The sequence below is a fragment of the Patiria miniata genome, unplaced genomic scaffold, assembly GCF_015706575.1.
Source record: "Patiria miniata isolate m_02_andy unplaced genomic scaffold, ASM1570657v1 HiC_scaffold_6, whole genome shotgun sequence".
Classification (NCBI taxonomy): domain Eukaryota; kingdom Metazoa; phylum Echinodermata; class Asteroidea; order Valvatida; family Asterinidae; genus Patiria; species Patiria miniata.
In genome coordinates this window covers 11594856-11851074 of record NW_024037073.1, presented here as the reverse complement: position 1 = coordinate 11851074, position 256219 = coordinate 11594856, and the positions used below count along the sequence as shown (strand labels likewise).

The following is a 256219-nucleotide window of genomic DNA, read 5'->3' as shown; positions in this document are numbered from 1 at the left end:
CTGGAAAACAAGACACGAGTAGGCCTAATGGAGTTCCATAGTGCGCGGTAAAATAGATGATTTCTCCCTGGAATAATTATTGTATCATTTCTGTGAATGGATGGAAACATTAAAAGCGTGCAGTGCACATAATGCTAGGTGGCGGTATGGGGTCTGCTCATAAGTCCGACGCCCCATAAGTCCGAAATTTCGGACTTATAGGCGTCGGAGCTCTGAGGCGTCAGACTTATGATACGGCCCCCTTCATATAGGAATTGTTCTGACCGAGCCTGTACATAAGTTTGACCTAGTCTGAGCTCAGACTGATGGAAAAATAATGTCATATGCTGTAAAACTAAAAGCCACTGCGCGCGCATCAAATGGATTTTTGGCAAATCAGCCATTTTGCTATTCACATGAAAGTGTGCCCCTTTCCTGATATGTGTTTCGCAAACGAACGGTTAAATTGAGTCGATCATCATAACATTAATACTAGTTCCCGCAGGGGACTTTTCTACGTTTTCAAGCCTTTTTATTTCGGAAAATTATGTAAAGCTATTGAAAGTTGGGATGTCACGTGACTTATAAATGATTAATATCCTTATTTCCATCGCTCTGAATGGTCGATCATTATGCATATTAGTTGCGTCACCACCCAGGGCCGCGTTTAGACCCCCAGCAAAGACGAAAGCTGTAGTCTGCTCCTAAAAATGGCGTCCGATCCAGATATGGCGGATGTTTCCGAAATTGATTCAGGGATGGCTGACGTCTGCTATTCAGAAGTCGAAATCCCCGTCACCGAGGTTGAAATTGAAAGTATTCCAATGGAAAATATCGAAACGATTCCGGCTGAGAACATTGTCACAATCCCGGTCGACAACATCGCAAATGTGGCAACGGTAGAAACTGTTGAAACGATCGAAGGGCAACCGATGATCGCCCTTCAGCAGCTGTCCGATGACCAAGACGAAATCGTTTTGCAAACAAGAGAAGAGGTGGTTGGAGATGTTGACGATTTCGGAGGATCTACATATATCATAGATTCGGTACCTGTTCCGAATAACGATTTGGATGATCACTTTGGAAGCACTTCAAAGCGAAAGAAGGGTAGGAAAACATCAAGAACGAGAGTTCTGGCCAGCGGCGAATCCGTGTTCGATGGTGGAGAGAGAGGCAGCAGAAAATGGGAACAAAAGCAAGTGCAAATCCAGACATTGGAGGGAAAATTTTCGGTCACAATGTGGGCTTCAGGTAAGAGTCTAAATTAATTCGATAAATTTGATTTTTAAAAAATTTCTATACCGTTTCAAAAAAAGTTTTAAAATGTTTGTTTTGAAACCTAAACATTGCAGATTGGTCTGCGTGTCAGGATTCGAGACTCCCGTCCGCGTTATTGGAGGAAAAAACTGTTAAATTCGTGTCGAAGAAAGATAGAATTTATCAAAGGTAGCTCTTAGATCAATGCTGCATGGTTGAGGAAACTTGAAGTCAAAGGATTAACATCGTTTTTGTGTGAAAACCTGTCCATTTGGTTAGTTTCGGCCATGTTTTTCGCCATGTTTTTCGCATGGGCGCAGCCATCTTAAAAATGGCGATTCAAGATGGCGCAGCTTCGGAATGTCGGACATTTTGAGCTCTAAAAAGTCGTGGAAAAAGTTCTTTCATTTTACCAATCTAAATACCATCGTAATCTACACACATGAGAGGATATTTCCATGTTCATATGGGTACATTTTGGCTGGGTTTTTGTCATTAACAACGGTGTCATTTGTGGGCAAAGTTTTTGCATCGAACATTTTGTCAAATTCCAAGATGGCGGCTGTTCGTGTGGCGCGTGGATTTTGTCGGAGAAAACGTACACGTAGGGTGGTAAGCGTGTTGAGTTTTCAACCCATCTGTCCAGCAAATCGGATCTCGAAATCAGAATCCAATACGTTTACTTTGTTAAAGACCTAGGCCTTGAGAACAAGACATTAATATTTTATTTAGGAACAGAAAGGTTCCGGATTTGTAAATCATGTAAATTCGATCCGAAACTGACATTCTACAAAGTACAATCTAGTTTTCGGCATGGGCCCTACCGACATGACCGAATTTCTAAATCAGACGATTCGTAATTTCGTTGCAACGTTCAATGTTACGTTGTGTCAGTTAGTTCATGGAGGTATGTCAGTTCAACCATTAAAATCTAAAAAAAAAAAAAACCACATTATTCACCAATGTGCCTGTCTGTGCCCTTTTTTTGCAGGAAAAGTTTTAACATGTTTGACCTTCATTAATTATGTTATATAGCTCCATGTTTTAATGGAATAAAACGATTAGCCTTCTTCTCATTTGCATGTAGGTTGATTTTGAAGCATGGAGCCTTTGGAATTATACAAGGAGTTACTATGACTAGTATGAGTTATTCCTCCATGGTTAAATTTTCTTTTCAAACAAAACATTGTTTTAAGCAGAGCAGAAAGAAAATAGAAAATCTAATTACCATGATTACATGTATTTTATGATATTTCTGCATATATCTCGTGATTCTTTGCAATTAATTCAGGATCTAATTCTATGTAAATCATGTTCACTGTATTTGTTTCATAGATCTGAATGCGCGCCAGCAGAATTAATCTTCTGTGTCATGCACTCATGTTTGTTTCACAAGTTTGTAAACTATTTGTTTTTCCTTAAGCTCAATCAAAATTTTGTTCTGCATAGTTACATTTTGAATAAAAAATTTAAATTTAATGAAATCAATTGAAAGACTGCTAAATAATTTTATTTTCAAATTATCAAAAAATAGGCTTACTGCAGTGCAGTTTTTTTTTTCTTTTTAGATTTTCTTGACATCAACAAGCTGCTTACAAATAAGCAATAGTAGTATTGGACTCAATGCGTTCAGGTGGATGTTTATTAGGCCAAAAAAAAAAAAAAGTCGGTCTCTGGTCAGCGCGCGCATCGATTTTAATCATGCGCGTCAATCTTTTTTTTTTCCAAAATGTTCCGCAGTAGCTCCAACAGCGCCCTCTATTGCCGCACCTCCTCAATTTTTTTTACCAAAGAGCACCAAGGAATGGGAAATTGCACCAAGGCAAATGATCGAGAGCACCAAGGCCAATAACGGAGGACACCAATGTACATGAGGACACCAAAAAAGCAAAATAGTACTCCACCTTGTCTGTACAATCCAAGCTTGAAGAAAAAAAAAAAAAGCCAAAAAAAGAGAAAAAAGCCGCGTCCCCGCGTCAATTCCGGAACTTTGGTCTGACCAGAGACCGAATATTTATTTTTTTTTGGCCTAATATATTTAAAATTTTTTTTTTTTTTTTTTTTTTTTTACAAAGTTACCGTATCAATGATGAAAAAGATGTATCTACCTAGAATTGTTTTTGTTATCAGACTGACCTTTTCATCAGCTGATTCATGATAACACTCTGGTTCAGGGTTCTAATCAGCATTTAGAAAAGGGTGTACGAAATGTTGAACCTGCTGAATCTTTGTGCATTTTTGTGTGTACATTTGTAGAAAAGTGTAAAGTAGAAGGCTGCATCCTGATTCCACTTTGTGACCTTAGTGATTGTTAGTCATTGCAAATGTGAGAAAAAAAAACCAATCTGATCTGACAAACATTTCCAATTTTGTAAGAAAATTTTCATTACTCATAGACTTTGTACAGAGCCGTCAAAGTGACGTCATGATACTTGTGTGTCTAAAATATCTTACAAAAGATGCCACTTGAGCCATTCCTCCGGCTAAAACACTACATGTACTCTTACTTTGGCACGAGAAAAGTCGAGAATGCATGTACTTATAAATGTTTAACTTAAGATGTGGGTAAATAGAAGTGACATGCAACTTGGTACTATCGCAGGAACATTTTTTCTTGGTTTTGAACCATTCCCCTTCTAACCACATCCACATTCTGAAGCAAACAAAATTAGCAAATAACAACAAACACCACACCTACATGTACTATTTTCCTGTTGTATGTTGTGTATGTAGATGTATAAGTGTGTATCACTTCAATCACGTGTCAACTTTAGGGAAACTGCATATGTGTACAACTACAAGGTCAAGCACAAACTACAGTTATGGCAAATATGCATTTACATGTAGCTCGGGTGAATCCAGGTCGGATTAAAGAGAATCAGTCCCAAATTTGACTCCACTATTTTGAGACACCAACTTTCAGAAGTAGCCAATTTCAGTTCACAAAGAATACATTCCAGAACACCTCTTAACAAATTTTATCTGGCGAATGATATAAATGTCTGAGAGAAGGATTACACCTCTTAAAGACACGATACTTTATGGTCTAGCACTATACTTTATCAATGGTGGTATGCAGGTTCCCCCCCTTTTTTTTTGCGGTTTAGTTGTTTGTTTGTTTGTGTTTTCTGTGTCAGTTTGGAGTCTGAATGGACTTGTGACTCCTGGAAGGCGTGGAATTGACATGCCGTATGTTTTGTCTTTCTCTTGCATTTTAGAAGACAAAAAGAATCTTTCGGATGATCCAGACCTGGGCTCGCAGCAGGCGTTGTCTCCAAGTCAGGACCAGGGGCATCACAGTTCATATGAGCAGCCGCCAGACTACTCCGAGTACCTGACCGGCAAGAAGTTGCCCCCAGGAGGCATACCTGGAATTGACCTGAGTGACCCTAAACAGCTGGCTGAATTCGCCAGGTAGTAAACTATTCCCTAAACTTTATAGCAAGTTGTTTTTCCCCCTGTGGTTGCAGTGAAGTTCATCTGCAAGTCAGTCACAAGTATGGTCACAAATAACAGTGAATGTACAGTGTCAGAGGAATACCTGTACCACAGTTCATTTCAACAGCTTGTTAGTTGTGGCTTGACTTGAGATTGCTTGACTCGTTATTGATTGACTCGTTATTGACATGTACAGTTGTACATTTGTAGAATTCCGAGGACAGTGACAAAAAGACTGGGACCAGTTAATCTGAGATTTTCTGCTTTCATATATAGCAAAACTGTGAAAACTCCTCTGAAGTCTTAATTTGAGCTGACGTGGAGAGGTTTGAAAAGGAAAATTGAAAGGCAGGCCTATTAAAGCTGATTCTAGACCAATTTGGTCAGAAGGGTGTAGGCTGTCATCCAAGTCCAATTTTCAGGCCAATGTGAGGCTTTACAAGTGACTGTGGTATGTATGTAAGTTAGTCAGTGAGTCAGTCAGGTGCAAAGAGGATTGAAGGCTGGCTCCTGTGGAACCAGCAGAAATATGCAAATGAAATGGCTTCTTCCTTGTTTTAACCCTAACCTTCCCAAATCCTCCCAAATCCTCTTTGCAAAATGGAGGATTTTGCAGGATTGAGGCTATATGGCCAAAGTGTGTGGCTGATTTTTGAGGATGCACTTGTGTCATAGTCTTAGTCCGGACCTTGTGTTGTTCATGCTCAGCCGTGCATAAATGTATGCCTAGATTATACTTGATATCCTCCACACTGCTCCAGGATGTCACTGGCTCTGCCTCAACATATTTACCGTGATTGCTGGAGGATTTGGCAGGATTGAGGCAGTGGTCACCCCTGCAAAAACCACATTCAAGAAATAGCAGAGGATTTGGGAGGATTGAGGCCGTATCTAATTTGTACATGGAGGCAGTTGGAGGATTTTGCAGGATTGAGGATGCATCCTAGCAAAAAGGCCGAGGGGTTAGATGCAAGAAAATTGAGACCAGTGATCTTATTTTCAAAAATCCTAATTAATTTCAATAAATTGCTTTGCCTAACTGTTTGGAAGAACTCCCTCCCTAAAAAAGAAATTCCATTTAAAAAAAAGTTTATTCATGTGACAACTCCAGACAGAAACCATTCTTCAATAATTCATAACTGTCTTTAAAATGTTTTCTTTCTTTCAGAATAAAACCGAAGAAGCCGAAAGATGATGATTTACCGCGGACCATAGCGTGCCCGCACAAGGTACATGTACGTCTTTCCGTTTTATTTTCTTTTGTTTATAATCGTTGTTTGTGTTTAACCCTTGTTACTGCCCCATTCTAATTTGTTTTGTGATTATTTACCACAATGGGCCCTTCAATCCTTCAACCATGAGGACACATCTTCCAACCCTAACCCTTAGCATGATTTACCAGGAACCATACCCATCCTGGCAAATTCCAACACCATATGGGAAACAGTACACACATATTTCTGACTTTGTTTCTGGAGGTGTGCCAACCCAATGTAAAAGACTGTCAGTTTAGGGGTACTGTACCCATCCTGACAGATTCCAACAATACATGCTGTTGGGGTTTGATGGGTTGAGTTCTGTTGGGGTTAATCTCTTGTTCCCATTTATCAGCTGAATATATGTAATTATTTTTTATGGATGCACCAAGTTCCAATTTGCAGAAATTCTTCATTAAGATTTAGAAAAAATATTCATGTCTTTCATCATTAGTTTAAATAGTTTTATATATTTTTAATTCTCCCCTTTTTGTAGCACATTTAGCTACACAGTACTTATCCAACATAATGAATATTATATTTGTCATTTTGGAATAAATCTAAAAACGAGGCAATACAAAAAAGAAAAAATCCAAGAGAAAGAAGTAGTTCATGTCAGTACTTAATATCAGCCGACAAGTGTCCAGAACCCGCTTCCTCATTCATCTCTTAACATAAACCAATTTTCTCACTCTGCACACACAACATACGATTGCTGAGTTGCTTTTTTTGTGGTCTTTGTTATTTCTTCCTTCAGGGCTGCACCAAGATGTTTCGGGATAACTCGGCCATGCGTAAGCATCTGCACACCCACGGGCCGCGCGTCCACGTCTGCGCCGAGTGCGGCAAAGCCTTTGTTGAGAGCTCCAAGCTGAAACGACATCAGTTGGTGCACACAGGGGAGAAACCATTCCAGGTAATAACGACACCCATGTTGGAACTATATATTTTGTACCTTCGTCTTTTCCTTTTGAAAAAAAATAAGAAAATCTTTGTCCACTTTTATAATGCTAGTGTTGGAAAATGTGTTAATTTAATGGTGTGCACTCTTTATGTTTTGACCTGGAGTACTAGCATGATTTTTATATTTATTTAGGATGAGATGAATAATTAGAAATGGAAAAAAAGTCACAAAATTGACAAGGAGAACTACAAACAAAGTTACGTTCTTACCAAAATTTTGCAGGGAACTAGGCACAATCGCTCCTTGTTTTGCATTTAGACTTATACTTTGTGTTTGCTTGTCGGACACTGTCTGGGTTTCAAGTTTTGTTGTTGTTGTATGAAATAATAATAAAAGGGCTAATGGACGCTTGTACATGTAACTGTAAAGTTTCTCAAATCTTGTAAAACAAAAATTTGTGGGGGTGGGGGGACGTGTGAAAAAGGGCTTTAGAGATTTCAGAAAGTGAGAGTTGTAACCAGGGACTAATTTCGTGGCTCTGCTTAATGTTAGTGATAATTCCCTGCTTACTGTAGCAAAAAATTCTGTCCTTACAGTAAGCGTATTTCATGGGTTAGTGAGGAATTTTGGCTTATGTGCATGTGTACATCCTGTAACTAAGGATTCTGTGCTTACAGGGTTAGCACTCAACTTTTTTGCTAGCGCTGTTAGCACAGAATGGTGATGATCATAAGCGTTGAATGCTGTGGTAAGCAGAACCATGAAATTGGGCCCAGGTCACGAGGCAGGTCACAATTAATGATAAATGAACAATGACAAAGGAATCATTTTGGTCACAGTTCATTTGAACAGCTTGTCCTTTTACTTGAGACTGAATTGACATGGGTTGACTTGTGATGAGTTTGATGACTTGATTACAACTCTAACTAACCATGCATGTATCCTCTGCTGTTTGTTACATACAGTGCACGTTCGAGGGTTGTGGCAAGCGTTTCTCCCTGGACTTCAATCTGCGCACTCATGTCCGTATCCACACAGGGGATCGTCCCTACGTCTGCCCGTTCGACGGCTGCAACAAGAAGTTCGCCCAGTCCACCAACCTCAAGTCCCACATCTTGACCCATGCGAAGGCCAAGCCCATTATCCCAATGTGAACCCCCAGAACTTCCCAGAATTTCGAGCGCGATTTGTTCTTCAGTGCAGACAATTGTACACAAGGTTTTACATTCTTAAAATCAGGCAGCAGGCTTTTCTTACAGTAACAATATAAGGAAATACTTGGCTCTTGAAGGAAAACACTGTCATTCCACAAAAGCAAAATCTTTTTTTGGAAAGGCTGTTTTATCTATGCCTTGATTACAAATTTGCTTTACCTGCACTCCAAAATTCCATGGGCACATTATTAAAAGTCACAGCGTCATCAACGTTGCCAAAAACTTCAAAGGGTTGAGTAGTCCACAGTTTATGTGTTGTATATCAAGACCTCGGAATTTTTGTAAAATTGATTAAATCAATGCGATTTGGCATCTTCCATTCTGCTGACTGTGCCTCCCATTGGAGTAGGAGAGGTTGAACTGTGAGCATTGAACTATATTTTGCATATAGCTTTGGGTGATACCATTAATACAACCTCTACTTAGAAGTATAAACTTCATATGTACTCTCTTAGCCCCCCTCTCTCTCATGGAGAGAGATACCCTATCCGTCAAGATCTATGAGGTGACAGGTTTCAACAGTTCTGTAAATTGGGCTCATATTGGTACAATTGACAGGCTGTGGTAGTTTTGGTTAAACTGAGGGTACCATGCTTTGACTGACATTGATAGATATGGTGATTCAGCGCCTGTCAATAATGGATTTAGTTCAGTGACAACGAAGGCACAAAAGGTTCACTCATGCATATATTCCAGCACAACAAAGGCATTGCCCTCTAAGATGGCTGCTACCCAAGTTGTAGCGGTATTCAAGGTCACCCTATCTATTGAACCCCTACAACAGGTTATGACAGTTACGTGGTCTAATCCATGGGGGTTCAGGCAGTTGGTGACCAGCCTGTACAAAAGCTGTGGGAGAGGAAGTGGATAGATTTTGTTGACGGTTTGCGACAGTTCTATCAGTTGGAGGGTTAGTGGTCAACATGCTAATCGTAACTGTTATGGAGGGACCCTTATGACATTTTCCGTGTGTTCCATGCAAGGGTCAAGGGCCTGTGCACACTCAGTCGAAAATTGATCATACAAATTAGCATCTTTTTTCATAATGCTGGTGTACGCACCTAATGTGCTTCCTTGGCTCTTGAGTTTTAGGCAGGCCACTCGGTGCCGTCCACACTCCTGTACAGGGTGGGTCAAAAATTGCAAAACTTAAATGTCGGGACTATTGTTTTGGTGAAGTTCAGTATGTGGCACTTTGAAAATCTAGGATATGCAAGCCCGATTCATAAGCTTTCTTTTAGTACAAGAATCATTCAAATCACTCATGTACTTTTCAAGTTACGAAATTTTAAACACAGCCACTGTTTTAATGGTCTTTCCACGGATCACAAAAAAGGTGTGCGTTCTTTCAGCAAAACCAAAACAATTCACATACATGTATATGTGATTTGTTTTCGTTTTGCTGAAAGAACACTTATCTTCTTGTGATCCGTGGACAGAACTTTAAAACTGTGGTTGTGTTTAAAACCCCGTAACTTGAAAAGTACATGAGTGATTTGAATGATTCTTGTACTAAAAGAAAGCCTGTGAATTTGGCTTTGTATCCTAGATTTTGAATGGGCTACATGCAGAACTTCATTAAATCAATGGTCCCCACATTTGGGTTTTGCTTTTTTGACTCACCCTGTATCTCAAGTAACTGGCCAAGGAGTTTGTGGCATTTCCCTCAAGCTCAGTTGAAAGAAGAAAAAGGGCCGTTTTGAAAAGTTGTTTATCAAAGACAAAAGCCTCATTTCAGCGACAGAGTTTAAAGTCAACAGCCCAGTAAGTTTGTAAATATGTCATTCAGTTTTAAGTGAATTGCAATTTCTGCGGAGCATTTGACCTGCACAAAATGGCCCAAATGGTTAATGATGACTGTGAAATTGCGAAAGCTATTAAGGAATTTGAAAAAATAATCTTTACATTCAACTTTTTGTTATGTGAGGTTGAAAAATATCCTTAAATGTTAATCTGTGATTCTCCTGTGAAATAGTTTTGTTTTAAATAGAGTACAGAGATATTGCAAGGATACAGATGTAGCGTCCAGTGTAAAACTATTGCAAATAATTTGGGATAAGGTTTAAGCTGCATATGTAAATTCTTCCACCCACATCTGCCCCTTAAACAACAACTATGTTTTAACAAGCTTAAGAAATTGCATATAAATTTTGATAATAACTTGAACAGTGACGTCTCTGGGGGTGCTTTCATTGCCCGGAACAAGCAGGACAACCCCTGCCTAAATTTCCAAATGGATTGATTCTTTCACGTTTTTGTAAAGTAATGCAAGTTTTTCTCAATGCCATACTTGGTCCAGTGAACTACAGATGAACTTTTTCAAAAATTGGGCAGAAATGGCCATTGAGACAGAGCCCTTACACACTTCAAATTGCAAAGCATGCTGTTACACTGGGAACCTGACCTTTTGAAATTTCTTATGCTTTAACACACAGTTCTTCCTTCCCAAATAGTCTGATTGGCCTACTACACATTAACTTAGCACTCTGCACATACACATGCGCATATAATTATTCAAATTGACTTCACCCCACATCATCAGGGCCTGGCTGCATTCCACTTGAAGTCTTGTGCATATGTTCTCAAAATCTTTTTGCGTATACCTAATAGGAAATTGTTGGCCAACATCAGTGAATTATTATCCACAGTCCTTTGTGCTCTAAGATCAATTTCGGATATCCGGTTCATTAGTGACTTCATCAAACACGCGCACGCACCAGCAATTACGAGCGCCATTTGGCTTACACCCATGTTGCGTTAACTTACAGTTCCATTCGTGCTATGCTACACCGTGTGACGTATGCATGTTTAAGTTGAAATGACGTCACACCAATGAACCGGATAGCTGATCACCTCATGCCAGCAGTATTGGTTAAGACCAAGGGCACTATGTGGGGGAAAAGAATCACATGCACACTTGCTGTCTTTTTACTATGAATTTTTCTTATTTCATAGTTCTTGTGAACTTGGTAATGAAATTACACTGAATGAACTGTAAACAGCTGTAAATACATGTATGTGTTCTGTCAAGCCGGGTCCAGTGTGTGTGGTAATGTAACCAGGTTCATTTATCTTAAATTGACATCAAGAAACATTTCAAAGGTGCTGTCGAGGATATATATATGAGTTATTGGTAATGATAAGTAAACGCTTTGTAAACTTTTTATGCTAGCTTAATCTGTACAAAACAAAAACTAGCCTGTAATTTTGCCGGAATACATTTCTCAGTCTACATTACCTTATTATTTTAAAAGCGTATTTAAGTTAAGAAAGCTAGTTCATGAAAAATTCCCACTTTACATTGTAAATACTCATACTAGCCTTGGGATGAAGACCGAAGATTCAGAAACAATTTTTTGAAATATACTTTTCAAAAACGTTTTCCTTAACAGGCGGTTGGGGGGGGGGGGGGGGGGGGAAATGTCAGACAGACACCAAGTTTCTATTGAATAAGGCTGGACATAGTAATTTGAGTACGAGTTCATAAATTCAATTCTTAACGGCTTCATGTGTGCACATTTCCACATCCTGTCTTAACAGATTTCTGTATTTTTTTTTTAAGTTATGTTTTAACTGTTTTGAAATTGTTTGGTTTAAATAAACAGTTTGTCCGGCTTTTTTGTAACCAGTGATCTGGATTTGAAGACTTCATTGCCAATACATGTCCATTAAATTTACAGAGAATAAAAAAAAGGTGGCTCAATGGTATAAAGGAAGTCATTGAGAAAAGTGTCAATTTGAACCTCAGTTGATTGTATACTAGCGCCTTCATCCTTTTGAAATTGCTCTTAACAAGGCTGGTAAGCATGAACCGGCTTTGACAACTAGTCAGATTTCAGAAACAACATAAACAAAGCATGACAGTTTCACTATTCACTAGTTGCTTAGAAAATCATTACTGTATGCCCACTTATAGTAAATTTCACCTGGGCAGCGCAGATGTCGGGGGAAATATAGATGGGTACACTTTTCAGTGAATGAAAATTAAACGGCAGTAATAAAAAAAGAGAGTTAGTTACCAATACTAATTGAATTATTAATTTTGTTTCAACTATTTGAAACATGCATTTACAAAATTATTGTTTTTCAACCCCCCCCCCCCCCCCCCCCCCCCCCAACGGTCGGTCCCGATGAACTTCCAGTATTTTCAACTTTGGGAAAATTCCTTTGACTTTGGAAAGCTCCCTCTAGTGACATGTGGGAAGCGCGTGATAAATTAGACTGGTACCATTTTCGCTGTCTGTCATTTTATGTAACACGCCCAGTCCAGACAAAATTGATTTAGTCCAATTGCAGGGGTGATTAATAAGGTGGTGTTAAAAAAAAATAACCTCAAAAACATATTCATATGTTTTACATTATGCCCCTGACATAGAAATTGATTTATTTTTAATTGAATTGTTAGTTATATCTACAATTAGGATCAATTATTAAGGTTTTTTTTACCGGAAAAAACAATAGCACACCGTTTGTGAATGGATTATTCCAGATCACCCGTTACGATGAAGCGTGCTGAACACGCCTTGATCAGGGTACCAGACAATGTTTGCACAAGTGATTCTTGTGCGCGCATATATCATGCAGTCTGTCTGGGCGACGGATAATCAATATAAATGTGTGTGTTGAGTAACCGGGGAACCTTCACTTCACAACCACTGAATCATTTTTTTTGCTCAAATGAACTAGATTTTTACTGCGTTTAGAGTTAACAGTAATCCTGAAATTGTCACCAACATGGGGCTGTCTGTGTCGAAAACAGATTTTGCTTGGGTGTACACAGATGAACCGCATTTAACGAGAAGAAAAGAAATGTTAAGTGAGTATCGTCAGATCGTCATGTTTTGATACACCGACTGTCAAATGAAATGTATTTCCTGACGTAATGCTTCCTCGGGCTGGTTACATAAAACACCATGTTGTGGGAAAGAATGTTGCAACCTGACGCCACTTCAGCGGTTAATTTGTTGTGTGCAAAGTCTATGGAGAGTCAAAACATTTAGTATTTCCTCACAAAATTGGAAATGTTTTACAGTCCCAGATTCTCATGTCTTAATGATTTTAATCACTCAGTTTTGCAATAATGACCTTCATTGACAATGATTGAGATGTGTATGAAGACAAAAGTGGCGTCAGGTTGCAACATTCTTTCCCCATAATATGAATGGAGTTGTAGATCCAGGATTTTTCTTAATAGGGGTTGGGCATGGTGTCTTCCCCTACAGTGGCTACTTACAAGTTACAGTAAAATTTGGCATGCATTGCCGTATGAATTAGGCTATCAAGTATGTTTTTTTTTTTTTAATCTTAATCTTATTCAGTTTATTAGCAAAAACAAAATAATGAAATTAGGCCTACTAAATAAGCCCCTAATAATATTTCTGTTTGGGTTAGGCAGGATGGGCATGATGGGGGCGATTGTGTAGTTAAAGTGGCCCCTCTTTCTTCAATTCAGTGTTCTTTTTTTTAAGTTCCATCATCATGATCATGTCCATATTATTATTAAACTTAAAGTATTTTTATGATTCCAAAATGACATCTAATCGACCAGCGACCAAACTTGATTAATCAACCATTATTAATCAACATTCCTTTGTGCTTTATTGCTCAGAAAAATACCCAGAGATCAAACGCTTGATGGGCCATGATGTGAACATCGCTTACATCATGGTTGCCATGGTGATTTTTCAAATCCTTACGGCGTACCTGCTCCGGAATGAACCGTGGATGACCATTGTCATCGTGGGTTACTGCTTTGGTGGTGTCATCAACCACGCGATGTCGCTCGCGCTCCACGAAGTCGGGCACAATTTGGCCTTCGGTCACAGTCGACCTATGTGGAACCGCATCATCGGGTTCATAGGGAACTGTGTTATTGGCGTTCCTGTGTCCATCTCCTTCAAGAGGTATCATCAGGATCATCACAAATATCAGGTACGGGAAATTAAACCCAAACAAAATTGATTTAGGAGACTACTACCGGCTTAGCCCAATTTCATGACTAAGCAAAGAAAACCTTTAAATGTGCAAAACATTTTGCACTCACAATTTGCACTCGGAGTTGCTCTGTGTTTGTCCAGAATTCTAGTAAGACTAATCGTTATCCTGACTCTTGACCTCTCCCTAGGGTGAGGAACATCTGGACCCAGACCTGCCCTCGGACTGGGAAGGCTACCTTTTCAGGAACGCCCCGACCAAGATGATCTGGATGCTGCTGCAGCCGTTCTTCTACGCCTTCCGCCCGATGCTGCGCCGTCCCAAGTCCCCGACGCGCTTGGAGATCCTTAACTACATCATCCAGATTGCCTTCAACGCCGCCATCATCTACTTCATCAGCTTCAAGGCCTACCTGTACTTAGTGATCGGCACGGTGATCTGCATGGGGATCCACCCAATGGCCGGTCACTTCATCTCGGAGCACTACCTGTTCAAGGAAGGACACGAGACGTACTCTTACTACGGGCCGTTCAATTACATCGCCTTCAATGTGGGGTATCACATGGAGCACCATGACTTCCCTAACATCCCTGGCAACAAACTTCCCTTGGTAAGCACTTCTATAAACGGTCACTTCCTTTTAATATTGCGAACCATTTTAAAATCCAGTTTATTCAATTAACCCTAACCCTCCAGGTTATTTTGGCTAGAAAACCCAAATAATTCTAACACCAGTTGTCAAAGTGAGGAGCCTGCCCAGTGCAACAAGTTGCAACAGGTAAAACAAATTTCACAGATTTCACGAAACTCTAAGACGCGTCTTTGGAAGGGTTACTCATCTTAACTCGCGACTTGTCCTAGGATCGATTTTGCCAAACTTAAGACGAGTTCAAGACATCCTAACTTCCTTAGGCCAAAAAAAAGAATAGTTCTGCTTCCGATTACATGCCTTTCAAAAATAGGGTCGGTCGGTCGGAATTTTTTTTTTTTTTTGCCAATTTTTTTTATGCAGATTGAATGGGGTATTCAATTATATGCGAAGTTTTAGCCTGAACTATTTCCATTGCACTACAAAAGCTATACACAAAATGGCCACAAAAAGTGAATAAAACCTACCTTAATTATTGTCAATATATTTATGTTCGATAATTCGTAAAAAAATTGTGGGAAATTCAGGTCGTTCGCACCATAGGCACAACGCTAGTCAAGAATGGGAGCTGGCCAAAACTCCGAAGTGTGTGATGCACTGTACATGTACATGTGTGGCCCGCGGCCAACGGGTCGAAAATTTCAGGAAACACGCTGCATTCCACTCCAAATACGAGTAGTGCGATCTCAAAATGAACTCTTGAACACGGAAAATACATACACAGACAAGCTAGATCAAATCTGTGATTTAACTTGCAAAAATGTTCTTTCTCCATCGGTGTTTTCTTGGCATTTTTACGATGTCTTTCTCAGCATTTTTACGATGTCGAGTCCGACCAGTTGACAGAGCACGTGCCTGCGCCTGCATAGCCATGCTAGCGCTAACGATCGCATAGCCGTGCACAGACTAGTTACCGCATTTTCATAATTGGCCCCTGCGCGGTGCGGCGGGAACCAGTCGTTGCCGCATTGCGCTTATTACGCACGTGATTATAGCTAGACATCGAATTGCGAAGTAGTTGAATCGCGCAGCGAATTTGTAAATAACGGAGGTTTCTTTTGAAAAAATAGCGAACGTAAGTAAGAAAACAATAAATACAAGCATTTTTTGATGCAAAAGGGTTGTTGAGAGGTATTTTGTGAAGACAGACAAGACATAAGGTTTTTATTTTTATTTATTCAATCATTTTTTTTTTTTTTTTTTTTGAATTGCCGATAAATTTTTTAGGGTCGCAGCCTAAAAATAGGGTCGGTCGGGTAACCGGAAGCAGAACTATTCTTTTTTTTGGCCTTAGCAACGCGGCTGAACTCATCTTAACTCAAGATCGGTCTGAGGGTCGTCTTATCTCACTAATGCGTGCGTTAATTTGTAATAATCGTCTGGAAATCATTGCAATATCTTCTCTTTAAAGATGAATATTGGCCTAGAGTTAGAGTTTCGAGGTAGAAAACCATTGTAGAAACAGATTTGAAAAGATTTCTGATATGTGGGTAGGTTTAATAAAAATAAGTTATTTACAAAATTTAATTATATGCCACCAACTAGTCAACTTTTTAAATAGAGTGATGATGACACGGGGAGCAAAAGTTACGCTATCGCATCTTGTGTAGAACTACCTTGTGTGTGAAATTTATTGAGTAGAGTTATTTTTCTGGCTAAAGTTCATGTTCAATGCGCGTGCGCGGGAAATTGGTTTCGCGCATTTCTTTTCAACGGCTGTTTCGTCAAGTGGTAAAAACAAACATGAAACATCCATTGAATTGGTAGTTTTGATGCGTCTTGCTAAAAGATGGGTGCAGTGAAATCGATCTTAGAATGTGTCTTTGCTAAGATCGATCTTAGAGCGGGGACTTGTCTTAAGTTCTAAGATGAGTCGCAAGATAAGACGAGTTTCGTGAAATCGGCCCCAGGTTACAAAAGTGGCATAGTTCCATAGATCTACATGTAGCTCCCATTGACTCGGCATTGGCAGTTCATGCACAGGTGGCCAAATACATCAAGGTCCCACAGACGTACACCTGTTTCAATGTGTTGCACCTGTGAGTGTAAGGGTTAATTGTCCCAAATCGGTTAGAATTCAGATCATACACTAAAATTGCCCACAAAATGAAATACACTATTTTTTTTTCATGGAGAATGAAATTTTCCAGTTGTTCCCCTTTTTTTATATTCAACTTGCCATTTGCTTGTGATAAAATGTTTTTAACGAGGCCAGTAGAAAAATCCAGCACTGGGTTAATATCCAATAGGTCATGATGGATGACGTGCAGTTCTTCATGTGCATGGTTTATGATTAAACTGATGACTTCACGCAAATGAATGCACGGTTCAAAGTCTAGTAGCCTGTGTCTATGTTTATCAGGAAAAAAAATCTTCCACAGTTATCTTTTTTTTATGTGAGGTAGTACATGTAGGTACATGTACATGTACACACAAAGAATTACATATACATGTACTGTGGAAGGCATTTTACAAAAGGGCGTGTCATGGACTTAATTTTACAAAATTGAGTGTAAGGCCCAAAAAAAAAATAAGTCGGTCTCTGGTCAGCGCGCGTCGATTTTAATCATGCGCGTCAATCTTTTTTTTTTTCAAAAATGTTCCGCGGTAGCTCCAACAGCGCCCTCTATTTCCGCACCTCATCAATTTTTTTACCAAAGAGCACCAAGGAAAGGGAAATTGCACCAAGGCAAATGATCGAAAGCACCAAGGCAAATTATGGAGGACACCAATGTACATGAGGACACCAAAAAAGCAAAATAGTACCCCACCTTGTCTGTACAATCCAAGCTTGAAAAAAAAAAAAAAGCCGCGTGGCCGCGTCAATTCCGGAACTTTGGTCTGACCAGAGACTGAATATTTTTTTTTTTGGGCCTAACCTTACCCTACCTGTTAACATTTTATGCACAGGGGTATGGGTAGGTTCGTGTAAACATCTGACAAAATATAACATTAGCAGGGGTAATATTGGGATTTTTGGGAGTTAAAGGAATTTTTTAAAAATGCTTGAAATCATGAAAAATTCTGACCACAATACCACATCAAAGACTTGCAAAGCCCTATGCCTCATGTAGGACTGTGGTAGATTTGAAATACATGTACTGTAGCTTCATGTAGGATTAACAGAATTTTGGATTCCATGCAAATAGAACACTCTAATATGGTTCGTATGAAATGTTTTCTAAACATGTAGGACCATTCTTTGGTGTTCTACTTAACCTTTCCCAGAAATGTTTACCCTACAAAAGTCAGATTTGTTTGGTTTTGAAGGAATCATTATGGGTGTAGGACAGTAAACCGTGCATACTTAATCTGACAAAATCCTACACGTTACTTAAGCTTTGTGGATTTTTGATGGGAATGAGTCCCTATTCAGAATGCCAATTGTTGGATTTATGCAGATTTTGCTACTGTTACTGTAGTAAAATTTTGTGCGACTGAAAAATTTGATTTGGGAGTGATATGGGAACATTCCAAAAATGTTGGAATTGAGTACGATTTCATATGTGCCACAATTCCATTTAAAATTGAATCCAATTCTATCCATCTAAATAAAGCAAATTGAGGAAAGTCCTTTCACAAATGTTTGAGAGTACTGAATTACTATGCAGCGTAATGAGAAGGTATACAACTTGTAAAAGTGCTAATTTGCGAGAGAATGACATGAAACATGTTTGAAGTGTCTGGAACCCAGTTTTGGGACAACTATTGATTCCTCAAAAATACAGAATCATAATTTCGATTCCAAGTTTGGAAAAATCTAGTCAATTCCGACCTGGAATCGCCCAAGCCAATTTTCGAGCCAAACTGCTATATTAAAGGGAATATACATCATTCGCTTTTGCTGTAATTTTCAGAAATGGATGGAATTGGGGGGTTGAAAATATGTAGCAAATATAGTTACACTGACTTTTTTGAGGTTTTGGGTTCGAAAATGCTATAAAAACCAAGAAAAACAATCGTTTTTCTGTAGTCTGGTTCCCTGACTCCATATAAGAAGAAACAGCAGTTTACATACATTCGGGAATTGTAAGGTCAGGGAACCAGTCTAGCTGGCTTGTACCCGTTCATAAATGTGTAATCGATTGCAAACAAGTGCGATGGTCAGTTGGGGCCAGTATTTGAAAAAAAAGCCAGTTTTTTCCAACGCTGGTCGGCCGACCAGCGTTGGAAATTGATACAAAAATACCACTTTTCTTGAAAATGACAGTATACCAGGTGCCATGATTTTACAGGATGCTTTACACTGTCATTCACTAACAGTCCAGCAAGGTATTTCAAAATGATTTGGTAGTTTTATTTTTTGATGTTTGCAAATGTTGTATTTTCTCTTTAAGACCTGCAAGTATATGAAATCATTGCCTTCTTGATTCAGTGTCAATCAATTGAACCAAATATCCTATCTTACCCTAATGCCAAGAGGTAAGGGTTTACACAAACCCAAGGTTTTGGTAAAGGTCTGACACAATATTAAAATTACCTCAGAATCTCATATCTGTATTTTGCTTTGGTTTCCTGTTAGATAAGGAAGATAGCTCCGGAGTACTACGATCCGTTGCCCAACCACGACTCCTTCGCCATGGTGGTGTGGAACTTCATCGTCAATCCGTCCTTTGGGCCCTACGCTCGGTGCAAGCGTCCTGATTCCATGGATCCACGGAACATTGACGCCTGGGAGAAGCACCTCCATGCATTTTGATGTCACAGTTAATTAAGAACGAAACTTGAGAAGAAAAAAAAATCAATACGTTAATGTGACTGAATCTTACACAAACCCTAGTCTGAACATTCGAACCCTCAATATTGATTTAAAGGATCCATGGGATGAATTTTTCTTAGGAACACATTTTTGTGCAACTTTCTACTCCTTTGACATCGCCGTTTGGTTGAATTTGATTGAAAGTGCACTTCTTTAAACATTTCAAATTTACCCTGCTTTTCCGGACAACTGAGGGCGCTGTTGCTGTGATGCCATTTTCAATTTGTTCAAATTGTGAACCCACAATTTGCTCATTGAAAACATTTGTGAGAAAGGTTTGCTCATTGGCTTACTGCCATGTACTGACACAGCGAATCACCAAAGAAAAGCAAATTTATGACAGCAAAATATCCAAAATTCTAGCAACTTTGCGTGTGGAAATAGCTGTAAAGTTGAGGTTTCTGCCCAGAATGACGTCACAGTCTTGTTCATGAATATGGAAATTTGCATTAGCATAAAAACCAAAAGACACCAAAATACCCTTGAAAATGACAAAAGGAAAATTGAAAATAAGGTTTAATGGGACACAAAGGTGCATTTTCAAATTGGATTGTGTGGCCCTTTAAATTTGAGATGGGTAATAATTATTTATGGGCCTTTTTTTTCATTCATGTAACATTTTACTATATATGAAGACTTCTATGGAGTTCCCTGGATTACAAATAACAAACACCATACATGTACATGTACATTCTTATTTATCTGTTTATTACATACTGCAAGCAACAAACTCTTGCTCATTTTGTGTGATTCAGTCACATACCGTATGTATGCATACATAGTAAAGGATTTAAGTTTCTCTTCCTTTGAATATTTTTGACTCTAGAAAATACGTACATGTAGCAAGTCTGTAAATTATAAGAAAACTCAAACATATCAGCGCTTTGCATGGTGTATACATACATCTGTGTGTACTGAATAAGCCTAAGACGTAATGACGTCGCGCTTTGTTTACATGTGCGCTTTCCTATGTAGTAGACCGTCCCCACTTTATCTGGCATCCCGACTTCGCTCCCATAGGAAAGCGCATACATAAACAAAGCCATTACGTCATTAGGTCTCAGGTCTATTAAACACACGATGTGGAAGTGGTGGTCTGTATTAGAATTGTTGGTCCTATTCAGTTACACTTTAAAGGATCTGAATGTTTTTTCCCGACTACAATTAAGAAAGTTTCCATCTTTTCTTACTGTAACAGAGATGCAACCTGCACAGAGCTGATATGGTCTCTTATGGTGCAGTGCAAACATCCGGTATTTGTTTGTGTTCTGTTTGCCTGTTTTATAAAACTGTTTTTAAAATTATTGAGATGTTGGTAGCAGTTCTATTTACTAGCGAGCAAAATGTTCTTTCTAACTTTCATATCTTTCATAATGAGAGGCAAACGTCGGGGCGTGTAACACCTCTGAAAAGCGATAAGTTGAGTTGACGGACCAACAGTGAAATATTCATGCCTTGATTGTCTTCATTAACTTTTATTCCTGCTAAACAGCAATGTTTAAGCACTTAACAATTCTGAGTTTATTAAAAAACTTGTTATGTTTTGCAGTTTGCACAATGTGCTGTTGAGTAGGAAGCCATCAGATGGGTGGCACCATTTTCTTTAAACTAAACAAATTATGATCTATATTAAGCAGCTAAATTCTCTGTGTGTCTTAAAAAGTTAAAAATACATGTAAGTCATGTGGCTTTTAATTTTGTTTTCGGGTATCGGGTTGAAGTTTATGGGATTTTCAGTGTCCGGAATTTTGGGACAACAATAATGGTTTCATCACTGGGGCCTATAGACAAAAAATCTGTTTCATGTCATTCCTTTCATGTGAAGCTTCCTGTTACTTTTGTCATGGGGGCCATCCAAATATTTCTTTGCTAATTTAGGTTATCAGCATACAAAGTTAATTCCATCTTGTTATGCCAAGGAAAGCAGTAATGCACATTAGTCTTGTGGTCAAGGTCTGAATGTCGCCTTTTTATTTTCCGATTCTCTCCTTTTCTATCATTACTGGATGAAGATGTTTTGTGTAAAACAGTGTCTTATTAAATTTGATAATCTACGGTAACATTTAGTATAAACAAAAATTATATGGTTTTGTGATGAATTTGATAGTTTTCTTGATTTTTGTGTACACTTAAAATCTTTTTTTCGCATGATAATGTGTGATTTTCAGTGATTATGAAAAACCGTTGCTGTTGGACAGGTTTTGATGTCACTTGTTAACACCACTGAAGTATGATGAGTTGAGAAAATGAATAATAGAATGCCTTTTCCCACCACGTGCCACTACTCAGTCTATGTCAAGCAGACTTTGAAACAAGCCTCCACCAGTCTTCGCTAGTCGATCACAAGCCAATCACAAGTCGATCACAAGTCGATCACAAGTCAATCCCAAGTCAATCACAAGCCAATCACAAACAAATCACAAGCCAATCACAAGTTGATCACAAGTCGATCACAAGTCAATCACAAGTCGATCCCAAGTCAATCTCAAGTCAATCCCAAGTCAATCCCATGTCAATGCCGAGTCAATCCCAAGTCAATCACAAGCCAATCACAAGTCAATCACAAGTCAATCACAAGCCAATCACAAGCCAATCACAAGTCGATCACAAGCCAATCACAAGTCATGCAGACTTTATCGCAAGGGACAAGCTATTTAAATGAAATTGTGACAAACGCATTCCTTTCAATATCATTCTTCATTCCCTCTTGTGACCTGACTTGTGACGGAGTTGTGAATGACTAGTGATTGACTCTGAGCTCAAACTCATCTCATTTGTTAAATGATTGAAACTGTTATTTACAGTTTGACTACAAGTGAATTCATCTATGCTGGAAAAATCAATGAAATTAAATTTACAGATAATTAGTACATTCGTAGACTGAGAAAAAACGTTGGAGAGAAGGCATATGATTTGGAGTTCTCATTTCATTAAGTAATCAGTGATTTTCATTTCAAATGTCACATTCATGTCTTATGATGCATGTATGTAAATAAATATGGTACTAAAATCATAATTTTAAACAGTACATAAAATGACTGAGTTGTGCCTTAGGTAGCAATATCTTTAAACCGATTAAACGAACAAAACATGCTAATTTCCCTGTAAATTTAAGAAATTGACATTTTAGTGTCTTTACCTTTGTTTCATGTTGGACAGGGCATTATTTTTTTTTATAATTTATGAAACCTTAGCTTCAGAAATCTCAAGGACATTGAAGGATGGGGAAGACAAAAGGATTAAACACAGACTCTGAACCCACAAACTTTCATGTTAATAAATATTTCCCCAATATTACATGTTGGTCTACTCATTAGAACCCTCCGACATTAATATTGGTACATGTACATGTAGTTAGTAAGTAACATCGGAAGTTAGCCATGCTGGTTAATTATTTAGAGAGCTGGTTAATAATTTGAATAACTGGTAGAAAGCTGGTTTATAGCTGGTAAATGTGTGTAGATAGTTGAATCAGAGCTATGTGGCTAGCTGGTTAAGCGTGTGGATAGCTAGTCAAAACCTGGTTAAGTGTGTGGATTAGTGGGTTATTAGTTTTTAAGCTAGTTATGCATGTTACCAAGCTTGTGGTTCTGATGGACTTTTAGTGTAGTTATGCATGTTGGCAGTATGGTGTACATGTACAAATGCACGGTAGTGATTGTCAAGGAAAAGTCATCCATTTTGTGCAATTCATTACAAGCACTGAAAAGGTATTTTTTTCAAAATATAGGTTCAAAACGAATGGTCACTAGTTTGTCAAAAGAATAATGGACATATTATGTGTGCAAACCTATGTATGTCCAAAGTTTTAATCGGACCACAATTTTAAGACCATCATATTTTTTTTTAATTCTGCAGGTTGTATTACCATATCACCTATGCAATTAATTAAGGCTTTTGTAATTAACTGCCAACCCTGCTCATCCCATACAGTGATGAAACGTATACATTCTCCTCCCATAAAAAAAATTCTAGTTTAAGTTAGCAGTCCTTAAAACATACTTACTCTGAACCCAAAATCCCCATTGTTGAAAATTGAATACCTGGGCTTGCAGTATATTTTGACGGATTCTGAACTCTATAGAGTACCAAAGGTTTCCTGCGTATTCTGGCTTATGCGTGTTGACATCAATGCACTTTTGCGTGAACCAGAGCAAAGAAAGATGACATCACACTCCTGTACTCTATGGCCCAGCCAACATTACCTTTAAAGTTATACAGGGATTTATGTTCAACTTTTATTCCATTTGTAATGTTGTAAGGTTTAAGGAGCGCCATGGCCAAATGTTCCTTCATCATTCCTTTCACTGATCATTTTGCAGCTGAATGGCTGGTTATAATACAATGGATTGTAACTGAAGCACATATTTTCGAGTTAAGTTGCTTGCACTTGTGTTTTGTACATGCACTTCTTTGTATCTTTTCATTTTCTTATAATTCAAACTAATAAAAAAATTATATGTATTGTAGTTGAATCAGATTGTGGACAAAACTGTTCGTCAACCAAAGAACATGGATTAAAAAACAACAGTCGTAAGTGGCCTTCTTACATTTTAGTTGGAAGTGAATCCGGTGACTGGGTACTTTCTTGTATACGTATTAAAAAAACATATCATTTTCTGTGAATACAAATCTGTATTGAATTGCTACGGGAATTTTTGTGGGGCAAATAAATTGAGATAATCAAAGCGGGTGTTTGTGAGTTTTTGTTTGCACTTGGGTTACCTTTCAATAATCTTCCCTCAATTGCAGAAATAAATGCTAGAAATATTACAGGCCTGACAGGAAAACCTTTAAAACCTATACAAACCAATATTTCAACTTTGGAGCCTACCTTACTGTTAAAGTAATCTATGAAAACCTATAGGCGTACAAATGTGTATTTGTTTTGGCATACAGTTTAACAATTTTTTAAAGAAAATTGTTAGAATCAATTTGACCCACGGTTTAGTTATTGTAGTTCCAAACTAACCATGTTGTCAATATAGGCCTATAAAAATGTTTTACAAGCGTTTCAGAATTTGGCAGTTTGCTTCAAATTGGTAGCTTTATCAATTTGCTGTATTTCTGCTACCTCAGCTAAAAAATTGCACGGTTTTGCATCCTAAAAACGTATAAACTTGTGCCTATATTCTGATGCTTGGAAAACCTTTAAAAAGCTACAAATTTTGGATTTTCCAAACCTATTAAAAAAACTATTGATGAAGTTGGGCATTGTGAGGCCTGATATGAAAAGTTTTTATAATTGTGTGAAGGTCAACTTTTGATGAATCATTTCAGGTACTGATTTAAACAGATACAGTGTACAGAGCTCAAAGATCAATTGACAAAAGCCCTGTACTCTTCATTGGACTGTGGTATTTGACACACAACAATAAATGTCACCTTTAACAGTTTATCACTAAACCACAAAATGCTATCTAGCTTGAAACATCGGACTATGACTCACTCTGCACATAAAAAACCTCTGATCCATGGAATTGCAAGGGGGGGGAGTGTCATGTCCAACTGGGAATTCACCAAAAAAATGTTTGATACAAGCTTGATTCAGTACACGACTGCTCTGATTATTTCGGATGCTATGTGCAATAGTGAATGATGGGCCAACAGTTACAGAATATTGAAAAAGCCAAAACGAATTGTAATAAGTATCCACGTTTTCTTTCCCCCAAGGGCAGATGTCCAAGTGGCACTATCTTTCAATATTGTGGACATTTTACAAGACCTGTTCCAGATGCAAGTTGATGCTACAGCCACCTTCAAATTATTGCTAAGTGAATCAAGAGAGCGTTTTCAACGAATTGTTCATATCTGCAACTTCTCCCTCCCTCCTTGCCCCTCGCCCCTCCATCCCCTTGTTTGGTTATGCCCACCCTCTTCAATGCCACGTACTGCCACATGTAAATCAGATCCCATGTCATTGTCGCTTGTGACTGGGAACAGTTTCAGGAGGCTTGCCTATGCACATACATGCATGAGCTTTTATGTAGCTCCATGATGTGATGTTCATTTTTGTATATCTACCCTACATGTACAGTCGACTCTCGTTATGACAAACTCGTTTGGACCTAGCCAAAGTGTTTGTTACATCAGAATTTTGTATTAAGAGGAACATCAGTCCCATTCACTGTGCACATAAATGCACAGTCGGGACCAAGGCTTTGTTTGTTATAACCAGAATTTGTATTAACAGAGTTTGTACTAACGAGAGTCGACTGTATAACTTGGAATTTCCATTACAGCTTATTCTACAGATAAGACTTTTTAGCCATTCTCAATCAGTTGAATAAAATTGTGTGTTCTGGGACCAGCTTTACTAGGCATTAAGGTACTTATTCAAATGAAGGAAAGTTCTAAATTAATATATTTTTTGAAAATAATTTTCGGCTATTTGATTTAGCATTAAAACAGATGATGTGTGATGTGGTATGTCAAAATCAGTCACGTTTAGGCATGAACAGGTTTAGAGTTATTGCAATATTAGTAAAAATTTAGACCTTTGCTCTTACAAATGCCACGGTTTTTTGAAAGTGGATATTCCAAAGTGCTTATTTTTTGATAAGCCCTCGCGACTGCCCTCGCTAATTTTGGGTCATTTTGTGAAATGACATGCCTCTCTTAAAGTGTTTTTGAAAATACATTATCAATGAAATTTCAGTTTGAAACTTTTGACAGAACGTTATAACCATTAGTAGCATCATAAATTTTGAAAAATCTCAAAATCGCTGAACTCGCCCCCATGTTATTTCGCAGCTGTTTCTCCATTCGTAACGCTGCCCAATTCACCTGGGTTTGACATACCATGTTACACATTTCTCCCTTCTTAATTTGACAATTCAATTAGGACCTTTCCCTGAATTTCCTGTTAGGACATTATTGCATTGATTGACACAACATGCTGTATAAACTTTTCCAACAACTTCATGGGGGCACTTATGATTGCTGGTGTCTGTATTTCTCCAAGGAAGAGTCAACACACCAGCACATAAGAAAGCTTTGGCCTACAAGAAGAATATTGAACAGACAGATGAAGTCACATGCAATGACACCAAGTAACAAAAACACTGATTCTTTTCATCAAAATGTTTGGTTTAATACACGTGTTAAGGAATTGAATACACAAACTCCAATTTACAAAAACAGCTCAAGAATATTGCCTGGTTTACAAATACAAAGTGTCTTTGGTTTTCAGGTAAAGTAGGGCTTTAATTCTTAATTCTGGGAGGATCAAACTTGATACAGGCTCGCCATATTGAATTGAAAGCAACATATAAAACCTCTTTATCTTTGGAACTTGCGAGTACAAATGAAAGCAATGAAATAAAAGTTCATTACAAAGTAATACCAGTCTGCTCTAGTGAATAATTTAGAATTGTGATTAAACATACCCTAGTGTTTGAAGTCACATTTATAAAAGAAATTGAAAGTGAGGTTTGGAACTCACTCCAATCATATAATAGTCTGGCGCCATCCCATTCAACAGTTTACAATCTATAAAACAGATGCAGGGAACATGATCCAAAATGGCTTCCTTGTGAACAAGGTCTACTGGGCAATTCTGGTGGCATAATAGGTATGAAACACTTCAGAAGTGTTATCTTCCATTTCACAACTTTGCACAAAAAAACAAACTATTAATGAAGATGTTATATCTTCACCTTTTGTGAGTTAAACTTGAATAGGCCTACGTGTACTGGCACATTGACTTGTATAAAATGTGTTTGGCACATATTACCTTTTTGATTTCTCCGAATGAAAAACACTTTGGCTATTGCTTTGATGCCAGCTCTTGCATATTAAACGCCAAGAACCAATAAACACTGTCCACCATCGATGCCAATAGCATGAAGGACAACAGATCGTTGCAGAGTTCAAACTTACATACTTGTACTAGCTCACGGCTTGCCCCGACTAGCAACAGTGTACAGTCGACTCCCGTTTACTACAAACTCTGTTAATACAAATTCTGGTTATAACAAACATAAAGCCTTGGTCCCGACTGTGCATGTATGTGCACAATGAATGGGACTGATGTTCCTCTTAATACAAAATTCTGATATAACAAACAATTTGGCTAGGTCCGAACGAGTTTGTATTAACGAGACTCGACTGTATTTAATCTGGAAAAATCACATTTGAAAGCATATGAAGCACCAAAAAACACCTTCGGAGAACAGATACCATTCAAATGCAACAGCCTCAAAAAGATGTTTATTTAAAATCACATGAAGTTTATCCTTTAATGAAAACAGTTTTCTTTTATCAGGGTTCCCACAGAAATCTTAAAATGAAATGCTACGACTTTTCCACGACACAATTTAGGGCTTTCCATGACTAATTGCCATGCTGTGTTGGCATCTTAGGGTACCTATTTACAGTCATCACACTGAGGCAAGGGTTGTCACCCCCTTTCAGCCTTCCAGTTTGACACACGACCACTGAGCACCACAAAAGCATCACAATGGTGCACTGAACATGCAACAAGTATACAGCATACATCAGGCACGCAACTGGGAAGCCACAAAAAAAAAGAGGAAATTCAAATCTTTCCAAGACTTTGTACAGCATTTTTTTTTTATACATTTAATGGCACACATGGGAAGTAGAAAAAAGAAGAGGAAATCAGCTGATCTGAGGAAAAGTTGCATGCCTGATACATGCATAAAAGACAAAGTATTGTAACTGGAATGCAAGTTGGAAGACTCTCCAGGGCCATATACTACGCATCATCACGTTTTGGTTGTGCAGGATTCCATGACTTTTTTCCATTGCAACATTAACTTGCCATGCTTCCATGTGAAAATTAAAAGGCCACAACTGTTCCACGACTTTCCATGACAGCTTTAAACTTTGGGATTTTCTAGAATTTGTCCTTGACTGCGGGAACCCTGTTCAATGGACAAGAAAATGGAGGCCACATCTCACTAATGTCTTACGTAATGAAATATACAGTTCAATACAAACCTTTTTACATGTTTACATATTTACACAATTGCCGGTGAGGACGGGTAGTGATTATGATTAATCTTTCCAGACAAGAAAACACAATTCAAAAAATTGACTTCATATACAGGATTACAATTTTTACAAGGACGAGCACAATCTTTGGATTTGTATTCCAAAGGAATGGCAAGGACTTTGGAAAGATATTCACAAAAGAGAGAAACACAAATTTGTACAAAATTGGCTTGTGCAATACTTCTCCAAAAATACTACATACTTGTCCAAATACTACTTCCATATCAAGTCAGAGAATGTCCAGCGTGTAAAGGCAGTTTCTTGCCCTGATGACCTCTGGTTCATGGTCAACTATCTTAAATATTTACACACGCCCACGTTATGGGAACAATACTTAGAGCACTTGGTAATCCACAAGGAAGGAGAGTTACCATAAACTGCCATTAAAGAATTCTCGTAAGCTTAGGACTGTTGCCTGCCTTCATTCATGAGGTAAGATACCGAGCGATTGTGCAGTTACGGGCCCCTCTACATGTAGAAATTCTAGGTCAAGTTAGAGTCAGGAGTGTTTTTCTTTTCCATTCTAAAATGACTTCTGTAACCTTGAGCAGACTTCTCTTAATTAGAAACAGTATCTTTTGATAGAAAAGGCATTTTTCTTACGCATTTTTACAGGTGATGTCATGTGAATCAACACGGTTTTGCATATTCGGGTGCGTCGCGGTGACTTAAAAAAAATCAAAACACTGCCCTCTATCCACGCCACTAAAAGTTGATTTTTTAAATAGGGCCCGTTTCTACATAATCACCAGATATCCAGTACTGTCTGTGCATTATTGGCATTTCATCTTTGTAGGACAGTGATGAAGGTAAACAATTCAAACTGTATTTATCTGCAGGCATGATTGGCAAGAGATGGCAGCCATCTTGGAAGCCCAGTGCTTTTGTTGCAAAAGGCACATGAACAGGCCTATTGTGCACTCACTGTCACTGAATCAAAATGACATAAAACCACAACCAAGATAGCTGCTGTGTGCAGTAAATAAACTGCCATAGACTCCACTGATAATTACGCCCACTTCCAAAAAAATGAAAAATACTCACGACTCTCCATGGTGTTTGAGATGTACATCAAATTAAAGCTTAGTTCATCGTCTTTCATTTTCTGTTCACTTTTTGGGGGGTTTACCGACGACTTTTGGGAGAAAATTCCATCTTAAGATGATCACCCCTAAAAGTAGTCCTGAAGCCCATCGCCATTTTGAAAAAGAATGCCTACGTTGCATTGCAAAAATAGAGCAGTTTTTAGACCCAGTTTCATCTGAATTTCACAGAAGTACGAGCTCATAGTCCTGTACATGGCTTCCATCCTTCTTTGTAACAAACCCTTATGTTCATGGCCCGCAAATTGCTCTATTAGCAAAAATAATTGAGGCCATATAAAATGTGATGTGGCCAGCAGAGGCAATTTCGGGCCTATTTACTGGCCTGCACCCCTAACAGATCAAACTGGTTGCTGACAAAAATTTGAAATTAGTAACTATTTGTTTTTGCACACTTCTTCCCCTGATTAGTGTGACCATCAGCGATGTGGCAGAAATAACAAAAAAACACACACAGGAGATAAAAAAATATAAAAATTAACAAGATTTAAGTCAAGAATCTCAGGACACAAACACTTCTTAGGACATCAAACGACATCATCGATAAAAAAAGGCATCACTGGGGGTTAAAAATCAGCTGCTAATTGAAACTAGAGGCTGGACGATGGACTAAATTTGACACCCTCACGATCAATCCAGGATCTTGGATTGGCTTCTGAAATAAATAAGAGAATAGATTGAAATTGAGAAATTGAGAAGGGCACGTCAAACTTATTATAAAACAGTGTGATCTGCAAAATACAGGTCTTCACAAATTTGTTACATTTGTGTTGTGTTTGTGTTGGGCTGCTGTATTTTGGAAGGAAAAAAACCACCAGATCTTTTTACACGGCTTTAACTTAATACTAGGTAGTAACTGCTATTAAGTGGCTTTTAGCAAAGACACTACAATGTTGAAAAGACTGCAAATTGACACCGCTGCTTGGTGGAGGGGGGGGGGACACCTAAATTCTGTTTTAAAATTGGAATCATTTCTTTTGAACTTTTTGCTCCCTCGATACCTTTCTTTTCCCAGGAGTTTCCCCCTCGTATTTGTTTTAACTACTAGTCTTCAAACTTGCAAAAATCCAAAATCCATCTTACCATGACATCAAACAGTGACATCGTCGGCAAAGCTTGTGCCGTTTCTGGGCCTGGTAGGTGCTTCCTCGTAGGGTGGTAACCTCATGGGAGGTACCCTCGCAGGAGGTACCCTTGCAGGAGGTTGTCTGGAGATTTGATTTGTCAAAAAAAAGGAAGAAACAACAATAAATAATAATTGGTGACTAAAAAGTAGTCATAAACGACTTAATAAGCAGTATCTCACAATAAAACTTTGCATTAACCCTAACCCCTAGGCCTTTTGCTAGGAAGCAACCTCAATCCTCCAAAATCCTCTATTATTTCTTGAATTTATTCATTGGAGGGCTACTTACTGCCTCATTCCTTCAGAATCCTCCAGCAGTTACAGTTATAAAAAAATACATTGAGGTAGTGCCTATGATATCCTGGAGTAATGCGAATGAGTGCATACCTGTGTAATCTAGGGCTAAATTTATGCACAGCAAAGCATGAACAACGCAAGGTTCGGCCTAGGACAATGCATCCTCATAATCAGCCTTACATTTTTATCGCCATTCAACCTCAATCCTTCGAAATCAACCACTTATGCGAGGAGGAATTTGGAGGATTTGGGAAGGTTAGGGTTAATGTTTGGGAAGACAGAATTCAAAGAAGATACATGTAGTTCTTGAGCCAGGCCAAACGTCAGATCAACACGCAAATAGATACCAACTGCTGTCATGAGGTTTAATAGTAGCATTTGTTTCACATAAAAGTTGGACTCCTTGAATACACCAGAAGAATGTGGTGCATTCGATTTGTAGAGTGAACAAAAAATGACTGGAATTTGGAGCCAATCTTCTATGATGAGTGTTGAATCAAGTTATAATGCAAGTTTGAGGTTTTTTTTTTCTATTTCTTTTAATTCCACTCGAGTCTCAAACATTTGTAAGCTCTCTTCTTAAAAAAAAAAAGAACACCAAAAAAATGCTGACCACTTTTGGCCTGGCACTTGAATGGGGATCAAGGAAATCAAGGTTAAAATCAAGAATGTACTGAATTTGAACAAGGAGGTTTTACATATTCTGAATGCACATGTAATACAGGGTCATACTGCCATCTCACAAAATCATTGGCAAGGCTAAATCAGTGCCCCCCCCCCCAAGAAAATTCTGTTAGACTTAAAATTTGTTTATGTCCTACACTGTATATGCTTTTTCACCTTGCAGCTATCATTGACGTATCAAACTGGGTAAACCGAAAAAGAAAAAAATTCACGAAACCGATAAAATCAAGCGAACTGTTTTAGCTTGTTAAGAATTTGAGCTCCACAAGTTGCGACTACACAGCAAATGTGTCATTGTGTTGTTAACACTCGTGCACATTCCACGAACAAAATTATTCCCAACAGTACATGTACATCGGAGAAACTGTTAGGATCGTTCACACACGTTACCTTTCCAATGGAGATCCGTTTCTTACGGTTTAACCATGAACAGAATCGGTCAACGAGCTTCCGATTGGTACGGCAACGTACCCGGTATCAACATGGCGGCCCGTTTCATTGCGTCTTCTTTAAAAAATGTTCTTCGGGGATCTGGCTGCTGCTGTGTCATCCGTCACGTCGGGGAAATTCAGCTGCACGACCATGGCGTACAATTCCGGCACGATTCCGGCTGTCGGAGCATCATATGCCAATGTCCATGATGGTTTGATCACGGTGCACAAGTTACAGACAACAGTTCCACAGCACCGGCATAGGTCATGTCAAAGATACTCAGAATCACGACGATCAAATTTAACAGAAACGACGATTCCGAAACATTGGTTACTCAGATTAACAGCGAATGTGACAATATTTATTTCTAACTCAACACGGCATATGACTGTTACATTCGATTCCGATTACAACTTCACTAACATAACTCGACACAACTTACACTTCCTTTAAAAACATCAGAAGCAAAAACAGAGATAGCTACGTGATGTGCGGCCGATACAGATTTCTACAAGCTTTCATGCTCTGGATGTTCTGCTAGCCTGCTGTGGTTACTTTTACAAAGATTCAACTATAAAAACATTATCAAAAAGTCACACAAAAAATAAATGCGCGAGACAGAAAAATCAGTAAGCACTATATACAGCAGAGGAAACAATAGGTTTTCTATTTGTAGCGTTCCCTAAAAATCAGGTATCTATGTGATATGCAGAAACATATTAATTGGAATATTGTTGAGAAGAACAATGGTTAAAACCTGTTTTCAAATATAACCTGGATGTATTCCTAACTTTTCTCGATATGTTCCATCTTCTAAAACAAACACTGAACCATTTAGAAATGATGGAGGGTTTGCGTTTCTGCTTGGCTTTTGTTCAGATCTTTCGCTCTGTTTCATGTTTGACTTTGTGCGAACCTTTGAGGTGTTAAGTTTTTTAATGTTTAAAACAAAGTAGAATTCATTTTTTGGAGGACCATTGCTGTTAAGAAGTATATCATCAAACGTACTGAAAAAAAAAAAGGCGTGAATCTATTAAGGACATGCAAGGCTGGCTACTTTGTGCATTCAAATTTTGTTTCTCGTCTGGAATAAAATTGTGCAACACTATGCAAGTAATTCTTTAACAAGTCCTGCATCTATGGATATATATACAGTTAATGTCTTGATTACGCTTCTTCTTTTTTATCAGAAGCTAAACTACCTCACTATATCATGATTTTTGTTGAATTTAATCAAGATGCCCTTCCAAAACGTACAAGTGAAGCCTGTAAAACATGCTACAAAAGTTTATGATTTTTCTAAAGGAACTTTTTACTCAACCATCAGAAAGCACGACTATTATCTTAAATTGAACATTTCTTCCGTATTTATGGATGAATAGCTGCTGAAAGCAATCTGGATGTAACATTCTGTCAAATTGTCTTCCAGATCATAGCTGAATGTACCACATTGGTTCAGTCATTTCACATGCTCAAGAAAGTGGTTTATATCTCGTTCACTGCACGTGCGGGCAGGCTACGGATTGATTAAAAACAGTAACTACAAGCAAACGGGTATCCGTGATTTTCTGGCACGACAGAAATTAAAATGTCCGGAATACATGTAAAACAAAACGTTGTTACAAGTATAGCGCAGTATATATCCATAAAGTAAATCCGGTATACAAAAGTTAATCACGTGACACGGTTAAGAGTCTATCCGATTACTATTCCATGACGCGGCAGACGACAATAAACACTTATTCTTGTACGTCGACACGGGGGCGGTCTTAATATTGCGCCGCCGGAAGCCTTCGAGCCGGAGGCGCAGAGGACGATGGCGGCGGCAGAGAGCTGTGGGAAAGGAACGCGACGAAACAAGAAAAAAAGACAAGATTAGATTATAATTGCCAATTCAAAGGCATTGCCCGTCACAAACAGATACTTTGATAGCGAATACTTAAGTCTCGTGCATTCACTGCCGATTGAACATTTCATAGAGATCGGAACTTTTCTTCTCAAAATCACGGCAAACAACGCAACAGTCACAAATTCATACTTCTGAAAGTGCAACTTATTTTTTGGGGGTGAAATACGCTGCTATTTGAAAATCCTCGAAAATACAAGGAAAATTTGTGTCTGAATTTCAAACGAGCTTCTGCCGATAATCTGCTTAAGTTTTCCGGAATTGTTGGAATGAATAGCAATGGAAGCACCTTCATGATCATTTCAGCGTAATACATCCATCTCCTCTTACCTCTCATTTCCAGGCAAATTTCAGAAACTCAATGACAACATCATACAAACAGTTAAAAGTAACCCAAAAAAACTAAAGTGGTTTCTCAGACAAAAGGCTTCTAAACGAACTAATGTAATTGGCAACATACAAAATGTGAATACTTATCCCCATCAAATTGGCTAAGTACGACGAGTGCGAGTACATAGCCACTCACGGATACGTACATGCATGAAGTATATTCCACTAAAATGAACCCTCTTTTATGCTATTTACAAATAACAAATTTTTGGATGTCGTCAGACAAATAGCTGCCTTAACCCTACAAATTGGTCGCCTTTTACTGTTGTTGGTTTCACTTACCGCCTGGGTGGTGGGTAGTCATATGGATCCCTGGGGGGCAGACGCTCATAGTAACGGTCATATTCCTCCCTACATGAAAGGGATAGTTAAGAATGAAAGATACATACTAATATCGGGCATTTCCAACTGACGATTTCGCTAGCGCTGTGTCGAAGAGCTCGTAAGAAAATAAATATCTCAAGCTTGCTTGGGTCAGGCATGCTACTAGGAATTTTGAAGAAAAAAAACGAGGAAACTCCAAAGCACACAAGACTTTGAGCAGTGTTTTTCAATTTGAAATGGCATTCCCGAGAAGTTAAAAAAAAAACCCAGGAAATCTGCGGATCGGAGGAAAAGTTGCATGCCTGTTGGATAGGACTCGGGACCTCCTGCTTATTATTACACATCCACTCAATCTCTAAGCTTACTGGTCAATTCCAACCCCATATAGCAGCAGGTGTCACAGTGCAGGATACATGTCATGGTTCAGAAAGCTTTGAGAAGTCACTGTCTTCACTCAGACGGTAGTAGTAGCAATACTTCAAAGGGTTTCATCATGACCATGATACAGGGGCTTGCAGGATTTGGAAAAGAGTGTGCCCTTATTCCGTCAATGAAATTACGGACTTCGTCGTTGAACAGAAGATAGTGCTTTGGCACCACTCACGAGAGCTCAAGTGGGGTGTGTGTGCGCGTTTGTTTATGGTGTAACGGAAGGACACACAAGTGCAACATCATCGCGGACACGAACTAAATCGAGGATGACCTCGATTAGAAAACGTGTACAAAACCAATAAGAGCTGTTGTGAAAAACTACGAGTACAAACAAAGGAAAAGGGAAGAGGAACAAAAGAAAATCTTCGATTTACACCATAACTAAACGTGTCTGTGGGTTGGGGGAGGGGGGGGGAGTTGGGAGGTGGGGCGGGGGGGGGGGGGGGGGGAAAGGGGTTGGGGGGGGAGAAAGGGGTGGGGAGAAAGGGTTGGCGGGGGGAAGAAATGGTTGGGGGGGGGAGAAGCGGTTGGGGGAAAGGGATGAGGGTGTTGGGGGGAGGGGGCATGAGGGGGAGGGGGCATGAGGGGGAGGGGGCATGAGGGGGAGGGGGCATGAGGGGGAGGTTTTACCTTGCAGGTGAAAGGCGTCTTCTGTACCCTGGTGGTGGGCTCCTGCTTCTAGGTCTCAGGGCGTATGCATATTCGCGAGGTACTGCCACATAATCACGAGGGACTGCTCTCCTGAAACCATAAACATTCAACTAATAAATTAATTGAAAGACAGTGTGTATTGGCCGAATAAACATATCCGGTTTTTGTATTCAAACTTTCTCATCTAAAGCACACTATATAAGATCATCATGTAATATAACATCATAACAAGCAAAACAAAATTCCCCTGTGAATATTTCCCTGTGAAATTTCTAAAACTCCATGAAACATTTCCAATTTCAAGCAGTTGCTGGGGAGGTCAAAGGGTTGTTGCAGCAGAGCAACTAAGATGCTGATAGTACGCAGGCAACTTGTTGACACTGCTTAACCCTTACCCTACTAGACCCTCCAACGCATGCCAATATGTGCCTCAAGAAAATCTATGTTTTTTGCATGGCCCTCCAATATCTGCCATGTCATTTCAAGGGTAACTGGACAGGCACTCCAATACATGCCACAGAGAACAATGAGAGTCCTCTGATAACAATCAAGTGCCCCCAGCTGGTCAGTATCAGGCACCCTCCAGGGCCTCCAACTCCTGCCAATTGGAGCCTTCACTGCTACATCAAAGTATCCTCCAATAAACTGCAGCTGGAGGGCATTGGCATAACCAACTGACATGCAGTAAACTACCCTCAGAGAGTAAGGGTTAAACACTAAAATGCCACCACAGCCACCCAGTGAACACAACTTGGACACATGGCTCAAGACACACATACCCCCAACCAGAGCAAACCTTGACTAGGTCACTGTCAAATTCCCAGATTTCTCCCTAGCCTTGGTCAAGGCGCTAGTTGTTATTCATCCGGCCGTAGAGCGGTAAACGATATCTTCGCTAGCACTATGCATGCAGTCATCACATGCAGTGCATTAAAAATACAGCGTGAACAGCGACCTCACGCGGCCACTATTTTTATGCAAATTAGTTGGACCCAATATAGCGTCTTGGTTCAATCGTCGGCAAAAGCTTATGTTTTTCTTTATTTTGCGCTGGATTTCTAGCGCACGACCTCATATGCAAGAACAGATAAGTGTAGGCGAGACTAATATGTGGAGTGTGCAATCACACCTTGGTAAATCTACACGTCATCAAATTATTGGCAGCCATTCGCCTTTTGCAGACGTGACAGGAACCACAGTTTTTTTGTGCATTGGTGCCGAGTGCAGAGACACACAATGTGTACGTGTATGGATTATGTACGGTGCCACGTTTCACTATGCAAGTTTCCACACAACGATCGACCAATAAGAAATCGACATTTAAGTTCAGCTAAGGCTATTAACATAATGAGCACCACCCCCAAAACCTCACATGGACGATTGAACCAAGGCGTTAGATTGGGTCCAACTGATTTGCATAGAAATGGTGGCCGCGTGAGGTCGCTGCTCGCGCTGTATTTTTAATGCACCGCATGCATAGCGCTAGCGAGGATATCGTTTACCGCGCTACGGCCGCGGGATGAATAACAACTAGCGCCTTGACCAAGGCTAATTTCTCCCCTGATTTTTTGTGTTTTCCCACATTCACTGAGTTTTCCCTGACTGGAAAGAATGGAAGCTCATTTCCAGGCTTGCCGGGATCAGAGAGTGCCGCAATCAACTACTGTGCCCAGCTCACCTGGGTAAGTAGTCATCAGCATATCGTCTGCTGCCGCCCTCTCTGCCGTAGTAATCATCGGCAGGAGGCAGGGGTCTCCTTGGAGGAGGGTAGTCATAGTAAGGATCATAGGACGATGAACTGCTGCTGTATCCATTGTAGGACCTCCCATCGGAAGCTCCGCCCCTTGGTGGGTAACCGCCACGACTTGAACCACCACGGCCTCGGCCACGACCTCTGGCTGATCGGTCATATCTGTGGGAGAATCATCACAAACATAAAACTTTTCCCTCGACATAGTGACATGTGGAAGATTTAGTGTGATAAGAGTTTTTTGAAAACACTTCTTTTGAATTGCTGTTTACAAAGGGAATACATGTATACAACATTTTGCTTTTGCTGTGATTTTCAGAAATGGATGGATTTGGGGGTATTTTATAGCAAATATTGTTACACTGACTTGTTCAAAGTTTTTTTGTTCGCAGATACTGGAAAAACTAAGAAAAAAATATCATGCTCTTGTAGTCTGGTTTCCTGAACCACTTAAGATGAAACAGAACAATGTTTAGACATCAGGGAACTGTAAGGTCAGGGAACCAGTCCTGCTGGCTTGTACCCGCTCAAAAGAGTGCAATTTGATGGCAAACAAAATGCGGACTGACTAAATATGGTAAATTGGGGGCAGTATTTGAAAAAAAACACACCAGTTTTTTTTTCCAACGCTGGTCGACCGACAAGCGTTGGAAATTGATACAAAAATACATGTTCCTTTGATTTATATGTCAGCACACCGGGGCCAATTTCACGGCGCTGCTAAGCACAACAATTCGCTTAGCACAAAAAAAAAGGTCTGGCTTATAAAAGCAGCTTACCAGCCAAAACTATAGCATGAAAATCACACGGAGTTTTGGCTGGTAAACTGGTTTTATAAACCAGGATTTTTTTGTGCTAAGCAAATTTTTTGCTTAGCAGCGCCGTGAAATTCGGCCCAGGTGCATGATTTTACAGGATGCTTTAGACTGTCATTCTTTAACAGGCTAGTAAGGTTTTCAGAATTATTTGGTAGTTTTGTTTTTCGATGTTTGTAAATACTGTACATTCCCTTTAACAAGTTTAAATAATAGGCGACATGATTATCGGTTCAGAAACCTTGTGAAATCACTGTCACTACTCAGACGGTAGTAGTAGCAAAAATAACGGGTCTCATCATAACCATGAAATCTCATCCACATGAAAATTTACTGGCATTTCCATTTCAGCCCTGATGTGTAAACTTTAAATATAAAACAAACTTAAACATAAAACCACCCCCACGAGAACTGACTAAGCTTTAAACTCCAACATCTTGTGGATCTCAAAGTGGACCATAACAATGAACTCTTAACCCTCAAAATCCAAAGGTTTTGCAAGGATTGAGGAAACTGGAGTCCAGCAACTAGGGCTTCATACTGGCCTTGATGCTCCTTTAACCTTAACTCCTTCAATCTTCCAAAATGAACCAGGTGGTTTAAGAGGATTGTGAAGGATTGAGGCTGAACAGCAAAAAAATGTCAGTTTTTCTTGAGGTCGTAAGGCTGTGCCCTGCATTATTTATGTTCAGCCATGCTTAATTGAGGCCCACGTCACACTGGATATCATCCGCACTGTTTCAACGTATTACAGTGACTGTTGAAGGATTTTGAAGGATGAGCTGTGGTTCCTAGCTAAGAGGACATAGGGCTACACCCAAGCAAACAAATTCCGAAAGACACCAGTGATAAATCCCCATACTTCCAAAATCTTTTCAAAATACTCAGAACTCTCACAAACAGGTGTTCAGGCTGCACAGAAAAATGATGATCAGACAAGTCATCTTTCATATTCTTTTAAATTTCTGGTGGGTTGACAGAAGACTTTTCAACTGCTTCAGGCCATTAGGCCCAAGTCCATCATACTCCATCAATATTTAGTCATGCCAGGCCTCCTGGACCAAGTCCCCCAAAATCCACCGAAATGCGAGGATGGATTTTGATGGAGTTGGGGTGGTTAGGGTTAAAGTACGAAGAACGTGCCATGTGTTTTCTGCACAATGATGTATTTTTGGAGAATTCAGGAAGGTTTGAATGGACATACATGTAGTTGGTGGTAACGCTGTATGGCAGTTTGATGAGGTAAATTAAGTAGAACTTACCCTCCTTCTGTGCATTCCCTGGACAGATGCCCCCTGTTGCCACACTGGAAGCACTCTCCTTTACTCCCTACCCCCGGTGCCTTGTGTACCCTGCTGGTTGACTGCATGACCACCAGGCTATTGCCGTAGAAATCCATGTTGTTGAGATTCTTCTGGGCCTCGACAGCTCCACTCTCTGTCTTCATGTGCTGTGGTGTTTGGAAACACAAGGGCAGGATCAGCACATATTAGTTTGACTACAATGACATTACTTTGTGTGGAACATGACCATGCTTTTTAATGCATATACATGTATGCTTTTAAACCCTTACATAACTGAATCCATCAAAATCCACACCCCTGTTTTGGAGGATTTTAGCAGGTTCACGATACCTCCATATTGAATAGGTTAGGGTATTTTGATGGATTCAGGACAGCAAGCCTAGCGGCACTGCACGATTTTGATGGATTCAGGATACCTCCATATTGAGCAGTTGGGGGACTATGATGGATTAAGGATCCTAACAGTTTAACTCCTAGGCTATATGCTTGGTATGTACGAGGTATATGTATACACTGGTGGATTCTGATGGCCTCACTGGTGGATTCTGATGGACTGAGGACACCAACATTTTTTTGCATGACAAAATTGGAGGATTTTTGCGGACTCACGATACTTTCTAGTAAAACTTTAGGGTCAATTCGTCCTTTGGTACGTGGGCTCAAACCCCGACAAGGAAAACGGTGCTTCTGTTCTTGGGCAAGACACTTTCAACAAGTGCCTATCTCCATCCAGAAGGGTGTCTAGTCAAAGTACTGCAGAGACTCAGCGTTAATGCACGTGCACAAAAGAGGCGTAACCACACAAATACTAGAATCTTGTTCCCAGATTTACTTCTCTCACTCGTTAACTATTAAGAAGGTCCATTTACACTGATTAAACCTAAGCCCAATAGGGTTTTTAGTAGTTACCACTAAATGTAACAGAATCCAACACCAGCCAAGGATGCAGCTTGCTCAGCCCAACAGGTTGCATCAGCTGGAAATTTGTCCAATATTCAGATAAACATAATCTGACCCAGATAACCACTTGCTGGATTTGGTTGTAAACATTGAGCATGGTTAAAGATCTTCTCAACTTACAACAAAGCCATAGTTTCTGATGACGTCACACTCGGCAACTTCTCCCCATTTGGAGAATTCCTTCAGAAGCTGGGCCTCCGTGCAGTCCATGGGAAGGTTGCCCACGTACAACTTGGTCCTGGCTGCATGAGACACAAACAGAAAACAACGGTGAATGCCTAAACATACTACAACTTCATTAAGTCCCAATCACCTTGAAATGTGTGCGTGGTTTCATTTAAACATTGAAATGGAACTACATAATAAAACATCTCAAGTACAAGGACTTTTAAAATGTGTGGATTGCTTGGTTAGGAACCAACCATTGGGGTTCGCTCGTACCCCCCCCCCCCCTGCAAACAGGATGCTGGGATACTCTGATGAGCTTCACAGAATCTTGTGAAGGAAATTGCCTATAACCTATGTATAAAGCATCCGGCTGCAGCTGTTCAAGACCGCAGTTATATAATGTGCGCAAATGCTATCCGAAAACTTCCCATAGAAATCCACGCATTTCATACCAGATGTGATTTGTATTTCATTGCGGACCATGTGGACGAAATTTTGAGCGTCGCAAAATGCAATCCAACCGTTCGTGATTCGAAACGGAGCCTGAGCAAGTGACGGGAATTGTAAATTTACAACACAGATAAGTTTTACAGAATTTCCAACATAATAACGCCTTTCAACGAAAAAAAAAAATATCTAAACTGAAATAAAAGAGTAATGAATCAGTCTTAACGGCCGTTTCAAACCTTGCAGAGTCATGACCGTGATGACACGCAGGTCACAGGTCACGCAAAATCCAACCAATCAGAGCTTGAATTCATCAGAGTATCCCAGCGTCCTGTTTTTGCAGGGCGGGGGGTACGAGCGAACCATTGGGGCTGTGCATTGGAACCAGGTACTCGAGTACCCGACCATTGAAGTCGGAAACCGGTTCCAGATTATGGGAGTGGGTACCCACAACCTACCTTACAAATTCCACAGTTAATTCTCAGACAACAAAAGAGAAAGGTTTCGAATGTCATTGGTGGGGAATTTTCAAAAAGAAAACCAGGCAAGAGATTAGTACATATTTGAAAAATTGTTGGTAGTTACCCTGGCTGCCCATGCTGCCACCACCTCGGCCACCACCTCGACCACTGCTTCCGGTCGAATACTTGACATTCAGATTAGAGCCGATGAAATTGTAGGAGTCCAGGTTATCCACGGCCTCTTTGGCTTCAGACTCGGTTGACATGTGCTGTTGCAAAACAAAAAGGGTCATGGACAAATGTAAAGGGTACAAATTGGTGAAGCATTATTCTTTCAAAACACGCATTTACTCAATCCACTTTGTGAGTTATAAATCAGTGTTTCACACACTGATAGGAATCTCATAGAACAACATTAGAGTTGAAGAATCAAATACTTAATAACATTAAACTGAAACTGACTTTCATTTTATGGTTTAGCTTGAATAAAGAAGAAGAGGTGCTTTCGAAAACATTTGAAACAATTACATGAAGTATGGTTTTGGGGCAAATCTTGAAGGATTTATTTTTAACCCTAACCTTACCAATTCCATCAAAATCCACCCCCCCCCCCCATTTGGGGGGATTTGGGCAGATAAGCCATGTGTACCAAGTCCATCAAACCCCACCAGCACCAGTGGTGGATTTAAACGGGTTGGGTGCTGAAGCATTATGTGAAGCACTAGTAGAGTGAGTGATGGATTTTGATGCACAAGGTCTTCTACTTAGTAAAACTAAGTAGGTAGTTAGGGTTAATTGCACAACTGGTGTAGGACTTCGGATGGGATCCGTCATTCAACATTTTATAAATGAGGCAATGACTATTCATGTACTTACTACAAATGCATATCTTCCCATGACCTTGCATTCTGTGATTGATCCAAACTTGGAGAACAGTCCTCCTAACTGTTCATCCGTGCAGTCATAGGGCAGGTTGCCCACGTACAGCTTTTTCGTCATTTTGTCTGAAATAGAAACCAGAACATCAAAACCGTTAATCATCTAGCCTTAAACCTGTATTGTATAAAAACGAGCATTTGCCAATCTTGTGCCTGAGTTTGCCTTTATGTGCATGACAAAATGGGTTGTCAAAATAAACAAAAAGGTGTCGAAAAGATGCCCAATCACACCTCTGGATAAAACCTTGCCATGAGTACGGGGCAAATGAATGATTAATTAGGGTAGATGTCCTGAATTTCAGCACGTCCCGAAATTCGGCACCCCTATATAAATAGTGAACTGGCCCGCCAACACGGTCACGTGACCAACCATGTTGCTATCAGGTGACAAGACGAACTCCCACCCTTGGGTTTTCAACCAAAAATAAGGGAAACGTACGATGCATTCTTGCAAAATAAATGGGATTAAAAATCTCTCCGTAAAAGGCGAAATATTTTTCAATTTTTTTTAGGATTCCTTGTAAGATGGGGTTTAAGATGAAAATGATGATTGCAGCCATTTTTTCATGTCGAAGTGGTTAAAATGGAAGTTTTTTTCTGACGTTGGTGATGGTTTGGGCCACTGAGAGTGGAAGATCGTCTGTAGTGCAGGTGTGTAGTATTGTGGGGGATGCCAAACTTACGAACTGGGGTCAGAAAGTGACCCGAATTTGGGCACGTGATAAAACAACTCACAAAATCAATATTAGCTTGATAACCATTTTGAATTTTGTTGGGAGTCGCGGAGGCACAAAGTCGCGGAGTCAGAGAGACGCGCGCAGATAGAGGGCGCAATTCTCGGAGGTAGGTCGACTGCGGCTTTACACCTCCACGCAGCCGTACGAAGGCGCGGATGTAGAGACTAGTCTAGAGTGTAGTGGCCCTGCATTATTTATATAGGCCTAGTTGTACCAAGGGGATGAGGGAGTAATTGCAGAATACCCCGCCACTCGGAAATACACCCCTAAAATCACTGGCTACGAGGTTGGAATCACTGCTAAAGAAACAATTCAAGTTCATTGCCAGCTACACGGATACTGAGTGGGGGTCCATTATTTGAGAACGAAGCGACACAAAATGAATGGGAGTTGCTGAAAAATTCTAAGTCCAAACCTACTCCTAGAACTATGATGCTCCGTGTGAGCGGAGCCTCATAGACACAGAACTCCGCAAAATTGTTTGCAGCACAAAACACCAATTAAGTACAAAAACGTCCATCAAAACAGAGACATTTCCCACAGAACCGCTGCACAGATTGCCCCTAAACTTCGAACAATACCTCATGACATACTCACGTTATGTGCACCCAACAAACATCGGTGGATTCTGTCTGTTTTCGGCAAAAATGATGAAAAATATGCCCTTTCCGCACTGAGCCAACCTAACACTTGAAACGAGCACGCGCGCAGAATGATCGCAGTCATTTTCGGTTCCATCGCTTGGAGCGCGCCGCGGGGGGTACGTACTTGCACTTGTACGCATGCGCATACTATCGTTCCGCTCTACACCATACCCCCCGCGGCGCGCTCCGAGCGATCGAACCGAAAATGACTGCGATATATCTGCGCGCGTGCTCGTTTCAAGTGTTAGGTTGGCTCAGTGCGGAAAGGGCATATTTTTCATCATTTTTGCCGAAAACAGACAGAATCCACCGATGTTTGTTGGGTGCACATAACGTGAGCATGTCATGAGGTATTGTTCGAAGTTTAGGGGCAATCTGTGCAGCAGTTCTGTGGGAAATGTCTCTGTTTTGATGGACGTTTTTGTACTTAATTGGTGTTTTGTGCTGCAAACAATTTTGCGGAGTTCTGTGTCTATGAGGCTCCGCTCACGCGGAGCATCATAGTTCTAGGAGTAGTCCAAACCAACTACCCTGTTGGCGGCTACGCGGTCACGAAGTGGGACTCGGAGTGCAATGGAGCATGATGCATAGTACATACAAGTAGCGCTGAGAATGTTTATTGAGGTCAATCAGCCGTGACCTCGTAGCCGGCTACGAGGTGGATAGATCGAGTGGCGGGGTATTCTGCAATTGTGCCGGGATGAGTTGTCAATGGTACAACTACAAGTACAAGTTGACTCAAAATCTTCCCATTGACAAGGTACAAAACAATCCAGGACCGAGCTGACATAGTGCCGAGTTGAGCATGATGTTGAACATCTTAAACCGGGACCGAGTTTGCTCATCTGTGTCTAGTCTGCAGGCTGAATCATCATGAAAAAAACTACAAAAATCGACAACTTTACAATTACACGACGAATTTAATGGGTTTCAACAAACTTAACGTATACAGATTTCACACTTATTGTAAAAATTACACGCTGTGTTAAAATTCATTGTTAATGGAAATTCAGAATTAGTATTTTAGTAATAAAACTAAAATAGTAAACACACTTTTTTGTACTCACACGATTCGTGATCGACCCTCAGCAAGCACGCTTTTATGAAAGAAAATGCAATGCTGAAATGTTGCATGCGCCGCGTGGTTATTACTTGACTGGTACTCGTGTATATATGTCTCGTATAGTGTTCAAGGTAGGAAACCAGTGAAATGGTTATTGTCAGGATAGCTGCAAGATGATTGGGCAGATTTTATTGAGCGCTAAGTCAACAACCAACCAGCACTGCCGTTTCTTTTTGATTGTAATTATTATTTTCTTGACCGCGGTCAGTCGGATGTGTCATGCGCGCTGCCTAGGCCTATCACACAATGCGCGCCAAATGACCGATCTCAGAAAAAAAACATAGAGCTATATTAAATAAAATTAATATAGCTGTATGGCAAAAACCAAAGTATAGGATCTTTGGCAAAAACTAAAAATTCTGCGTATTACGAAACAATACAAAAAATTCATAAAGAAACAAACTATACCAGGGGAGTCAAATTAAAGTTGCTGTCCCCGGGCAATTTCAGAGTTTCACCCCGAACTTACATTTTATTTTTAAATTGCAGCAATACGAAAGCTAAATTGAACAGAAAACAATGTGGCATCAAAATCCGCCTAAAGTGTTAGTTTTGGAACACTGTAATTCTACTTCATAATGTTGAATTATTTGCCGCCCTTCCAAACGACGTTCATGCGAATCTTTTTGTAGCGTTAAGAAGGGTGCAGAACAGTTTCAGAGGGTTGACAACGTCCAATCAACTAATGAGAAACATAGTATATTTCCCCGTTCAAAAACATACAAGACAAACCGAAATTTCGTTAGGAGAAAAAAACCCGAATACGTATGTCATGCTTGCTTTACATTGATGATTATGAGCATGCACGGGTACGCCGGGTAGCACACGTCATTTTTATTTGGATTTTGGGTTGCTGCTCCGATCCCCCGTGCTAGGCTATTTTTGAGTTTCACCCCGAAAATACATTTTTAATTACTTTTTAAACAAACAATTATTTATTTTGAAATAGACATCGAGCGAAAAAGCTATCCACGTTTTGGATATTATAGAATTATTAGAATTTCATAATATTCGCGAAGGGAGTTCTGAGTGCCGGTATATCATCACCAGAGCAGCCATTATTTTGATAACCATGCAATCTATCTAGCACCATCCATGGGCGTCGCCAGGATTTTTTCTAGAGCGGGGCAAACATTTTTTTTGCCAAAAAAAGGCTTGTATTTCTCAACACATTCTCGATTTATCAGTTTTAGAGGGGGGCAGGGACATCCCCCCCCAACTCATTAAATTTACACCACTTTGTCTTCGCGCCTATTTTTTTCTTTTTTTTTTTTTCTTTTTTTTTTTCTTCCTTTTTTTTTTTTGCTTTTCCAGGGGGGGGGGCAAGTGCCCCCCCTTGCCCCCCCCCCCCTCGCGACGCCCATGGCACCATCAAAGATGATCGATGGACATCCATAATGCTCTACGGCGGAGAGTACCTCATGATACCAACTTACTGGACAGACTCGAGAGTACTAGACAAAGATCAGTATATGGGCCTATAGGTGAGCTGACTGCGCCATATGAGCCAAAATTGCCCTAGCCGCCAGAAAACGAAAACTGAAAAAAAATATGCTCCAAGTTATTTTTGATGATTGAGGAGAGGGGTATTCCATGAAGGAAGGAAAATTCCTTCCTCCATGGGTATACAATGTGAACTATAGGCTCCCCGTCCCGTGCATGGACTGATAAACAAAGACAATAGAAGGCTGCATTGGTGCTTTGTTAAAAATAGATCAGCCAAAATTGGCTCAAGTATCATTATGGTGCAGAATCCTTGGGGCCTATTATAGGTCCGCCCATAATGGGACCAGTGGCCCAGATGACCCATATGCAGTCATGTGGTTGCTAGGGCAAAGCTTCTTATGTTGTTGGGCAAATCTGATTACTGTATTTACGTACTTAGAGAGCAGTGAAATCCATGCACCCCCCAAAAAATGGCCTTTTGAGCGTTGTGTTTCTCAGAAAATATGATTGAAATGTTAAATTATGACGGAAGACGACATAAGGCTGAACTTCTTGTCAGTGAAAAAATCTCGGTCATCGATGCCGAAACGTCAATACTGGTCAGTGGTCACTGGTATAAAGCTGACCTTCAAGTCTGGAAGAAATCGTTCGAAAACTTCCCCAAATGCATGTATTAACCTTAATGATCTCTCCAAGTCGTTATTTCACGAGTAGATCATCTAAGAATACATACTAGTCCGAAATTCAGCTTAATCTGTTGTTGCAAACGCTAGTGCACCAAAGGATTCATCTCCATGAAAATTTCGACGAGGATTTCCCACTGAAATAACCGACGTGCATTGTTTAGCCTCTGCAGGTAAGCAACCACTTTTGTTTTACCATACTCCCGAGGACAATGCCTTATATTTTCCTTTGTCCCTGTATAACACTCTCCCATAGACTAAGCACACAAACTAGGACCGTTTTAAAAGACCAAACTTAGAGGACTGAAAGGATCTGTTGTTCTCCCTTTCAACCTGTCTGTCCTCGGGGGTAAGAACACATACAAACGGACACAAACTACAATACAAACATATTTTTTGGTAATAGGGTTAGTACAAAGACTAAATAAAAACAAAACCAATTGATATTAATACCCCAGAAGGATTGCCAAAAGCGAACTAATAGTGCATCAAGTACAAAGAAAAAAAGTAACATGCATGTATAAAATACCCAGTCCCATCGAATAAAAAAAAATTGTCAATGAGATCAAGACAATTCAGGACTGGGACATCAAATCTAATATTTTGGACAAATGAGGAATAATATTACACAGATTTATTAGCCACAACCACAATAATTAAGTTGCAGTAGTGTTTCTTTGAACTCTCTTTTTCTCGCAACACAAGGATTCGGTAGCTTTCGTCGACTTTTATCGATTTTATCGTTGTTTTTAAATTTCCTTCTTCAAAGGCGTTGTTAAATTTCAAAGTGCGGAGACGGTCTTGCAAAGAAGCTAGCCAGAGGCAGAACGGCAGGTTGATAGTTTTATAATGCAGCCTCGTACCCTACGTTTCAACTGATCGTGACCATTCTTTCATTAACCCGCCTCCAGGCCGAGACAGGGGTTCGTGTATTAAACGTAGACAACTCACTGGGGAGGTTTTTACTGCTGTGATCGATTCTATCGCGTGGATGAATGCTGCATTGTTTACACACGATCGGCTGTACTGACCTGACTGACACAGCAGAACGAGCGGCCATTTCAATTTTTATATTCTCGATACTCCCTGACCCGCGTACCCTGCGTTGGAGGCAACAAGGATCCGCCAGCGTTCGTGGACATGCTGCATTAATCATAATGGACGTGAGTTAAACACCAGAACTATTCAAAATGTTCACAGATTTAAAGCAAAACTTGCATGATGTCAGTTGTCGAGTCTCGAGTGGAACGTGCCGCCGAGGCCATGAAGCTACCGCGCCGGCCCCCGGTACGCGGTCGTGGTAGGGCATACCATGGGCATACACATGTACAAAAACTGTCTGGTTGACAGAGCAAGGGAGAAGTTCCTTGTTTATTATAGTTGTCTATGGTGCAACACTGTGGTAAATAAGGCGACATGCTGTCGTTTGACTTTCAGTATTTGGGCATTTCCACAGTTACGGGGTACACTGCAAATTTGGGATTTGAGTCTGAGACTGAGAGGGGCACATTGCCCCTGTCCTGGAAGAGCAAGATATTTTGTTCATTTTTCCCCTGAATTTGAAAGCAGGCTTGATCGTGGTGATATTATTAATGTATGTATACATGTACACAAATGTGGGTCTACAAAATATAAAGATGATTTTTTTCGTTACTTTAACTTTAGTCTAGAGTAATACTGGGTTGTTCATCATGTTTGTTCATCGTAAATATTAAATTACATACCGGTAATTGAAGGACAGAATCGTTTGATGTAAATTTATTGACAGGACACTAATTACTATGAATTTACCCAAATGTCATCTCATTATTTTTATTCCTTCCTTTATTAGTTTATGCCCGACCCACAACTCACAAGTACAACTCCCTTTAAAGAAAGAAGTTTTTACTTCAAATGGTGGGTCTACTAGTACTACCCGTAGCTACGTGTACTATAAAAAAAGAGCCCCAGTTACTGGTACTATTCATCCTGTTCATAACCCATTGAACATGTTAAGGATTGCTGCCAGCCATGCCAGCCATGCCAGCCAAAATAAACATGTGATTTTGTGGTCTTCAATTTAAGACACATTAATTATGTAATTGTAACATACGTAATCTTGTGTGAATTCTGTCAATGCTACGTTCATAATGTTCTTTAGTATATATCATCGACCCTCCATAATCTGCGCAGGTAACGCTTGCAACGCGCGCGCGTTGTTGCACACAAATTGAAAGCTAGTGCGTAGAAAAAGGACCGTGTGGCTTTAGGCCAAAAAAAAAGTCTCCGGTTTCTGGTATGGAGCTTGTCCAAAAAGTGGTGCGGCGACGCGGCTTTTTTTTTTTTTTTTACCCGACTTTTTTGCTTCAAATTTGCTTCAAATGTCGGCTGATGACTGCAAATGGTGCCCGACTAAACTTAGTGCAAATATATGGGAGTCCAGAGAGGCCACATAAAGCTTATTCTCGATCATAACCCCATCTAAAAACACATTGAAATTGCGCAGCAGCAGAATTCCAGTCAAACCAGTGAGTTTGGCGGATTTGAGACATCATCTTTCATTGAAAATTTTTTTTTTTCATTTTGCCGACGCGCATGGCTACGGCGACGTGCGCGCATACCAGAAACCGGAGACTTTTTTTTTTTGGCCTTAGGGGGTCTGATGATATATTTAATACCCTGTGACGTATTAAATATGTTATGTACATAATGTTCTCTAATACCCTGTGACATACACATGTACCTTAGATTGTCTTGGTTTCCACAGCAGGTAACAATGCTGTAGTGATAAGAATGAAAAGGCACACTATTGACATTTATTGTGATTATAACTTTCGATCAATATTTGTAACAAATTTTCTGTCCATGTAACACATGTAACATTCTGAGCATATGATGTATGTATCTTTTAAAATCTGTCTGGAAAGTCTTATTCTTTGTGAACACAATCCTCAACGATGGGGTGGGAATGTGCAAAGCGGAAAAGAGAACAAACAATATGATATTAATTCCTGCTTCACTTCCCAATGTACGAGAACTATAAGGTGGCCCTGAACTGAAGGAACATCAATGAAACATATAGGCCTAAATACTTTTTTTCATGACATCACAATTTTTTTTACGACATCACACAGTTTTTCAGGGCATCGCTAAATATTTTGTGACATGAAATTCACGACATGCATTGATGTCGTGATTTTTTTGCCAATATATTCCACCACCTATAGGGTCTTATGGTGACCTTGCACACACCATATTTAAAGCATGCTTTTGCTCAGACTGTAGCAATTGTGGATCATATTTCAAGTACAAAATGAATCTAAGCACTTAGATGTCTGGACAGCGGTTGACATATATTGTGTATCTGAAGCTAAAGTCTATAGTCACCAAGGGACATGAATGGGAGCGACAAGGCCTGGGTAATTTACTCACACCAGGATGTACCGATAGCTAAAACTGCCGACATACAAAAACTTTAAAATGTTTAAAGTGCTCTGAAAACAGTTGCTTAACATTTACAAAAGTAATTGTAACATCCTATATGCAAATGAGCTGAGGGCTGTAGTAATAAGTACTGTTATCAGCCAATGAAGGCATTGGCTGATACTTGTACTGCCGCCTCATTGAGATTGCCAAGTTTATAATCTAATTGTTTACATTGCTTTTCATGAACATGGTAACATTTCTCATTTTGTGCAGGGATTGTAAGATCAAAACAGCGAATGACTGAATGACCTCTAAGATGCTACATTTGGCTAGATGATGCCTTTTGGCAATAATTTCAAACTGTGACGTAGAAGAGGATGATTTGATGACAATGTCTTCCGACACTGATGGATATGAGCCATCCGACTCTAGCACCAGGCCTAGAGTCATCAGAACAAGACACCCAAGATCCTCATCCTCAGTGACAGATGAGGTACAAGGTTTGACATCCTCCTTAAGGGTAAGTGGACTTATAATGCACCTATGTATCAATTGTAAGACAACTCCATGATGCCTGAGAGAGGTGCATCATTGTGCAGGAGGGAGTAAACCTTTGATGGAATCTACCCCCTCCTTCACAATTATAACACACAATTTTTGATATGACGAATGATTCTTTGATGTGATAAATCTGCGTATGTTTCAATTCATGACTTTTTCTGTACATCATTTGCTTACATGTTCACTGCAGAGCACAAATCGGAATTTGAAAGCTGTAGATGGGATGCTGGGCTATTACCGAGACGACAACGAGAGACAGAGTGCTGCCATTGAAAGGGTGAGAAAGCACCATTTACATACATTGTACATGTAGGGCCTATTGCCTTAATCTTGAAAAGATTCCATTTCAACTTTGTAACCCGTCATGCCTGTAGACAATGCCACATTATTTTACTAAATTGCATGATGTGGTGAGGCAATGCCGACTTTTATCTAAACAACCTATAGGCTGCATATTTACCTTTGTAGTTTTGATGGTTAAAATGTGCATGTTACACCATATCGTATTTGAAAACAACTTGAGAAAGACACATATGAGTGGCTGTTTTGCCTGCCAGCAAGTGACGTCATAGGTGACATGTCCTGTGTATACATATTTAATCAAAGGACCTTTTTACCCCAATCAATTCATATTTCAGTTACGAGATAACCTTGCCCGCTCCACCGAAAGCCTTCGACAGGAGCGAGCCAAACGTTTGTCCTCAGTGCACAGTAGTCCTGGAAGGAGCAGTCAGCCTCTCAGAGCTAGTGACTTGGAGGAGACACAAAGCCGACGAAGATACAGACCTACATCACCTCTCGATGATTATACTGTAAGCTGAGATTACATTTGTAGACTCCATAGAAGAAGTGTAGATTGCACTTTGTGGCCTACTCATGAGAGTCAAGGAAGGATACATGTGTATAGCATGCACACACTTGTTTATGCATGGTTTATGGGATGTAGTGATCTGATACACTGTGCCCTCTGGAGACATGCACAACAGTAGGGAACAAAAGATTGTGTACATCTCCACAGGGCTACTTCTATAGATGAATACGTCTCCACAAGGTTTTCACAAAACAGATGGATTTTACTCAAAAACTAGGAATTTTTAAGGTGGGTTGATCCGTCGCAAATGGAAGAGTTTTAGAAAAGGGATAGTAAGTCCAAATTTCAGCCAAGGAAATTAATTCTGGTTTAAATAAGAGCATTTTGAAACTGTACTTTCAAACTCGAAAACTTTACTACATGAGAACAAAGAAATGTCTCCACAAGGATACAAATTTCAGTGTAAATGTGTGCCATCATTTTCAAGTGAATTTGTTAAAGGGTCTTTGGTTTTAACATGATAAAAACACACCCTGAGTATGGTAAAAGCAGTGATGGTGCTCAGGCGTACCTCAATCACGATGATGATTTTGCATTGATATCAGCAAGGGCATAGGTAAGCACATTCTATAGTCCCAGTGCTCAACTACTGTTAGCCCGATCTGGTGCTGAACTTTCAAAGGTTACTTTGTGGAGGCAGTCAAGTGCCGTTCTTACTGTTTTTTTTCCATGTTCCTACACACTGCAGACATGGGAAAAAGGTGTACAATCCGTCATAAACTTTTCTTTGCATTCAGTTAAAAATCAGGAAACAAACAAGGCCACCAGTCAAGATTATAAATGGACCCCCAATAAACCTTACAAAGGGTCTGTGTACAGTGTTCACATATCTGCACCTCATTATGTACATAAACCAACATGAGGCATGCATTGCACTGGGGGCAATCACATATCCACAACAGGCCAGCACCTGTTTTACTGGACCAAATCCATCAGACTCCACCAGAGGTTCCTCAGGCCTTCTGGACCAAGTCCATCAGACTCCATCAACATTTAGTGAAGCTGGCTGGACCAAATCCCCCAAATCCCCCAAAACATGGGGATGGATTTTGATGGACTTGGGGTGGTTAGGGTTAAGGAAGTGCCCTTATTCCGGGCTTGTGAGTAGACCTTAAATTTCTCTGTGGAAGATAAGTTAGTACTCATCTAATTTTCTACAAGCACGAAAGCTTCTAAACACAAAATGAAACTCCAGATAAGTTCTAGAAAAAAATGTCTGCTTCAGCCTGAAGTGGGATGTCTCATATGCATGGATCTTTGGACTTGGACATATTATGCTGGTCAGAGGTACTGAATAATTATTTTTCATTGAACTTTTAGATTACAAGAGGAATGAGACGGTCGAGGGGAAGGCACCTGAGGAGGCCATCAGTGAGATTCCATGATGAGTTGGACGAGGTACATGTACATGACCAGCCGTAGTAAACTTAACATCATCAAATTTGTGCTCCTTCATAATTGTTGGACTAGTTTAGTATTTGGTAAAAGCCCACTGAGTTTGGAGACAGCACTGGTTAACAATGCACTTAATTTTTATTTTGGGTCTTCCCCTGTGCCGACATATGTCCTCGGACAACACTGAATATACAGTGCTTATGAAAAATGTAACGGAAGAAAAAGAGGTAATAACTTTGAGTTAAAATTCCTCGTGATGGATCTCAAATTATGTCGTCACCGTTTTCACGAACAGCCACATGTTGATTTTGAAGAAAAGTGTTTTCGATATAATCGCAAAGAAGTTTCTAATATTTTAAAACTGCAAGAAATACTACCTTGCAACAACTTTGTGCAGCAAGGAAACCATCACACAATTCTACGAGAGTTGAATTTTTACATGAACCCGGTAATAAGACTTAATACAGCAGTTAATTAATTAATTAATTAGAAAATTAATTAGTAAAGATATGTGGCTCTTTGTGAAAACGCAAATTCAGGTTTCCAACATATTGGCCCTTTCTGTTCAACGTGTATTTCGATAGGCGCGCGTGAGTACGCGCGCGCAGCTGAAAATGTAACAAAGATATGTGGCTCTTCGTGAAAACGAAAATCTCATTTGACCTACTTTTACATATTTCCGTGCAGTGGGTTTTGTACGCGTTCAAAGGGCCAAAATGTATGTGGCTCTTCGTGAAAACGCAAAATGCATTTATCGAGATTTATCGAGATTTCTTGCAACATTAATGTAGCTTTGAAATTAATGATGTTTTGCTTACAGAAACATGTCAAAATGGTTAAGTACATTGTTTTAGTGCAAAATATTGAAAAAATTAGGATCGAAAAAAATGGTAATTTTTGATATGTGGCTCTTCGTGAAAACGGTGACGATGTGAGAAAGTGGCATTTGACAAAAGTGTGGCACTTAGCAAATAATAAAAGCAAACAACTTATAACGATCAAAACAACACTGTGGGCGTTTTCATCATCTCCTCTAGACTGATCGCACTTTTTGAATATTTGAATTGAAATAACAAAAGCTATTAGGGTATGCGGTTGATGATCAAATAATTGAATATTTGGTATATTTTAAAATACAAATGCATGAGGAATACAGCACTGTTACAGTATAAGTAATCATCAGTTAAACATGAACGCAGTGCCTTGCAGCGTTTCTAATTTTCAGTTTGTCTGGAAGAAACATTTCAGTTGCATGTACATGTATTTACGTACTTCAATGTATCATCTCATGCAGTGTAATATTAATAATTGCAGATTCATGATATTCACGAGACGGTGAGAGATTTGAGTGACAGTCATCTTCGCATGGAGGAGGATCTTGATCAGGAGATTCAGCTCAGGAATCAAGCTCACATTGACAATCAGAGAACGCTACGAGAGCTCTCAGACAGTCTCAGACAATCACAGCAAAAAGAGGAGGAAGAAAAGGTAGGTAAATGCAATTGTTATGATAAAGCTAGCATGGACAGTAAGTGCTTTGAAAAGTCTCAGTCTCCAACGATCACTGAGAAAAGAGAAAGGTAGGTAAGGACAATTCGGGCGATTCACAATGCAGTGCGCCACCAAGAGTTTGCCATGGGGAGTTCATTTTTCAAGTTTACAGTCGACAAAACATGGCCCATTTGAATGAGTGTCAGTAGACAACTTGAGATAATTTGTTATAGATTGGGACATAGCATTCTGCCGCCTTACAAAAAACATGATATTGATAAAAAGAAAAGAAAAGGGCAAACAGATACTCGAATCATACGCTTACAAAACTACTGACGGAAAAACTAACAATTTCAAATGTCCCGTGCTGCGAATTTGTCGACCATCTCCCACAATACACTGGGAAAAATGAACTCTCCGTGGCAAACTCTTGGAGGCGCACTGCATTGTGAATCGCCCGAATTGTTATAATGCCAGCTCATTTTGACACCCAGAGAGTGCTAAGATAGCTCCCAGACAGTCTTAGACAATCACAGAGGAAAGAGGAAGAAATAGTAGGTAAGGACAGTACTTAAAATGCTAGCTCATTTTGACAATCAGAGAGTGCTAAGATAACTCTCAGACAGTCTTAGACAATCACAGAAAAATAAGGAAGAAAACAAAGGTAAGGACAGTAATTATATCGCAAAGTCGTATTGACAATCAGAGAGTGCTCAGATAACTCTTGGACAGTCTTAGACAATCACAGAGAAAAGAGGAAGAAATTGTAGGTAATGACGATATTGTAATAATGAGAGCTCGTATTGACAATCAGGGAGCGCTAAGATAGCTCTCAGACAGTCACAGACAATCACAGAGAAAATAGGAAGAACAGTAGGTAATAGGGACAACTTAATAATGCAACCTCATAACTGCTAATCAGCAGATTTTCATCTTGAAGCTTGATTGCTTTTGAATGCTTTTGATTGGTTGCAGTCCTCTGAGCGAGTTGATAAGAAGTTGCAGGCAATCCAAGAGGAATTACGACAGCACAGGATACATCAAGAGGCTCAGGAAAAGAAAAAGAAGGAAAATGGCCAGCTATCAGCTGAACTGAAGCAGGTAAGAGTGGAAATATGATCAACAATGCCTAGTGAGTTAGGGTTAATGGTAGTCTTGATCCAATACTGTTTTTTTAAATTTTATTGCCCATAATATAGCCAGTCCCTGACAAGCGCAGTAAAAGTTGCTAGCAGCAAGGTGACTCAAGTCCACTCTTGGCAACTTCTCCAGCACTGACCAGGAAATTCTGAGCATACCTCACTGCTGCGGCTTTACCGCACCTGTCAGGGATGAAGTAAGGCTAAGTAAATAGAAATTAGTTCCGTGCAAAAGTACCCCCTCAACGGCAAGAAGAAGAGGGTTGGGTGAGACCACTGGATTGCCGACAACGGCTGACGCTCAAGCGAAGACACTATGGCTTTGTGTACAGTCAGAATAAAATTAGTCCTGTGTGCTTTGTGCTATAAGCGCTAGAACCAGTATGCGCACACGGTGTGTCCCATAAACGGAGCTCTCAAAAAGGTTAAAAAGCACCCTCTTTTGTTGGCACATGGAGCCCATAATGTACCTCTAAATCCACTGCAATTTGCTTTTAATCCAGGCATTAGAAGCTCAGTCGAAGAAGGAAGAGAAAGAGACGAGAGAGCGACTCTTGAAGGCAGAGACAGAGAAGCAGCAACTGGCCATGCAGCTAGAGACAGCAAAGCGCAAATTGGAACGATCGCAAGGTGTCAAGGCGGCTATGCAAGACCAGGTAATGACAAGATGAGGAACTTGCCAATCTTAGTCCGTGTCTGATCCCTTGTCTACGGGAGGGGCTTCAGCCGCTTCCATGGACATGTGTGGGACTGAAAGCCATATCCAACCAATTCAGATGCTGCCTTACCGACACAGTCCCAACAGAAAGTTCACCACTAGCAGTATTACTCAGATTTGTATTCAGTGTGGAGAAATTCGGAGTGGTGAGTTGAGATAAACTTAAGTGTGGAGAATGTTCTGTAAGGTTAGCAGTTTGCATTGTCATGCAGCGCTGCTCATTTTCGGGGTGACACAGTTAAGTATGCCTGGTGATGAGACTGCTAGTTACAACTTATTTTTACTGGTTGTTCAACCAAAGGCAGGCTTTGTGTCCTGATTAAAACCAGGATTTTGTTTTTAAATGTGTGCTAAATTTGGCCCTGGATTAGCCTCATCTCCAGAACCATTTGTAGGCATTTGAAATTCAACCTCAAATAGAAAACCCAAAAACTCTAGCTTAAAGACAAAAACAAATGATGTTCTGGCTGAAAAGAAAATGGACACATTGAGCTGGAACTTCCAAAGTTAGGGACCAAAATTCACGAAGCTTTAGCCTGATGCCAAAGCTGGACATAAAGTCATAGTTTGAAAAAATGACCTTTAATTGTGATTTTGCTACATTTTCTGTGATAGTATTTTCAGACGGGTGGAGTGGCTTAGCGAGTACTTGCTTACCATTAACATGTAATTTTCAGCATTCATCAAAACATGGCCGTCTTTACCACTGTTGTCATCAGCGTCATCTTTATAATTAAGTTTTCACAGTGAACTTTACTTATTATGTTGATTATGGTACTCTTGTTCTTTTTAGATTGAGGACTATAAGCATCGCTTGAGACTCACCGACCATGAACGCTCAGTCATGCAGGATAGACTGTCAGACTTACAAGAATCCATAGAGCAAGAAGGGCTGCCACTTAACAGGGCGGACAGAATACATCAAAGATTGCAAGGTTTGGCCAGACCTTTTTTAATGAGTACTTTTATTTTGGAGCACATTTGATCTAGAACTATGAAGTTAACTGTTGTTGGCAACATTAAAATGAGTGTACATTACAAGAATGTGCACATATTTATATGAGTGCACATTTTAAGTATTTTTCAGAGGATGGGCAAAGTATACTGTTCAAATCATTTAAAGAGGTTGTGGAATGCTCGAAGACATTTCCGTCATTTTTCGGGTATATGTAGCCTAAGGTGTGATGAAATAAAAACAACTATTGTGTCTGTCATGAAATGAGTACAAAAGGTACTTTTGAGAGCTGTTTTTCAGGTCCTGTTTCGACCCGAACGTGCAATTTGTGTAAAAGTTGTCGTTGGGGGCAGCACACAAAACATAGTAAATTGTGACGTAATAAACAGGACCACCGATGCAGCGTAGTATAAACGAGTCCTGTTTATTACGTCACGATTTACTGTGTTTTGTTTGCTGCCCCCAGCGACGACTTTTACACAAATTGCACGTTCGGGTCGAAACAGGACCTGAAAAACAGCTCTCAAAAGTATCTTTTGTACTCATTTCATGACAGACACAATAGTCGTTTTTATTTCATCACACCTTAGGCTACATATACCCGAAAAATGACGGAAATGTCTTCGAGCATTCCACAACCTCTTTAAGAAAACACTGAGGGTCAGTTCTTTTAGTACTAATGCTTCTTCTTAGAACAACTGATAGCCACCAGCCTTGCCGCATGGTGAACATCCCCCTGCATACCTTGTATTCACGCCACTGTGCAATACTTCAACTCGCACTTCATTGCTCAAATAACGTTAAAACTATATTCAATTATAAGCATTGTTTTAGGGCCCATCTCAATTCTTATCCAGGATAATTTCTGTACAAGTTGCTGGTAGCATCATTCACTTTGTCCAGAAGAAGCTCTGCATTTGTCCCGGACATGTTCCTGGGGAAATTTTTATTAGCAACTGCTTGACTCACCAATATTGATAACTTCATTGCAGAAAGATTGCAGGGAAGTTGTTCAGGATCCTGCAACTTATACCCGATGCAATGTCCGCAACTTGTCTGGGATATGAATTGAGAAGGGCCCTTATATGAATAGCCTCCTGCATTACAGTGTAGATCAAAAAGCATGTACAGTTAGGTTTGTGATGACGTTAGCTCATTGCTTGAGTAAGTCTAGTTTTGCACTATATATTATGTCACATGGTGCACCAAAGAACAAACTACTGGTTTGATCAGACTTACTCTGGTATCTGTTTATGTTAAGAAAATGGTGGAAAGAATTAGAATTTTGAATAAACCAGTCTAGAAATCCCTGGTAAAAAAATGAACACTTGTCTAATTTACATCACTTCTATTTAATGTTTGAATACTTTTTGAAATCACTCACAAATTTATGCAGTATGTTGTTTTTATCTGTATTGTGCACTATTTGAATGGGTATAACAAGACCTTTGTACAAATCGTTGAGTGCAAGATCAACTTGCGCGTACTGCTTATGTGATTATTTTGTTTAGTGCGGAGTTCAGACAAGAAATTGGTATTGTTTGCTTTTGTAGAATATTGTCTGAAAAAAGTCTTTGGATTCAGGTTTGCGCAGTGGTACTTGACTTACCTACCACTTTTGCCACCTAGTTGAAAATGCTCCCGAAGACCCAAGTCAACCTCGGATTAGGTTTTAGATCCCTAGCTGATTACATTAGTGTTTTCTCACACCTCCAAAACTGAATGTTTCTTCAATGTCCTCTCTCTGTATTGCTTCAGGCTTGCAAGCAACACTGCTGCTTGTGCACATTTGTGGAGCTTGCGGTGTCACAATCAAAACCAACTTGAATGATTTTGTTCAACACTTGTCTAGTTGTACCTAACATGCAATCCGTGTCTGTCATTGATTAGAAACAGTGGCAAAGGAAGAGAAAGACAGACAGCGCCTTGAGGAAGAGATTGACAGATTGAAAGTACAGCTGAGTCAGTCTCAGTCCATGAAAGACAATGAGAAATATCAACGGGAATTACAACGAAGTGAAAAACAACGTGACCAGTTATCACAGCACTTGGAGGTAAAACTTTCCTGTCAGAAATAATTAGGTCAAATTCATACTCGGTGCTAATGCAGTGTGGAGATTTGTGTTGTTGACATCATAGGAAGTTTTCACATTGCAAATTTGCAAAAGTTGAATACGTATGATACTTAAAGTTGTGTCCCCTGTGCTGTTCCAAATATGGCTTTTTTTTTCTCGTTACAATTTTCAATATGTATGTTTTAACGAAAAAAAAAACTACTTTATTCCAATTTTGGGCGTCTGCAACCTTCTGAAAAAAGTCTTTCATTTTACGCACAAAATAATCCCGCCCTGTGAGATTCAAATTACTGTGTCAGGCAGCCATTAATTCAAAGTTTGGGGAAAATTAATTCAAGAACTAAACGTTGATGCATTTTTTTGTTTAACTTTTGTATTGCTCAGAAAATAGCAATTGAAAAAAAAAATCTATTTTTCGAGGAGAAACTGAAAAATAGCGTGGAGAACCTCTCTTGAATTGGTATTTTATTTATGATGTAACTAATCAGATACTTTTACTTAGAACTTGTCATGGTGTTTAAAATAACTCAAAGTGGAATGTGAATGAAATTTTCTTTGGAAATTAAAGCCTTCTCCATGAAGTGTGAACCCTCTTTTGTTCAGTTCAATAGTTGTTGAATAGTTGAATAAGAAAAGTCAAATCAATAGAAAAGTGGGATAGGAGGTTTACCCACTTTTAATCATTGTTTTCCAAATTCCAATCAAAGGATTGTGGCATATGAACATGCTGTGGCTGCAGAGCACTGCCAATTCAACTTCACTGTTTATGCCGGGGTGAAAATGCTATTAAGACCGCCCTTGGGTCTACCTTGTGATGACACAGATCAGTCAGCGACAGACTTTTCAGGATCAAGCTGCGCCTGAGTTACAACTGTTGGGGACAAATCAGTCCCCGATTTTATGCGACCTGAGTGTAATTACCAGGATATGAAGACGATCGGCGTCAGTTGGTGGCAAAAAAATCAACAGTCATAAGAGTAGAAAAATTTCAACTTCGTGCCGCAACGAAACGTGTTCCCGACAGGCAGGAATCAATCGCAGTCGACCTGTGTGAAGTTACCACTTTGTGTATACATACATTTGGATAATCTTATTTCCTTGTGCAGCCAATCAGCGTGCTGCAAAAATTGCCGAATGAACAGACATGGCCGTGGAAGATTCTTTGATTGTTATCAACTCGTTCACAGCCATTTTGAAGACGTTACATGATCATGTCTATGCCAAGGAATTGTCGTCGCGTCATGGATGGCGTGAGCGTGGTTGCGATTATTTTGTGTCGAGATGCCTCTTATTCCACGAGAATCACACGATTTCTCAGTTTTGGTGACCTGAGCATAATTTTTCTGCTTGATGCCGAAGGTTCCCTCGCGGCGCAAGCAAAGCACAGGTCGCCTTGAAGGAGGCCTTAGTCTACCCTCCAAAAACACAACGTGAGCTGTCACTTGCTCACCCTTGTGTAATACTTTGGGCAGTACCTGTAGTTTCATATCCACACAATCATTGACATTCACAATCATTCTCTGATTGTATCATATATTTTGTACAGAGACCATCATACCTGATAGTTTTGTGCAGTGCCATTGACACCTGAACTCAACCAGTCAGACATAATACTTCTTTTGCTTTCAGAGTGTCACCAAGGAGTTGGAGAACAAGGAAACACATGCTGCAAAGCTGGTTGCCCAACTACAGGATACCAGCGACAATCTTAAGGCGACTCAGGAGCATGAGAAGGTTGCCATGGCTCGGCTGAAGGAGCTTGAGAAGAGACTAGCTGACGGCGACAGGAAATCAGAGCGGCAGGAGGAGAGGCTAGCAGAGCTGCAGAGGATGCTGGAGGAATCTCAGTACAAGAAAGACGATATCAGGACCAAGGCCAGGGAGAAAATAAGACAGTGAGTTAAAAAATAGCAACATCTTATATGTATATGATGGAACTCTGCATCGGTCTAAATTTTAAGTTTTTGGGTTGTGCCCTTTACCGAAATGGGGGCAGTGAGGCCTAGTGGTTAGGGTTAAGGTTTCAAGTCCAGATGCTGATCATATGTTATGTTGCTGGGCAAGCCACTTCACCTCCACTCGTCTCTCTCCACCCAGGAATATACATGGGCACCGGCATTAAGCTGGGGAGTAACCTGCAATGGACGGACATCCTATCCAGGGGGAAAAGAAATGTTTTCAGTCGTTTTGTGCCAAGGAAACCAGAGATAAACGCCAGCCTAATGGGCAATATTGGCAGATTTTACCTTAATTTACCAAAATAGCTTTATAAGTATATTTATACTTTGTTTGAGATGTGGCAAGAAAAAGTTCACAAGTTTGCTTGGGTGGGCTAGCCGACCCCTGCAAGATTGGTGGTGGAGTTTAAGGAGTCTAGTTTCATAGCAGAAGGTTGTGAGTTGGCGTCCCACTTGAGCAAACTTTTTGAATTTTTCTTGCAAGCTCTCTGAAACAGAATCGTATTTTGATTCAACCTAAGTCACCCTCACTGCATTTTGGTTAAGTGTGACTCTGCAACTGCAGTCTGAAATGGTTTTGAGGAGATATTGAGATTTGAAATACAGTGCTTCAGAAGGATGATTCTGTCACAGTTAAGCAGCGTCCAACACTGGTGTCCGGAGCTATGGCTACATTTATTGTCAGCATTACCCACGTGCCTCCTCAATAGAGAAGTGGGGAGATCTATGGGAGCCTGGACTTGAATGCTTTGCTGTTGTACACTTACGCCAAGACGATATGGGTTTGTGCCCATTCAGGGTAAAAAACGAGTCGTCCAAACATCATGCCATTCGTATGCAAATAGTTTGACAAAATTTGCCAACCTCAACATTTTCTGCTTTGGTTTTTTCCAATAGGTGGAAGTTGAAGTGTGCTAAGCTGCAGAGAGACGGGGACACTCTGAAGCATCGATTGTCGCAGGCCATGGATCGCAACCAACACTTAGTGACAGATAACCAGTCTCATCGGACACAAAATGGTGCCTCTACACATCATGTGGACAGCATGCAGAGAGAAATCAACGATATTCTGGTATGGAAAATACTGTTGAAATGGTTTCATATTGTATTGTTGACCTTCGGTAGTACAGTGAGGTATCCTTAAAATAGCCCGTGACATTTCTGGTTTGAATCCTGAAGAAACCTGTTGAGAAATGACAATTTCTGATTCGCCGGTTCACCGGATCACTGGGCCATCGTACAGAGGTGTGCGCTGAAAATTCGGACCGATCTGACCGTGCACCGGGCGACTGGATGAAATCAAACATGTCTGATTTTTTCGCATCCGATTTCACCGGATGCGATATTTGTGTTAACCAATCAGATTCATGAAAGAAGTCACATAATTGAAAGTTGACGGCTGCCATTTTGTCATCACTTGACTGGTCATCATGTGACTGATCATCAGGTGACTGATTATTGAACTGAATCGGCTATGTAAGCGGGTAACGTTGCGGGCTAACCGCGACAGTGAAAAAAACGTACCGATGATGGGCAGGCATGCAACTTTTCCTCGGATCTGCTAATGTCCTCGTTTTTTACTTCTCATGAATGCCATTACAAATTGAAATATACTGTACAAAGTCTTCTGTGGTTTCGAGGTTCCTCATTTTTTCTAAATTCCCAGTTGCATTCCTGGATGGGGTGATCCGGTGAATCGGTAAAATCAGGAAAAGGTGTGCACCGGGCTTTAGAGTTGGGAGGAAAACCTCTGACTAATATTCTAAACTCAATACAGGGTTTTGCCCTTAACTAGTGTAATTTCATAAGCCCTGTATACTCAGTATTGTTGGAGGGCTTGTAAGGAAAAGTTCACAAGCTGACATAGGTCGGACTTCAACCAACAGCTAGTAGTGCAGATGTCTCATCTACTTAGCCAGTTTAAGTTGAATAGCAGCAAGTGCCTCAATAAGCCATTTGCGTGTTAAATTTGAATAAAATCTGGAACGCTGACTTAATACAATACTTTGCACGTTTTAACCTAGCATTCTCTCGACCAAAGAGACTGTTACTATATCACGTGATTCGGGGCAAGCCTTATGCTAGCAACCCCCAGCTCCGGCATGGTCTGGTGTCTTTGTGCCATTCTCACCCATTGTGAACGATGTATTGGTGCTGAGCGTCTCTTACGTAACTATGCAAGAGCTTGCCCCGAATCATGTGATTAGCAACAGTGTCTTTGGTCTGGAGAATTCACAGTTAAAATGTGCCAAGCATTCTGAGCAAGTCATTGTACCAGACGTTTTTCAAATGTAAATCCCAAAGGGTATAGGTTACACGCAAATGGCTTATTTATCACTTTTTTGTGTCAGGGAAATCAACATCTATCCAACACAAAATTTCATACAAAATAGTCACAATCTGAACGAAACCTGCAAGATTTGGAAGGGGCCAAAAACCAAGGCCATATATTCAAAGGTTCCAAGAAAAAACATTCATGGTGTTAAAAAGGAGACCTTCAATTGCTTTAATTCAGATCCTCTACAAGTCAATTTCCCATTTTTATTTTAAAAAGGAGAAACGGGCCCACCAAGATGAACAGTTACGTCTCAAAGATATTGAGGTCAATGAATTGAAGTCTTTGCGCAAGGACTTGGAGCTAGAACTCAGGGATACGCGGAACTTCATGGACAAGGTAAGAGTATTGATTAAGGGAAGAATAGTGTGGGAGAGCCGTTGTAAACGTCTGGTTTAAAACCAGGTAGGGGCCTGGTTGCCGATAATGGACTGAGCCGAAGGAGGTAGCGGTAGCTGCAGCGCTTGTGTGTGTACATATATGGAGCTACATTTACGCATGGTACATGTATTACTGTATTACGGGCAGACAAAATTTTACTGCAACTTTTTAGTCTCTTTATTACAATGTAGGCCATGTTTTCTTCCTGAAAGTTGAATTTAAGTAAAAACGATTTACAAGTATTCACTTTATTAAGTGCATCATCGCACGCTCGTACCAAGCGAAGTTCAGACATTGTTAGCCAGTTTCTCGTCGTGACTAGCATTGTGCATATGGTATAATTGACCTGCATTTTCCATTATTTATAAATCAACGGCAAATATTTTCGATAACACTTTAGGCAAGTTTTTGTCATTTTTGAGGCCCTTTTTGTATAGCTTCCGTAGCTGCAATGGAAATAGTTCAGGCTGAAAATTCATATAATTTTAACAAATCTGAAAACAAATATTCAGTTGCTTTATCATATTTATGTGCCGTTTATTAACTCCATTTTCCAAGTATAGCCTAATTAAGTGATGAACCAAATGACGACTGTATTAAAAAATGAAAGCGTATTAAGCAGAAGTCAAACCTTTTATTAATCTCCATTTAGTTATTTTTTTTTAACATAAATTTTACCTTGTCTTACAGTTACAAAAACGAAAGAAGTTACGCCACTTGAGCATATTCTTATGCAAAAAATAACTAAAATGCAGCCCCTTGAATAAATCCTGATATTCAAAACAAAACAAAAACAATGTTTACTGTTTATCCATGGATTTTAAGGAGAGCATAAATAGCGCGCTGCTTTATTTGCGTGCAGCGATCGATGTTATGGGCCGCTGTAGTGTTCTGCAGTGTTCTGCAGTACTTTACTGCTGTAGTGGTGTGTATTTACGGCACTGGGTACCCTACTGAAGTAAGGCCAAAAAAAAAAGTCTCCGGTTTCTGGTATGGAGCTTGCCCAAAAAGTGGTGCGGCGACGCGGCTTTTTTTTTTTTTTAACCTGATTTTTTTGCTTCAAATGTCAGCTGATGACTGCAAATGGTGCCTGACTAAACTTAGTGCAAATGTATGGGAGTCCAGAGAGGCCACATAAAGCTTATTCTCGACCATAACCCAATCTAAAAACACGTTAAAATTGTGCAGCAGCAGAATTCCAGTCAAACCAGTGAGTTTGGCGGTTTTGAGACATCATCTTTCATTGAAAATAAAACTTTTTCATTTTGCCGACGCGCATGGCTACGGCGACGCGCGCGCATACCAGAAACCGGAGACTTTTTTTTTGTGGCCTAAAACACGGGTGCCTGGGTACCTGTAACAGAAACCCAACCCCAAATTCAAATCCTGGATATCGCTGTTCAGATTGTTCGTAAAGGTGCGCACGATATCACTTCCACATCAGTGTGTCACGTACTGCAGCAAGATACAAGTGTGTACATTGTGAGCTACATGTAAAGGATGTGCTAATTTAAAAGCTATTATTATTTGTATAACAAACAGGTGAGCATTGCATGCAGAGGTGAGGGGGTGAAGTGTTGTCTGTTTTAGTTGTCTGTTTTTAGTATACGTACAGACCTGTACCAGTGTCATATGAAAATCCGTCTCGTATGAAAATCGGACTCTTTTTCCCTTTTATTGGTTAAACCCTCTCACGTGACCGGCCCCTCTCCTAATTATCTATGCATGAGCATGTGCAATACCACCAATGAGTCCATATTTCATAAAACCAAAATTCATGCTACACCGGTATGTACCGTATGTACATCGTATGTTAGTATGCAAGTATTGTATGTGGTATTTTGGTTGAAGTTTCAAGGAATTACTCTCATTTCTCAACTTTGTCTTTGATTTCCATGAAACTCGGGCAATAGATGTATTGCGGAAGCCTCCATGTAATACTGATTTTTAAGGTCACAAAGTCAGGTCAAAGGTCATCAGTGAGGTCAAGTTGTAAAAAAGGCTGAAAATGTAAAATTGGTCTTATTTAAAAAGTTGAAGTTCAATTGCAACCAAACTTGAATCATAAATGCAACATGAGAACCTTCATATGATAATGATGTCAAGGGTCGCATACCAATGTTAAAGGTCATCTGAGGTCATGTTGTAAAATAGGCTGAAATTGTTAATTTGTCTCATTTGAAAAGTTGAAGTCCAATTGGAACAAAACTGGGGTCATAGATGCAACCATGGGAACCTTCATATGAAAATGATGGATTGTCAAGGGTCGCATACCAAGGTTAAAGGTCATCTGTGGTCAAGTTGTAAAATAGGCTGAAATTGTTAATTTGTCTCATTTGAAAAGTTGAAGTCCAATTGGAACAGAACTGGGGTCATAGATGCAACATGGGAACATTCATATGAAAATGATGTCACAGGTCACATACCAAGGTCAAAGGTCACCTGCGGTCAAGTTGTAAAATAGGCTGAAAATGTAAAATTGGTCTCGTTTGAAAAGATAATCACTTAAGCAGGCGAGATGCGTGGTTCAAGAACCGCCTTGTATGTTGTTTTTATAGCTCGCTCGTTTCCACGCAGCGGTACCAGGAGAGAAGGATGTGTTTTTCATTTTTCATTTTGTTGTTTGTTTTTCTTTCAGTCGTGGCAATATTTTTGTCCCCGGCCCCGGCTTCAGGCGTAGCCTGGAGTGTTTGTTTCTCAAAACGTTTAAGAAATTTTGAACAAGCAGTTTCTGCTCCCGTGAGCAGAATATCCGGGCTTCCGTTGGACCGTACCAAACCATTGCCAAGAGCATAATGGTGTGCAGAAGGGAGCTAGGCCGTTGCGTGGCCAGTTGCTTCCACACGAGCGCACTCATGGTGTTATGCAGTCTGCAAATAAAAATCAGGTTATTTTTCCTCGGCCAGATAAATCTTTTTCCTGTTCATCGACAACCACTGTGGTATTTGATTGCAGTAGAATAAAACAGTCATCATACCGGTATCATGTGACAGCGAGTGACATTTTTAAATTCCTGGAATGAAATGTGAAAAGTACATTTTAAGCTTTTTCCTTTTCTCAACTGATAACCTGCGTCATTAAGACACTTAAAAGATAATGTTGTTTTCAAGAGGGTTGGTCAGCGAGTTAAGACTGGGATAGTGATTTGTCTGATAAGACCATTAGACTATGACTATTACATTCACATCATGCTGGCTGGTGTCATTAAATCAACAGATACTTCCCAAAAACTGTCATTTGCTCGTAATGTTTAGGCTGTAATTATTCCAATAAGGGTTTGTTTAACCGTTTTGTCGACTGTCTGCAATGATGATTCAGCTATGGACAATATTGTCACAAGAATTCTTCAAGCCAAGGTCATATTACAGGCATGCAACTTTTCCTCGGATCGGCTGATTTCCTCTTTTTTCACTTCCCATGTGTGCCATTGAAAATAGAAAAACACTGTACAAAGTCTTGGAAAAATTTGAATTTCCTCTTTTTTGTGTGACTTCCTAGTTGCATGCCTGATATTATTTATTTAAATATTTATTTATCATTCTCTTTTATCAGAGTAGCCCCATCCTTTGTTAAAGAACCGTTCTCCCTAGCGGCCCTTGGTTACAGCACAGAACAGAGTTATATACAAAACATGACCTACAAGTTTAAAAAAGAACAAATAAATCGCAGGGAAGATATAACCAGCATAGTACGGAAAAAAAAGTTCACAATATCGTTCAAATGACAGCAATTAAGAAAAGTCGGTCAAGTACGTACAATTTCAATCCAAAATAATTGAAATTTTTATGACATGAGTGATTCCCCATTTAAGTCAACAACTTCAGGTAAAACATTAAAAAACATACCTACATGTACATTTTGCACGCAACTATGCATGGCGCAATTAGACCTAAACTTGGAATTCTTATTGCAGACAAGAGTTGGCATTTCAAGAGTGCTTTACCGGTACCAGTAGAAGCTGGATTAGTGTACATACATGTAATAATCTTTCAGTGCTACCATTTGACAGTCTTATCAATAAAAATGTTTGTCAGTGTTGCATTTAATTTTGTAAAGAAGACAATAAGGCCACTTTTCCTGATGAAGTCGGTCCAGGGCAGACCATTGTTTCATCTCCAAATGGCACTTGCTAGAGATGAAGATCCTGAGTCAAGTATATAAATTAGCTCCATTTTTATAACTTTAATTGCTAATTTCTTAAAGGTACAATGTAGAGTACATTATTTGGCATTTGTGCATTTTTTTTTTTAATTTGAAGTGCAACAAAAGTGCTCAAAATCTATAGAAGGGTGCTTAACAACTAACCTGATAAAGTTTTAGCTCAGTGAGTGCTGTATATTCCGAGAAAACAATATTCTAGAATCTCCATTTCAATTCAAAAGTCATGTTTTGAATTGCGCCAGAAATCAGCGTCCGGGACACCTTCTCATTTAGCTGATTGCAGCTATGGGATGTCACGCGCTGAACTGACGAATAATAGTAACCGCACGTGTGTGTGGCTGTTAGCGTTGTGTCAACGCTTAATCAAATTAAAATTAATTAGAATTAAAAACGAGCTACTAATGGAAATTTCCAGAAATTGTCTTTAGAAATGACCCTCTTTTTCAAAATGACAGCATGCTAGAAAGAAAAATTTCACAGGTAGTTTAGTGCCACTGCTATCTTTAAATCAAGTACACCTTTGAACAATAATTTTGTCAGTTACTTTTTGGACAGCTGTAAATGAGGTACTCTACCTTTAATCAAAAAGAGACTTACAGTCATGACAGTGATAGAAGAATAAATCACTTAAAAAGTTTAGCTAAATAGTAGTAACAAGATATGAGAGCTGGAATTGCAGCATTTCTGGTGCCATATAATGTGTATACCTTTCGAATTTGTCTCAAGTTTTCTGTGAAAATGTCAAAGCCCTATTACAGCATACAATATCTCTCGGAATAATGACGAAGAAAACGATCTTGCTTTCATTTATGTGAACAAAATGTATGCTTTTAATTTGTTTTTTATACAGATAGAAAAATAGTACACATATTTAGCAGAAGAAAAGTGCAGGTTGTACATGTAGAAGAAGGAAAAAAAAAATCCTCCAAAATCCGTGTATGTGGTCTGGCTACTTATCCGTTTGTATGGCACAGTGTCTGAAGATGTATTAATTTTGAGTCATCATGTCCAGGGGCGGCGTATTGATTGGTCTTTATTTGTTCAAGAACTGAATGGTAAAGTACAGTACAAGGCTGCGTGTTTGCCCAACTGCATGCTTGCCAGCTAGGATATGACTAGGCTCTCTCCCTGCATTCCACCATGTTGACACACATTGCTTTTATTGACAGATATTTTTTTCCGCCCTCACTCCCAGTTTCTTCTTTATTATTATTTTCTTTTGGCGGTTAAAGTACCAGAGGGATTGTTCGGTGATGTTGAAATTGCGGAGTGTGCGCGTGTGTGTTTTGGTTTGGGGCTTGAAAGCTGCGATTCTTATATTTGTAGGTTTGGGATGTTAACGGCCAACGTGAGTGTTCTTGATGTTCGATGTGACAATAAGTGAATGAGTGGTACCGAGTGTAATTGGTGGACTAATCTTGTACGTCAGAACATTGAGGTTGCTCTTCCTTTGCTTTTTAACAATTTTTTTTTTTTTTTCTTTTTAACAAATTTCAATTTATGTATGTTTTATTTTAAATTGTTTTTATTAATTCATGTCTTTTGTTCATAAATCATAAATCAACAACAACAACCAAAAGACATGGAGGAAACCTAGAACATCATGAACATGAAAGACGAATCAAAAGAAACAGTCTAAATGTCAATGAAGCAAGGAACTAGAAATTAATGTAGAAGTAAGAGGAATAAAAATGGTTTGCAGAATTTTTTGGGGGATGCATCCTAGCAAAAAATTGTGAAAAAAACCCTTTTTCTTTTAACTTGGGCACCTGCAACCCTGAATATACTGTAGCTGCAGTGACCAAAAAGAACCGTCTGAGTTATTTTCAGATTGCAAATAAATCAAAGTAGGCCTATCTATTGTAATGTAATAATCCCAGAACTAAATTAGGGCGGATTTTTTTGGGGGTCTGTTCGATGTCTCTTTCAAATTTGTATTTATGACTTTCAAATACTAAACAAAAAGCAATTTAATAAACAAGTATTATGGGAGTGAAATGCCATAAATAGCAACTGGGTCATTCTATAAATAAGTGCTCCTCTTTTTTCCTGTCCCTGTAACGTCTGACATCTATGATTTTATAATTCTGACGTAATCAACCCCCTAGGCCTTTTTGCTAGGATGCATGCTCAATCCTGCAATTTTGCGACCCCAAAAAGTCGAGCTGTTTGGGTGCTAGTTGTGATTTCATCCGTAAAGTGTTCGCCTTTTGCGGACGTGTAAGAAACCACATTTTGTGCATTGGTGATTGGTCACTGCTGTTCACGAGCATGATGTACTGACACACACAACGTGTATGTATTGTACATTGACTGAAAACGACAGGAAAAGCATATTCGTACTCCATCGTGTCCGATGTAAACAACCAGGCTTTTTTTGTCTTTTCTCGGAAACGGTAAGACATTAGGTTGGTTTCCTTTCAACCAGATGTTTGAAATAGGATAAGTAAACAATCCAAAACATAACATTTTTGGGGATTATAGGACCTAGTGCCCCTTTAAATTACAAGAAAATAATATTTGATGATTATTGTGGTCAAATTGTATTATTCAGTGTTATTTTGTCAATCTTATTCATCAGCACCTCTTGTTGAAGCCAGCTTTTAAGGAGACAGTTTCTAGATAGTGCATTAAGCCCATCTATTTAAACTGCACCGTTGATGATGATAGAGACATATTTGACGACAGAGACATACGGTAGCCTATTTGAAATACTTTGGATTGGAAATGGATTGATCTCTTCATTCAACTTCAAGTACAATATAAATAATGTGGATTTCAATGTTATTATCATCAGTGGAGTAGATGTGATTATACTGGAAGGTATGTCTGAGCTGTTCAATAAATTATAAAAAACCCATATTTATTTAATGTTATTGTTATGTTATTATTTTTTAAGGATTTGACATTTACCCATTTAAACTTTTAAATGAAAACATTCTAAATACATTTACAAATTTTCAAGAAACATTTAAACGAACCCGAATTATACGCCTATGAAAAAAAGGACCTACCGGTACATGTACGTTCATGCGATCTTCTTTTGAGTTAAACATACATGTACATAGCACTTATAATGAAAAATGTTTTTAAAAATTAAACCTATTTAATTTAAAAAAAACCTTACAATCACCACAGTGCTTGATTGCATTCAGGGTACACATATTAAGTTTTTACTTTGTCAATGACCGCCGGGCGGCCCATAAATCATCGCTGTTTTTTTTTTTCTTTCAATGAGTAATCTTATTTTTGGCTCAGGTTTTACGTTTTCCTTTCACCAGTAGAGTTGGTCTTTAAGCTATTGATGCCTTGTGAGACGATTCATGTACATGCATGCATTACCCCACAGGTTGAAAAGGATGTTTTGTACACACACAGACATCAAATGTCGTGGAAGGAATTTCTCTCCATTGTATCGAACTCTCAGGTGCTTTCAAACCCACCAGCTGCTCTTGAGGAATTCTATGCGCTCCGGAGAAGCACACTTCCCCGTGATCTTTGAAACGTTCTACAGATCTATAACCTCCAGAAAATCGAAACCCTCCTCAAAGTGACGCTGTTTGCTTATAGTGGGCGTATCTAATATCCCCTTTTTTTTATTTGGGCAGACGTCTGTCAATAACGACCGACGACGCAGATCCCACGATTTCTGTTTCCGTCGCTGATCTGTTTGTTAGGCACATTCTGGTCTTGTGTGGCAATAGGGAATGCTGGAAGGGCCCTTGTTAAGAGATTTCAGCTCACGTAATGTCAACCCATGATAACTGGGATTTCCAGGGAATCGCGGGAATCAATGTTAAAGGCTCGTGAATCTGGAATTCATGTCCTGAATGGTGATGACAAAATAGAAGGAAGTGTGCTTGGGAATAATGCTCTTAGTGTAACTGATTGTATACACTCTCACTGGAATTTACACAGTTTTGTGTGAGTGTGTGTACATTACTCAAAAACACAATGTTTAAAAAAAAAGAAGAGAATCTTCTACTGCTTAAATCCGAGTTAAAAAAAAGGAAACCCAAATGATGCCCCCTATTTGGTAAACAAGTTCTGCATGCAGCACTTTCCTCATTGAGGATATGAAAGCCCAATTAATAAGCTTTGTTTTAGTACAAGAAGTATTCCAATCACTCATGTACCTTTTGAGTTTTGGAATTGTGAACATTAAAGAGGTGGAATGCTCGAAGACATTTCCGTCATTTTTTGGGTATATGTAGCCCAGTAAATCGTGACGTAATAACCAGGACCCGTTTATGCTACTCTGCATCGGGAGTCCTGTTTATTACGTCACGATTTACTATGTTTTGTTTGCTGCCCTCAACGACGACTTTTACACAAATTGCACGTTCGGGTCGAAACAGGACCTGAAAAACAGCTCTCAAAAGTACCTTTTGTACTCATTTTATGACAGAAACAATAGTCGTTTTTATTTCATCACACCTTAGGCTACATATACCCGAAAAATGACGGAAATGTCTTCGAGCATTCCACTGTTTTCCACAACCTCTTTAACACAGTTTTAAAACTTTGTCCACGGATCACATTTAAGGTACCGTACGTGATATTTCAGTAAAACGAAACCATGTCCTATCATGAAAACGATATCAGAATAATCACATACATGTACATGTACATTGTAATAAGTCCCGGTATCAGGGGTAGCCAAGTAGAAGGCAAAGAGCAAGACTATAAACTCTTGCCATTATAGAGCATGTTGTTTTAACATTGGAAGCAGAAGGTGTTAAAAGTAAAGGTTATGAAAAGTGCCAGTTGTCATGGTTATGAGAGTGTTCTGATGTGTTTTTGAATATTGTTTTCGTTTTGCTGAAATATCACTTACCTTTATTTGTGAGTCGTGGAAAAAATTATACAACTGTGTTTGTGTTTAACATATAACAGTCCTTAACTTGAAAAGTACATGAGCAATATATGAATGATTCCTTTACTAAAATAAAGCTTATTAATTGAGCTTTTACATCCTAGATTTTGAACGCGCTACATGCAGACCTTCTTTGGAATTCCTTTTTTTGTGTTATTCACCCTGTAGTTTCCATGCATCCAAACAATGAAACATTTAAAAATGTTCTTTTTTCCTTTTATTCGCTTAGATAACTGTGATTTTCCGTGATACTAGGGACATTTCATAAGTTAGTTTGCACCAGACATGCCAGAGATATCATCTGTGTGAAGTCTGTGGTACTGACAGAGTAATGCGATATTTCCCTAAGAAATTGTGCAACATACCAGTACATGTACGTGGGATTTGTTTGTATGGGGCCGGGTAGACAGCAAATAAGAATTAAAGTCGAACAGGTTCAACTTAAATCCTTTCAAACTTAATACATATTTTTCTGTTTCCATTTAAATTTTAACCAAACCTTTTGTCCCAAAGTAAAAGAGTTAAAGAAGTGTGCGCAGGAAATCCTGTTACCCAATGAACTAAACTTTCTTTTAGTTCAATCAAATAATCAATTTTACAAGTTGATAAAGTACAATTTTTCAGTTAATTCATTTGTTCATTTTTTGTTTCAGTTGGATAATGAACTGAGAGCCCACCAGGTCAGGTACAACATTTTAGCAGATGAAAAACTGAGACTGGAAGAGGATTTGAATTCTTTCAAGACCAAAAATCAGCTGGCGGAGGACCACATCCATAAACTCCAGGTATGTTTGCTTATTCCATTGTATGTTGCTAGCATGGTGACTTTGGGCGTGATCCCTTTCAGAATCTGTTCAAATGTGCATTCATGTAGTTGATTTAAAATGTACATGTGTGGTAGATTTAAAATCAGTTGATAGTCTACAAACTTTTCCAGCTGTACAGTGATCAGAGCAGTTGTGGAACTACGGTAGGCTTTGATTTGATGGGGGATACTCCATTAATTTGGTCGTACATGTAGTTAAAGAAAAAATAGCTGTTTGTTCCTTCTCCAAATTGTGAATTGTTTTGGGGCACAGGAATGGGGCTCGTGTAAAACATGTACCGGTAGCTTCGAGAGACACAAACTTATTTCCTTTCCAAATTCTGGGTTAGGTGGAGAGGGGCCCTTGCAACCCTCGTTGCCTCCCTCTCACCTCCCCCAAGCCCTGGTGGCGCCCCCTCCCCCGAGGAGCTGCTGCTGGTGACATGGCCATCTTACTCCCTTACATGTAAATGCACTTCAACATGCCTAAAGCGACACCATGCATGCAAAAGTGCATCAGTTACATGTAATATGCAGAGGATGAAATGGGACACACGGTAACTGCTCGGACGTGTAACTGCTCGGACGAAGCATCGATTTGAGTTGCCACACTTGGAATGCACTCACTCCACAAATACGTTCGAACAAATATGGTAAATGGTTGGTAAATGTTCGCTGCACTATAGTCTCACCCTCTGATATTGAGTGAGAGTAACGCGTACATAGCTTTCCCCGCAGTTACAACTTCCAATGTATTAAGAGCCGTACCTTAAAAGCACCGTAGTACACTTTAAGAATCCTGCAAATCTTGCAGTCATGTTTAAAAAGTTTGCCTGGAAAACAAGTTCACACTGTATTAGCCAAATGTATCTGGTGTGGATTTCAGGCATTAGTCTAACACTAATGCAACTGAATAATCCGTAGTCTCAACTCTCAAGGTTATTATATAGCCCTAGGCTTTCCCCAGAATGATGTCTGCCATTAATGCACAGATGTTTTACACTGGAGTGAAAATCAGACTTTGCTCCTTGTCCAGCAAAATGCCCCAGGGGACCTCAGCACAATGCAACTTCCAAGAATGTTTAACTCCTAGAGATCCCAACACAAGAATTTTTCAAAGGGTGTCTCAAACATTTTTCTGGGGTTTTTGCCACTTGTCTTGCTCTTGAGTGATTGACTAAGTTTCCTTGCTCCCTTGCATTGTTGGAGATTTTCTTTGAAATTATTACAACTCGTGAGCTGCAACGTCTTCTGCAAAGCCCAGCCTGGGGGGGGGGGGGGGGGGGGGGGGTTGAGAAGAGAAGAGGGTATCTGTATTGCTACATTATTGCACTGACTTTATGCGTGTATGCAGGCCCGACTTGTGTTAAAAACAACAACAAATCTCATTGTAAAGTGAGGGCACTCAAGTATCATTTTCCACAGCACATACATTGGTGCCATTTGATTCAACATTTGCAACAATGAAGAGTAGCGTGGTTGAGTCTGTCAAAAATAACAGATGAACAATGACAATGTACATTTGTACATGCATACGTGTACGTGAACAGCTTCTTTCTGGACTTGAGGCTGAAGATTGATTGATTGTGATTGATTAAGGCCTAGAGGTAGAGTATATCATTTGTAGCTATCCAAAAAGGTAACTGACGAAATTATTGTTGGAAAGCATACTTGGTTTAAAGGGAATATACAACATTTGCAAACATCGAAAAATAAAACTACCAAGTTTTTGCGAAATACCTTAAAAGGATGTTGGTAAATGACAGTCTAAAGCATCCTGTAAAATTATGGCACCTGGTATACTGTCATTTTCAAGAAAAGTGGTATTTTTGTATCAATTTCCAACGCTGATCGGCCGATCAGCGTTGGAAACAACTGGCTTTTTTTCAAATACTGGCCCCAATGGACCATTGCACTTGTTTGCAATCGATTACAAACCTATGAACGGGTACGAGCCAGCTAGACCGGTTCCCTGACCTTACAATTCCCCAATGTATGTAAACTGCTCTGTTTCTTCTTATATGGAGTCAAGGAACCAGACTACAGGAAAATGATCGTTTTTCTTGGTTTTTTATAGCATTTTCGAACCCAAAACCTCAAAAAAGTCAGTGTAACTATATTTGCTTTATATTTCCAACCCCCCAATTCCATCCATTTCCGAAAATTACCGCCAAAGCAAATGATGTATATTCCCTTTAAAGATGGTAATGGCACTAAACTACCTGTGAAATTAGTCTTCCTGGCACGTTGTCATTTTGAAGAAAACGATAAAAGAAGGTCATTTCCAAAGGTGCGTCTAAAGATGCATTTTTGGAAATTTCTGTCAGTAGTTTGTTTTCAATTCGGTGAAACCGTGAATGGATGCATAGCTGCAGTCGGCTGAATGAGAACGTGTCCCGGATGCTGATTTCAGTTGCAGTTCAATAACATGACTCGGCAACTTTTGAATTGAAATCGAGATCCTAGAATATTGTTTTCTTGGAATATACAGCATTCACAGAGCTTAAACTTCATCAGGTTAGTTGTTAAGCACCCTTTTTTAGATTCTGAGCAATTTTCTTGCTTCAAACGAAAAAAATGCACAAATGACAAATGACGTACTCTACATGTACATGAACCTTTAACCACAACTCTGCAACATTGATTAGGGAATAAACGTCTGCTTCGGAGGTTTTAAACACTATGTTTAAGACCGGTTGGAGTCTGGAATGCTGATAATTACCCAAGCCAAAGGCAAGGGTAATTATCAGCATTCCAGACTCCAACGAGTCTTAAACATAGTGTTTAATACCGACCAAGCACACATTTATTCCATTTACACATTGACTGAAAGTACCTTTTCAGTAAAAAAAAAATCGAAAGTCAAAACAAGTCAAAAATTTAAAATTTTCAACAATGTGATTAAAAAAACCATCTCTGGCTATACAACGGTAAGGCCCTCTGGTAAACGTAAACGGGCGCGTCGAGAGTCCTGCGTGATGTGGCGCACAACGCAGATGTACCAGTGTAGTGTGAATTAGGGCTATGAAATACTGACTCACTGGTAGTATTACGCATGCCTATGTGAGGATTGTGAACGTTCAACCAGTAAAACAGTGCTGGCACAAGAGTTTATAGGGGTCCAAATTTCATGCGACACTGGAAAAGTGGTATCAACTGTTTAAAACCAGCCACTTGACGGGCTCCCGATCAATAGGGATGGGTAAACTGTCTTAGGTATTTATTAATGCAGCATAACTTTCTGTGAACTTTCAGTTGGTAACCATTTATTCAGTCAATAAATGACGCACATGCGATCAGTTCGTGCACAGAGCCAGTAGTAAAGTGTGAAGAAAGAATAATAGACGGATCCATTCCGCCCCGCCCACTGCGCAAGAGGGCAACACCATGTGCTCCTCTCCAATGCCACACTGCATGCTCCAGCTGCGCACGTCATACATGAATGCACGCATACTGTCAGACTTTTGTGCACGCATGTTGTACATTAATCACGGCTGTGATTGGTCAACATATTATTGGGAGAGGGCTTAAAGGCAGAGGATCATTGCATTTATCCCAAAAGTAACCTACAGAATAATTATCAAAAGCTTACTTGGATGAAAGATCGTATTGGTATTAAAATTCCTGTGGAATTATTCCGTCTGGTTTGCTGTCACTTAGAAGAAATGAAGAAATATAGGTGATTCCCAATGATCAGTCAATTGACTATTTATTCAATAAAGAGTGCTATTGACGAAATCATGTTTCATGATCAAAGGTTGTGCATGGTTTTTCACTGTTTTCTCGACAAGTGTAATATCCACTGAGCTGAAACTTCAACAGGTTACGTTTTGAACATTCTCCTTAGGATTTTGAGTAGTGTTAATATTGGAAACGAACAAAATGCATGAAAGGCAAATGATCCCACATGCCTTTAATAGATAAATCTATGTACAATGTACGAGTCTACACTTTACATCGATGTATGTCCTTATAGAACCTTTCTTTTGATCAAAGATTGGTTGACTTTTTCTGGACACTTCACTGCCAGGCAGGAAAACTTATTCGGTGCAGCACTGGTACATCGGACCATAAGTCGCAGGTTCATTTTCTGCCAGCGGCAGTTCACTCTTCTTTGCTCTTTCATACGTAAAGTCACAAGATATTTTTATTGCTAATAAAATTTATATGGTGCTTTTGGCGTCAGTGAATATTAATGTAATATCCAGTTAATATTGTGCTTCACTGCTTGCACGTGTTTTCTCAATGTACTCATGCATGCATTAAGGTAATTAATCCAAATATCAAGAAATAGTTTTTGAACATCCTCTGTATAATGTTGACATTTATTAGACATGTACGTACATGTTGGTCTCATTGTTGTTCATGTACATCTTTTATAATGATTAAAACACAGACAATTTCGGGAAGGTTAGCCTTGTTGTGTAATGAACATGTGTGGATTGATGTGTAGTCAATATTGGTTGCGATGGTTCACTGGTCTTTTGGTTGAGGCTCAATTACATATCTGTGCTGGATTTCAGTGGTGTTATATAACAATGATGTACTCTATCAATCAAGGGAAAACAGTGCAAAGAGTTACATTATATGCAGTTGTAATTTGGAGACTAGTTTGAAGACTTCACTGAAGAAATATTTGGTTGGCCTTAAAATAGCCTCTACATTGTAGTGATTGGGTAGGGTGCAGCAGGGCTAGGGTTGGGGCACGGGATGGGTGTGGATTAGGGCATGAAGCTGTGAATTAGATATTGTACGTGTAGACCTATTGAACCTGGGCAACATTGGCATAGGTGTGGCATGGGCTTCGTTAGGGCTCTGTTGGCAGTGGGGCTGGAGGTGGGGATAGGGCTAGGCCTGATGTGGGTGGAGCTGGGTGTATTTGGTGGGTTTGTGCATGGTGGGGTTTGGGGGTGGAAGTGATGCGGGTGTGGCTTTGGATTGGGCTTTTAGCAGTAGGGCTGGAGTTGGGGATAGGGCTAGGTCTATGGGTGGAGCTGGGTATATGTTGGTGAGTGTGGGGTGGGAGTTGAGGTCAGAAAAGTGGGTGTGGCTTGGAATTGGGCTTGGTTACTAGCTTTATACACACCATTGGCAGGGCTCCTTGGGCTGGGGATGGGCATTAGTTCAGGGAGGGTCAAGAGGGGGAATTCGGGTGGGGCTTGAGGTGGAAATGGGGCATGGGTGAGGGTGGGTCTTGGTTAGAGTTGGGGCTGTGGACTGGGCTGGAGGGGGTGGTGTGGGGCTGGGGGAGGACTGTAGATAGAGGTGGAATTGGGTTTGGGATTAGTTACTAGGGTGCGGGTTGGGTGGAGAAGGGGGCGTGGCTGGCAGTGGTGATGGGTGGTGGTTGGTATGGTTGATGCGGGGGGGGGGGGGGGATTCAGACTAAATGTACATGTATTTTAGGGGCAAGGGTATTGCCAAGACTTCAGAGGAGCAGGAAAAAGACACAAAGTTTATGTCGAAGATTATTAGATTAAAAATTGTTCAGTAGCAATCGAACCAAGTTGATGCTAGTGAGGATTTAAAGTCATTGAATATTGACAATTTCATATTGCATCCTGTCATGTTTAGTGCAACTATGACCAAAGCAATGGTGGAATATTGATCGTATTTAAGTGGATCTTATTGCAATGATGAAGCATTTTGGGGCCACGAAGGATCACCACTCCCTATCGCTCACGTTCAGACAACCGCTTTCCTGCGGATTTCCCCTGAACTGTTTACACGCTGCATTCCGGGTCACAAATCATACTGTCAGACTTCTCCGCCAATGGAAATATTGATAGTTGGCGGGCATTCTTGCTGCGTCATTATAACTTGCCGCCAGTTGGGGGCTGTGAGAGGAGGTCAGGAAAACATCATAACATTTGTCTGACGGGAAACATTTTGAGAGTCCCGATATTGTATTGATTCAGCCAGAGGAATGGGTAATTTATTCTTGGGGAATAACCTGATGAATTACTCTTTTCAGGTGCATAGCAAATAAACATGGTGAGTGAGTAAAAAGCGAAGGATGAGATACCAAAAATGTAAAAAAAAAAAAAATCCAGGAACTGAAACAACGAAGTAATTGAAATTGATAAGAACTTCTCACTTGCTTTGAATTGCGTTCCCGTGCTGTTTTCGAGTTTCACCTCTAACATGTAAACTAGATTTGTTTTTTCAATCGCTATTTTCCCAGCAATATCAAAGTTATTCACTTTTGAATGAGACATGGAACAAAAAAACCCACCAATGTTTAGTTATTGAACTACTTCTTCACAAATGTTGATGTATTGGCTGCTAGACGATATATGAGCTCTCGCCGGGTGGGTTATTTGTGCACAAAATGAAAGCCTCTTTTCAGAGGGTTGCAGACGACCAAAATCAGAATTAAGTATTTTTATTTCTTTCGGTAAAACAAAACATACAAATTGAAAATTTGTTAGAAGAAAAAAAAAAATCTTTTTTTTTAAGAGCGTGGGATTTCATCTTTAAAGTACCACAACATACGGTACGTGGAGCATTAGTTTTTTTTTTGAGGCATTATATTTGAAGTCACTTGTCTTCAAGATTTGATCTGGGTTTTCAATTGGGAGGTTTGCAACAAAATGAAAAACACCCATCCTTGAAAAAAATTTCCTTCAGGAAGTATATTTTGAAAACTAGTGGAGAACACTGAAATTTATTTTGATTATGATATACTTTTCTAGAGTGAGAATGACTTCCAGCCTTTGTGCAGACATCTCAAAATGTACGTGTACATTTTTTTTTACCAGGGAACTTGGAAAAAACCTCCTCTTTTTTGGAACAATAGTCAATTTCTCATAATTTTTTTTTCCCCTAGCCAATTGCCATAAATGACTTCCACTTTGACTCATGCTGTCTTGGCATGCTGCCAACACAACAAAACAACTTTTGACTTACAGTGTTCATGGAAAGTAGGACTTGATTTCGCACCTGGATGTAACATGCTGTAGAATTTGATATTAATGGCCTGTCAAACGGAAGAAATGGTTTAATTCCCAATCCTGGTTGGGTCTGTATTAAATGGCTAGTTCAAAACCCACGTATGGTTCAATTTAATGAATGTGAAGGAGAGCCCAAGTAGAGAGACATAGAGAAAAGAATGCAACATTGATTGATAGTTTGCTTAAAAACAGCCAGATAAGATTTCTCTAAATCCTGTGGTAAAGATTGCCGGATCACGCTCAGAAGCATGATCCCAAGCAAATTGATATCCTGAAATTCTACCTCGGAATCTGGCTGAGTCTGCATGCACATATGTACATGTACATGCATGTACATGTACATGTACATGTGAGCTAGGCCTGAGAACTGGTACACTGTCAGTGCCATCAGTTTTTTTTTCTGCAGTCAAATGTATAGTCACTGGCCTAATTCACATCAGTTGTCAACAGAATTGCAAATTTGGACTTTACTCCCTTTTTAAAAAACACACACCAGCAATACGTCACAAAAAAATCTGATATTTATACTTCATTGAAAAGCAGGATTTGTTTCAAACCCAATAAAAGATATAAGTATACAATGTTCAAGAAAAATGCCATCCTCACCCCAAAACATTTCCCCTAATTGTTGCACTACTTAAAGCCACTGCAATTCTGCCTCAAAATCTAAAACTTTGTGTTTACCTGAAAGTGGCATGTTTGCATTTTCAATCAGGTCAGTGACTATACCTGGTTGCAAAAAAAAAGAGTCTTCGGTCATTTGTGAGGTGTAATGGAGATAGGATCTAAAATAATGGAATGTAGGGTTAATTTTGTAATTCATACTGGTAAGTATGCTGTTTAGTCATATTCTGAACATAAAAATGCAGATTGTAATTGAAAATGGTTCAGCTAGGTGCTTGGAAAATGGCCGATATTTTTCCCAAAAATAAGCAGCCAATTTCTCTATTTTCAGTTTTGTGACATCACAATGGCTTAATTTTGCCAAGGCAAGTCCATTTCATTGTTGAATCCCTTCAGTCTCCTGACGGGCAGAGTATACTCTCCGTAATATTGGTTTCCCCCCCACCCCCCACCTCCGTTCTTTTCAAAACCTCACAAACTCACAAAAAGAGATTTTGTCATATGGTGCTACCGCAAATCTTTATCTTGTAGTCTTTATTTTGACAGAAAACATCCCATTTCTCTTAACTATGTAGTCAGCAATTCAGAGCGTTGCTTGGTTTGCTTACAAAGAGCCAAAGAAGAAGATTTACATCAGCCTGGAGATGCCCAAGCCAAGGTTAATCATTTCTCACACGATGAACAGATTGTCGTGTCCACGACCGTGGTCTTGCTCCATCTTCAAGGGCAAATTTCCTCAAGACTTGCTGCATAATTTTCATGGCAAAACTGAACACATTGGACAATGGGCGCCTTTTTGGGCGGTTCACTATTTCTGTATGACCAACGGTTGTTGACTTTTTACTTTCACCTAAATTCATTCACCTATACAAGGACTCATCACAGCCTCACAATGACCAGACCTGCAATGGATATGAGTATTTACACATGCGAGGATTGTGAACTTGAGATTCATTTTTGATAATGGGCACATTCTGGGCTTGCAACACCAACACCGTGATGAATGGTGAACAGCAAATCCCCCCCCCCCCACACCATTACAGTACATACTCTTAACCAGAGGTTAATTAATTCCACACTAATGGGCCAATTAGATAAGTTTATGGATGTTGCATATAAAGGGTAAAAGATGAGCTAGTGTTTTCTTTATTTTTTTCCTATAGATACAAATGTACCTTGCTAAGTTGAAAGTGACTCGGACGAGAAAATACAAGAGATGATATCGTTTTTATTTGAGAAAATAACAGGTCTGTTTTCTGTGTTATACGAGCGTAACATGGACAGACACACTGCAAGGAAAAGGGTGTTAGGATAAAATCCAGTATCTAATAGGCACTTTGATTTGACATCAACTCATTTACATTGCTTTCAAGCAAAAATATAACAGTTTTGCACTGGCTTCAAAGGTATGATGTGATTAGGGTTACCGTACGTTCGAACAGGGACAGACATTTTGTGACAAATGTCCAGTCTGTTCGTACATGTACGTATAAATCCTGATTATAAAATATCAAATAATTCTTCACATTTTCTAGGTTTTGACTGATGGCATTCCTCCAGGGTACATCTTCTTAAATCAGAGAACATTAGGGATCATGAAATGTTATGCTTTAATACTTTGTGACTTTATCTAAAATGTCTGTCCTTCGTGACATACAGGTACATACATAACACTTTTAAAAACAATATCCACCGTATTCTCTAAAAATACAAAACCAGTTATATCCCTTGCAGGTGAGGATATTTGTGCAAAGCTTGCAATGTTTACGGCAAAAAATGAGAGACCAAGATCCTAGTTACACATGTATTATCAAAACTCAAAAGGTCTTCTCAAATTTACAATGTATGTCACACTTTTGGGCCCATTAGTGTGGAATTGCTGCTTAAGTAGAGCATTCATCCAGGGGCAGACACTGATCATGCACACTTTAATGCCATTCGCGTACTACTAAGTACTGACCAGTTTGTTCGCATCTTCAGCAAGTGCCAAGTGCATGAAGTGTAGCCATTGTATATGTACAGTGCCCTCAATGATTATGCATGAAGGGGATAGCCCGTCAACATGTGCATACTGTAGTTTACTTGGCCCCATGTACATGTACATACACTGTACATGCACTGAAGGTCCTCTCTCGGTGATCTCTTGAAGGCTAGTTTGTCCTAAACCCCTTGGCAATCGTAACACGTGTCCAATGATCAGATGACAGTGGGCTTGATGTTACCCTGAACTTTGGATCGCTCCGGCAGTGATGTTGACATTAGGAGACTGTGGCACGTACGTGTACCGGTACGCACGCACGAATCAGGCATTCCACTACACAGAAGCAGCAAACGAGAAGGAAGAAGAAAATGAAATAAAAAAGGGGCTCCTTCAGAAGCCTGATTGATTAGTTCTTTGTTGTCATTAGCACAATTGAAGCCTGTACGGCACATGACTGAGGCGTCATGCTCCACAGAGAAGATTGTCTCACTACTGGTTACCATGGCAACAGTATGACAATGATGTCATCATAATTTCTTGCCTTGGCCTGACACTGACAATACCGGTATGCTCGCTTATTATCCACAAGAAGACGAGAACATGGGACATCATCGGGGGAGGGAGAAATTTAACCAGACCTTCAGACTTAGCGACTCCAGAATTTCTGCATCAACTGGAAAAACAAACAAACATTCATTTCATATGATTTCTTGTATTCAAATAATATATTGCATCATTTTTGCATACACTTCAATCCAGAATAAGAAGAAGCAGGTGTATTTTCCAAATGTTTTTCTAAGATCAGAAAGGAGGGCCTTAACAGATGTCACTAAAAGTAATTTTGCAACACCGGCAGTCGTCCTTTTGTCGAGACAACATTTTTTTTACTCTAAATCTTTCGCTGTCTTTAACATTATGTACACTAAGAGGTATGTGTGAGGCAAGATTGCTCGTCTCCAGGTAGAGATTGTGTTTTAAAAATGATCAAATCTCTTTTGGTTTCTAGCCAATTTGTGAACTTTAAATGTAAGCGTAGGCTTTGGTGGACATTGATGCGTGTAACTGGAAGCTTCCTCCACAGTGCTTTCATCAGGGGGTCCGCGTGACACCGCCAGTTGATAGCCAAGATAAACAGACCAACGCAGCGGTAACAATATGGCAAGCTGAGTTTGTCAGTAAGTGGAAACTTACTGAGATATGTTGGCATCCGTTGACATCATTTTAAAAGACCCCTGACGTCTAGATGTCCACATTTAAAAAAGAAAAAAAAAATCAACAAACAGGACTTGACTTGAAACCGGAGAACTCTTATTAGAAAATGTTTACAAACTTGTAATCAAAGTTGTAAACGATATATAGTGACTGTTGTTAGAGATTTGTTGGAGCTATGGATAAAGGAGTAGGATCTGTGTCTACTCTTGCTCTCAGGTGCTGGAAATGGAAACTTAAATGTGGTGAAAGGGTTTTCAGGCATAGATTCCATTGTTTGGATGGTTGTCTTTGGATTGTGTGTTAGTAGTCCCTCAACGTCGACGTAGGTACGGTAGAGTAAGGGGACAGATACTTGAACACCATATCTGCCATGTGATGACACGAAGACCATGCAATTTATGCACATTCAGATGAAAATTAGTTGTTCGCGCAGTGCACTTAAAAACAGTCTTCACGTCACATGTAACAGGTACGCCTCACATACATTCACTATTCACGCCGGGGCTCAAAAAGTCCTATTTGCCCATGGTGAATGGGATAATTTACTATTCAACAGTTAAGATCATCCTTGTTCCATGGCACGGTATTTGTGTGCAAATGCATGCTGGTGTGCCCGTTGAGCGTTGCGCGTAGCGGGTATTGTTCCCAAGAGCCAGTTACTACAGGGGTGGGTTCAAACATTCCGTGAAGGGGTGGTTTGGAAGAGAAAAATACAGTACATTTCCCACTAATTTTGTATTGAAATAGAAGTTCATTTTATAAACTGAAAATCATATGACAAGGATCGACCAGTCAGTTAAAACAAATATTGAGTGGCTTTAAATTGTGAAATGGGAGGAATATTATCGCTTGGTAAAATCTGGACTTTTCATTGGACAAATCCATTTCACTTGGCTTCGCCTCGTGAAATAAAAAAGTCCAGATTTTACCTTGCGATAATATTCCTCCCATACCACTCTGAGCCACTCAATATTTGTATACTATGGAGTTGTCATAAATGGTCATTGAGTGCCGTCTACCATTCCTCATGGAATTGTATGCAACTCGTGGTTACATTTGAGTGTTTATATCTCAGTTGTTGCGAGGAGGCTGAATAGTGCCCCCTACAGTTTACGCACGGAGCACATCGAGTCTCCACCGCCCTGTAGAAACTTGAGCGAGAGAGGGGGAGAGAGTTCCACTCACTCAATTGATTTCCCATATGCTGTAAGAATCTCTCCCAATAATTTCCCAGCCACATAGCGATCCGCATATATATTCCAGAATGAGATATTGGCTGGGAATGTTGAAGTCTGCCTGAAGATTGCCTTGTTTCCCTTGTCACTTTGCATTAGTGAAACCGTAAACTAAAACGCTATGTAACAGACCGGCAGGTGAGGCAGTGGTCCAGCGCTGATTATTTTCACTCAGTCGGATCGCTGTCAGGGGGGAAATTTCATGATGTGTGCATAGGGACACTCTGCAAGTAGGAAGGAATTATTTCATAAAGGACCTCCTGAAAGTGTTGGCCTTTTGGTTGGTGTTCAGCACAATGAATGTGTTCAGACTTATTTGCAAACATCAAAAAACAAAACAACCAAATTATCACAAAATACCTTACTGGACTGTTAGTGAATGACAGTCTAAAGCATAGTCTTGTAAAATCATGCGTTTGAAAGAACTGGCTTTTTTCAAATATTGCTCCCAATTTATTTAGTCCCCATTTAGTTTGCAATCGATTAAACACCTACCGGTATATGTATGAATGGGTACAAGCTAGCTACACTGGTTCTCTGACCTTACAATTCCCCGATGTCTATAAATTGCTCCGTTTCATCTCTAGTGGTATCAGGGAACCAGCTAGACTACACGTACATGAGTCTTGGTTTTTTCCAGTGAACCCAAAACTTCGAACAAGTCAGTGTAACACTATTTGCTATAAAATACCCCCCCCACCCCCCCAAATCCATCCATTTCTAAAAATTACAGCAAAAGCAAATGTTGTATCTATCTCTTTAAATTCTGAAATGGTCTGGGAAAAAAATGTTACATTTACAGTTTTCAGTCCTGTTGGAAATTTCAAGTTTTTTTTTCAAGGCTAGAGTTTGATTTACTTGCAAAAAATAATCCAGATGATCTACCTTAATTTGTATAGTCATTAGGAAAGCAGTAGCGATACGATTTAAGGTGGTTACTTAGTTCACACAAATCACACACGATATGGATTTATTTTCAATTTTGTTCACAAATATCTCATGTGTAATGTGAGTGTACGTATGTATGTTTTTGAGTGTTGATGCTTTGGAACCAGTTCAGTTGGTACCTCGCCCACATTGTCTGAGACCCTGGATCTATGTGTCCCTTGCTCTGTGGTCTACTGATCGGCTCCATGTCGGCTTGGATAAAACCTTATTACTTCAGGATCAGTCATACGGATGATTGCCAGTTGCATATTAGACCAGCAGTGCGTGTCCCGCTTTACATCAAATTGATTGAATTTCAGCGGATTTGATGTGTTAGCATTGTCGGCGAAGATAACCGGAGCTACCAAATACAATTTGTTTGTTACCTTCGTTTAGATCGGGGCTATTGATCATGTGCAAAATGAAGCGGGATTCATCAACACTTAATGTTTTTTCGATTCCATTTTCCACAATTACCCCTGTCATTTGATATACTTTGGGGAGATTTTGTCAGTTTCTTGAAAGGTTTAATTCAAGGTACACATATGGGAGAGAGCAATTACGAAGATTTTTGTTATCAACGGTGTAAATTAAGGATGTATGATTTATGGATGGCTTGTAATGGCCGTCTCTAGAATGGGGTCATAAATCATCACTTCATGTGAGAAATGATTGGTCAGCGCAGTTTTCATTTCAGACCTTTAGGATTTAGAATACGGTATCTCTCTCTTCATGAAAAATATGCAAGGAAATAACATTTAACATTTGAAAGAGTGCCTCCCCCCCCCAAAAAAAAACAAACACGACACACACACGCACACACACACACACATGATATATTGTTTACTAGCTTGATTTACATGTAATTACTTAGATGAGTAGCTGACTTGTTGGGGTTAAGTACATGTACTACTTTATTCTCTTTCTGTTGTGACCAAATTCATATTATATACAGGTACATGGGTAAGTATACATCTTTTTTGAGTAGGCAGAGTGAAAATTATGCAGGTGTGGAATCTAATGTGGAATGCACTTTCCTTGCCTTCCACCAACGAAACCCAACCTGGCCGAGTTTGGTAGTCAGTTCCTATGTACGTGATTCTGTGGGTTTCTGGGAATATAGCATTCTAGTGTTTATTTCCTCCCACTCCTTGTGATGAAAATCTCTTTCTCTGGGATCCGTCAAGCTTCTGAGTTACACGAGTGTGTACTTTCTGGGAACCCTTGGCTTAATGCCTAGAAAGTATGAAATTTAATACATGAAATAACTTACTGGAATATTTAAAGTAGATTTTTTTTATTTTGCAACATCAGATCTTGTCCTTTAAAGTGATAAAGACCTATTTTTGCTGGACCCAAAGGGTCAGCCTACCGGTACTGTAATCTTATTGACTGACTCCCCGAAATAATGTCCTTAACCGAGACTTTTGGATCTAGCTCAACTGAGGCAAGCCTGATTGTCTGCCTAACTGACTCCCCGAGTGACCAAGGGCGGATCCAGGGGGGGCCAAAGGGGGCCATGGGCCCCCCCCCCCTCCAAAACGAAACCAATTTTTAAATATTTTTATGTGACTGCGTACACCACCATCTTTTCCTCAAAAAACATTTGGTCAAAGTGGTCAGAAATTGCCTCAGATCGTACCACCGAGCATCTAGAATCCAAAACTTTTTCGGGAACCCCACGCCGTATTTTTTTTTACCCACTTTTTGGGGGACCAAATTTTTTTTCCCCCACCCCCCAAAAAAATTGTGTTCTGGATCCGCCCTTGCCCGAGGCACTTAGTGTAAATAATGTCCTCAACTGAGACTTTCGGATCGAGCTCGACTAGGAAAGCCTGATTGACTGACTGACTGGCTTAGTCACTGAGTCTAAATAATGTTCTAAACTGAGACTTTTGGATCTAGCTCAACTGAGGCAAGCCTGACTGACTGGCTTAGTCACCGAGTCTAAATAATGTTCTAAACTGAGACTTTCGGATCCAGCTCGACTAGGCAAGCCCAGCCGTAAGACTCCATGTTTTTAACCATGAAGCAAAGAAGCCAAAGACCATAGGATTTCAATGCATTCAGGACTGTACAACAAAGCCACTATTACTGGTACCGATACATGGATGTCTCAATTTAAAAGTAACCCGTACAAAGTACAAACAATACAAAGAATGTGACCTTTATTTCTTTGCTTTACGGACTTGACTTGTGGTGGATGGACCTGAGTGGGTATGAGTAACAGATAACATGTGGAATCTCTCAAATTTGACGTTCTGTCGTCCTTCTCCAGAGTGAATGGCACAAGGTCAATGTAGAGCAATCGGAGCTGTCGGCTCAGCTAGCGGAGGAGTCTGGCGGTCGGCGAGTAGCAGAGGCTCACATTAGGCAACTTACGCAAGACGCCAAGACAGCCAAGGAAGATACAGAGCGACTCACCCAGCAACTGAAACAGGTACATGTACTTTATGGGTCGTTCACAATTATCAACGATTCAGGAGCATACAAACCATATGCTGGGGAGGAGGGGGTGAGTGGCCTGTGTACGCTTTAAAAACCCAAACAAGTGTACTCTTCGTACACTTGTGATCATGTCGACAGTTGTGAATGGCCCCTCAGAGAAAGTTTTATTGAGGACATTGGTCCACTTGTGATTGATTCTTGACCTAACTTGCCTGCACTCTTGTAGTACCAGTGTGCGAATGTCTCTGGTCAAAAGCTAGTCAAAAGTTCATCGTAAAACTTCTCAGCTCTGGCTCCCTGCTTTACAGCAGTGAGTGCGGCTATCAGTAATCAGCAATCTTACAAAGCTCTATAGCTGCATGGTCCTGAATGATCAACCGTAGACAAGTCCAACTTTGGTTGACTAATGTGGGTTTGAGTGACATTTGTCAAACTGTGCTCCAACTTGCTCCTAGATGTTTGCATTGATGCGGTTGTGCATCACGCTAATGTATGGAAGTTTTGGATTTACCCGTCACAGTGTACCGGTAGTTACAGGTTTTCTTGCCTTCTAAGGAATTATCCACTAACTTTTGAATATTAATAATACAGCATTGAAGGTGCTTGGTCAGCTTGGATCTGGTGCTAAGGCAAGGCAAATTGATTCCTTATAAGTCCGTGGGCTGGTACATTGTGGCCTTCAGGTCCAGCCCAGAGTCCAGCCACAGGGGCATTGTGGTTAAACTAGCTATGCCTTAGATATGTCTCACTATTACCAGGATAGTGGTCCTGTTCCTTGAAGGTCAACCAGTACAACATAAACAGTTAATACAAAACATGATATTTTATCATGGCGATAGTAGCACCAGTATTTGCAATTTCTATCACTTCCTGTACACTCACCAAGAGCCTGTGAGAAAAAAAACCCAAAGCCTAATACTTTGGTGGGATTGGAACCCTTGATCAGATTTATAAAGCACGCATGTTTTGACTAGTTGACAATGAAGCTGGACAGAGTGGACTGGCTGCATACATGTACATGCATATCACAACCTACCGGTATAGTGGAATGCGGCGACCAGAGCTTTGGTGGTGTCATGCTCACGCGCATACTGCACGCGTTCTTAAAGACGAGGTGCACACACATTTTGGTATTCCTATTGGTAAAAGGAGCATGGAGTGCGTGCCGTGAGTGTGACTCGCGTGAGCCTTGCACCACCTCAGAAAATGGCTGCCACCGGATTTGTCTATACAACATGTCATTGTTCTTGAGTACTAGAAGTCACAATACCGGTGCATTTAATAATAATCCTAATAATGGGTGCTTATATAGCGCTTTTAAGTAAGATGAAAGTGCTCTACATTATTATTACTCCTGATCATTGGGCCAATGAAACATTCCAAAGACAATCTCAACTCCCTGGGGAGTGTACAGCTGCATGATAGCAGCACAAAAGAGTGTTTCGTTGGAACATTGAATATTGAATGAATGAAAGCTGTTGCGTTCAATTAACACATTTTGTAATGAAGAATGGGTTTCAGTTCTTCTGACGTGCGTAAGTACAAAAACCAGGCAAACGTTATTTGTCCATTTCATTCCAAGGTGCATGGCCTTATTCCTACGCACTAACTTATGTAGGCCTATCTAAATGAAAAAAAAAAAAATTCAGTTTACCTACGTAGGTAGAGGTAAACTGAAGAAGAAAAAGTGCTGCTAATTCTTTGAAATAACAATCAAAAGTGACAAATCATGCAAATTCCAAACGGCACCTTTTCCAAATATTATGGCTTTGATATTTATAAATGTTGCACAGTATGAGCTCTGTGTTTATAAGACTGTCACTGCGGAGAAATGTCAGCTCATTTTTTTCCCGGTAAAATATTTGGTAATGATCATCTCAGAGACCTTTCGGAGACAGTCAATCTATTAATTCTCCCTGGAAAGTTACCCTTCAGGAATTGAAATCGAAGCATAAACCTCTAAAGTCTCAGCACACATTTCGGTACTTTGCCAAAGTATAAATCTTCCACAGACACGCGGCGGCAACTGATTTTTTTGTCGACATCCTTAACATTCTTGGTCAACATTTCCTGACCCAGTTCAACAATATTTTGGATCATGACATTATCAAATTTCACAATGAATTAGCTCTAAGAAAATAATCTTTCCAGATCAAATTTATGGATGTTTTAGTAACTTTGGGCAAATTTGTTACGCTTGTTGACAAGTTTGTGTTTAAAAAGAAAAAAATTGAGAACAAGTCGTTATCTGTGCAGCGATCATGCATGGCATTATTAATTGGAAAAAGCAGATATTTGTTTTAAATGATGCATAATTTGTTTTCTTTGATTAATTTTTTCATTCAGGGCAGTTCATGTTCAGTTTTTCATCTGATTTTGAGATGAATTTTTGTAACCATGGAATCCTTTGCTCTCAAAATCGCTCTTGAAACAGGAAGAAATTTTCTGAATATTATATTGTTGTTTTGTTTTGGTTTATGAGAGTCGCCCATCACAACGCCCTCTTTCAAAGTAAAATACAACATTTGCAAACATCAAAAAACAAAACTACCAAATTATTTATACCTTACTTGACTGTAAGTGAATAATAGTCTCAAGCATCCTGTGAAATCACGGCACCTGGTGTGCTGTCATTTTCAAGAAAAGTGGAATTTTTGTATCAGTTTCAAACGATGGTTGGCCGATCATCGTTGGAAAACAAAATCAGACTTTTTTCAAGTACTACTATCAGTTTACCAAATTTGGTCCATATTTTATTTGCAATCGATAACACATCCGTGAACAGGTGCAAGCCAGCTAGTCTGGATCCCAGACCTCACGATTCCCAGACCTGATGATTCCCAGACCTGACGACTCCCCGACGTCAAAAATTGCTCTGTATCGTCTGAAGTAGGGTCAGGGAACCAGACTACAAGAACAGCCTTTTTCATGGTTTTTCCAGCGTCTATGAACACAAAACTTTAAAGATATAGTCCATCATTTGTAATATGTGCATTTTGTTCGTTTGAAGCAACAAAAGTGTTCAAAATCTAATGAAGGGTACTGAACAACTAACCTGATGAAGTTTCAGCTCAGCTTCAGCTGTATATTCCGAGAAAAACAGCATTCTAGGATCTCAATTTCAAATCAAAAGTTGCTGAATCTTGTTTTGAATTGGGCCTGAATTCAGCGTCCGAGACGCGTTCTCACTGAGCCGATTGCAGCTATACGCAATGTCGCGCACTGATCCGACGAATTATAGCAACCGCGCGTGCGTGTGCGTCGTGCCAATGCTTGCGCGCGCTTTGCAGAATAACAAAATGAACTACTAATTTAAATTTTCCTACGGTGCGTCTTAACTGTTGGAAAGGCCTTCTTTCGTTGATTACTTCAAAATGACAGCTTGCCAGAGAGAATAAATTCACCGGGAGTTTAGTCCCCTTACTATCTTTCAACCAAGTATGTTTTTCATCAATAATTACGCCAGTTACTTTTCGGATGGCTGCAAATGATGGACTATACATGTAGCTTTAAACATGTCAGTGTAACAATAACTGCTTTGAAATACTTGCCCCCAAATCCATCCATTTCTGAAAATTACAGCAAAAGCAAATGTTGTACATGTACAAGTGTATTACCTTTAAGGGCCACTCAAGGACAAGGTGAAGGCTGCACAAAGAAGGGAGAGAAATCAAGAAATTAAGAAAAAGAAAAGTGTAACGATTGAAGTTGCGGTTGAACTTGGACAAAATTGTAAAACAAAAATCAGTGCATGACAAAGACAGCTGGATCTGTATTACAAGCATGTTGTTTGAAAAAATGCAAGTCCTTGCTTGATCTGACTGCTCTTTGCATTAATGTGCAGTGTTCAGTCCCAAGTCTTTCAGAAAATCACTAAGACATGCACAGTCATTATCTTTGGCATCGGAGGAATCTCAGCTAGTTCATGCTGTTCAAATTACGAGCTCCAAAAATACATGACTACAACCTTGACCAGTCAAATGCTTTCTGAAGCAATTACAAGAGTGGCTTCCTCAATGCATTCTAAATAGGATTCATCCGCAGATTAAATATCTTTAAACTTTAAGCTCGTAAGAGGTTTATAATTGTTCTGTGATGGAACTTATATCTGAAGCCTTTTCTTATTGTGGAGAGATTTATGTGACAAAGTAGGAATTTAGGATGTGCGCTGGTAATTGAGCAAGTGATTTCAAACGAAATCTGAAAAGACGTGCTTGGATTTTTAGGTGCAGTGTAGGCATTTTTAGTAAATGAAATGGAAGAATTATAAATAATTATAAGATGTATAACTGACAGATTTATGATCAAAACAATCAAAGTGTGTTGAATTGTAGGGTCAATACCTTTAATGGGTCAACACGGTATGTAGAACATCCACAGCTGGGTATTGCCAAAATGACAAGTAATCTATCAAATATTTTACTGTAATTCATAAACAGTTCTGAAAATGGTACTTTTCTTAATTGCCTTCCAAATCTATTGACCCTGGCGCAAATCAGTCCTCGTGCACAAGTGGATTGGACTTGTTGGCCCTATTATTTTAATAATGGCATGTTTTTCATCATATTTAAGTGTCTAGGCTTTTCCTCAAACTGACATTTACACTACGTACATGTATGTAACTTAGCATTTCCGTCGCCGTCTTTTCTCAGTGCATCCTCAGCTACATTGTATGAGATAGAAAAATAATGAATTTTACTTTCAAGGTTCCTTGGTTGTTGGTCTTAAATGCTTTTACTAAGTTAATAAGAAGATTGAAAACTGACTTGAGTTTGGCTAAAACAACTGAAAACTGTCAATTCCATATTGCGTTTAATGTCATTCACGTTACTGAAGTGCTAAAACCTTACAATTCCATTATACAAGCTACATCCTTCAAATTCCAATTACCCGATGCTCGTAAGAAGCAATTGCACTTAGTCCTAGAATCTCAGTTTATGTCAACTACATATGTACCCAAGTTTAGCCACATTTCCCTAAAGTTCTGGCATAAATACCTGCGCATATCTTGTCCTGATTCTGGGGTTCAACCATTTTGACGACATTCCCATTCATGGCATCTCTCAGCGGTATCGAGGGGCTCTCCGTCGTGTTTGCACAGCCGTTTCTAGTTACTCACATGATAGGCCCTCAGCCACTCAGAATGGCTCAATTCATGTACCTGCCAACATTCATCAGGATCAAAGGGGGAACATCTGCATAATGTGGTCTACGTATGTATGTCCAGAGGCCTCAAGCGTTCCTCCCCGAAGACCAGGGCCCAATTATTTCATGCAGCAATTTCAAGTACAGACATTTACTTGGCAGAGTTGCTTAGCCAAAAAAAAAAAAAAAAAAAAGGATGCCGGTCAAAATGTTATACAAAATCAATTGCTTGTGGCTGGTTATCAACTGATTTTAGCTTAGCGCATAATTTTGCTAAACAATTGGGTCGGAGCTCAATGAAATCGGGTCCTAGCCAGAGCACCAAAGCAGCAGCCGCCAATTGGTTCCCATTGGCTAAGGCTCAACCCTGGCATTCATTGCATCCTAAGCTTGGAGCAAGCCTGAATGACTGTGGCTGTGGCTTGCTGGCTTGCAGTTTGACCCATTGACATACTACAAGTAAAGATCCGTAGCCATGAAAAAAAAAGCCTTTTGTTGGGACACAGCTCAGGTTTTCCAGACAATGCAAATATGTGTGACATCACAGCAAATATTGGCAAGTAATTTTTCAAAAATCAGCTCCTCCAAAAAATCCAGTCATCTGCTCAGCAAAAATCAATTCCACTTCCCCCCCCCCTCCCCCTCCAGTCTATTATCACCACTCCTTGTCACTTTTGCATTCCATCAAACTCAACATTGCCAGCGTGAAGCATGTACCGTACATGTCCATGTATTGTACACCAATTGAGCTCCCAGTGATATACCTACTATGGGTTGCATGTATGCGTATCTGTCAATGGTGACCAAATGTTGAATGTTTGTTGTCCAAGTACCCACATAGTTACACCGGTTCCCTTTCACTGCGATACTAGATTCAGCTGTGGAGTGCATCATGCCCTATGGTATTCCAATCACGCCAGTCATGTTTTCAGTTTCTTTTCTCAAGTCCAGTTGGTGAGGCTTTGTATGTTATAATTGTGAAGTTGAGAGGCGCAACTATCTTCCTGATGACAGCTCTAATCAAAATCATGTGCTGTAATTCGTTGACTGAGAGCTAGGAATTCCAAAATATTTAGTTTGGCAACTCATGGAATGCTAGTGATTTAAACATAATAGCTTACTGAAAAAAAGAAAAAAAAAACATGCCCACAGTTTCAATTCCTAATGCTGCATCAGTCCACACGCTAATTACCTTAGAAATTGCTAGAGCAACTGGAGCAATATGCGCCCAGTAACTCTTTTGTTTTAAAGATGTATTCAGTACTGTGCTATTTTAAGTTTAATCACACAAAAAAGATGTTTTCGTTTCGATTACTTTTTTTTTTTCCTAACGATACACATGGAATGATGGAACGTTGATCACATTTGAATGAGACATCGAACGAAAAAATCCATCGATGTAGTTGCTGAATTATTTCTTTACAATGACTTATTTGGGTCTCGCAGGGCGGGTTTAATTTGTTCAGTGCGTGACATCGCGTAGCTGCAATCGGCTGAATGAGAACCTTTCCGGATGCTGATTTTATGAGGAACAATTCAAAACGTGACTTGGCAACTTTTGAATTAATATCGAGATCCCAGAACATTTGTTTTCTCGGAATGTACAGCATTCACTCAGCTAAAACTTCATCAGGTTAGTTGTTTAGCACCCTTCTTTTAGATTTTGAGCACTTCTGTTGCTTCAAACGAAAACTATGCACAAAATGACAAATGATATACTCTACCTTTAATTTTGAAGTTAAGACATTTTCCAACATTTGATTGCTTCCTGCTGTTTGTTTTCCCCTCGATGTGATCACATTTCAAACAGGGATTTGCACCAACCTAGTGATTTCAGATTGTTCAAAAGATTGGTTTGAAACCCATCCAAATGAATTAAAATCACATTGGGTAGTGTTGATCAGACTTGGCCAACTGGAAATAATCTTACATATTGTCAATAATGCCACATTGCTCAGTGCTGATGGATCTCTTCACCTCACCAGCAACTTCCAAGACAGGACATTTTTGTTTCACCACCGACGACGTAGTCATGTGTGGTTTTTTGACCCACTTGGATCTGGCCCCATTTTCCAGAGTTAGAATGTTTTTTCATTAAGTCCAGGTACGGTCTCTTTCCCAGTCATCCCTCGTACACTGCCCCAATTTCCACATCTGTAATTGTCGGGTGATGATGACATTTCATAAAGACTAAAATAAAAAATTAAAAAACCAATCGGTTCCCATCATTCGATTCCTTCCTCCATCGCTGGAGTATAATTGTAGAATTTCTGCCAGCGCAAAGGGGGCAAACGCTCCATTAAATTAGGTTTAAATTAATTTATAGTCATTTTAATGCCTTCCACCTGCCAATTACTGGCGCTGCGCATAGAAAAAGGAGATAATAATTCATGCTGTGACAATGATCACTCATCTTTGGGTTCATGGAGGACAAATTTAATAAAGGTTCGCACACTCTGATTTATTGATTCCCGGCCAAAGCGTAGACGGGTTCCGATGCCCCACTGACTCCGATAGCCTTAGGTTCCTTTGCATAATGACAAGATAATGTCAATGTTACTTACACTCTGCTGAGTTTCTGGAGGATGTGCAGTGCATGCCGTTATCGCTAATGTGCCCCATATGCATAATGGCATCTCCGATCCCGCGCACTCATTTCTTTTGTTAAGGTGCGGCGAGTTGACGAAACTTCCGAAAATAGGAGGATCCTGATTGAATTACGCGGGCGTACACTTCCCAGAAATAATGAATACGCCGTGTCACCTGACAGGAACACGGCCTTTCTACTATCACTGCTTTGCATTTGACTTCATTGCCTGAAGACCTCTGAGAATACTCACTATATCACCCTCTTTCAGCAGTGCGTCAGAACATAACCTTTCCAGTCTTGCATACTCTGTTCTTATCTAATTAAGATTCCCTGTAGTTTTTTTCTATGTTTTTGTTAAGGTAAGTTCCCTTTGTACCCGTACATCAAAGAAATTCATGCATCTCAGAATTTGAAATCTTCTGTTTTCCTGCGTCAGTGCCCCACCCCACCCCAACTCATTCAACGGAAGTTCGGCTTTGAATTGACAACACTAATGAGAATGACCAGTAGCCCCTGTGCCCTGAGACGGCATATTATCCACGGAATTGAAGAAGCCTTCCCAAGCATTTGAGATACCGGTATGAATGCGCGCACATAACCGCGTCAACCTGTTTCAATTACGTGACCATTTTGCCCCAGTGACAGCTGGTTTAACTGTACCGCGAGCGTAACCCCAGGTGACCTTTCTCCTCTTATTAGATGCCGGTCTCTTCGTCTGTTCTCCTCCGTACGTGGGTTTTGCTCCGTAGCTCCTGTAGTTGGTCTCTGTTTCCCACAATCAGGGATCACACTGGAATGCATGCTGCCTACATCATGTAGGCCTCTTTTAAGATGAAGGAATGTTAGGTACCGTACCTGGCCTAGGCTTTATTGCTGATGGTCTGCAGCGTTTGCGTGTTCATGAGACCTGTGTTTAGCTGTGTTTACAAACCCAGGACATTGATCGCCTTCAAATGATCCTGATGGAGAGTCTATAGCTCTTGAATAGAAATCAAGCTCTGTGGATAGGGTATCCCAGGGAAAAGCACTCCATTTACTTCTCAATCTTTTTGTTTCCTATATATCGAAAAATATATGTACATGATGAAGTGGCAGGTTGTGAATTCAAAAGCAGCAATATACATGTACTTTCAAGTATGAAGCTACATTTCAGAAGTGCGAGTCTTTGGCATGTTGTCACAGGTGTACATGTACGTGGTGTAAAAAACTAATAGGATATGAAAAAGTGATGTAGCTAAACAAGGAGATCACAGACTTTCAGATTTGCATTTATGATTTTCAGCACCTGTAAAAGGATCTTTAAATATTTTCCATCCATTTTTTTAACAAAAGGAGGACGGGACCAGTTGTATGCAAACATCATGTCTAAATGTTTGTCTGAAGTTTCACTGTTTAAATATTTGTCTGAAGTTTTAATGTAAACGTAGGAATAGGGGTTTGATGGTTTTTTTTTTATCTTTGTAAAAAATAGTTAGAGTATTTCTGTTTCAATTTATTGTTTTAGAGGAACTTTCCATTTACCACAGATGAAAAAAAGGTGGTTTATTACTTGTGGAATCCTGGGATCAAACCACATTGAATAAAACAAATATAACATAAACAACTTTGTTATCAGTATCACCAGTCTGCGGCTTCATTCTGTAACCAAAAAAAAAAAAAATAACGTCTATTTTAAACACTGAGAAACCTAATTTTTAATGAAACCTAAAGAAGCCTTTAAAAATAACTTAATCTGAACTGTTATAAATTCGTGAAACTGATTTATTTATTTATTTTTGTGTTATTTTTTTTCCGTGGATACAGGAAAAACAAAACTATGGGATGCTTGTTGAGGAGTTGCAGAAAGAAAATGAAGCCAAAAAGGTACGTGCATTTTATTGTGCATTCCAGCATTCAACAGTGCTAGTTTGTATTCTCCTCTTAGAGACCAAATTATTTTGTGTTCAGGGATTGTGATTCCAGATCAGGGGCCAAGAGATTTAAATTCTGCTGCTGGCCATATGCATGTTGTGTCCTTGGGCAAGCTGCTTTACCGCAATGTCCCATTCAGAAGAAATAAAACTACTTTCAGCCATTGAATGCCAAGGTGACCAGAGATGAACACTGGTCTGAATGGTTGTACATTTACTAAGCTTAATAGTGACTGATTTTGTTTAATTTTAGCCTCTTCACTTTTCCTTCCCGTAAAAGCTTATTGAGAGCAAATTCATTAATGAACCATGCACAATTTACTTCTCTTCTTTTTTTTTTATAAAGAATTTAAAAACAAATACATCCTGATAATTCATGTTTGGAGAAAATATAAATTCTGTATTTCCCAACAGAATGTTGAGACATATTTTGAGTTATTTGATTTGGAAATGTTTGTGCTGCCTTTTAGTCTTGTTCTGTTTCTGTCATCATTTTAATAACACACTTGTTGGAAAAAAAGTTGCTCCTAGCACAGCAATGCTCTGTTAGTTAGATATGTTATAATATGCTTCCTTTAAAAATTTTGAAACGTTTTTCATGCAATATCTGAAAATGTACAGGTTTTTACAGTCAGTTCAAAACTGAGATTTTGCTCTTTCTGTAACTTTGAAATCATTTCTAACTGAGTTTATTTGTTGTTTTTTTGGTTTACTTGGTTTAAAAACATATTTTTTTTTGAAATAATTTCTAACTGAGTTTATTTGTGGTTTTTTTTTGGTTTACTTGGTTTAAACATAATTTTTTTTTGGGGGGGGAGACTTTACACCTGACAGCCAAGGAATTTTCCCAGATCACATTACTTTCTTAAAAACTGTGTTCATGAGTATCGTTTTTTAGCCATACACAGTTTCAATATTTTGACCACTGTGATTACTGTTAAATTTCTTCGATTTGTTTCGGACTCTGCACTTCATACAGCTATTCCTGTGCCATTTTATTCATGAATGTAGCTTTAAAATTGTATGCATCAAATCCCATCAACCATAAACATTATGAATTTTCAATTACAAGTGATTGAAATGCCCCCCCCCCCTTCCAAACAAAATGTCTTGGCCAGAATGATTTGTTATTTGATGCGATCATTCTGTAGAGTCAGGGAGAACGGATGATGATGGACCGCTCCAATCGCCTCAAGCGTGAGCGAGCCGAGATGGATGCGGAACTGCAGACCCTCAAGGTTTGTACAAACTATTAAACATTCCGCTTAACAAGTCACAGACACGCAGAGCGTGTACATGTCTTCCCCTTGAGTAGTATGTGATTAGGCTTGACCGATAATTACTACAGGCATAGGAAACGCATTCACTGATTAAAGACGGTCCTGTTATTTTTGATTTCTACTTTGAAAGCTCCCGGGAGGGAGGGATTGCAAACCATGGTGTTCTGGGACTTGCAACTGTGCCTGAGGTTTTTGACTGCGGATGGCGCGGTTGTAGAAAATTCTGTTCATTTTGCCTGCATACTAATCAACTTTTTTATGTGTTGCTCTTATTTTTTGATCAAACAGATTTTTCCAATTTAAAAAACGTTGTCTCAGCAGGGGCACTTTTACACTTTAAAAAAATGGAAAGGAACATTTATAGGGGTTTTTTTTTTTGGGGGGGGGGAGCAGATCTCATTTTTTCAAAAGTGCGTAACATTTTTTTTGTGAGGAGAGGAGTTTTCTTTAATGCTTGTGAAATATTGAATTCTAAACTGCCCTCTAGAGTTGTGATAACGGAATTCCATGGGTTACGACCACGCATGCCCAGGCCAGATTACGATCGCTTTTTTGAGCCGACAGACACAATTTTGAAACCCTGTCAAAGATTTTGACTTCGGGGATATATTTTCCGGGATTCGCAGCTCGCTATTCCTGAGCCAGATGGTCAAAGGCGGTGAAAACAACAAAGAACCTGTGGGTGTCAAACTGCCGATGGCAACCCAAAAAAAGAAGGGAAAAGAAGATGAAAATTCTCGTGAGAATGCATAATTCTTAGGAATAATATATTAACTACCTACATGTAACAGATGTTTACTTGAATTTTCTTTTCTAGTGCTTGTCTTCTTTTGTTTTGTTTTGTATTGTTTGCTTTTGTTTTTATTCGTTTTGGGGGATTTCAGGAATATTTTGAAATCATATAAGGATTTTTCAGGAAAGACATTCACAGGTTACCAGGTTGATTAAATTTTTCTGAGGTTTTTTGGTTTTTGTTTTGTTTTGGTATTGTTTTGCCTTCGTTTTGATTTGTTTTCGCTTTTTTTTGGGGGGGGGGGTTCGGGGGTGGTTGAGTCACATCCTATGTACCTTCACCTCCAAGGAAGCGTAATTTATTGTGACAGCATTTCCCCCAAGGTACAAACCGGTAATTAATGCTGTCAGTCCTGACACAGGTTTACTTTATACTGATTACTTTAGCCACATCATAAAAGAAACAGACTGCTTTAAAGGCGCCATAAAAGAAGGTATTATCAACACAAGTTGTGGTTTGTAATAAACTCAGGTGTAAACATGGATGCTCTTGACTAGACATGCCATGATTTTTATTAGTTGGTGTAGTCTTTGTCCTGTTAATGCTTGAGCGTCAAGGTTTTGTGTAAGTTGTTTTAGCGTCTCGGCTTGAGTGTACAAATAACGTTGTTCAAGGGGCCTAGTCAGAAGCCATTATTATGTATTGGCTTCAGACTAGCGCCCCTTGAACAAAGATATTGACTTATTGGGGAACCGCCAACATAGAGCTTGATAGCTCAGTTGGTAAGAGCACTGAAACGGTTATCCGGAGGTCGTAGGTTCAAGCCCCGTTCCAGTCAAGTTTTTGTTCAACTTTTCAATTTTATTTATCCAACGTGTATTACACTGTGTTTAATCACTGATGAATATATACAACCATAGAGTGCGGGGGTGGTTTCAGGTGGAACAGGGAGTACATGTAGTAGACATGGGCTGTTCAATGGCTAATGGGTCACAAATGTAAATACATTTCAATAAGGGAATAAATGTGTGCTCCGGAGGTTTTTATCACTCTGTTTAAGACCGCTTAGAGTCTGGGTGCTGATAATTACCCGAGCCGGATGTTCACTTCATGCTTTTTGAAACATCCCTCTAGCAAAATAATGGAGTGTTCAGCTGGCGAGTAAGATGTAAACAACCCTTTGATGGAGATTGACGCCCGCGTAGCATGTTCTGCGCGATGTCGCGCAGAACACACCTGGGGCGTTGCGTTTTGAATTTAGAACTATAAAATTCTGACTCGCTGGTAGTGTTGTGCACGCCTACGTGAGGATTGTGAACGTTCAACCAATGAAACGGTAAGAGGCACTGGAATTTTAGGAGTCCACATTTTATTGTGACACTGGAAAAGTGTTTAAGACCAGCTAGCCATGTCTTTATCATCCGTTTAAGACCGGCCACGTGACGGGCTCTCGACCAATAGGAATAGCTAAACTCTCTGAGGTATTTATGAATTTATAATTAAAGCATACCGGGGTAAATGCTTTTATGAGATATTTCGAAATGACTTCTTCAGTAAGTACTGTTTTAGGCCTCAGAGAGGTCATAGCTGCAGTGCCATATTTTCTTTGGTATTTTTTTCTCATCCTTATTGGAATTTGCTGAAGGGCAGTTCTAGCGTTATGGAAGAAACTGTGATGTCTGTGACAGAGCCAATTCACTTTGAAATCTTATTAATGATTCAGAGAAATGATCCAAAACTCCTAGTCTGTACCTCCTTGACTATTACTAGGTATTGAGGTATAAGATTTGACAAATACATTTTCAGGTTTATATTCACTGAGCTCTTAAAGTACCACAAATTGTCTGATTGGTAATGTCCTTGATGCAGGATTGCCCTTAAAATGTTGCATATGTTTGTTTGCTATTTTTTGCATATGTTTGTTTGCTATAGCACAGCCTCTCAATCGTCATTAAAGGGACACTGCATCCTGGAAAAAAACCCAATTGGGCTACAAAATGCATATTAAAGGAATGATATCAGTTGGAACGAGCATTAAAAGTAGAATATAAACGTCCACACAACCATCCTTTAAAAAATTGGCCGTTTTTTGTGTTATTCTTGTGAGAACGAATTTTTGGGGTCAGAATTTTGACTGAAAAATCGAACTGTTTGAGTGCTAGTCGTGAATCCTGCAGCACAGGTTTCACCGGTGCAACGCAGGCTACGGACGTGCGGGAAACAACGTGTGTATTGTCGCTGTGTGTACTTGTACATTATATCCACACGCACAGACACACGTACGTCACGTACTGTACATGTATATATTGAATCCTCTGACAGAAGCTGGGGGCAACATCCAAGTAGGAGGCTTACGGTATATTTACTGCTGGAAATACATTCTTATGGCACAAAATGTCCACTGTGTCAGAGGTAAACAACAATTTTTTTCCCGTCTTTTCTCGGGAACAGTGCGACATAAGGTTAGTTTCCCCTTGCAACCCGACTTTTGAAATAGGATTTAAGTGAACCATCTCAAACACCAAAATTGCATCAATTTCAGGACGATGTGTCCCTTTAAACAAATACAGAAACCGTTTGCCCTCGCCGTTAAAAAAAGAAGAACAGAAGAAAAAATCTGAGGAGCCAAATTAAGTTCAAGATGTGTGTAATGTGTCTCCAGTACCACACTGACCTAGATGAATTAGGCAGGGTGCAGTGAACTTGCCCTCATTTCAAGCGTAACTTGACATGATTGTGCCCGCAGATTGGGCCCAGGCAGTGGCAACTGCATGTACATGTAGGAAAGTCACAGCTTCATTAAATCTATTCGTAGGGGGGGGGGGGGGGGGGGAGAGGGACGCTGCTTAATGTAGAACAATTACTGGTCTGGCAGGAATACAGGGCCCAACCATTTGCAAGCAGTGACTGCTCTGCGTATGATAGAACTGTATTAGGTAACTACGTGTACATACGTGTATGGGTGAACAGCCAACAGTAGCGAATGTAGGTGCTATGTGATACATGTTGTATTGCGGTGCATTTTTTTCTGGATAATACTGAATGGCAACATGAAAACCTGTTCTTGTAAGTGTACAGGTCTAAAAACAAAACAAAAAGCTAAAATTGCTGTACCATTTCAGTAGTGGCATATATCCAGAGAACTGTATTGCCCAAATTATTCGGAGTCATATTTTGGTCATCAATTCGCAACAAAACTTAAGGAGTTACCTTCATGGACCCCAGGTTATATTTTCCCATGTCCCCCCTCCCCCCACAGGAAAAAAACACCATACATAGCCTGTAGAGCCATTCCTCTGAAAACAAAAAGATTTTTTGTTTGCTTGTGTTCTTCATTTGACACTTAACTTTGTTTATTCTCACATTTTTGGGGATGGGGAAAGGCGGAGGTGGGGGGGGGGGGGGGTCGGTATAGAGAGTGGTGTTTCTTAGAAGCAGTCAATTAAGGCTGAATCAGAAAGGTAGACCTTTAATGTGTAACTGTTCCCCTCTGGTGCCGTTAAAGATCAGACAATTGATTTTGTGGACACGGAAATTGGCAGTGTGCACAGTGTGCATGTATTTCTGGAGCATACAAAAATCAAATTAATTTGCTTAGAATATGATAGAGGGCATATTTATGGCAATTTGTTGGGAACGTATGGCTCATTTGCTCACAAAATACACAGACAGGCTATAAATTCTCTTCAGATGTTATTAAATTACTAGATGTATTCAGTAGCTATTTTTTACCTATAAAAGCCATTGTTAAATTTTACTAGTAGAGAAAGATTGTATATTTTCTTTCAACATTTCAAATTCATGTATCAATTCAATCTAGCTTTTGTATTTAAAATCTTTTTCAAAACTGACATGTAAGGACACAACCAAAAGACAACAGTAAAAATTAAACTGAGAAAGAAAACAACTAAGTTAATGATTATTACAAAAATCCCAATAATATCACACGGTGCAATTTAAGTTGTCATTGAATGTTGTTTCTGACTTTGTTTCCGTATTTAAATTGTACAAATATTTGAGCGATGTAGCCTTTATTACAGTGATGTCCCACAGGTATTCCTCACTGTTATAACAACAGCAGAGATTGCGAACCTAGTTTTACGACAAACCATGAAAAAAAATCAATTCAGTTACATTACTAAATTTCATAGGCAAATACACTGTCATGCAGTGTGTACACATATTGATTCATGAACTATTTGAACAAATGTAATAAAAAGGTATTTCCCAAGAGATTGCACGAGTTTTATGGCACCGTTGTGTAATCCTCCAGATAAGTGGTTATTTTAAAAGCGACGGTGCACGGACAAATTCAGGCACTTATTACTAAATACACAAGTTAAACTCTAGCATAATCTATAAGCTATCCCATAAATGTCAAGAAAATTTACAAGCTCCATTTTTATGGTTGTTTTTATTTCGATAACAACATTTTGTTCTGGTTTAAGATTGCTCTGTTTGACCCATTTCCATTTCCATGCTGAGAGATTAGATTTACACAATGTATTTTTAGACCTTACATTGAGTTTTAGGTCAGTGGACCATATTGCATGTTTAAGGAAACGTTATTGAATATACACAAATAATATTCAACTTAATAGAATGACAAAAGGACACACAAATAAATTTCATTGCTAGATAGAAACAGGGGTGTGAAATTTCAGCTTTAAAGCTGATTTCGGCTTTTTTGTGTGTTGGATTTCAGCTTTTTTTTCAGCTTTTTCCCAGCTTTTTCCCTCACTTGCTGTGTACAAAAGTATAGGAGATTTCAAAAGTTCAGCTTTTTTACACCTTTTTCAGCCGTTTTCAGCTATTTTTTTCAGTGGTCACTCATGCCCCTGTAGAAATTTCTTGAAATGCTGCATTGTTGCATGATTAGACCATCAGCACTGTTGGTCCGATTTCACAAGTAAAGAGAGCAAACAAAGTAAGTAAATAACTGGATAATCTTATCTGACTTTTTGCAGCCTTGGGTTAAATAATAAATAAAATTATTCTAATTATTTTAATTATTACACGTTAATCATAGTTTTAACGAAAGAAACCTGCACAGACATTATAATAGGAATAATGCAAGGCCTATATAAACCTTAAAAGGACAATAATCTGAATGACTGAAATGACAGACAGACAGACATGCAGGCAGAAAATTCTCTGAACTAACAGATCTCCTGCACTGCATCTTTGTAGTCCGAACATTTGGGACTCTCGATACTGTGCAGGAGAGTCCCAAAACAAGAAAATAGACTGGCACATGAAACAACCAGTCCAACAACCCTTTAGTACCGCATCAATCAACTGTGTCAAAAAGAAACATTTGGAACCCAGTCTCTATTTCTACACATTTCCATAGTCGTGCCACCAGACTAAGAAAGGATCAATCTTCTCAAAAAGTTGGACATTTACCAGTCTGGTCTTAGGCTTCAAATTTAAATCACTTGGCTTCACTCTCAGTTGCAAAATATTGAAGAAAAGCATCCTTGCAATATTGAATTGAGACCTCAAACTTGGCTGGGGAAATAGTGAGGACCTTGTCTTTGGCTCATGAAAATTTTGGAGAATCTTGTTCGCTAAAGAGTGAGTAAAGTTGGCCATTTTGCTTTTGGCCGTTTTGCATGTTTTTCTGCACTCGAGATCCCATGCAGTCTGGCATGCCATATGCTTCTTCAACGTAGGTTTGATGACTGCCATATCTTTCCACCTCAAAGGTTAAATGGTCAAAAGCAGTCCTCCCCCCCCCCCCCCCCGAATTATTTTCAGAGGGAAGTCTTAGACAACCTTTGAATTTGATATGAAATGTTATCGGCATTCCCGCATTAGTTGGCTTCATTGCCAGTGAATCAGAGTAACTGTGCAGGAAATCCAAGCTGATGTAGTTGGTAGTAGCCATTTCCTGCAATTACTCTTACTGGTTTTTCTCGAGTGCACACTAGCGAAGCGTAGACGAGCCAGGATCAAATCTCAATGGCCTAGAGAGGGTTGAGTTAACCGAATGCTTCTATACCCCCCTCTCTTTTTTGTACGAGCACGGAGCCTTTCTGTAGTGTTTCAAATTAGATCTACGTGCAGGCTCTCAAGCTTGCCATTACGCGCGCTCTGCGCTCGGTGACTCTGAGTATCTGGGCGTTTCTCACACACTTGCATCAGGATGGTGTAATCGCTGTGTTATGCAGAGTGGTACATGTATATGGGTATTAGGCACTGTTTCTTTCCTGCACTTTTGTAAACATTTTCGTTAAGGATAATTTCCAAAGACAGTGTTCATTTGGGCAGTTCAGGGCAATTCCACGCAAAAGTGGACACAGCTGAAAAGTGGGAAAATTGTGAAATCTTCACAACCTCAAGATGTGGTATCACATTAAAGGGGACAAAAAGATCTTTCATTTGAGTGATGTGGCAATGAGATGGAATATGGTAAAATGTAGTTTTTGTCAAAAAATAGTGTTTTGGGGGGCAGAAATTATGGATTTTAGGGAGACATGTTGGCATTTTGTTTTATTAAGGCAAAGAGAAAGGTTCATATTCTATGCCAAACTATAATTTTTTTCTAATTTTGTTTTAACTTGTACCAAAGATGGGCCGACAATCTGTAACCGGTAGCGCGAGTTACCGTGACACAAATTTCCATTGGCCTCTCTTTGTAGTTTAGTCACTAAACTTCAAGGGATCCAACAATGAGCCAAATTTACCTCTAGTTGTTTATAAACTATATTGCCGTAAATTGTCTTACAAAAGGACACACCACAGGCTACATGTACATGTAGTAACTTAGAGCAAGTTTGGTTGGGTGACTAGAGTCGACTAGACTTAAGTATAGTCGATCTAAATGTCACTTGAACGCTGCGTTGTAGGATTAGCTAGTCCAACTGGATCAACTTAGCCTCGGAGCACTGTTTCTTTAGTCAATTCGCGATTTACGTCACAATTTCAAGATGGTGGAAAGGTAAACTGGGGCAAGTTTTGCAAACTTTTGTTATCACAGTCAATATTAACAATAAAATGTAGATTTTTTTCAACAGTGTTCAATAATATTAATAATGCATCTTTGCAAAAAGATACATGTAATTAATAATTACTCTAATTTGAAGTAGAGAACTCCATGTACATGTAATAGAAAATAAACATGACGTGTTAACATTTGCTTCGTTAGCAACGTGGAGGCCTGCTGTTGCTACGCACTAACTTTATTTGACTAGTCGATCGACTAGACACGTTCGAGTGAAAAAACAGACCATGCATGCGCGATTTTATGTCGCAAATTGAGTAGTCTAGTTTAAAAGGTCAGCATCCAAAATTGCTCATAATGATTGTAACTCTTGTCTAGTAAATTGTAATATGCATGGCGCCTTCAGTGCCCCATGTTCAGTGCTTCCAGGATAAGAACTTCAACAGTTGTAAGCAACAAAACTGGTTTCTGCTTCGATTTTGTCGTCAATGCTACAGGTAGTTGTCCTCTCTGTTGTGTTTAGAAGAAGACATTCAAGTTGTTTTGCACATTTTTCATAATTTCAGCTCGAAATTGCTGACGGCCAGTCTCAGTTGAAGACATTGCGACGGCAGCTGGAAGAAAGCCTCACGGACGCGGAGAAAGCCAAGACTGAGTTGGCCAGCGCAGAGGAAGAGAATGGAAGACTCCATCGGAAGTACGAACGCGCAAAGGCTGGTTATCAGGAGCAGGCCCAACTCGCTGAAGTGGAAAACAAGCGGTGAGTGCCCAGTCTGCTCAGCTTTCTGTAGATGTAATCAAATTGAAGTGCGTCACAGGGAGGGCGGAGAGGGGAAAAAAAAGCAATATCTGCTCGATGGCTTGGGTGCTTAGTTTAAAATAGTAGAACAAATCAGCGACTCTTCTGAAATTCATTGAGTGTTTTCCTAAGATGTTAATTGCAAGTCTTGCATTGAGTGTTGATGCTCGTTTTATATTGAATTTAGTGACTTTAGTGAAATTAGGATTCTCATTGAAATAATGGGCGATGCTTTTTGCCAAAAAAAAATTAAAAAAATCGGGCAACTATATTAATACAATCAGTTTCTAGTTTCTCTCTGATTTTTTTCTCTACAACCGTTATAAAGGACTCTTTGCTTGAACATGTTGATTATTTTAAGCCTTTGAAGAAAGAGTCCAGTTTGCAAACGTTTAAAGTTGATTGGTCAAAGGATTGGGCAAAGAATGTGCCTTGGTGAAAATCTGCCGTGGATGCTCTTAGTGAAAAGTCTGAGGGAAGTGACAGAAATGCAATACTCTTCTGTTGTGAAATTTGATATCAATCTATTTTGAATGGCTCTGTACTGTAGCTTCCTGTATGATACCGCGTATGAATCTTTTCCCCTTTTTATTTCGTTTTTAATTGATCATGATCTACATGTTTGTGTGAGCCACCAATGAAACTCTGTCAATCTTCAATACACTGTCAAAATGTTTCTTTCCACAGAAAAGAGTACATTTGCCTGACGTGAAATGTCAAATAATCAAGTTTCTTAAATGTCAGGCTCTTCGCTGTCTCAGTAAAAATTCCAGAGTCACCATAAAACAGCTCTTTTCTCAGCTCTAGAACGTTTTCAGTGGATACTTTGTTTCCAATTTACATCAATTTTGGTGCCTGATGAAAGAACAATCAAATTTCGTAAATGTCAGAGGGTCTTCAGCGCTCTCTTGTGTCTCATTAAGATAAAAATCAAGAGTCATTAGAAACGGCTCTCTCTCAGCTCTTGCTCTTTTAGTGGATACTCTATTTGCAGTTTACATCAAGGTCAGCCTGTCTGTGCTCTGCGGGAAAAAAAATACCATCTCCGTTGTCAAAGTATTGATGGGAACTGTTTGGAACACTCTGGTCTTTGAAATGAGATACTGGATGAAATTTGTGAGAGGGTTCTGACTCAAAAGTTGCAGTATATTCAGTGTGTTACTTACATGTACTTCTGGTTTCTTTTTGTGCGTGTGATGTCTAATTGCAAAGCTCACAACTAACTCCAGCTCCAGATTGGCCTTCTAGAATCACTCTGAACCAAACTGTATACAGACTGACTTTTTTGTATTCATTTGCCATTGACTCTTGAGACTTTGTTTTGAAGGAGTGAAAGCGATGATCGTTTGTGTGTCCTCTCTACTCAATTGTCCAGCAAACGTTGAACTCGCCTCCAAATGTTGGGTTGACGAGACTCGGCAGTGGCAATCTGTAACTGAATTTTCTAATCTTGGTTTCGGGTTTAGTTTTATTCATTGAATGAAAAAAAATAATAATAAATAACAACATGAATGTAGCCTTGAGGCTTTAGGATAGTTGGGACTGGAGTAATATGTTTGCCCTTGCTTTAAACAAACATTCATAAAAACATAAGATAGTTTACCCATTCCAATCGGTCAAGTTTTAAACTGCTGGTAAAACATTGGCTGGTTTTAAACATTTTATTTCTGCATCACTGCGTTCGGCGCCACATTGCGCAGTATGCGCCATGCCCACGCCCGTCCCCATAAAAGGCGATTTTTAGCACCACCTGGCGCAAGGCACATCCCATAGCCATGGCCAGAGTTGTGTTTCACAAAACATGAGGTAAAACGGTTGAACAAAATCGTTTGAAATTTGTGAATTTTGACTTGTTTTGATTTTTGATCGACAGGTATATGAATGGGAGTAAATACTGGTACATGTACATGTATTGACTGGTATTAAACAAGTACGTTTATGACCGGCTAGGAGCTTGGTTGCAGATAATGGACAAGTCGAAGCCCTTTTTAAATGTACATTTGCTTGTTTAAAACCTGCCAAGTATATGTACCGGTATTTATTCCTTTAGTATTATGTAGAGCAAGGACAGGGCACTCAAATTGTGTTAAAGGTCTATTGTACATTCCTTAAGATAATAGCAAGTCCAGCTGCTCATCTTGAGGATGTTTGGATTTGTGGGTCACTGGGTCATGGACCAAAGGTTGTTTCTATTAGACAACGCCCTCTAGTATTTGAAAATGCAATGGTTTCCTGGAGGTGAGGCCACTTCAATGTGTTTTTCTCCGCACCGGGATGGTTCATGATGTTTCTGACAATTTGGAATGAGGCATTATAAACTTGTATTCTGGGTTGAGATCAAACAAGTTTTCAAGAGTTAAGAGCTCCCACCCTACATAAAGCAGGATTGACAGGCTGTGACTGTAAATGTAGCTTGACACAGCTATGCTTTGACTGTAGGTGATTGATTAAGTCAGCTGTGCCTACCACTGGCCTGTTTTTGTCTGTTGACTGAGTTTGACTAGTCGCAGTGCTTGCTTGAAATTTGATCTGACTGTTGGTGACTAGCCTGTGTAAAAGGCATGGCAGCTGGAAAGAGGATTGCTGTTTTGACTGTCTTTGACTGTTCAGATAGCAGATGGTTAAACCACAATCTGATGTTGTAAATCTTCCGGTTAGGCACAGACAACAGCCCTTTTGGATTGTATGGGACTTTTTTCCACAAGCACCATCAAATCAAACAACTATTTTCCCAATGCACTTAATTTGTTAATTTAAATTCAGATAACCAGAGGAACTACAGTTCATTTACACACAGATTAGAGCGAATTAATAGTCAATTGACATTCATGAGTTGATTTAAGAGCAAACAAGTTTCAGAGTGACAGTATGGAATGCCTGCTGACAGTATGAAATCTGCATGATCCGTGATACTTGTCTTCCGGTGGTAATGTATAACGCGGACATTGTGTTGTTTGATTTTGCATTAACTCTTGCTAATCAGCAAACACCAGTTTTGTACTAAAGAAGATCACATGCATTCAAATGCGAGAATATCTAGGCTGAAATATTGATACATTAACCAACAAGTGACAACGTACTTTACATTTAGTGACCCCATCGAAGAAATGGGTCACATAGCCGGCCCATTAAATCCGAATTCCCAGCCAAAAATAAGCTCTCGGTAATTCTATTAAGGGCCTCATTTCTTCCATATCATCCTGACTTACATGTACATGTATATTAAAAGCATCAAATTGAAATCAAAAATCAAAGCATCAATTTGCAGGTGAATAAATCTTAATGTCCTGTCCTGTCCTCAAAACCTCCAATGGAGTTATAGAGTCAGCCTCTGTCCCATTTTCCTTGACCAGGTCACATTTTTTGATTAATTATATTTTCAAGTTTGAGTTTCCTTTAAAAAAAATCAATCAAGGACAACTAAGAAGGGAGTTTATGATAAGAGCACTTTTAATGCCCCAGTAAATTATCTACTATTATTATCTCGCTACCTCATTGATTGATAACCTGCTTACATGTAAATGCCAGGGGATAATTACTTTAATAGGCTGCTGTCACAGTGTTGCTTAGCCCAGGAAAACATTGTAGGGCAATTAAAGTTATCAAAAACCAAAAACGTTTTGGTGGTGTCTACGCATTATTTACTATCAGTTTATTTCTGGCATGTAGCAGTTTCTCATAGTATGAAAACTGGGTACCCGATTGAAAAAAACAAAAAACACACACGTTGTTTTTCAGCAAGTTCACAAGCATCCTTGCATTATAATGTGCATGTGGTACGTACATGTAGAGCTTGCTGGGATTTTTTATGTGTTTGACATCGGACCGAACGGACTATTTCATGAAATCGGAGAAGATTCAATATCCCATCAGCCATAATTCAGCGTGCCATCTGTTCAGGTTTCCTACCCCCCTACCCCCCCCCCCCAGCATTAATGCCGCGCCTGTTTGACACAATACCGCAACTGCCACGCCGCAATTACAAATGGGATGTGCCAGTGATACACCGACTTTGGCGTTTCCAATTTGCGGCTGATGATCTGCGGCTTTGACTCCGTCTCAGACTCCAAAATCAATTTAATGTCAGAAACTTTAATGTCCAAAACTAATCAAAATGACTCTAAACCTCATATTACAAAATTTGATGTTTGCAAAGCAGAATGGAGTTGTATAATGAGAGTGAGCCCTCCAATTCAGGTGCCTTGGATTTTGAGAATCTCTTGAGCCGGACGCTCGAGACACAGCCAAGGCTTGGAGAACCCCTGGTATTTCCTCCTATAGCATGTATAGACGAATCAGGGCACATGATCACTGTACACTGTAGGCTACAAGCTCCCTTCAATGGCAAACACATTGTGCATGCCAGCTATAGGGCTGTCCCGAATATTCGCATATTCGATCATCCACCAAATATTCCAATAGCTTTTTACCGGTTCGAATATTCGAAAGAAAAAAACTATGCACGTACACAAATGTGATGTAATTTTAATCGTAAAGTTGTGGCAGTGTATTTTCAGATGCCACTTTTTGTCGACGATGAGACACAGTCAAGGTCGAGAACCCCTGGTATTTCCTCCTATAGACGAATCAGGGTGCGTGATCACTGATCACTGTACAAGCCTACTCCAATGGCAAATGCATTGTGCCAGCTATAGGGCTGTCCCGAATATTCGAATATTCGATCATCCACCGAATGTTCCAATAGCTTTTTACCGGTTCGAATATTCGAAAGAAAAAAAACTATGCACGTACACAACTGTGATGTAATTTTAATCGTAAAGTTGTGGCAGTGTATTTTCAGATGCCACTTTTTGTCGACGATGAGACACAGCCAAGATCGAGAACCCCCGGTATTTCCTCCTATACATGTAGACGAATCAGGGCGCGTGATCACCGATCACTGTACAAGCCCCCTTCAATGGCAAACACATTGTGCCAGCTATAGGGCTGTCCCGAATATTTGAATATTTGATCATCAACCGAATACTGGAATAGCTTTTTACCGGTGTGAATATTCGACAGAAAAAAACTATGCACGTACACAACTGTGATGTACACGTATGTTATTTTAATCAACAACAGGCATGCAACTTTTCCTCGGATCAGCTGATTTCCTCTTTTTTTACTTCCCACATGTGTGCCATTGAAAATAGAAAAACACTGTACAAAGTGTGGGAAAAATTTGAATTTCCTCTTTTTTTGTGATTTCCCAGTTGCATGCCTGCATTAAGTTGTGGCAGTGTTTTGTCAGATGCTACTTTTTGTTGACGAATTGACAGCAACTGTTTTGGTCAACGGTGCTTCATTGTTCTCATAGCAGGCTAAAACCCTTGACAGTTTATAAAATACTGACTGCAATGCATTCGAGCGGCCCACAACATCGATCAATGCACACAAATTTTACCTGGTGCACTTTGCGGCAACATTTTTACTGACATGGCACGCAGTAGCAGCCATTGTGTGTAAACTTGATTGGCGAGTTTCAAATATTCGAATATTTGGTCAAACACAGTTTGGAACAATCAAATACTAAAGTATTCAAAAAAATGGACAGCACTATCCAGCTGGTATCATGCAGAACATGGTTACTGTCATGTGACGGATTTCCTGATCAATAGCTAGCACAATGCTTTCGCCATTGAAGGGGGCCTTCTAATAAAACTGATAGCTCGCCCAGATATTCTGCCATTGTAGCAGCACATTATTATATCACCATTTTCCCAGTGTGTTATATCGTAAGTTTTTTCTTCACCATATTTTTAAAAGGTTGCACAAATACTAGATGTGTTGATGAACTGACACAGAATCGTCTCATACCCTACCACCCTAGGTTTCTCATATTGATCTATCTATTTTTAGTCCTGCAACATCCACATTTGAAAAAAGAAAGTTTGTACCATTAAGAGTACAGACCCCAGATGGACTGTAGCAAGCCATATTCTTGAAACCCATTTAGTCTGAGTAGTAAGTGGTTTCTAAAGAGGTTCCATTATGAAGCACTTGTAGTTCGCCCTTTTATTTTTTTTTATTTTTGGCTCTAAGTGGAGTGAAAGTAAAAGTTAAAAGCTTGAGACACTGTAAAATAAGAAGGGACTGATGTTTCGATCCAGCAGAATCTGTCAATTCTTAGATCTCGTATTTCATGTATCGTATGTACATGGAGGTAATGCACACAGGCAATTTGACAGTGCTGTTCAGTTCTCTCTCAAAAAGCAATATTTTCAAGAGTAAGTGTTGTTGTACATGTACTTCTCATATCAAATGTCATTGTTATAATCCACTTGTTATGAAATTAATTTTCATATAATATACATGTACCGGGTAGCTTGCTTGGTGATGTCACTGTAAACTTGATAGTGTGCTTTTAGCGGACAGACTTTGTGAAATACTTAGCTACCGTAGGATTCTGTTGTATCAACCTAAAAACAAACAAATCAAGTTCACCTGTGATCATTTGTGGCAGTAAAATGGCACCCGTGATGCCCTCGCTATTGCCCCCTTGGCTAGACACCTACTTAAGTAAATACAAAATGGTTTATCTTTGTAGAGGCGTAGATAGTTACCAGTCCCTAGATATTTAAGCTACAACTACGTACGCATCATGTTGCAGCCTAAGGCTTCACTCTTCCAAAGCTTAACGTGTCAATTAACGGTACACCATCCATGCGTATGTGTACTTCTCTTTTTCAGAGTCTTTTTTTTTTCCGCCCTGCGATATTTGTCAATATTTTGTTGGACTTCTAGAATTTCAATTTTGACAGATGTGCGCGCGGCTCATGCATATTTTCGATGCTCAGCAAATAGCAGAGCGCCGTAATTCGCGCAGCACATTATTCAACACTTGCGCCCGGATATTTGGGCAATCTCAGATATGTGGCAAATTTTCGTGGGGGAAGGAATTTGGGAGCAATTCGAAATGCCGACATAAAAATCAAATATTTGCCGTGAGTAGGGTTTCAGGAAAGGAGTTGACTTTGTATCGGGGCATTGAATTGGTGGGGCATAGAGTGCTGAGCCACCATCTGTCATTGGACAATGGACAGAGTGGGCATTTTAGTGTAGCATGTTCAAAGAGTTAGTAACGATTTGTATTCAGTTCAAATTGTGCATTAGCCTTGTATGGTTTCTCTGTGTGTTTAATTGAGCAGTTATTTTTGATCACCTTGTGATCTTTGCATTTAAAAAGAAATTGGATTTACTGGGCAAAAACAAAATGCATTTTAACTGAAATGATATGGGGATATTGAAATGGCGGGGCATATAGTGCCGAGCCACTAATGTCAATGGAAAGTGTGGGCATTTTAGGATCAGGTTCCTTTGTAATGTAAAACGTTTTCAAAGAGGTAGTAACGATTTGTATTCAGTTCACATTGTGCATTATAGTTGTTTGTTTTCCTTGTGTGTTTAATTGAGCAGTGAAAGTACGATGCCATTTAACTGAAAAATAAGAGGAAATTCCTAAAGACGTTATGAAACTGCATGCGCTTAGTACAATATGTACATGGACATTGAATAGACGGCTTGCAAGATGCGTTCGATAATCGACGCGCGAAGGCGCGCGACGCCATGTTGTGGGACAAGCGCATATCTATCCATGCACATTTTGTCCCACAACATGGCGTCGCGCACCTTCGCGCGTCAATTATCGAACGCGTCTGCAAGCGGTCTATAGATACCAGAAAAAAACACTCCTAAGCAAATCTTTAAGTCTGCACATCAATCCTTTATTTTTTATTAACTTGCGATCTTTGTATTTATGTTTAAAACAAATTGGTTTTTCTTTTTTCTTCTAAACCTAACTCGTATTTTTGCTAGGATGTAACCCTAATCCTGCAAAATCCTTCAACTGCCTTCATGTAAAAATTGCATACAGCCTCAATTCTGCAAAATCCTCCGTTATTTCTTGAATGTGGTCCTTGGAGGGGTGACCACTGCCTCAATCCTGCAAAATCCTCCAGCAATCACTATCAATATGTTGAGGCAGAGCACATCTTGGAACAGTGCGGAGGATTTTAAGTATAATCCAGGCTTATGCACGAGTGAGCATAAACAACACAATGTCCGGCCTAAGACCTTGACACAGTGTATCCTCCAAAATCAGCCACACATTTTTGCCATATAGCCTCAATCCTGCAAAATCGTCCATTTTACAAAGAGTACATTGGGAGGATTTGGGAAGGTTAGGGTTAAATTGAACACATACCGGTACATGTATCTAATTGCCTGACTAACAACTAGAGTTGACCACAAGCACCCAGTGTTATTCCTGGAACCAACTGTTCTTAATTGTCTGTTTATCAAATCACAGCGTGAAAGAAAAATGCGCTCTTGCATGTACTGGTACTAGTGCTTACATGTACAGTGTACGTGTGTGTGCATGGAGTCAATGTTAAAGATTATGAAGTTTGACTGGCACTTAAAACAAAACACACTTTTGTTTAATAATTCAGAACTGAAACTTTGTTGTGATGAGAACTTGGAGAATTTCCTTTGGTGTGATGCAGTTTTCACGTAAAATGGATGAGGTTTGATAAGCTTTGATAAATGTGCAGATGTCTCACATAATAAAAATATGTTTTATAAGCAAATGTGTATTGACACTTCAACAATCTGGACCCATTTTTATGGCGCTGCTATCAACCAGTTCTCGCCGGGGTTATTTTTACATGACCGGACCCAGGTGCAGGATTGTTTTCACAAACCTCGATGCCAGACGGGTTCATGCCGTCATCTGCGGTTAGCACACCCTGATATTTCCAGCCTCGCTCGTTTTGAGCAGATCGCAGACAGATGTTTCCAGCCTTGCTTGTTACGTGTTTATCCGTCATCCGTTCTGAATACTGCAAAACCTTTGCGTATATGTAACGTCATCCAAGGTGAACTGTTTAACAGTTAGCAGAAAAGTTGTGCTGACTGTAGCAGACAATTTTGCTAACCTTATATTAAGCACTATTTTATGGTGTGAATGTGTTAATGGCGAACGGTTGCGCACGCATTGGTATTTCTATTAATACATCACTGATTTAAGCAACGTTTTCCTATGGGGTTAAGCATGCCTTTTGCTGTACTTACTGCTTACGGTCTTCATGAAATAAACAGAGGCTCTGTTAGCAGAAAATTGTGTGCTTATAGCATTAGCAGCGCCATGCATGTAATTGGTCCCTGTTGTGCGATTTTTAGAATAATATCCAAACTCTGTTGTGCTGATTTGAGATCAACAAGATCAGTTTGTGACCTTGTGTTTTGTTGGAAAATGCTGAGAAATGTGATGTGTTTTTGATCCACCTGACTTTTAACCTCAAGCTCTCATCTTAAACGTTGAGAAATTGTCCCAGTTACAACCAAGGGCTATCAACTCAGTTGGTAGAACTCCTGTATTGCAATTCAGAGGTATCAGGTTGGAATCCTGTCTGAAAGCAGTGCTTCATTCTTCATGTGAATGCAAGTGCAAAGCGAATTTGGGATCACGGAAAAAATATGCGGTGAAATTTGCCAAAGTCCAAATGTGTTCAGCTCATGCGATTCCACAGTGTGAAAACTGGATTTGATGCTACAAATAATGTGTCTGCATTCTCACTGAGTGTGAAGTGGCTCTTATACAGGATTTTGATAATTCCGTTTCATACATGAACCGGTTGTCCCACAAAAAAACCTAACAGTCGAAAGCCAATTAATTGCATGTGGGTTTTGGAATATTGTCAAATTATCTCTTAAAGTCAGATAACCAATCTATGGAACCATGCAAACTTTATTTTATTCAAATCGATGCATTGGAACAAATGCTATGCTTCTTCGAACTCAAGGGTTGAAAATCGTCTTGGGCCACTTTCCTTGAAAGTGAGAAAGCACAGTTAGAGAAACACACAAAGGATTTTATTTCCTTTGTTCAAGAGTGTGACTTATTCTACCGGCTTCGATCTGAAAACTTGGTAAATAAAAAGTGCCCCAAGTGGTTTTTCAAGTCCCGCATTGTGAACAAATTTTGAACAAAACATCCTAATGAAACCAACTAAAACGTATTGGGAAGACCAATTATTCTGCTCATTATTCTACACGATTTTGAATACTACCCCCATTTTTCTGAAAACAAACCCGATTCGACTGTTACATTTTTTGTGGGTCAACCTGTACAAAGTGATAAGCAGTCCCTAACATGCAGTTCTCTTTCTATCAGAGTCTATGAGCTGATGATGTAAAATGTTCATCTTCGTTTCTAATTTTCATGGAATGGATGTCTTGTTTATTTTATTTGCAGGGCAACCCATCTGGAGAGACGTCTGAAAGGACTCTCCACCCAGGTAACGGAGCAGGATTTGGAGATTGAGAGCATTCTGCAAGCAATTAATCAGCAGGTTGATTGCCTTGTTGTGGCTTGTGCAGGACAAGATGAGATACACAAAGTCGTCTCATCACCGACTAGAGATACCAAGCATAGACCGCAGCACTGGCTGGCGGAAATCAAGGTAAATAAATATACACAAAATATGTATGAGGGGGTGGTTGTTCCATGTGATAAAGACTGATGTTGGATACAATTGACTTATATGTTATAATGAACTTTGATTGCTTGCTGTTTATTATTATTAATGTATTGTTAATGTCATAGATCATTTTTCTTAATGAAAATTACAATGTATGAACCCTGTGTATATGAATACCGTATCTTGATAGTTCTTTCTGCTTTAAATCATGCTTTTTTATTTATTACTTTTCCTGAAGCATACATGAACCGATGGGTGTCTTGCAGGGTGATTAATTGTTATTTTACTAAGTAACAATGAATGTACAAAGAATGTTTTGGTTTAAACATCTGGAAGACATTGCAGACTATACATGTAAGCAATTTCAGCGTTGCTGCTCCGGTCAATTTACAATGCAGCTGGATTGGAATGATTTTCTCCATCTCAGCTGACGAAGTTAGGACTCTGTCTTGGCAACTTCAGGGTATTGACACTTTTGGTCCCCAAAGCGGAATAATTAATTAATCCCTCAAGGGAGAAGACCCCTGTCCCCTGTCCCCTGTCAGTTCATTGATTTTGTTTTTGTTTTTTAATTAAAGTAACGTTTTGTTTTCAAATACCAATCAAACTTGAAGGATGGGAAAGAAATGCATCCTAGAAAATTGCACCAACTGATAATAGTTGTGTCGTAAAGCAGTTTTCGACCTTATTTTTGATTCACTAGCCAACCGGGCTACCGATACAGACTCTTAACTAGCCCGCGGGCATTTTCACTAGCCCGCGGGCATTTTCACTAGCCCGCATGCTTTCCTTTTATAGAGTGTCTCATTAACACTAATGTGTAAAATTCATATCCTGTATGAGGCAATCTTTGTCCTAAGTGTTTTTAATATAAGATCTAATAATTTAACTCTAAACAGTTAATAAAAGTAGACACAACTTGATACAGGTTTGCTTTCTGAATTTAATGATTTATTTCTTCCTTTCCTTTCATCTTCGCCGTAGCCCAATAATTTTAGACTCACCCGGCGGGCTCCTTAAGGAATAGTTTGACTAGCCCGCTGTTTTGAGTAGCATTTGGCTAGCGGGCTACCGCTAAGGTGGAGCCCTGCGTAAAGTCCGTTCACATCAGTTTCTCTGTCGGTCTGTTTCTCAGGATGTTCATTTTGGCAGGCTCTAATTCTAGAAAGAAAGAAAAACTCTGACCGATAATGGGACATTGGTTTGAGTCAATTATAAGATGCAAACCAAAGTCAAAGTCCTGTCTGAAATACACGTTACACATCATGAGTGAACTCATACATCATTCATCCTCGGCAGAGTAAACTGCAGTGGCTTCAGGAGGAAATGAGCAGAAAGCTCGCCCATCAGAGAAAACTGAAGAAAGATCTGGAGCGCAGCCGAAACGACGCGGACGATGTGGCAAGATATGGCGAGCTTCAAAACAGGCTGCTGCAATCTGAGATCAGCAAACAGAGTGACCTGCTGCATGAACTCAAGCAAAATAATCAAGGTACTGTCAACTCTTTACACTTTTTGTCCCCCTGAAATTTGGTTTGTGCGCAGTAGCTTGTTTATCAATTTTATATCAATGCATGTAAATTCAACTTTTATTCTGCTTTCTGTTTGGATTGACCAGAAGAATTCAAATCAATTTTATAAAAATTCTTTTATGAAATTAAAGCCAACATATGCATGGCTTTAAAATATTAGAAACAGCTGAACATTCTTCAAGCATTTAATAAAAAGTTAAGCGTATTATGCAAAATTAAATGTGCTAATATATTTGCATGATTCCCATATTTCCAAAACAGAAAGATGCACAACCAGTTGAGTTTATCTTCTGAATGTTAACCATACAGGAGTATAAATTATGGTAACAACATTTTAAAAAAAAGAAGTATATATGGGCCCTATTTAGTTTAACTGTCCCGTACTGACTGTGAACAAATGGAAACTTAAGCCATTCTAATAAAAAAAATACAGATATAAATTTATGCCCGCCTCTAACACTTGTTCCAACATGGAGATACCCGTACATTTAGTGCATTTAAATTGAATATAATGTAAAGTGATAATAAAATTAAGGAATGCGGAGTGTCGTGGCCAAGTGGTTAAGAGTACCAGTCTCCAGCTCCATGGTGTTTCCGATCACCAGAGTGTCGGTTGGAGTCCCGGTCTTGACAATTGTGTCCTTAAGCAAGACAATTAACCATTAGTGCTTCGTCTTTGGATGGGACGTAAAGCCGTAGGTCCTGTGTGCTGTGTAATGTACCTAAAAGAACCCAGTAACATTTATTGCTTAGAAAAGGGGTTTGCCCCGGTGCTTTTGGCAGTGGCTGCTTAATGCGCTGCAGCACCTTGTAAACCCTTCCCTGTAAAATGGGTCTCATATTTCAAATACTTCATTTACCTGTCTTTAAAATTAAAAAAAATTAGCGCCTTGAGTGCCTACCGGTAATTGTTAGTAGATTCGTATGAAAAATAAGACTCCTGTATTATTATACCGGTACTTATTATTATTATTATTATAAAATTTAGGACTGAAATTGACTTTTTCCAGTTAAGTCCAATTTTGCAGGCACATTTTTCATTGGTCAAACCATAAACAATATGAATATCTGCAGGGCCAGTCCTCCAAAACGTATCACCACACATGTAGTTTGAACAATTTGGAATTGATGAAAGACTCATCCATGTCTTTACTTATGTGTCCCCTGTGTTCTGGTAGCATTAAAAAAAAGTAACTATTACAGTATACATTGTATGTATACATGCATTGCTAAGGCAAACCTGCAGCATTTGAAATCAATCTCCAGACAACAGAAACAATGGATAGGTTTCTTTTTGTGCCAGCACTTAACCCCGCAGATTGGAGATAAACAAGTTCTTAATTTCAATCTTGTAGGAGTAAGAGGTTTAGGTTCTATGCTACTGCTTAATGTAAATGTACAGAATTGCAGTTGGAGTTGTCTTAGGAAAAAAAATCTTGATTCAGTTTTGACAAAAGTTGACCCGCATCTTGTGAACCATGACTGGTGACTTTCATTAACTGCTAGTTTTCATGATATTTTACTTCATTATTTTTTAATATTTAAGTTTTGATCTTCCATATAATCACTCACCCCTCAGTATGAGATGGTATTTGCTCTTTCGTTGCCATCTGTTCCCATCCCTATTTGTAAATAATATATTGCTGCCGTACTGGTACATGTATGTCTTCTTTTCCTTTATATAGAATTTCAGGCAAAAAAAAATTTCCGAGTCCACTTCCATCCCTGTTTGATATTATTGATAAAAGTTCCCCTTTTGTACAAGATGTTACTAACAGAAGCATTTTACCCTCCAAAAATTTCATCATGAAGGAGATATAGAACATTTCAATATTAATGTCAATATGTGTTTGGTTGGTACACATGAGGAATGAATATTTGACGCATGTGAGTTATGTTTGGCTGTTGGTGTGGTTACTGGTTCTGTTAAAATGTAAACAACAGAAGTCACAAGTCGGCAGCGTCAATCAATATTTGACGAGTCCCTGGCGCTCGCACTTGGACTGTCTGCATGCTATGTGCAGTTTTGTTGCGTTGGGCAACCCAGAAGAGATGAGTGGAAATGGATGTGTTATTAAATTGAGTGTGTGAAGTATTTTATGCGCGTCTAATGTACCGTAAAGTGGGGGGAAATGTGTCTAGGCTCTAATGAAATGTTTAAAGACATACATGTATGCTGTATGGATGTACCGGTAGTATTGAACTTGCAGTGCACAGTGCATGTATATGTTCAATCTCTTAGATGAAATCATTCATGTCTTTTAACCAATCCTGTCGATCCCTATTCCTTCAACCCATTAGTCCCTGCATAACCCCAATTCTCTCTGGTTATTACTCCCTTTAACCCCAACTCCTTACTTACTTTTACTTAGCCTTTAGTCAAGTCCCATGCGCCTATACCCGGCCCATCCGGACACGTACAATGTAACGCACCCCGGATGCTGGCACGTTAAAAGACTATCACGAGCGGCGAAGCCGCGACGGCCTTTACTATCTCATGGAACTGCTTCACTCTGCTTCACATACATGTACACAGTATGTAAGATACTAAAATCCACCACCTAGTACACATGGCTTATCTGGGGTAGGCAAAGTTCATCGAATTCCCCAGCCGTGCTTCGGACCTTCCCTGCCCGAATCCATCATACATGTACATGTACTCTATCAGAATATTAAAAGCGTACATGGGTCGTTGACCCCCTCCTCCTCCCCATCCCCCATCGAGCTTACGTTTTGTACACTTTTGAAAAAGTAACAATTATTATGGGTGATCGACCCCTAAAAGGTTTAGGAATATTTTCCACGATTGAGGAAGCTAGGTAATGTGCATACAATGTGCAGCCTATCCACCGTTAACTTTACATGGAGTTTGATGGCTTTTGACATAGAGTTAAAGTAGAGAAAAAAATGCACTGTTGGTTTCGTGAATTGTAGTTGGTTTTTGTTCTTTTGAGGATTCAGGACTGTTTCTACATGTATGTGTGTGGCACATGTACGTATGATTCTTATTAATCACACAAAGTTGTAAGTTAAATCTCCATGCTAGTTTGTCCCCAGAACTGGCGTAACTAAAAAAAAAGGGGGGGGGGGCATGTGCCCCCCTTAAAAGTTTACTGAAAAGTCTGTGAGACTGTTACTGCTCTCTCCGTTCCTTTTTTCCCCAGTCTTTCATCTCCACCTGCTGTCATCGCCTTCGTTTGATTCCGTTAGCGCACCTTTTTGACAACTTACAACATTGGTCTCATTGACTGTTGTAAAAAGAACCTGTACCTTAATGTCTGGATGTCTGCATGAAGTCAAGTTGTCATAATGCAGCTCACACTGGAAGATTATCAATAAAATGGTTTGCTCCTCCAAGTGTAATCTAAAAAGATTACCTACCACTTAAGTCGATATGATTTTATAGCACAGTGCAGCGGCAGCTGCAAAAGGCATCTGCATTCTTTACTCCCACTACCGTGCGTATTTATAATTCATCCATGAATGAGCGTGGTTCAAGTAACTTTCATGTGAGCTGCTGACCAGTAAGACAGTGACCCCAGACTAACTGGCACTAATCCTGATGGCAATGACTATGTGTACTTCACCCTCCTGGGTGAAAATTAAAGGCAGTAATAGAAGATGAGATTTAGTAGTGTTGTAGTTGAGCACATAACAAGTCCACCACAAAGCTTGGTCACATGTGTATAGTGTTCATGTACATGTATACCACAAGTTTATTCACAAGTCCGGTCACAGGTACATGTATCGGTACGTTGTAATGGGGTATGAACAATAGCATGTGACTTGACTTAAATTAGACTGTGATTGACTAAGGAGATTTGCTTAGTACATGTAGTTGTGAAACACTGTTGTAGTGTTGTAGACCCTTCTACAACGCTGCACTTTAGCACTGGTGCCATTTGAGTTGTGCACTCCCAATAATGTCCAGTCCTCTAATGTGAAGACACCACTAGGTTTCTTCTTAAACTTGGCAGCTCCATGGAGGAATGGCAGCACATAGTTCGCAGTATTTACACTCAAAGCCCAGTGTGGTTATTAATTGTGTCCTTTTTTGGCTGTTGTGACTTGGCCACAGGCCCATAGACTAGTGATGTAGTCGAGTCCAGTCACAAGTCCTTTCACAAGTCCAGTCACAAGTCCAGTCACAAGTCCAGTCACAAGTCCAGTCACAAGTCCTTTCACAAGTCCAGTCACAAGTCCAGTCACAAGTTCAGTCACAAGTCCAGTCACAAGTCCAGTCACAAGTCCAGTCACAAGTCCAGTCACAAGTCCAGTCACAAGTCCAGTCACAAGTCCAGTCACAAGTCCAGTCACAAGTCCAGTCACAAGTCCAGTCACAAGTCCAGTCACAAGTCCAGTCACATGTCCTTTCATAAGTCCAGTCACAAGTCCAGTCACAAGTCCTGTCACAAGTCCAGTCACAAGTCCTTTCATAAGTCCAGTCCCAAGTCCAGTCACAAGTCCAGCTACATGCCCTTCGCAAGTCCAGTCACAAGTCAGAATGAACAATGACAAAGGAATGGGATTGTTACAATTCATTTGAACGAAAGACTCGTGATGGACTTGCAGGGTCTGGGGACTTGTGGTGGACTGGACTACAAAACTGCCATAGACACTCTGCATGACGGCCATCGTGGAGGGGCGGTGCTATTGTTGCATGGGGATACACCTTAGTAGACCTTTTGTTTATTCATTGTCACTGAATTAAAAAAGAAACTTCCAAGATGGCTGCTGTATGCAAAGGTTCTATACAGTTCCTTTATATGTAGTATACATGTACCATTGGGATCTGTAGAAGGTTACCATATGGCCTACCACAGGTGTTCACTTGCTTGGAGAGAGATGCTTAGCAAGTGATGTACCATTTACAGAAAATGTTAACACATGCTATACCAGCTGCGACACAAGTTACATCTTAACCTCCCGTTAATTGCTTAAAGTACAACACATTACTCAAGGTACACATTTGTATGCTGCTATAATGTTGTACCCAGTGGTACACCATTTGCAGAAGGTAAAAGCGTGTGGTAAACCATCTGGAGTAGGAGAAGTTCCCCTTGAAAAAAACAGTCAATAAACTGGATTGGAATGGTACAACCCATGTGGTAATGTATACATCGTTTGGTTAATCCATTGTGATGGTTTAACAGGTTAACAATTTAGGTAAGTGTAGAAGGCACACAGCTCACCATTTGGAAGAGTTTACATCCACATCATATGCCTGTACTGTATAGAAAGCAGCAGGTCCATACGTAGTGGCGTAAATCCGTGCCGGCGATTGGGGGGGGGGGGAGGGGATGGGGGTACCAAAATCCTAAAATTGACTGGTCGTGGAAATTTGAAAGGGGGGCACTAGGGGTCGTTTATGATACAAATGTAAATCTTATTCATACTGGCACTCTTACAAGACATCAAAACCAGGTACTTGGAAAGTTAAAATAATAACCTTCTAATTGGCATTTTTTGTTTCTCACCACAATTTTTTTTTTGGTGGGGGATGATCGAATGGGTCATCCCCCTGGTGGTCCCCCCCCCCCTCCTCAGATTTAACTACGCCCTTGTCTATGCTGGGTATGGCACAACAATGCTAAGGGGTAGAGGCATGCGGTGGGAGCTACTGGTAGTGAGCCTCAATTGAGAACTCAGAACATTTTGTTGTTGTGAACACCGTTTGTGAAGGTTTTTTTCCCTAGAACCTAATCGGTTGAGGACTAGATCAGAATTGGTGAAGAAAGTCATATTTTCAATTAGAAACTTCTTCACGACATTTCTTGGACAGACTATAGCTTCTCTAACATGTTTTCATTTTGCTAGCGTCGAAAAATCTTTCCATTGTAAACTTTGAGTGACTATCATTTTGCAGTGACACGAACTAATCTTCTACACCTGCTAAACTCACAGATTTTCCAAACATTATAGATTTTCAATTAATACATGTAGGATTAATAATTTACTTGACAAATTTGACAGATTTTAACAACTTTGTTTTAGTTTTTAAAGCAAGTCTACTTGCTGAGCAGGGTTTCTGCTTTATGTAGTTGGGCATGCCACGAACCTGCTTACAGCACAGAAATACAAGATGTATGCAAAGAATAAAAAGAATTGCAAAGAATATATTGGTTGTGACAACTTCTCAGCTGAATTGTTGCTCGGCTCCACAAATTTATCCCATGTCCCTCATGTTTTGTGTGCTCATCACCAAATGCTTATGTGGTATTTGTATTTTCATTTGCGTCGCCTGCAGATTTGATGGAAAGCAAGATGCAAAAGGACGTAGCAGTGATGTCGTTAGAGAAGCAGGTGGATCAACTGGAGCATCATATTGAGACGGTACGTACCTCTAGCTTGTCAGTCTCATCATGAATGCACTTTCTTGCCTTGGCCGAACTCATCATTTGGATGATGGGATGGAATATGAAGTGGTGGATCTGCAGGGGGTGAAGGGGGCCAGGGGGGTTTTAACCCCTTCGGGCCGCAAAAAAAAAAGAGGAAAATCACGCAGTAGAAATTACACGTGCCCATTAAGCCAACCCCCCCCCCCCCACCCCCACCCTGACAGCTAAACCCCTCTCTTGAGCCAAACTTGGATCCATCCCTGCATAGCCACAATATTAAGAATGAACCAAGGCTTTGCAAAATGGCTTTTGAAATTGAACCATGGGCCAATTTCGTACAGCCGCTAAGCACCAAAACCTATGTAGTACAGAACATGAGCACATTTTAGATGTTATCACTAGCTCCACAGAAGCCCCGTTGGGTTCATTAATTGGAAATGAGCTAGCTGGGGAGCTGCCCTCTGTCTGGTCACAACCCTTGATCATTATTTTGTGCATGGTGACTTTTGGAATTTGTGAAACAAAATAACATTACATGCAAGCTCAACTTCACAGTAATGTACTCACACATGTTTTGTTATATGTCCTGCACCTTAACCACTTCGCGCCAGGTTCATTTTTGCCAAAAATGTTGAAATTTGCACACACAAAAATCCTCTGCCGCGAACTCGTTATAAGCATCAAAAAGCATTTGACTGACAGACAGACCGACAGATAAGAACAAATCGTTGGGTGCCTGGAAGAAGGTCGTAAGGGCGAAAAATGGGTCAAAAGATCAAATTCAGATTTTTTGCGTGCCGTGCCTGGCACGATGAAATGTTCAGCTCTATTAAGTTAGAGAGGCTCTAACTCGCTCTGTGGCTTCAAACCCCACCAGGTGCTTGTTCATTTGTGTGCATATACACTGGAGACTTCACCAATTATTATTATTATTTTGTTTTTTAGAAAAAAAATGCCTGTTGCACGCATGTCAGCTGATATAAATGTTCATTTGAATTGTATTATTCAATTGATTGGTATTCATTCACTTGATTGGATATTGCCTGGAAAAATTGCAAAGGAAAGCTTTCCGCATAATTTTCCCTGAGTATTGTAGGAATCACTCTTATCAGCATATTTGTCAAGTTCATCACATCCCTCCTATGTCTGAAAGGCTAGAATTGCTTTGTTGGAATTTTGGTAGTAGTGTCTTACATTCCCATGTTCATAGAGATTGGCTACCTTCGTATAGAGATAATAACCTCAGAAATTCCCATAAACTTTCCAGTATCAGATGCAGAACCAATCGGTATAAAAACAGTCCCATCCCATTTTTAACCTCAATTTTAAACAATCAGTAGTTTTTGTTTTTATAAATACTTGGCAGTTTTTTTTTCTTTCTTGCCAACCAGTTATTCAGTCTTTGTGCGTGCTCGGTCCCAAATGTTTAACTGTCATTGTAATAACTGTAATTCCATTTTTCTTGTCCTTTGCATGTCATGTTTTTGAATTGTAAGCTTGCGTGTTTACGTGTGTGACCTTAATGTTATTTTTTGTTAATTACATTGTTTTTAAATGATATGGTTTTTAATTAAAGGGAAAATACAACATTTGCAAACATCAAAAAATAAAACTACCAAATCATTTCGAAATACCTTGCTGGACTGTTAGTGAATGACAGTGTAAAGCATCCTGTAAAATCATGGCACCTGGTATACTGTCATTTTCAAGAAAAGTGCTATTTTTGTATCAATTTCCAACGCTGATCGGCCGATCAGCGTTGGAAACAACTGGCTTTTTTTCAAATACTGGCCCCAATTGACCATCGCACTTGTTTGCAATCGATTACAAACCTATGAACGGGTACGAGCCAGCTAGACTGGTTCCCTGACCTTACAATTCCCCAATGTATGTAAACTGCTCTGTTTCTTCTTATATGGAGTCAGGGAACCAGACTACAGGAAAATGATCGTTTTTCTTGGTTTTTATAGCATTTTCGAACCCAAAACCTCAAAAAAGTCAGTGTAACTATATTTGCTATATATTTCCAACCCCCCAATTCCATCCATTTCTGAAAATTACAGCAAAAGCAAATGATGTATATTCCCTTTAATATTGTGATTTTGTGAGGGGAGGCGCAATTCAGCCTCTGGCTGCAATGTCTCTTTTTTTGTATGATTGAATAAATAAATAAACCATTAATAAAAAAATTTAAAAAATTATATACTGTAAAAGCGCATAGTGATTTCAGAAAATCGGGGAAAGTTCTAGGGCTGCGAGATTTAAAGTCTTAAATTAAACAATTGTTATTAACATGTACGGTAAGTGAGCTAAAAAACAAAATTGTTAAGTTTGATCAACTTTAAGCCTCAGAAGTAACACAAAAGAACCCTTTGGTTACATTTTAAGCATACTGTACAACACCACCAATGCCTGTTAAAAGAATCTAGGTCCCCCCCCCCCCATTTCGATACTGAAAACACGAACACCACGAGCTACATACACATATGAAACTAGCCATAAACCTTCAACTTGAATAAATCCCAAAACAGCTTTAAAAAAATGTAATTTGATTGTAACTGGTATTGCACTTTCTTAACTGTTCATTTACATCTCAAGTCGTGTTTGATTCTTAATCAATGTCTTAACTGCCCATGGTTTTTTTTTAATATTAAATGTCAATGGGTACATATATACTTTTGATTTGTTTTCTTTAGGCAGGGTACTTATTTATTGGGGCTTATTTATTAATGTGATTAAATGTGACACTCAGTCCCTCCCAGCTAGTGGCAAACTCTACTGAAAGTGCAAACTCCCTCCCTGTAGACCACTAATTGCAGATTACCAGTGATGAATGAATGTCTGAGTACCAACTGATTCCACGTTGTCTACCATGCCCACTGACTGAGTCATTATTCATTTAAATGGGAGACTTATAAATCGAGAACAAATCATTGTTAATCCTTGCGAGAGTAATTTGCTAATTACAGGCACAAGTACAATCAACCTTATTACAAGCACTAAGCCTGATTACTGGTTCTAATACCCTCCATGCTGAATTTGGGTAAGCAAGGATAAAATGCATAAAATAATGGAGCGTGCATGCAAGCAAATTCTAGATGTTGCTGGGAATATAAAACATTTACTTTTGCTGTAGTTTTCAGAAATGGATGGATTTGGGGTTAGTATTTCATAGCAAATATTATTATAAATACTGACATGTTCAAAGTTTTGAGTGAATAGATGCTGGAAAAATCTAAGAAAAAAAATGCTGTTTTTTAAAGTCTGCTTCCCTGACCCCACTTCAGATAAAACAGAGCAATTTATAGACGTTGGAAACCAGGCTAACCAGCTTGCACCCGTTCACAGATGTGTAACCGATTGCAAACAAAACGTGGACAAACTGAATTTGGTAATTTGGAAGCAGTATTTGAAAAAAAATTTAAATTTCCAACGATGGTACAAAAATTCCACTGTTCTTGAAAATGACAGCACATCAGGTTTTACGGGATGATTTTACAGGATGCTTGAGACTATTATTCACTAACAGTCGAGTAAGATAATTCATAATAATTGGTAGTTTTGTTTTCTGATAGTTTTGTTTTTTAATATTATAAAGACACTAGTCTACTCTTAGTGCTGATTGAAAGCTTGCAAGACACCAATTTACAGGGCTGGTCAGTTGGGACTCGAACCCACAACCAGCTCCTTACTGGTGTAGATGTCTTAACTACTCAACTGCAGACCTTTCAGTGGTCGATTTGCTGGTTTGCATGAATCTGATAAACATGTAGGATTAGTTAATTGCAATTGCTGACTTATGAATTTAATTTTACATTGGGCAAACTGTGTGTGTTTTTACTGTCAACTAAAGTCAGTGAAGAGTACAATCTAATATTAAATTTTATGCCTACGCAACATTTAAGTACCTTTTGTAAAAGGTAAAGTTAAGACTGCAGTTTGTCATATGGAGATGCACAAAGCAGCTATGATAACAACAGTTTTAATGAAAAACCGCTTCACTGTCTACAGAGGCATCGGTGCAGTCAAGGGAGAAGCAGAGCTAGGATGTTGAACCAATGAGTGGTCCAAATAATCACGTTAATCAGGATGGCCGAGTCTCGTAAGAATTGCATTCATTCAATGTGTAGAGATACATGTATTTTGTAGTTCTACATGTACCGTAGGAAGCAGGCCAAACCAGATGCAATATAAGATGATGTCAGAAAGTGAGACACATTCTTTTGAGATTGCAAGTTATCAATTATCATTTAGGTCTAGAAAACAGACATCTTATCCCCCCCCCCCTCCATTTTTAAACCACCAGCAGCCTCACCATGGTTGTATAGACAGCATTAAGGCATTTTTCATAAGGCTGGGGGAAGTTGTCATTATCATCCATTTGATCATTGTGATCCAATTGGCACATACGTTTCCACTGTGGTGCATCATTTTGTAGTGTGGGGGGGGGGGGGGCATTCTCATTTTTTTCAGTCAGTGTTGAGGGAGCACCACCCTTAGTAATGTCTTTTAAGACTACTAAATATATCTTTTACCAAGAAAAAAACTGTATATAGGAGTAGGAAAAGCTAGTCTGGGAATATAACAGTGGGGCAGATAGGGGAAAAATTTGGGAGAATTGTGCCTTTGATGATACAAGCATGGAATTTGGCACACAGTCAGAGTACATGTATGTAATGAGAATGATATTTGGCTGTAGGGCCATCGCAGATTTGTCCTTTGAACACATATAGATAGAATAACAAGCAATTTTCAAAATTTTGAAAACTGGCGGCCATTGCTTGCTATTCTACCTATATTTTTTCAAATGACAAATCTGCGATGGCCCTACAGCCAAATATCTTTCTCATGACATACTCTGACTCGACTGTGTGCCAAATTCAATTCTTGTATCATCACAGGCACAATACAATCACCTACAGTACCAGTATCTGCCGTACTAGAAGGATGATTGTTAAAAAAATTTACGAGACACATAATTTTTCTGTTCATTACTCTGGATTTATGACATCAAATATATAGAAATCGTTTATTCCTGCATAATTTTGTTGAACCTAAAACTCAACCACAATGTACATTGTACATATTCAACTTCGGAGCTTTACTGACACCTGAAAATACCGACCAAAAGATTGAATGTTTTGCATAACCAGAATTTGTTGCTGTTGAAACATAACAAAATGCTGTTTGGGAGATTTTCTTGAATATTTTGGTGGTTTTTTTTTACAGTCTTACAGGCAAATTCCAAAAAGCATATTTCAAGTAAGCAGAAATCCGGCAGAGATTCCACACGTGAAGTGTCCCCCAGTATGCATTCATCCACTTCTAAATGCTTTGAATTCAGAATTCCACAATCTCTCAAACACCCCTTCACGTTGAAGCAATTTTTCATTTTCGTGCCTTGCCGTTCGTGTACTTTCACCCACCGGCTCTGAACTGAAGGAATTCTGTCACGTTGCTTTGACAGGTTATTACTAATTTACATGTTCATGTTGGACTTTGTATCTACGTAATTTTGACACACATATGGCCTCTTGCACTCTCAGCCGCAAAAAAATAGGCCAACACTTGCACTTCAGTTCTTAATCTGCAATCTCTGACGTTTTATATTTTTTATGTCTGACGCCAAATCTGCTGAACACACACGATCCGTTTCTGGTGATTGGGTTATTAATTATTGTGGCGTGTATGTTCAAGAAATAAATTGATCACTGCCACAGATGGATTCATGTTTTCCAGTTACACATATGGTAAATGATTACATGTGCATGTTGTCAGAATACAAGTAGAGTGATAAAGCATTCCATAGACCCAGAGATATGTATCTCATACTCCTAAAAAATGATTTGAGATATCAATTATATTGCCATTTATCATCTGTCTTTGGAAATATAGAAACTTATTGAAGGAAAAAATCTTGCAGATGTTGGACAAAAGGCCATGAAGTCATGCAATGGATTGACAATTTGAAAACTGTTAAGTTCCATAGATCCATCAAGTGACAGGGACTATGCATGATCATTGATGACGTCACCAGCGTCAATTAGTGTCTGTCCTTTCAACATATGAATGAAAGTAGTATGAAAGGTGCACTTCAGTGGAGGACGCATTTCAGATTAGATGAAGAGAATTTATAGCTTTAAAGATGCATACCCCGTGCTCTTCAAAAAATGGATTTTTTGTTCAAAACAATTTTCCAATTTGGGAGTCTACAACTCTCTTAAAAAGAGCTTTCATTTTGTGCACCAATAACCTGCCCTGCGAAATCTGATTTATTGTCTGGCAGCCAATAATTTGAAGTTTGTGAAGAAATAATTCAATAACTAAACGTCTGTGAATTTTATTTTCATTCAATGTCTCATTCAAAAGTGAATAACTAGCAATGGGAAAAAATATATATATATTTTTCGATGTGAAATTCGAAATTACCACAGGGAACAGATCTTTAAAGTCAAAACCTGACAGATAAAACCTTTAAATGACAGTATTAAAATGACTCACTCTGTTGTAGGTTTTCATTTCATACAAGCCTTACCTGAAACTCCTGTCAATCACTTTGCACTTTTATTTAAGTAATCATTTTAATTAAAAATCAATTAAAAAGATGATTCATATTGTCTAAAACCAGTCAACTAGAAAAGAATTACCTAGATCAATGAAAGGAAGAAAGTCCCTCACTCTATTTTTTTTTCATTTTATACCAGGCTTCTTTGAAAATCATTTCAATCACATTTGCACTTCATAATGCAAATCATAATTATTAAAACATTTGTTGTTAAAAAATATTTTTTTAAAAATTAAAATGCAAAACGGATCAGTTGTACTTACTGGTATGAATGCCTACATAGTTAAAACAGAAAATAAGTTTGTCTTTTTCAATGGAGAAAAAAATGAAGAGTTCATTATTGACTCAAAACAACAAGCTAGAAACAATATACTACTTCCTGTAAAAAAAAAAACCCAGTTAAAGTGAGAACAGTATTAAAAGTATAAATTGGAATGATACAGAGCCTTTTATATTAAATGGCCTGATCCCCCAGGGTGGGGAAATTCTAGGTTCGCCACTGGAGTGGCCTGCCAAAGACAAGACGTGACTCTTCGTGCAGCAGCTGTTACTGCCCTAGATCCAGGCCAGCAGGTCTTTATGACCAGACAGCCCTTCCAAACTATTCACAGCTTCATTTCATTTCTTTTCATATGCTGTGTGTAGCGGTAATCCAGCTTGTTACTAGAAAGATGTCTTCACTGGTATTGATGTCAATATTATGACTTAAACAGTTGCAGTCTGGTATCTTTCATATATGACTGTAGAACAAACAAAAATAAGAGCTCAGCATACAGCCTTGCTGAACTACATGACTTCATATTCATTTCTTTTCATAAGTTATAGTGGTCAAGTTTAATCTGAGTTGTTAACATCAAACCTTGTGACAGTATAGCAGCAGTCTTGTAATCGAGTGTTTCTGGTATGCGCGCACGTCACGTCGCCGTAGCCATGCGCGTCGGCAAAATGAAAAAGTTTGTTTTTCAATAAAAGATGATTTCTCAAAACCGCCAAACTCACTGGTTTGACTGGAATCCTGCTGCTGCACAATTTGAACGTGTTTTTAGATGGGGTTATGATCGAGAATAAGCTTTAGTGGCCTCTCTGGACTCCCATATATTTGCACTAAGTTTAGTCGGGCACCATTTGCAGTCATCAGCCGACATTTGAAGCAAAAAAAACAGGTAAAAAAAAAAAAAAAAGCCGCGTCGCCGCACCAATTTTTGGGCAAGCTCCATACCAGAAACCGGAGACTTTTTTTTTGGCCTTATGACTTCAGAGCAAAATGTAAATACAGTTAGCTCTGGCAAGTATCACAGCCTAATAAGCTGGAGCAGTGATCCAGCTTGCGACTGGAGAAAAATCTTTGTCTGTACAAAGAAAGGAAGTTTAGATATTGTTTCTGAGATCTAAAAACGATGTCTTTATAAAGATGGTTTTGATGTCAATTTGAAAAGCTTGTAGACTGTCACAGTTTATACTCACTGGTTGCAGTCTCGTGATAGTGTCCTAATGCTTTCTTAAGACTTGATACAGTACAGCCTAGCCAACTATCACAAACTCAAATTTCCATGGTGTAGCTGTAATCAAGTTTGTTATGCTATGGGTTGTACCAACTGAGCATTGTTAAACCTCCCCCCCCCAAAAAAAAAAATCAAAAAAAATGGTAAGGTTGATAATCAGGGTTTGGGCTGAAGAAAAAAAACTTGAAATGATTATTTGAATACTGGGGGGGGGGGGGGTTGAATGTTTTTCTATGCAAATTTGGGGAAAGCTTTTTAAAAGGCTGGGAATGATTTAGAAAGAGTTTCCAAAAAAAAAGCACAACAAAATCCTCAAGTTGTTGGGGGATCAGATTTTTAAAGTCTTTAAATTTTCAAATTTTTTTTAATTTTTTAAAATTATTTTTGTGTGAGGGGAAAGGGAGGGTTAGGGTGAGTGGAAGTGTTTGAGGGGCTGTATTTGCCCCTCCAATATCGCCACACTGCAATACATGTTGTACATGTGTGCGCCACTAAATCGTCAACTTGTTATGAGAAGTAGTTCTGAGTGCAGGAACAATAGTCTGAATAACTTCAGAATTCTTAAGTATTATTATATTTGTATAAAGGTAATTGTAAACTATATTTGGATCTTAAGTTAGCTTTCAGCAAGATAACATGTAAAGGTAAATGTAAACTATATTTGGATCTTAAGTTAGCTTTCAGCAAGATAACAGCGCTCTGCTATGCACTCTGAGTATTTTCTCAAGGTCTTTGCAGAAGTCTACAAGGAATATTCCTGTAGCAGACATGGCAGCAGTAATACCTCGTTGCTGAAGCAATGCTCTTACTGCTCCTTTTAGCCTGAAAGCGAGAGATAGAAAAGAGGTTGAGCCTTTAATTCCGACTATGGCTGTGTATGATATGGGCACTGTCCCTTCACTGTAATGTACCAACGGTCGCTTCAGCTACGACATTTGTCTGACTTCAAATGACAGAAATCCTGTATTACCAAAGTCAAACTCATGATTTCATGGGCAAGTTGTATGGGCTGATCACGTCACGTTTTACATACGTCATCAGTTGTAGTTTGGGTATTTGTCCGTCATCCACCGCAGCAAATTACCATTGCCGCAAATTGAAAAATTTGCCGGAGATAACCAAAACTAGTTGTTGAGGGCACACTGTATGCTATTGAACTGAATAAGAGGATTTAGTAGTACAACCTTGAATTTACCTCAGTTCTCAATGCTCAATTCACCATGGGAGTCAGTTGATTTGCTATGATTCTGTAGCTTGCTTCTTCAAAATCCAATCACAGCAAGATTCTTTTCAATTCTGATTTCTTACCGATAGTGGAATTAATTCCATTCAGCACAAAGGAGCCTACATGACATCACAGAAGACTCGTACAGAGAAAAACTGTTCTGAAACAAAATGAAAATGCAATATTGACCAGGTTTTAAAACAAAAAAACATAATGAAAGAAGTAGCAGTCCCTTGTAAACAAAGATTTTGTTATGGAAAGGGGATATATATTCCACTTGAAGTTTAATTTGATGTCATTATTAAACTTAAATAGGAGTATTCCCAAATGGATTATGTCTGAATAACATTTCAAATTTGAAACAGCCTTCACCCAACAAGGGTTTTTATTGATTCCAATTGATTCAATCAATCAGCTAAAGAAAAACAACACCATGAATAATCAGAGAAATGCTTAACATTCATTTCAGAATGTCAGAAGCCTACGTCGGAGCCTTGAACTCATTCCTGAGCCGGCCACCCCACCGAGAGACTCGCCCGCACAGGACTATAAAAAACTCAAGGTACTTGTATATGATTGAAGAATGCACCCAGTCCCAACCCACGCCGCGGCTGAGTTCTTGACAGTCCTTGCTTATTGCTACATGCGGTGTAGTCAACAGTCCTTATAAGAATCCAGCCCTCATCCAACCCAGGTATCAAGAGTCGAAGCAGGAGTAAAGAGATGCCCAGCTGAAATTTCAGAGCAATCCCTGTCTCACTTAGTACGGTCTGACCTTTTTAAAGCTCCTTGTGTGTGTTGCGCGGGAGCGCGCAGTGTCGGAGCGGAAATTTAGCCCGGGCATCGCACAGTACAGGCAGTGAATTGCATTACTTTCCCCAATTGAAAATGTACGGTCACATTGCTGTAAGCTGTTGTTATCACCTGTCATGAAGTGCGGCCACTGGATTACTCAGCTTGAATTTTTATTGAGTGAATGTTCGACATTATAAAGTGTAACCATCTTAAGTTAAAATATCCTGCTGCTTTTGAATTCACTAGTTTCAATGAAAAAAAATCTGTTGACATCAAAACCCCAGGAAAGCTACGAATGATAAGTATACTTCTCGGAAAATACAAACCATTTGTTTCAGAAAAGTGATAGGCTCTTCAACTTTTTGTGTGTGTGAAAGGGAATATACAACATTTGCAAAGATAAAAAAAAACAACACTACCAAATTATTATGAAGTGCCTTACTGGACTGTTAGTGAATGACAGTCTAAAGTATCCTGTAAACTCATGGCACCTGGTGTGCTGACATTTTCAAGAAAAGTGGTATTTTTGTATCAGTTTCCAATGATGGCTTTTTCAAATACTGTCCCCAATTTACCATATTTAGTCAGTCTGCATTTTGTTTGCAATCGATTACACTCCTATGAACGGGTACAAGCCTGCTAGACTGGTTTCCAGACCTTACAATTCCCGACGTCTATAAATTGCTCTGTTTCATCTTAAGTGGGGTCAGAGAACCAGACTACAAAAGCATGATTGTTTTTCAGCATCTACCGGTAGCGAACACAAAACTTCAAACAAGTCAGTGTAACAATATTTGCTATAAAATAGTAACCCCTAAATCCATCCATTTCTGAAAATTACAGCACAAGCACAGCAAAAGCAAATGTGTATATTCCCTTTAAGGTAGTTTATCAACTTTTTCAAAAAAAATGAGCGCAGCTATCTACATGTAATACCTGTTCTATTTTAATGCCACATGGGCCCAACCCAATTTGATTGGCCTCCAACTGTGGCAAATCACTTCCTATATTATTTGTCATTTTCTTGTCAGGATCTGCAGGAGGAACGTGACCGAATTAACGACAGATACAATAGGTGAGCTCAGTGTCTGATTTGTGCAATTCACTCAGCCAGTTTCAGAAGCGAAATTAGTAGTCCATGTCTTTTGTAGGGCCATGATATTGTCTGATAACTGAATCTTTTTTGGGTGTGTGTGATTTTGAATTATGCAGAAGGTTAACCACTCAAACTGATTGAAGTTAGGAAATTTTGAATTGTCAGTCAAGTTCATTGAGCTGCTACATTGTACAAAGCAGAAAATACCACTCAACACAAACATGTGCCAGACAGAAGTCAGATGACAGCTGTCTATAAGTAATATGGGCAATTCCATGAGAATCTGAACATGGCTGAAAATGGAAAATGCATACAATCTTCAAAATTACCAGCACCATGACCTCATATGTGGTATCAAAGTAAAGGGGAAAACAAGACCTTTCATTTGAATGATGTGCCACTGAGATGGAACATGGTTATGTGTATTTGTTGTCCCCCAAAAAAGGTATTTCGCCTAAATTTATGAATTTGAGGTGGTCATTTTGGCGCCTTGTTTTTACATGCAAAAAGCAAGTGTTATCGTGGGTTTTTGTTTTTGAGGATGAAAAAAAAGGCTCATATACTGTGCCAAAAGAGGTTTTTGTTGTTTGATAATTAGTTTCTTAAATGTTTAAACGTGTACCAAAGATTGGTGGACATAACTGTTACGTGATTTACCGTAACACAAGTTACCAAAATATATCCTTCTAGAGATTTCATGACATTATTTTTTATGAAAAATGCATTTTTAAAAAACAAACTAATTACTCTGTGGGAATTTTCCATGTTCATATCACAAGTGAAGTGTGCAGAGTGAAGGGGGGGGGGGCTTTAAGGAGTCAACCCCTTCCCTCCATTTGTCACATTTTTGAGGGAGTACAAAAGTATTTGTCCAAAAAAAAAAAACATTCTTGCATATATATACATGCAAATCGGCGGATCCAGGGGTGCCAATGGGGGCCATGGCCCCCACCCCCCAAAGAGTGACGTCGCAAAAAAAAGGCAGCCAATGCGTATACCGCCATATTTTTGCTTAAAAAAATTGTGTTAAAGGGAAAATACATTTGCAAACATCGAAAAATAAAACTACTAAGTTTTTACAAAATACCTTACTAGGATGTTGGTAAATGACAGTCTAAAGCATCCTGTAAAATAATGGCACCTGGTGTGAAGTCATTTTCAAGAAAATGGTATTTTTGTATACATTTCCAATGGTGGTGGCCGACCACCCTTGGAAAAACCTAACTATTTTCAACTACTGCTCGAAATTTACCATTTTTTTCAGTCCAAATTTTTTTGCTATTGGTTACATGTTCATGAACGGGTGCAGGCCAGCTAGACTGGTGCCCTTACCTTACAATTAAATAAATACATTGATCCATTTCATCTTTAGTGGAGTCAGGGAACCAGACTACTTGAACATTTTTGTTTTTCTTGGTTTTCCAGCATTTTCAAACACAAAACTTCAAACATGTCAGTGTAACAATATTTGATCTATTATATTAACCCCTCAAATAGTTCATTTTTGAAAATTACAGCAAAAGCCAATGATGTACATTCCCTTTAAAGTGGTCAGAAATTGGCTCAGATCACATCACAGAGCATCTGGAATCCACAAAGTTTCTGGACCCCACGCTGTAAATGTCTGAATCAATTTTTGGGGAGAACAAAATATTTTTGGCCCCCCCCCCCCCCAAAAAATGTGTCCTGGATCCGCCCTTGTCCATGTGTCTAATGTATAATGTAGACTGAGCCTACAATTACTGAGGTCCATAAAGCAAAACACAAATATTTGGTCCCCTTTCCCCAAATCCTGGATCGTTGCAATGTTAACTTGACAGGATGATCTGATAAATCGACAGGTACAAAGGCACCGTCACCCTGTTACAGCAACAGTTGGAGGAAGCCAAGCAGTCTGCTGTATTCCAATCGCCAGGGAAAAGTCCACTTGTACACAGCTACAAAGCCAATCGAATGTCTCCGCCAATTTCTAGTCTGTCCTCGAGGAAGAGAAGTCCAGAGATGGACATAAAGGATAGAAAACCAACTAGAGAATACACAAATCGGACGCCTAAGAGCTTATCTCCACCCAGAAAAAGAGGTAGGTATACTTTTCAATAAACTAAAGCTACTTAGAATTATACTTAAGCTGGCTCTGACAGTTTTGAAGGGATCGGTGAGTGCTAAGTGGTGTTGATATATAGACCTGATGCGTTAAGGCGGAGTTAGAGGGCAAAGGTTTGTATCGCTTGGAAAGGTATGAGTAATCTTTGTGTGCATTTTTCGTAACTGAATTAAAATAAAGAACATCCTCTGAGATAACTGTTATGCATAAGATCTATGGAGAAGTTTCCTCATAAATTTACTCTGTACCTTCCATGGGCATTTTCACTACAAAGCTTCCTGATTCCCCCAATATCCAACAATTCTCTTAAAACCAGTGGCAAATGCTTCACATCAACACAACTTGGACATCATGTACTAAGTAATAGCTGTGAAGTTCTCGAAATCCAACAAAACTTCAGTCGTTTAGATGTTGGATTGTGACAGATTTTAGGTTCAGTTGTCGTCATACTTGTCACAATGCATGTCATTGTCAACTCATAATTATTTCACATCCTGTGTCATTCCTTTGTTTGTTGTTACCAATAGTGTGGCTATAGTTGTCACCATTGATGTCACTGTCCATATCATTGTCAACTCATCAGTATTGCACATCCTGTGTCATTCCTTCATTTGTTTTTGAAAATTTGGTTTTGCCATTATTGTCACCATAGTTGTCACCACCCATGTCATTGTCAACTCATCAGCATTGCACATCCGGCGTCATTCCTTCATCTTCAAGATGAAACCTCCCGACAGCAGCGAGAACCAATCAACCCTGGTGTCTTCCTTGACATTTGTTATGAAGATAAATTGTCCGTATGATATATCTCTGGCCCAGTGTTAGTTAATATTTTTGACCCTGGAAGATTTGTTTATTTTCCTTTACAGTGCATCATGCCAAATTGTCTCCAGCCGATGACGCATTTTTGTCTCTGCGGGCGAGGGACCTGTGAGCCTACAAATACCAAGCCGGAGGATTGCTTGTCTGGTTGACTGCATTACTCATCTATGGATGCTGTATGGATGGGAAGATTATTGGTATAAACTATGGCGGAGTGTACTTTATCCGGTACTTGAAAAAAAGTACTTTGTGTTTAGTGGGTGAGTGGCTGAAGAATGATGCAAGGCGAAGACCAGAAGTCATAACTACAATAGTCATATCCACAATATTGCATAAGCTGGACATGGATGGTACTGGAAAAGAAAACTTCCAGCACCGGTAGTTGAAAAGAGTACTTGGTATCTTCAATGGATCCGTGTATCAGGCAGCGAAGATACAGTTAACTACAAGCAGGCACATCCACTGTTCTATGTCTGCAAAAATCAGCACATTGTACACTGTAATAAAAATCACAAGTACAATAATGTATGTCAGAAAAAGTCATATGCAGCATGATATGTGATAGAGGGACCCCCCCCCCCCTCTTTTGTGTTGGTCATTGTGTTACCAGAATCTCAGGAATTCTTTTGAGGTATCTAGGGGGGATGTGTTAGGTAACAATAGTCTAGGGTGTTATAGAGTATAGGGAGATACCTCTCTGTCACATATCATGCCGGGTATAAAAAAAATGTACTATTGTCTCTATTGGATCAGTGGATAGCTTGAATGTAGAGATCATTTTGAGTTATGCATCAGTGAATCATCTGCCGGATCCAACTTTCATTTACACTTCAAAGATCATTGTATTTGAATGGAGGTATCGTAGCAAAGCAAACCAAATAAGCATGAAAGGAGTGTTGGAAAGGTTTGAGAATTTGGCAGTTTTCAAAATCCGAAACTGACTGTCAAAGTACACACTTCCCCAAAATATTTAAGATTTTACAGTTCTTTGAGGGATGAATGTAAAAAAAAGTAGGCTCAAGTTAGTGCAGACGTTTTGTCATGTCAAAAGTGTGATAAAGACCGAAGTTTTTAATTTATTTTTAGTTCAGTGTTGCCGTTGTCTTCTGCCTAATGACTTCTTGCAGTGGTCTAGTATTGCAGTGTAATATAGTTACCTTTCGAAGTACAGGTATTTGTTGGGCATTCTTTTGTATAATTTATTATACTTTCAGCAGCTACAAAACTTTTGGTGTGATTTTCACAGCTCTCTTCAAAATCGAACCCGAGGGTGAACATTGTATCGCTGGGCTTCTAAAACCGTGATTTATATTCCCGTAAGACACCTTCAAATATCTATTCAAACATGTACAGAAAAAGATTGGTATTTTTACAGTATAACGTTATTGTTATTCTAGAATGTGGACGCGATTTTAGCACCCCTTGATGAAAGTCTCATCAAAAATAAAACCCAACCCCTTTTGTTTTGATTGTCAAATCCGCATGCAGGTGTTCGTGGCGAGATTGCCCAGTAACGAATAAGGGTTTAACAAAATCTAGCGCTACCTTTTCATTTTATGATTTCTGAAAAGTAAATATTTTGAGCAGAAGCCGTTTGCAAGGATGGCATGTCAGGATCGTATGTCCCCGGATATGTTTGCGTGAGTGAATTTGGTTATTTACTCGATGATGTATTATGTCGGTAATCGCTCAGTGATGATGCTATGTTGAAGGGGAAGGCGTCATTTATTTCAACTGCAGGGAAACTTGAGTTACGCAAAGATTCGGTAGTGTTGGGAATGAAGACACGAAAATCGATTGGAAGGTTGCGAGATCGTGATTTCACCGGAACAGTTTGGGGAAATATGGTCTAAATGCAAAACAGCTGTGTTTGGAATATAGAGAGTAATTTATATTATAAATTGGTGAATGATGACACTTGAGGAACAGTGGACAGATCTATAGCTGTGATTTTAGGCACGTTCTTAGGCTGTATTTATGAGCAAATTAATCGATATGAATAGGAAGTAAGGCCGGAAGTGAACAATGGAAATCGGTTCAAATTTTGACAAGCGTTTGTATTTGCTTGCAATCGGGGACTCCCTATTTGTCCCTCTTTTGTTTTTACTCTAACTTTTTAGGAAGAACTCTCATATAGGAAGACCTCGCCAAATTGGGGACCTTCGAGAATTGGGGACCCTATTGTCCTCTATTAATCAACGTCCACTATTGCATGCAGAAACAAACTCTTCATTTCTTGTCTGTGTCTCTTCTTGGCAGAGGAACGCTGTCTCCAGGTGAAAAACGAGTCTACTTATTATTAGACTACTGTCAATTCTTTTGGGGGGAAAAAGAGAGAAAACAAACGAAACATAATTCTGTGTCAATAAAGACGGAAAGAGTCTAGCCAGTTTGGCAGGCTACTTGAATGCACGCTGAAGACAAGAACCAAATGATCGCATTTCGACCAGGCAGAGATTTGAAACGGAGATTATTGAGGAGTTGATAAATGAAACACACCCCGCTGCTTCTGCAGAGGCACCACGCTGTTTGGATTGCTGCTCCACCGCGTCAGTTGGCGGCAATGAAACAAACCATAGACTGAGAAGATGTGCGTAATTGAATGCGTGTAGGTACACCCGCTTGCTTTAAAGGCATATCTTTTTTGCAGTTATCTCAACAGTAACCTACCGAATTATTATCAAAAAGCTTACTCGGATTAAAGCTCGTGCTGGTACTGAACACCACGTGAAATTACTGTCTGGCTTGCTGTCATTTAGAAGAAGTCAAGGTAAATCAGGTGATTTTTTTTACGGTCAGTCAATTAACCGATTTGTGGAAATTAAGAGTGCTACGGACGAATCGTGTTTCGTGTTCAAAATGTTGTGCATGATGGGTTTTTCACTTTTTTTCTCGTAAAGTGTAGTATCCACTGAGCTGAAACTTCAACGGGCTAGGTTTTGAACATTCTTAAGTTCTTTGGATTTTGAGTGGTGTTATTATTGGAAACAAACAAAATTCATGAAAAGCAAATGATCTTATATTATATGTCTTTACACCAGACGAGAAAGATATCAAAGAATAATGCGCCAGTTGTCAGACGCACCTCTGCTCAGACTTGGTGCCAGATTTGTCATTTTCCCTCGCACATTGCCTTTGCCTTGGCGTTGATACAGCGCAGTCGTGACGTCAGCACCCCTTCATGTAACACACACGCTCAATAGCATCCCGACGTTATACCAGCTGCCCATTTGGATATTATTCTAAAGGTGTTACGTTATTGGAAGTGTCTCTCATTCGCAGTACCATTTCTGTTGATTGTGCGACGGTAGCACAGTATTAAATAATTCCACAGTTTCATATCTGTATAAAATTTGAAACGAAGTGTATTTATAAATTTTTGCATTGATTAACTGATTTTTTTATTTGTAAAAAAAATGGAATTTCCGACTTCTTTTTTTTAAATGAATTCATTTTGTAAAAATGATATTGACTGTTCTGTTAGCATCTGAAACTGCAGTTTAACTTTGAACTTATAGATTTAGTACCATCACATAAAAAATATGGTTAGATGTACGCACAACGTCTTTTTAACGCGTGATATCTGATAAATTATCGTTAGTACTTGCTTACATCTATATCGAAGGTCTTCCTTTTCAACAATATACTGCTGGTGAAAATGTCGATTTTCTCATTTTTATCTGTAAAGAAAATGATAGAAACAATTTTTTAAATTAGATTTTTATGACGTGTTGTTTTCCATTAGCAATTTTTAAATATTTTGGACAATCTGTGTTTTTTTTGTACATATTATTTTGTTCTCTGTGAACACTTAAATTAAATTATTTGTAGCTTTGGCCTCTGTCATTAACCATTCCTGCCATGCCATGTAGGTTATACTGATGTAGGTAATAATGTGCATGGGTTCCGTGTGCTTTGGAAGATTCAAGCAATAAACATTGGATCGTGTCCAAGGGCTCTTCAGAACAGGATATGTTTTGTTCATTTACCCGGTCTGAAACCAACTAATGACGTACACAGAAGTGCTCATATTAATGAATAATAATACAGTTTATTTGTCTACCAACATTGATTTGTCTACCAACATTGATTTGTTTTTCCTAAAACGGTTTCCCCCCCCCCTCTTATTTTCAGGTTATTTATCCCTAACTCGCTTGACGTTTCTGCGAGGATGCAACCCCAATCCTGCAAAATCCTTCAACTGCCTTCATGTAAAAAGAGCAGACAACCTCAATCCTGCAAAATGCTACTATTTTTAACATGTGGTCCTAGGAGGGGTGACCACTGCCTCAATCCTGCACAAACCTCCAGCAAACACTATCAATGGGTTCAGGCAGAGCTAGTGTCATCGCTGAACATGAGTGCGGAGGATTTCAAGTACATAATAGGCCAAATTTCATGCACGGCTGGGGGTGAACAACACAAGGACCTGTCTACGCGACCATGACACGGTGCTCACTCGTTCCTGCAAAATCCTGCATTTTAAAAAGAAAATTGAAGAGGATTTGGGAAAGTATGGTCCAAATACATTTTGTCACTAAAACAAAATCGCAAAATAAAGTTGTGTGACGTTAGGCGAGTCTCACAGACAGTGGACAGTTTTTATTCAAACTGAGCGAACTTCAGCTGGTGTTATGTATTCTTAAGTAGCATTTTTTTGGCAGGGGGTCAACTCAACGCTTGCATCCCAAAACGGCACTTGTGCGAAACGTGTTAATTAAAGTCGAAATTTTTGACATTTGACGTTGGTCCCCTGACCCCCATTTCAAGACTAAATCCCGACGGGCAATCGATTGGTACCATCAAACCTTTTGTGCTCAAATTGTTAATTAAACTCAACCGGTCTATAGAATTTCAAAATTTAAGCAAGTATTATTTTTCAAAGTTACTCCCTGTCTTCCCGTCAGTCAAGTCATCGTTTCATCTGTGCCAAATACATATTGCGCTACTACCATCTATAGTTTAGAATATACACAAAGAAACAATATCTAATTGCCCGCTTCGTCTCCTTGCTAAACATTAATTGCGTTTTGGAATGAGTCCAGATGAATTGCGTTTCGTTATTAAAACGCTTATGCAGTCAACGGCTACCACAATAAATGATTAAAAGGGATGAATTTAAGCTGGTACAAATAAAAAAAAAACCCTGTGTAAATGACTAAATATTAAAGAAAAGTACATTTACCCCGACAACTAGCAGGTATGACACAAAGCACGCAGATGCGTGCGCACTGAGTCATGAAATCATCTAAAAGTATAGAAACACACAAGTAATTGTTACCAAAGTGACGAGGAGGCACATTTCCACCATCAAGTTGTTGTCTGTCAAATTACGAAGTATGGACATTATACATTAAAGGGATTTGATCAGGTTTTATCTAAAATCTCTTATTTCATAGATTCATACCTGGTGACATCAAAATAACGTCACAGCGAGACAGTAGCGTAGCGAGACACTTCGTGTGTGTTATACCCCCAAAATGTGTTGACATTTTAGGCCATGTATTAAAAAGTCAAATTATTGGGGGGGGGGGAGATATTGCTACTAAAGTTGATTTTCACGAAAGCTTTTCAATTTGTAGGTTATTTTATAACGAGGCTCAGATAAACTAAATCAATCAATGAAATCGCACAATAACGGTCTGTATTTCATGAAATGAAGATAGAGCTATTGTCCAATGGACATAGTTTTCATTCAAACTGAACGAACTTCAGCTGCAAAACGTGCCGATGAAGCTTAATTTACCCATTAGCGTGATGTACGGTAATCAACGAGGTTTATATACTTCAACGGACGACCGTTAAATTCTCTTATTCTCGCCTGTACATGGTTGCGTGCATATGAAGCAGGCCAACTCATCGCTCTCCTGCACGATATTGACACGCTACCTCCATTGAGTTTCTGACATTGATGCTCTGTTTAAAGTTTAAATGCCTGTCAAGGCCGGAGGATTCTCTTTGTTATCAAAACCACTCTTTAATGTAAATTATAGTGCCTCAATCCTCGGATCCCAACTTCTCCTTTTTGTACATTTTAAAGCTCTGGCAGGATCTTCTACATGTGAACTTGGTGGTCGGTAGGTCGGTCGGTCTGTCTGTCCCCGACAATTGACCAAAAATAATTAACTAATTGATCAATTAAAATTAACTCTTGATGAAAGTTTTCGGAACGCCGGTTTTGCTTCGATCGCTGGGCATGCGCGTTTATTTTGTCTGTCCCCAAAAATTGACCCCATAAGTTACCCACAACAAATTTCACTACCAAATTGGAAATTTCACAACAAAAAAGATCTAATTCTTAACAGAAAATGTTTTTAGCAATTCGGAAAGATATATATATATAGAGAGAGTGTGTAAATGGAGGCAAAATAATGTGCAGTAATGTGCAGTCACGTTTGTGTAGTGGTTAGACGGTATCAAGAAGGAGGAAATGGCCCCAAAATTGACCAAAGGTATGGTGTTCCATATGTGCCATCGGCGTCGCATTTTTCGCCAGAGCTTATTGTGCACTCGCACTTGTTAAAAATTGTCTCATAAAATGCTTGGTCAATGTGCACTAGGCTCAATTTCATAAAGCGTCCACGCACAAAGAGTATACGAATTTCAAATTGGCACTGAAACCGAGGACCCCAGTGCTCGCTCTATTGTTGAGAGGATAAAAAGGTCCTCAATTCATACAATAGCTCAGCACTGAGAGCCTCGGATTCAATACTAATTTATAATTGGTCTATTCCTTCGCACGACATTCTGTCTGGAAATGCAGGATACCAGCCCCCCAAAATGATATGATAAGTATTTCCTGGGATGGTAGCCAGCTGACTTTTGTCGGCAAGAATTCTTTTCTGAGGAAATTCTTGTCTGCGTAGCAGTCTCGTGAAAATAATGTGTCCCTGGTTGAAGATTAAACGTGCACGAGCTGCCTTAGTTACTGCTACCGTCTTACAACTCCAAGGAACTCACAAAGCGGTGTTTTTAAAGCTGGCGAGTGTTGAAAGCAGGAAGCTCTATCGAAGCCTACGATTATGATGATGACAGTCAGACCGAGTGAGCGGAGATGAGTGCCCGGTACATAGCAGACTTGGCCCGTACAACCAAGCAGCTCAGCCACGGTCATGTATCGTCTGTTGACTTAAGCTCCGACGGTAATAGGATTTTCAGTACAAAGTCACGTTTGCAATTTGGCTAAGTGTGCTCTTATTTTCCCAAAATATCCCATTTTGATGCAACAATCCAAACAGTGCAAGTCGGGCATTTCATTGAAGGTCCAACTGCTGTCATTGTTTGTATATACGTACTATAATGTGAAACCTTGGCAAGAGGCATTGTTTTGTCTCAAATCAACCCAAGTAAAAGAGACGAGGTTGTGGATTTAAACAATATCTAGATCTGACAGATTTTGCTTTGATTCCAAAAGCAGACGTAAACCCAATCCCTTCAAAAGCTTACCGTCACTGAAGGAAGGTTGTTTTAAGTCATTGTTTTTTTTCTCCATTTCTTCTTTATTTAAATTTGTTGTTGAAAGTCTTGAAAATTGTGCCCCCCCCCCCAAAGGATTAACTTTGTAGTATACCTTGTAATTGGGGTAGTGAAACCATTTATTTGATTATCTTGTTGGTTGTTTCTAGATAAATTACGCTACAAAGTCCAGTGATGTATTGAAGGGGGAAGGGGTTGTTTGCTAACCACTGCTTCGTTTTTTGTGTGCAGATTATCGAGAAAAACATTAAAGCCTTAAGTTGCTTTTTGTGCATAACTTCCACAATGCAACCATCACCCCTTGGGAAATCCTGGATCTCAAGCTATACTTTAACACATCAGCCACCCCACTTTTACTGTTTAAACACTGGTTCGTCAATCGCTACTACAACTGAAAGCAGAAGAATCAGGTAAAGCCTGGTTGGGTTTACAAGAGCTATTTGTTAACTGTCGATCTTTGGTATGGATTGCGTGATGTTAAATTATCTGATTTATATCGTCCTTGCCCCGAGCTGTGATTCTCGCTGAAGGGCGCCATATTTGCCTTAATTGGTGCTTAGTAGACATTGTAATGTGATCAGAAATGAATGGATAAACTGGATTCCTCAACCGAAGTTGCTTTATTACCGGAAATAAGTACCCAATTATCTGGCATCATTTGGCATGTAATGCGGTGGGTGCGCGTAAACCAGCTTTTAACATCCAAATGTGAATGACTGCACTCACGACTCATTGCACATTAAAGTTTGTGGAGCACAGAGAGTGTTTACGTTTAAAAATATAACACCTGATAAAAGTGAAACCTTCTGAGGAGGATGGGTTCTCAATCTCTGCCAGTAATTTAGCCCCAGCTCCCCTGTACTATTAAAGCAAGGCTCAAGGCCGTTTACTGATGTATCGGCGCTTCTCTTCAACAGATTTTATTTTTCCTTCACCTATCGATGTTTCAATTGGTTCCCACCCCAACCTCAACAAAACAAGTACTCTGTATCTTCTGGCATTGGCAACCTTCAGAATAAGAGCTATATTATTTTGGGTTGCTCTTGCACATATCCCGGGAATAGACTGGTTACCGTTTCCTACATTATGGTTCCGATAGGGATGCTGCAGTCTAACCTGCACGTAATGTAAAGGAATTATTCTAAGCGTGGGTCGGTTTTTCGGTTGTTGTCTCATTTAAAAGTGAATAACTTTGGTATTGGTAGACAATAGAAATTAAACTATTGTCTGGGTGAAACACGAAAATGGGACGGACAATACGTCGTTAAGCTCCCTCAAGAGGTTTTGTTTCAGTTTTAGCAAAATTGCGTCAGAGGTTGTTTCTAGAAAATGTCAGTAGTTCCCAGATTTCCCGAAATCGTATCCCCTGAACTAAATTATTACATTGTTTGATTGCATCATTCCAAACAGTATTTCGTGTATCGTATAGCACTCTGGTAATGGTACTTGGACAAGGTGACATGCGATAGCGCCTACACATTGGTAATTACGGGAATACATTATGATGGATTTGTACACTTTTATCTTGTGCGTAGGTTTTGTTTCATGTGAAGTAGCTTTCTGTCAATGGTTGAGCGCGTTAGGTTTCAGTGTGGAGCACCCGTTGAAAGTCACACCATCCATAGATATAGCTGCTGCCTGCGGGCATCAGCATTTTAAGTGTGCATGCCTCAGTTGTTTCTTGAAATGCAAAGTGGTAGCCTATACTCGTGCAAGAAACACACTGCTGCGCTAATTTGTCTATAGTATAGAGGTAGTATAGGGTTATACCTGGGGGCGTAGACTTCAAGAACTTGTGGTTGTAATTGAGCAACTTGTTAAATGTGGGTGGAGCGTTAAAAAGCAAAGTGACTGAGTCAGCAAATTCTACCATTGTGAAGCAAATTTGCATGGGTCACTATATGTGCTCATATAGTAATCATCGATATCGGTTTTGTGATTAGCCTTGGCCCTTCGATGCGTTAAAAACTATTTTCCTAATGAAATAATGTTTCATTTGTTCTCTTAGAGAGGGGTGTCTTGATACCCGTCACTTTACTGTCATGTGCTTATGAACGTAGTATAAGAAATGGGCAAAGCGAACGGTAAAAACTTCATGTAAACGGTAAACTCATTGCCCTTCACCTACGTATGCCTACTTATAAACACCCTATACCAACCAGTGTTATCCGAGGGCTTACGGGAAAGAAAATTACAAGGGCACTCGGGTGGGACTCGAACCCACGACCTCATGCGTACAGATTGAAATATGATAAACCAACTGAAGTGAGTCACGTTAAATTTTTGAAAATATTTTGGAAGCAGCTGAACATTTTGTTCCTGATATAACCGGAAGCGGTTGTCATTGGTGTTCATAAGTACTACTCTGCGTGATACGCCATTGGCATGCCCAAACTATGGGTGCGATGTGCTTGCAGTTCAGTGGCATGTAAAGCCCGGTTCATACTTCATGCGAATGCGAATGCGAAGCGAATTTGACGTCATTGTAACATATCGATTTGGCTATAGTCTTTGGTTTGTTTGACTATTATTACTATATGTTAGGATAGGGTAGCTGTGGCTAAGAGCAGGATGAACAGATGACTACGAAGACTATACAAAGACACACTGGTAATGACTATGAGCTCGGCTATTCGCTGCGATATTCGCCCGAGTTGAAATGTGTTAAACTTTTGGGAATTCGCAGCGCGAATACTTGCCATGACGTCACAAATTCGCGTTCGCTTTCGCGCCGAGTATGAACCGGGCTTTATACAGGCCAACATCCCACCTTTCTTCTAGCTCTAGAAATTAAAGTTCTCATCGATACCAGTCCATTTGGATTTTATTCACCGACCGATGGATATTCAGATTTTCTAGATTTCTTGTCCATTGGGTTATCTAGTATCAGACGACAGAGCACAGTCGATTCCAACCAATACAATATAATTTTGCTTACCAAAATACGTAGGCCTACATGCTTTAAAAGATTTTTTGTTCAAATCGTTCATCCTACCAAATATCTTGCAAGTTTCGGTATCTATAAAGATTCATGTACCTATATAGCTTTGCTGCGGTACTATAAAGCCTTGAAAACTTACATCAACAATTACTGATTCCTAAAAAAACCCCGGAATTTAAACTACATTGTACTACCCATGTTTGTTTTCTTTTAACTAAAACGTAGAGGCTTTATATTGCTCGAGTCTTAGTCGAGTTTTCTTAAAATGTGCTTCATTGTTTGATCTCAGTTGAGTTTTACCAGTTCCTGTTATCTAAACCGATTCGAAGGTGACAATAATTTCATTCTTCACACGCGCCGTTTTCAGGAGATAAAGTAATGATGAGTGGCAGAATGAGACAGATTCCTAGCGGCTGAAGAATTAATCATCATAAGGGGCATGTGTTTATGCAGACAAGGAACCAAGCCTGACAGCGAGCTGACACGCGCCTCCTGATAGAGGCCCTCGTCTACGAGTCGAATCGCTGCTTGACATGTTGAGAACCTTACGAGAGCACTCAAGTTGTAGTCAGCCCACGACAGACCGACGACTTGAACAAACCACGGGCGAGACCCGTGCATAATGCCAAGGAAGTCGCACCGAATCCGAATTAGCATGTCCTCTGCCATCCAAGTTTGGGGGGCATTCTAACACAGTCGTCGGCTTGGGGATCTGTATTTTGGCGTCCAGTGTTTTGTCCACTGGCGTAAAATGCAAAATGTAGTCAACTACCTTTTTTTCAGAGAGAGCAAACGGCTACTAACCAAAATTGACTGTGTACGTTTATACGCGAATTGGAGCCTGTGGCCTCCTATACTCTTGTAGAATTTTTTGACAGTACTTTTGCTTTGGGTGGAGCAGTGTTTGTGTTTCATTTAAGTTTGTATTATAGTCTAGTTTTCTGTGTAAGACAAATACAGTCCTACATAAGTGTTTTTTTTTAAACCACGGAATACACTTGTGAATTTCGTGTTTATTATACAACCGTGAGATTAGCCTCTTTGTAGCCTCATAGAATTCGTCACAACGTGTTTGAAGAATGGGAATCTTAAACATTACAATTAACATATAACCTCAGAATAAATTTATTCTCATTTGGGACCAAAAAAACAACATATGGCACTGCTACATTAGAGTCAGCTTAGAATGAATGGTGTTAATATACGGACTTACGATCATGGGTAGGCTCGTTCAACGTTTTGGGGTTTTACCACTTTGTAAAATCAGTAAAGTTAAGGTTTCTCATCTGAGACAATTTATAACTTATGTTCATGTCGACAATTGCACAGAAAACTATTATGAGGAAGTTTTTTTTTTAATTCATACGCCTTGAACATTGCCGATGGTTTATGAGAATGCATCGTTTATGAGAAAGCAGGCAAATGATGCGCAGGATCATCACGGTATAGCAGAAACTGGTGCCAATTAAAGTCGATAAAACTAGCCTTGAAAGCAAACTATGCTTTCATAAGTTGGGGGTTGTTCGACGTGGATTCACAGCGATCGTGAAACGGACGAGGACCATTTGCGAAAATGCTGCGCCTCGTATCGTCATCAAATCGATCCAGGAGATGTGTTAGTCTGAGTATCCCCCGGTAGTCCAACGGAACCCTCTCCGTAACCAACGTCTGATGTGAGCACTGCACATTTTATGCGACCCCGCGCACAAGCCAATCGGTGTCGACCGTTAGAAATCGTCAGATCACAAATGTGGACTAAGCTTATGATTGGTTAATTTGGCTGTCGTGTTTTTGTAATAAAACAACGGGTTACGGAAGATCGGATAAAAGGCGCCTGCTAAATGGTCAGGATCTCGAGGTCAGGACGCAGTTTTGTTTTGCATAATCGCCGAATCTGCTCGCATACCACCATTGCTGTGCATGGGGATAGGCCTATTCCATAGACTGGGGATCTGTAAGGGACTGTGACAGTAAACTGTGTCATTTTTAGTCGCTGTACACGTCAACTCATTTTCATTAGCCTGATATTGAACCTCTGTCCGGAGCGATATTTCTTAGGTCTATGGATGGTTACACAGCATACCACATCTAAAAACCTATGACGAACATCCAAATGGAAATTTCATCCGGATTGCGCCCGTTTGGGCTCTAAAACGCGTTTCTCGCGAAATGGAAAAGTTATTGTGAAACGTAGAATCTAATCCTTCATTGTAAGCTTAATAGGGTAATTTATCTGCGCGACTGAATTTGGAGGTACGAAATTCTGGAGCACTACTTCAGTTACATTTCTTTACAAAAAGTTGGTTCAAAGGTGTGTGCGCCAAGATCGCCATGCGTTTAAATCTGAGTCTAGCGTGGAACCCGGCTTATCACACAGTGAATAGTCACCTACGCAATAGGCCTAATCATTTTGTGCGGGCCTGTCTTGCGTAATTGACCGTTGGGCTGAAATGTTCACTCCTTAGGAAAGGCAAAAATGACGTAAATGTAAGACACTTTGCTGGTTTCTGCACAATCGGATTAATGTTCCAAAGGACGGGAGGGGGGGGGGTTCCTCCTTTATAGGCGTCAGAGCAGAGAGCATGTTGACCGCACTGTAAACACTGACGTCAGTAAATTTAATATGAGTTGGCGTTATCGCCTGTGCATTTTTACGATTGGAGGGGGACGTATTTTTTGCGGCCGAAGGAGGGGTGGGGGTGCCCCCGCCCCCTAAATCCGCCAGTGATTTCTGTGACTTGCAAACGATACGAAACTGTACATGCGATCTCCGGAGGAAAGTATCCCTTTACTCTGGAGATGCAGGTTCATGTATCGAGCCCTCGTGTCTTTGAACTCGTAGGCCTACATGTACTACGGGTTGTTGACATTTTCAATACATCTTATACACATGGATGAATACTGTTCAGTCCAAGTCATTGAAGTGTGAAGGTTTTTTCGTACCCACACAAAACTCATCAGGTGAAAACTAATACTATTGATCTATCCTTTCGTTTTATAACCGCGCACACCATAACGCGTTCCATCACGCCTGCATCAATTTTGACATTTGGATAACCTTGACCCAAGTCAAATTAACGTCTTTTTAGTGAAAGAAAAATTCACCCCACAATGTCGATAAACGACTCCAGTAGAGGCATCCTTCCGTGAGGAATCTTTTAAAGCTTTTACAGTTGAACAGGTTCATGCTCAGACTTAGAATGAGGCAGTTGTTACGGTGTTGGTTATGACATGTGTCTTCCTGAAGGGTAGTCAGGGATGATTAGGTAATGATTGCTAAATTACTCAGCCTATGTCCCCGTATGATTGTTAATACATACGCCAACATGAGCCATTAGGTGCACTTTAGACGAGTATCATTGGTTCTGACAGCAATAATGAAAGAACTCATCACATGCCAGATGACAGTGTGGGTGGACTCTGTGCAATTCGCATGTGTCTTCATTTGTTTGAAAGGACAAAAAATGTCCAATAGTTCAAAGGTGTGGCGGCGTTTTCATAAATACTATACGGCGTTTTCTTTAAGTACGTTTGAGATCCTTACTTTGTAAGTGAACGATAAAGGACGAAAAGCAAAAACCTTCTCCGGAAATATTTCGTCATCCTATAACGTAATTTAGTCCTAAGTGGATGTGATCAACTATAAATACATCTCAGCGGACCACTATCCTTTACTTATAACAGTTTTCGTTATTTGGCATCTTACCTATCAGGCAGGCAAACTATTGCAGCTATCATAAAACAAAAGATGTCTTCTAAAAGTAAATAACATTTAACAATTGAGACCGTCACTCGATAAACTGAAGACACTGCTGGTATTCTAAATGAAGATCACCCTGTCTTCATTGTTGAAAGTGTTCCATTTTTGGCAAAATGTGTCGCTATATAACCACAGATATACCAATAAGAGACCGCCATCACAAAAAGATGCTAAAACAGGGGCTTACATCGGCGATTCCTTTTTGCTGCTAGCCATTATTCAAACTTCCGACCGAGATACGTAACCAATTCCAATGCAATTTTAAGTACTAGAATTCTGGAATCTAAAATAGTATGGATCTGGTTGCAAAAAAGGGAACAATGCTGTATCCATGTACTAACAATTCCCAAAGGCAGCTGCCAGAACTGTCTAAAGCCAATAGTTCCCATAACGACGTGAGAGACGCAGAGAGCCGTCGTAAAAGAGACTTCCTTGGTCCCCACCGCCCCATCTAAGGGTAGTCTAGTTCCCAGACCAAAAGGTTCTGGCTATTTCTCATGTATCTTAGGTCGGGTAACCGCTACACTATAAAATAATGACGCGATCAAAACGGGAAGAATGCCCATTACTGGACCAAGCCCAGTCTAATGTGGCTTTCGCGAACCCGGGAATCCCGGGTTTGTATTCATGAGCCTCCTACTAAGATAATGGCTATTTAATCAGTTGACGACCATAAATATGTTAGCACATACTAATAAAACAGGTGGGAGTGCAGTGGTTTGTCCTTGATAAGCAGTCAGGCTATCCCCAATGTATGTGCATCTGTTGTCTAGAGCCAGCCTGCCTCCCATCAGAATTTGAGTGACGAGTGATGAGCCAGTTAAATGCTGGAAAGCTACCTACAGCTAAGAAAGCCACATTAGACTGGGCTTGGTCCAGTAATGTCCCGTTTCCGCAAAACGTCCGAAGTTTGCCGACATTTCGTCGACACTCTCTGATAGCGCCTGGGTATTTCCGGCTATCAAATATGTTTTATTTACCAGCCATGTTTATTGAAAAAAATTAAGAATAAGTTGAAAATGACTATTCTTTGCTTGCACTTAAAAAAAACTTTGAAATTCAAAGACGATATTGTTCATCAAGTATGTACTCAGATCGTACGAGGGGCGAGCTTTGCTGCGTCATACTATTTGAGTACTATGCATGACTTTGGCTATTTTTTTTTTCCATAAAAACTTTCGACGAAATAGCTCATACCAAAACTAAAATAACTGGAACGCAACTGTTTAGCTTTAAGAAAACGTATCACCACCAAAATACATCACTTTCATGAAAATTTGCGAAAATTCTTAAACCATTAAAGTTTTGATTTTATTGGTCAATGACGTCAAAATCGTCTCTTTCCCCTATATAATCCTGCGTTTATAGGCACGGCGTGCTGCCGACAGTTGCTCTCGGTTGGATTGAAAGACAGCAGTGGCGTCACTACAGGGGTGGCACGTTCCCTCCAGCGGATGTTCGTGCTCTCGGGTGCCCCCCCCCCCTGTTTAAAATCTTAAATTGAGGAAAAGGACCATATCATTTGCATTCAGTGCAACACCCCCCCCCCCCCCTCCCGAAAGAGTTATGCACCCCGGGTGCCGCACATTGGTTTGTACACTAGGTACGCCACTGAAAGGCAGGCTGTACGGGCAAGCATCAATCAACTTGAAACAAATAGGGTAAATATTACAATTAAAATAAATACGTTGTGCCCAGCTTGTTATTCTCATGCATCGATGTTCCATCGACATGAATCAACACATTTCGAAATGAAGACAGAATGTGGCACAAATTGAAGATGCACTTCAACAACTGTCAAATGAGCATCGTGTAACATTGGGCATCGTTGAGTGAGGGCTTCAATATAGATGCATCGTGGCTCTAATGTAACACTGGAAAAGTTCCAAACGGTCGTGCACAGCTACACGATTGAAACAGCTTACCCAAACCCAAAGGGAAAGCCTAAATAATTGGAACAACGGACCAACAAATTAACATATCAAGTCGTGCACCGTTCGTCCTTCGTTATTTTTCCAATGCCAGAAAAGATCGATTTTGTCTAGCACTATCACACCAATTTGGGCCGCTATTGTGCCTCCATTACACTGAATTTGGTCTTATTTTTTTTGGCCCCGGCAAGGTCGAGACAAATTTAGCCGAGGCAAACGTGATCTGAACAGTCGACTGGTTGGCTGATTGCCGGTCGATATCAAAGAAGCCAGGCCAGGGTATAGACTGCCAAACCCGGCAAATTACTGGCAGCATGAAGCTAGATAGAGGATAGAGAGAAAGGAAGAAGGAAAAAAGGCTTTCGCCATAGCCGGGGGTTTAAGGCCTGACCATATTGCCATCCTCCCGGCCTTGTTATCCATCCTGATATCCATGGAAACGACGCATCAGTGATAATGATTATGTTTGGCTTTCCATAGACCTTCTCTTTGTGGCGTACAAGTGCGGGATCAATGGTGTGTCTCCATTGCGCCTGTGGCGGTGAAATCCACCCTCCCTGGCTTATCGAGTGAGAGCTACAAACCAGCCGTTGGCTTTGCTTGTCTGATCCCGTAATGCCCGCGTTTTCAATCCCCTGCTGTTGTATCGTATTACGGTTACCGCATTATTTCTTTCTATTTGCACGGTGCGCGACCCTCCTTCAATTCGCTGTGTCCGTTTCCGCGGCTTTGTTTATCCCTAAAGTGTCGGATGAAGCGTTATGGTTGGTTATCCGAAAGTCTTCAAGAAACACGGAGCGGAGATAAAGAAAACTGGGTCTTTGCCAACAACAACTGTATATCCCCGGGTTTATTGCAACTGAATTGGCTTTTTTTTTTTAGAGAGGAGTTCTCATCGTATTTGGCGGTGGCTTTTTGTGTAATTTTCTAGAGAGGAGTTCTCAACGTATTTGGCGGTGGGTTTTTGTGTAACTTTTTAAGTTGCCCAAGGGAGCTAAATAAAATAATTCACTCACAAATTAAGTATTTTATAATTGATTGCTACTCGTGTTGTTATCTTGATCACATTTTGCTTTATCTGATTGTTCTTTATATACTTAAACGGTTTGATTTTTCTTATGGCAAGTTTTATTTTTCGGGAAAAATAACACCTTTCACGGTTATTGTGATTGAAACAAGACTTCATGAAAACATGAACAAATGAAACGAAATCAACGGTCGTGTTTTTTAGAATTAAATGACAAACACCTGACTTTTAGAAAATAAAATGCAGACTTGAGGATTTTTCAATTCCATCTCGTTCAAACGAAGAAACAAACCATCGGTGTAAATTAAAAGTTTCCATTTATTCCCTTTTTCCCCAATGAAATTGGTAATATGCATCTGCATCTAAAATTCATTGCATGCATCATCACAGTTACAAGGCATAAACTGTAAAAATTGTTCGTGTTTGGATAAAGTCACAAATCGCCAGTATTGTAGTTCTCTCTCTCCCCCCCCTCCATACTAATGTCATAGTCGGTAAGCACTTGAAATTACGGAAGCGTTAAAGGGACATAGGGCGTAATGCAAACTTCTGTTTTTGTTAAATCATAATTATGACTAATACCTCATACTTAGGACTTATTATTAAGTCATGGCTTGTAATTGTATCTGAAAATATGACTTAGTATCAAGTCGTAATTATGAGATAGCCTAAGCATGGGCATCGCCAGGATTTTTTTCTAGTGGGGGGCAAAACATATTGTTTACCCCAAAAATCCTGTATTTCTCAACATTTTCTCAAATTATCAGTTTTAGAGGGGGCAGGGACATTTTCCCCCCTCCCAACCCATTAAATTTACACCACTATGACTTCGCGCCTTTTTTTCGCCTTTTTTTCTTCCTTTTTGTTTTTTGTTTTGCTTTTCCGGGGGGGGGGGGGCAAACCCCCCTTGCCCCATCCTCGCGACGCCCATGAGCCTAAGTCACAATAACGACTTACGCCTAAGTCGTAATTTAAGATATGTCATTATTATGACTTACTAATAAGTCATTATTTTAAGATATAATTCATAAAAATATGACTTAATAAGTCATAAATATGGGATTTAAGTTATAATTATGATTTAATGTCGTATTTATGAAATTTATTTATCATAATTATGACTTAATAATAAGTCTTTATTATTTGATATAAATCATTAACTATGACTTAATAATAAGTCATTTTTTTTGTCTGTACTATATCCCTTTAACGCTTCCGTATGAAATACCTTTCCCGACCGAGCTAGCAATGTATTTAACGTCGCAGCTTGCGCGTTGTGTAGGTCCACGGGCGGAGGTTGGATGTGAGTGACATACAAAATTTGCCTGGGATTTCTTGGAGTACTTTTGGCGTCAAAATTGGTCACTTCATCCATGAAGAAATCCTTCAGCATTCGGGCAATACGGGGTGTGGTGCTAAGTGCAATTCAAGGGGTGCATACCTATGTTTCCCAACTTATGTTCACCAATACCGATGTTCCCCGAAATCCCTACCCTATAGCCCTAACCCTAACCCTAGCCGTAACCCTAACCCTAACCCTAACCCTAAGGGTTTCGGGGAACATCGGTAGTGGGGAACATCGGGTAGACCCCCAATTCAAGATAGCTTTTACAATGTGCGCAGGGACTCAGCCAACACATGCATGCACATATGGACTTCAAATTCTACCGCAGGATGAAAGCGCAACAAAAGGCTCCATTCTGGGGAAAAAAATCAATACAGCTCCGATGCCTCTTCCTCTTGTGAGGAATTGAGTACAGATGTATCAGTGACGTCAGCCGGTTGTTGTTAGCGAACATTCTCATCTGCTCGTCGAATTCTTCCTTTTGCCCCTCTCATCAACCTTTAGATAGCATTCATCTTGAGGATTCTCCACGCGCATCATTTTTTTGCCCGCTCGTGTTTTAAGGTCATTCCGATTGAATAAAATCGAATTACGGATTGGCGTGGTGCTTGGGGTGTAGTGCATGCAGCGGCGGGTTGATAAAACAACAACAAATCAATGTCCAATCCAACAAAAATGGTTTATTAGGGGGTGGGGGAGGACTGTACGCCGCTGCTCTGCCTTTGAAGTCTTCTACCTTTTGTTTTTGTGATTTGTTTTCCCCGACCGGAAATCCAGAGGCACAATCACTATACCGCTCACTCCGTTTCACCTGTTCATTCGTCATTGCCAACACTTACGTCAGGACTAAAGGGCCGTCATTATCGTGTGCCGCCAACAAGCTTTTGGATCATCCAAGCCGAAGTATTGGGGTCTTCATGAAAAAGTCGGTGTATCGGTACTTTGCTGAAAATACTATTGAATGGATTTCTATTTACTGTGCAGCTACACATTTTTGAAAGTACATTTTGGACATTTCAACAGTTATAATCATTAAGTGGATTTGAATTTGGATAAAACGTATCAGCTAGTTACTAGTATGATTTTAAAAAGACTTTGTTTCTCCAATTTCATTGCTGTGGTAGAAATCGGCTCGAAACACCATGGTGTCGGACGTTCTCAGACAAATATATATATTTTTGGTGTGTACCCATTAATTAATTTCTCAGTTGCGAGTATAACAGCCAAATTGTTGAACATTGTAGGAAATAAACTATATTTCAATAAAATACAGATAATACGTTTCAAAACAATATACATGCTTCATTTGTGGCATGTTGGACCCTTTTGAAGTTTTGGCATTGAGGTTTATACTCCTGCGAAATTGCCCTAATATCGAATTATGGAAGAAAAGTGTTCTTTCGTACCGCTCATTCCAGATAATACTCTAGTGTCGTTCTCAGTTTGTATTACTAATGGAGATTCAATGAACTTACTGGTTGGCGCTTCTAAATCAAATTTAAATATGTTAGGTATGTTTTGGTTTTTCCTGTCGACTTGTCATCAGGAAGCTCACAATGTAGGTAATTTCATTAACACTGTTCTTCAGGGTGACCGTAAGGTCATGGCCAAATTCTGCTAAATGCAATTCAAAAATCTGTCAGATTCATCAAAAATCTGCCAAATTCCCCATATTTACTCGAAATACACTACAAACACTTAAAATCATACGTAGATGTTGTAGTATTGCCACAATTACGGTTCAAATTACTTTATAAACAATCCTAAAGTAAAATAAAGATGTTATAAAATTGCGTAAATTTCAGGCTAAACGCGGTTGCGTCATGACAGAGTCCGGTTCCCAGTGAACCTCACCACCTAGACAGCCAACCTGTCCCATTATGCAAGGGTTGGTTTGAAAAGATTGAAGCTTTTTTAACGAAATGTACCCTTTTTTCAAATTTGTTGTGTTTTTCTGTCAAATATATATCCATGTTTGCAGAATTCTGCCAGAAATCTGCCAAAAAAATTCATTCTGTCAAATTTTCTGTCAAACTCATTTTTTTCACAAACAATCTGTCAAAGTTAGCCGAAAATCGGCTAAAACGGTCAGCCTGCTGTTCTTGTATAGAAATATTGGTGTAGTGTGAATACAAATAACCGCCATTTATAAGTTGAAATTCCCTAAACCTACACAGGGCTTTTAAGTAAAAATGAACTTTCGACCCGTCTATCTTATTTCAATAAAACCTAAGTTTGTCGTTCTGAGGGAAAACAAGCAAATTTGTCGTGAGGTCCGATGTCGTGTTAGTAATTATGCAAATGCGAAATACTTGCATCTTTGTGAAAAGAACCAGACGGGATGGGTAATCAAATCACACACTGCAAATAGGTGTCACCGTCTAGTATGCAGTCTGGTTCCCCGACCAGACGATCCCTGAAATCTCTTTTGTGAAGTGCGAATAGACATCAATGGATAGTTCTGAACCGACCATTTCAATAAGAAAGAATCAATAGAATTTTTTTTGACAGCAGGGTATTGCTCAATTACCTAACAGTCTTTACGAAACTGCCGTCATATTTGACTTTAGATTTAAGATTATTCTCAGTGACAGCATTTTCGACGGAATAATTTCACAAGTGTTTGACACAATGGTGTATTTGCTCAGAAAACAAAATGTGTTTTTCCCCAGTATTTTAGTGGGTCCGTTTTAATGATCGATTTTTGGCAAATATTCCGTTGACCAATAAGGCTATAAGAGGGTGCTTCCAGTAAACAAAAAACATTGAATATCCCGCGAAGAGTTCAACATTTCTCACTACTAAGCTATTTTTGTATTTGCTATCATTATGAATGTGGAAACAAACAGCTAGTAATAGTAAAGCAATTGGGGATAGGCCTATGCGCATTCCTTTCACTGATACGTATTAGTATAAATTAAGTTTGACAATTCCCCCCTTGTCTTCATAGAATGGGGAATTTGAGGTACTTAAGATTTTCATAAGAAAACCGAGAATGTTTCTGCCCACAGAGCATCATGGCAAGGGACGCGTCGTCCTGAATCTCGGGTATGCTTCTAACGACAGCTGACTGTTGCTATTTTAGTAGAGATATTAATATGAGTATTAATAGAGCCTGAGCATGAGATGCTGGGCATGTGAACACGCGAGGATTGAAAATATCCGGAAACTTTCTCATCAAGGGGAAAACGGGCGCGGCATTGGGGAGGGGGGACTTGCCCCTTATAGCGACACTTGCATATACTGTTTAAGGAATTGATAGCACCATCAACTCACAACAGTTCCCAGTATACTTCATACCCACACAGACTTGCCCTTACATACCTAATGTGGAAATTCCTTTGTATTCGTGTAGTTAAGAAAAAACGGAGAAAAAAACTATATGTATTTGCACTGAGAATAACTGGAGTGTTTCTCTTCATTTTGCGACGTATAAACCTGACCCGAAATGCCTCTCAACCTGTTTTCCATGCAGAGAAGGGGGACACCTTGTGTGGACGTGTGCAAGTCCACAAAGCGTTCACACTTCCTGCATCCTGTGGACCTCTTTTGTTCACAGGTCCACAAGGAGGATGGAAGGTTAGAGCACCCACCTCGCTTTGTACACCTTTCACAAACAAAAATGTTCATGTCATATTTTCAGAGAAATTACCAATTGAAGCCCCCCCCCCCCCTCCAACAAAACACGGATACGCTGCTGGATACTACAAAGTACTTTTTGGCCACATACGTTTCTGTGTTCGTTTCAAAAGGTAAATCCATTGATCAAAAATGATTCATTGCGTGACAGTTGACATCGAATCGATTCATCTTGTAATATACGATCACTGTGGCATTTACCGCCGATTTCAAATATGGACAATGAATGGGCTGGCTTACTTGAGCTGTCATAGACTTATTGCACACTGATCCACCGGAGCGATGTGAAATCATTCCATTGCGGAAGCAGCGACTGGCGGGGGTTTTCAGCGGAGATCTTCTCCGCATTCCATTGGGGGCAGCGCGGCAGGTGCAATATGAATACACGGTGAGAGTCGTCATCGTTTAGGAGTGAACACGACGCACACAAATCTCAGGCTGGTCGCCAACATCACAAAGATTCCCTCTCGAATCCGCTGGGAGTGAAGTTCGCTTTCCAATATGGGTGAAGTTCCCTTTAGAAATCTATACATTCAACGGAGTAGAAGATACTTCCATACACATAACACAAATCACAAACTATAACTTTCGGAAATCATTTCTACATGAGTTCGGTCAGTGACCACACTTTATAAGTGTTGAATCCAGCATTTTAAATCCAACACTCAAAACAGTTAATAAACGTTGATCATGTTGATTCAACACTTTAAGGCTGTGAAAAATGTTGAATTAACACTGAAATTGTTGAATTAACTGTATATGTGTTGGATTTAACATTTAAAATGATGGGTTCAATATTCATTGGGCGTCGGCATGTTTTTTTTTTAGGGGGGGGGGGAAGCACATTTCCCCCAAATCCTTGTACTTTCTCTAGCATATTCTCAATTTATTGTTTTTTCGAGGGTGGGCGGGGGACATATGCCCACCCCAACCCCATTGACACTCCTGCAGACGCCCATTTTGGTTAAATGTGTATCAAATTAAGAGCAAATATGACATCACACCCCCTTTTTTGGTTGCTTTTCCGGGGGGGGGGGCAAGCGACCCCCTCCCCCCTCGCGACGCCCATGTCAATACTTAAAATGCTGAATTCCACACTTTCAAAGTGTGGTCACTGACCGAACTCATGTTGGTGTTGGATTCAACACTTCAGTTCATAGGGTGAGCTTTCCAAACCCACCCTCCACAACCAGCTCATTGTTTAATTCCGTCTAGAGGATCCATACAAAGCGTACTGCAAACATAGGGACCGATACATGTAGAAATGATGCGCAAGGGATACATGTGCAGCTAAGAAAAAAGTTGCCGATTACATCATCAATTGGATTGATTATCTCACCAGGCACACATTAGGCTATGTACATCTCAACATGTTAGACGTGATATGCACATTGCTGACTGTGTGCCCGATAAAATAACCACGACAAAAACGATGATTTAAGAGGTGGCCTTTCCCCGATACGCCTCATTTCTTACGGCCTCTAATATAAATGCAGAAACAGAGACGGGATGCCGGTATCGCACTTGGTGTAGGCCTAATATAAAACAACTTCAAACACCACCCCGCATTAAGTACTAAGATCGATTGTGTAAAACACCATCATGGGATGATCATTGGCGAAGAAGTGCTCCAAGATATTTTGTGGACATCAGTCGATTATTCATAACAGTAAAGAGAAAGAAAATATTGCATCTGACCTAACGGGTACTAAGATATTAATTAAGGGGATTGGTCATTAGGGAGACTTTCCCATGGATTTGCGCACAACTTTTTCCAACTTCAATGTGCCCTAACCCAATATTCCGTAGTCATTTCCCCACGAATTTCGTTTCCCACGAATTGCCTCTAAAGAGGGGGGGGGGGGGGGGGGGGGGGGGACCATTAGGGAGACAGTTATGAGTCTCCCTAATGACCTGTCTCCCTATTATCGAGGGAAAAAACCCCGATAAGTTGTCTCCCTAATGGTACATTTAGTAATATAAAGAACACTTAACACGAGACTGAATACTTTTCAAACCCAATTACGGTGGATAACACGTGGTATCTTAAGAAGATCGTAGAGACGCCTCGTGTTTTTATTTCAGATTTCGATAATACAAAGTTCCTACATTTCTTTCCTCGATCTAACATTTGCATCATGTATGGATCTTGTTCTACTTTTTCAGCAGTGAGATCATTATAATTATTTTTCTGTCCACCTTCAGAAAAAATGGAATGTTTTGATCATCACTTGGCTCGCTAAGCTCAATTTTATTACCGCAGTTTAGATAAACATCGTTAGATACATGCTTCAAAGTAATTACCTGGCAACGCAATTTGTTTTCATAACGTTCAGCACTACGAGTGCGACGAATAACAACGTGCTTAGCATCAAAGTATGATTAGAGTCGGAGCCGAGAGACAAAATTGTTCTGAAATCCTCCTTAGTGCCCTACTGAGAAGATTTTGAAAAATGAGTGAATTTCAAATTGATGTTGAGATTGACTCGGTTGAGATATGCAAATGGCCGCGGTAGTAACAAGCGAATCAGTGTCAGTGCAGAAAACGCATACATTCTAACTACTGCTCCGAGCTCCTCAGACTGTTTTGTTTTTGTAAGTATTGTAGTTCACTTAAAAAAGAAGGAAAAAAAACAGGGGGAATGTTTCCCCCTAATCAAATAATTAACCGATGTGACAGAAACCTGGAATTTTAAAATGTATTTATGTATTTTTGTGTGGGTGTGGGGGGGGGGGGGGGTGGATTTATTTCAATTTTTATTAAACATAATACGACAATGACGTTAATAAGAATGGAATGTCCACACAATTCGAAGTCATTCTTACAACCATGCTATTTTATTCATTCTTGGTTTACCAATCCATTTACAAGAAGAGTTGCATATGAAATCCTCATGCACCAATGTTACACATAGATTCTAAAATCCAATAAACCCATTTGAATTCGCTTCAAGTGATAGGTAGAGTGCTGTCTGTGAGAACACATGTCTATATTACTGAAATGAATGTCTGTTTTTATAAATCGAATTAGTAATCCAAGCCAAGGTCTACACTTGCATCATACATCCCTTGAGCAAAGATAACCGGGATAATCCTTCTTATAGATGCCAAGTCATGAATCAATCAATATGCCATGTTGTGTACGTCAGTGGTGTGAGACAAAGGAAAAGAAGACTGAGAAAGAGTTACAGATTGCGCACGCACCGCCATCATCACCACCATTATCACCATCAACAATTCTTAACCATCACCACCACCCCAATCAGTGTCTTCCACACCGTCCTCACTCCTCATCACTTCCACTATCGCCCTTATCACCGTCAACGCCATCGTCTCCACTATTTCCTTCTTCACCACCATCGTCAGCATCACCACCACCACAATCACCATCATTATCACCATCATAATCATCATTTATTCCACCACCATTATCATAATCACTATCATCATCACCACATCAACACTATCACAACCATCAGTTTCACCATTTTTCATCACCATTAACACCATCATCATTAACACCATCATCATTAACACCATCATTATTAACACCATCATCACTACCACCATAATCACCACTAATATCAACATCAACATCTTCACCACAATCACCTTGCTGTCGTCTCAATCATCACCATTTATCATCACCAGAACCATCACCATTACAATCACTACCACATTTAGCAATATCACCACCAACACTTTCAGCATCGTCACATCTATCACCAGAATCATAAACCATCATCACCACAATTGCCATCATCATATAAATTGCCATCTTCATTATCCCCACAATTAGCAATATCAACACCATCAACATCAGTATTACCATCACAATTATTACCGCAACCATAAACCATCATTACCACTTCCACAATCACCATCATCACCAGCATCCACATCTTAACCGTGATATCATCACTGTCATCACCACTATCACAAAAGAGAAGAATATCGTCCTTGAATTCGTGACTATCAACAAACCCCACCACTCCACTTGTAATTCTGTGGGTTTTCAAAATATTTCCCGGGAAACAATTTAAAAAAAACAAACCATAATACCTCCCACATCTGGACACGAATCCACAATTCCCCTTGAACATTTTTTTTTTTACGGGCGATGGTATATTGTCAAAGCAACGTGATTTTATTTTTTACAACAATGCTCCTTACGTGTCCAGACGCGGAACGCGTTAATCAGTTGCCGTGGCAACGCTCAACAATCATGCAGACATTACACAATGCAAAGGCTGCAGTGGATAGAGGAAGAACGTCAGTTGGAAGGGGAGGGGCGGGGCTTGTGAATTCATGACGGAATATACGACGATGTTTTACCCACTGGATTTAGAAGACAAAACGTGCGACCTCGGCCGAAATTATGAGCTCGGCCACAAGTTTGAAATTGGCAGTTCCCGGTGGTCCTAGCTGGACTAATGTTTAGAAGGAAAAAAAAATCATTTTGATGCATACGCGAAATCATTAACCACATCAGAAAACATAACTTAACAATGTGCCCCCTTCAACACTCACAAATTAAAACATCGGTGCCTATTCAGAAGCTCTTGGCAACTGATGAATTTTTTGAAATTGGCTTTGGGCGCGTTCCACTCAAGCAATCGTTACCAACATTCGCGATCTCTTTTTTTGCACAGCAAACGGGAAATGATTGCCATAAGTGGAACGCAGTCCCAGTCACTGAGCAGGAGTACAATTCTGTATTTCAAAATATGTGACAAACGACCATGATTATGAAACCGTCCATGACAAGGTTCATACATTAAGTACATGACGCAGTTCGAACTATGGAGGGATAAACCAAATCCCAATTAGCCAGTAAACAAGCACACGGACCAACAAACCAAAAATGGACAGTTCACATTCCAACCTAATGTTTTGGGTCCTCTGATCCAGTTACTAATTTAGCAAGGCTCATTATGTGCCTGGGACCACTTCCCCCATAGCGACATTTCACCATCTTCATAACAATTTAACGTGTCAACAATTAACAATTGGAACCACCACACTCCAGATTTTCGAAAGATTTTTTTTTATAATTGAAACAGGGGGAAATGGACACGTCTCCTTTTGGCCCCTGCCAGCTGTTTGGCAATATTGACAATGATAAACGCCTTCTTTCGAACCATAGTAGCATACACAACATACATACTCTTCATCGAAAAATAGCTTGACACTATCGAACAAGTCTCCAACGCTCGCCCTAATTAAGTCATTTATTGAGTGCTGTGGGAATGGTATAATGCATAGCCATGGACAATGCGCATAGCGTCGCTAAGAAAGATGCGTCTCTATGGAAACCGTCTTGACCTGGCATCTCTGAAGGTTCTTCATTGCAATTATATAGATACCTGCTCCAATGCCATCAGAATATCAGACATTGTGTCCAAGAATGAAACTATTCATTTTATTATTGAAATGATCTTAGAATCGGCATGCGATTAACATGACTTACCTATAGCCTACATGCATTTGTACAATTTGAATGCCATATATATATGGCCGTGTTATTTAATAAATTAAAAAACAATAAATAAAAACAGAACATAATCGGCAAAACAAATCATCCCCGATAATTATAACGAATAAAACAATGCCAACGTGAACACCAGAAACAGTCTGTTTCACGTTGATTTTGATGCAGATTTTTTATATTCTCAAAGAAAATGCAGTTTTTTTTCCTCAAAGAAAAATAACCTTCTCTCTCAGCGACTTTTGATCATTCCAAGAAATCGCAGATGTTTGAAACAAAAAGAAATTAAAGTGTTCCTAAACTGACATCGTTAAAACTGTGACAGGTGTCATTCGGAAGTTAACCCTCGGGGATCTGTTTTAACTTTTAGTTAGTCCGGCAGTGTTGATGTGCAAAGCTTATGTAAACAGCACCATTTCGACCATCCATTAGCGGGTCTTATGACTCACTGTGTTAGCCCCTTCAATAGGATGCCTCGCCCCCAAAAGGAACTAGTTGTGTCGATGTCTTACGATTTCGTCACTTCCAAATTGTCCATCATACCTTCTTCTTTTTATTTTAGGCTTGTCACTTATTTTGAAGCATGTAAAATTGTTTTCACCACATTTGGTTCACCGATTTATATATTGGAACCTGCACTTTTAAATAACGAAAATGTTCCCACCTTTTTAATTTGAAGCAAAGAAAATGCCAGATGTATCGATGAATTTAGCAAAGCGTACAAATATATAAAGTCGTTATCTGTGAAGCTATAGTACTTTTCCCCAAAAAACATAAAACTGAAAAAACAAAAACCACAAAACATGACAAATCTTTAGAGAAATAAAAATAGTTATTATTAAATAATCTTTACGAATGAAAACTTTTGAACCTGTCAAATGAAGCCATGTATACTGTGTTCTTGACCAAGCCTCTTCGTATATAATAGTGCAGCATGCTTGAAAGAATAAACATACAAATGTATCAGTAATCATCCAAACTATATTATCTAATCGGATGTCCGCTATGATATGAACGCACATTATGCACATATTGCCTGGTGAGAAAGAAAACATGTATCCAAACTCAAAGGGAACGAAAGTCGAATTGAATTTTTTTTATGAAACCCTTTTCTTAGGTTTACCTGGATGAAGCTTTAGGTATTCGAACGAAAAACCTAAAGCTTCATCGAACATCGAACGAAAAAAATGGCAACAATAAACAGTTGCACTCTCGTCCAAAATTGGAGCCCACGTGACAATTGTAGCGTCAGCCTAACATGAAGAACATCCTGAATGATAACAAAACTAGTCCCTCCCTCTTTAATAAACTAGTCCAATCTTTTATGAAATACATACTTCTTAACTCTATTTGCACTGACGGATCTATACGTTTCTTTTCAAGCCTCATTCAGCTGGGGAAAAATTTAATTATTAGCTTCATTCCATTCTAACATGTTTACAAAAGTACTCATTAAACATTCTCTGGTTTACAAAAGTTCTCATTAAAAGTTTGATATCATATTTTTGTTTCAAGGATTCAAAAACATTTCAGAATTGTTTACATCCAAAATTGTCAACAAAGGAAAGCTCGTTCTTCTGAATATTTAAACAGTTGTTCCTTTTCCCCATTTTCGCCCTCGAACTTGATTGATTTAAGATTTCTGCAGAGTACAAGTTTGTTTCAAATATTGGTTATTATTTGCTCTGTTTCGGTTTCTAGTTTCTTGCTCACACAAACTTCTGAGTGATTGCTTTGATTACTGTTCACTTTTACCGAAGACTATTTGATCATCTGCGGGAGGACGAGTTCGTATGGTGGACTATCTTATGTGTGTTGTTCACCCTCCGTGTTTTCCATTTGCAATGCAGAATGCGTATGAACGCCCTGCGGAAGTTTGCATTGCACAGCGCATAGCAAATGGGGTTGGCGGTACTGTTTAGGTAGCACAGCCAGTACGCAATGTCAAACATTTTAAGTAACGCCGGTTGGTTTTCAAGATCCTGCCCGTAAGTGGCTAGTACCAGAATGCTGTAAGGGGTCCAGGTTATGATGAAAACTGACAGGATAGCACAAAGAGTTCTGGCTGCTTTCTTTTCGCGAATCAGGGCCGATTTCTTCCGTTTGACAACATTTGTCTTGGCTCTGACGGCCATCTTGTTCACCATGGATATTGTGCTGATGGTCAGGGGTTTGTTCTTTTGACTTTGGATGCTTGTTGTAGATCCCGCTCGATCACGTTGTTGGCAGGCGTGTTCCTTAGTTGGAGGAACAAGGTGGCTGCCATCTTGGTCCTGCATTAAGGCAGTACAAGTATCGTTTTCCGGCTCCCCTTCTATAAGCGTGATCTTGGGCTGTTCACCTGGCTTGTTCTGATTCAACCCGTTCTCTCCAGGCAGTTTTATGAGGATGGTGTACAGCGAAGCGGCAAAGCTCTTATCCGAATCATGCTTAGGACGCTCAGGTGTGGCCCGACCATCTTTTTTAGGTTTATTGACCGGAGAGAGGCGAGGGGAGGTTTTGTTGGAAGAGGCACTGCAGTGAACACTGTTCTGACCGGGACAAGGTTTGGGTGAGGGGACCTGACTGTTTGTCGTGGGCATGGGAGATGCTATATCGCTGCTCTCTTCTAACTCATCATCGTATATATCTGCTATCGCACAGCACAGTAAGCGAGCTCTGAACCCAGTTTTCCGATGATTCCTGTCGGCGTGTTCATGACCATCTTCCGGAGACAACAGGTGTTTCGAGGTGTGACTGTTGCCACCCGCCTGGAGATTTCCCAATTCCCGCGCCCGCTTTTCCGTTTCCCGCCAGATTCGGTAGTACAGGACGCACATGAGTGACACGGGCATGTAAAACGCTATGATGATGGTGATGATGTTGAGAATGATTTCATCACTCAGGAATTGAATTGCACAGACTCCTTCCCCAATATTCCTCTTGCCGACGAAGAACTGCCAGCCCACTATCAGTGGTACCCAGATCACAAGCGAAATGACCCAGGCCGCAGCGATCATAATTTTTACTTTCCGCGGCGTCCGATTCGCCCGGTAAGTCAGTGGACGGGTTATGGATAAATATCTATCAAAACATATGATGCATAGGTTCATGACAGAAGCATTGGATGCAGCGTAGTCTATGGAGAGCCAGATATCGCAAACAATTGGCCCCAGTCTCCATTCCTCCTGCAGTAAATACAGAGTGTAAAGCGGCATCGATATGCCTCCTATAATCACATCGGCCACGGCAAGGCTCAACAAGAAGTAATTATTGATGACCTGGAGCTGCTTGTCCATAAAGAAAGACATCCATACCATGAGGTTGGCACTGACGGTGAAAATACTCAAGCAGCCGGCCACCAATATGATGAGTATGGCTGCCCATTGTGGATGACTGCCGAAGGGTGGATGGTCGTCCGTGGTCGTCAGGTTGTCGGTTGGTCCTGCTGAGGAGTTATCCAAGACCGGACCCGCTGTTACCCATGGCACGGTCTGCATGTTATCATTCATGGTCGCTCACTGAAACCAATGATAAAAGGATGGTTAGTGAGAAGTCAGTCGAATTGAATGTTGGTATCAAGCATTATGCTTGAAGTCATTGCATGTCACTTATGCCAAGTTATATTGTCAACCTTTATTCTCACAGTACCGCCCGATGTAAGAACCGATGATGTTTTATGAAGTCTTTTAATATACCCAATATGGAAGGTGGCTATGTGCTTAGGTTCTATAACTTTTGATCTGAGCAAAACATATTTATCTTCATAAAATCACCTTCACTTATTGTTTTCTTCCGAACATGTAACAATACAATTTTAGGCGGTATAATTTCACAGGATATTTGGTCACAGCCGTATATCTTTTGTCTTCACTTCAAGCAAGGTGTTTTTCTCACTTAATCGGTAGGTCCGTTTCCGAGTACAAGCAAATACCAATGGCCCTACATGCCTTTAAATTTGTACCAACACAATACTGTAATAACCTGCAATCGATGCTCACAGTTTGTCAGGGGAAATGTCAATGACAGATATAACCACCTGTCTGATGAATCATATCGGCTCCGATGGCTCCAGACATACCTAGATATATTTTAACGATTATGCCTACCGATAACATGTTTGGGTGGCATATTGGGTGAGAGTTGTAGCCTTTATAGTGGATGCGATGTCGATGTTATGTGCAAAGGGAGATGCCTTCGTATGTAGGTTCGAACCCAACCGGGCCTTGTGTCCCTTAGCAGTATACCACACCGCAATTGATCACGTTAAACAAGATAGCCGATTTTTGAGAAAGCTGGATGGTAAAAAGGATGCAAGGCTCTTTGGGATGTTTAAGAGAGACAGTTGAAATTGGTACGGTTTCTGGTTGGTTTAGCTTGGTTTGGTTTAATCATGGAGGAAGGAACACAATTGGCCTGAATCTGCTTGTATTTTTTAATCGATTGGCTTAGATTTGATATAGCTGGGCTTGGTGGTCGGTTACGTTAAAAGGGGTCATTTTTACATTTTAGGTCAACACTTATCCAATGCCGTGGGGTGGCGTAGTGCCTAGACACAAAGAGCTCTTATTACAAAGTTAATTTGCTTTCGCATCTTCTCAAAAACTTATCATTCTGTCAACTTGCTGTCCATATTTGCTTATACAGCGCAAGCAATCACTGTGCATTGTTATCTACATATAGGTCTGCTCATGCAGTCAAGGTTCGTGAGACCGTTAGGCAAACAACGCTGAAGGCAACCTAATGCGGCATGAGGCTCTATTGGCGAGTATAGCTCATGGCGCTCAAATCGCACGCCCAGCCCCGTGTAAATGATTCCTTCCCTGTTTAATTGAAACAAATGGCTTGTAAATGATCCATTATGAAAATTTTAGCTGGCTTTGCCCCTAATGGTGGGTGTAATGGTGTAATTTATAAGGAAGCGGCGATATGACGGTGTATGGCGCCGAAGACTGGATTATTAAATCACGTCTGAATAAAGTACACGCTAAATCCTACTGGACCGTCTAAAACCATGCACATTCGCCGCCGGTGCAATATTTGTCTGGTTACGCCAACGTTTGAGTTTTTATGTATTCATATTAATAAAACTATACGATGACTGTCGAGTTTAGTGTGGCGATTAGTTACAGTTTTCTCATTTAAACAATTGCTATGACGTTACACTATTGTTAAAGTGCGGATTCGGATCTACGAATCTCTTACACTGGTCACAAAGTGCAAGGGCGGATCCAGAACACAATTGTTTTTTTTGGGGGGGGGCAAGCAAAAACAATTTTGGTCCCCCCAAAAAGTGGGTAAAAAAAATTACGGCGTGGGGTTCGGGGCCCGCTTAAGGGCCCCGAATTTTTTTGGATTCTAGATGCTCTGTGGTGCGATCTGAGGCAATTTCTGACCACTTTAACCAATGTTTTGTTAAGGAAAAGATGGTGGTGTACTCATTGCAAGCCTTTATTGCGATGTCACATAAAACAAAAAAAAATGGTTTCGTTTTTTTTTTGGGAGGGGGGGCATGGGCCCCTTTGGCCCCCCCCTTGATCCGCCCTTGACAAAGTGTGGATTCGGAACGACGAATCTTTAGTAAAGTGTGGATTCGGAATTACGAATCCACACTTTGAACACGTCGGACAATTGTTCTCCATAATGAGCCTGAATAGGACCGTCTGCGTGAAAATTTGTTTTCCGAAAATTACCAACGCATCTTCACTGTCCCATTCGCCGCCGTCACTGCAAAATCTACTCTTAGTCAGAAAAAAACGTCGTCTGAACTATCCATTTTGTCGAAAGGAACCTATACACACAATATTAATTACTTGGTTGTACGGGTGTGGCGATATACATGCTAAACACGCCAGGGAAAAATGTTGCAACCTGACGCCACTTCCGCGCTTGTATACGAAGTCTATGGAGAGTCATTTCAAGTATTTCCTAACACAATTTGAAACATTTCTCAGTCCCAGATTCATGTCTTATCATCTTTTTTGCAACGAATGACCCTCATTGATATGATATTAAAGAAAAAAGTGGCGTCAGGTTGCAACGAATTCACTCGGCGCTTCGCGCCTCGTGAATTCTTAAATTACGAATCCACACTTTCTAGTGTATTCTCCTTAACATAACATTTCATAGCGGATTTTTCTTCGAAGGTCTAAAAAGAAAGAAAAAGAAAACAATGGTCTACCCCTCCCCAAATAATAATAAGGCAGGCCTACAGGAATATGCGTATACATTTAATGCTTTAAGCCTGCGTGTATGCGGGTATGTCAGTACGATTGTGAGGTAAATATGACAAAAAAATTCTCAGAATTTAGAAATAAGTGTCAACATTGTCTTTCCTTGATTAAGAGGGACGGCCTCTATCGGCATCAGATCAGGTTGTACTTTTTTTTTGTAAAATCTATTAGGGTTGAGGATATAAATCTGAGGCTTTTGAGTATAGCAAGTTCAAATTCTATATTTTGAGGAATCATGGACACTGATGCATTGTTTTTGCCCAGGATTGAAATACTGCACTTTTGAAGGAATCATCTCTGATTGAAGAACAACAGTGGGAATGATATCGACTGCGAACAAAGCTGCAGTACGGCAGCAATAATGACAGTTATATAGTGCAGTAACAACGGCAACAACAATATCAAGAGTAACACAACCCTCAAAAGATGCAGTATCAAAGTCACGACAGCAAAACAACAAAGCTGAAACAAACAAACGGTCAACTGCAACAGTATTAGCCACAGCAATGGCTGAAAATTAGCAGCTCTACAACATCAGCAAAAAAGAGCAGCAGCAACATCGGCATGAACAATGAACTTGAGAAATTCAAAACGTTAAGAAACGAATAACATCATACAAACTATCAAACTACATTATCTGTTACAAGAAAGACAATAAACGAAGTCACAATCATCTAATTGTGTCTGGTTTCAGACTTGACTGGACGAACATCAGTCGTCATGCCTACTACATTGTAAACTCGTCATGCCTACTACATTGTAAAGGGGATCTACCCAATACCTATGTTCCCCAATACCTATGTTCCCCAAAATCTCGAGGGTTAGGGTAATGGGTTAGGGTTAGGGTTATAGATGGTTCGGGTTAGGGATAGGGTTGGGGAACATAGGTATCGGGGAACATAGGTATCGGGGAACATAGGTATGCACCCATTGTAAAGCATGCCGTACGTGCCTTCGCATCGAATTTTCGCAAACCTGTAACGAGATTGAAGAAGTAGTCCATGGTTTGTCTTATATCTTCACATACACTTGGTTCATCCCTTTACTTTGTGTGTAACTTAATCGGGAAATCTCACCAGAGATTGTCAACCCTCCCCCTAGGTCCATCTTGGGTGGGGGTAGAGAATCGTGTTAACTGTTTCCTTCTCATAACACTTACCGAGGCCTGGAGACAAACATCTTCGTCAAACACTTCACATTATTCGCAGTTCAAATTCCTTCATTACCTCACATACAGGCATAATTGTACCCGTAAGCAAAACGTCGCCCAAATGTTTCTAAAAGTCCATGCAACACACTCGGTTTTACCAGCTTTAAAAAAGCCACTTGCATTTCGCCCTCCACTCATTTCAGGGACTAAAGCCCTAAACTGTTTGTTATAGTGTCATCTCAGTGGTTGCTTTACTTTCCCACAGAAGCATAGTCAACATCGTGCATACTTTCTTCCTGTGGTATCCATAAGATATGATATATCATGAGAGAATAATGAACATGTTCTATGAACAATGAAATTAACGCTGAATTGTGTGGCAAGTATCCGCACAAAGTGTGTAAGTGACACACTTTTTAAATTTTACCAACAATCGTTGGTTCCCTCTAAGAGACAGCATGCCAGCCGGGGAGAAACATCACATGATGATTTAACTTGAGGGCAATTCCGTAAAATCAGACGTACATGACATACACTCTAATGAGCTGCTGTTTGGAAGTGAATGTGATACATCACAAATATTAACGTGACATCCAATGAGTAGAAAATAACTGCAGACCAAACTGAGGTACACCACCACCGACCTTGTATAAGTACATCATGTGGTCGGACGTACGTTGGATTTTATGGAATTGCCCTCTAGTCAAAATTCCTAAATTGCGTTTTGTTTCCAGCACGTTTACTGTAGTCATTTCATCTGGACGTGTTGAAAAACACCGAGTTTTTTGCGTGTTCCTCAGAATTTAATTATACAAAATAAACTGGAGTTCTTTTCACTAGACAAGGAGCAGATTACTCATACTGACCGGTCAGTTATACAAAAATGCTCATTTACTGTCAAAATTAATTAGGTGAAAAATTACTGAAATATCGTGCATATCATTCCAATTATTTCTCACAATATACGAGTTTTAAAGGAAATTTCAGAACATATGGAACATGAAAGGCTTAAATTATTTGAATAGCAAGGAATACATTCCTTAATAAAGATTAATTATTTCGTCTACCATTGGAAAAAACCATCATGCTCATATGACGGTGCTGTCGAAGGGAAATAAATGACACATTTTTAGAAACCCAAGGATATTTTATAACAATCTTTGTGATTTTGAAAATGTATACATGCATTCTATTTAATCAATTCAATTCGAGCAAATTTCGTACTACGTAATATGCTGAATGTGAACGGATCGACAGCATCACCGGCACCACGGGCAGTAAATTGCCCGGCCGCGCGAATTGCATGCACGGCAGTGGCACGCGAGATTATGATCGACCATGCTCTAGTATAAGAGATCTGCACCGCGGCCACTGGTCAATTGTTTTTCCTAAAATAAAAAAATAAACTTAAAACTTAGAACTTAATGCGTTGCTCTTTACAGAAGTACGGCCTAAGAGACAAGAAGTTGGAGATTCTTCAGCAAGACTCTTATCTACCATCGCTTTTTGTCAACGGGACTCATCGGCCTGTTTTGGCTTTTGAAAATCAACACTTACTTTTCTTCCCAAGTATCCAAACTTGATTGTCAGTGTTTTTTTACCGATTTTTTTAGATTTTTTTTTTGCTTGTAAATTGACCCTGTAGAATTATTATGTGCGGGAAGTTGTTATTTTGAAGAACTTTTAAAAGACAGGTTAATGGAAATTTCGACTTTACTGTCTATGTATTAATTTTAAACATTTACTCGGTAAAAACAGCAACGGATTACATTTTATTGTATTTGTTTAAAACGAGCATCGAGTCTAACATTTGGAGTTTATTTTCAAATTTAACTGCAGCAGGAAAGGTTCTATTTGTCTCTCCATTTGTTTCAGGACCATTTCCGAAGATCATGAATACTAATTTACACCAGGATACGTAAAGAACACGACTGTAGGGCCTATATAATGAATTTTTATGTCAAAACGACGGGAGCCCATTGTGATGAAGGAGGCGTATGTTCCGATTCTTGTATCTTGAGGCTTTACATTTCCAGAAGAGGTGCGATTTAAGCTTTTTATAAAAAAAGCTCAGACGATTAAGAAAACGGAATTTGTTAATAAGACGTCCTTGGTGTGTTTTATAAATATTTGTGCCTTAAAATCTTTAGACAACGATCGATTTTGAATGTGATTATGCCGACGCGAGTACATCATTTTTGACCCTTCAAAACATCATACATCTCAGCTAAAATGAATGTTTACAGGAACGTGTTTAGGCGCAGTGTTTTTCTCAAAAGTGTCTGGTTCTCTGCACGTTTTTTTAGAACGTCAGTTTCAATTATGTCACTTTTCATCTTTTTTTCTCACGACACGATTGACATTAGTAAGTTTGTAACATGTACTTCGGGTCTTGGCAACACTTTTTATTACGGCAGTGTTGATATAAAATGTAACTTAAAAACAATTGGTGTTCAGAAAGACTGCGGATGAGGATTCGGACTTGAGGGGAACACTTTGCCGGAGAAGATCGGAAAAGAGATGACAGCAGTTTGCTTAGAGCTTGCCAGGAACTTGACCAGAAATAACGAAAATTCAACTTGCCTGGTAGGTTTTGTAACCATGAATGATGACGTCAGGCCACGAATCCTTTCGATTGATCCATTTATCTAGAGATCCTGAGTCCCAAATGGGAAATAAAAATCCAGTCTTGACTGCTCCAAATTACGAACAAGCACTCCCCGGGAGACAAATAAATCCTTCTCCACTTTTTGTTCATCAGGGCAAGAATTCATATGAAAGTTGGTTTCTCATGAATCGGTGCACTGCGTCTTACCTCTCACACACACTGGCCGCATAAATAGGCCCAGTGTATCTCTTCGCCAGCTTGGTTGCCTGCCCTGATATAAGATCCTACATCCTTTAGCTACGTCCACCTTGTGGAACTTCAGCCTACGAAATGGCAATATGTTGTGCGTGTCTCGTGTGGTGGATCGTTATTGGGCGCGAGCGCATGCGCCACCGAAAAAGTGGAAGACGAAAAGACCCACTGGAATTCTTGTAGAGACAAACAACGGGGAAATAGCGTGGTTTCCTTCGGCGGTGCAAAATATACAAATGCACTCGGTCTGTTTATCACCTTCATTCACAGAGGGCACTTTATCTCAATAAATAGTGAAATAAAACGCTAAGGAGGCTTCTCACTCAAACGTGACTCGGACCGTTGACCAGAATGGGATCAAAGACTCGTGGAAAAATGAGGGCGCTATAATGCTCCAACAAGTCGGAGACATAGACATGCGGTATGCGACTTTTGGGCATTGGTATGGATATTTGGATATAAGGTGAGGGCGGTATTTTCATAGCCTAGACTGGCCGTGGTATGTTTGGTTGTAGACCAGTCACTAAACTGCCATATACCCCAGTGATTAAAAAAAAACACTTCAAAAGTCAGGACAAACACCAACAATTATCCAAGGTGTTTGAGACACACACAAAATTGTTTATATTATCATCTTTCATTTTTCTGTTCAATATGTAATAATATAATAATAATATAAACATTCCTACCGCGCATTTTCCAAATAAAATGTATCACATGCGCCTTACTATAAGAACAATAAGACTTTAAGTTATTTAAAAATTCAATAAATATACACGAAAACCTACAACAATTAAGTCAAATCATTTAAGATAAACCGGTACGTGAATACTACAGATAAAATACAAGTCACTCATTTAAAACCCCCAAAACTGATGACTTTTGAAAGAAAAGTCAATCGTAAGATGATCACTCCTAAAAGTTATCCTCCTAAAAGTTATCCTGTGTTTGTTATTTGGCTTGCCGCTGTAGTCAGTTTTTTTCTATTTGTGCTTTTGTTGGGTTATTGTAATGTTTGTTTGTTTGTTGCTTGTTTGTTTGTATTTTATCAATTTCTCTTTTTAAACTACTTGTATCTATCTAAATGTAAACTTCGGTGTGTGTGAATAATTGTATGCCTTGTATATCATGTCTGTTTGTTTGGTTCTCTCTTTTTAATTTAATTGTAACTGAAAGGACTTTTATGTAATGTAAAATGTGATGTGTGTAATGTTTATACATGTAATGCATGTCTGTTTGTTGTTGTGTTTGCTCGTTTGATGTTGGTTTTCTTTTTTTTTGGGGGGGGGGGTAAGGGTTGTGTTTGTGTTGGTGATCTAAATGGCTTGTGTGAAACTTTTTACCTGTTTTTTTTTTCAAAATCATCTGTTGTATGGAATGTAAATTTTCATTTTTGGTGTGTGAATTTTATGCTTTGTATCTGTCTGTTTGTTAGTTTCTCCCTTTTAAATTTTACTGTAACTGTGACGATATGAACTTTTAGCCTTATTTTGTAAATATTGTAATTGTCAGCATTTATGCTGTTGTGTACAATATATTTTGTTTTTAATAATTAACCAGACAGAATAAATAAATAAATAAATAAATCGCGAACAAGGCTTTCGTGAACAATAAACACAAAACGTTAACAAAAGCCGTCTATGCTAAACCGCTCGGGTCTAATCTTGGTAACTTATAGGTCTGTGCATTTCTGTGGTTGCCAAATTTCACTGTTACCTGGCCGCGAGTTTAACATCCGATATGGGTGTACGCTATGGCGTTTTGGAGTTAACTTTTCTAAAACATAAGAAAAATATATATAAAATTAGAAAAACAAAAATTATTTTGAACGGTTTGAAATTCGGACTTAATTTGCCTTAAAAAAAAATCCTCCGAAGCCTCAGGTTAGAAAAGAAAAGAAAAAAAATTCGGGTGAAAACCGTGTTTCGAATTCGCAAATTCGCGGTGCAAAATCACGACATTATATCGACTGAGCTATCACTCTGCTCGACAAAGCGTGGGGAAAATATTATTATGGTTGCAGACCAGTAAACAAACTGCCATAGACCCCAATGATAAATGCCCCCACTTCAAAAATTCGGGAAAAATACTCACAACTCTTCAAGGTATTCGAAATACACACCATATTAAAGATAATTTTATCATCTGTCAGTTTCTTTTCAATTTTTGGGAGTCAACCGATCACTTTTAGGAGAAATTTCCATCCGAAGATGATCTTTCCTTAAACTAGTCCTGAAGCCCATCACCATTTTGAAAAACGACGCCTACACTCCATTGCAAAATAGAGCGTTTTTAGGGCTACAATTTCATCCAAATTGCACAGAGCTTCAAGCTCACAGTCCTGTGCACGGCTTCCTACCATATTTTTTTACAAACCCTCAAGTTCATGGCCCACAATGTGCTCAAGTAACGAAGAATTTGAGGGTATATAAATCGTGATTTGGCCGGAATAGGCGAATTTGGACCGATTAACTGGCCTGCAAAAGAAGCGAAGTTTTGAAAAATTCTCCCAAACCGCTTGTACGCCATGAGAAAGGATGGATGACTCATATTTCATCCAAAAATTGGAAGAAAAAATTGCCAAAGTTCTTCATCAGGCCTGAAAACAAACCTTTTTTCCGGCTGACGTGCCGTAGGGCACCCCCAACGCGAGATAATTGATTTCCAGTTCATTTCTACCCCCAAATCACCCCCCTTCTTTTTGGCTCAAAATTGCTTCATTCAGATGACGGTTAATCGGTTACTTCCGATTTGCGAGCAAATTGTTGCGGAACCGCCACTGATTACACGTATTTGAAACGCTGCCCCCCAGGTCACGCCCCCTAAAAAAAACACTGTCGTGGTATATAATGTGCATACGCCCGCCATTTTGGCAAGGAACCATTTAAAGAAGCGAAGTTTAGAAAAATTCTCCCACTAATCTTTTGTACGGCATGAGGAAGGATGGATGACTCATATTTGATCCAACAATTGGAAGAAAAAAATTGTCTAAGTTCGTTATCAGGCCTAAAAACAAACCATCTTTTTGCAGCTGACGTGCTGTAGGGCGCCCCCAACGCGAGTTAATTGATTTCAAGTTCATTTCAACACCCAAATCACCCCCCTTCTTTTTGACTAAAAATTGCTTCATTCGGATGACAGTTTATCAGTTCCTTCCGATTTGCGAACAAATTGTTGCGGAACCGCCACTGATGACCCCGATTTAAAACGCTGCCCCCCAGATCACGCCCCCTAAAAATAAACTATCGTGGCATATAATGCGCCTGCCATCTTTGCAAGGAACGATAAAGGTTGCAAACCAGTAAATAAACTGCCATAGACCCAAATGATAAATGCCCCCACTTCAAAACTTCAGGGAAAACACTCACAACTCCGGGGTATTCGAGACACACATCAAATTAAAGCTTATTTCATCATCTTTCCTTTTCTTTTCAATTTTCGGGGGGGGGGGGTTAACTGATGACCTTTAGGAGAAGTTTCCATCCGAAGATAACCACCCCTTACAATGGTCATGAAGCCCATCGCCATTTTGAAAAACAATGCCTACACTTCATTGCAAAAAAAACCACAACACTTTTTAGGCTCAAAATTCATCCAAATTGCACATAACTACAAGCTCACAGTCCTGTGCACGGCCTCCACCCATGTTTTTTTCGAACCCTGAAGTTCATGGCTCACAATGTGCTCAAATAATGAAGAATTTGAGGGCATGCAAATCGTGATTTGGCCGGCGTAGGTGATTTTGGACCAATTTACTGGCCTGTAACCTTTATAGACCTGCGTACGTATCATAAAAGTATCGTAGAGGGCGCTAAATAACCATGTATGCGAATGTCGTTTGGAAAAAGAAAATTCACTCCCTGGCCACAGCCTACAACGATCCCTTCCAGCCACTTTGATGGTTTTCCGTCGAGCTCGCACAGGCCGTTGGCGCCATTAAGTGGTTGTTAGAATGGGGCATTCAGACTAGATAATATTATGGTTGATGTCCTGGACAGCTCCGCACGGACAGCTCGCAGGTGAGCGCTTATCTTGTGGAGGAATACTCCAGTATTTGCTCAGCCTGGTTTGTAGTCGATTTAGGGAGACAAACAACTTTGCACCAAGTTGAGATAGTGGCTATGATGCTTGGCAGATCTGGAGGGCTTATCAATGAAACAGTGGAGCATGGTGTCAAGCTTGGTCCAGTCCTCCCTCCATCTTTCCATCAGCTAGTTCTGAGAGATGGTGGTTCTCACTCCTGAGCTTTTCGGAAAGGACTGCGAAGTGGAGACGGTTCGGCCGAGAGGGGGCGTTCGGTTCTACAGAGGAAACCAGACTGTCGAGTTCATCAAATGAAACTACGTCGGCAAAACCCAATAGCCTATTTAACCTATCAACTTACCTTTAGTTTTTTTAAACATGAGGTACATTTTTGTTGAAATTCACAGTAGTGTCGTCATCATAGCTAAGAAACAACACGACAGCTTCTGCTGTCATTGAGGTTCACATGAACTTGATTTGAGCCCTTTGGGCCTTTCCCCCCTGTGCATCAGATACTGAAGATGTGTTTCTTTGAGGTGCTGAACCTCAGCCCAAAACGAGTCTGGAGGAGTTTGATTCGGTGACGTCAGCTGCAGTTTCACTGTCATTGGTCAGCGCTGTTCACCAATCTGCCCCTCCCCAAAATACCAGTTGCTCCACTGATGTTATTGATGGATGTGCAAGCTCATCCCATGTATGTGTCTCGGTCTTCTATTAGGTGACGTCTTCACCACTTCTGATGATGCCATCATCTTTGTTTGCACCTCTATATGTCTAAGGATCATCTCCATGATGTCATCATTCCCATGTTTGCCTAGATCTTGAGCAACGCCCATGTGAGGGGAATAACATCAAACATGAATTTAGCTTATTAGGGGCCCGGGATGGTGTCGGGTTGAAGTCCAAGAGTTTTTCGGAATGCTAAGGAGGCCTTCGGTTACAGGTTATAGAAGTAAATGAATGAAGATTGAAACAGTTATTGAGAAAAGACCTTTTTTTCAGGGAACTTAAGGGACTTGAGAAACCTAAACATAAACCAATTCATAAATCTATTCAAATGGCTTGTTACAAAGCAAACATGTTTATTGTTCATTTTCTGTTTGTGACTGAACTTGCAAAATAGGACACGGGGAATAAGCCTATAGACTCGACTACAACACTGTTAGTTTTCAGTAATACAAATGAAATTTGTTGTTTGTCATTACGCAATATTGAAAATTGCTTGAGACTGCCTTGTACTGCCAGCACCAAATCAGTCAAACATGAGCTGTTAAATGCTTCTCTCAAAAGGACAAACATTAGGTGAGGACAAATTGATCATTTTTTGCATTGAATTGGTGTTAGCTTCTTCATTTCAGACTTAATCGTTTGGTACACTGCCAAGTAAACCATTCGATTCTAGACGAATTCAGCTTTCTTTGGGGGTATTTGGAGGTACGGAAGCTTGAATTGCCTTTCTCGAAACCGCGTTACCATGATAATTTATCACAGAAACTCGGAATTTAACATAATACCTTCCTCGATACCGAGTTACTGTGATAATTTATCACAGAAACGCGGAATTCAATGATAATCCCTTCCACGATACATCTCGTTACCGTGATAATTTATCGCAGAAACGCGGAATTCAAAGATAATACCTTCCTCGATACCGAGTTACCGTGATAATTCATCACAGAAACGCGGTATTCAATGATAATCCCTTTTACGATACACCTCGTTACCGTGATAATTTATCGCAGAAACGCGGAATTCAAAGATAATCATTTCCACGATACACCTCGTTACCGTGATATTTTATCACAGAAATGCGGAATTCAGAGACAATTTCTTCCTCGATACCGCGTTACTATGATAATTTATCACAGAAACTCGGAATTTAAAGATAATACCTTCCTCGATACCGAGTTACTGTGGTAATTTATCACAGAAACGCGGAATTCAATGATAATCCCTTCCACGATACATCTCGTCCACGATACCTTGTCTTTAATAGGCCTATATGTATGCAGTTAGGGGTTAGAATTTCCTTAATTCCTTGGTTATGTAGCTTTTTATCAGATCGCTTACAATGTTCGGTAGAACGGGTTTTTTTTCCCTCCAGGGAGATTTTGCATGCTGGAGTTCCTCAAGGAACCTAAATCGGACCAATTTCTTTTTTTTTCATGATCAATGTGCCTAACCACCCTGTGATAGATCAAAACAAATACGTTGACGATATGAGTCTAGTATCCAACGTTTATTAGTGTATTTTTTTATAATGTTTTTCATTTAAACCTGTATTTTTACATTATTATCCGTAATTTATACCATTTCTGAAGAAGATTTTAATATTTAAAAAAAAAGCAATTCAGACTGCGATGTTTAAATTTTAATAAACTATACATGTAATGTGACGTCAAACTACATACCTGTATTGGTCCATTTAGTTGTAACATGATATGCACCTAGATCGGGATGTGTTACAGATGAAAATCGAGGTGACATGATGTCATTACGTGTTATGTAACGTCACCAGGCGCGGTTCTAGGGGGGGGGGGCCCTCGGGGGGCTTTAGCCCCCCCCCAATTTTTTGTCTAGCCCCCCCAAAAAAGTCATAAAAAAATTAAACATGCACTAGCAAAATGTAAGAATTTGACGTACATGGGAACTGTCTCCCCCTAAACGAGAAGGGTACATTTGTACACTTTTAGTTAATATAGTGTGCCCGATTGTAGGATTTTATCAGCGCTCCCCATTCGCTCGTATCCCCCCCCCCCCGCCCTGCAAACAGGGCGCTTGGAAGGGCAGATGAGCTTCACATAATCGTGTGAAGGAAGTGGGGATGGCATTCTGGGTTATTTATCATGATCTTTGTATAAAGCATCTGGCTGCAGCTGTAGACCGCGGTTAGCCAATGCGCGCAAATACTATCCGAAAAGTTTGCCATAGAAATGCATACACACCATACTGGATGTGATTTCTTTTTCATTGCGGAGAGCGTCGAATGATATGCATTTCGACCCTTCGTGAATTCGAAACGGAGCCTGAGCAACTGGCGGGAGTTGAACATTTACAAAACAGATAAGTTTTACAGATTTTTTCTACATTATTATGCTTTTCAACCAAAAAAAGGCGCCGCATTTATGAATGATAATAAAAGAGTGACGAATGACTCAGTCTTAACGGCCGTTTCAAACCTTGCAGGGTCGTGGCCGTGACGCCTTGCCGGTCACAGGTCACGCAAAATCTATCCAATCAGAGCGTTGATTCGTCAGCCCTTCCCAGCGTCCTGTTTGCAGGGCGGGGGGTACGAGCGAACGCTCCCCATAGAAAATATGACACGAGCCTCCCCCCCCCCACGTATTGATTTTCAGAGGCCTAAGTGTCCGGAGAAAATAACCGGTCTACATTTCAGCACGCTTCCCTGGAAAAAAATTCTGGATTCACCTTGCTAGCTGCCCCCCTCCAAATATTGGCTCTAGAACCGCGCCTGAACGTCACATTGGAAATGCACAATTCGAAGCTCTATCAGTAACTGTAGATGTACCTGTAGATGCCAGATTACCGAAAGCATTGCCAAAACAGCCCTGTGTTTGTCCTTAAACATACATCTAGTTTCTTCGTATTGTTTTGAAGCAACCCTGGACGACAGGTGCAATAGGAAATAATGTATTTCCATTTGAGCTTGCGAATTACGAAATAATGTAAACGCCTTGGCAGTCTCTCAAATGATAAAGAACGGTGTTCGTTTTGGTTTGAATATTGTTTTTACCAATAAAAACTGGTATAATTTCTGGCTATTCTTGGTTGTTCTTGTTTCTATCATCTATGTATATCATCCATGTATGTAAGCACTATTCTTGCGTTCTGACAATGCCAATATATTTGCCATGGCCGCTTATCTATTCACCACTCAATGTTCCCAAAGTCCAATACTGAAGTGTTTACAAATATGCCAATGTTTACAATTAAGTCTGATGACCTTGGCGAAATAAAGGCAAATCTATGTGGGTTTCCCGTGCATAGCTTCCGTTCATTTGTGGCTTTGGGAGAGTTTAAGGCCCCTGACTCCGTACATTATTAACCTTGTTGAGCTTCGGCAACATTACACTTGAACATGTAAATTGATAATAGATAACTTCAAGAATGATTCTTAAGTCTGAGCGAATTAAGCCGTTGCCTGGGACAAATCCGTGGTTTGGAACACACCAAAAAGTAGTGATCTGGTGTCCCGTCTTGATATGTACAAACCGATGGAAACAAACCAGCTCAGGCGTAGTCTGTGCCACCGTGCCAAGGTTCATTACCAAAATTATGTCTATCTCGAGTTATTGTGTTTACTTAGAAGGGCGTAAATATCGAATTTACATACAATCCATTGCACTTGCGAATTGAATGGCGTTTGATCGAAAACTTCTGGTTGATTTTCGTTTCTGTAGGTGAGTCTTTTCACCCTTTTCCCTTTTCTTCACAGTCAAACCTGTAAATACCAAGATGCTGCAAAAGACCACTCAGCAGTTATATGCATACAAGGCAACAGCCGTCAGGTAGGAACATTCCAACACCAATTAACTCGTCAGCAGGAGGTCAATCAAACCAAGGAAAAAACAAGCTTTCCTTTCTGCACTGCATTTGAAGAAAACGTCTTCGGATGATTGCTGTGCAAAGGGCAGACCTTCGAAACGATAGATTCGAAGACAATCGAGATCCACACATGAGAGTCAGAGGCACTGATCAATGACAAGTTTATTCTGTATTAAAACGTAAGACATCGCAATGTATTGAACAATCGCGTGCATTGATATATTATTAGATAGTGATAAAGGTGGAATGTTTATTACACATTAATTCCTTATTGTAATTAATTGCGCATTTTTGAATGAAAATCTCCAAAATTGAAGACGAATTTTCCCTATTTTGCAGTCGTGCCTGGAAACATCAGTTGTAAATCTTTGTTCGGACTCCCCTCTTACATAAAAGTCCCTGGGATAAGGCCATTTAATCGCTAAATTTTCTGATTAATCTAACTATTATTTTCTGTTGTAGAATACCTTGAGACATCCGAAAATGGTGCTGTAGTTGCGCAATTGCACAGCCGGTATTTTTGACTTCCAGCTAAAAAACAAAATAATTTGATTTATGAAGCTTATTTTTTGAAAAACAAGTTAATGTCCCAAGGTATACTACAACGGAGAAAAATATTAAGATTAATCAGACTATTTGCGATTAAATGGCCTTTTCCAAGGGACTATAATACAAAGAAGATACATCCATCTTAACTCTGGAAGAGTGGAAATGCGAGTAGTCTGTCCACCCAGAGAACGTTTAGGTACACGTTCTATCTTTGTTTTAGGGAGCTGTCCATGCTCTGCGCCATTGTGTGGATGGGTTGGAGCCTGTATAATCGCTGTTTTGCCGCGCTCGCCGCTTGCCCGCATTGCGTCGAATTGCCATCGGCCTTCAAGTCGGACCACAAAATAGTCTTTTTTTTTCTACAAAGAGATTTATATGAGGTAGCATTAGCATTAGAATATGCAGTTTATACAGGAACTCTCTTTACCCCATCCTTGCTAATTTGATACTTTTATTGTATTTTCAGACCAACAACAATCCGATAGATAAATCTTTTTTTTGTTAAAGGAGGGTGTTATAGATCAGACTATAGGTGGCACTAGTCAAGCTTTTCCATATATATATTTGTCGAGTTCTCGTTGTTGGACAATAAACGAGTAGCGGAAGTATCACCAAATTTGGAGGTCATCCCGACTCAAAGTTAATCCACCGTCCTTTGCCAGTGTCTTGGAAAAAGATGAGCTATTGACACTACTACTGCCAGAACTTGTATCAATACTTCATATTGCATCAAATGAATTCACATCAATCGGAATTCCCATATAACTAAAACAGGAGTCAGAAAATGTAGGCAAACCACATATTGAGAAGATCCACGATAGGCCACGGTTTCCCAAGTTCATTAACCACCCATACCCATATTGTACATGGAACCAAATTTCACAGTTATCACTCTAAACACATCTATCCGGTTCGTTGCTGACTTCCCTTGTAAAGATGCCACATTGTGCCTTCATCCTTGTCAGATGCAGTGGAGTGAGGATAAGGCGGTCAAGGTTTTTTTTATACCCACCTAATGTCAGTAGCAGTGCATGTATACAATATGCTTTTGTGCATAACACGATATAGGCAAATTCACTTGAATTTTTCTTTGGAAGAACATCTTGAGTTGCCTATCTATACAGGGCGCTAACACAACGTCGCTCTCCACAGCCATAACAAGGAAAGTTCTATTGGACAAATGGTTACGATGCTTGCTCTAAGCCCATCACCACTGCTGATGGCGCTAATCCTCCAAACCCATCGCAATTTGTATTACCCCAAATTACAATGTACAACACACAAGAACACTTCTAGTTTTAATTAATTACTCATATTAATCATAATTTATGCTTCCTTTAATTACACATGTATTGTTTTACATCTACCTTACACTTTAATCCACGCGTGTTTCCAATATATGCCTTCTTTTTTCATTTACAGCTTTTTATAACATGCAGACAATAGATGCGCGCAAATATCTGGAAATTCGTTTAATTGGCTTATCTAGCTCCCAGACCTATGTTCTTGAAGTCAATGGTTCTTGAATCCTGAATGCTGAATAATTTAACACATAGCAACCAATGAAAAGTGGTGTTCAAATGAATAAATGTTTCTCTTTGGATGACGTCAGCCCATCCTCACCTATACATTTGATAATCATGTCTTTGCATTGCCCCAGAACGGCCACGTGTGCAGTCTACTTCATATACACTAGACTATGTTTCAATAACCTCAGTCATTCTCAGGTCTGGTAACCATGAAAACATCCTACAGTACTCACAAGGTCACATCGCCCGCTAGTTTCCAAATAATACAGCCTCGTGAACGCATCATTTCTATTTCGGCTAAGTGAAAAAATGAAGCAGTTTCTCACCCCTGGCTTCCTTTTCCCCAACCACCTGCTCTATTTTTAATTCATTTTTTCTTCATTTTTTAAATTGTTATTTGCCAGATCATCATACATCTCAGCATGAAGAGCTAGAAAACACAAAGACGATGGCATAATCTTTGTAGATGACACAGCGACTTAAGTGATCTTAAACCACAGCAGGAAGCTAGGTGACTTCGGGGTCCGAACAGATTTAGTTTAGCGAATAAAGGGACCGTGTGATCAAGACAACCAACTTTTGAAATAATACGAACAACTCTCTTCTGCAAGATAGTTAAAACCAGGAAATATGAACGACTAATACAAAGTTATCAGAGAATACGGGGCACGAGACGAGGATATCGCTTGATGTAACAAGAATAGAGAAGGACATTGACAAATCCGACATGTCTCAGTCTAAGTCGCATCAAGAAGACGAGTTCACAGACTTCCGCTCCCAGCACGAGTTAACAGTATCAAAGGAACATCTTATACCTTGGAAGGGGCAGACTGGTGACCAACACAGACCCGTGGCAGTTCCAGTTGACGTCAACGTTGGTGGGAGCAATAATGCTACGTTTCTTGGAACTGTTGACCGACCTACTTTCCATATTACTCAGCATATACATGTATCTGCCGGGGTCAATCCAGGTAAATATTAAAATGAATGTATTTGAAATATTACACAGGAACATTGCAAGCAAAAAAGGTGACTTTGTCAACAAGGAATGTGATTCATTGGTTATTTTTTCCAGTAAAAAAAACAACACACAAACTAAGAGGCCATTCAAAATTTTCGATGTTTTAAAAAAAATTTTGAATTAAAAAGATAGAAAATAGCTGTTTTGACTTGCCAATTCAACTCTCTGCGTTCCCGCAATTCGTAAACCCTTTCCCCGTCCCGTTCGGGTACAGTGTGCATCCTTTACATGTACAATGTACCGAGTATTGTGTACACGTCCATCGGAGCACCATATGCATGGGGACCAGTGAAGTTAGACTTAAAAGCATGCGTAAATCAGTGCACCGTGCAAATGGAGCGGGATACCAGGTTAATTTTGTCTTAATACACGCCACAATTGTCGGTTACAAATCGAGACAACGCAATAAACCTACTTGTGTTCAAGACTACTGAGGCACCCTGCATGCATGCGCATGGGGATGCGTGCAATGAACATGGCAGCGCCCACACGTATGGAAAGCGCGAGTTGAGAGTTCAACTGTTTTTTTTTCTATAAAAAACGACTGAAATTCCTAAAAAAACTTTTCATGAATAATGGGAGTCATTACACCTCTTTACGCCAAGACAATTTTTGTTGAGCGAGCTGATATTTATTATTACCGTTTAGAATGGACTAGTTATCAGCTGGATTCCCAATACGTACGGGAATGCTAGTGGGCCGTGATGTTGGTAAGGTACTGTATACGGACTGCAGCTGCATTCCGCCGTCACTGAACTGGACATTCGCTATGTTTTTTATTTAATGGAAAATCAATATTTTAAGATGAAAAAGCGGGGTGGGTGGGTGGGTCAAAACAATTTGGAAAAATATCGACATTTAAAAACATCCAGCATTTTGAACGACCCCTAAGGTACGGTGCATTAACAGGTGTGGGGGGGGGGGGGATATTTGGAAAATGCGTTTGGAAGCAAGGCTTCTCGCAAAGTGACTTTTCTTATAATATGTTTTGTTCAGACTGAATTTGTGATGTAGTTTCATTGTTTTTTTTTCAGAGACCAATCGTCAAGCAGCGATTTCAAGAGGTCATCATGAAACAGTAAGTATCAGTAAAACCAACAGATTACGATTGAGTCCGTTAGTTTAATTGACATTCTAATATGCTAAAAACAATGAACATGAGTTGCTCCAGTTTGCAATTGTTTTAAATTGTCGTAGAACTTACCGACATTTTCATGCGATGTCTCAAAATTTCGGCGTTTAAACAGCACACCACGTCTCAGCATATTTTATATTGCCTTCAACTATTATTTAAAATGAAGCCGAAGTTAAAGGTTTTAGAATGTAAAATATCCGTCCGATAACCATATGGAGCATCGACGCCCTTGGTTTTTTTTTTTTTAAATCTATGCGATTCCCAACTTGCATGGTAAACCATGTATGTTGTACCGTTCTGATGAAATTAATCAACCAGAAGTCAGTGATTTCAATATCCGCTTCAACATCCGATTCAAACCGGCCCATCTCCTCCTGCGACCTATCCGTTGAAAAGTGTCGGTGTTTTTGCTGGCGTATGAATCGAAAGTGGTAAACACGTTTTTGTTGACAAACTTTTCCTATTCATGATCGGGGCACAGTGATTCCAATTTCCCCACGAGTGAAACATTTCAAATTTCTTAGGTTATTTTTTTGTTTATTGTTTTTTTTTTTAATTTTTATTGTTATTGCTTTTTGTATTCAAGGCTTTTCCGCATAGTTGCGGAAAAGCCTTCCTTTTTGTTCTGTTTTCTTTTTCTTTCACACAGGTTAATGAACAATTGAAGTGAATCATCAATTTGCAATTAACTGGAATCAATCTAAAGTTCAGTTCTTTGAGTTTGAATAATCAAAGAGTTTCTGCACTGAAATGGAGTTGCTTATTGTTCAGCAAGTTCACATGAGATCTGGTTTCTTGCAGAATATTGAGTTAACATTATATTGAGTAAGCAGATCGGTGTCCATTAAAACTGAAATTGCGAGTCAGAGTGTTGGGTCTTTTTCTCTGATTGATTGGGTAAATATCCAAACACTAATTATTGATTTGATGAACTCAATGAACTGTGCGACAAGGCTAGTGTTAAGACATGATGTAATCTTGGTGCCAAACTGGTGCTCTGGTATCTGGAACTTCTGCTGGTTGCGGATCCTTAGGTGTTAACGCAATGTCTAGGATTGGATCTGGTGTTCGTTTGGACAGCAGGATGATGTGACTTCTGTTTCGACGGTACTCAGTGCCGTTGATGCAGATGATGTAGGACCGCCGAGTACCAGCATGGCGTACAACTTCAGCTTCTGGGCTCAACCGTCTCTCGGTTCGGATCTTGACCTTCTCTTCAGGTGTCAAATCATCCAGGTATCTTGCAATCTGCTGCCATGGTCTCTGTGGTAGTTGTGTAGACAACAGTGGCTCGGCTCGTCGTGGTGGTTGCATATCCTGGCAATGCAGGCAAGACTGGGCATACTGAGCTGTGTCGGTACGTATGCAAGGCCACCAAACTGCTTGATTGGTGTTATATACTGACTACGGAGACGAGTGTACGGGAATCAACATGTCGTTTATTAAGACACGCAGGTCACGAGTCAACTGTAACTACGGTGTTCCATATGTGACATCTCCTTTTCTTTCATTTTTTTTTGTAACACACAAAAAACAACTATTTGAAATGTCTGGGAAATTGTTTAGAGTCCAAAAACGTCTGGGAAATTGTTTAGAGTCCAAGTGTGATTAGACACATTTCCAACTGTTCATGAAGAACTCAACATTGATAGTTTTTACAGCTTCAAACTGAAGTGTTTCTTGAGTAAGTTCAAAGTTCAATCAACTGAACTATTTTCATCCTTTTTGGATAATAACAAAAAAAAATTGACACACACTTTTTTTTTATTTAATCACTGAACCGAACTATGCATTAAGTAATCAGAAGAAGAATCTGTCTGAAGGAGAACTTTTGAAGTAGATTCTTTATAAGTCCAGGCGTTTTGGTGGTTTGCTGAGGCGTCCGCTTCTCGTCACATAGGTCGGTGGGGCTGCAATGCTGGTTTCCGTGGTGGGCTCAGGGGGTTTGGCCATTAGCTGAAGTGGCAACTGGTGTGGTGACTGGCAAGGTTACGTGGTCTGAATCTGCAGGCGTGCAATGGAGAGGCTTGTTAGCTCCATGGGTGGCAAGACGAAGATCCCGTCTGTTTCTCCTGTATTTTCGGCCATTGTGCTCGACCACATAAGAGCGAGGTGTTGAGTGATGATTAGCAACTGTAGCTGGGAGCCAGCGGTTTGTACCAGGAAGTGGGGCCATTCGGACTGGATCTCCAGAGATGAGTGCAGGAGGGTTTTGGCCAGCTTTCTTGTCGTAGTAGAACTGCTGTTTGGTTTTGTCATTGTCGAAGCGTTGCTTCACTTCTTGGGTGCTGTATAGCTTTGGCCGCAGTAGTGACTTCGATGTTGGTAGCTTATTACGGGGTCGGCGTCCCATTAGTAGTTGGGCTGGAGATATGTTGCAACTAGCTAGCGGGGTTGTGCGATAGTCGAGAACAGCCAAGTGTCTGTCTGGGCATTTCTTCCATGGGGGTTTTACAGTTTGTACGGCTCGTTCTGCCTCGCCATTTGACTGTGGATTATAAGGTGAGGAAGTGATGTGTTGTATCTCGTAGTCCTTGCAGAACTTGCTGAACTCAGATAAAGAGTATTGTGGGCCGTTGTCCGTTCTCAGCTCTTCTGGAATACCATGACGACTGAACTGCTCCTTCAGTGTGTCTATGACGGCTGCGCTGCTCATATCAGGCAACTTGTCTACCTCTATGAATGTTGAGTAGTAGTCAATCGTGACGATGTACTGTTGTCGCTCAAAATCAAATATGTCGCAGGCTAGTTCGCTCCATGGTAGGTCTGAAGGCTTGGTGGGCTTCAGTGGTTCTGCATGTTGACGGTTTCTGGTTGGTGTTGCACAGATAACAGTCTTGAACAAGGTCTGTGATCTGTTCGCTCATGCCAGGCCAGTGAAGGGCTTCTCGAGCTCGTTGTTTGCATTTGACAATGCCAAGGTGCGATGCGTGGATTTGCAACAGCATGTCAGCTCTCATGCTTGGTGGTACAACAATGCGCATACCCTTGTAGACAATGCCATCAGATACTGACAGTTCGTCTCTTGAGGTCCAGAATTGTCGGATGGAGTGGGGAGTTTCACCCTTAGTATCAGGCCATCCCTTGAGGATCATGGAATGCAACTCATTGAGCTCATTCGCTGTGCATTTCTGGAACTGGGTGTATCGTGCTGGCGTCACGGCAATGAAGTCGGTCATGTTTACTACTACTAGCTTCATGTCTGGCTCGGATTCTGGTAGATTGGCACGGCTGAGTGCATCTCATATCAGTATTTCTCCGCCAGCCTTGTACGTCACGATTAAGTCGTAGGGTTGGAGTCTGAGTAGCATCGCTTGAAGTCTCATTGGTGCACTCTTTGTGCAGATCAGTGGTAAGCCAGTTCATGCTAGGCTTGTCCGTCTTTGACATCTTGATGTCTTTTACAGGCCTCCGTAGATTTTATTTTCGCCGATGTTGTGAGTAGGGCTCAAATTTCTGCACGAAAGTGACGAAATCAGGAATTTATCTGCATTCCTTTGGTGAACTTGTCTGGTTCTTTTACCCTTTCAGAAAATTTTCAGGGCTCCTTAAGTCTGACACCATTTTAAGTGCTGACTACGGAGACGAGTGTACGGGAATCAACATGTCGTTTATAGACACGCAGGTCACGAGTCAACTGTAACTACGGTGTTCCATATGCGACAATTGGCTCGGAGACGGCTTTTCGAGATGACTTGATGACCCTCATGAATTCTCTGCAACATTTGTTGTCTCAGGCTCAGTGGTATCACAATGCAGTCGCCATATGTGAGAATACCACCTTCTAGGCTGATCTTGCCCAGGACCTTGTCATCCCAGGACCGTCTCAACTCTTGCTCAACATCTTTCTGGTACTTCGGCCACCCATCTTTGACGAAAGAGATGACTGCACTCAAGGTACGGTCGCGGCTGGTTTCTGCGGCTATTTCCAACAGCTTCGCATCAGATATGGGCCACTGGGATGTGATCAAGTAAACATGGGTCTCGATCTCGTCTTCCAAATCTTCATTGGACTCTGCCGTTTTGTCACGATGGAGAGGGGCTGGTGAGAGTGCGTCGACCACAACCAGGTTCTTACTCGGTGTGTACTCTGCATAGCAGTTGTACTTCATCAGTCTCATCAGTGGTCGTTGGCAACGCAGGGGGCATCACAAAAGTCCTTCTGGCTGATTAAGGACACAAGGGGTTTGTGGTCTGTCTAGAGCGTCACTCGTAGACCACGGAGATAGATGTAGAAACGCTGGTATGACCAAACAGCAGCCAGTAGCTCCTTTTCGATCTGTGCATAACGTTGTTCTGCACGTGTCAGACTTCGGGAACACAATGTTACTGCAGGACTCGTCTTCCTGCTTCTGAAGGATGTAACCACCGATGTCATTACTGCTGGCGTCAGCACTGACCATTATTGGCTTTGTTGGGTCGTAGTATGCAAGCGTTGGGCTGTCGTTAGCAGAGTCTTGAGTTGTCGAAACGCTGTGCGTTGTGCTTGGCCCCAAGTCCACTCGGTGTCGTCTTTCATCGGGTCGTTGATCGGTGCGGCTACAGAGGCTGAATAGGGTATGACGTGAGAAAGCCGGTAGACCATCCCCATCAGACATTTGACTTCCTTCTTCGTTGTAGGTGGCGGCATTTGCAGGATGGAGTCTACTTTGGCAGGGTCAGGATGAATTACTTCCTTACCAAGTCGATGGCTGAGGAAATCCACCTGTTCTTGTGCAATTTTTAACTTGTCCTTGTTTAGCCTCAACCAAGCTCCTTGGATGATTTTGAGAACATGACGAAGACGTGCATCATGTTTCTGCGATGTAGCGCCAGTGACGAGAACATCGTCCATGTAGACGACGACTCCAGGGAGATTTACCAGCAGATCACTCATGATTCTCTGGTTCAGCTCGGGTGCTGACGTTATGCCAAATGGCCAGTGATTGAAGCAGAACCTGCCAAATGATGTGATGAATGTGGGTAGCTTCTGGCTGTTAGGATGGACAGGAATTTGCCAAAACCCATGCTTGGCATCAGGCATGGTGAAGTGCTTTCTGGCCACGGCTTTGTTCAGCATTAGCAGATCCACGCAAATTCTGATGTCCCCAGTTTTCTTGGGAACAATACATTTGGGGCGCACCAATCAGTAGGATCTGTGATGGGCGAGATGAGGCCATGTTTCTCCATTTTGTCCAGTTCTGTCTTGAGCTTTGGATGCAGGGGCAAGGGGATGCGACAAGGGGCATGGACACAGTGTGGTGTGGCATTGTCAGTCAGCTTTATCTTCACTGGGGGGCCGCGAAGGCATCTGGTTCGCTTGAAAACACTGCTGTCATTGATCAAGGTGTACACACGCTGCACCAGGTTAAGGGACATAAAGGCATTTTCCCAAAACTGGCTCACCATCATCAATTACGAGGAAAGTCAGAACATGGTACTTGCCCTTGACTTCACAAGATAAACGCTTTGGCCCTCTCGGTTTCACTTTTCCGACGAAGAAACCACACAAACAGGTTGTAGGCGTGAACTGCAAGGTCGTGTCACGGAGCTTGAGGGTGCGGTTAACATGTAACGGCGGTATGTTTACCTCTGACCCGGTATCGAGCAGGAGGATGACGGGCTTGTCCTCAACAACGATGGTCTGACGCCATGGAGTGTGTTTGGTCACTGTTGCCCGATACTAAGCCGACGAAGAACTCAGTCTTCAGATTCATTGCGAGCAGTCACAGCTCGCGTGTGTTTGCGCTTGGATCGGCAAAGTTTGCTGAAGGGTCCAGTTTTGTGACAGGACAAGTTGCACTGCTGGCCTCTGGCAGGGCACGTTGCATGACTTGAAACGTATCCGCAATTGGGACACCTGGCTTGACATGTGTTAGGCTTGGGCGAATGAGTGTTAGGCGTTTTCTGTCGAGATCGATGTTGTACTGCTTGAACAGCGGCTGTGTTGTGTGTTCCTTTGATTTCGCGGAGATCTTTGGTGGCTGTCTTAAGAGTGTTCGCGCTTTCCAGGACTTTCTGAAAGTGAGTCTGTCCTTTGTCAGAAGAAGTTTCTGAACGTACTCCCTCTGGAGGCCACACATCAGGCGATCACGCAAAGCATCATCCAGAAATTACCCAAACTTGCAGGGGCTGGCCAAGTTTAGTAGTGCAACTGCATACTGAGCGATGGGCTCATCGGTGTGTTGATCACGTTTGTAAAATCTGAAACGCTCTGCTACAACTAGTCGCTTCGAGCCGGAGTGTGACACAAGCGTATCACAGAGGTCTTTGTAGCTCTTCTGTGACACTGGAGTTGGTTCAGCTAGGCTTTTTACAGTCTTGTAGACAGCAGATGCAAGTGCCTCAACAAAAGTGACGGTTGTTTCGCCGCAGGGATGTCATTTGCAACAAACCAAGACGCTCGATGTAGTTGCCTATGTCTTCAATCTGGTCGTAAATGTCCAGACGGCCGATGAGCGGAGCGGTAGATACTGCTTTCAACGACGGGCGCCATCACGGTGTCATTTTTTGATGTGAAAAGTGGATGGCAAATGATGGCTATTTCATCCTGAGTCAACTACCACTGCCACCATGTTATGATACTGGGTTTAGGTCGATGAGAATTGACAAAGAAATGAGGGGACTCACCATTTGGGGTTCGCCTTGCGGGCCGCCATGTTTGCACATGTTTTATATAAGAGACGCATGTACTAACAGAACGTGCAGTTCGTGTCACAATACGCAGTGTGCAAGGCATGTTATAAGAAAACGTTTTAAAATAGCCGGGAAAATCTATAGCATTCGAGCAGAAAGTTGACTGGGTATCGCCGATAGGCATCATCATCCAGTTTGACTTTGTCATGTGACTGGAAGATGTGACTGCGAATCGTTATGGTATTCAATATGCTGATATAACCGGTTCACCAAGTCGGTATTTGTTATAACACGTCAAGGCACTTGGTTGCCACGATAACCAGAAGGACAGTCAGAGCGAACTACAATCCTGGCCAAATCTCGCTGGGCCCCCAACCCCCCAGCCCCCGCTCAATATTGTCTCTCATTGCGCGGTGTGGGCTCCATCCCCTGACGAGAACAACATTGACCGGGGGAGCGGGGGAGTTGGTGACCGTTGGAGGCTAAGGTTATTTTCAAGTGTCCCAACCATTTTGGCCGGGATTGTAGCATAGTACCCTGAATTCATGGGCGTCGCCAGGATTTTTTCTAGAGGGGGTCAAAACATATTTCCTCTAAAAATTTCGATATTTCCCCAACATATTCTCGATTTATCATTTTAAGAGGGGGGCAGGGACATTTGCCCAACCCCCAACATATTAAATTTACAGCAAAATGACTTCGAACCTCTTTTTCCTTTTTTCCCTCTTTTAAGGAGGGGGGGGGGGGGGACAAGCCCCCCCCTTTGCCCTTCCCCTGCAACGCCCATTGAATTTATGAAGGTAAATGGTTGATCATCAGCAGCGCAATACCTATACGCTTATTACAGGCCGATTCATGAACCTTAAAATGAACCTTAAAAGGATTTGGGTGCATAACTGCCCTCTCCTGTTCATTTCGCTGGTCCCAGACGGACAAGCCTATAATCATTGACTGGCTCACTGACTGCAACCTAAGATGCTCAAATACACACGATTATAGGTTGCAACTTAAATTCTTTGGTCTTTCTTTGATTTGTATAGGCCTATATTATGTCAAGTCGCTAGTTTAGTCTGAACTTATTTCTGGTATACAATCACTTACATATTATGGGAAATAGCCTAATGAATTTCAAAAGATAGTTTGAAACAAACCCATTTAATTGTTTTTGCATTCATAATTGTTCATGGACATCAGTGTATATAGGTCGCAAGTATTAGATATGTATTTTGTGTTTTTGTTCGAGGTGATGGGGATATGTATTCAATAAAAGGGTCATGCAATGATTTTTTTTTTTAGATAACCCTTGAAGATACACCCTTCCCATTTAACCTTATTTTCAATTTTCTATATGCAATATTCAAGGGTATTTTGGTGCCTTTTGGTTTATATACTAATGCGAATGTCCATATGTTTTGGTGATTCGTTGTTGTGTTAGTACACGACAGTAACGTATCCAATGGGAGGAGGGGGGGGGGGGAGTCAGAGGGGGCAGTCTGCCCGCCGGCGGATATTTGTTACAATTTTTGTTCAGCAATTATTTCAATAAATGGTTAAGAGTTTTGACATCAATCCTAAAAACGAAACCCCCTTCAACAAACATTACAATGCGCCGTGAAAATGCGGATGTGCTGTTGCCCCCCTGACATCCATAGCTGGATACGCTACTGGTACTGGACATCAAGCACATGAGCAAAATTTTCTCACAAATGTTTTCAATGAGCACATTTTTGCGTTCACATTTGAACAGAAATCCCTTAAAATCTTGAAATCCCAGCAACAGCGCCCACAGTTGTCCGCAAAAAAAGGCTGTCAAATACTTATCATTCATTTATTAAGAGTAACACCAGGCTTCGACATTAGCGGTAGCCCGCTATAGCCAAATGCTAGTCAGAACAGCGGCGAGCAAGTCAAACTATTCCTTAAATAGCTTTTGTTTGCCCCCCCCTCCCCCTAATTAAAAAAAGGGTTCTGAATCCGCCCTTGATGGATTCTATATTTATTCAGGCTCGTATGGATCACATTTTAATAATAAATAATGCAGTTTTTATCAACGGTTATTTTAGATTTGTTTGTAAATGAATATAAGTCCTTCAAGTTTATTCAAACAAAATTGTCCGTCCCAAAAGGCATTGCTCAACGACGGTTTCTGGTATGGAGCTTTGCCCCAAAAGTGGTGCGGCGACGCGGGTTTTCTTTTTCTTATTCTTTAATTTTTTCCCTTCAAAATGTTGGCTGATGACTACAAATGCAAATGTAGTGCAAAATCTATTGGAGCCCAGAGAGGTCACATAGAGCTTATACTCGATCGTAATCCCATCTAAAAACACGTTAAAATTGTGCAGCAGCAGGATTCCAGTCAAATCATTGATTTGGCGGTTTTGAGACATCATCTTATAATTGAAAACAAAATGAACATTTTGCTGACGCGCATGGATACGGCGACGCGCGCGCACACCAGAAACCGGAGGCTTTTATTTTTGACCTAAGTTTATATTTTTTCCATGGTTTTTACCCAATAACCGCCACAAAATTATTTCATAAACGTTCATGCGTGAACGAGTGATCAAGTTCCTTGAGGCCACACGGATGTTTTCGAAGATAAGGGGTCAGTTATTGGCACGATATGTCTCTTTCACGTCAAGAGATTTTTCAGTTTCCAGAAAATTCCGAGGGTGATTTTCTTAAGAAATCAATGTATCAAAACTAATTTAATAAACCCTGACTTTTACACGTTAATTCCCTTTTCGAGGGACCCTGAAGCGCGCCACCAGGGGTTAACTTTCAGGCTCTTTACACGTTTTACGTGTATGCACACTCTTTAAAAGAAAAAAAAAACATGCGGGCTAGTGAAAACACCTGCAGGCTAGTTAATTAGAGTTTGTTTCAGTAGCCCGGCTAGCTGGTGAGAAAAATTAAGGTCGAACCCTGGTAAAATGTACACAAAGTCAGTCAGTACCCAGCCCTGGTTGACCTCAGTTTCTCGTCCCGAGTTCAAGCACGCATGGCCCAAAAGCGTACGCGAAATTTTACGAGATTTATTCGAGACTACAGAAAAACACAAAAAGTGCCTCTATACATGCACTGTTTGGCCAAGATGGTTAGATAAGTGAAAAGTTTTTACGGCCATCGTTTGCTGGCCTCACGTTGCCGTCAGTTGCATGGACGAGGAAATAGAGCAGCTATGCATGACACGACAACTGACTGAAGTGTGTTTCCGAGAAAACAAATCATCTCTGGACCCTTTTATGTTAAATGGAATAGATGACATAATGGGTGTCACTCCCCTGTTAGAAAATAATGAAAGAAATTTACACTTTGTGTTGGCAGGAAAAGGACTTCAATGAGATCAGTCTGGACAAAATAGAAAAGGAATCGGAAATAAGTACTCCTTTCAGTCGAAATACGGTCTGGAAGGCAACATATTTATCACCTTCTGGTCCAAGGACTGTAGCTGTAAAGAACTGTGCTAGGTTCAAGAGGGAAGAAGCGTTGATATTGCAAAAATTACGTCACCCAAACATTATCGAGTTTTTAGGAGTTGCACCTCTGTCTTTTGATGGATTCGCCATTGTGGCTGAGTTTGCTGAAAAAGGATCTGTGTACGAACTCATAAAGCAACATTGTGATGATTGGGCCCACTTCAAAAAGCCTCGCTGGATAAAATGGGCCGTTGAGATGGCACGGGGTTTGCATTACATCCACCAGCAGAAATACCAGCATGGGGATGTGAAATCCCAGAATATGGTCATCACAAGGGACGACACGCTGAAGATCTGTGACTTCGGCACTGCCAGGCATTGTGAGAGTACATTCACTACAGAAAACATCAGGGGATCATGGGCTTGGATGGCCCCAGAGGTCATTGGCGAACGTCATAATTCTCAACCACAGACAAAAGCTAAAGTGACACACAAGTCCGATGTTTTCTCTTACGCTGTCGTTGTTTGGGAGCTTCTCACCGGCAAGGAACCATTTGCTGGGGAAACTACACTCGATTTTATGCAAGCCACCGGAGGCCAACGAAGACGCCTAGAAATCCCAAAAGAATGCCCTCAGACCCTGCGTGACCTCCTAACGAAATGCTGGGATCATGACCACACAAAGCGGCCCAGAATGGATGAGATTTTGAGCCGCTCTGAACTAGGTAGGATAACATTATGCAGTGACTTTGATATAGATAGAATTGCACCAGAGCCTTATAAAGCGCAACAATTAGGTATTATAGGCGCTGGTAATTATGTCTCTTTTCAAAGACAAGTATTAAAAGGAAGTAATGAGCAATAAAGGAAGTAATGAGAAATATGAAGCTCATGAGAAATTATATAGCACCCGGTTTACAAGGTGCTGCGGCGCATCATAATTGCAGCCACTGCCAGAAACACCGGGGCAAACCCCTTCTCTAAGCGATAAGTGTTACTGGGTTCGTTAACGTGCATTACACAACACACGGGACCTACGGCTTTACGTCCCATCCGAAGGACAAAGCAATAACGATTATTAAGTGTCTTGCCCAAGAGCGCAAGCACCATGCTCCCCGTCAGGATTCGAACCCGTGTACCGTACCGCGGCGCACGAGTCGAACACGGTAACCATTGGACCACAGCGCCCAATGTGACTGTAACGTCAAAACTCAACGGAATCAATATGATGTAGCTTATTTTTGTGTGTGAAAACATTTGAAATTTATAATTTTGTAATATTTTGTAACGCTTAGCCCATTTTAGCCCTATGCTTAGCCTGATTGACCTTCGCCATGAATTTGGTGTCCGAAATAAATTCTGTAGAATCTCAATGGTTATAATAGCAGCTTTACTGTTGCAAGTGAGTTTGGTCGGCAAAAAAAAAAAAACGCGTCGAAAATTTCCTTAAAGATAGTTCAAGGTTTAACCATTGAGGAATTCCTTCCTCAATGGTGTAACACAGGCGTTTGCCACAACAAATTTAGCTGAAATTCGGAATATACTTGGATGATATAAGTTTTCAACTACTCGTAAAAACACAACTTGGGGATTCCTAGAAATTGAGATAAATACATAGATTTTGGGACTTTTTCGAACGATTTTTTCCCAACTTTACTTTACCAGTAACCAGTGTTGACATTTCGGCATCGATAACGGCGATTTTTCAACTGACACGAAGTTAAAATGTCTTTTTCCGTTATAATTTAACATTTCAACTACAATTAACATATTTTCTCAGAAACAAAACAGTAATGTTATCGGGGTGCATGCATTTCACTGCTCTATTAAAGCGTCCAAGTACGTGATCGGATTAATTTTGTTTAACAACGGCGACGCCTATTGGCCTCGATCCGCAACAACATGGCTGTACACAGACATTTTGATGTTCGCAGGCAAAACATTTTGAACATCAATTTCTCTCGTTTTAAATAATGTATCTTTAGGCCTCTTTGGAGTTTGTTTTCCATATAATGATCCTACTATGTGCTGAAAATCGTTTTGATATGTTCAGTATTTTTCATTAAAATTGGAAAAATAGGCTTGGGTATACGTCAAAAAGCTGTAGCAAATGGTGTTTGCAATATATGTCAATATTTTCAAGCCTCACGAATATTAATACATTGATTTGGTGTGCAGTAAATGTGTGCACGACCCCCTCCTTCACGAGTTATTAATCAATAAATGTTTACCTTTTTGGCGGGCTTCAATTGATTGATACCGAGACCAACGCTAAGTCGCCCAGAGTCACGCTAATGAATTTGCTAATAACGCGCCCGTCACCGTTGGGACCAAAATTCGAAATTTACATTGGTAGTAGAACAGGGTGATGTAATGCAAGCGTTTGCAAAAATAGATCTAACTGAAATTTGGAACATGATTAGATGGTATTAGTGATCAACTACTCGTGAAATCAAAACTGGTAAGGATTCCTAAAAAGTGAGATAGGTAAATAGATTCGGGGATTTTTTTAGATGATTTTTTTCACGACTTTTAGGTCAGCTTTACCAGTGACCAGTATTGACGTTTCGGCATCAATAACGGCGATTTGTTTCACTGACCTGAAGTTTAGGATTTCTTCTACTGTTCTAATTTAACATTTCGATCACACTGAGCATCTTTTTGAAACACATAACGTTCAAAACACGGGTTTTTTTTTTTGGGGGGGGGGGATGGGAGGGGGTGCAATCAGTTCACTGCTCTGCCTGTGAAGACCAGTTACGTAATCCGATTAACTTTGCTTATCAACCCACGATGCAAAGCCTTCGCAACCGTATAAGGCTTGCGAAACACCGGTATGAACACACAGACATGTGCAGGAGCATTTTGTACGAACAGCAGGACATTTGCATTGTAGCCCGAACCTGTCAAGTATCCACGTTGGATTTAAATTTATGATAACACGACCAACTACAACGGTTGTCGGCATTAAAAGTAGCTGTTTATTTTCACTTTTTTTGCAATATTGTCTTTGTTTGGGGTCGATTCAGTTAAAATCCCAAGTTGTTACAAAATCACAAAAAACGATGATTAGGCACGAGTAGTGGGTACAACGCCCTTTGGTGGTAACGTATGAAGCCCAAGATTGTTGAGTTAGATGTATGTTGGTCCAAAAGAATGTTTGTACTAAATGTGAAAGCGTTTGCATGAAACATGGAGAAATTGTGCAAAAAAAAAAAGTACCGTGTCTGATCAAAACTGTCAAAATACAGTAAAGCACCCTCTTGTGGTCATTGCAGTACAAGCACATGAGAACGTAATCTTAATTTGTTTGGAAAAATCGGCCTTCGCAATGTGCCCCCCCCCCGTTGTGAGAAGGCTCAATAATTTACCGTATAGTCTTATAAAGCTTAAAATATCGAATCCCATTTCCTTGCTGCGAACCTGCTGACGATATAGTGCAATAGGCTGTTTTCAACTGTAAAAACATCTTAACTATTTGTATTTCTTGTGTTTTTTCATGACATGATAATATTGTTTGCACGACAGCGCTATTGTCGGGAGAATGGACTACTTGTGCAATTTCCAAAAGGCCCCCACAGCACGACTTCCAAATTTCTCAAAGTGGTTCGTTGGAACCAATTGGAGAAGGTGAGTAGCTGTGCCCCTCTTTGATCACGAAAACAGTTTCTAATTTTTTTTAGGAGTTGGTACGAGTGCCAGATTCTAATTCGCAGTTAAAAAAAAAATGTTTTCGTTTAATGTTTCCAAATATATGGAGCCCCAAAAGTGGACAACTCAACTTTGTCATTTTCTGCTAACAGAAATTTAGGGTTTTTATTGTCGCGCAAACTCAGTGTTATAAAAATAATGTCAATTTTCCTCCAGCAAATATTTGGATTTTTCTTTGACAACTTTTTTGGCGCCCAAAAAGTGAACAACAAAAATTCCCAAATTTCCACGAGCAGAATTGTATGATGCCCCAATAGTTGACAACCTCAATTTCCTATTTTCTGTGAGCAGAATTTCTGATTGTTGAAGTCTCGCAAACTGTTGTTGCCTGTCAAAATTGTCAGTTTTCTGTCAGCAAAATTCTGGATTTTACTTTGACGATCCTTTCGGGGCCCCAAATGTTGAGATTTTTAGCTGTCCACTTTTAAAAGTTTTCCACTTTTAAAAGTGGACAACTAAAAATCTCAAATTCCCACTAGCAGAAATAAGTGAGTTCAACGTAGGTCTATCACTGAATCAAAAATCTCACATTTTGCAAATTTCGAAATCTGGTCGTGGACCGAACGTTGACAAAAAAAAAAAAAAAAAGTAGAGCGTTTTGGCAGAAACCAGAACTACAAGCAGAAACTGGTCGTAGACTTATTTACTCGAAAGTGGTTTAGACGAGACATAATATTACACCACTCTGTTTCTATGAGAGTTGCAGTTTAAAGGCTCCTCCTCTTGTTTTACGCAACTCAATGAATAAATCAGTGGCCATATTATACTTTCCCCGAATATTTTATGTTCTCCATCGGAGAAAGATTGTTGCATAATGAAGCCACTTGTATATACCAATCAAGCTCAATCATTGCAAACATGTAGAGAACAAGAATCTGGGACTGGGGAACATTTAAAACATTTTCAGATAAAACAGTTTTTTTCCAGTAAGAATTGGCTTTTTCGTTTGTCCAATTTTGGTCCTCGACTAATTATTTCACTTGGCACAAAATAGGAGACTTTGATTTTTGCGAAACGCTCAACCCAAATTTCTGCAAGTGGAATTTTGAAAATTTTAGTTGTCTACTTTTTGGACGCCAAAAGAGTCGTCAAAGTAAATTCCAAAGTTCTGCCAGCAGAAAACTGATATTTAAAAAAAAGATTGCGCGACTTCCGTGAAAAAAAAAACCACCAAAAATGCTGCTGGCAGATAATTGGAAAATTGGGCTGTTCACTTTTGGAGCTCCATAATTACCTTTAAATGTATGTGACATTTCCACAAAGTGATCACACAATTAACAAATCGGTCACCTTGGTCTGCAGAGGAAAATCTGTCTTTGTACACCTGCCAGATTTATTCCTTTTATCATTTTTATGCTTTACATTTTTCATATTTCATTTTATACATGAACTTATATTTTTTTCGAGATGGCTGCGGCTGTACAGTTGTTTTACTGACTTAACAAGTTGTGAAATTAGCCGAGAAAAGCCTTTATTTAACAATCGGACAACGCGTTTCGGATTACCTACATTTTATTAAGAAAATAAACATGCATCCGCATTAGAGTCAAAATATATCTGACATTTTTTTTCCATTAATTTCAAACTCGTTTAGTCTCTAGTAGTATTCGTGGGCCTGAGTGGGGCTCATTATCCCGGATGATGTAAAAAACAACAACATTGTTTGAGATTTCAGATTTTTCCCTCCTATTTTTATCATCATACCAAATTGTTACGAACAAAAAGAAAAGACTTCAAGGAAAATAAACATGTTTGGATAACGAAAGACTGGTTAGTAAGTGAACGAATTTACAGTTGTAACGTCGTTATTTATTGATCAATTGCTATTTTTCAACTTGTTTTTCCAGTCTCAAAAACACCAAGCTGTACTGAACTAAAAAAAAATGAAGCAGGCGTTAGCCTTCGATATGGGCGAGGAGACAGAACCGTAGTTCCACAATCACGCGAATCACATAAGGCCTCTGAGTGCCGTCGGTTCATATGGATAATCATTTGTTAATTGAGAAAGAAAGAAACTAAATACGATTTTTGTACCAATGTTAAATTGCTAAATGGTCGACATTATTTGAAGAACGTCGAAGGTTTTTGTTTCTGAGATATTATTTGACAGACAGTTCGATGAAGTGCCGTGTGTGTATACATGTCAATTTTCACAAATCCGATGTAGGCCTAGTATAAGTGTTCCCGACCAAATTTCCTAAAATGTTCATGCAGTTCTGAAAATCGGTCATTCATTTTCGTCTGAATTTGAGAATCGCTCTAAACACGCGTTTCATTTTCGCTACCAGAGCATTCGATTCCACTTCAGTTCAATCAGTTAAGTGATTGAGCAGCACCTTTCGTTTATGTCCATTCAGATTCGTTTAAAAGATTTCTTTTTCCTTTTTAGATGGCGATTTCAAATATTCACTATTCTATTTCACTTTTAGTTCAATGCCATCGGTACCAGATATAACTAGGGGTTTCTTTTTCATTAACCGTCAATCAAATTAGCTGTACCTGAAATTAATTTAGAAAAGAAATGCTTGCGTAAATGAATGCACAGGTAACGTAATTGGCCGTCTGTTTCTCAAATCCGAATGCACGGACAATGAAAACGATTGAAATTTCGTTGAAATGAAATGGGATAAGACGTGCATTCAAATTCAGACGAAAATGAATGACCGATTGTCAGAAGTGAATAAACATTTCAGGAAATTGGCCTGGAAAACCTAGAGTAATTCCATATTTTAGCTGCTGCGCTGCTTATCTCCCTAATTCTAATTAACCTTTCACAATTTTGCAATTGCAGCACTGAAACACGTTGCACTTGACGACTACACGGCACAAAAGGAAGACGAGTTTGGTTGTACTGCCTCACATGATACACCGCCCTCGGAGAGTGAGAAGGAGATGATACGACCGGTATGTAATATCGACCGGTGATGTAATAATTTCTGATTTTTTTTTGTATTTTCGAACAGTTTGGGAACTTAGTTTATTTGCGACTTTTATGGGTCATCCTGCCAATACGTTTTCCGGCAACTTTCACAAAGTTTTCATTCAATTTAATGCCTAGCACATTCAATTGAGATTGAAATTGAAAATTTACGCAGACAATCTAAAAGAATTTCACTAATTCAATTCATTCAATTTCACTATCCGAGCATTCTATCGTCGCACATGAGCAAGGGGTTGACCAGGCGTTTATTTTCATTAATGGGCAAACATTGCACAGTTTGTCAAGTATGCATTTCGCATTCCAAATCTTAGTTATATCATGGCTGATGGTAGTCAATGTTATAGACCATGGCATGGTTTGTAACGTTTGAGCAGATTCGCTAATTAATTATGCAAGACAACCGCAGCTTGACCTCTAGATTTTGACTAATCAGTGGGCGCTTTCTATATCGGGTCTTCAGTCATTCACCGTTGTCGTGTCATAGACAGATAAAAAACACCCTACACACAGCAAGAAAAGGGCTGTGGTCACGCACTTTATATTATGTTACGCGATATACGCGCCCGGTTGTATTCAAAACACTGCATTCGAATTGGCCAATCACATGTTAAGTCCTCATTTTGGAATAAAATGACCTCACGATTTAGTAAAGTTGACTCCAATTGGCTGAGGTGCGAAATTGCATAAATCTGCATGCTTTGACATATCAGACGTTATACAGGAGATTTGGCTCCGTGGATAACGGGTGATACTCAGACTAACCTGACGGTACAACCATTACCAATCATACTGCCCCGATATGTCTTGTACGCCCGGATCGGATCGATGGGTGAATCAGCGATGAATAAAAAAGTGACAACAATTGAACAAATGGAACGGTAAACAAAGTTAAAAGATGAATAAATATGTCAATATATAAAATGCCCGTAATTTTGTTCAAACTTTCAAAGTTTCAAGTGGAGAAGATCAACAGTGAAAGCGTAGAAACCCTTATCCCTTTTCGTTTCATTATTTGGTTACATCGTCTATCCCTCATAATTATCAAATAATTTGTTACACTATACTTTTAACAGTCACAAAGATTTTGACGAAAATAGGAACATTATATGAAATTAAAAACCGTCTTAATTTGAAAGATCAAACGATGAAAACGATGGTCCATAAACGAATAAGAAAAGCGTGGTAATGGTAACCTATGGAATTTAGTGATATAGTCTTTGTGATGTTTGACTATACTATATGTTAGGAATAGTAGCTGTGACTAAGAGCAGGATCAACGATGACTACGAAGACTATACAAAGACTCACTGGTAATGACTATGAGCTTAGCTAAATGGAAAACTTGTTTATTTTCAAGAACTACCGGTATTGTGTATGTACAGAACTATAACCTCAGACCATACGGCTGAATCAGCTTATGGATATGGCTGGGTAACAGAATACAGAATTTGGAGACAGAATACAGAAGACAGAGGTTCTGAAGAGTTGAACGAAGTGGGAAAACGTGGACCTTTTATACAATTTCCGAGGGGCAACTTTGAGTGAAAATAGGAGATGATGTCATTAAGGGAAAACATAACTTATATGACATCATTTCTGAATAAAGATAGACTGACCATGGACTGACGTAATGGTCAGTCCGGGGGAGTACCCTTATGAGGTCATTTCACCCATGTACAAGGGTGCAATCACAGTCTTGGAAGCTGTGGGTGTATTGCTTGGAAAAGAGTGACGTGAAGACCTTGGAGTGTAATGTGGAACACATGTTGTGAGAGTGGTAGTACGGGTGTTCAGGGACAGTACAAATTTCGGTCTTACAGTATACGTCATATGCGCAGCGACATTTGCCAATTTGAACGCGTCAACAATCAAAGGTGTCAATAAATTAATTTAATCATGCTTCAAATTAAATCTTAAATGCATTAAAGCGAAATGGAATGCCCCCAAACGAATACGAACGTTACAAGCAAAATCTTTAAAAAATGAAATTGAATGCCCCAAGGATGAAAAAGGAACCCAAATTTGATCTGATGTATAAAAATCAAGCACAATTGATTGGCTGATAATGAAAATGATCAGAAAATTTTGGGAATTGGCCGGGAAAACATATTACACGTATTAAACGTTCGGGTTTCTTATTGAGTGGGCACAACCCTGCAGAAACTGGTTTAGAACGGATATTTCTTTGTTTCCAGGCAATTGGTCCCCACAACGTTTATTCATCAAAGCAGGAATTTCAAACTCCGATTGAACATCAATCGTGATACAGATGAGTCTAGATATTACGTTGACGTCACTGCGATCATCGATCCTTTGTTCAAACTTCAACTTTTTTTGCAAGAGCTCTCATAGGTTTTATACACGTTTTGTAATATAGATCATCCTCGATTTGACTGCTGTCCTCAATTACACAAGGATGTTTCACATGTGTGTTCTCGACCATAAACATGCACAGTATATACTCTCGATATCTGCATGCATGCACGCATGTTTACACGCACACAAGTTTGTTTGTGGTGTAAATTTAGGATTTTCTATTGTTCATCATCATCGATCTTTTGCTTATACCCCAACTTTTTTGCAATATATCCCATTGGTTTTGTATACATTTTCTATAATGGGGGACGTCCTTGATTCCTGTCTTCAGTTACTCGACGATGCTTCACATGTGTGTCCTCGATTTACATCATAAACAGACGCACGCTGCAATACACACATTACATAAAGAAAGAAAAAAAATGACGTAAATTAATTTCTTTCAATTCAGAATGGCTATTCACTGGAAAACATCTTTATGCATATATGGATTTCACAATGGTTTGGGCTTAACTTATTCATTGGCATTAAAACTGGTAATCCTATTTCAAACGATTGGGTCAAACCTAATTCAAAAGTTACACTGAATGAGGGAGTCAGTGAATAATTGAGTATATGCCTCCACATCTGGGGCAAAACCCGACAAAATATACGTCATAGCCTTTATTCACGAGTCGGCCATATTAAATTAAAAGCGAGGTACAATCTTTAATTTTGGAACTTGCGAATAGAAATGAAAGCAATGGCATAAAATTACAACTTAATACCAGTCTGCTACGATGAATAATTTAACATTTGTGATTTAACAAACCCTAATGTTTGAAGCCATAAAAAAAAACTAAATACAAAAACTTAATGCTTGGAACGCATGAAAAGTCTGGCAGCATCCCATTCAACAGTTTACAATTTATAAAATACATTCAGGAAACACGATCAAAAATGGCTTCCTGGTGAATAAGGTATATTGAAGCGTTGGTTCGTTATTTGTTCATTTATAGGTGAAGTTTGGACATAGCATGCCCGTCACGAGTACCGCCAGCGCCAGTGACAACCCCAAAAGTGTGGTCAGATATGCCGAACAGCTTTGCCGGAGCTCTCAAATGGTATATTCAGAGGATGGGTACCCTATTGTTTTCTTGGTTCATTTAAAAAGGGAGTTTGTTTCTACGAAACAAGCATTCCGTAGTTACAGTTGCGGTGTGCGATCGGGGATGCCCTCGCCTCACAAGGTAATATTGGTCGTTGGTGCTATAGGCACCGGTAAGAGTACCCTAATCAATGCCATGGCCAATTACGTCTTAGGGGTGAAGTGGGAGGATAACTTTAGATTCGAGCTGGTAGACGAACGAGGGGAAGCGCCTCAATCACAGGCTCACAGCCAAACACAAAATGTAACATCGTACACAATCAACAGCAATGATCATATCAAAGGTCGACCCTACACGTTGACAATCATTGACACACCAGGGTTTGGGGATACTAGAGGTAATGAGGGCGATACAGCTATTGTTGATAAGATCAAGGAATTTTTCACTCATCCTAAAGAACATGGTGTGGAACACATTGATGCTGTAGGTTTTGTTGTTCAGTCTTCACAAGCACGTCTAACCGCAACACAAAGGTATATCTTCGAGTCAATGCTTGCCGTTTTTGGTATAGAAATTAAGCCCAATATATTGCTGTTGATCACCTTTTGTGACGGGTCACCACCGAAAGTCCTCGATGCAGTTGAAGAGGCAAAGCTACCTTTCGGTAGTACGTTCACGTTCAACAACTCGGCAGTATTTGCCAGTCGAGGAAACTCGCTTAGTGCAGCGTTCTGGTGTATGGGTTATAAAAGTATGAATTTGTTTTTTGATGCTCTTGACGGCCTACAGCCGCGAAGTCTTAGGCTTACACTAGACGTTCTTGCGGAACGAAAATGTCTGGAGATTGCTCTGAAAGGGTTGCAGCCTCAGATTCAATTCGCTTGTGAACAAACAGAGCAGCTAAATAAAGACAAAAAAATGCTTGAAGAACATGAACAGGAAATAGAGGCAAGTAAATCTTTCGAATACGAGGCTGACGTTGCGAAACTTGAACAAATTCCAGATCCTGACAAGGGCTCCACGAATTGCTCAAAATGCCTCTACTCCTGTCATTACCCATGCACCTTCTCCCGAGCAAAGTTTTGGTGCCATGCAATGTCTTGGGGCAATTGCACTGTGTGTCCTGGCAAGTGTTCCTCGGGCAACCACGTTCACGAGAACTTCAGATATAAATGGAAAATGGTGAGAGAGAAACAAACTTTCGCTGATATCGAGAACCGATACAGAGACGCAAAGGGGCGAAAACAAACTCGTGAAGAAGTGATCAAAAAAGTTGAAGCTGATCTGGCTCAATCGGAAGCAGCTGTGTCTGAGTTGATCGATGAGTCTCACCGTTGTACCCAGCGCCTGGAAAAGATTGCCCTCAAGCCTAATCCCATAGGAATAAAAGAGTACATAGACCTATTGATTGAATCGGAGAAGGCAACAAAAAATCCAGGTTGGGAGAAAAGAGTTGGGTCTCTGAAAGCGACAAAACAAAGAGAAAAAATTAGGGCTGTAGTTAAAAATGCAGCTGAGTCAGACAATGTGACGGTAAACTTTTGGAACACAGTAATTAAACCATTTAAGAAGACCTAGATCTGGAAGCCGTACATAGTTGGCAAAGGTCGAATTTGCACTGCCGATTCCAATTGAATAGTCCCTGGACTTGACTTTTTTTTTCTCTGCCTGCAATTACTCTGCAAAATATAAGTGGGCGTTTATTTGCACACCACAGTTCCCGAGTCATTTCCTGGGAACAAATTAAAGTGACTCTAAACGGGAAACAGGTTGCATTCATGTGTAAATATTTGCATGAGCTTTGCCTTTGAAGAGTGAGGTGCCTGCTACTCGTATCACCGATTTCATGGAAATTTCAATAAGTCCATGGCTGTGTTTTAAACCCCACGCAACCCTTTACACTTCGAAATCACACATATTGAGAAGTAGTACTAACTACAAGGTGTTTTCGAATTTGAAATCACCACAAGAAGAAAAAAAAATTCTGGCAGATCATACGAAGAATTTTTAACAGAATTACTCTATGCTGCATGGATGCCGAAGTTGAAGAACGATATTGGAGTAGTTGCCGATTATAGTTATAAGAAAGATGTAATCACTCAAAGGAAATGTCTGATCTCCAGCAGAATACTTATTAAAGAGACAGCGGAGTTACGGCTGGATCATGGACATTGACCAAACAGCGTGTAAAGGGATTAGATGAGTGTTATGTATACACAACCTCTGCTTTATAACTTCAGCTGAAACTGAAGAAGTATCATCTTGATGAGGCTACTATGAAGTCAAAGGACAATAATATCAGCTTGCACCTTGGAAAAGTACAAAAACGATACATGTTAGCCAAGGTACGAAAAGGAAAGTTTAAATATTTTGAACTTTTCTGTTTGGGGATGGACGAGCGTCAGCACTCGACCCACACTGACTCGGTACCCCGGGGCTGGTGATGATCTCGACCTTCCCAAATTGTGTCTACTAAAGTTTGATAGCAAATATGCGGTGCATGCAACTGGGCTCAAAGAAACTGGTACTATACGGGAGCCAAAATACGGGATTGTAGGCAAACATCAGAAAACACGCTCGAAATACCCTGTGAGGAGAATTAATGCCTTAAAATATTTCTGTACAAATGTATCCACATACAAAATCTGTACAAAACTCGTAGATTCCCCTGCAATCTAGCAGAGCGATGTCTACGGCAGGTTTATCGACTGAAGTTGATTGTCCTATAGTGGTTGTTCTTTCAATTAAGTGTGTCATTAATGCATTGAATCGTGGGCAAAGGCCACCATGAGACTACGTCGTATATTGTGTCTCATTCATTCGAAGAAAGATTGTTGATAACAGCAATCCTCTTCAGTTCAAGTTAAGGTTTTGAATGTAGAAATCTGGCATCAACCAAATGTTGCAAGAGAATGGTACAATCACTTTCAACAACACATTGCCATAACAGGACATATACCTGTAAAGCTACATGGAAGGATTGCCATATATTTGGCTTGTCTTTCCTTAACTTTATTCTGTTCATTCTTGACTTCTTTCTTTTTCACTGTCTGTGAGCTTGATATATAACTTTTGCGTCTGCTCCAATGGAACGGAATACGTTGCTTTGATGGTACATCGACCCGTATCAAGATGCAACTTCAAGAAAGTGGCTTTAGTTTCTTTGTTTTCTTTGCTAGAAGTAATTAGTTTATTTTAGTATAATGTTAAGATTTGAAGTGCAGTTTGGTGTAGTATAAAATGCCTTTTATCTTTTCGAAATGATTTTATTTTACTGTTAACAATGTGATTGCATATATAACTATTAAAGACTATATTGTATTAACATGAGCTGTATACGTTTTCTAATTTGTCGATGGCTTTCAAGGTTTAAGCATTGTGTTTAAAATCATTTATGATATGGTTATATGAATTTCAGCAAATTTCAGTTGTTGCAATATATAAAGAAATCAACAGATTAATGTAAAAGAAGTATTTATATACATGTATATTATTGCGTGTTAGAATGTGTGGACGATTGTGTAAAATGATGTACTTGGCCGTATAATGGTAAACACCTATAACGCACAAGGAAAACAATTCGAAAGTTGCACCGTATCACTCCGTAGTTTAGTTCACGGTTTTCGCAACCATTAACTTTAAATGTATATCGTTCTATTGACAAATTAGTAAGCTTTTTAATTCAATTGTTTTGTTGGCATGCATTCGTTAGAAAAGAAAGTTGAATACTGTATATATATATGAAATCATTCTGAAGTATTTTGAAATGTATTCAATTCACAAATGGATTTAGGCGATCATACAAAACTTTGTTGATTCTGTAAATGTTGAGCATTGGAAAATCAAATTAAGACTTCACAGTGTACAAAGATTCGAAGATATTTGAATGTTTATACATCAGAATGAATTTGAAAAGATCTAGTGGAATAGACAGAACTAGCCAAATTAAGAGACAATGAACATGATTTTATGTGCATGCACCCTCTCCAGAGATAGCTTTAATTATAACTACATGTATTCTAATTCTGGGTTTCATTCTTTAAAATGTCGTAGCCAAAGCAAAGTGTCTGCATTGTGAAAGCTGGTAATTCAAAAAAAAATTTTTGTGTCTGTTTTTCATTTCATTTAGTTACACTGACTTGAATAGAATGCATATGTAAGATGTTAAACTAAATACTACCACCAAAATTGTTTCCAACTATTTTATTGAACTTATCTACTCTACATGCGCATACATTAGAGGACCGATAAAGTGAACTTTTCTCTGGAACATTTTTTTCCCCATTTTTTACTCCACTTGAATGTATGAAAACCATTGGACACACCGTTTTGGTTAATCTTATTGAAAAGTGCTCTTCTTTAAACATTTAAAATGATCAATTCTTTTCCAGACAACTGAGGGTGCTGTTGCCGTGATGTCATTTGAGGAAGAAACTGTTCAGTTTAGGTGTTTTCTTTTCAAATTGTGAAACCAAAAATGTGCTCATTGAAAACGTTTGTGTGAAAACTTTGCTCCGGCATTGGCTTACTGCCATGTAGGCCTACTGACACAACAAATCACAAAGAAAAGAAGATTATCACAGCGAAATATCCAAAATTACTTTTAGTGCTGAAACTAGCTGTTACATTAAGGTTTCTATATAACATGGCATCGCACTATTCCTCATGATAATTGAAATTTGCATTTAGCATAAAACCAAAAAGGTCTCAAAATACCCTTGAAAATGACAAAATGAAAAATAAAAATGGGATTAAGCAAATCATTATAAGCAATTAATGAACATACATGTCTTTCATAAATAGTATACCGCCCTTTAGTTGACAATTTCTCAAATTTGAAACAAAATACCCCATGTTTATGAAATATTCCAAAAGGAACTTCTTTACCTCCCCCAAAGGTCAACTGCGGAATTTGCAACTATTGTATTTTTAAATGCGATAAAAGGGATCCATGTATAATCAAAAAGAATATGGTTCCGTTCATTTCGCTATAAACCAATATAACGAGGAATAAATTATAAACACGTTGTCCATCTTGCTCTTTGTGTTACTTTTACCCAGTTATAAAGAGGCCATTTTTTATAATCGAGAGAGGGGCACTGTTACTTTTGATGAACAGTTCAGTGACCATTTTAATCGCGTGAAGAACAGTACTATTATTTTGTAGGAGCCAATTTCTATCTTGAGAGGGGCCACAATTTAATTATGCGAGTGGGGCACTAATTGTGTTTTCCAGGGTCTGTTTTCCATCTCCAGAAGTTATCGCGAGAGGAGCACTATTTTGTTTGATGACCAATTTTCCATCTCGAGAGGGGCACAATTTATTATTGCGAGAGGGGTGTTTGTGCTTTCGATAGGTATGGTAGTATTCCATCTCTAGAAAGTGCACTATCTGGTTAATGCGAGAGGGGTTTCTGAAAAGCAGCTTTGCATAACAAGAGAGGAGACAGTTTTATTTGTAGCGCGATCATAATTATGCTTTCATACGTGTACGTTTGAGGGGTAGTTTTGTTTTCGTCTCGAGGTGGCACATTTGTAACCACGAGAGGGGCACATTTGTTGTCGGAGGGGGGGGGGGTGAGTGCCCCCCCCCACCGCTCCCCCCCCCCCTCCGCGGTCCCGCCTCCCGTGCCCATGAACATTTTGCCGGGACCACAGCCTTTTGAAACATTCTAGAGATATGTCTACTGCACTCTTCAGCCATTATTTACAAGTTCAATACAACTGAGTTAATATTGCGCAACGCGCCTATCAAATGTCCCCTCGCGCTGCCCTAGACTGTGTAACAATTTCGTGCGAACAGATTTGCTGATTAATTAGGCAAGAACCCGCCTCTTGACCGCCGAGATTTTGACCAATCAGCGGGCGCCTTTTATACGAAGACTTCGGTCATTCACCCGTTGCGCGTCACATAGACAATGGATTAACAAAAAAAAAACGTGTCACGCGCTCTGTATCATGTTTTTACGCGATATGTGGCCGGTTGTTGTTGTATTACAAAACACTGCAATCGAAATGCAAACCATTTAGTCTTGATTTGGGAATGAAATGACGTCAAGATTTAGTAAAGTCGACTCCGATTGGCTGGAAACAATTGAAAGGCGCATAATGACTGAAAATTGACAAAACTCTACAAGGTTCTAAGAACTGAATGGGAGCTACTAGGGTGGGGTGGGGGGGGGGGGGGGGGGTGGGGGGCAACTGCACATCCGCGCCGAAATGTAGACATGTTTTTCTCCGGACACTTGTCTTCCATAAAATCAAAAACCGGTCGGGGGGGGGGGGGGGGAGGGGGGGAGGGGGGGGGGGGGTGGTACCATTCTTTCAAATGGGGGCGCTCTTCAAAACTGACCATTATTATGTATACTATATTATTATATGGATATTTTCACGGCGCATTGTAATCGTTGTTGAGAGGAATTTCTTTGGTGGGATTGATGTCAGAAGAAATCTATAAACATTTTCAATCATTGCTATATAAAAAAAAATGTCAAAAATATTCGCCGGGGGGGGGGGGGGGGCCTGCCCCCTCACTGGATACGCTACTGAGCTGCCCTACCCCAAAACGTGCCAAGGAACTCCTGAGGGGAATTGCGGTCATGACACCGTATTGCCTCTGTACTGGCTGTCAAAGGTCAAGATTCAAATGCTATTTACAAAAAGCCCTCGTGTATGCCAGAGGAGAACGTGGACAGTATGTATTCGCTGAATATACCTTTTATCAGCAATGTGAAAAAAGGTGATTACGACTGCTGTTTGTAAATATTCCTGTTTAGTCACAAAGCAGTCGTTGAATGCCCCGACCGCCATTTTTCAAATTTTTCGGAATCTGACAACACAGTTCAAATGTTATCAAAGGTAAAATTATATCAATAATGTTTCATCCGATAAAAAGAAGTTCAGTTTAATTTTACATATACTTTACGTCCAGAAGCGGGAATTTGGTCTGAGTTTAAAGTCAGCCTATCAGTCGGTGATACTTCTACGATTTGTAAAAGCTTTTTTGAGTTGGAGAAGGTTTGAAAATATTTCTCTTGTGAAAGTTAATACGCAGGAATAAACCGATTTTTTGTTTTGTGAATTTAACCACAATCTTACATATTAAAAGAATATAACAAAGATTTACCTTGAAAAAGTCCTTGATAAGGATGAAACATCTGGCCACTCTAATTGTTTTGAGCTTTAAATGTACATACTTGTTAAATATTATCCAATATTGGTGTATACCAAAATGTAGCCAATATAATGTATTCCTTCTTTTTCATCTGGACCTATGATTAAAATTGAAGACCTATATTTATCAAGCTATACGTGAAGCATTGATTAAGCTTAAAAGTTCACCATAACTATTGTGGTTCATTTAGGTTTGATCGAAGTTTGATTCTTTAATTCACTTTTGACATCTGTTTATCGTTTTGCTGTCATTTTGACAGAGGCCATACCTTGTTTAAAAAACACCATCATCTCTCTCTGGTAATGAAACGAAGGGAATATATAGATAGTTCCCTGCTCTATGGTTAAAGTCAGCTTCAGTTATCAGTTGGTAATGCTTCAAGGCCTTATTTTGTAATACATCAACGCCTTTTTTGGGGGGGGGGGGGGGTTGGAGGGGGTTTGACAATACATGTGTATATGTATCGTATATCTCTTTGTAACTGTTAATAAAAAGTAATTAATCTTCTGTGTGTTCTGTCTTCGCGTTGGCCCGGGTCTCGGCGGCAGGAAGGATGCAGTTGGTTACTTTGGTTCGGTTTTATTTTTCTCTCTACCTCTACTTTTTATTACACAGGGTTAGTAAGAGGGACCCTAATATCCACTGTTCTGAACTACGCTGCGATTTCAAGGTAATTCACTTTGTTCCGCAACTTGCGCGGGTGACGAGAATGTCTAGATTTTCTTTGAAATGTACAATAACCAAAAACCGGAGAGCTGAATTGGATGGACCTCTTTGTTGTAATTTTGAATTGGTTTTTGGTTAACCTGAGCTAGTGTGTTAGTTAGATTTTCATTAATTTAACCACAGTCTTACACACGGAGGGAACATAGTTATACCAATATTAAAGTCGAGATCATAAGTTAACTATTAACTAAAGTGTGATTATCCAATATTGGTTTCATATAAACTTTAGCCAACATAATTTATTACTCATTTTTAACCTGAACATTCGATTGAGCTTTAAACCTTTATTTAACAAGCGATACGTGAAACCTTGATTGAGCTTTGAAAATTAACAATACTTATTGTGATTCACTTAATAAAGTAGGCAATGGTTTAAGGGTGTTGACAGTTTAATTGCTATATTGTCATCTGATAGAGGATAGTATTTATATTAGAAACTAATTGGATTACATACAATTGAAATTGTCACGCTTATACAGCGCTTTCCATCGTATCAACAAAGCGATTCAATATATTCTATATCTCAAAGCGATTTAGAAAGAAGGCCAAACCACTTTTGTTTAAAAGCTCTGTCCGGTTATGAACCCAAGAATATTATTACAATGAAAAGTCCTGCACGTGTTTGGAAGCCCATAATAATGAAATTTCAAACGAGACGAGGCAAGTCTAATAAAACTGGTCGCACTCGGAGTTCACAGAATTCAGTTATATCGATTCAAAATGACTATTCACTTTAAAACATTTTCACGCATGTGGCTTATACAATGGGTTGGACTTAGCCTATTTGATTGCAATAAGAGGTGGGCCACTAATCCTTTTTCAAATTTTAGAGATCAGTGTAATTTAAAAGTTACAATTAGTGTGAGAGACTCGGTGAATTAGTGAGTATAGGCTTCCTCATCTCGGCCGGCAAAACCCTGACTCTATAAGCCATTAAAGCGCATGTGCGTTATTTGTTCTCTGTAGGTTAAATCTGGACGTAGCGTCTTCACCATGAGTAGGCCTATAGCCAGCGCCAGTGACAGCCCCCGAAGCGTGGCCACATATGTTGAGCAGCTTGCCCAAAGCTCTAAATTGCTACCTTCAGAAGTTGGGCACCCAATTGTTTTCCTGGTTCCTTTGAAGGAGGAGTCAGTTTCTTCGACCCAATCATTTCGTAGTTACAGTGTTGTGGGTGTGCGATCGAGGATGCACTCACCTCACAAGGTAATAATGGTCGTTGGTGCTACAGGCACCGGTAAGAGTACCCTAATCAATGCGATGGCCAATTACATCTTAGGGGTGAAGTGGGAATATAACTTCAGATTCAAGCTGGTAGACGAACGAGGGGAAGCGCCTGAATCACAGGCTTACAGTCAAACTCAAAATATAAGATCGTACACAATCAACAGCAACGATCATATCAACGTTCCCTACACGTTGACAATCATTGACACGCCTGGGTTTGGGGACACCAGAGGTATTGAGCACGATAAAGCTACTGTTGAAAAGATCAAGGAGTTTTTCACTCACCCTGAAGCCCACGGTGTGGATCACATTGATGCCGTAGGTTTCGTTGTTCAGTCTTCACAAGCACGTCTCACCCGAACACAAACGTATGTCTTTGAGTCAATCCTTTCCGTTTTTGGCAAGAACATTGAGCCAAACATCTTGCTGCTAATCACCTTTTTTGACGGGCAACCACCAAAAGTGCTCGAGGCAGTTCAAGAGGCCAAGCTACCAATCAGTAAGACGTTTAAGTTCAACAGCTCGGCACTATTTGCTAGTCATGGAGATGGGGGAAAGTCGTTTGATGCAATGTTCTGGGAAATGGGGTATACAAGTATGAAGGAGTTTTTTGATGCTCTTAATGACCTACAGCCACAGAGTCTTATCCTCACAGTGGCTGTTCTTGAGGAACGAAAATGTCTGGAGATTGCTCTGAAAGGGTTGCAGCCTCAGATTCAGTTCGCTTGTGAACAAGAGCAGCAGTTAAACAACGACATAAAAATGCTTGAAGAGCATGAAAAGGAAATAGAGGCACATAAGTCTTTCGAATACGTGGCTAACGTTGCGAAACTTGAAAAAATTCCAGATCAGCAGGGCTCCACGAATTGTTCCAATTGCCTCTACACCTGCCATCACCCATGTACCTACTCTCGATTAAAGCGTTTTTGCCATGCAATGTCGTGGGGCAATTGCACTGTGTGTCCCGGCAAATGTCCCTCGAGCGACCACGTTCACGAGAACTCCAGATATCATTGGAAAATGGTGAGAGAGAAACAGACTTATGCTGACATCGAAAACCGATACAGAGACGCAAAGGGGCGAAAACAAACCCGTGAAGAAGTGATCAAGAAATTACGAGCTGATCTAGCCACTGCGGAAGCTGCTGTGTCCGAGTTGATTAAGGAGTCTCACCGTAGTGCCCAGCGCCTTGAACAGATCGCCCTCAACCCTAATCCCGTAGGAGTAAGAGAGTACTTAGACGTGTTGATTGAATCGGAGAAAGCAACGAAAAATACAGGTTGGGAGAAAAGAGTAGGGTCTCTGGAAGCGACAAAACAAAGAGAAGGCACTAAAGCTGCAGTCAAAGATGCAGCTGCAGCTGCATCGGGCAGTGCCATTAGCAGTATGTGGAGTAAAGTAAAGAAAACAATCGGATATACCTAGAATGTCGGCAAGTTATATCTGGTATGCGTGCAAGGGGCGGGGGAAGAATCGATACATGCTGGGCCATAAGAAAAGCCACAAAATAAACGTTTTATATATCGTCATGGTTTTACATATTGGTACATGTATATGAAATATACCATCTTGATACATAGGTCTTGGAGGTCGTTGTTAGTATTTATTATTTTCACTTCTTTAACCTCTGTCAAGAGTTATGACCATGTCTATAAAAGTCATCAATTTCAGGATTGTCACAGGTTGGATATGCAGGATATGCTCAATATGAATTCTTTGGACTTTGTGTCCTGGATTAACGGACTGCATCAATGTTCTCTGCGGTTCTAACTGCTCTGCACCGGCCGGACCTCCCTTTGTTTATATTAGAACAGTTCTCTTGACATGGAATTTCATTACAACCCTCAAGACTGTTTTTCTATCGGGCACCTTTCTAACCCAAAACTGAAGACAATATGCCTCTTGATCTTTAACAAGCAATTTAGTCTCGAAGTAGATGTCGATCAGTTTTCCTCTTTGTTCTGTGGTGACCGGCATACTGTTTCAATCGGTCTTCAACACACAGTAAAATAAACTCCTATCATTTGTCTTTATTGTATAATAAGAAGAAAGAGAGTTCTGATAAAAAAGTGAAGTAATGAGAATTCATTTTATTGTGGCGTTTTTTGGCCCTCACTGCATGCATTCACTGGCACCATTGTTGCGCCTGGAATTACTCTTGAAGTCCTGCAAAAGAGCGAGGTCCCTGCTACAAATATTAATCAATATTTGTGCGGAAAAAACTCAACGGGTGTGTTTTAAGTCTCACAAATTTTACCTTTTCCTAATTACACATTAAATATAGAAGTTCATGTAGTAGCAGAGTTTTACCGACTTTAGAGTCATCACAAGAATAATCTTTACCGGATCATACGGAATCACGTACAGAAATACTAGATGTCGACTTTGAAGAACAATATTGGAGAAGCCTATGTCCATTACGGTTAGTTGCAGGATGTAACCACATAATTAATGGAACTTCTTTACAGAGGCTAAAGCATAATGAACTGCAATATCCCGCAGAATATTTAAGAGACAGTTGGATCATATATTCATTAACCAAACAGTATGATAAAAGATACGATAGGTGATATACACGATTCTGCTGTAAAGAAAATATCATATTTCATGTATCAAGATTTCAAGTGGTGTGAGTGGCATCTGCTATTGACGTCGGACAATCTGCCCGGCTTGCATCTTGATTTTAAAAAGTGGGTTGGCACATTTGATTGTAAAAAAAAATATGTTGGCCAAATAACGGAAAGGATAGTTAAAAAAATGCACCTTTTTCTATTGAGGGAAGGGTCTGCGTAAGCAAAGGGATGTCTTTGGCAATTAAGCTCGTCGACTAAAATTGAAACGATCATGATGTTGATGACGAGGGTGACGCCCAACGTTTGGTTCTTTGACCCATGATCGAGTGACTGACGATGACCGTAAAGATAGGCGGGGCCAAAAAGGCCAGCAAGGGACTCAATGATCCGATAGCATTATGTCTTTTGTAACAACAACCTCGTTCAGTTCGTTGTTATTCAATAACACGTGGTTAAAGTTAAGATTAAGAACGGTAGAAATAGCTGCATAAATCACGGGTTGTGAGTGAAAGGTACAATCTCCTTCAAGAACACATTAACATATACGCACATATACCTTGAAGGCTACAGAGGATTGCCAAAGCTTTGGCTTGTTTTCCCCTGAAATTGATTCTGTTCCTCCTGAAGAACCCTTCCTTTTCCACTCTTTTTGAGCCGAATATACATGTGTAGCTTTTGCGTTTGATCCAAGGGAGTGGAACACGTTGTCTTCTGCCATTTTTGATGTAACACCGTCTCGTAATTGGAAGCAACTTCAAACCTTTTATTTCAGTTTCTTACTTTGAGAATGGTGTGTGACACTACTCCCATGTGATTTTTTTTATTGGCCATTATTTTTTATGTATATGCCCTTATATTTTCAATAAGGTATGACCGCTTTTTCTCTGTAGATTTTTTTGGTTTAATTTAGTATAACGTTAAAATGTGCAGGGCAGTTTGGTTTTGTATATTAAATGCCCTTGATAATTTGAAATGATTTGTAATTGTTATTATAACGTAATTGCAAAGATAAGTACAAAGATATAGGATACTCATAGTGAGCAATGTAACGTAACACAGTGTGATATTATTGCATGCAGTTTGATGCCATTGGATGGGTATAAGAAATCTAGCGCAAAATAAAGAAAAACATATGTTTGGGCTGACGATTGGACGACGGCGTTAGTTCGGATCCAAATGATCTGCATATTATGTGATCGCATGAGGTCGCTGTTCACGCTGTATTTTTGCACGCATGCATGCACTAGCGATCCAGTCAGCACGCGGCGAGGATATACCGCCGATTATAAAAATACGGATGGATAATGACGAACGCCTTGACCAATTCACTACATGGGCTATAGGTACTCTAAATAATGTATAATGACTTATTATATGGATTTTTTATTATGTGTTTGTATGTTTTAAGATATGGATGTGTAAAACGATGTAAGTGGTTATTACATGAAAGTTAAGAACAATAATCTTTTACAAGAAATTAGTACAGTAGAAAAACAAGTGCGAGTACACGATAAACTTTGGCCCTTTCACAAGAAGTCTTGCATGAAATCTTGCATTACAAACCACACTTTTGGTCAATTTTTGGAAACAAACAGACACACAGGCCGAACGACAAACAGACAGGGCGATCACCAAGTGACATGTTGAAGTTCCTGTCAGAGCTTACAAACCACACCGAACGTGTATTTTGATATAAATTGCATTGTTGGTGAGTGCGTCTACAGCACATGTAGGCCTATATATAAACGAAGTCGACGTTAACTTGAAGTAGATTTAATAAACAGCAATTCAATATCAAGTATTTTACCAGCAGGAAAGTAAAGTTTTGACAAACTAAAGTAGTTTAAGTAGAATGATACTTATTTGACAGAGTGTGAACCTTTTCCAAAATGTTTTCTAGTCGAGTGAGTGACTTCGTAAGTCATTTTATCCGAAAATAAGGTCGTTTTGACCATGAGAGGTGTCAGTTGAAATAAAACCCAGATCGGACTAAACACAATCATATGTTCGTCATTTTTAACGGGAGAATACATTCCTCACAGCACTACATAGTACACTTGCATTTAACTGAAGTAAGAAGGTTGGGGAGGGGGTACATCACTACCCCCGTTTAACGTATTTTGTGCCTAAATGCATAATTTTCAAATTTCAAATTCAAAGTTAATCACGTACAAGGCAAATATTATGAAAGTAATTATATTATATCACACAGCAGTTTTGTCCGCTGCCTTCTCAACCATTAACTTTGAATATTATTCTCTTTACAAACTCCTAAGCCTTTAATTTGTTATTCTTTTGTTTGCATGATTTCATATAATTATTCGAAAAAAAGTTGATTGCTGTAAATAAGTATTTTGAAATGTATAACGGTCTCAAAATTAATGGACACAATTGGGCGATCATGTACACATTTGTTGATTGTGTTAATTTAAAATATTGAAAAGTGAAAATGAGAATCACAATGTACAAACATTGCAAGACATTTGAATGTTTTAAGTGGTATACATTCTAATGAATTTGTTAAGACCGAGTGGAATAGACAGTTGACCAGCCAAATGACAGGCACTCATTGTGTTTGTATGTGTTTCCCCCTTGCAAGAGATAGGTTTACTTTGATTATATTCAATTTTAATTCTGGGTTTAATTCTTCAAATATCGTAGCCAAAGTAAAGTGGGTGCATTATGAAGGCTGATAATTAAAATACATACCATATAAAAGTGACAAATTTAAAACCTCAGAGCCGACTGTGGGGGATATCGATATTCCGCACATTGAACCTCAACTGTTCAGTGTCGGTGTAGTGTGTCATTTGGGCTCTATGAAATACGGACTCCTTGTTTGCATTGTGCATGCCCTGGCGAAGATAATTAGGACAGAGATGGGTCACGTATGAAGGTTAAATTCAGTATAAGGTTAAGGAGACCAGATTTCATAGGAGTCAAAATTTCACATGACACTCTGGATCATTTTGAAATGTTGTATGTATGCATAAACGCATCCTAGTCAGGCAGCTTATTGAATGGATGTGGACATTCCGGACAAAAGCGCCAAATTTTCCATTCATGCTCCTCAATGCCTTAGTTTTCGATCTTTGATAGGAACCGACTTTTCCAATGACATTATGGCGGCCATCTTGGATTTAAAAGATGGCGGCCTTTAAAAACCCTATATCTACCAATATCTTATCCTCTAAGCCACTTAGAATTAAAGTTTTGGTGTCTAAACACACATTTTCAGGGGCAAGGAATGCAACTCTACCATTTGGGATAGTGTCCAATGGTTAGTTTGTCCAAATACAGTATTGTTGCCATCTTGTATTTGAAACATGGCCGCCATTTAAAACCTAAATCTCCGAATACGTGTATACATCGTTAAGCCACTAAGGATCTGAATCTTGGTATCTAAACATACATTTTCAGGGTCATGGAACGCAACTAAACCATTTGGGTTAGTACAACATGTATTTGGGATGGTGTCAAATGGTCAGTTTGTCCAGATACTTAATACGGCGGCCATACGGTTTGCCGTAAAAGGACCAACACTGTCCCGATTCAGGCTATGTACGTTTGCCATTATGGTTTGAATTGAAAGGGCCGGCACCGGTCTCATTCCAGTTGTGTGCCGTCTTGTCATTATGGTTTCCTAAAAGGGACCAACAATGGACCGATTCAGGCTTTTCACCGTCTTGCTGTTATTGTTTGCCTTAAAAAGACCAGCACTGGTCCTATGCAGGCTCTGAGCGGTGCTATCATAACCGTTTGCCACTTAATAGGGCGAGCACTGGACAAATTTCGACTCTGTAGTGTCTGTACCGTCCACAATTAAGGAACCGTTTTGGCGCAATCGAGCCAGCATCATAGCCCGCTTCTGGTTTTGTACCGTTTAAGCTGTATGGTACTACCACACCGAACCCATAATTAGCTGGTATCGGCCAAACGCCATCCCGTTTACTGGGTCAATGTCATCTTTGAAACTAGGCAGGTAGAAATCTTTGGCCCTACAGGATGTGATACAACTCTGCCTCTCCACAACTACATGCAGCTGAACCAATTGTGTAGCTCCATTTGATAAAGGCGGGTCTTTGATCGGCTAGTCCTGGTTCTCAAGCGGCTGATAGTTTTCTGCTGAGCCCATGTCGATGTAGCACCTGTTTGGGAGGTTTTCCGCCGTTGTAAGTACAACCATGACAATCAGTGGGTGTAAATTTGCTCCCAGTCGTTGCTTCCAGAGTTGGAATGGACATGTCCAAGAAAGCTTTTCTTGAATTCAGCCTTTTGTGCCAAAGCTTGCCGTCCCTGGAGGAGGCGACAGTCGTAATTTATCAATATTTGGACATCTTAGCTCGGCTGGCAACTTCCCTTTTGAAAGCCTAAAAGGAACTGCCAGCAAGGAAGTGCAAATTAATTGTGTTTGTAGGTTTCAGACGGGGCACGCATACTCTGCTGAAGAATGGCACGGAGCCAAAACGGTTCATCTTAGGGTATGTGGTTGAGCTCCCCTTTCGGAGGTTGTTCAGTTTCTTTATGATGTTGTTACGGAGAACTAAATTTGGATGACTTGAATGACAGGATACGATGGAGGGTCACCCTATGGTGGACATGATGGCTTCAAGGCACCAATGGTGTTCTGGACCATTTGATGTTAATGGGTCAGGTGGCTTCGCAGATGGAACGAGCAGATTTGGTTCTTCGCGAAATTGGCACGGAGGTGATTGCGCTCATAGTATAGAGACGGCTAAGTGCTGAGGTAAGTTTTGCTTCTATGGCTTCAAACGGAATCTTTTGAGATGTAACACAAAGAACGTCGGCGAAGATGAAACGCTCAGTGTCCTGGTCTATGAAATTGTGATTTGTGTTTTTGTAGACGTTATAGCAACGGAGCTAGCACAGTACCTTGAGGTGGAACGTTTTCTTGCCGTCGACAGCGTTTTTGTTTTGTTCTGAACAACAAAGAAGCATCGTCTTTGAGAAGGGCTCCGGTATGATCCGTAAGTGCGAGGTATTGGGTCAACTCCAAGATCTTTTTTCAGGAGGTGGCAGTGGTTTACAGTATTATAATTATGTGACCGAAAGATCCCCAAAAATAACTCCACTTATTTGTCATTTTGAAAACCATCCTCAGCTTGCTGTGCGAGATTAAGAGTTGCCTTGTTGTTGACTTGCATTGTCGCAATCGAGGTTGCTGAGGGATAAGGGATGTTTCAGCAACGGGGACAAGCCTTTTAAACTAATTGTTTGTGAGTGATGACATTTTACTTTCACATAATGTTGTTTTACTTATACTTCATGCTCTATTTTCGGTGACTGATACAGATTTTACCTTCAGTTTGACTATTTTGTGTGTATAACTAAAATCATCTTGGTCATTTCTGAATGAAAAAGTTGTATTTCCTGACCCTGAAAATGTTTTGACACCTAGACTGTGACTTGATATGAGGTAGTAGCTGAGATATCAGAAAATGCAATTATTATCTGGCGGCCATCTTTAAAATCGAAGATGGCCACAATAGTGTACATACTGACCATTTGACACTGTCATAGATAATATAGTTGCATTCCTTAACCCTGAAATTGTATGTTTGAACGCCGAAATTTTAATCCTAAGTGGCTTCGAAGAACATGTATTGGTAGATATAGGTTTTCAATGGCGACCATCTTTAAAATCCAAGATGGTCACCGCAATGTATCTGGACAAATTAACCATTTAGCACTAACCAAAATGGTTCAGTTGCGTTCTTTGACCCTGAAAATATATCTTACACACTAAGATTTCAATGTGAAGTGGCTTAAAGTAGTACCCGCTACATGTAGTTTTCAATGCCGGCGGCCATCTTCAAAAATAAGATGGCCACAATACTCTATCTGGACAAACAAACCGTTTGACACTATTCCAAATGTTACAGTTGCATTCCTTGACCCTGAAAATGTATGTTTAGACGCCAAAACATTAATCCTAAGTGGCTTAGAAGATGAGATATGGGTAAAAATAGGTTTTCAATGGCTGCCATCTTAAAAATCCAATAATGCATGAACATTTGATCTACCTGCACAAAACCATATTGATTAGTAGAAAGCACATTTTTAGTATCAAGAAAAGACAACATTCTACACTGCATCAGTTTTTCTAATACTTTGGAGCAGGTATTAAGTAATGAAATAGGGCGATCATTGCCTGGATCCTGGCGATTACTTTTTTTTAAATACAGGGACAACTTTGGCTAATTTATACATGTTAGGAAATGATCCTAGTTTAAAGGAAGTATTAAAAATATTTGATAATGGCGCTGAAACAATATCAATGACTTCCTTCAATAGAGAATGACTTATTTCATCTGAGCTGGAACTATATTTGTTGTGAAATTTCGTCACAATTTTGCTATGTAATGTCACCTACTGAACAAAAGTGTTGATTAAGTATCTCTGCAATATCCTTGGAATTTGAAAGCAAATCATTATTAAAAATAATACTATTAATTTTAGAGGCGATTTTTTTTCCCTTGGTAGTCAAATTAAGAAGACGCCAAGCATATTTTGCGTTACCTTTAAGCTCGTTCAACTTGTTATTATAATTGGTGATTTTGGCCCGTCGTTTAATTTTATTGAATAAATTAATATACTTTCTATAAAAAATGAGACTATTCTGGTTCTTATTCCTACAGGCATAGTACTTTTGTTTGTTACAACATGATTTAAATAACCCTGACGTCATCCAAGAGAATTTTATCAGCTGACACCTGGAAGTTTTCAAATGCACAAGTGGAAAGCCAGATCAAAGGCTGATTGCCAAATAACAGTAAAAACATTCAATTTATCATCAAGGTGATGAGAGTTAAAAACATGTGACCAGTTAACGGTAGACAGTATTCTACGAAACGCTTGTCGATCAACAATATTAAATATTCTAATAGTTTTACTCTGATTGGTTGGTGACTGCTGACATCTACCGTTTTCAAATGCATATACTGAAATAAAATGGTCAGATAAATCACTTTTAATAATAAATGAGGAAGCGTTTCTATCAACTCTATTGATGAAAATATTGTCAATCAAAGAAAACTGGTTGCCGTTGATCCTTGACGGTCTTAAAATCATAGGCACATAATTTTCAGCACAAAGACTATCAATAAATTCACTCACAAAGTTGCCATAGGAACTTGGAGAGCCATACTTGAGCAAATTAATATTAATGTCACCAAGAATATAACATGCTTTTGATAAACAGAGTTTGACTTTCAAAAATAAATTTGATAAAAAATCTTTGAACATTGTCAGATCAGAAAGGGCCACACCTGGTGGTCTGTATAAAGAACAAATAATAAAACTATCTCTATCTTTAGAACCAGGATTGACTTCAGCAGCAATGAGTTCAATGCTTGTGGAAAACAAAAAGATAAGTCCTCTCGAACAATGAAGTTAAAACGATTATCAATAAAAATGGCCACACCACCCCCCCCTTCCTGTCACAACGATGTTTTTCACACAAGCTAAGAGGATGGTAGCCTGGTAGATCATCAAAATTGCAGCAATTACGGTCATTTAAATACGTCTCAGAAAGAGCAATAATATTGATTTTACCTTTGAGGCTAAGTAAATCTTATTTTAAAATCATCCCATTTACTAGGCAAACTAAAAACATTCAGCTGCAAAAAAATGATAGGATCGCTGTAAAGGTCAATTTGATCATTGAATTCTTGATGAAGTGACATAAGGACTCATAATAGATGTGCAATCAACTGACACAGCGATGGCACATAGTTAGAACTCTCTGTATCAGTATCATTTTCAAGCAAATCAGCAAGACATGTATCAAAATCTATGGAGGTTTCTTGGGCATACATAACAGAAACATAATACAACAATATTTAAATACGTTTCAGAAAATACGTCTCAGAAAGAGCAATAATATTGATTTTACCTTTGAGGCTGAGTAAATCTTATTTTAAAATCATCCCATTTACTAGGCAAACTAAAAACATTCAGCTGCAAAAAAATGATAGGATCGCTGTAAAGGTCAATTTGATCATTGAATTCTTGATGAAGTGACATAAGGACTCATAATAGATGGGCAATCAAGCTGACACAGCGATGGCACATAGTTAGAACTCTCTGTATCAGTATCATTTTCAAGCAAATCAGCAAGACATGTATCAAAATCTATGGAGGTTTCTTGGGCATACATAACAGAAACATAATACAACAATACATTTTACACAGGGATAGAAATATCATTAATAAGCACACATATTCACATTCAAAACAATAAAAAAACTCAGCAGCATTCTTACCAAAAATGCAAAATACATTAGGCCATGAGCGAGCATGAAGGTGGTTATGAAGGTGGCTACGGGGGCTCCCCATCACGGAGCAGTGATAAGTTATGGTTTCGAACATATTTCAGTCAGCTAGTGTCCACGCTTTAACGGACTTGACGATCTTGTCAGCAATGACGAGGCTGACATTCCCAGTGCGAAAGTGAATCTTGACAAAGAAGCTTGTCCATTCCAGCTTAGCCAACTTAGCCTCAGCACTGGTCTTCATCTATGCATGTGCCATCTTGAGTTTCTTAGGCCACTGTGTAATAACCCTCATGATGTCATTCATCGAATTAGGCTTGGACATTGCAGCCGGAAGTACCAATTCCTTGTCATCCCAGGAGTTAATGGCCAAACGGAAATTGGCTGTAGGATGCTTGGGAGCTCCAGGAACACTGCGGCTACGTAGTGGATGAGATCTTTTCAGAGATAAGGAGCTAGCTTTGGCTACAGGAACTCCACATAGTTGGATGAGACGTCGAGCTTTTCTGTCGTTATCAGAAATATCAGGGTTAAATGGTGGTGGATTAATGAAGACTAGGTTGTATGCATGCTTCTGGTTTCTGCAATGAGGGACTGCTGCTTGAAGTCGCTTCTCAATGTTTCGATCGCTGCCTTCAATGATGGTATAGCTGTCTTTTCGATAGTGTCTATACGTGCAGAGGCGAAGTCAAGTGATGCTTGGAAACTTTCAAGTTTCTGGGCGTTACTTTTAGTTACAGCTAGGAAATCAGCCAGGGCAACTCTGTTCTCTTCAAGTGCCAGACGAATCTCAGCCATGTCTTTCTTAGCAGCCATGGCAGGTTAATTTAGTGGGAATCACCCAGTGAATTTAAGACGTACGTCTGGAAATTGGGCAACACGAGGAAACAGCTCACCAAAACGTTCGAGGCTTCACTCCACTTCACGATAAACGCTTCCGTAGGGTCGACAGAATGATGTGTTGAACAGAACTGCCTTCATTAGTTCAAAATGAGTGTGTGAAGATGAATCAAGCTTGCGTACGTGCGTTGATCAAGTTAATGCACAATGTATGTACGTACAGTATGTACATGTACAATGCATGCGCTGAGTGACAATAACGTTGTGCTGTGCATCAAAACATGGCCGCGAAGCACAATCTCACAATCCTGAAAAACGTGACGCTAAGGAGCACAATCACACAGCTAGGAAGATAAAAAATTGTCCTGGAGCTGGAGACAACAAATGTTTACAAAGTCCAGAAGAAATTCTTCCAAAGAATTCTAGATAAATTGGGGATAAACCCGACGATAACGGAGCCCCCGTCGACACACGTGTATCACACTCAATCGGCCATATGCGAGGCCATGGCCGATCGTTGGCTCCTATCAAAAATTGAAAGTTAAGGCAATAAGGAGCATGTATGGAAAATTTGGTGCTTTTGTCCGGAATGTCCACATCTGTTCCAAAATCTGGCCCAAGCTATGAATTAAATCTACGTGTATGCCCGAAGGGAATTTGGACAGTATGTATTCGCTGAGTACAAGACCTAATATCGGCAATGTATTGTCCTCTCTAGACAACTTCAATGAATGAATCAGACCGGAGACAATTCTGTGCACTTTTGTTCAAACTCTGCTGTCATGTTCAACAACTTTCCATGTGCTTATTTCCCATAAGACACTTGTGGGTGTTCTATTGAATGGTGTTCCCAAATGGTGTGCTATAAGATATGGTACTCAGGTTACTACAAGCAATGTACGACGGGTGTTTGTGAATATTCCTGTTCAGTCACGACTTAATTGAATGCCCCCCTGCCATTTTTTAAAAACTTTTTAACTGAATCTTGACAAAACATTAAAAATATTGTCATTGGTAAATAGCAACTTATTATTTCAAACACAAAGCTGGTAGGATCTTGTATCATATCAATAATGTTTCATCTGCTAAAAAGAAGTTTAGTTTCAGGAAATTTTACATATATTTTTCATCCAGATGCGGGAATATAGCCAGATCGTTCCTTGCTCTGTGGTTAAAATCAGTTGGTGATACTTCTAAGATTTGTAAAAGACTTTTTGGAGTTGGAGGGGGTTTGACATTACTGGTTTTTGTTTTATGAATTTCACCACAATCAATTAAGAGAATATAACAAAGATTTACCTCCGAAGAAGTCCTTGCTAAAGATGAAAAATCAGGCCACTCTAATTGTTTTGAGTTAAAGATTTAAATGTTCATACTAGATATCCAATATTGGTGTATACCAAAATGTAGCCAATATAATGTATTCCTTCTTTTTCATCTGGACCTTTGATTAAAATTGAAGACCTATATTTATCAAGCTATTCGTGAAGCATTGATTTAGCTTAAGAATTCACCATAATGATTGTGTTTCAGTTAACTCAGTAGGCAATAATTTAGGATTGATCAAAGTTTGATTCTAAAATTAACTTCTGGAATTTGTTGATTGTATTTTTGTCATTTTGATAGGGGCCACACCCAGGTTTAAACAAAACCCATATTTTTTCTCTGGTAGTGAAACGAAGGGAATATATAAATAGTTCCTTGCTCTATGGTTGAAGTTGGCCGGGTCTCGAGTGGCAGGCAGGATGCTGTTGGTTACTTTGGTTCGGTTTTATTTTTCTCTCTACCTCTACTTTTTATTACGCAGGGTTAGTAAGAGGGACCCCAATATCCACAGTCTTGAACTACGCTGCGATTTCAAGGTAATTAACTTTGTTCCGCAACTTGCATGGGTGACGAGAATGTCCAGATTTTCTTTGAAATGTTCAATAACCAAAAACCGGAGAGCTGAATTGGATGGACCTCTTTGTTGTAAGTTTGAATTGGTTTTTGGTTAACCTGAGCTAGTGTGTTAGTTAGATTTTCATTAATTTAACAACAGTCTTACACAACCATTTTTCACGCATGTCGCCTATGGGTTGGACTTAGCCTATTTGTTGACAATAAGAGGTAGGCCCCTAATACTTGTTCAAATTTTGGAGATCAGTCTTGTTTAAAAGTTACAATCAGTGTGGAAGGGTCAGTGAGTCAGTGAGTATACGCTTCCCCATCTCGGCCGGCAAAACCCCGACTCGATAAGCCATTAAAGTGCTTGTACGTCATTTGTTCCGTTTAGGTCAAGTCTGGACATATCATCTTCATCATGAGTACCCCCAGCGCCAGTGACGACCCCAGAAGTGTGGCCCTATATGTTGAGCAGCTTGCTCAAAGCTCTAAAGTGCTACCTTCAGAAGTTGGGCACCCAGTTGTTTTCTTGGTCCCTTTGAAGGAGGAGTCAGTTTCTATGTCACATTCATTCCGTAGTTACAGTGTTGCGGGTGCGCGATCTAGGATGCCCTCGCCTCACAAGGTAATAATGGTCGTTGGTCAAACAGGCACCGGTAAGAGTACCTTAATCAATACGATGGCCAATTACATCTTAGGGGTGAAGTGGGAATATAACTTCAGATTCAAGCTGGTAGACGAACGGGGGGAGGGGCATCAATCACAAGCTCACAGTCAAACACAACATATAACGTCGTATACAATCCACTACAGTGATCATATCAACGTTCCCTACACGTTGACAATCATTGACACCCCAGGGTTTGGGGATACCAGAGGTATTGAGCACGATAGAGCTACTGTTGAACAGATAAAGGAGTTTTTCACTCACCCTGAAGCCCATGGTGTGGATCACATTGATGCTGTAGGTTTCGTTGTTCAGGCTTCACAAGCTCGTCTTACTCCGACGCAAACGTATGTCTTTGAGTCAATCCTTTCCATTTTTGGCAAGAATATTGAGCCCAATATATTGCTGCTGATCACCTTCTGTGACGGGCAAACACCGAAAGTCCTCCATGCAGTTAAAGAGGCAAAGTTACCTTTTGGTAACACGTTTAAGTTCAACAACTCGGCACTATTTGCAAGTCAAGGAGATGGTGGAATGTCGATTGAAGCAATGTTCTGGCAAATGGGGTATAAAAGTATGAAGACGTTTTTCGACGCTCTTGACTACCTAGAGCCACAAAGTCTTATCCTCACCGTGGCTGTTCTTGAGGAACGAAAATGCCTCGAGGCTGCTCTGAAAGGGGTAAAGCCTCAGATTGAGTTCGCTCGTGCACAAACGGAGCAGTTAAAGAAAGACATAAAAATGCTTGAAGAGCATGAAAAGGAAATGGAGGAATGTAAGTCTTACGAGTACGAGGCTCTCGTTCCAAAACTGACCATAATTCGAGATGAAGACGAGGGCTCCACGAATTGTCTCAACTGCCTCTACACCTGTCATCACCCATGTACCTACTCTAACGCAACGTTTTTGTGCCGTGCAATGTCGTGGGGCGATTGCACTGTGTGTCCTGGCAAGTGTTCCTCAAGCGACCACGTTTACGAGCACTCCAGATATCATTGGAAAATGGTGAAAGAGAAACAAACGTATGCTAATATCGAGAGCCGATACAGACACGCACAGGGGCGAAAACAAACCCGTGAAGAAGTGATAAAAAAAGTACGAGCTGATCTAGCCACTTCGGAAGCGGCTGTTTCCGAGTTGATTAAGGAGTCTCACCGTAGTACACAGCGCCTTGAAAAGATCGCCCTCAAGCCTCACCCCATAGGGTTAAAAGAGTACTTAGATGTGTTGATTGAATCGGAGAAGGCAACGCAAAAACCAGGTTGGGAGAAAAGAGTAGGGTCTCTGGAAAAGACTAAACTCACAGAAAGCACTGACGCTGCAGTCAAAGATGCAGCTAAATCGGACAGTGCCTCAAATAATATGTGGAGCAAAATAAAGAAAACATTTGGGTATACATAGAGGTGTCGTCAAGTTATACCCGGTAGGCGTGTGGGGGGGGGGGTGGAAGAATCGACTTGAAGTGTGGGCTGGAAATTTCCGTAAATATTCACTGGCACCGTTGTTGAAGCCTGGAATTGCTCTACATATATTTGGACTTGATCTGCACAGTTTCCGATTCATTTTCTCCGCACAATATAAAGCAACTTTGAAACGGACAGGAGGTTGTATTCATGTATAATTGGATGTGACCTTTGTCTTTGAACTGCTGCAGTAGCGTGAGGTCCCTCCTACTGATATTGATCAGTGTTTCCCAAACTCGCTTCGTAATCACAGTTCATTGCAAGGTGTCACCGAATCATCACAAGAATAACCATTACCGGAACGCTGTTGGAGTAGCCTATGGCCGTAATGGTTATAGTTGCAGGATGTAACCACACAATTAATTGAATTTCTGACAAAACAGAGGGCTAAAGCATGAGGAACTGCAAGGTGTCGACTATTTAAGAGACAGTTGGATCATAGTCATTAACCAAACAGTATGCTAAAAGAGATGGGTGTTATACACGACTTCTGCTCTGCTTCGGCTGGAAATGAAGAAAATCTCATACTACCTGATTTCAAGTGGTTTGAGGGGTATCCGCTCTCGACGTCGGACAATCAGACCGGCTTCGACTTTATAAATTACAAGCGGGGTTGGGCGGTAATATATATTCGCAGTGGCGTCTTCAGTAAGAAGGAGGGGAGGGGCACAGCATTGTAGGTTGGCCAAGTTGCAAACAAGTTGTCTACCAAGTACCAACGTTAGATAGCAAATATGCGTTGAATTCAACTGGCCACAGTATTAACACAAAGTGGATGCTGCAAACATCAAAACGCTTGGAGATTCCATTTCGAAAAAGGGATAATATCTAGCAAGGGGATGTCTTTGACAAGTTTGTCGACTAAAATTGAAACGATGATGATGATGAGGCGTCCCACGTTTGGTTCTCGTACCCATGAGTGACCGATGACGATTGTAAAGATAGGCCGTCCAATAAGGCATCCAATTGTGTGGGTCATACAAGCCAGCAAGAGACTCATGGTCCGACAGCATCTTTTTGTAACAGCAACCCTCTTCAATTCGTTGTACTTTAATTACACGTCGTAAAAATAAAGATTGAGAACGGTAGAATAGATGCATCGGCACTGTTCCTAGCTCCATGGTCAGAGAAGGGTAAAATCTCCTGCAAGAAAACATTGACATGTACGCACGTCTGTCTGGAAGACTACAGAGGATTGCCATATATTGAACATGTTTTTCCCCTGAAGTTTATTCTGTTCCTCTTGAAAAACCCTTCCTTTTCCACCCTTTTTGAGCTGATTATACATGTGAAGCTTTTGCGTTTGCTCCAAGGGAATGAAATCAGTTGTCTTCGTTTTGCAATTAATGTAAGACCATCTCGTACTAGGAAGCAACTTTAAACCTTTCAATTCATTTTCTTACTTTGAGTATTGTATATGACACTACTCCATGTGATTTTTTTTATTGGCCATGTTTTTTTTATGTCTATGCTCTGATATTTTTAATAAAGTGGCGTTGGTTTTTTTTTTTTTGGTAGATGTCTTTGGTTTGTTTTACTATAATGTTAAAATTTGAAGTGCAGTTTGGTTTTGTATAAAATGTGCTTGATATTTTGGAACTCATTTTTAACTTTTAATATGATGTGATTGCATAGCGACTACAAGGTATATGTTGCACAAAATGTAACTGAATGTGTAATAGGATGGAAGCTTACTCATACTGAGAAATGTAACTTACGTAACACAGTGTAATATAACTGCATCTGAAGTGATGCTATTTCAAGTGATGCCATTGGGTGCGCATAAGAACTTTGTTAATTGCCCCGAAATCAGTGGGAAACTCTCCAAAAACAATACCAAAAAAGTGGTTGCATTACATGAGCTATAAGTACTCTATTTTGTCGTGCATTGTGTTAAAATCACTTATGATATGGTTATCGACCATTTCAGTAACTGAACTATTGCCAAAATTCGATATGTTAATGTATAAGGATTTATAACATAGATTTATTATTGTGTGTTTCCTATGTTTAAGTGTATGAATGTGTAAAACGATGTGTTATTATTACTTTAAAGTTTAAGAACAATAATCTTATACAAGGAATTAGTACAGTAAAAATAAAAGCACGTAGAATGTGTATTAAGATAATTGATGGTGAGTGCGTATGCATGAATATAAAATTACAGTATATATACAGTTAATTTGAGGTAGATTCAATAAACAGTAGTTCAATATCGAATTATTGGACAAGCATGAAAGAACATAGTTTTGACAAACTACATTAAAATAATTTATTTAGAATGACACTTAAGAAAGTATGAAGCTTTCCAAATTGTTTTCCAATTGTGTCAGTGACTACGTATGTATAAGGTAGCCTACTAAATAGGTAGCCAATAAAAACATAAAATAAAGGGTTAACACTTTGTACAGCTGCTCCTGAAGCAAATATCAGTACTTTTCTCCGTCGATAGTTGTGAAAATGTAAATCATACATCCTAGGAAAATGAGTATTGATATAATTGCTATCGATTTTAGAACTTATACTTGTTGTATCATTGACTTGAGTTAATACCTTTATGTGTATTACTTTACGTAGCCTATTTTTAAGTGTATTAATGGATATTTACAACGATGTAAGGATGTATACATTAACTTCTCTTGATAATTTTTGGGGCATAAAAGACACTTGTGCCAATGATGAACCCGGAATATTTGACAAAAGTGTACATTTGTCTAAGAAAAGGGTCGTTTTGAACATGAAAGGTGTCAGGTCAAATAGAACTCAGACTCCGGTATGGAAGTGTTTGTCGTTGGAACAGTCAGAAACGAGCGGAAATGTAGTTTAATGTCAAGCTGCTGTGAAGTATTTTAGTATTAGAATGGTAGTTGAAAACGGCTGTTTTACGAGCCGTTGTTTAGGTGTGAAACTTTACCAAAATGTTTTCCATTTGAGTCAATAAGTATAGCAATTCATTTCAAAACGGGAAGAGTAGTACATGTTGATTCACAAGCTTGATAATTCATATAGATATAGTTTTACAAACTTGATAACGTCAATGAAGGAAAACAATACATACCCTATACAGGGTGTCTCAAAAAAAAAGGTAACCCAACTTGAAAGGGTTATTATGGCCAGACTTTTGTTTACAAGCAAGAAGCATGTTATCATCTTAAAGCTGAAGCTGTGCGCTTTTCAATGATACCTTGGGTTACATTCCAGAGTCACGCATCATGGAGCACCATTGTCTTGAAGTTGTGGTGCAAAAAATGCAGTTGGTTCACATTCCTGCTGTAAATAAAGACATTATTTGGCAACAGCCTTTGCTCTCAATGAATAACACATTATACATGCTCAGGATTTTCACTGAAACTTAGCGTCTAATGATTGTTTGGGTTTTGTAATGGTTGAATTAAGTTTACAAATCCGTTTTACATGATTGAATCAGCAAGCTATAACCTGGCCAACTATTTCGGTCGGTAACAATTACAACTGTGACGTTGCAACAGATCGGTCTAAAAATAATCATATGTTCGTCAACTGAACCAATAACTGTTAAAAAAAATTCTTTGCAAGAATAGTACACTTGCATTTGAGTAAGAAGTTGGGGAGGGGGTGGGTATTGCATCACTACCCCCCCCCAATTATTGCAAATACAAATTATATGGTAAATAGTTGTTGCTAAATTTTTAGATGCGCTTTGGTTTCATTTAAAGTATTTTATCGCCTAAATGCATAATTTTCAAATTTCAAATTCAAACTGTATCTTACAAAATAGTTTGTAAGCATCATTTGAATTAGCTGTATATATGGTGGTATATTATCACGTACAAGGAAAATATTGTGAAAGTAATTATATTGTATCGCCCAGTGGTTTAGTCCGCTGCTTTCTCAACCATAAACTTCGGATGTATATTATTCTCTTTACAAACTATAGTAAGCCTTTAATTGTTATTCTTTTGCTGGTATGCGTTCATATATTCGTAAAAAAATGATTCATATATATATATGATTGTTGAATCACTCGGCAGAATTTTGAAATTTACAACAATCTCAAATGGATACAATTGCGTGAAAATGCACACATTTGTTGATTTTGATAGTTTTAGATATTGAAAAGTCAAATGAGACTCACAACGTACAAAGATTGCAAATAATTGAATGTAAAAGAGGTGTATATTACAACGAATTTGAAAAGAGTGGGAAAGACAGTATATAGCCAAATGTAAGGCACTGGGCAGGTTTTAGTGTAAACTTTCTCAAGAGATAGCTTTACTTTAATTAAAATTATTGTAATTATGGGTGAATGCTTCAACTGTTTGAGCAAAAATAAAGTGGTTGCATTGTGAAAGCTGCTAATTCTAAAAACCATTATCTATATGATAATTAGTATCAGAGTAAGTACAATAATTTGAATATTAAAAAAAAAATTGAGTAACTATTCTAACCCCAAAATTGCTAATATGAAACCTTCTCACAGATCTCAAGTGTTCAGTGCAAGATCGTTTTGAAATTCGGTATGCATGTATAAATACCTCCAACACATCAGATTATATTCAACACATCTAATTTTATTCAGACGCACATGCCGCAGGTGTAAAAAGTAAACGCTTTTCGTATGACACTTCCGGCAAAAAAATTGTAAAAAGGCTCGACCCGAACCCAAATGCTCTGCGGTGAAATTGGAGAGCGGTTGGCAGAGGTTGTTGGCTGTTTCTGTTCTGCTCTTTTGGGGTTAGAAGGATATTGTTGTAGATTCAATGCCATTAAAATAAGGCTTTTCTGTTGCCTTACTTAACATGTATGCGCTTTGCTTTCATATGCTTGTAGAGGAAGTAAATTCAATAAAATAAATTTGCAATCAGTTGTGGTTGGTATCATATTTTCTAAAGACTTAACATCGTCCGATAATCAAACGTATGTTTTCTGTTAAAGCCAGTGCGACTAAATGAAATATTTAAAAAAATCACGAAAATCCATGATCATGTGTGAAAATTGCGGGCGGGCTTTAATGAGTTTCTTTGCATTGAAACGTACAATATCGGGATCAAGCAAATCATTATAAGCATTTAATGAACAAACTGTCTTATATAAAGAAATAGTCTACCGCCCCATATAACTTAGTTAACAATTCATAAAATGTGACAGAAAGACCGCCTCCCCCCGTGTTAATAAAATATTCAAAAAGGAAATACTGATTTTCCTCCCCCACAGTCCATATATACTGTAATTAATATTAACTAATGATACTTAATAAAAAAAATGATCCAAGCTTAATATACCGTTGATGCAATGTTGTGAAGCATTGAAGACATTCTTACAACTTTCCTAAATAGGATTTAAAAACCGAACAAAACCAAACCCCCGAAGGGCCTTACAAACTTAAAAAGGGTGACAGTTGCTTTTTAACATTACACTGTCTTAGATGGAAACTTTACCCATTTCAAGGAACTCTTCAAACTGCACCTTAAACCAGATCAAGGTTTGATCAAATCACACCAGCAATGTTACATCAAAACTCTCCTCCAAAACAGCCCCTATTGAGATTTGTTGAGGGATACATTCTTGTCGACGCTAGTTTTCTACCGAGGTTTGGCTTTGAAGACAACCTGTGTCTATGTTTCTCTCCCACGATCTCTAACAATGCCCATTTAGGTATATATTAAGGGAATAAATGTGTGCTCCGGAGGTTTTTATCACTCTGTTTAATACCACTTAGAGTCTGGGTGCTGATAATTACCCGAGCCAGAGGCGAGGGTAATTATCAGCACCCAGACTCTAAGTGGTATTAAACAGAGTGATAAATACCGACGGAGTACATATTTATTCCCATTCATAAATACCTTTTCGGTAAAAAAAACCATATAATTCGTTCAAAACATCCCGATTTTGTTCAACAAATTCACTTTATGCTTTTTGAAACATCCCTCCTGCAAAATAATGGAGTGTTCAGCTGGCGAGTAAGATGAAAACAACCCTTTTATGGAGATTGACGCGCGCGTATCATGTTCTACGCGATGTCGCGCAGAACGCACCTGGCGCGTTGCGTTTTGAATTTAGAACTATAAAATTCTAACTCCCTGGTAGTGTTGCGCATGCCTACGTGAGGATTGTGAACGTTCAACCAATGAAACGATAAGAGGCACTGGATCTTTAGGAGTCCACATTTTATTGTGACACTGGAAAAGTGTTTAAGACCAGCTAGCCATGTCTTTATCATCCGTTTAATACCGGCCACGTGACGGGCTCTCGACCAATAGGAATGGCTAAACTGTCTGAGGTATTTATGAATATATTTTAATATGTATTTCTTATTTACCCTGGGGAAACCTCTGAGTGGAACACTGTTTTCCAGAGGTGCCCAGCAATTATACAGTACAAATCATTGAACATTACAATTACAGAAAACACTAAAAATAGTAAATAGTCAAATGTGGGTACATAAAAACACTTAAAATATATAAAAAAAATAATCACGGACCATCCATTAAAAACAAATTAAAAAACAGATACACACCCCCTCAACAAAAAAATTGCACTGAATAAAATAAATAAAAAAATAACACCCATGCACTCTCTTGAAACTGCGACATTTCAATTTCTCTGAAGAAAATATGGACTGAGGCTAATTACTCACCACTCAAATTTAAGTGATATTTAAAAGAAACTAAACTTATCTATTACTAATTCCACAAGGATAAGAACACATAGAGTTGAGTTTAATTGTGATCCCTTGCCTAAGTCTGAGCTCATTTTTTCGCGGATTTAATATACAAAATAACGTCTTTTTTTATTAAAACAAACCCCACGAACCAAACACTTGTCGCTACATTATGGCTAATATCTAAATCAGACACAGTGGCAACAAGACGAATGTCACGGCTACCATGAAATGATTTACTGTTCACGAAGTTTATATTTAATGATAGAAAGTGATCCTCAGATGAATAAGTACTCTAAAAGAAGTGCAAGATTACATTTTCACTGTGAAAGAACAGGAACTGTGTGTCTTTTTTTTTACTCCACTTTTTTTTCTTACTGACAAATTCCTACTCAACACTGTAATGATTTTCTTCGATTTCATGGTTCTTTTTATTTACTTTGACATCTCTGAAGAAATTATCTAAATCCAACATCATTATGATCACTGAAAAACAAAATTACATGTCAACTAAAATCAAATGAACATAACATTACAAAGACGGATTTATTTTGAATGATGTACTTAGAATCTTGCCCAACTTAGTGTGAAAAGAACTATGGCGATCATGCACACAGATATACAGCGATGTAAGAACAGTTTAGAGCACAATTACAAACTGGTTAATATAACCGCAATTACCACAAATCTAATGTTCAAAAATAGCAAACAAAAATGTAAGACTTGTATACCCCCCCCCCCGAACACGGACACAAAGTACATGTAAAACATGAGACTTCAAATTGTTTTCAAAATCACTTTACAAAAATCACAACTGAGGCTGTGCATCTAACAACAAAATGCAGTAAAAACTTCCGAGATTGTACATGTCTGTGTATTGCAGGGCAAAATCCGGGGGGGGGGGGGGGGGGGGGGGTATATATTCCCTCACACATTTTGACCTGGGTTGATGGGCTATTGAATCATCCCCCTCATTTTTTTTGTGATGAGAAAAAAATACGGATTTTGAGGTATTTTTCATCCCCCTCAACCAAAATGTATTCAATAGCACTGAAAAGTGTAGACAAAAAAGTCAAAGGCTTTTAGAATGCGCCGTTCTGATGTAAGCGCGAGTATAAATATCGATATACATCGATATCCCGAAGAGCGCCCCCCCCCCCCAGTGAAATGTGCTGTCCCCCTCCCCTGTTTTTCAAACTTCCACGGCCAGGCAATATTTGGTTTTTGGTCATCCCCCACCCCCAACTCGCTGGCACAGATTTTCGCCACTGGAGTATTGACATATGCACCTAGACATTAAAGTATTTGTTGCTCATTGACAGCTGCTAGGAACTAGCCCTTGGTCTCAGTTCAAAATACAAACTGATCATTCCTACAGAGTTCTTCCCAAGGAATTATCAACTCAGCAATACATTACATGTATGTACTATTTTCAATGGTATATTCTAATCAAGTTTCTTTTTTTTCTACGCAGCATCTATTAGACTACAACCAGCAACCATTCAGCTACAGTTAGAGGAATACCCATAACCGTATAAGGGCTGAATAAGGCACGTCTTTATCCCGGTTTTCACAATAATAAATCTTTTTAAGAAAACTTTATTTGGTACACTAACGATTCGATTACACATCTTCAATCCTTTACTTTGAACTACACAACACAATTTTGTTAAACAGTCACCATCATACGCAGTAAATAATAATCATTTCAGATTTCTTTGTCAATCCCGAATTTTTTTACGCAAACAGAAATATATAACAAACTCATAACCAAAGCCAAACCATTGTAATTCATCTTTTAACTTAAAATCTAAGCTAAACTAACACTAATATTTATGGCTTGGTCTACGTATAAACCGCACTACTTAACTAACCAGTTTCTAGCGTCTTTTAACTAGGTTTATATAAGCACAAGCGGCGTCGGAACGGGTTTGAAACTGGGGGGGGGGGGCATCACCAAAAAGGGGCACTTGCTCAGCATTTTTTTTTTGCACATCCGTGCTGAAAGGTCGACACATGTTTTGTTCACCGGACACTTGGCCTCCGTAAAATCAAATAGCATTTTTGTCAATGCACAGCAAGAGCAAAGAAAATAGCTGACACTAAACTGCTATACACAGCATCACAAAACATAATCTCTTCATTAAAAGAAATCATAAGTGAAGCATTATAACTATAATTTTCTCTGAAGAATTGGCACTATTTTGCACAGTTGAGTCAACATGGATGTGTCAACTTACAGGATTTTTATTCTTGGAGCTGAGATGAAACTACAAAACTTGTGCTCTACACAGCGATGAAATGAATATTAAGGGTTCTCTGAGTTGTTTACATCTTTGAACACTTTCACTGAATAAAACAAGTTTTTTTTATCATTTGTGAGGGTTCCTTGGATCTCATAATGATGTCAAATGACCACTCCTCACTGTATTCCACATTCTATTTTGTCTTTCCCTTTAATCTTCGGCATTGTTTGATCTCCTAAGAAATCTCAAGCAAAAGGAACAATTAAGGAAAGCAAAACTATGCATACAAAACATTCTAGCTATAAAAATAAACTCACAGATTATCCTATGAGTTTACAATTAAAAAAAACCAATTGAGTACGGAACGGGACCTAGCTTGTTTATTACAGCTTCATAATTAATTTATTAGAAACGGTTCTCATTTGTCTGCAACTCAGACGAAGGATACGTATTAAAAAAAAAAGATTATCTTGCACTATTTGCACCGCTGTGGGCGTAGAGAGCGACCGACTGATTCTGTCGGCCTGCAGTTGGGAGTCTGTCCGCTGGCAGATCAGGAAACCCGTATTCCCTCTTGACGGCCAGAACATTCATAAAGGAATTCTCGAATTGTTCAGTCTTCATATGAAAATGACAGACCATCCTGGTTTCCTATTTTGAGTAAGGTTCCGAATTCCATTATCAAAGATGAGTTTTGTTTCCATCTCCTTGCTTGCCTGAATTGTTATATGAGTTTAGTTGCTTTCAATAATTTAAACGGATCATCGATGTCACAATATAACGTTTCGCCTTGGTGGTGGTCTTCTACGTTATAGTGGTTAAGCAAAATGAGAGGTGTGCAAGCGAAGAGAACCTCAATGAGCTACTTAGCCCGATTAGGTGAATCGTTTATGCATCGGTGCGAAAAACCGCAATTATTGTAATCTTTAGTCTGTGCACGTTGGTAGTGATTCGATTTATTTCGCCAGTTTTCGCCTTGAGTCATTTCCATTAAACATTACGACCACAAAGGATATAACTAAACCTGTGCTGATTTTTTTTTTTCGGTCGATGTCTAATTCAAAAGTGAATAACAATTATTTTGATAAAATATTATTATATTAAGAAACAAATGTATTCTTCGGGTTGAAGTCAAAATAGTAAGACCTGTGCTTTCTTAGAACTAATCTTCTTTCAGGATTTTCAAGACGTCATCTTGACAAGGGCGGATCCAGAACACAATTTTGGGGGGGGCCAAAAAAAAATTTTGGTCCCCCCAAAAAAGTGGGTCTAAAAAATTACGGCGTGGGGTTCGGGGCCGGTCAGGGCCCCGAAAAAATTTTGGATTCTAGATGCTCTGTTGTGCGATCTGAGGCAATTTCTGACAACTTTAACCAATTTTTTTGAGGAAAAGATGGTGGTGTACTCATTGCCTGCCTTTATTGCGATGTCACATTAAAAAAAAAAAAAAATTGGTTTCGTTTTTTTGGGGGGGGGGGCCATGGCCCCCTTTGGCCCCCCTGGATCCGCCCTTGCATCTTGAAAAGGTAAGTGACAGTAAAACCTGAAATTTACGCATGATTCTATGACATGACAAAGTGGAGCATGACTTTTTAATTGTAAAGTGCTTCGATAATAGTTGATAGAGTGAAAAGCGCTTAGATCGCTCAAAAAAATCAGTTCTTCCCTTTTTATAATTATCATTTATTTTCCTATAATTTATCGGGGGGGGGGGGGGGGGTTCGGGGGAGAAGGGGGATGTCCGTGTCCCCCTCCCCTCGTTGCCCACCTGCAATTTCCTTCAAGTGCCCTCCTTGAAAAATGTGTGCACCCCGGGCGCCCCTCCATTAATTTAACCCTAATTACGCCACTGTTTACTAACCTCGATTTGTGCATCTGAAGTGTTCCAATGGGTGTTGAGATTAACATAATGATTTAAATGTTATCAGCAATGTCATCAACGCTGAACAAGACTTTGGCCTACCCGAAAATTATCGTTATTGATGGCTATCTTAATATGGTTTTTTTTTTATTATTTCTTCACCAAGCTGTTTCCACTGAAGTCAATTGGGAAATTCTGATGTATGCCTTTACGTTGACATCACTATGACAACAAAATACAAATAGTTGTATAGCAGTAACTAAGGATTTCGCCCACCGCAGCAGTCCGTCCCCGCAACAGCTGTACACTCTCCGGCACCGTAGAGCTGTTTTTCACCAATCGCCGTTGGGGTCCGTTCCCGTTTCTTTCCGACCGTCTCTGCGAAGCGATCACCCGTACTGTGCCTGTGTAGCTTGTACTATTAGTTGATTCGCTTCCACCGGTGAGTGTGGTGACTAGTATATAGACTTTGTGAAACATAGACCAGCCCGATTAACAATAACATAAATTTTTCACGACCGCTACCAAGGAAAGACTCAGGTTGAAAAAAGAAAAGAAAAGATGCCATGAAGTGAAAAAGAGACTGAATAAACCGGGTTTGTGACTGTTTGACTGTCATTGCAAGTGATCCAGTTCTCAACCATCTTCATTATAACAATATTGTGGACTCCGACATGAAGTTATTAACTAAGTATTAGGGAACGCAGAAATATAACAAACTTATAACCATAGCCAAAATCTTAATGTGTATTGTACCTTACAAAAAATAAGCTGAACATATACCATTCTCAATGACTTAGTCTACATATAAGCCAGGGATACTAATTCACTTACCAGTTCCTAATGTCTTTTAACTAGATTTTTAAAACCACTGTTTAAAGTGTAAAGGTTCTATAGGCCAGACGACTGAAAATGAAGCAAATTTGTAAATGTGCAGCAATAGCAGAGACATTGCTGTCATAAAACTGCCGTCCACAGCAAGTTACAAAACATACTCACATGCTTACGTCATTTTCTCTAAAGTAATGACACTATTTTGTTTAGTGAGCAAATGGATGCGTCTACTTACAAAAGGACTATTCTTCGAGCTGAGGTTTCTATGACTCGGGTACTCTAAGCTTTACACTTTGAACACTCTACACTGGAAAAATGTTATAATTTGTGAGTATTATACCTAAAATCTCATTATTTTTATCATACATTCCCTCCTCTCAGTATTCCATATTCCATTGTTTGCTTTCTCTTTGATTGACGGCAATGTTTGATCTGAGAAATCCCAGGCACAAAAAAGGAGCAAAACCACACATATTAAACACTCAAACAAATATTACCACACAGTCTTAGCTATGAGATTACTATTGAAATAAAAATTTATAAAGAGCAGGGCCTATCTTGTTCATTACAACCTAATGATTAATAAATAGAAACGGTTCACATTTTGTCCAATTCTCTTACACTCTTTACATTGCTTGACTGACTGACTCTGTCGGCCGGCAGTGTTCGCTGACAGATGAGGAAACCCGTATTCCCTCTGGACGGCCCGTAGATTTATAAGGGAATTTCAGAATTGTCATCTGAGGTTTGAAAAGGTTGTATTGGATCCTAGAGTTTTCATTTTTCAGGCTTTGTATGAAAATGACAGACCATCCTCGGGGTTTCGTATTTTGACTATATAAGGTTCCTCATTCCATTATGAAAGATGAGTTTTGAGGTAAATGAGGTAAATGTGTCCGGGGGACACATTTACCAAGGGGGACAGAATTACCTCTCACACCGGCACCGTACATCTATTTTTTCACCCATCACCGTAGCGGTCCGCTCCTGCTTCTGTCCGACCGTCTCTGCGAAGCGATAGCCCGTACCGTGACCACTCTGTGTAGCTAGAACTATTAGTTGAGTTGGTTCCGCCGGTGAATGTAGTGACAGATAAAGTTTAGGGTTGCCACCTCTGGATATCCCGAGTAAAAGTCACAGACAATTAAAGGGAAAATACAACATTTGCAAACATCAAAAAATAAAACTACCGAATCATTTTGAAATACCTTGCTGGACTGTTAGTGAATTACAGTGTAAAGCATCCTGTAAAATCATGGCACCTGGTATACTGTCATTTTCAAGAAAAGTGGTATTTTTGTATCAATTTCCAACGCTGATCGGCCGATCAGCGTTGGAAAAAACTGGCTTTTTTTTCAAATACTGGCCCCAGTTGACCATCGCACTTGTTTGCAATCGATTACACACCTATGAACGGGTACAAGCCAGCTAGACTAGTTCCCTGGCCTTACAATTCCCCAATATATGTAAACTGCTCTGTTTCTTCTTAAATGGAGTCAGGGAACCAGACTACAGGAAAATGATTGTTTTTCTTGGTTTTTATAGCATTTTCGAACCCAAAACCTCAAAAAAGTCAGTGTAACTATATTTGCTATATATTTCTAACCCCCCAATTCCATCCATTTCTGAAAATTACAGCAAAAGCAAATGATGTATATTCCCTTTAAGTACTCCTTTCCTTTGACGGTACCAATGTCTGCTCCAACTCGTTGCCATGCTCGAACTGGTATCTCATGTGGATTTAGTGGTTCCACGGATTGACTGGGTTGATGTTTCTGGCAAGCATCGCATTGGCTTACCATGTCGCTGATTTCGGCGTTCATGCCTGGCCAGTAAACGACATCACGGGCACGACGGCGGCATTTCTCTATTCCCATATGCCCCTCGTGAACCTTGAGCAATACATCTTTGCGCAAGACTCGAGGGATAACGATTCTCGTACCCTTGAATATGACATCCTCGGCCACTGTCAGTTCAGCTCGAATATTCCAGAAGGGGCGAATGTCACTTGGACATTGTTGGCTCGCCTCTGGCCAATCCTGTAGTATTACCTGCTGCAGGTTGGTCAGCTGGTCGTCAGCTTGAGTAGCTTCACGTATCTGCTTCATTCTGTTGTCAGATACAGGCATTGTCTCGATGATCATGTCTACAAATGCCTCGACGACATCATCAAGGCTTTGGACTTGTGCTGCTTCCCCTTGATCAGCATTTCGGTCTGGTGCACGCGATAGGGCGTCTGCGACCACCAGTTGCTTCCCAGGGGTGTAGACTACGTGCAAGTCATACCTCTGTACCCTGAGCAGCAACCGTTGCACTCTGAGTGGGCAATCGTTCAGTGGCTTCTCTAACAGACTGATGAGAGGCATATGGTCCGAAGACTATCCCAATAAGCTCCTTCTCTATCTGCGCATAGCGAGTATCTGCGCTTGTCATGGCTCTCGATGCATAGGCAACGGGTGACCACTTGTCGTCATGAAGTTGCAGGATCACTGCTCCCAGACCGTCCTTACTTGCATCGGATGACAGGCGTATTGGGCAATTTGAGTCATAGTACTGAAGAACTGGGTCCGTAGATACTGTAGCCTTCAGGTCGCTCCATGCCCTCTCCTGTTCTGGACCCCACTGCCATTCATTGTCATCTTTCAGCAGTGCTCGAAGCGGGGCTGATTTTTGCGGAGTCCCGCGATCCACTTGGCCAAATATGTTACCATGCCCAAGAAGCGCTGAAGCTCTTGCTTGTTTTCTGGTTTGGGCAGGTTCACTTGACGTGCTGTTTCAAGTGTCAGTCGTAGGCTGCGATCATGGGCCTCTTTGGTTGCTCCATAGATGATGATGTCGTCAGCGAAGGTACTGACACCATCGATTGACTCGAAGATTTGGTGAACAGTTTTATGGTAGACCTCTGGTGCTGATGATATGCCGAACGGTAGTCTTGTATATCTGAACCTACCGAACGGCGTGTTGAATGTACACAAGCGACTGCTTTTGTCGTCTAGTTGAAGCTGCCAAAATCCTTGTGATGCATCGAGTTTGGAGTAGTATGATGCACCAGCAAACTGTGACATGACTTCTTCTCGTGTGGGCATTTTGTAGTGCTCTCTTTTAATGGCACGATTGAGATCTCTCGGATCCATGCACACACGAATGTCTCCATTCTTTTTCTTGACAACGACTAGGGAATTTACCCAGTCGGTAGGCTCATCCACTCTGCTGATGACGCCAAGACTCTCCATACGTTCAAGTTCTCTCTTAAGACCATTATGGAGTGCGAATGGTACTTTGCGGCAGGCATGTACAACTGGCTGTGCTGTCTCATCAATGATGATTGTGTGCATCCCTGGCAAACAACCCAGTCCTTCGAATATGTCACCGTATTCGTGTAGCAGGTTCGCGTAGTTGTCGTTGGGGTCTTTGGGTTGCTCCTGATTCGTGACAGCACAGGCTACTTTGACAAGCCCTAACTGTTCGCATGCTTGTTTATCACCTGGGACGACGAAGAACAGCACTTTGGGTTTTCGTGCTGCATGGTCCACAGTCACTACACACTTGCCTTTGACGATTATCTGGCTGTGGTTGTAGGCTTTCAGTGTCTCTGTGGCTGGGTGTAGTTGTGGCTTATTTTTCAGCCGACTGAAGTCTGTCTCTGGCAAAATGTTCACCTGTGCCCCTGTATCCAATTTGACAGGTATGATTGTTCCATTCATAGCGAGGGGAAATATCCAGTCATTTGCTTGTGTCTTGACTGAATCTACTGTAATGGTGTCCAGAAAAAAGTCAGTGTACTCGTCATTGTCTACTGTGTGCACTTGGCCCTGTGCGCGTTTCTTGAAGCAACACTTGGCAAAATGATTTTTGCCTCTACAGTAAGCACATGTTTCACCGTACGCTGGGCATTTTCCCGAGACATGCCAGTTGTCGCAGCGTCTACAGTGATGTTTGTCACTAGTTTGTTGCTGTTGATCATTTCTGGGCTTCCAGCGACTGGGCTTTCCTTTAGGTGCATTCTGTGGCTTAGCTGTTGCCTGGGGTTTTCTATTAGCTCCCTGCGGTTTTGGTTTTGCAGATGGATTTTTCTGCACGGCATGGACTGTTGGAGTTGTTGATTGTAGCTCCTTTGAACGCTCTTTCACTAGTTCAGCAGCCTTGCAGATTTTGACTGCTTTTTCAAGAGTTAAGTCTTCCTCTCGAAGCAGGCGTTCTCTGGTTACATTAGCGACGATGCCACATACCAGTCTATCTTTGACCAGCGAATCCTGTAGTGTGCCAAATTCACACTTTTTGCTGTGCTTTTTCAGTCTAGCGAGTTACGCGTCAATGCCTTCACCAGGTTGCTGGCAACAGTTATTGAAGTGAAATCTCTCCAGTGTCAAGTTGGTCTTGGGGGTGCAGTATTTCTCTAGTTTGGCCATTACTTTTGCCAGGCGCATGTTATCCCCTTCCTGGTCGCCCTCTTCATCCCATTTGAATGTATTGTAAACGTCAAGGGCTTGCTCACCGATAACATGTAGCAGGATCGACGTTTGTTGTCTGTCGTCCTTCTTCGATGCCCCAATTGCATCGATGTATAACTGAAAACGTTGTTTGAACCTTTTCCAGTTTTCCGCCACATTTCCGGTAAGTTCAAGTGCGCTTGGCGGCGGCAGTACATCCATTACTGCAAGAATAGTTGATCTATTGCGGTATTGTACAGTACGTAATACACACGCTGAATGTACGTGGAATTTTCCAGAATAAGCGACAGATATTCTGCCACTTTGCACCTATTTTCGCTGGTTTTGCAGTCACTGTCTCTACTGAAATACCTGTTCAGGTGAGTCCCAAGGGTCCTTTAATACTTCTGACACCATGTGGTATTACTGACAAGGCTGGAGAGATTATATATCGGCTTCAACACGGAGTGATTTATTGACAATCGTCTGATTGCTTTACAGGGAGGTTGCACACATAACACACTAGTACAATTGTGTACGTTGCATACGTAACCAAGGATAGACATGAATAGACTTGTACCAGTCATGCGTTATATCACAACAGAGGTAGATTTGCCCCACTACTATCCTTAAAATCAGACAATGTGGAAGAAATCTACTCCAGGTTTAAGGAGGCTACGAACAAGACAACTGAAGTAGCAGTTGGTTTCAAGAAGCGCAAGCGAGTCGAAGGCTTGTCACCAGAGATAGAGGCTGGATGTGAACAACGCAGACAAGCCAGACTAAAGATGCTTACAAATCCAACGAACAAAGAAACCCGGGAAAACTACAAACGTGCTAATAAATTAGTGACAGCTGCAGTCAAACAGCAGAAAACAGCTCTACTCCAACGCAAGATAGAACAACTGGAAGCAGACTTCAGAAATAACAACACCCATTCAAGAGCGTCAGAGAACTTGAAGGAAGACCCAGAAAAGGGCTGAGCGCAGTAAAGGACAGAGAAGGTAACACCCACACTAATAAAGAAGAAGTTCTAAAGTGCTGGAAAGATCACTTCTGTACACACCTCAACACAAGCTTCCCCCATGAGCCAGAATCCTTACAAGAAATACCTGCAGCCCTATCAGATGAAGACACGACGACCCCAGCAGAAATAGCTCCAGAAGAAATACTCCGAGCAGTCAAAAAGCTGAAGCTACATAAAGCCACTGGTATAGATGCCATCACAGCAGAAGTCTTAAAAGCGGGAGGAGAACCGATGCTGAAGATGCTGTTAAAGATATTCAGTATCATCTGGACTACCGCAAAAACGCCAAAAGACTGGTCACAAATGCTAGTTACACCTAGTTACAAATCCAGAAAATTTCAGAGCCATTGCTCTACTGTCAATACCTGGTAAAGTCTTTAGTCAAGTTCTTCTCAGGATGAAGAGGAAAAGGGAAGAAGCAATAGGAGAAAGCCAGTTTGGATTTAGACCGGGTCGAGGTACTGTCGATGCAATATTCATTGTCAGACAAGTGATGGAGAAAGCCCAAGAACACCATGTGCCTCTGCACTTCGACTTTGTCGATTTCAAAGCGGCTTTCGACACAATCTGGCGGAAAGCCCTTTGGAAGATGATGCTGGCCATTGGGGTGGACCCGAAAATAGTACGCATCATAGAAGGTCTGTACAACCACACCAAGTGCGCAGTATTGATAGAGGGTCAAATCACGGACTGGTTCGAGGTGAGGGTAGGAGTAAGACAAGGATGCCATCTCTCCCCCACGCTATTTAACATCTTCCTCGAGTTTGTCATGAAAGAACTGAAAGAGCTAGACGCCTCTTTAAACCTCACTGACTCCGGCTGCATAGACATCAGATATGCGGACGACACAACCCTGCTGGCAGCCACCTCAGACTCTCAACAGAGCAGCTAGATGAAGCATGTAAGAAATGGGACATGAACATTAATGGAGCGAAATGTAGAATCTTATCCCCATCAGATGAAACAATTACTCTTGATGGGATACAGTTTGACTCCACGAGTAAATTTGTGTTCCTCTGAAGCATGGTACCAGGCAGCTCTGAAGACATAGAAAGAAGAATTTCCCTAGCTTCATCAGCATTCGGGAGACTAAAAACATCAGTCTGGAATAACCGAAACATCAGTACCTCCTTAAAGGTACTCATCCTTCCTATCGCGACATACGCTGCAGAAACATGGACCCTCAAAGCAGAAGACCATCGTAAGCTGGAGTCCTTCGAAATGCGCTGTCTAAGAGCTATCCTCGGAGTGACTCTCCGAGATCGACACACCAACATCACAGTGCGGGAACAGCTGAAAGTGAAATTCACGATCACAGAAGTCATCAGGCGAAAGCGGTTGAAGTGGTTTGGCCATGTAGCAAGAAGGCCACCGGACAGCTATGTCGCTAGAGCATACCGGCAGGACTTCACGAACCCAAGACCTCGTGGCAGACCTCCAAAGAAGAGGATCTCAAAAATTCGTGAGGACACCGGCTTTCCTATAGCAACAGCCGAACGCCGAGCATCTCACCCGTGAGGGCATTCCAGGTTGTCTACAACAGGGAAATAAAGGGAAATAAAGTCCGAAATCCGTACCAAGTTGAAAAATAGTAGCCTCCACTCAAGCCTGGAAATTTAACCATACTCCTAGGAAAGCGCACAAAGTACCCAAGAAAGTTGTGTAAACAATATTGGTATCATGTTGTAGCCCGGTTCATACACGGCGCGAAAGTGAAAGCGAACGCGAATGTGTGACGTCATTGCAAGTATTCGTGCTGCGAATTCGTAAAAGTTGAACATCATGACTTCAACTTGGGCGAATTTCGCAGCGAATGTTTCATGACGTGAGATTCGCTACGCATGTGCTTTCGCATGAAGTATGAACCGGGCTTTGCGCGAATGTGCTCCCGGCTGCATTCGAACTGCATTCGAATTGACCAATCACTGCGTTAGTCCTGATTTGGGAACGAAATGACGTCACGATTAAGTAAAGTTGACTCCAAGACAAGATA

General features: G+C 39.8%; 10 protein-coding genes across 12 annotated transcripts; 6 read left to right on the top strand and 4 right to left on the bottom strand.

Annotated features, from left to right (window-relative positions):
• The first annotated feature begins 633 nt into the window (after positions 1-633).
• Positions 634-9005, top strand: LOC119742672 (transcriptional repressor protein YY1-like). 2 transcript variants are annotated; one of them, XM_038218825.1, is made up of 5 exons: positions 634-1230; positions 4455-4650; positions 5843-5903; positions 6688-6846; positions 7800-9005. In XM_038218825.1, exons 1-5 carry the CDS (start codon positions 690-692, stop codon positions 7986-7988), a joined length of 1146 nt encoding a protein of 381 aa, XP_038074753.1. In that variant the 5' UTR covers positions 634-689; the 3' UTR covers positions 7989-9005. The 2 variants fall into 2 exon arrangements, with proteins under 2 accessions (XP_038074753.1, XP_038074752.1); XM_038218824.1 differs by having other exon boundaries at positions 5843-5909.
• A 3580-nt stretch (positions 9006-12585) lies between these two features.
• LOC119742691 (sphingolipid delta(4)-desaturase DES1-like) lies at positions 12586-19619 on the top strand. The gene is made up of 4 exons (XM_038218854.1): positions 12586-12864; positions 13657-13979; positions 14173-14592; positions 19154-19619. Exons 1-4 carry the CDS (start codon positions 12783-12785, stop codon positions 19328-19330), a joined length of 1002 nt encoding a protein of 333 aa, XP_038074782.1. The 5' UTR covers positions 12586-12782; the 3' UTR covers positions 19331-19619.
• Positions 19620-26458: 6839 nt separating this feature from the next.
• LOC119742941 (RNA-binding protein lark-like) lies at positions 26459-45171 on the bottom strand. Of its 2 annotated transcripts, XM_038219212.1 has the most exons (10): positions 45045-45171; positions 42535-42662; positions 41783-41927; positions 40703-40824; positions 39581-39768; positions 37432-37665; positions 35733-35843; positions 34629-34697; positions 30595-30719; positions 26459-30166 (listed from the first exon to the last, which is right to left on the bottom strand). In XM_038219212.1, exons 1-9 carry the CDS (start codon positions 45109-45111, stop codon positions 30602-30604), a joined length of 1182 nt encoding a protein of 393 aa, XP_038075140.1. In that variant the 5' UTR covers positions 45112-45171; the 3' UTR covers positions 26459-30166; positions 30595-30601. The 2 variants fall into 2 exon arrangements, with proteins under 2 accessions (XP_038075140.1, XP_038075141.1); XM_038219213.1 differs by lacking the exons at positions 26459-30166; positions 30595-30719 and adding an exon at positions 32381-33883 and having other exon boundaries at positions 45045-45170.
• Positions 45172-48215: 3044 nt separating this feature from the next.
• LOC119742939 (centrosomal protein of 128 kDa-like) lies at positions 48216-145564 on the top strand. The gene is made up of 25 exons (XM_038219211.1): positions 48216-48392; positions 50908-51154; positions 51386-51472; positions 51834-52007; positions 53387-53464; positions 54776-54949; positions 55928-56053; positions 56595-56747; positions 57603-57744; positions 59655-59818; positions 61469-61734; positions 62695-62869; positions 64352-64471; positions 74204-74335; positions 89566-89727; positions 99274-99333; positions 100532-100618; positions 108906-109099; positions 119394-119601; positions 120919-121111; positions 127399-127484; positions 137251-137343; positions 138608-138651; positions 140514-140752; positions 141646-145564. Exons 2-25 carry the CDS (start codon positions 51020-51022, stop codon positions 141708-141710), a joined length of 3357 nt encoding a protein of 1118 aa, XP_038075139.1. The 5' UTR covers positions 48216-48392; positions 50908-51019; the 3' UTR covers positions 141711-145564.
• Positions 145565-166533: 20969 nt separating this feature from the next.
• On the bottom strand, positions 166534-172702 carry LOC119743499 (muscarinic acetylcholine receptor M1-like). Its single transcript, XM_038219917.1, has one exon. It carries the CDS (start codon positions 172694-172696, stop codon positions 170975-170977), a length of 1722 nt encoding a protein of 573 aa, XP_038075845.1. The 5' UTR covers positions 172697-172702; the 3' UTR covers positions 166534-170974.
• A 21484-nt stretch (positions 172703-194186) lies between these two features.
• Positions 194187-194906, bottom strand: LOC119743249 (uncharacterized protein K02A2.6-like). Its single transcript, XM_038219652.1, has one exon. It carries the CDS (start codon positions 194904-194906, stop codon positions 194187-194189), a length of 720 nt encoding a protein of 239 aa, XP_038075580.1.
• A 7634-nt stretch (positions 194907-202540) lies between these two features.
• LOC119743247 (mitogen-activated protein kinase kinase kinase 20-like) lies at positions 202541-208920 on the top strand. Its single transcript, XM_038219651.1, has 2 exons — positions 202541-203081; positions 208787-208920. Exons 1-2 carry the CDS (start codon positions 202541-202543, stop codon positions 208918-208920), a joined length of 675 nt encoding a protein of 224 aa, XP_038075579.1.
• Positions 208921-221452: 12532 nt separating this feature from the next.
• Positions 221453-222892, top strand: LOC119743246. Its single transcript, XM_038219650.1, has one exon. It carries the CDS (start codon positions 221453-221455, stop codon positions 222890-222892), a length of 1440 nt encoding a protein of 479 aa, XP_038075578.1.
• Positions 222893-235737: 12845 nt separating this feature from the next.
• LOC119743245 lies at positions 235738-237126 on the top strand. Its single transcript, XM_038219649.1, has one exon. It carries the CDS (start codon positions 235738-235740, stop codon positions 237124-237126), a length of 1389 nt encoding a protein of 462 aa, XP_038075577.1.
• Positions 237127-251411: 14285 nt separating this feature from the next.
• On the bottom strand, positions 251412-253421 carry LOC119743244 (uncharacterized protein K02A2.6-like). Its single transcript, XM_038219648.1, has 2 exons — positions 253182-253421; positions 251412-253022 (listed from the first exon to the last, which is right to left on the bottom strand). Exons 1-2 carry the CDS (start codon positions 253419-253421, stop codon positions 251412-251414), a joined length of 1851 nt encoding a protein of 616 aa, XP_038075576.1.
• Between the last annotated feature and the right edge of the window lie 2798 nt (positions 253422-256219).

Coding starts and splice junctions, on each gene's coding strand:
- LOC119742672 (XM_038218824.1), top strand. CDS start 690: ATGGCGTCCGATCCAGATATGGCGGATGTTTCCGAAATTGATTCAGGG. Junction 1,231..4,454: donor GGTCACAATGTGGGCTTCAG/GTAAGAGTCTAA, acceptor CTTGCATTTTAG/AAGACAAAAAGAATCTTTCG. Junction 4,651..5,842: donor CAGCTGGCTGAATTCGCCAG/GTAGTAAACTAT, acceptor TCTTTCTTTCAG/AATAAAACCGAAGAAGCCGA.
- LOC119742691 (XM_038218854.1), top strand. CDS start 12,783: ATGGGGCTGTCTGTGTCGAAAACAGATTTTGCTTGGGTGTACACAGAT. Junction 13,980..14,172: donor AGGATCATCACAAATATCAG/GTACGGGAAATT, acceptor ACCTCTCCCTAG/GGTGAGGAACATCTGGACCC. Junction 14,593..19,153: donor CTGGCAACAAACTTCCCTTG/GTAAGCACTTCT, acceptor GTTTCCTGTTAG/ATAAGGAAGATAGCTCCGGA.
- LOC119742941 (XM_038219212.1), bottom strand. CDS start 45,111: ATGCAACATTTCAGCATTGCATTTTCTTTCATAAAAGCGTGCTTGCTG. Junction 41,928..42,534: donor TGGGAAGATATGCATTTGTA/GTAAGTACATGA, acceptor GTTTTGCAACAG/CACATGTCAACCGAGTCTGA. Junction 34,698..35,732: donor AGACGCCTTTCACCTGCAAG/GTAAAACCTCCC, acceptor CCTTTCATGTAG/GGAGGAATATGACCGTTACT.
- LOC119742939 (XM_038219211.1), top strand. CDS start 51,020: ATGACAATGTCTTCCGACACTGATGGATATGAGCCATCCGACTCTAGC. Junction 62,870..64,351: donor GAGAAATCAACGATATTCTG/GTATGGAAAATA, acceptor TATTTTAAAAAG/GAGAAACGGGCCCACCAAGA. Junction 137,344..138,607: donor AGGACTATAAAAAACTCAAG/GTACTTGTATAT, acceptor TTTTCTTGTCAG/GATCTGCAGGAGGAACGTGA.
- LOC119743499 (XM_038219917.1), bottom strand. CDS start 172,696: ATGAATGATAACATGCAGACCGTGCCATGGGTAACAGCGGGTCCGGTC.
- LOC119743249 (XM_038219652.1), bottom strand. CDS start 194,906: ATGAGCAGCGCAGCCGTCATAGACACACTGAAGGAGCAGTTCAGTCGT.
- LOC119743247 (XM_038219651.1), top strand. CDS start 202,541: ATGGCACGGGGTTTGCATTACATCCACCAGCAGAAATACCAGCATGGG. Junction 203,082..208,786: donor TTATAAAGCGCAACAATTAG/GTATTATAGGCG, acceptor TTGCAATTGCAG/CACTGAAACACGTTGCACTT.
- LOC119743246 (XM_038219650.1), top strand. CDS start 221,453: ATGGTCGTTGGTGCTACAGGCACCGGTAAGAGTACCCTAATCAATGCG.
- LOC119743245 (XM_038219649.1), top strand. CDS start 235,738: ATGGCCAATTACATCTTAGGGGTGAAGTGGGAATATAACTTCAGATTC.
- LOC119743244 (XM_038219648.1), bottom strand. CDS start 253,421: ATGGATGTACTGCCGCCGCCAAGCGCACTTGAACTTACCGGAAATGTG. Junction 253,023..253,181: donor ATAACATGCGCCTGGCAAAA/GTAATGGCCAAA, acceptor GGCACACTACAG/GATTCGCTGGTCAAAGATAG.